This window comes from Dysidea avara, chromosome 6 (assembly GCF_963678975.1).
Source record: "Dysidea avara chromosome 6, odDysAvar1.4, whole genome shotgun sequence".
In the NCBI taxonomy this organism is placed as follows: Eukaryota; Metazoa; Porifera; class Demospongiae; order Dictyoceratida; family Dysideidae; genus Dysidea; species Dysidea avara.
In genome coordinates this window covers 9,610,266-9,848,194 of record NC_089277.1, presented here as the reverse complement: position 1 = coordinate 9,848,194, position 237,929 = coordinate 9,610,266, and the positions used below count along the sequence as shown (strand labels likewise).

At 37.3% G+C, this 237,929-nt stretch overlaps 8 protein-coding genes and 8 long non-coding RNA genes across 24 annotated transcripts; 10 read left to right on the top strand and 6 right to left on the bottom strand.

Moving 5' to 3' along the window:
• The first annotated feature begins 5,205 nt into the window (after positions 1-5,205).
• Positions 5,206-13,208, top strand: LOC136258285 (uncharacterized protein aq_987-like). Its single transcript, XM_066051617.1, has 8 exons — positions 5,206-5,416; positions 5,466-5,513; positions 5,618-5,694; positions 7,819-7,873; positions 8,381-8,564; positions 9,349-9,464; positions 12,070-12,172; positions 13,027-13,208. The coding sequence occupies exons 1-8, from the start codon at positions 5,279-5,281 to the stop codon at positions 13,056-13,058; spliced, it is 753 nt and encodes a 250-aa protein (XP_065907689.1). The 5' UTR covers positions 5,206-5,278; the 3' UTR covers positions 13,059-13,208.
• A 4,396-nt stretch (positions 13,209-17,604) lies between these two features.
• On the top strand, positions 17,605-18,411 carry LOC136258009 (uncharacterized). The gene is made up of 4 exons (XR_010702506.1): positions 17,605-17,733; positions 17,805-17,950; positions 17,999-18,039; positions 18,298-18,411. It is a non-coding gene; the product is annotated as an uncharacterized lncRNA (long non-coding RNA).
• A 7,984-nt stretch (positions 18,412-26,395) lies between these two features.
• Positions 26,396-27,208, top strand: LOC136257401 (uncharacterized). The gene is made up of 3 exons (XR_010701970.1): positions 26,396-26,675; positions 26,728-26,804; positions 26,857-27,208. It is a non-coding gene; the product is annotated as an uncharacterized lncRNA (long non-coding RNA).
• A 2,922-nt stretch (positions 27,209-30,130) lies between these two features.
• Positions 30,131-35,600, top strand: LOC136257325 (uncharacterized). The gene is made up of 12 exons (XR_010701909.1): positions 30,131-32,272; positions 32,328-32,424; positions 32,470-32,552; positions 32,603-32,704; positions 32,763-32,859; positions 32,909-33,005; positions 33,055-33,151; positions 33,210-33,307; positions 33,364-33,437; positions 33,490-33,654; positions 35,408-35,460; positions 35,514-35,600. It is a non-coding gene; the product is annotated as an uncharacterized lncRNA (long non-coding RNA).
• A 6,628-nt stretch (positions 35,601-42,228) lies between these two features.
• On the bottom strand, positions 42,229-44,141 carry LOC136257328 (uncharacterized). The gene is made up of 3 exons (XR_010701912.1): positions 44,010-44,141; positions 43,842-43,925; positions 42,229-43,794 (listed from the first exon to the last, which is right to left on the bottom strand). It is a non-coding gene; the product is annotated as an uncharacterized lncRNA (long non-coding RNA).
• Positions 44,142-52,429: 8,288 nt separating this feature from the next.
• On the top strand, positions 52,430-55,114 carry LOC136258284 (uncharacterized). The gene is made up of 2 exons (XM_066051616.1): positions 52,430-53,118; positions 53,908-55,114. Exons 1-2 carry the CDS (start codon positions 52,500-52,502, stop codon positions 54,675-54,677), a joined length of 1,389 nt encoding a protein of 462 aa, XP_065907688.1. The 5' UTR covers positions 52,430-52,499; the 3' UTR covers positions 54,678-55,114.
• LOC136258283 (uncharacterized) lies at positions 54,649-61,360 on the bottom strand. The gene is made up of 10 exons (XM_066051615.1): positions 60,871-61,360; positions 58,595-59,089; positions 58,370-58,540; positions 58,250-58,315; positions 58,102-58,200; positions 58,017-58,052; positions 57,834-57,968; positions 57,602-57,787; positions 55,880-55,934; positions 54,649-55,826 (listed from the first exon to the last, which is right to left on the bottom strand). Exons 1-10 carry the CDS (start codon positions 61,255-61,257, stop codon positions 54,757-54,759), a joined length of 2,700 nt encoding a protein of 899 aa, XP_065907687.1. The 5' UTR covers positions 61,258-61,360; the 3' UTR covers positions 54,649-54,756.
• A 2,066-nt stretch (positions 61,361-63,426) lies between these two features.
• LOC136257326 (uncharacterized) lies at positions 63,427-64,686 on the top strand. The gene is made up of 3 exons (XR_010701910.1): positions 63,427-64,229; positions 64,298-64,452; positions 64,498-64,686. It is a non-coding gene; the product is annotated as an uncharacterized lncRNA (long non-coding RNA).
• A 3,949-nt stretch (positions 64,687-68,635) lies between these two features.
• LOC136257320 (procathepsin L-like) lies at positions 68,636-76,519 on the bottom strand. Its single transcript, XM_066050453.1, has 8 exons — positions 76,373-76,519; positions 69,843-70,083; positions 69,640-69,795; positions 69,453-69,585; positions 69,306-69,394; positions 69,097-69,249; positions 68,928-69,046; positions 68,636-68,876 (listed from the first exon to the last, which is right to left on the bottom strand). Exons 2-8 carry the CDS (start codon positions 70,077-70,079, stop codon positions 68,780-68,782), a joined length of 984 nt encoding a protein of 327 aa, XP_065906525.1. The 5' UTR covers positions 70,080-70,083; positions 76,373-76,519; the 3' UTR covers positions 68,636-68,779.
• LOC136257322 (uncharacterized) lies at positions 69,982-149,443 on the top strand. 7 transcript variants are annotated; one of them, XM_066050456.1, is made up of 6 exons: positions 69,982-70,892; positions 78,305-78,335; positions 78,384-78,542; positions 78,590-78,702; positions 78,750-78,896; positions 149,231-149,443. In XM_066050456.1, the coding sequence occupies exons 1-6, from the start codon at positions 70,862-70,864 to the stop codon at positions 149,266-149,268; spliced, it is 519 nt and encodes a 172-aa protein (XP_065906528.1). In that variant the 5' UTR covers positions 69,982-70,861; the 3' UTR covers positions 149,269-149,443. The 7 variants fall into 7 exon arrangements, 2 of the variants coding, with proteins under 2 accessions (XP_065906528.1, XP_065906527.1); XM_066050455.1 differs by lacking the exon at positions 149,231-149,443 and adding an exon at positions 83,404-85,642 and having other exon boundaries at positions 70,447-70,892; positions 78,305-78,542; XR_010701905.1 differs by lacking the exons at positions 69,982-70,892; positions 149,231-149,443 and adding an exon at positions 74,340-77,377 and having other exon boundaries at positions 78,294-78,335; positions 78,750-85,924.
• LOC136258340 (uncharacterized protein aq_987-like) lies at positions 105,549-113,472 on the top strand. Its single transcript, XM_066051661.1, has 8 exons — positions 105,549-105,759; positions 105,809-105,856; positions 105,961-106,037; positions 108,162-108,216; positions 108,724-108,907; positions 109,692-109,807; positions 112,411-112,513; positions 113,368-113,472. Exons 1-8 carry the CDS (start codon positions 105,622-105,624, stop codon positions 113,397-113,399), a joined length of 753 nt encoding a protein of 250 aa, XP_065907733.1. The 5' UTR covers positions 105,549-105,621; the 3' UTR covers positions 113,400-113,472.
• LOC136257224 (uncharacterized) lies at positions 116,716-117,830 on the bottom strand. The gene is made up of 5 exons (XR_010701853.1): positions 117,320-117,830; positions 117,193-117,274; positions 117,041-117,140; positions 116,912-116,988; positions 116,716-116,859 (listed from the first exon to the last, which is right to left on the bottom strand). It is a non-coding gene; the product is annotated as an uncharacterized lncRNA (long non-coding RNA).
• On the bottom strand, positions 125,309-126,115 carry LOC136258007 (uncharacterized). Its single transcript, XR_010702505.1, has 4 exons — positions 125,987-126,115; positions 125,770-125,915; positions 125,681-125,721; positions 125,309-125,422 (listed from the first exon to the last, which is right to left on the bottom strand). It is a non-coding gene; the product is annotated as an uncharacterized lncRNA (long non-coding RNA).
• Positions 130,540-135,799, top strand: LOC136257323 (uncharacterized). Of its 3 annotated transcripts, none has more exons than XR_010701908.1 (12): positions 130,540-132,471; positions 132,527-132,623; positions 132,669-132,751; positions 132,824-132,903; positions 132,962-133,058; positions 133,108-133,204; positions 133,254-133,350; positions 133,409-133,506; positions 133,563-133,636; positions 133,689-133,853; positions 135,607-135,659; positions 135,713-135,799. It is a non-coding gene; the product is annotated as an uncharacterized lncRNA (long non-coding RNA). The 3 variants fall into 3 exon arrangements; XR_010701906.1 differs by having other exon boundaries at positions 132,802-132,903; XR_010701907.1 differs by lacking the exons at positions 135,607-135,659; positions 135,713-135,799 and adding an exon at positions 133,908-134,256 and having other exon boundaries at positions 132,802-132,903.
• A 36,357-nt stretch (positions 149,444-185,800) lies between the features above and the next one.
• On the bottom strand, positions 185,801-188,852 carry LOC136257827 (uncharacterized). Its single transcript, XM_066051126.1, has 5 exons — positions 188,705-188,852; positions 188,272-188,397; positions 188,094-188,219; positions 187,483-187,956; positions 185,801-186,199 (listed from the first exon to the last, which is right to left on the bottom strand). The coding sequence occupies exons 1-5, from the start codon at positions 188,832-188,834 to the stop codon at positions 185,973-185,975; spliced, it is 1,083 nt and encodes a 360-aa protein (XP_065907198.1). The 5' UTR covers positions 188,835-188,852; the 3' UTR covers positions 185,801-185,972.
• An 11,541-nt stretch (positions 188,853-200,393) lies between these two features.
• Positions 200,394-209,247, top strand: LOC136258560 (uncharacterized protein aq_987-like). The gene is made up of 8 exons (XM_066051880.1): positions 200,394-200,615; positions 200,669-200,716; positions 202,725-202,801; positions 204,993-205,047; positions 205,955-206,138; positions 206,349-206,464; positions 207,167-207,269; positions 209,094-209,247. Exons 1-8 carry the CDS (start codon positions 200,466-200,468, stop codon positions 209,099-209,101), a joined length of 741 nt encoding a protein of 246 aa, XP_065907952.1. The 5' UTR covers positions 200,394-200,465; the 3' UTR covers positions 209,102-209,247.
• Positions 209,248-237,929: the final 28,682 nt, after the last annotated feature.

Genomic DNA, 237,929 nt, shown 5'->3' with positions numbered 1-237,929 from the left:
CACACGCAAAAAATTGATCCATTTTTGACTTTTGAAGCTTCATAAACTTTTAATCATGGCATATAATTGCCTGAAATTTTCCATGAGTGTAGCAACAATATCTGGCTGCAGTTTGACGCTAAAAGCAAGTTCATCAGAAGTCATATATGTTACATCATTTAATTTTTGTTTGCTGGTATGTAAAATGTGTGGAAAAGGTACCTTTTCACAAATCCGGTAACATATTAGCAAATTACTATAACAACAACAACATAGTTACAAAAATTAATTTATGCATGTATATTTAGATGACATACACAGTATTACTGCATTATAATAATACAACAGCCTGAATATAATTTTATGCAATCATACAATTCTTGGATAAAGAATAAAACTAAACTGCATAGATATTTGCATGGCTATGCAATGTGACCAGCATGTTTGTCTGCGGGTGGTGATTTTTGATAATTATAACTGGATGTGTTAGCTAATTAACGAAGATATTTTGTTTACAGCATAATATTATAATGGCTAACTAAGTGTTTGAGCACCTCTGTGTGTGGTCTTCTCAGGTTGTTGTTACATGCTTAAAAAATCATCAACTGCCCATTTGTGTAATTTACAATTCAATCAGAAAAGTATTTTCTTTAAAGGTCTACAGCGATAATACCTTTCTTTATAATTACTATCAGTGTAAAAAAAAAAAAATTTAACTGCAAATTTTGAAAGGCACTAACGTCATGTACACTTTAACCATCAACTAGTTTTCTTCCCAGTGTAATATTAAAACTGAAATAGCCAGTCGACTCTGTTGAGAGATATTAATCAAATGGCTGAGTAAGAATTAAAGCAGTCTGTTTAAACTGGCTGAGTACCACCAAGAGTTAATAAAAGGGAGGCTCTCTCAATATAGCTATTAAAATTTAGTAACAAATGTAATGATGATTTATTGAAGTGTTTTCAAATAGCATACAGTACATACTGTCCTCAAATTTAGTGCATATCCAGCAGTGCTGTCTGGACACTTGAGTAGCCGGCTACTAGCTATTGTCAATGTTGGCTATACACATGAGATACAGCTGCATTCCAATGCATGTGGGCTATAATGATCATATGCATGCATTAGTACTTCAGTTAATGGAGGAATTTTGTTTGCCCCTGTGTTGTCATGGCTAGCCGCCAAGCTAGTAAATCATTCACACTGAGAAACCTTAGTCATAGGATATATTACCAGAAACTAGGCTACATCTGTGTGAATGAGATCACCTTGTGTGCATATCCACGCATATGTAGCAAATTTCCTGGCTGCATGTAGTTCATAATACACCAAAACATTGCAATTATTACTCAACTGCAATGACTGTGCTCACAAGCATATCTGACCAATACGAACACTTTATATCCACCAGTAGTATGCATATATAATGGGAAAAAATTTATAATGATTGTCCAAGCAAATTGAAAATGACCATTTATTTATTTATTATTACTGAGCAGCCAGCGCTGCTGATGTGCTCATAAAAAAAAAAACAATTAAAAACGTTAATAACTGAGAATACGTCAAATTCATTTAGATCAATTAGGAATTGTGACAAAGAGTTCCAATCTTGAGCTGTTCTGGAGAAAAACCTTTTGGTAAGCTGTAGTAGATGTTGTAGGGAGTATAAAATGGTGGTGGTGATATTGCCTGGTTTCTCTGGTCATTAGAAGATTATTAGTTGGAATATATATGGCAATTTGGTTGTGAAGTGTTTTGTAAAATGTCTGCAGTTACGTTGAGTTTGAAGTTCAGGCCTGGAGAGATGTTGCATGGAGCATGGAAGTAACTGAACTGTATCTACTGTAATCTTTCAATACCCATCTTGCTGCTCTTTGAATATTTTCAAGTTTATGTACATCATTGTTATAAATAGGAACCCATGCTATTGAAGCATATTCCAATTCTGTAGAACAATTGCTTAGTAATGTTCTGGATGTTTTTCCTGTTATTTGGATATGTAAGATGACCAAGATAAATGTTTGTCCAAGAGTACTCGTGTGTCTATCAGTATAATTGTTCAAAGTTAAGGTACGGTTGTTCAGCTCATAGTTGTGAATGATAGGTGACTGAGATCTGGTGCATCTTAACATTTGGGTACATTAAACCTAAGTTGCCATATATGTACTCATTCTGATAGTCTGTCAAGATCTTGCTAAGGATGGTAGCATTATTCTGGAATCAATTACTCTATATAACAAGCAGTCATCAGCAAACAGCCGTAGTGGAGATGTAATACTTCTGGTAATGTTGATAATACACAACAAGAACATCAGAGGACCTTCCTGTGGTACTCCTGATGTAACTGTTACCGGGGCTGAGGATTTGCCATTAAGAAGTACACATTGTGTCTGATCAGTTAACCATGTTTTGATCCAGTTAAAGGTATTGTTTCTAATGCAATATTATTGTAATTTCATAAGTAACTCAGTGCTGATGTGGAACTGTGTCAAAAGTTTTTGCAAAATCAAGCAATATGATGTCAACTTGTTTCTGATGGTTAGAACATCTCCTGTTAGGGCAATGAGTTGGGTAGCACAACAATGACCAGCTCTGAAGCCATGTTGGTTTTCTATTAGGATGTCATTGGCATTAAGGTGTCTCATTATGTTGTGAAATATGATGTGTTCCATTGTTTTAAGCATATAGAAGTAAGGGATATTGGTCTATAATTACTTGCTTCATCACGACTGGACAAATGTTTGCTTTTTTCCAATCTGATGGTAATAAGCCTGTAGATAGTGAATTTGTAAAATGACTTGTAAGACAGGAGAAATTTCCTCAGCAAACTGTTTAAGGACTATATATACACAAATGCAGATAGCATATGTACCACTTTTTTTATTGTGTACACTGAGTTTATACCATTATATTAAAGCTATAGCTGCCAGAGAGTGTGTGTGGAATTCCAGAAGGAGTTTACTTACATGTAAGTATATACGTAAAAGTATATATGTAAGTTCAGTAAGCAGCATAGCATTATAGGAAAAAATGTCCTTACTGGTGTGATGAAAAATGGGAACCAACCGCAACCATAATGCCTGTACGATAATATATTATTATAGCCAACTGAACAGTCATTTCTGTGTAATTATGTTATGTTGTAGCTATACATTAAATTCAATGTTTTGAATGTCATTAGATATATATATAGCTAACCCCATTTCGGTACCAATAATGACTTCAGACCATGATGAGTTGCAATGGCTTCATGTAGGTTGTAAGGTTGCATGCAACCACCACATGCATAGAGTAGTAAAATAATTATGTGAACAATACAACATCTGATACATATGTATACCATCAATGCAGCAAGTTTCCAGAAAGTTGAGAATAATGGTTACTGAATGTAAGCTCATAGTGACCTATCAAAGTTGATGCTACTATCTTAATATTAGCAAAAGGATGGCTGCATTATATTATACATCATCACAGCTGGAACCCATAGCAACACAAACATTATACTGCATGTGTTAATACCCAAAACACTTACATAGTTTTAACTAGTGTGTCAGGGGTGGATTTATCGCTGCTTGCAATAAAATGCTTAGACTATGTCTTGTTGGACTATAATTTTTTATAATACTTGAAGGGGTTATACAGTATGTTGCTTTTTCGTTGTAAAATAATTTTTGTATGCAGAAATTATACGAAAATTTATTACACAATTTTTTTTATAAATGATTGAGATACTCTAACAGAGAAGTCATTCATGCTTAATATGAAAATATTTTTACATGAAAACTGAATTTGATCACTGTACAAAAATAAAGTAAGATGTTAACTAGTTAACTGGCTAAAAACCTAAAGGTGAATTTGCAACACACTGGAAATAGTAAGGAGAATTATGGAATACTGAGCTCTCCTATAGAATCAGTGAAAGATTATAATATTTGTATGCTTAAATTTGTGGTATAAAATACTCTAATAAAACAGTCAACTGTATGCTCCATTAAAAGGTCTTATATATGGCTATGTTTGAACCATGAACCTACATCATTATAATTATTCTTTATGGACATCTACTTAGTTAATTAATTTCCCCCCTTGTTTTACGTTGTAGTGTTATGTAGCTACGTGTATTAAATGTAATTATGTAAGTTTCGTTGTTGTAATTGTGTTGTCACGGTGGAACAGCCATGGTCAATTGGTGGAGTATAAATTAACAATCAATCAATCAATCTGCACTGTTATACCTCACTAGCTATTTTGCCAAACATTTTGTCAACATACAAAGTATTTTCATCATGCACTCAGATCACATGATAAGTTATGTTGACTCTCTTCAAGACTCTACTACTCCTTTTGAACAATTTTCCAAACTGGCTAACTGTATACATAAGTGCACCTAAAGGTGAATCTTGTTAGATTTAATACCTACAAACTTGATGCTGCAGGTTGAAAAGCTTCCAGTTAGCTAGCTACTAGTATAGGCTTGTGTGCAAGGCTAGCTACTAGGCACTGGGGAAGAGGAATGCACTCTCCAGACTTACTGTTTTATACTCAGTCAACCTCCACACATAGATAGCTATACATACCTTAATTATCTACTTTAGCTACTCAGTAGTTTCATGAAGAAATTTAATTACGCCACTGCCTTCTGTGTTCACCCTCCATAGCTATAACTGGTCAGTAAAGTTGATAAATATTGAACCTCTTCCAGGAAAAAGACGACTTGCAAGATTTTCCGCGCGAGATCCTTGCACAGTTTTTGCAAGAAAAGTTCAATAATCTTACTAGCTTGCAAGAAACTTGCATTGAAAATCAATGTCAAGAATCTTGGAAACTTTGTAAGATACTCTTATTGATTGTAGCTATTGAGTTACATGCACTGCACTATTGTTGATTTCACATCCTAGGCAAACCAGCTGTGCTGCCTGCCTAAAACTGCACGCAGGTTTATTTATTTTTTTTTTGGGAAGACTGCATCAGTAGAAAAACTACTGCTTTTCAGCAGTGCCCATACATAACATACAATATAGCTAATTACATACACATTAACATACATGCAAGTAAAAATTAGCTAAAATGAGATTTATATAAGTGTTTAAATTGTCCAAGAGTAGCTGCAGTGTAAATTGAGGCATTTATTGAGTTCCAAATCTGCGTTCCTTTTTAGTAAAAACTATTCTTTCCATATGAAATGGAAAGAAAGATGAAATAACTTATTTATGGCGCCGCAAATATTAATTATAAGGCGCATTTAAAAGTTGTGTGGCTTTCTTCCAAACTGGGCTTCCCTCTCATTCCCTATCGAGAATGGCACAGTCGGAGCAGCAAGGATCTGACGCTCCTACTTTGCAATCTCAGCTGATTATTAACCTCAGAGACATTAGTGATGATATGGTCAAAGCATGGCAAGGTGCGTTTAAGGGGGAGAAATACAAGAACGTAAAAGTAAGCCGCTACTGTGTGCATTTGAAGTCGTCTACTTTTACAAAAACAGATCAGTGAAGGAGACATCTTTAAGGGTGGACCGGAGGCAGACGCTATAGTAAGTGCTGTATCATCACATGCAGTGGCATATCGGAGTTGTTTATTTTAATTTCGCGTTAAATATAGATTGCGATGATTTATCATGCTCCTAATAAATTATAGGTGTCCCCTGCTAACAGTTTTGGATTCATGGATGGTGGAATAGACTTGGCATACTCTTTACACTTTGGCTGGCAAATGTAAGTATGTCCACTGAATAAGGTCTGCATGGCTGGGAAGTGCAGCCCGGCAGACCACTTTTCATTATTGGGTTAGGAAAATAAAATATAGCTTGGTTGCGTGAGACTGATAAATACACGCAGATATCCCAATTACTTATCATTGACAGTTCTCCACCGGAGTATGTTGGACACTGAGCTTGTTGGACAGTATAAGGGAATTTGATAAGGTCTGACCACTGTATTGCAAAAAAGTAACTTGTTAATTTCACAGTGTCCTTCCCTCAATCCTATGTATAGGGAATTTGAATGACCTATGTCTTTACCTCAATAATTGTAGCAAGACAAAACATGAATGTCCCTTATTATTGGAACCCATAATGAAGGAGGTAGGACATGGCAGTGATGCACAGACCCTTCCTTGGTTGAACATGCTTTGATTTACAAGCAATAACCCTAGCTACCTGGGGAACGGTCATGGTGATAAAACTAAAGCTTTCAATGCTGAGTTCATTGCTTTCAACATAATCAATATTTTAGGGGATTTACAGAAGTTCATATGTTGGTGAAATTGGAGTACACGTAGGTGCAGCAATTGTGAACATAACTGCAGTTACTGAATTATAAGGATTACCCTGATAATATCACCCACTGTATAGTTTGAAGAAATGATGAATAGACCGGATGTGTACTTGACTCATGAGAGATTCAAGTCTAATCATCCAGCATTTGTCACCAGTGATTTTTTAAAGATTTGTAGTATCTTACTGTATGTAAGCCACTACTGCTGGTACTTATGCATGATACTCCCTTCCCAAAAGACTACAAGACCAGCGTTGAAACCGGGTCGGGTCAACCGGGTCACATTTTCTCCGGGTCATCCGGGTCTGACCCGGTTTACAAATTATCCGGGTCTGACCCGGATTGGATCACGTGAGAAACTAAATTGATCGTTAAACGATGTGGAACCTATAAACGCTAGTCGCGTAGCTCTTTCGTAAGCCACGCCCACTTATCGCGTTACAAACACACGCTCAGCCACGCCCATTTATTAGTAAGTGCAGTCTGTAGCATGTAACTGTCCGTTGCTGTGTGCAAGCTTATGTGGAGCCACGCCCACTAATCGATTATTGTATGAGTTGTATATAGTCTAGGTCTAGTCTTGCAGCAGGATAAGTACTTTGTGAGCCACACCCATTTTATTATATTGGGAAAATGCAATACGGGTATGTACGAAGCCACACCCAATTGCTGTCTGTAAACTCACAGTAACTACGTGGAACCAAACCCACTGACTGTTTTTAAATTATAAACTTACCGGCGTAGTTATCACATAACTACTCGTTTACTCAACATGAATCGAACGCTAAAAACGTAGTCTCGCTCGCTCAAGAATACCCGAAACATAGCTCTTATCGCGCGCCTCGGCTTAATTTAATCCGGATCTGACCCGGATTGCTATCCGGGTCAGTGGGTCATCCGGGTCAGCAGTAGTGACCCGGTTTCAACGCTGTACAAGACTACTTAAACTGAAGTATGGGAGTAGTTTCAAATTGTGAACATTTGCTTGAATGGTAAGAAACATGTGTAGGCTTGCATGGAGCCATGCCCACTGATTAATCTGTGCAACCAAGCTCAAAAATTGAGCAAAAAGGCTTACTTGTCTAGCTGTTTGTTTTTGCAGTTTAATGCAGAGCTAAATGCTGTAGCATTGGTCTCAAAAGTTTGTTGCTAGATTGTTTTTAAATTTAGGTTTCATAAATACCTAATATTTTGTGACTTCCACAGTGGAACAACCTTCTGCAATGGATCAACTGTTACTGTGTTTTGATCTCTTTGTGATTAATTTGATCATTTTGATATATGTCTTAGCTGGACAATTGGTACAAATAGCAACATAAACTGTTTGGACAGAGCATGTGTATTACAAGGTGAACATACTGATGGCACAAAATTATAACTTTCTTGCAGCTTGCAGAAAGAAAAAAACATGACAAAAGAAAAAGTTACTGGAATGTTGTTTTAAAAATTTTCCTGCTTTTGAAAACTACAACCAGCTTGAAACAATCCTACATACTGCAAATGGCAATGTAGTATATTACTATGAATTTATTGACACTATTTTCATCTGTATATTATGTATAGGCAAGAAAGACTACAGGAATACTTGAGGAAACATTATGATGGGGAATTGCCAATGGTGAGTAATGACTGTATAATTACGTATATGCAGCTGCTTTATTCACAGTTGCACTCATGCAGAAATGTCGTATAGAACAAGGCATGAACAAATGCTGAGTTTTCAGACTTTAATATTTCCAATTTGTTAACGAATTCATGAATGTTGGTTTTACCCACTAAATAATAAGAATATGGATAGTATTGTATTGCTGTTTGTTAACATTACATACGCGGGTCACAGGATACTCATTGTTGTTCAGTGTATGCATAATTGTTGATCTGATTCACATTTGAATGTTAAGTTTTATGTTTTATGAACAGTTTGAAAACATGTTTCTCAATTGTTAGTTCTTTGATAGTTACCAGGTGATAATATACGTGAATAAGAAGTTGCCTCTCTATGCTTACAGGTGTTTGTTGTTGTTGTTTTTCTTTTTGTAAACTTACTCCGTGGGATCTGTTTTAACTGTTGAATTTCTATTTCAACACCTTTATCATTTTATCTTTTGTTTTCTCTACCCTCTAGGGATGTGCAGTGATCATCCCGGCCTATTCTGACCAATTAGATCTCAGTACTCTATCACTAGACAATGATGTTAATGGCGGCAAGCCCATTAAATATCTTGTGTCAGCACCAACAATGAGAGTACCACTGGATGTTAGTGACACTGTGAACGCCTACCTGGCCTTCCGGTGTATCCTACGAGAAGGTGTGCAACTACGTATTGTATTGGCTATTTATTTACATGCAGATTAGACATATACAAACATGATTATGATTACAAATCAAAGAATAAAGATCTGAGGGTAATCATGCAGCTGGCACGTAGTGCCAGTTTTCCTGAAGGACTACTTTGTAATTCTCTTATACGTATGCTGTTTATATGTAAAGTTGAAAGGCTGTCTGCATGTCTGACCATCTGTCTGTGTATGGTGGTTTTCCATAAAATTTTGCTTCTGTTTCATACTTTCATAGCTATTGTTAAAATGGATATTCCCATACTGGTCATGTTTTTGTAGTGACTACAGTAGATTCTTTCCAAGAGTAGAGTATGTAATCACGGGTTGTTAGAATAGGCAAGTCAAATCACTCCCCAAGTTGAAAATCATAGAACGCATCATTACACATCGATGTAGATAGGTGGAAATGACGACTGTTCAGGACGAAGCATGGTGTGCACTAGAGTGAAGTACACGGAAGAATAAATAAACTGCAATTAACAATAGAACAAAAAGTGTGGGCCTATTACAAATAATGATTATACAAAACTGCAGTAGCTAGGAATCAATAGTGTAAATATAGCTAATACAATAATTAGTGGTATAAGCTGATACATTACATGCATGTACATACAATTCAATACAAATACACATGAGCACAATGGGATAAGTCACGAAACCAGATGTGAAATAGATTCGAACATTGTAAGTAAACTATTTACAGTGTAATTTAGAACGGCTTAGCTATTAATGTAATTGTACTTCTTTATTCAGTTCTGGCTCACAATGCCACTGCTGCTGAAAGGAAGGTTCCACCTATCAACTCCATCCTGTGCCCTGGACTGGGGACAGCTGTTGGATGCATGCCACATGAAAAAGCAGCAATGCAGGTATGTGCAGTAAGTGCACACATTCGCCTTCTCTGGTTCTTGTTTTCTCGTGTGTTTGAGTTCGACCGATTGTTCCAGACGACGGGTATAGGAATAGAACTCATTTTTAGCAAACTAGGACAGACACATGCTGATTAGTTGGCACGGTTTAATTGCTTGTGTTTCTCATTAACAAACTACTTTGCTGTCCGCGCGTAAGTTGTACTAAGGTATTTCATTCTATGAACGTTTATTTCTCATGTGTTTGAGTTCAACTAGACGACGGGTGGATAAGAACTCGTTCTTAGCAAAGTAGTATCATGTGTTTGAGTTCAACTGACTGTTCCAGACAACAGATGGATAAGAACCCATTCTTAACAAAGTATAACAGAGACGTGCTGATTAGTTGGCACAGTTTTGCGCTGCTTTTCTGTGTAAGTTCTTAGTACTAAGCAATTTCATTCTATGAAAACTGATGTAGCTACTGGCCTGTATGTCCAGCTTGTTACAATTGAGATTGGTTGCTCAGGGCACTTTACACCTGCGACGTTGACCAACCCATCTCATGCATGCAAGTTACCATTAAGGCATTGTTTGATCAAGCTGCCAGAATTGCAGTATCCTGCTCATACTGACAGAATTTTCAGTGCTTGCCCCTCTGAACTGTGGGAACTATCAGACCTGTTAAACTAATTAATTTAATTAAAAATTAATGTATGTGTGTATTTTGGTTCTTTGTGTGTGTGTGTGTTGTGTGTGTGTGTGCGTGTGTGTGTGTGTGTGTGTGTGTGTGTTTGCCTTGCCAGGGCTCCAGCTGCTTTAAAGCTTGGTACCCTGCATCTAGGTAACTTGTTTATTTTCTGTACACTTGTCTTAAACCATATATGACGTATAAATCAATTAAATCAATTGTTGTAGAATATCAGTACACCAATCTATGTGCAAAATTACAGTTTATGTTCAACAAAAAATTGATGGCGTATTCTTTGATTGACTTCCCATAGCTACATCAAATCATCTTTATGACACAAACTGGTTTTATAGATTGATCACCAGTTCTATAAAAAGAACAGAAACAAGTATAAGAAAGAATTAGGAATTTTAAACCAGAGTAGAAAATATGTGACCGGATCTGCGAAAACCCAACATAATGGCGTAAGCCTAAATTTTCAGTATTGATTGCAATGGGTAAAATATTTACGTATAATCAAAAAAAATTTGTAAACATTTTAACGCTTTGTTCTTTGTGATGAAAGGGCTTAATGATAAAAACCTGGATATCATCTTACTCGCGAGGAGTTCAAAAATCTTTGTTTCGTTGCAGTAGACTAAGTTATGGACGTGTGTTTATGTCGCATCGAAACAATCGTATGCAATCAATTTTTCTTCACTGATTTCGTCTCTGTATGTAGTGAAGAATGGTAATAGAAGAAATTCCTTACCAAGTTATGGACTCCCCTATTCATGGCAAACACAATGGTGCAAGTTGCAACTCTGTACTGCATTGTACTTGTAAGTTACAGCCGTTTTTGTAAGCGCATGTGATTTCTTTCTCAGTATTTGCTGTACAAATCGATCTTTCTGTTGTTGCTACTTTGTAGAGCTGTAACTCCAAACGTTTTTGGCATACAAGGCTAAAACTTGGCCAGAGCATACACTTGGCTAAGTAGATTATAAATATTCAATAATAAAGAATTTGAAAAATGCACCATTATGTCGGGTTTTCACAGATCCGGTCACATATAGTGCACCAATATTAAAGTACTGAAACAAGCTTGAGTTTTTGTTATAACAGCAAATTACTGTAACACGAAAAGAAGTGAATATCCCTACTGTGCATTTCAATTACGGAAACTCCACAGCACAGTATGGATATTCACTTCTTTTTGTGTTACAGTAATTTGCTGTCATAATGTACTAACAAGCTTGTTTCAATACTTTCTTGGTACACTATATCCTACTACTCAATTCCTAATTTTTTCTTATACTTGTATGGTACAGTGGAACCTGACACTTGAAAATAAGGACACCGGCATAATCTGGACACCTGGTAATGGTCCCAAAATATCCCGTAGCATGTAAACTTACCTGGAAAACCAGGACACCTTGATAATCAGGACACTTTTGGTCAGTCCCAAGGTGTCTTTAATATGCAGGTTTCACTGTATATGCTTGGTAGGCCTGTGGGAAGTATGTTTATCGTTCCGAGTTCCTCCAAAAAACTTGACAGTCACCAAAACTTTAAAACAGTATAGTGGTACGTAGCTATGCAAATCTAGTTGTACCAATTGGCAAGTAGGGTAGCAAAATAAGGTAGCAAAATACTTAGTTAGTAGTGATTGATGCAATACTGTATGAGCTACTCTACCAATTGTACTGTCAGAGTAAGTCGCCGTTCTATAGAGTGTCATCTTCATCTCAACATAATTATCCTCTAAAGCTGCTACAAAACGTTGGAATAATTCTCAATTCTTTTACCCCATAATTATTCCCAAAATTATCGGGAATAAGTCCCACGTCCCTAATACTTAGACTTAATTGAATTGCTAATGCAGTGATTGCCCACCCTAGAGTATGATGTTAAATATGTATTTTTATATGAGTTGATGCATTTATATTATTACAGATGAGGATAGCTTATGATGCTATCATACTGAGAACAGAAACTCATGTACTTCATCCAGAACATCTCTACAATTGCATGCATCATCATTCCAAGATGGTGAAGGGTATGTATACTTACATAGTAACTGTATGTTGCTGTTTCCTTCAAAAAAATTTTTTGAGCAGCAATCTTACTGTGTTAAAGGGTATGCACAAGGTTCAAGTGCATGTATGGGTAGCCCAGTAATACTGAGTAGGCATGACAACAACTGAAGGCTTTGCATTTTAGCTTTTTAGCACATGTTAATGTAGTACATGTGTGTTTGTATGTTTGTGTGTATGTACTTACATGTACACTACACCTAGTGTTGAACAAGCCAGTGCAACCTCTGTTAGAAAACTATCTAAACAAGAACCTTGTAGAAAATTCATATGTACCTTGTTATGACAAACGCATTAATCTGGCTCCGTGCATTTTAGCTTTTTAAATTTCATGAGAGGGTATGTATGTTACAAAGAGGTTTGACTGCATGTCATCTTGCATAGTTTTAGTATTTAGTATTGTTACAGAGAAGGGTGGAAGCATTTTAGGTGCTACTTGAAAATATTACAAAAGAGCTAACAATCCCCACCATATTCTGGCTTTGTACTGCAACTATTGGGGTTCATGTGATGTTTCAATCAAAACTATGCAATCGTGTGAAGATTCAGATGATATACTTTGTATTATAAAATTACTTGTTGTCTAGGAAAAACTGATGAAATACTTTCACACGTATAATAGCGATTCTAGCACTAGACAAGTATGTGTATTCTTAACATAACAATGATGCCAGACTCTGTTTGTTACATAGTGCACACATTTTAGTTCATTCCAAACTGAGGGCTTTGCATAATTCATATTAGCAGCACTTAAACCGCTTTCACTCTCATCTGGTATGCTACAGTGTATGGTGCATGTTATGATTTACCCATACAGGAAGTGATTCTGATTCTGAAGATGACCAATAACAGTGCAACAGCACATGTGTAGTATTGTTTGTGTAATTTAAATTTTTTCAATAATACACATAGCTTACATTAACACTTCTTTATTAATGCACACCCAATTGTTCTGTCTCAGAGGACTGTAGTGTTATAATATTATACCAACAAAGTGAACCAACCACTACTGTGCCTATATAGTTTTAGTCGTACCTCTAAATGTCGTAGGTACATAGCGTAGATGAGTTATGACTTTTACTGTACATTAGCAGTTTGCAATACATATTGTAATTTAATGTCACTGTGTGGCAGTATGAAGATTCAACTATCTAAATGTATACACCTGTATCATAAAATCTGTGACACTGACCAAACTTAGTATATAACAATTTTGTTGTTGACCACTATACCTATTCTCCAGTCACATCGTATTTAGTCCTCTGCATTCACAATTTAAAATATGTCTCACTTAATGATAACCTCATCCAAAACTACAGCAATAGTATACGTACCCACCACAACAACTAGATAAGGTATGAACAGTTTCATTCATAAGAACTGATACCTATGCAAATACTTTTTTGGAACCAAATGCCTGTGACATCTGGAACAGCCTGCCAAACTATATCAAAGAAATTACTTCCATCAACCCATTTAAGAACCAACTCATCTACAATGCAATACAACTTAAGAAATTTATTTATTCCCCACCCTTCCCTGCATAAAGCTAGTCTTTCACAAATTATTGATACAGCTGAAACCATGCACACAAGTATAAATGCCACCATGTATATACAGAGAAACAGCTACCTAGTTTTAGCTTAACCATGTGCAATTTAAGTACCACTTTAAAACAAACAAAAAAATTGAACCTTTTCAAAGGTAGGAGTGTGTGTTTGGGTGCTTTTGCACCCTCTCTAAGTTTAAACATATGCTAGCTTATTAATATAAGAATCATTTTAAAGTAAGTAGTCAGGTGCAATTGCATGCTAAATATACATGGAAAGAGGAAGAGCCAAGTTGTATTTGAATTAATAAGAGTTTGTCAATATTAATTTTTAGGAGTAAGGCTAAATGGAAGTATATAACCAAACACCAAAACACTTGATCAACAGTACTAGTATCAGTGATGGATCTATACAGGGTTTTTAAAAGGGGGTTTCTGAACATATAATGCACTATAGATATAGCAAGGGGTCTAAGGATAGCTGAAAAAAATTCAAAGTTTTAGAAACTTTGAAATTAAATTTTAGTCTACTTTCAGTTAATAGATGTGACTGGGCCTGTGAAAATAGGGCATGTGGTCAAACTACACCCTGCCACAAAACCAGTAATATTTCAGATTGGAATGAAATATTTGCATTAGCCAATTTAATAAAGGGGGTTGCAAATTGTAAGTCCATAGCATAATGCCATTAAAAAATTGAGTTATGAAAGTAGGCAAAATTTATGTGCCCATGTACGTGTCCTGTTTTCACAGGATCAGTCACAAATGCTTTAAACTGTGAAACAAACCAACTGTAGGGAAAAAGTTGCGACTAAGTTGTAACATTGTTTCCTCTATTAGAGTATTTCTACTTGACTGCTCTAGAGTGTCTCCATTGTTTTATGCAGAATTGAAGTAAAAGTGAACAGTTACTAGCTATATGCAATCACATGGATGCAACTAAAATATAGTGAAGTTTTGCATTGATTAAATGCCAAAACATTAAATGAAGCTAAGCCAGATCTAAAAAAGGATTTATGTTGAAACCACGCGACATGCAATTAAAATTTTCTCAACCATAATTATAGCAAATTTGAACTGAAATCAAATTGACCTCTGTGCTGCCATCTCACTGGTCATTGTGTCGAACATCTTGCTACAATAACATTGGAATTATAATAATATGCATTTTATGTACATACTGAACCATAAAAATAGTGAAATACCATTGAAAATTGCACTATAGATACTGTATAGTGAATATTAGCTACAATTTGATGCTTGTTCATGGGTTGAAATGCATTTGCAATTATGATATCAATTGCACTAAGCTTTATGCATTTCCTAAAGTTACCAAGGCTACAGATTTAGAATCTATGGAACTGCACACTCCAGACCCCCTACTACCAGTTACACTTGTCTGAAGGCATCAGTCAGGCACACAGTACAAAAGTCCACTAATTAATTAAAATTTCATACCAACCTATTGCAATTGGCTATTGGAAGTGCATTTAATTGGGTCATATACTGAAGGCACTTTTTGGGTGCCATGAACAGTGGTGGATCCAGAAGGGACACCCAAAAGATTGAGATACTCTAATGGAGCAGTCATCTCATGTACAAACAAAATCACCCTGAAGATAATGGCCTTGACCTTGTCAAATGCAACAGTTGTTATAGTATGGCCATCACCATGTCTCCCTTATGTTTCTAGTCTGGCACCAGAGTCAATCATCAAGCCATGACTTTGTGTGTGTGCTTTCTTGTACAGTACCTTGAAGGTGTTCTATTGGGGTGATTGTATATTACACTGGTACACACACTTCAAGGATGTCTGTATGTGCACATGCTTGTTGAACCAATTTTGAACTATGCAGCAACAGTATGGTCTCCCCATACTCAACACTGTATTAACAAACTTGAAAGAATTCAAAAACGAGCAGCTCATTATATTTTTAAAGACTGCAGAAGGACAAGTAGTATCTCATGTATGCTCAATTCTTTGGGTCTAAAATCTATTTCGTACATGCATACTAAAATGAGGTTATTGATGTTATTCAAGATTGTACATAAACTAGTGGAACTCTCCTTACCCAGCTACATCTCCAATAACAACAGATCAGGTACACAAGGAAATGAACATAAATAAAATTAAGCTTAATCTACCCAACTTCACTGTTGATTCTTACCAATTTAGCTTCTTTCCTTTAGCTAGATCAATAACTTTGTGGAACAAATTGCCAATTACCAATGATTGTACACTAACTGAATTTGAACACATTTTCTGACTATATTTTATGAACAGTAATTACTAATTGTAAGATATTGTATTTATACTCAAATTTTTGTGAGTTTTACAATTATTAATATATATATACACATGTGCATGTAGCACTACTAATATTGTCCACAGTTATTGCCAAGTATGAAAACTTGCGTCTGAAGCACCAACCTATGGACACAGTTAGCTATATCCTGCTAATCCTTTGTCGTTCTATTATTACAATTTACTTTAGGTTTATAACTGATCATGAAATCATGACTGTCACTGCTTGGTCTCTACAGCTCTTGATCAATGCTGGCCACTAAGAAAGCATGATTTTTATTACTATGATTAGATATTTGTGCTTAAAATTACTCAACAATCAAAAATTTCAGCCATGAAACATATACACAAGTACATTTAGCTTTTTGGTGGGCTGTGCCTCCCAGACCTCTGCTTTATTATTGTAGCTACCTACTTACTACTCTACAGGTAATGGTACCGGTGCAACCCTCCTTGCACCCTGGATCTGCCCCTGATAACGTATCGTATATACATATACAGCTATACACTACCATGCTGTATGATATGTGATGCCTGAGAATGACCTGGCCTACAATAGCAGAGGGCATGACATGTGGGCACACAAAATTTGCCTACTGGTACATTTATGCTGCACCATTGCAGTATGACCATGCAATTTTCTGTCATTTTTATATTGGCTTTTATGCAATTACAGAATACAAAATATTACAGTACTAAGATATGATCTGTTGTGTATATAGTTTGTGCCCACATATACCCAGCCTAGTCATAATTTCAAAATGTCTGTAAATCCATTAACTAATAACCATGCATGATTGCATGATGAGTTAACGCTAGTGCTTCTGGCCATGCAATGATCCATATGTACATATAACAGCCTTCTGAGGTATATAACTATGGTTGGAGATAAGGTTAATGATTATTATATCCATCAACTGTTACTGAATAAAATTAAAATGACAGTAAAACGTAAAGTATCTAAACATATAGACTAAACTTAACTATGCAACATGCCATCAGTAAACTGTCAGTTTCTCTTGTATTCCTTGATTTTTTCGCTTTGTGTTGATTTCTTGCTCTATAGATCTGATTTTGTCCTCAATTGTTGAAGGATAACTAGGAACATATAAGTCTTGTAAGGTGTCATTACCCCTCAGGGCTTGCAATATGGTTAGCAGTGCTTCATTGCTAATGGGGTTGCTATTCAACCCTAGTTGCTGTAGTGATTTGTTGGTGATTAAGGCTGAGGCAATGTCATCAGCCACATCATCAGTAATACCATTGCTCATAACCCAAAGCACTTTTAACTTGTTACTATTCTTAACAGCAGCAAATAGTGTTTTTGCTGAATTAGTGGATAATGATATGTCCCTCATGCAGAGTGCTATTAGTTCAGAAGAGGGATGGGTCAATGTGGTGTAGAGCTCATCACTCTCCCCAATTCTGTGGTTACCATTAATTCCCAGCGTTTTTATTTTGCAGCTGAGAACAATGTCTCTGATAAAGGAGGATGATGATCTGGTGAGGCCATTATTAGTTAACCACAACCCTGTAATATTTACATTACTGCCACTAAGATATTTGTGAATAATGTGGAGGCCACAATCTTGAATATAACAGAACTCTAAGTTGAGCCACACCCAACACTTGTGGGAAGAAGAGGTGATGAAGAGTGACACACATTCAAGGTCAGTAGCTGATAAGGTAGTGTCATGAATATTAATTTCTTTTTTATCAAAAACTGCTGCCTCTTCAATAGATTTGCACATCACATCATCCCTAACCTCATGGAAGCAACGATAGAGACGAAAACATTTCAGCTGATCATAAAGGAATTTGCTAGAAATGACAACCTTACTGTCTTCACCAGACAACAATTTCTTAAATGATGATCGTTGTCCCTTTGTAAGTGTGATGTAAATCAGAAACCTATTTGCATGAATATCACTCCAGAATTGCTCATGAAGGAGGTCAAATTCTTCGTCTTGTTGAAGGTCAGTTATGATGTAATGAGCCGCTAGATATTCTTGAATGGTTAAGTGGAGGAAGTTAAAAGTTATTGTTTTTCCTGTCAATCCAATATGTTGCATGGTTTGCAGTAGACCAAACCCATTTATTGCCTCTGGGATAGCTAAAATATCTGGGCATGCCACCTGAATCTCATCATAGGTAAAAACTAGTTGGTTGTTATTTAGTGCTTGTAATGCAAGCTTTGAAAGCTGCTTGACTATTTTATTGTATGGTTCTGGCAGATCAGCCAGGTGTTTGATGTCGTTTTTGAGCGGACAGCCAGACTTGGCAATATGTCGACAAATGGTGATACAGATAAAGTGATGGTATAACTTGACAGAATCACTTGGAAGTGGAATACCCATTTTATATAGAAAAAGCAGGATTGCTATGTTGAATGGCACTAAACAGAGGTTATTGATGGTGAGATGATCTTGTAAGTACACAGATAGCTTTGCAATACTATGTGGTTGTCCTATTAATGACTGTTTGATATATTGATGTCGTTCTTCCTCAGAGAAACCCAAGATGTGTACTTTAATGGTGGATTGTTCTCGGAGAGTCACAGAGGCATGTGGACGAGAAGATACTATTAGTCCACAGAGAGGCAAAATATTGCGATTTATTATATCACCAATCAAACTGCTTTCTCGGAGATGCTCTGGAAATTCATCGTATCCATCAAAAAGAAAAAGCAAACATTTTCCACCACTTTCAAAAAGGTAATCACTGCTTGCAGCAGCAATTTCTTTAGCCCTCCTGTCTCCCTTACAGAACAACAGAAGGAGGTCACAGAGTGATGTAGCTTGTTGAACAGTGGGATCACGTAAACAAACTAATAGTAACAGCTTAAATGTTTGTAATAGATGCTGCTTCCCCCAACGGTAAGCTATTTCACGTAGCAAAACAGATTTTCCAATACCAGGTGCACCGTCAATCATAATGAATTGTGGTACATCGTTCTTCTCTAATGGCATTAAAATGTCTGACACTTCTTTGGTCATTTTATTAGTAAGTAGAGTATGGCTGTCTAACTTAGACTGGTGTGCGTAAACCGACTGTTTAGTGTCTAGCAAAGTGAAATCACTTTTAAACTTGGCTAAATCAATAGTTTGCTCAATTCTCTGCTGTCCTTCGTGATGCACCAGAAGAAGTGGTGTGAAGTGGTGCAATTGATCTGGTGGTCATGTATTCCTATCAACCTTGAATCTTACTTGTGCATTAATCATTGCCACCTGGTTGGACAATATGGAAATTGCCTCAACTCCTACAGGATAAACAACAAGGTTCAAAGGGAAACAAAGATTTAATATAATCACCTTTCTCAGCAATTCCACCACTAAACACAGCAGGTGAGTGGATGACACTTAGCAGCTTGCTCCAAGTGGCAGTGCTGTCCGCAGCAAGCCACTCTTCCCACATGGCATTACAACATCGAACAGCTTTGTGGTAGTTATCATGTTCTATGATGTCAAGTGTTCCATTGCATACACCCAGCTGTGATCCTATCACCCTCCAGTGAACAGCATAATCTGGGGTGATGTAGTTTTGGAGATCTTTTAGTAGAGGAGTTGCATTCACTGTATTGAAATTAAAATATCAAAAGGTCAATCACATACCTTGGCGAGGAGTTTGCAAATCTTTGAAATCTTGTAAAGCCTTAAGGAATCTCTAGTCTTACTGAATACAGAGAAAATTACTTGATTATAGACTGTAACTGTGACATTATGCTGTGACCGTGCAATGGATCAGAACAGTCTTATTACCCTACCCACAGTGCCGTTTTCCTTACTGCATCTATGATTTGTTGTAAGGCCACTCCAAACGAGACTGTATAGTTTCCCGTCCTGGTGTTTTCGTTATTTGGTGCAGGTGGGAGGCTTGTTATCATTATTCATTATTAAAGGTGTGACTGCTCTATTAGAGTATCTCTGTTAACATTTTGATCTTGAGAGGATGTCAAGGTCATGAAAATGGCTTCTATGCAAGCTAGGAACCACCAGAACCATTCATTTTTAGGTTTCATTGTGCTTTTTAGCAATGCAAAATTAAAGGCTCCATTGGAAGTTTCCAGAAAGCAGCACAGGAAGTGGTTTTGGAATAATAATGACAATAATAACATGCAATTCAGGTGCCCAGACGCGATACGGGCGGAGGACGGGGAACTACAGTCTTGTTTGGAGTGGCCTAACTACTATCAGAGGCCAAATGAAGCTATTTAAAACATGCTATGCCCAGTATCAAATAAATAAATAAAATTAATGTTAATAACTTGCTGGAGCAGATTATAAGAGTGTTGTAATTCTGAATCATAGCTATCAACCTAATTCAGCTTTCTAATTAATAAAATCCATCCACTTGAGTATAGAGGTCTTCATATCACTGGAAAAAATTCTGCATTTGTCTATATGTGTGACAGAGTATTTTATGAAGCAAATATAGTTAACTATATGTGCATCATATGTGAGACAACCCGAATATGATTTGAATACTACAAAAGATCACATGCGATATTTGCAACATATGTATACTAGTGGTTTTGTGCATTACATAATATACTTGCTACACATTTACTTCATCTGCAATCCCATGACACATACATATGTACCTTATATTTACTAGTATGGCCTATGTACGATACACATGATATGAATATGATGTAAATATGAAGTGAATATGAATTACACATCAAACTACATAAGTACACTTTGCACTATAGCTCACTATCACATAAACAAGTGATGCTCACTATATCAATTTTACAATGCTCACTATATCAAACGGTACGGTAGTAGCGTTTAAGTAGGGATCAGGCTGAAAATTTTGTTCATCACCAAAAAATTCTGCCTTTGAAAAGCACCCTAGGAACATCTTACGTGACGAAATCACCTTTATGGAATAGTACTAGTTTATATGATATATAAAATATAACAAAACGCTAACAGGTGGCTGGATATAGAATTTTTTTTAAATTGCCAAAACTCGAATTTTAGATTCACTACCTGACTGCCTGATTGATCACAGTTGCAAGGCTAGAGGCCAAACGAAGCAGCGCACGGTCACCATTTTACGCCACGATAACAAACTCAACAGTGGAATGTGCCTTTTGAGGTTCTGAGGAGTGTAGGTCTTCTGCACCTTGTCTTTTCTTTTATCTTCAATCAGGCTGCTTGTCTTCTTCATCCAATGAAACCATATTGAGGTATTGATTTTCCGTATCAACACTTTCTTCAGTAGCACATTTAGATGCCACAGAATTATTTCAGAGCTGGATCTTTGAAGCATTTCAGTCCTGGCACTACTATAAGAGGTACACTAACTAGATATCTGCAACTTTGCTATTGGGATATGCGCCTGCTAAAGAGCAAGCACTGAGAGACTAATTCGCGATAGGTTTGCGAATACACCCATCTAGGTTGACTAATCGTGATAGAGTATGGAGACCACACCTCTTCACAATCTAGCTATTCGCTAAACAGAAAACAAGACCTTATTGGTGTAGTTAGCTATACACCCCTTGTCTGACTCAAGATACTCTAATACAACAGTCACTCTATACAGCAGTCATGCATTTATGATATTCTAATAGAACAGTCCCTGAGCTACAACAAAAAACCAAACAAACTAGTATTCTAAAAAATGGTCAATTAAAAAAATGAAGTAGGGATCTATGTAATAAAAAGTAATGAAACAAGCGACGAATGATGATATTAAAGCATAACTCGGTGGGAAAGTCCCTACTTTGGCACTGAATAAAATGATTGTTACAGCTAATGTGCTAAAGTAGGGACTTTCCCACTGAGTTATGCTGTAATACCATCATTCAATGCTTGTTTCATTACTTTTTTTGCATAGATTCCTACTTCAATTGACATATACCAAACACATGTTGAGTTGTCATGCATAAAATTACAGAAATAACTTTTTACTGACAGATATGCAGCAAGAACAGCCTCTGTTCCAGTGTTCAGTTGCTGGAAATGCACTTGATTTTGATCGCTAGTAGAAATGATGCTGCCCAAATGGCTTTTTCAGTGTAGCAAACTAAAATAAGCTGAGCTGGTAGAGGCAGTGAATTTTCAAATCATTGTACTTTTGTCATACAAATTTCCTTGTATTCATTTTCTATCAGCAGATTCTGATATTATAACATACAGAACAGGCCACATCAATACATGTCAAAAAGTCTAAATATAATTTCAATACAAAGTCTTTCAAAGGCCATGCCCACACAAAATTTAGAAATTACGTAAAATGTAATTGGGCAAACCATAAAAAAATTATTGTACTTTGCTAACATACTTCACACCTTATGGTAAACTGTCTTATATCGTTCAGAAACTAAAAGTACATCATATAGCAAACCATTTTATCGACCATGCAGTAGTCTGACTAGCCTTCCAATAGCAGCCTTTTGGCAACAAAGTGCAGGTTCCAGTTGAAGTGCCCAATACACAATGTATTGGGATTCACCCGGAGGGGAAAGGATCTTCTGTAGCGTAACTGAAACCCAATTTACGTAAATATTGGGCAGATATACATTCTATCTTCGTGCCTCATTATATTGCCTCTACAAAAGGGCTTAAATGAACAGCCTAACACACTGCCAAAATTACGTTTACTTTCTTCATTCACATCAACAGTTGTTACAATGGTTACAGCAAGCGCTAAACATGAAATCTGTTCACTAGACATTACCAAGTAACGCGTGCCTAGGTTAGTTGTGTACAAATTTGTGGTTTGTGGTACAGAAACCATACATGACTGTTATTAATTACATTACACAGCTGGTATTCTACAAAAATAAATGTAATTGTATTGATACAATTATAATATAACATTGTTTAGTTACTGCCCGTAGAACATCAGTCACCTCAACAAGTATAGTGTGCCACAAATAGACCTATCATCCAATGAAATGGACACACTACAAAAGGGCTTAGCTACTGACCAACAATCAGTTGCTAATTGAGAGGGTGATATGCAAAACCTTTTCCCACCACCACTTCAACATTGTCATCACAGGCTGTCTTTATTATTCATGAATAAACTATCTGGAATGGGGAAGGCAATACACAAACAGGGCTGGAGAGGACGACAAAAAATGCAGGCATGAAAAGATCAGAGACAAAGTGGATAATAAGTTTGTATCCCAGTGAAATAGTCCCTAAAATGGAAAACAGAAAATGTGTTTGTTCAGAGAGCCAAGCAACAAAATGGCCAACTAAGGGAGGACGTAGAGACAGTAGCCAACAAACATTAAAAGTTACCAACATGGAACTATAGAGGAGACAAACAACTAGTAGCATCTCGAACCATACAAGCCCAAACACCACAACATGGAGTGGGTACACATACTTAAATATCACAGGCAACAGAAATTAGCCACCAACATGTCAGATACTTTTTTCAAGCCAGTGAGGGTTAATATGGTGAATAAAGAATTGATTTCAATTGATCACAATGGCTGCTGTACAATATCAAAGTATGGTCCCCCTGAAAATATTATGGAAACACCTTATGCGAAAGAGCAATTCGATGTTTCTTACAAAGCACATCATGAATTATCCATGATTTACTCATCTCCCATGCTGGTGTACTATTAACAAAGAAGCCAAAAAAACAACTTTTTATGTGATGTTTATGCTACACCAGGACCATTCTAGGGGTACAGCAGTCACTTCAAAATGACTTAGTGTAAGAATTGAAAACTTAGTACAAAACTACCCAAGCATGAGTTGTGTATATGAGTCAGAAATAACTGGTGGTGATAGATACCAAGTTGAACTGTTACAGACCAGCAATACTTTAGAGGGCACAAACACATTTGTTCTACTTGCAACACAGTGGGCCACAAAAAGAGAAAATGTTACTAATGAACATTTAATTTTAGGCGACATAAATGTGTATGTGTATGCGTACATAACAATAAACCCTTAAAATATCCTTGCAACTTAAATAAGACTCTACATCTCAACTGGTGCAAGCGACAACACTACTCCACTTAATGATGGTACCACCACTCTTAAACACCAACTGGTGTCTTGCACCAAAATATTTCATTTTGATGGTACCATCTTCTTGTAGCTGGTAATCAGGCTCTGCTGTGAGGTTTTTAAATTGAACCTTACAGTTTCCAGTTCAACATAGCAGAAATCGTTAGCTCCATTTGGTCCCCTGACATACCATCTTTCACCAAATAAATTAGTCAAGTCTTGACAATAACGGCAAGCCATACATTGCTGTCTTTCCTCTTGTGAGTTTTCATGCTTTGGTGGAGTAGTGCCTCAAAATGGAAACTCATATCACTAATAGAACAACATGGGTCACTCTTCCTACCAGAGGACAAAGACACATACAAAGACGACTTGATGTTACAGACCAATTCTTCAACTTCAAACAAATGAAACTTCCTTGTAATGGGTGATAGCTGCCTCCTGTCTAACGATGGCACACCATCATCAGAACAACCATCGTCATCATTCAAATCTGTGATAACATCATTGCTTCTCCACTTGTTGTATTTCAAGCCGTAACCAATGTACTTCACTTTTACTTGGTCTCCATCACTTTCAACCGGTACAACACTTGATGAGTTTAATAACCATTTTAGTAGCTGTGTTGCTGTAGATATAACGACTTCTTTTGGGCAGCTAAATGAGTGCCAGCTCTCAATAATTCTGCTTGCTGATTGAATACTTCAGTCTTGTTGACATTTTCTTACAAACAATCACATGGAATAAAACCACATACTTTTGTAACAATATACAAAAATAATTATTTTTGTTTTGGGGCTATATATTTTTTGATATGATACAGCCATCATTTCCAATCCAATATGCATCATTGCAAGTTGAATGTATACCTCCTACCATGATGCTGTCTCTCCAACCACCAATAAATGGATTTGATGATTTAGAAAGTTACTTAAGATTTTCTAAGGCAAGAAACTTTATTACTGCTAAATCCATGTAGTGGTACAGGTTTGACAAATAATACTGCATTGCAAAAATCTCTGCATGGTACAGAGATAAAATATTGGTAAGTTGCTTGGAGGATAGGTGTCTTGTTCTAGTAAAGTCTTAGACAAAGTACCCAAAGTTTTTTAATCAAACAAAGATAAGTTTATATCACTGTTTACATGTTGTAGATAACAACCAAATTTCAACTTGATTATTTGTTTGCACATGGGGAAATACCATCGTCGTAACTCTTGAAACTACAAAACCAGCATCCGTATAGTCCCTCAGAATAAGATAGCTAGCTATTCATGTGTAGATGCATATAGAAACTGAGTTGACAGAATCTACCCATACAGCATTTCAGCAGAAACAAAGAACTGATACATTAGATCCAGGGTACTATGTATAGCTAGTAGTTTAATCACTGATCACTTAGAATGGCAGAATTCACAACAACACCAACACACCTGAGAGTAGACCACTTAATCTGGCATGAATTATAAACAGTAAGAATAATAGGTCCGATTTGTCCATTTATTGGCAGTTAATCTTGCAAATTTGATGGAATTTTGAGTGGAATTTGTCCATATTTCATGAGCCAGTGCCACTGAGTAGGCTTCTGTGTCACAGGCTATGTCAATTGTCTACTTTTTCGTCTTGTATGCTCACCAAATCACCATTATTATGTAGGTTAGAACTGGCCCAACCTATTGCTTCTTCTAACATTGCTTCATGTTATCTTCATAATTCAGTTATTCGCCTATACAGCTTGCCAGGACAAGCAACAGGCCGCCAGGATTTCTTATGATGAATCTGTTTTCGATTTTTAGGATCACAAACAGGTCCTCTTTCTTCTAAACAGCAAATGATACCTTGTGGTTTTGGCATAATTTTTGCTAGAGTGTGCCTCCATCCAGGCCTCCATGAAGAAAAGAGCTCACATACTGCATGTCCAGGAAAATGCAGGCGAGTGACAAACAGGTGCTGTGTGAAAATCATGGAAGAAACCCAGAAGCTCCGTCACTCCCAGTATGCTTCCAGAGGAACTCCATTGAGAAAAACTGTCAATGGACCCGATCATCAGGGTGGCCGTAATGTTCTACGAGTAACAGACTCCCAGCGGCTAGAACAACACTGGTGCTGGGGCAAGCTATAACAAAGCCATTACCTGATGAATTTAGCCATACAGGGGAGTCGTAAGTTAACAATGTAACCAATTCAGTTACTGGGATATGTGATAACATTTCAGTGCTCGTATTCATCTCAAGAAGGTCAACTTGTGTTGAATCTAGTACTGACAACAAGTATCCAGACTATAGACCAAAGGCTTATTCTAACTCTGGTAAAGATGTGACAAGGACTGCTCACATACTAATAGTGTAAGTTACATTTTCTGCTTAAAAGTGATCATTCAGTGATCATAGGAAGTTGTCCATGACATATCGTATTGGGTGATGATGATGATGATGAGATTGTAGAAGAACTACATGAGCATTTCAGTCTCAAGTATGAATACATGTTACTTGAGAAACTTAATTTACTCCCATCATATTGCCAGATTTGGTGAAAGGACTTTATTGGATGGTAATCAAGAAAACATGCAAGCAGTTATTGATAAAATGACAAATAAAGTAGTGTTGAAGCTATTACTATTGAACGTGTGTTCCAAAAATGTGTGCTCTGTGTGTAAAGTTATCCACTTTCTGATAGGAGCAGTGACTTCAGAAATGCCACCGACAACAGTCAGCTTGCACTGCCATTCTAGGAGAAGACAGAGAAGGCACATTGTAAGAATTACTACGGCTTGTATTACAATATGTTACAGATATTCTTTTGTAGAAAGAAAGTGCGTAAAGCACTACACAATTCTTCAACTATTGGCGCAGAATTAAAATCAAAGTATGAAGGAGTACTAAGAGCAATTGATGAATTAATTGGGCAAGATTCTGTTGGCAGCTAGTGCACTGACAGAGATAAGGCATCTTATCGTCCACCAGAAAAAAAGAAGCTGATTAATACACACTGTAGTGGCCTTGTAGAAAATTACAGGATGTGGAAAGTCTCTTAACAACAAAATAGATGTCGTGCCACAAGAAGCAGAGCTATGTTGAGAATCCACATGTCAAGACCAAAGCCTTGTGAACATTTCAGTTAGCATCAAACTCATTTGAACTAAAAGTAGAAAAAACTGTTAATGGAGTTCTATAATTATTTTCATGTTTATTTCCTAATCACATAGTGATATAGTTTGTTGCGTTCACCTGACCTGACCTCGTTCCTGACCTGACATCCGCCCTGTCCTGCCCTGGTTTCTTGTTAATAACTCTTGTTACATGGGCCAGCTGCCCAAACATTCAGTAGCACTGTGAAGCCCTTTAAACACCGGAACTGTTAATCAAAAAGCACTTGGATACTGGCAAAAACAAGTGAGTTATGAGGCTTTAAAAATATCCCATACATTATTTAGGCTCACAAATTACAAAAACAAGGCCGTGTGATTTGGGATTAATTGGATTCCTACTATTGAGACTATAGTGGGTACCCATTCACCTGAGCCCCGCCAAATATAGTAATATCAAAGAGGTGAACATGTGTTCACTCCCAATGGTTTTGTACTGGAACAAGCATGTTTTAATGTTGTAAACATGCACTGTAAAGTAGCCAATAAAATAGCAGAATAACAGAAGCCTTTTAAGTGCAGCATGAAAGTGATATGATGAATAGCCAATCTAATAGAATGACAATAGAAACCTTTCAAATGCAAAATATGTAGAGATTTTGAGTAGCCAATCAAAATTGCTGACATGTGAAGCCTTTTGAGTGCAACAACAAATGATGTAATATAAAGAATGATGCAATCACCTGGTAGAAGTTAATGGCCACATAGAACTGGATAGATGTGTACTACAAACCATGAAGGATGGTCACTATGACTGATTAGTAGGCAATATATCACACACGTTTCTATGCAATTATGGAATAATTGTACTCATAACAGCCAAAATTGCACTCCGCTTTGCCTCGTGTCGCCAAGTGCAATTTTGACTATTACTCACAGCTTAAATCACGATAAATACGGAGAGAACGTAGCACCGTCTTAGCAAACTGCAAAGGGGCAAGGACGTACTAATACGGAATTCAGTCCGTCTATGAAGAATTACGTGAATGTAATGCTGCTATGATTAAATACGAAGAGGACGGAACACGTCTTCGCAAGCTGGAAATAGGCAAGGACGTACTAAGACAGAATCAAGTTCGTCTCTGCGGGCCGTTGTAATGCTGGCATAATTTTTTACGTTCATCAAACTGAGAGGTTTACGAGACGGATGGATGACGATCGAACAGAAGGGATGGCTCTAGATGGGTTACTGAAACTGGTTACTGCACCCCAGTGATTTCACAACTCTAGTCAAGCATACTCAAGTTATAATTACGAGTACCAGCGCCAAAAATTACCCTGGAGGTTTCCCGAGACACAGCACTCGTATCTGGACAAGGTATACCATAGTAGAGGCGGATCCAGGAGCTGGCAAGGGGAGGGACACAAACAGGCTGAGTTGTAGGTGGGTGAGGAAAACCAGATTATCTTGTTAGTTGCTGCATTTATGAAGCAGCAAATAATCACCACTTAGTAGTGTCTCACTGTTGATTTTTGACATTAATTTTTGCAGATGGTTGTGGAGTCTTAAAAGCTGTGTAAAAGGCTATGAATCTCTAAACACGATAATTTTTTGTTAGAGGCGCTTAGTACGCACGAAGGTGCTGGGGGCAATTTCACAGCTAGTTTGACTTCGGTTTGCTTTGATTCAGGTAAATTTGTAATAAATTCTACTAAAATCTGCATATCGTTTTAGCCCTGACATAAAGTTGAGTATTACTCATAAGTATGATTCCTCCAAAAGGTGACGATGGATGATGGGGACTTTTGCCCCAAATGCCCCATCCTGGATCCACCATTGCATAACTACTTCCCTATGGTTATTGCCTATGTACTCAATGACTTGATCTACTGCCTGTCAAGGAACAATCATCACGAAAATACGTAATAATAAAATAACATCATTATTTCTAAGTCTGGTTCCACTGGTGGCAGTACATGTAATAAATATCATGAGTACTGTCCTGCAATTATTGCATGCATAGTACAACAACCATGCTCATCACAGAAAAAGGTAGAGGATATCAGCAATTACAAGTCAGGTTAATCCAGCTGCTCATATAATGTGAGCCTTGGAAATATAACCTGCTGTACATTGTAAACAAAATGGCACATAAAATGTCCATAATCTATACTTGCTGCACAATAAGATATCAGTACATCCTGAAATTTCACCAAAGTTTTAACAGTCACACTGCCATTCCCAAGGTGTTTATACCTAAGTTACAAATCTCAATCCTTTGATCTTCATTTTCTTCTTTCAATATTTTTATAGCTTTTTAGCGATCTGTAAATACAAATAACACTGTTAATGAGACACAAAACAGGTCATCTTTGTGAGAAGACATGATACACATGTAAGACCCAGAATCAGATTGCAAGTATGTATAATGTATGATACACCTACAAATCTCAGAAATATATCAAAAGTGTGGTCACACCACACAATGATGCACATACAAGACCCAGAAACTGGTCAACAGTGTGGTAACAACTGACACACATACAAGACCCGGAAAAAGGTCAACCATATGTGGTAACACATCACAATTGACACACATACAAGCCCCGGAAACAGGTGGACAGTGTGTGGTAACAAATCACAATTGACACACATACAAGACCCAGAAGCAGGTCGACAGTGTGTGGTAACACATCACAATTGACACACATGCAAGACCCAGAATCAGGTCAACAGTGTGTGGTAACACATCACAATTTACACACATACAAGACCCGGAAACAGGTCGACAGTGTGCGGTAACACATCACAATTGACACACATACAAGACCCGGAATCAGGTCGACAGTGTGTGGTAACACATCACAATTGACACACATACAAGACCCCGGAAACAGGTCGACAGTGTGTGGTAACAAATCACAATTGACACACATACAAGACCCAGAAGCAGGTCGACAGTGTGTGGTAACACATCACAATTGACACACATACAAGACCAGGAAGCAGGTCGACAGTGTGTAGTAACACATCACAATTGACACACATACAAGACTCGGAAGCAAGTCGACAGTGTGTGGTAACACATCACAATTGACACACATACAAGACCCAGAAGCAGGTCAATAGTGTGCGGTAACAAGTCACAATTTACACACATACACACCTTCAGTGCAGGCCACTGTAAAGCTTTAATAATAATAATAATAATAATACAAGACCTGGAAAACGACAGTGTGTAGTAACACATAATTAACATACATACAAGATTTGGAAACAGGTCGCCAGTACTTAAATTACAAGGCGAATACCACACCTACAACGTCAGTGCGTGGAATTACAAAACAAATGACAAATCTACATGATACAGGTTTCCAGTGGGTAAATACAACTCGAATTACACGTCTAGTTCATCTATTCAAACGAAACTTCGACGATTTCCACAACACTGACATGTGTTTACTAAAACACAAACCTGATTGTCGACTGTTGTATTTCGTCTTGAAAAGATGGTTTAATACACCCAATAGCACCGTACTGCATCGTACTTTTCATCCTTCATCCCAGCGGCACTAAATAGAAATTTTCATAATGTGTTATGCACGTGATCGTGCAGGCACTAAATAGAATTTTTCATAATGTGTTATGCACGTGATCGTGCAGCCACGAGGCGGACATTCGGCGAGACGGGAGGGGAGACACAAGGTGGTCGTCAAGAAGTAAAGTATGCTGATTTGTAAAGCTTTATGGATGGGCAGATGCTCGCAACAGATGGGGTAGTGCTAAAACCCGGAACGGAATGGAACGGAACGGGGCGCGCGCCAAGTTAATTAATCGTTTTTGCACATTGTACGCCGTTTCTTACCATTACATAGTGACTAGAATTGTGCTGAAGTTAGTTTTCTTCTACTTGTAGGCATGCTAGAAATCGCTCGCTCGGAGTTTTTATTTAATGCCCACTGCACGAAAGCGTTTTGCAATTACCTACGCTGAAAAACTATCATTTAACCTGCTAAACTATTATTTTGTAAGCACTGTAAGTATATGATTCACAGCCACTAACATGCACTGTGGTTAACTCTCGTAAATTATTGCCCATGCTTGCAGACTTCAGAAAACCATCCTCGCTGCTACTGAAGAGTTGGACACGACTATAACATGAAAATACTACAGTAGTTTACCTTTTAGAATGTTAAGGAAGCAATTCTACATCAGGATTAAACAGAATTTGATGGATTGGTAAGAGCACAACATGCTACGTGGCGGGCATTAAATAGAAACTTCGAGAGTGCGATTTCTAGCTTGCATGTAAGTAGAAGGAAATGAACTCTAACGCAATTCTAGTCACTGTGTGGCAGTTGGAAACCATGCAAAATCTGTCTCAAATGATTCTTCTACTTGGCGCGCGTCCCAATCGGTTCCGTTCCGGCTTTTAGCACTACCCCAACAGATGTTGAGTACCAGATCTGCTAGCTACTAGTAAGTCGTCTGCCATTGTCGAGACCATTGTTTAAGAGTCCAGAACGGAATGATTCGTGAAGAGAAATCCTGACGATAACAGCAGTGGAAGAATATATGTTAACGCAGTAGTGGAAGGATATATGTTAACGCAGTAGTGGAAGGATATATGTTAACGCAGTAGTGGAAGGATATATGTTAACGCAGTAGTGGAAGGGAAAGAACGTACTTTTAGTCTCTTACTGCTGTAATTCTTCTCCAGATTGCCGGCGCTCATTAATTAGAAATGTACTGAAATACCGCCCCACCTTTCTTCAAAAGTTTCTTACGTGAAAATGACTAGTGTTTAAGAGATGCTCTGTATCTAGAATTAACAGTTGTTGGAAATGCTGATGGAAAGGGAACCCAATGATAGTACTAGTGGAAGAGAAGGACTTGCCACCAGTCAGACAATATGTAGTACATTCTTAGATGATTGTTCTAAGCATTTAGAGTGTAACATTGTTTTTGAGAAATGCTGGACGGCAACATTGGACAGGAAGAATAGCTGAGTACGATACTGGTAGAGAAAGATTAGCCAGCCGTGAGATGGTACATGTTTGAAAATATTTCTTGGAAGATATTCCAGAAGAAAAAAAAGCAGTAGTAGTGGAATAGGAAGACCTGTCAACAGGATGGTATGTACAGCACCTTAAATGGTTATTTATAATTTATGTAAAACGTTGCATTTAGAGTGACATATTTCTTGTAAGAAATGCTGTCTATATTGGAAGAAAGAAAAGTGAACGAGAGTTCTAGTAGAAGTGGAAGACCTGATATCAGTGGGACGGTATGTACAGCATTTTTGAATGATTATTATTGTGTAAAACTTTAGTGAAAGCAACACTGACTATATTGGAAGAAATAAAAGCGGACTAGTGCACTAGTAGAACAGAAAGAACTGCCAGTGGTGGGACGGTATGTATAGCATTCTTGAATGATTATTTTAGGTATGAAACACTGTTTAGAGTGAACTATTTGATTTCTCAGAAGAAACGCTGACTACTTTTGAAGGAAGATAAGTGGACTACAGTTCAAGTAGAATAGGAAGACCTGCCAGCACTGTGATGGTATGTACAGAATTCTTGAATATTAGTGATTATTGTTTCTATAAATCTTTGTATTTAGAGTGAAATATTTCTCAGAAGAAATGCTAACTACTTTTGAAGAAAGATAAGTGAACTATAGTACAAGTAGAATAGGAAGACCTGTCAGCACTGTGATGGTATGTACAGAATTCTTGAATACTTATGATTTTAAATCTTTGCATTTAGAGTGAACTATTTCTCAGAAGAAATGCTGACTACTTTTGAAGAAAGATAAGCGGACTATAGTACAAGTAGAATAGGAAGACCGGCCAGTACTGTGATGGTATGTACAGAATTCTTGAATACTAAAGATTTTAAATCTTTGTATTTAGAGTGAACTATTTCTCAGAAGAAATGCTGACTACTTTTGAAGAAAGAAATGCGGACTATAGTACAAGCAGAATAGGAAGACCTACCAGCACTGTGATGGTATGTACAGAGTTCTTGAATACTAATGATTATTGTATCTATAAATCTTTGTATTTAGAGTGAAAGTTTTCTCAGAAGAAATACTGACTATACGCAAGAAAGAAAAGTAGACTAGAGTACTAGTAGAAGAGCAAGACCTGATGTACAGCACTTTTGGTGATTATTTTATAAGTAAAACTTGTGTGTTTATAAATTGAAATCTTTCTCGGAAGACATGCTTACTATACAAGAGAGAACGGACTTGAGTGCTTCTAGTAGAAGAGGAAGATTTACTATCAGTGAGATGGTATGTACAGCACTTTTGAATGATTATTTTATAAGTAAAACTTTGTGTTTAGAGTGAAATATTTCTTGGAAGAATGCTGACTATTTTAGAAGGAAAAGCAGACTATAGTACAAGTATAAGAGAGATCTGCATCAATTTTCATGGTGTGTAGAGTGTGGCACCAAAGTTGCTGGTAGTAGCAAAATTAGATGATGGCAGTAGAGCAGAGAATGTGACGGTACGTACAAAATTCTTGATTATCAGACTATGGCCACTCCAAGTCGTACCTTAGTTTCTGGTCACTCCCTAGCCAACAAAAGGATGCGGGTAGGCGGATGATCAGGACTTCAGGACTATCATAGACTCTTACATATACACCAGTAATACTGTAATGTTATTAATTTTGCTCAATTTACCCATTTCATATTGAGTTTACAACCAAGCTTAACCAACATTCTTATAGCATAAGTAGTTAATTATGCTTCTGCAAAGTGCACCAGGAAAATTGTTGATGGCTAGCTACACTGCTGAGCACAACAATGTGTAGCTAACACTAAGGAAAGGTCTGCTCATGTAGCTACTTTTGCTTTACAAATGAAATGTTTCATTAGCTATGTCAGGAAATTATTATTTATTAGCTAGCTAATAATAATCCAAAACTATATTAACACACCAGAAACTCTTTCAAATGTGAAGTCTTAGTCAACTATATATGCATGTGTTTCCAGCCTTCTATACAGTAAACCTTCACTAAAGCAGCTGTCAAAGTTTTGAGTTGAGTTGTTGAGTGCTCCAGGCTAGTGTTTTTCAGTGATCATGTGGGAAAGCTAAGTTAATGTTTTAACTAAGGGATGCCATGCACTTGTTAATTTAGGACCATACTTGCAATTATTTAATCATGGAAAAGTTGAAGTTTGAGCTCACCAAATGTTACCGGATTTCTAGTCAGTATATCAGTGATCAGTGATAAGGAAGTCCAAGTTTAGATCCACTAGAAGAGTTACTAGATTAATCATTAGAGGACCACATCTGAATTGTTAGGAAAGTTTAAGCTATGGTATATCTGATCATTAGGCTAGTGATCAATGCTACATACATACTGTACTGAAGTTACTTACTGGCAACAGAAGCATTACTAATAGCTATATAGCTAATCAAGGACAAGTCAAAAACGTTATAGTAACACATCCTCAATGACTACACCAGCTGCTACAAAGATCGTCTAATTAACCTGAAGCTCCTTCCCCTCATATACATATTTGAACTGCAGGACATACTGTTTGCTATCAAGTCACTAAAGTCACCAACCTACCAGTTCAACATCAACAACTTTATCAGTTTCAACTCTTCTACTACTAGGGCTGGAGCAAGCAATAAACTCTTGATACCTCATCACCTTAACAACACAGCTCGACATTCTTATTTCCATCGGTTACCATCTTTGTGGAATGCCATGCCGATAATGGATATAAACACATCATATTTTACTCTCAAATCTAAGCTTAAATCATTCTTATGGAATCACTTTCTAACGAATTTTGACGAGAGCAACAACTGTACCTTTCACTTCCTTTGTCCTTGCAGAACCTGTCATCAATCCAGACCTCCAGTCACAAACTTCAAACATTTATAATTAATCAACATAACATTGTATAATTGTAGATAATTTTGTACTTAGGCAGGCTGATGGTGCAAGTTACCATCAGACCTTTGGTGTCACTTTTCACCATAAAGCATTAAATAAATAAAATAAATAAATAAGTAGTATCTGTCTATTCTAGTATTAAAGTTAAGGGTAGTGTGACTGCTCTATTAGAGTATCTCGATCTTTTGCAGTGTTTAAAAAACACTGTCCTTGGTCACGTACACTTAAGCGCCTGTAATATTAATAATAGTCCTCATAAACTGGGGTTCCAGTTTTCCATGCGGGCGGGTGACCAGAAACTAAGGTTTGACTTGGTGTGGCCTATATAGTAATGTATCCTATTTAGAATTTTTAAGATGAAAGGATTTACGCCAGCACAGAAAGTGATGAATGCAAGAGGTATGTTGAGAGTTGTTGCATTTTAATATTTTCAATCGATGTAGCTACACTAGAATTGAAAGAAATTGGGAAGGCAATCCCAAGGACGGTGAATGCTGTATGAAAGAACTGATGGAAGTGAATATGAAGACCAGAATTTCATATTCAAATGAATATCCGATTTTCGTACCTCGAGTATCCTTCGGGATCACGTGCGCGGCTACGTGACAGCACCTCCATGACGGTGGTAACTAGGTATATACGATGTATTATGACGGGTAACTACGTCCAGGGGCGTAGCTAGCCAGAAGGTGATGAAGGGGCAGGCATGCCCCCACGAAACACTCAAAATCATTCATAATTGCAAAAAAGGCTAATGACCCAATGGTGGGCTAGCCAACATACGGTGTTGTATTATTACAGCTTAAATAACTAGCTACGTAACCATTTCAGTACTGACTGCTTCCAATCGAGGTAGCTATATTCGTCGAGCATCATCGCACGTGCCACAACTGTACTCCAACAAATTCATCCACAGTCCGGTAGAGCTAATACTTTAGTGCAAATAAAGGTTACTTTACGTTAGCCACAGCCTGTGCTGCAGTCCTAGCACACTGCTGACAGGATGACGTATTCACTCACTTCACTCAGCGAAATTCAAATGCCATGTATTGCAGGAAATCCCACCTGTCTTGCTAGCAGAACTTTTAAGCTTGACTGATCCACCTGACCGGCTGACTGACAAAGTAAAAATAGACTGCACTGCCGTACGTACAAAGGTCCAGTGTGATCGACTCGATAAAATAAACTTGGTACATTTATTTAGCTAACACTTTATCACCTCGTAGACAGTAGGTTCATAGCATCATCTGGTCTCCTTTGTCGCTTGTGAGTTGTGACTCCTGCCGTGGAGAAGCGGGTCATTCTTTTTAGATTCAAAAATGTTCAATCACGCGAGTAATCTAGGCTAAATATAGAAGTATGTGTCTAATATTTTCGTTCGATGGATTCACGAGCGAGTTGAATGTTGTGTGTGCGCATTCACTAGCAACCCCTGGTGATACCGCGTAGTAGTGTACATAATTTACAGTCATTTTCGTGTCAGTTTAATACTGGTAAACTTGTGACGAAGGTTTTTAAAAAATCATTTAGTGATGGAGGGCAAATGCCCCCCCTTGCCCCCCCTTAGCTACGCCTCTGACTACGTCTGGACGTCCTGAAAAGTGGTCCCACGACGGATTACTACTAATCTCGTCGTGGGGTTACAGACGTTTTCCGTAGTTGCCACGTATCTTCGTTAATACGGGATGAATTACGGGAAAATTTTCCTCCGTATTTGTGGCGAATTTTGCTGTGTACTCGTACAATAATTCTCTATTTGCACTCAAATGTGTGTGATTACCTATACTAATCAAATTAATTGTCAAATCAAACTACGTAGCTTATAAGTGAAATTTGTCATGTGTATGGTACTTATGTCTTACACATGCATTTCAGGTTTATAGCATCTATCCTACATCTGTCCATGTGTGTGAAATTGCACAAATACAGGCCACATGTGCTATAAATCTTATTTATCTTCTCCTACACTCAACAAAAAAATGTGAAGTAAATAACACATTTACTCTAGAGCAAATATGATGAGCACATAAATGAATGTAATGTTTGCTTAACACTGATTTGCGCCAACCAAGAGAACAGTGAGTTTAACGATACAATGAAAGTAATAGCTCTTAGTATCGCTTATACTTGTGTTTATAACGTGCCGGAAGGATTTCTATGAGTAGAGTATGAAAGACCACTGACAGTGCGTGAATGATTTGGGACCATTGTTCTTTTAAACTCTAAGAGCTAGCTACGATGATGAAACACTGCTTCAACAGGTCCTTGCACTTTTATCACACCGGGCGCTTCTGTATTTCTACCCTGTGTTGTTTACAAAGGTCACGCGCAAATGTGTCAAGCCCTCACGTGCTAACTAGCATCTCATTATTATGATGTAGCAAATCCCGATTCACCAGCCAACTCGCATTCAAACTACCTGTGAAGGTGGATTTGTGTGATTCACTTTCTTTCAATTTGAATCACCTTAATGCGCATTCCGTGTGGATGCGAGTAATTCAAATCAATGCATATTCAATTTGCATTATTTTTGTCATGTGGATATGCCTCAAACATAGCACTACAATTGCAAAGGAAGTCAGTGACTAAGTACTCTTTAGAAGTTTTACACCAAATGCGAGCTTCTCTCTACAAGTCAAACTACAAGACCCAGAAAATACAGATAACCAAATAGCCATTCATTGGCCAAATTTCACCAGTGGTTTTCGAGGTGTTAAAATATAGAATGTCCAATGGTTTATACATCCAAAGGTCCATGTTATATTGAGGGTATCACATGATGTAATGGTGTCCCGTAAACAAATTAACACACTTGGGTATTTCTGAAGACCTCAATTAGTGGAAATAATAAGTTTATGGCTTTACAAAGCGACTACACTATTGCATAACCTTATGCAATTTGACAGAAATGTTTAAACCAGGCATGCACCCATAGCCAGCTATGGGCATATAGACCTGAAATTGGTTTGCAAAAACCGTGTGTTTGCATGTCTGTCCAACACCTACATGAGCAAATAGGTACAGAAAACAAGTTGATGCTGTGCTACTTCTAAAAACCAAGTGCCCAGTTAAATACTATCCCTTGAATATAACAATCTTAAATTAACACACACAGCATGCTATTAATTTATTTCTCACCTTGTTTTGTAACAATATATATAGTACATTAAAATTAAACATATTCGTAATTCACCAATTATTTCACAATTAACCAATTATGTTGCTATGTATCTCTAAGGGGAGAGAAAAAGAATCACTAAGGAAGCGTAACTCAAGCAAACCACAAATTACGTAAAGGAAGGAGTATCTTCTTAACTGTTTTATAGTTTATATATCATGCTCTGCATGAAGCCTCATGGCTGCTCTTAATTTTTGCTTACATACAGAGGGGATATGCCCCCTTTCAACTCGAGAAGATACACCATTCCTGGTAGCTTACAGAGCCTGTCATTGTTTTTCAGTTGTTATATGCATGTTACAGCACATAGGCTATAGTATGTTCACGTTGAGCTGAATCCTGAAAAACAGCTAAAAATTAAAAGTGGACTTTTCTCAACAGAGTTAACATTTCAACCAACCAGATGATTTTGGTAACAGCAAAGGTGTCAACAACAGACACATATGGTTCAGCTCCATTACAAGTTCGGGAAAGGGCTGTAATGGACACTGTACTTATAAGGCTTCCCCATAGGAAATGCATTGTAAAAATTTTGATTGGCCATAAATATTATGTCAAACATTTGAACAAAAAAATTTTGAAATTATTTTAGCGGGTCAAGCAGTACTACAAATAAACCAAATTTCAAGATCATTTATAATTGCATCCATGAGTTATTATTGTTTTTGAGGATTCAACTCAATGTGAACATACTATAGCCCCTGCTAAACTAGTTTCACTTACCAGCCACACCCCCTTCAAGTAAACATGATGAAAACAGAAAAGTAAGCATTATTACAGTATGTAAACAACCTTTATCCATTAAATGAAGGTTATTTTCTGTAGCTCAAAGCGTGTTTGCTCACGGACAGACATACCTACATGCAGACATGCAGACACATGGTTATGGCCAAACCAATTTCAGTAAACCAGGCGCAAGCCCACAGCCAGTCTTTGGCTGGTTGTGGGTGCATGCCTGCTTTAATAAAGCATTGTTCAATGAATAAAGTACTGTATTAAAGCTTAATATGTTTTCATCATGTTTACTTGAAGGGTGTGGCTGGTAACTGAAACAGTTCAGTAAGGGCTAGCCTACATGCTGTAACAGGTGTATGGCAACTGAAAAACAACGTAACAGGCCAAGTATGCTACCAGGAAGGTCATAGCTTATTGAGTTACAAGGAGATGTATCACCTTTGCACATGAACAAAACTTAAGAATAGCCATAAGGCTTTGTGAAAGAATTTGCATATAAAAACACGAAACAAACTAACTATAAACAGTTAAGAAGATACTTCTGTGTGTGAAATGTGGTTTTAAAAGTGGTTTACAGTTACGCTCCCCTAGCAATGCATAGTAACATAATTGATGAAATACAAAATAATTGGTGAATTACAAAATATGTTTAATTTAGCTTCTGTTACAAAATAAGGTGAGAAACAAAGCTAAAATAATTTATAAGTTGATTAATTCAAGGGATAGTATAGAGGTTATCCATTTGATGTCGCACTAAAATTAATATTTCCCGTATAATTACAGGTTATCTACGTGAAAGAATGAGTTACAAGCCAAAGAACACTATTGAAAATGAGAAAGCTGTGGTAAACTTGTTGTTATTTGTTGCTTAGTAATATCGCTTCACAGCTGGAAGAAACACGCCATTAAACACCAGTTGCTTGTCAGCTTGTACTGCTAAGTTAACCCAGTCCCCTTGTAGCGATTTCCCCCAAGTTTTTCTTCAATTGTGCAAAATCGTGAAAAGTTTCATTTTCTTGCATGGGTCCCACTGATTTTTGCCTCAAAAACATGGTGTCTAGTAATTGTTACTAACTTAAAATGGCGTAAATGGATAACCTCTATTTACTGTGAGCCTAGTATTTTAACAGTAGCATCAACTTGTTTATAAGCTGAATCTCAAAATTTGCCAGTATCTTAAGATTTCCGAGTTGCAAACCCCTCGCACCTAGTACCATCCACTGGTTGATACAACAAGATATTCTACTGTATACAATACAAGGGGTAGCTAACGTCTTGGGACTCTCGTACACCTATCTGAGAAATCCAATTATAAATCCATATAAATACATGAAATATTTATTGAAATAATACAGAAATACGTTTTGAAATACTTAAATATTGGGACTCTCGTACACCGTGTTGGGTTTTGCGTGGGCGCTGGCTACCCCTCGATACAATACGTACCATATTCCCCTTGTCTGAACTGCTCTAGTTCGCCGTTACTCTGATCCATGAAGAGCCTCAACCTAAGAAGACTCAGTCTAAAGCACGCCGGATTGTGAACTGCTTTAATCCCATAGGCATAGCTAAATACTACACTTGTGAATAATAACATACTAATGAATCATTAAACCTTACCAGATTTTAATCATTAAACCTTACCAGATTACAACACACCAGGGTAGTACGTTACTAATCTATAACAAGTGATTTTCCCATTAGAGTATAGCTGATTGCTCTATTAGAGTAAAAGTGACCGTTCTATTAGAGTATTTCGATCTGAAATACCAATAATGAAATTCCATGCGGGTGTATCAAAAGCATGCGGGCAATGACGCGAAACTGCTAATCAAGTTTCATTGGCCTAATAACTATTTCTGTCACATTCCCTGCACTGCGGTCTGCAGTATTACAACACACCAGGGTAAGGAATAAGTGCTGTAGTGAAATTATTCAATATGAGACAGTTTTGCATATTCCACTGTTCGTATTCACATTTAGAAGTGAGCTGCAGGTGCCCTAAGGATGCTTACTAGCAAGACCCTGTAAATCCAACTATAAAATATGCAAAAACCAAAAAATATGTCAGTCCAGTAGTCCAGTCCAGTGTTCCAGTCCAGTAGTCCAGTCCCGAGTCCAGTCCACTGAATAGTGACACCCGATATTATCGTAGTAGAGTATACTGATAAAAGACTTACAATTTGTACAAGGTACAAGAAAACTTAGGAATCAAAGAAATAAAAAAAAAGTTGTTTAACAAGAGAGGTCACCTAGACCCCAAAGATACACTAGTGGACATTTTCAGAATTGTCTCAGAATTATCTACAGTGTCCAAAAATGGGTTATTAAAGTTTCAACAATCATGGTGAGTAGTTTTAGTATAATTATGAAGACGTTAGGAAAAACATTAAACAAAGAAATCAATTCGTACACTAAAATTAAATTTAACACTATACAGGCACTTAAGTTTGCTGCTTTCACTAGCATCAGTAAATAGAGTTGAGAATTGGCTTAATCCTTAAACTTGTAAACAACTTTTGGGGAATGTGTAATATGGGAACACATGGCAACACCAGGTGGGGTAACTTAATTCTTACAGCCTACAAATATAGATTGATTAAAAGTCTGTTCACTGTGCTACATAAAGGTTAAATGAACACTGTAACTACAGTGGCTTGTTATGAAGAGATGAACAGCGGCAAATCGCGCCTCCATGTTTCAAAATGCTTGCTACGTGTTTAATCTTGCTTGTGGGTTTATCCGGATGAGTCATATATGGCCTGATAAAAATTTTAACAACGAATTGAATGGAGATGATAGGAGCAACCACCATCTAGCTATCGACCACTTTATAAAGGTATTGAAGAGTTTGCATGTTTCCTTACTGAAAAGTTATTTTCACAGCTATTTTTGGCCTCACCATTTAGCATTAGGGTAAAACCCTAGGTATCATTTTAATCCTTGTTACATCACAAGTAGAATGACATAAATTGCGTAGCCATAGGATGGACACTTTGAAAGTTACAGTGTTTTGTGTAAGGCATGCATATTTGGGCCAGTTTTCTGGGGTTTAAGGGTTAAACTGTTCCCCACAAATCCACCTTTAGCTGTGTAGTGACTTGCATGTACATACAAGTATGAAGTTTGAAACAACAGCAGTACGTCTACCACATTGTAAATCAACATACATAACATGGGGGCTACAGAAAAAAAGGTATTCAAACTCGGCAAACAATATGATGCTTAATTTATTAAGACTTGAGTAATGGCTTAAATAAAACTTGCATACAATAATAATTTTTCTTTGTAGCACCATACGCTCGTGCGAACTAGGCAAGTAGAGACATACAACTCTGCAGGATTGCAGGATGGGTGTAATGTATTTTACGGACTGGACTTAAATACTGAGCTAGAAACAACTTCTTAACAATAATCCAACCATTATCTGTCTCTTAAAGCTATTGTCGAGCAACAACTGCTGGTACTGCTCTTCCTTATAAGTCATGAAGGTTGTGTGTGCACTAATCGATTACTTCTCATCATGTACTCATGTGTATAGTGATAGAGCATATTGTTGTAGTGTAGGTTCATTCCTTTGTTGCTCCAGTACTTAGCACTAGTGTTTATGAGCCAGTAAGTATTCTAGTGTCATAGCCATAGTCTTATGCTGCCCACCTACACAATATCAAATCAGTAAGTTTATACTAATCTGCAGTGGTGCATTCACTGTTGCAGCTGTGGTTCAACTACTGTCATGTATTTTGTAAATATTCTAATAATTTAGTGCAAGCGTGACTTTCATGACTTAAGAGGAAGAAGAGCAGTACCAGCAGTTGTAGCTTGATAATGGTGTGTCCAGCGGCAATAAATAGATAAATAATTCTTGGATTATTGTTGAGAGCCTGTTTCCAGCTCAGTCCATGAGTCCAGTCCACAAAATACATTAGGCCCTTGCATGGGTATATAGTACACCAGCAGTTTCATAGTGAAAAGGCAGTAATTAACCCTTAAACCTGCAGGGGAATACGTGTTTACACAATATGGACATGCATGGCAACACTAGGTGGAGTAACTTAATTCTTACAGCCTACAAATATACATCGATTAAAAGTTTGTTCACTGGGCTACTTAAAGAAATTGAATGGAGGTTGTTGTAAGGGGATAAGAGCAACCATCATTGAATTATTGACCATTTTATAAATATCATTTTAACCCTTGTTACATCACAAGTAGAATGACATAAATTGCATGGCCATAGGATGGACGCTTATGTGGGTTTAAGGGTTGAATTTTGCTCTTGGGAACACAAAGCATAAAGTATGGGCAATGGAAATGGAAACAGAAATGGTCAAATTGGTATATACATGGACTACATCCTAGAGTGAAAACCTCACCTTTTTACAAGGACCACCTCTGTACAAAGACCACATTTTACAAGGACCAGTTTTGTACAAAGAACACATTGCAATTAGGTTCTAAAGATGGCTATGGCATACTTGACTATCTAATTGATTAGACCACTTCATTAGTGGTCACCTTTATATAGACCACCTCTTTACAAAGACCACCTCTTTACAAAGACCACCTATTCACATGGTAATATTCGATAATATGGTAATATTTAATTTGGTGAAATGTTCTCACTGAAAATTGGCAGTGCATCTTTGTATGTGGTGTAAGCTGACAAAAAGACAAAGCTTGAATGTTGTATAATCCTTTTTGTGCTGAAATGTTTTATCTTATGGGTTCAGTCACTGCATGCATCTGGCCGGGTTGATTGAAACTGGAATGGGTCATCTGGATCTGACCTGCTTTATAGAATATCTGCATGGGTCCACCTATCAGGATCATGTGTTTTTGTCTGTAGGCATATGTAAAGCCTCACCTATTTATCAATGCTGTGTGTCAATGCTGTGTGGAAGCCACGCCCACTAATCGAGTATGAGTCAAGTTTTACAACAGGCAGTTTCTGTCATGCGCCACACCCATTTACATGTGGGGAGCCACACTTAAGTACACGTGTTTACAGTAATAGTATCCACGAATTTCCTACCTCAACAACTAAGGCCAATTCGCCCAATTTTGGTTCCCCATAGGATGGCCCAAGGGGTGCGACACCTTCGAAAATCTGTAAGTGATTTGAAACCATTTCGTGATTTGAAACCTGATTTGTGATTTGAAATTGGATTTGTGATTTGAAAATTGATTTTAAACTTCACTTGTGATTGCCGTAGTGTGATTTGTGATGTTGTTACTGTGTTCTGAAGGACAGTAGTTCATGATTAAAACTAGTATTGTATCACTGTGAGCTTGTATTGTTTAGAAATATGTTTTCAAGAGTAATTTTCAAGCAGTTTTAATTATTTGCGTGGGCAAAACCGCTCGAGATTTTGTTGATTTGTGCTTTGGTAGCTGAAGGGCATACGTGATTTGGAGAGGTGTCGTACCCCTTGGGATAGCCTTATTAAAGAGGTTCCATTGTACACCACATGGCTGATATAAAAGTCAGAGTTATAGATATCACCATTCCTCTGAATCCAGACACCTGCTGAATGTAGTTATTTCTATCTGGCACAAATATGTAGACATTCCACCTTTCTATCATTTCCATGAATGGCATATTATACTGTATTTTGTGGTATGGGTTTGGGCTGGAAACAGCCTCCTAACAATAATCCAGATGCACCATTATGGAGCTACAACTGCTGATACTGCATTTCCTCGTAAGTCACAGTGGTTGTGCATGTCCTAAATTATTAGAATATTTACAAAAATGTATGACAAGTGATTGAACTATAGCTTTATAAAGTGGCATGACTATTCCTACATGGTTTAGCTGTAATTTATAGTAAATGCACACACGCAGATTGGTATATAAGCTTACTATTTGTGATCGGATTTTCAAAAGGGGTCTTCCAAACACATCCAATTTCATGAATATGGAATACCATAACTTAGTGTTCAAGTAACACACAAACTCGAAATTTCCCCATCTATTAAGCTATGGTGGTGCTCGCTACTGGTCGACTTTCTCTTCTGAAGTTATAAATCATCAAAGTTGGTAACTTGGATGTGTGTGCATGGAAGACCCCTTTTTGAAAATCCGGTCACTATTTAATATTCAGTGGGTAGGTGGGCGGTTCAAGACTACATGGCTGTGCAAATAACAATACTTACCGGCTCATCACTGGAACTCAAACTAGAGTATCATCAATTGTACAGTACAGTATGGGGCAGCTTTTGTTGTGTAGATTTATTCTTTTGTTGCTCCAGTATTAAGTACTACAAGTCACAAAAAATTAAATTGACATACAGTGTTGTATTGGCAATACATCTCAAATAGCGGTGTACAATGTCCGCTCTGTAGTGAATGTAATGAAATATGTGTGTCTGACTGTTAGCCTTGAATCAGGCTAAATGCCAAAACTCCAAGATCAACTAAATCTCAATTATAAGCCTTCTATGCACGTGAAACCATGTCCATAGCCACCAGGCAAATGTGATTTGAACTAAGATGTGTGTGTAATTTCAATTTATCTAGTCAGACCTGAAATGGAACACACATTAATTACATACCATCTAAGAATCCTAGGATTTCTTAAGTGTAACATTTCACATGCTTCACTTCAAACAAAATAGGCTAAATTTGTTTGTCTTATTTCAAGTGATTCCCAGTCCAGCTGGTCCATGAAATTACAGTGGGATCACATGTATTTGTTACAGTGCGGACTGCTCTGTGTTGGATCTACTCTAGAGTTGAGATTTCAAGGTAGACTGCCAATGTACCAACGCTGTTGTAGCATATTTAAGTGGAGGACAAATGAATACAGTAATACTAGATTATTTATGTATACAAATTTTTCATAATGGAATTGATATCCCATTTTGATTTGTACCTCCACTTTGCAACATATTCAAGAAGTTACCACCCTTTTAATCTCCAACCACTGTTGTTAATTTACCAAGATCTCGCCAATCTTTGTTTTTTCCATCTACAACAATTATCTAAAGGCTCTAATTCATATTAAGTATTTAAATCTGTATTTCACCTTATTGTAGTTGTACTAATTTTATTGATTTGTCTGTATGTTTTCTTCATTATCCTTTGAAGTTGTACAGTATAGGTAAACAAAGATAAATTTTCTCTCCCATCTTATTCTAGGATTTCTATTGACTAAGAACAACTTACTAGTAAATGTAATTATTTGTATACAGGCTCAAAATTGAGAAAATATGAAGAAAGTTAATTAATATTATACAGTCAGTTTGCTTTTGGATATTTAATGTCTCCAACTGCAACAAAAATTCAATGAATCCATGCATCTCATCGCTGGTCGTCTGAACATTCTGAAAGTGATACCTCACTCAATCAACCATATATTCTGTTTATTTGACTGAATAAAGTCATAACCACCTAGCCTTTTCCTGTCACCAGTAACTTTCTAGTTAATTTCACTGTGGATACTCTGCTCTGAAACTGAAGAAATTGAGTGGTCTTTTAAACTATCTCATCAAGATCAGCAGAAACAACTGACATCCAATCGGCTACTGTATTGTAGTAACAAAACTTGCCTTGGTCATGCAATAAATGAATTGAAGAGACCTACTTGATATATCAGGTAGTAGAACAATCACTGCATGAGACAGCCATTTATTATTCTATTCCATTTCCTGGAGGCTCCACTGATAAAATGCAATTTCAGCAATGATAGCAAGCTGCAAGTTTTGATTCAGAAAGCATTCCATTCTGTAAAATAGACCCCATCCTGGATTCAACTCACTACTCAGGCTGAGATATCTGCCATTAGTCCACTACTCTGTTAATGAATCATTGATGTTCACGCAATATAGCCTCCTTGAGGTATCTGAATGTTTGCTCCTCACACACTGCACAAAATTCCTTTAGATTCTGCTTAGACTGAGTTGATTCAGCTTGTCACCATACTTGTTTCCTTTGTGCTAGTGTAGCTATATACTGATTTATGCCGATTAGAAAGGATGGGCACAAGACTGTACATTCTAAAGTCAAAGTAAGCAAAAACAACTCACATACTAGTAAAAACAAGTCATGCATTAAGTTCCCTACTTGATACATCCGAAGATAGAACACATTGAGTCAGCTATTCCCACAATTAGTACTTCGTTACTAATGACAACCAACAAGAACCCACAATCGATCCTTAAATTCGTTTTATCGTTCTTGGGGTGCGTTTGATTATCTGCTGGAAGTGCCACCGATAACTTGTTCGGCAATGATAAGCTGCTAGCTTCAATTTGAGAAAGCTTTCCATTCCGTAGTTTAGTCCATCATTCCGTTCCGTTCCGTAGAATAGACCCCACCAAACAATAGACGCTTTGCAAAACCACGCCTTCTTTTTAAAAACCATAGTAACCGAGCCGCCGCCAGTTGAATAGGGTCTGGTGACTTACGCTATGTTTTTGGGCCCGCCGCCATATTGTTTACGCATTTGTATCCCGGCATAGCTGTAGTCGGCCATTTTCCTAGTTCCAGCCTATCAAATCGCGTTGTACCTGAATCAAGGCGTCTGATTGGTCAGAAAAGAAAAATGGCGTAGGGCCTAAAACTCCTGCGAATGTCACCAGACCCCAGAGGAGGTTGGACACGTACACGTGAGCGCATACATTTTGTATTGAAAGTTTAACAAAACGCTCACCGAAGTTTTCACAAATACCATTCGAGAGTGTACTTCAAGTTTAGTCTATTCAGCCGGTCTACCCCATTCAACCCCACTACTCCAGGCACGTAAATCGCTCTTGAAATCTACGGGGATCACGTGTGTAGGCGTTTGCTGGGTGTAATACTATAGGGATGCCTTATGTACGTGTATTTTATCACAATAATTGTCGACGAAAGTAATGTGCATGCTAACAACGCCTCTCAGGGTATTGAAAAAGAAGAGCGGACGCCGCTAGCTTGGCCTCACAGAAAATCGAACAGAGAATTAGAAACTTGCACACTCGCGAAGAAGCACAAGGTAACGTGGTGTGGATATTGTTAAATAGTCTGGCGCTGCCGACCCTTTTACGCTGCTCGCTTTTTGATTAGTTGGGCAGCGCTCGCTGCTGCCGACCCTTTTTACAGCGAGCGCCGCCCAACTAATCAAAAAGCGAGCGGCGTAAAAGGGTCGGCTGCGCCAGACTAATTGCTAAACATCTCTTCTATCACTTTCTCCTCGTCACATATTAGAAATATGCAATTAACAGTAATAAATTTTAGAAGCGCTTATATCGTGTCCAACCTCCTCTGACCAGACCCTATTCAACGCAGTGGGTGGGGTCTGGGCACGAGACTAGTGTTCATAGTGGCGTATGGCATATTCCTTTATACTGCTTTGCAGCACCGCTGTTAGTCCCTTTTGGAAAAGGAGAAGTTTGTTTTCGGGAAATGATGAAGTGTTGGGTGAACTGAGCTTGGAAATCGACACCCAGCCGCTGCTTTTGGAGAATTGAAATCTGGCCGTGGTGAAGAAAGTCGTTTCGATTAAAAGTTTCACTCTCCGAAAGTTTGTTATCAGACAGAAGTAATGAAAACTTACTGTGAGTGTAATATGCAACTCACAAATACTGTCTTCTGGTATTCAATGTCAGTGTTGAGATTCAAGCCACTGAGTTCCCCCCCAGCCAGTCACACTCAGGCTGGACCATGACTTACCCTTGCCACTAGTACTAGCCAGTTACTGTGAGAATATTGGAATGATTACTCTGTTGTACTTGCTGGAAAAGCCAGGAGCACAATACATTAAGTCCAACATTAAGAGACTATCCAGAAAAGAGGAAGGGCTACATGTTAAGTTATATATTCAAAGTGAAGTGTAAAGCTGTTAGTGTATAGTGTGGTGAGCCTCTTGCTCTCACTTATCTGAAGATAGCATGGTGTATCTGACAGAGACAAGACGTAGTGTGGTACATCAGTAGACACTAGTACATGAGGATATGATTTTTACACAATTCTATACTCATCATCAGTTTTAGTTGTGTCATCATTATGCATATGGCTATCTCTGTACACTCATAAGAGTACTAGCTATGTTACACACAGTATATGAAAGGAATGGATGATTAACTACTTTATGTGTTATAGGAACAATTGATAATTCCACAGCCACGGCAGCTACATGAAATGAGGATGGCATATTGGATGGTGCTGTTGTTTGCAATCACTGCTTGTGGTGCTGACACGCATTTTTGTAGATCCCCAGATACTGCTTTCAAACAGCTTACAAGCTGATAATCCAAACCGTATGCATAATTATATATAAACTATTCAGATATTAATTTGATTTTTCATTCAAAAGATGTATGCATATACCGGTAGGTGGAACAGAAGTCTTAGTGAGTCACATTGCTTGCATGGCAATGAGTTCTCTTGTTTCTGCAATAGAAAATACTCAATGTGTATGGCACACACACACACACACACACCTTGCAGAGCAGCACTTTTATGTATTCATTCACCTACTGAGTATACCATTTTCAAGTATGTGGAACTGAGGTCTTGGTGAGCCACATTGCTTGCATGGCAATTCCCTCTCATCTCTGCAATTGAAAATTCACACTCCTTGCAGAGCAGTGAGTGCTTTTATGTATTCACTTACCTACTGAAGATACCGTCTAACTATTCTTCAGTGATGTCTGCAGCAGCTGAGAACACAGTATATGACCAGCACTGTTGACTTGTACTGACTAGCTTAGCAGTCGCGTTTTGCGCCCTGTTCAACCCTGATAACCAGCTGCATCTAATCAGAAATACTAATAAGGCCACTCCAAATGAGAGTGTAGTTTCCCGTCCTCCGCCCGCATCATGTCTGAGCACCCGAACTAAATGGTCATTATTGTTCCAAAACCACTTCCTGTGCTGCTTTCTGGAAACTTCTCATGGAGCCTTTTATTTTGTGTTGCTAAAAAGCACAATGAAACCTAAAATGAACGGTTCTAATGGTTGCTAGCTTGCAAAAAAAGCCATTTTCATGACCTTGAAATCCCCTCAAGATCGAGATACTCTAATAGAGCAGTCGAATCTTTAATAATGAATAATGATAATAAGCCTCCCACCCGCACTGAAAAACGAAAACCTCAGGACGAGAAACTACAGTCTTATTTGGAGTGGCCTAAAGCTCTGAACACTCCCATAGTCTGTTTAACAATACTGCTCTGCTTGAGGTGCTGTCAACATCGAATTTCAATGCTACGCAATCACAATTATTCCAGAGGAGGTACGACACGCGCACGTGAGCGCATATGTTTTGTACAGGGAAGCTATTTCGTGGTGGTATCAACGAAAAAAACGCGTTTTTTGACACCACCGGATGTTTAGTGCTATATCTCTTCAGCAATAAGCTCAAATCTCTTGTAAGTTGGTATACTGAGAGTCAGGGCCGCCCACGGGGGGGGGGCAACAGGGGCATTTTACCCCGGGCCCCAGCCTGAAAGGGGCCCCAGGAAGCCCCATGAAGGGCCCCTGAATACCTGCTTAAAAGATCGATATACTCTAATAGAACAGTCAGATCTAAATACTCTAATAGAGTAGTCGCAGTATTCTTCAGAGGAGCAGTGTAGCAAGCTTATAGATAAGGAGATATGGTTGGTGATGGGTAGTTATTGTCATTGTCAGTAGGTTGTGACCTTTTTTTTTTTTTTGGTCTTCAACTTACAGCTTGGGTGAAGGACCCCACTTTAACTCTTTGCCCTGGGCCCCTTAATTTCTCTGGGCGGCCCTGCTGAGAGTACATATGTACGCGCTAAACATAACTAACTTTGGTTAAAATCGATTCAGTAGATCGAAAGTTATAAACGAAAAAGCAAAGTATTCACGAAGTTACACCCACCTACCTTAGGTACTTTGTAACCCAGCTGTAACCAACAAACACGTATTTGTAGCTTACAAGAAATACAAAATGTTCCACCTGTAACGACCGTAAACTTTTCGCGCACCGTAACGAGGATGGTCTATGACGTCACCAACTAGGCAAAATCATGTACTAGACCTTGTATTTGTATCGACACCATCTCTAATTAAAGAACTTTATATTGCCCCTGGAATGTCAGATCATGAGATAGTAACATTTTCGATCAACTGCAACCGTCCCCTAGTTAACAAGAAAGCTTCTCGTAGAATATATCTATATCATAAAGGTGACATAACTGGTTTAAAAATGAACTCCAAGAATTTCAAGAACATTTTAGTGCTTCAGATCCTTTGCAGAACTCAATCGAACACAACTGGCAGCTTCTAAAAGATGCTATTCAGACAGCCATTTCCAAGCATATTCCATCCAAACTTGCAAAATCACGGGACAAGTTACCATGGATTAATCCGCTAATCAAACAGAAAATGAAATTGAGAAAGCGCCTGTATGACAAGGCTAAGCGAACAGGTAACTACACTGACTGGTGTGACTATAAGCAAGCTAGAAATGAAGTTAACACATTACTAGAAACTGCACATCGTAACTACTGTACCAACTTATTTAATGATTCTTCTTCAAGTAAAAAACGATTTTGGTCATATATTAAGACAAAAAGAAAAGATAACACTGGAGTTGCACCACTTAAGGATGGAGAAAATATTTGTACTGATGCGAACATAAAGCTCGTGTTTTAAATAACCAATTTCAGTCTGTATTCACAACTGAGAATTTATCAAATGCACCACAGCTAGATCACTCCGTTCATCCTTCAATTCAAGGCCTCAGTTTCTCAATCCATGGCATCCAACTACTACTGGAGAGGCTCGATCCTACCAAGGCTCCTGGACCTGACCATCTTCCCACTAAAGTAATTAAGCTTTGTGCACCACAAATCGCTCCTGTATTGCAGACCATCTATTCCCAATCTTTAGAACATGCTACTCTCCCTCGGGATTGGTTGTCAGCTAACATCACCCCTGTCTTCAAGAAGGGAAATCGAAGTTCTCCTGCAAATTATAGACCAATCTCACTAACATCAGTCCTTTGTAAAGTAATGGAACATGTTATTTTTCACCATATACTGTCCTCTTTTTTTTACATCACTACGACAATAACACGGGCGTTTCCAATCCATGTTCGTATATTATCTATGATGGGATGTTCCGTACGCGTACGTATGGCACGCCGTTTGTAACAAAAATCGCCACTTATTTTCTCAGAAAATAAGCTTATTATCCCAGAAAATAAGTTATTATCTCAGATAATAAAAATCCTTATTTTCCCCGAAAATAAAAAAAACTGCTTATTTTCCAAGCATATAAAAGAATTTAAAATTGCATGCGGACCAATCTCCTTTGCGCCAGCGGCTCTAGATATTGGATTAGTTATTAAACTGTTTGATTGTGGTTTCTTTGTAGGCAGGGCAAGATGGCCATTAAAATGAAGGCAGTGTGTTCGTAATGACAGAATCACAGATTTGGGGCTGGGAGGTACTTTTCCAGGATATTGAATAAATAAAATAAAAAATAAATAAATAAATTGAATCTTTCCTTCGTGCTAGTGGACACCAATTAGGGTATTGCAGTGTAAGCTACGGAACTCACACACTGGAAAGAATGGAATTATATATGTCCAGCCTTGTTTACCTGAAGAATCTCCTGGACGATAACATCATGCAAATGAGTGAACAGCATAGATCAGCTGTTATTGAATGTGTTGGTCAGATTACACGACTTATTAGTTGCTTGAGATCATTAGCTAAGGAATGGCAATTGTATGTTGATACAAAAGAACAACAGGCAGATTTAGTAAGATATCATGCTTCAATCCAGCAATCTGGTAGAGGACGACCTCGTTTTTTGGTGGCAAAGGAACAGCTTGAGTATCTACACTCGTTAGGTTTCACTTGGACTGATGTTGCACACCTAATTGGAGTGTCAAGAATGACTGTGTACAGACGTCGTGAGGAATATGGTATGCTGGATGAACCCATTACAGTGATATCAGATTCTGAACTGAGACAGAAAGTGTTGCAAATTAAAACAACACTTCCAGAAGTTGGAGAATCCATTGTTATTGGCCAGCTTAGATCAATGGGTTATAAAGTTACAAGATGGCGTGTTAGGGAGATTTTAAGATCTACCGATCCAGTAAATGTTACACTACGATGGCCAGGAGGTGCTACGGCAAGAAGGCAGTATTCTGTTCCTGGTCCTAACTCATTATGGCATGTCGGTATGTATGCATGCATGCATGCATTTACATGTGGTACCTTTTGAAATTTAATTTACACGGCTTAGAACTTCACCAATTTATGCTATTTTAAAACTGTTTAACGGAGATACTTGATTGTAAATACTTAAGTGTGTTTAAGACTAAAATTATCTGTCACTTAAGCTGTGGTGCTCACTGACAAAAATTTCAGATCAATAGCCATTACCTATAGTATGTTCACGTTGAGCTGAACCTTGAAAAACAGCTAAAAATTAAAAGTGGATTTTTTCTCAACAGAGTTAACATTTCTGCCAACCAGATGATTATTGGTAACAGCAAAGGTGTCAACAACAGACATGTATGGTTTGGCTCCATTACAAGTTCAGGAAAGGGCTCTGATGGACACTGTACTTATATGGCTTCTCCATAGGAAATGTATTGTGAAAATTTTGATTGGCCGTAAATATTATGTCAAACATTTGAACAACAAGATTTTGAAATATTTTAGCGGCTCAAGCAGTACTGCAAATGAGCCAAATTTCAAGATCATGTGTAATTGCATCCATGAGTTAAATGTTTTTGAGGATTCAGCTCAATGCGAATATACTATAGTTGGTAAATTGGGGGTGTGTATGTGAGAGACCACTTTTCTGGATCTAGTCATGTTGACTTCATCAAGTTTATTGGGCTGAACTACCAATGTCATATATGGACTATTTACTAAAATAGTTAATTGGAAGTTGCTTTGCTTGAATAGTTATATGTTACTGATTTTTATTACATAGATAGCTACTCCCATTTTTTCAATAGATGGACACCATAAGTTAATTCGATGGAAGATGGTGACTCATGCAGGAATTGATGGTTACAGCAGGATGGTTGTGTATATGAATTGTTCAAACAACAACAAAGCATCCACAGTTTACACTCACTTTTTAAAAGCAGTTGAGAAGTATGGTTTACCGTCACGTGTTAGATCTGATCAAGGCAAAGAAAATAAAAGAATTGCAAAACACATGTTACAACACAGAGGCCTAGAGAGAGGTAGCATGTTAACTGGGAGCTCTGTGCATAATCAACGCATAGAGCGCCTATGGAAAGATATGCATCAAAGTGTGACCAAACTGTTTTACCGTCTTTTTTATTACCTAGAAGAAATGAGGCTATTGGATCCATCTAATGACATTCACATTTATTCACTTCATTATATATACATTCCTAGAGTAAACCGTGCACTAACAATGTTTAAGGATGGATGGAACAAACATGGTATTAGAACTGAACATGCATCATCCCCAGAACAACTATTTGTGGCAGGAGCACTTCGATTATGCAACTCTGGCACAATAGCACTGGACTTTTTTGAGCACATTCAGACAGATTCTTATGGGATAGATGAAGAAGGATTAGCACTTGATGAAGATCCTGATGCAGTTGTTATTCCTGAAAATACGTTTGTGCTGACAGATGAGCAGTATCAGCAGTTGCAGCAAAATGTCAACCCTTTAATAGAAAGTGACAATCACGGCATTGAATTATATGAACAAACAATCCAGTTTATAGTCACTAATTGCTTATGATCAAATACCTAATATACAATAATACTAAATCATAATTGAGAATCAAAAACACCAGTCTTGTTCTGCTTGCCATAATGTTCTAAATACCTTGCATCTCCCAGTTCAGTTCCAAACCTGTCAAAACGTTGTTGAACTCCTGCTCGAACTCTGGATAGGAGGTATAGGTTGTGGGTAATTCAAGAAGACACGGACAAGTGTGCCCAATCGGATGCCTAGTGAATCCAGTGGCACCATTAAAAGCTACGGTGATGCGTTCTGCAATCAGTACTGAACTCCCAGTTGTGAACCGTAAAAACCTTCGCACCTCATCATTCCTCATGTTTCCAATATATTGTTGTAGATAATTGAACACTCGCATTTCACAAGGGTTAGACTCAATCGGCTCCTCTATTATGTTCAGCACCTTCTCAGGAGTAGCACTCATGTACATGTACATTGAGTGAAGCTCATCAATTGAAAACTTCCTCCAGAATAGCTTTTCTTCAGAAGAGATGCCACTGTGCATCCCATTTATAGCAGCCATAGGTTTTGTTAGAAACGCATACTTCGCAACGTCAGACAGTTGAGCTCTCAGCTGCAATGAATTGGTTGGAGCAACCCTGGAACCATAACGACTTAAAACTGCAATAAGCTTGTTTTTGAGGTCCTTAGAAAAAGCTGTCGATGATTCTAATGCTTCTTTAACAGTAGTCGCTTCATACGAACACAAACTTTCAGCAAAGGCTTCAATAAGGAATTGTGAAGAAACATTAGTTGTAGGCCCAAGTAAAATACCTGCCAAGCTAGGGAAGGCAATACGAATTGGGATATATCCGCTGATCAGAAAACCATGTGATAAAATCTGTCCCAGCAAAGGCAGAGCTGACATATCAGTAGTTGCATGCAAATTAGGAGTAAGTAAACAAGCTCCATCAAAAAATCTTCTATACACTTCCTCCCAGAATGCACTAAACATATCCCTGCTTACTCCACCGTCATCATAAGCCACTTCATCTTTAAAATGTATACGTAAAGGATATTCTTTCTGAGCATCTTTGCTTTGGAAAAGTCCCATGACATCTCCATAGATTGCATTTCTTCTGATAAGGTGAGCAAAAACAGGCTGAACAGGACAAATGCTGTGCATGAAATCTAAGCGTCTGCCATCAACTGTAAAAAATACAAAGTAAATGCAAAATGTATATCTAATATCGTTAACTTACCAATCTGAATAAATTTTTCATCAGCTATCTTGGCACCTTTGTTATCATCAAGCTGCTAAAGTATAAATACAAAATTACTGCATGGATGGTTTTAATTGTAAACAGTAACCTTATTTAACAGTAACCCCCCCCAGGCAATTTTTGAAAAATACATGCTAAAATGCTGAAATTTGGAGACATTTCCACATAAAATGCTTCAGCTTTGCTGCATGTAGATATTTTATATATTGCCCAATTGGCTCTCTGTAGCATTTGTTAATGAAAAGGTTTTGGAAGGTTCAGACAACCAAGCACATGTGCAAGATGTACCTTCTCACAAGTGTACAAAATAGGTGCATGGCATAATAATGTTGAAACTGAAAAAATTTGAAAATTGTTGGAATGATGTGAGATTGAACTTACAGCATTTTCAATGTGCACCTGAATTAAATAAAACTATGCACCTTAGCAGGAAGATTTGAAAAACATTTGAAAAATACATGGTAAAATGCAAAAATTTGGAGACATTTCCACATCAAATGCTTCAGTTATTTTATATACTGACTATATAGTTCTCTGCAGAATTTGTTAATGGAAAGGTTTTGAAAGGTTCAGACAACCAAGTGCATGTACATGATCACAATTGTACTACAACAATAGGCGCATGGTATAATAATAATGTTGAAAGTGGAAAATTTTGAAATAAGTGAGATTGAATCTGAGAGCATTTTCAATGTGCACATGAATTAAGTATGGCTATAAATAATATTAAAAACTATCCATCTTTGCAGGAAGATTTGAAAAATTCCATAGCAGAACTAAACATCCACTGAATGTTCAGAATCTATTAGAGTAGTTTTGTAACTGCTCTATTAGAGTATTTCGATCTTGTACACCTCCAATACTGATCCGGTCCTTTTTCCATAACTTTTAGCATAAATCTACTGATAATTCCTTGGAAAGATGTTTACAAGGTGAGTTTATAGGTCAGTATTTGTATATATAGTGGTCATATACTTAGGCTAAGACAAATTATCATTACATTCTTGAGCATATTGATCAAGTAAATCCTAAAACTGAAGAAGGGGGGAGGGGGGGGCTTCAGCCCCAAAAGCCCCCCCCTGAGCAACAAAAGCTTTTCCCAAAGACAGTTACAAACATGATCAACTACATGATCACTCACAAAACTACCTCATTATCAATACCATGAGTGCATCGAATCCTACAGACAAGGGAGCATGTAACTTTGTTATAAAGGGCAAAATTCAAACATGGCTGCCGTGTACATGTACTAGAATATGTAACTGTTAAATTTTCCCAATTAGGTTATTATGCAGAGGCGCATGCTCGAATACGTCACGCTTCCGCTGTGAGGAAGCGAAGGTATGGAAATGCAGTCTAATGGCATGACAAAGGAATATTAGCAGCAGGACGGTCTTTCTACAGTTGATAATCACCCAAAATTACTCCACTTGACTATTTCAAGCTTTACCTTCAACTCGATGATCTTCCTAACAAAGCAGTTTTGCGACCTTCACACTAGATGGAGTAGCATCGACCATTCGGTGTATTGCGTGTAAGAATGATGTAACCAATTATATACATAGTAACACTGGACGCCATGTTTGAATTTTGCCCATAGTATTGGTAGTGTATGGAGTTACATGCTCCCTTATCCATAGGATTCGATGCGCTCCTGTCCATACAAAGTTAACAATAACTGAAACACACCGTGCGCATTACCTGCTGAAAGTACATCAATAAATCAATGTCTTCATCATTCGTCACAGTAAGGATGGATGGTAAAGCCACTATGGAATCTGATATAGTAGTTCTCCCACAACATGGCACCACCTCCATTGGGAGAACTGTACATATTTTAAAGCCTGAGATGCTTTCGATCACACTAAAAACAAACTCGTATAGCACCTATAAAAAGTTAATAATGTTAGTTAAGGCATGTTGATAAGTATACCTTGGTGGGATCACTGCGTAAGAAGTTGTAAGATAGTGTTTTCCCATCTGGAAACCTGAATTTGATAGCACAACCTCCTGTGGGGCCATCACCTGCGTATTTGTGCTGAAAGTTTTGTCTAAGCTCTAACAATTCCTAGAATTCACATGCCATCAGTAAGACATAAATTATAGCAGGCTTTACTTCCTGTCTAAGCTTCATCCTGTCAGCTTCTTCAGACTACAACATACACAACATACTTGAGTATGCATGAAGTACTATATGTTACCTTATGCCTGTCTATCTGGAGGCTCTCCTCATATTCTCTATCTTGTTGAGCTCTGATGTTACGAAATTCTTCCAGATTTCCTCGTACTGTCTCCTGTGCCTGTGTTAAATAATGTACATGCCTAGAAACTATAAAACAGCTACATTACTTTATCTCTACTGTTAACAGGAATTGAGTTGTCTTCTGAATCAGATATGGCAACAGCATCATGTTTCTGAAATAAAGGTTAGCATAATACCTGTATGTACATTTGTCAACACAAAGTAACCTTTGGTCTTGACGCAAAAATTGGTGCTGGGGGTAGCTCTCTGATGTCAGGATCCTCCAGTGTGACTGGAGTTAACTTGCTGATGTCAGGATCCCCCTGTGTGGCTGGGGGTAACTCGTGGTTTTCAGGATCCCCCTGTGTGGTTGGAGGTAGCTCACTGATGCTAGGATCCTGTATTAATATAGAAGTACAGTGCACATGCAGTCAAAAATATAAGCAACTTACTTGAAGGTCTCTTTTAATATAAACAAAGCCCTTAGCTCCATAGCTAATGATTGCATCTCCATCTTTCTCCTGATCCTCAGCTTTTTGAAAATGGTGAGCACCATCAATTGACTGGTACTCAAAAGCTGTCAAATTAACATGGGAGAAAGCTTTCAGGACTGCTCGTTTGACATCAGTGGCTGACATTGTTCTAACAATATCGACTTTCATTATCTGCTTGCTGTCCTTTAATGCTGTTCTGTGCTTTCCCCTTGGTATTCCTTTAACATTGCTGGCAACCAATACAAAGGAAATTTTGCTGGGTTTCAATCTGGGATTTCCTTTCTTTTTTTGATGACGACTAAAAGCTATACACTGGGCTGTTGGATCAAATGCAGGACTGAGCCGTGGTTGTTTTGCAGTTGATGAAGGAAACAACTCAGCCAATGCTTGTACATGCTTCTGAGATGGACTTTTGAGTGACTTCACAATGTCAGAAGCTTGTGATACCAGATGCTACAATTACAAAAATGAATATTAACAACATCATTATTGTATGCAACACTTTTCTAGTTAGGTAGTATGTGAGTGTACTATAGTTGCACTGATGATCATTATTACCTGTTTTACTAGAAGTTTAACCAAAGGTTAAACTTTAAGTGACCATGGCAATGGTGAGCACAGAACTGGAGGTTGGACACTATGCATGGTATTCATTAGAAGGTGTGAGTAAACAACCAACACAAAGCTTAGGGGCATAGCTTAGGTAAACTACCTATTCTAGATTATTCTTAACAACAACATGATAGCAGTGGTTGTATATGCAGAACTCAGAGTCATTTACCTACCCCAAGGTCCCTCCCCTTCCACTAACTCATAGTTTCTATTGATGGCGGGTTAGTGTGACATGGGTCGCGCTGTAGCAATATTGGCTAGGAGGGACCATGAGGGCTTCTGGCTTTCCATGGTTGTTGGGGACCATGACCCTATCTTGGCGGGGTCACATGGTTAAGGCTACAGTGCTCTAGCCCATTCTCCCAATTTCTCAAACTTACAATGTGTGGTGTCACCTGATAACAAGTTAACATAATGGGTAATCAGTAGTAATGGGCTGTGGCCAACAGACACCTGCACTGGAGGGCTGGTTCAGGTATGTAATTTGTTTATGGTTTGTGGCATCCACAAGCTAACTCTTTGTAGAGAGTGATGATTGGAACCTTAATTAAATTATCTTTATAGGCATTACTTTCAATGAATTATGAGCAATTGTAACTTGTAGAACCCTACAATAGGCTGTCGGTTAACAATCGGTAAACCCGATCAAAATAATATCGGGTATCGGCTCAACTCAACAAGTGGGAATCGGTACAACACTAGAGTGTACTGTAGTGTAGTGGTTAGAGGTGAATTTGTATTGATACAATATACTAAATATAAACACCTATACCAATCTGATATACCAATACAAGGTGTGATCCAGAAGAACTAAACAGGAAGTTTATGCTATATCCATATTCATTCTATTAGATTTTAAAAATTCAAAGCAGCTTGCAATACTTGTTGCCCATGGTGGTGTGGCCTCCATTAACAACTCAGACAGTAAGGCACTGACAAATACTTTGATGAATGCCCCCCACTATGGCTGGTGGTTTCAATGTGTGTTTCTTCTTATCTCATGGCAGCTTTTTATAGCTCTCCAGTGATTTTTGTTGTTTGGCTGGTATAACATGGACAGTATCCACAATGATGTCATAATTAGCAAAATAGTCATGTTAGTGTGGCAGCTTAACAACTATGAATACAGCAAATATTGTTCATAGTGTTATAAACATGCATGGTAACAATCACAAAGGTATAAGAAGCATAGTAGCTAAATGTGTTGTGACAATGCAAAACAGCTTCTAACCAGGAATGTAGACCAAAACTCTTAATGGGTACATTCATTTGTACTGTATTTACAGTATATTCTTTCTGCCCTATTCAACTTTAAAATGCCACCAGTATAGCAAAACAGAATACCTCGCTGTACACTAGTTGCAACTTGTGTATTCCTATAAGGCTTCCTATAGCAAAGCGCTTTATTTTGCACCAATATGGTATACATCGAAGTAGTGGTACCATAACAATACAGCTGAAATAATACTGGCATTCTTGTTCCAAGTCATCATTACCATGCAGTTAAACTTACGATGTAAATACAGTTAGCTAGCTTTATCATTAATTTTTATACAGTACGTACCTACGGTTACCATGAGCGGATGCAAATGCTTTATTTGAAAATGAAAAATGAAGCTCACCTTGCCTTTAGCTATATCAAAATCTCTAGTATCTCTCTTTCTATCCACCGTGCTTAGTGCACTACACTGCGAGCCTGCCTGTGAGTCTTGCAGCCCGTCTTGCAGAGTGCAAATTAGGCGATCTCCATTCACCACCTGTTCAATATCCGACACATCTACATAAGTATTCCATTTAGCATCCCAACGCTGCAAAATATACACGTTTTTGCTACTATGAGGTCCTCCAGGCTCGCATGAAAAATAGGCAAGGATTCCATCTTTCCCAACTTTCCCCAACTCATTCTCCACGCTGAACACCAAGTGATCTTTATCAATTGTTAGCACCCTACGTGACTCGCCAATCTCTAAGAGAACTTCTATTCTATCCGCTTCCACTTCCACTTCCATTATCTTGATGGTACATCTACGTGACAGTAATGCGCGCGCAGCTGCATATTAATTAGAGTCTAGACTGTGGTCGCAAATTTAAATTCTTTTTATATGCTCGGAAAATAAGCCATTATAAAAATAAGAGCTGTTATTTTCAGGGAAAATGGGGATTTTTATTATCCAAGATAATAGCTTATTTTCTGGGATAATAAGCTTATTTTCTGAGAAAATAAGTGGCGATTTTTGTTACAAACGGCGTGCCATACGTACGGGATAAAATACGCGTATTGGGCAGAACACAACTAAAGACTCTCGTTTTTTTGTCGCTTACGTTTCGACTGGATTTGGAAATCCTCAGTAACTATGCCTATGGTCGAACGGAGATTAGTTTCGAGCGATGCGGTTTAGACTCTGGTTGAGACCGAGATTAAGGCCTGGCCAAAATAGGTTATTTAAAGCTACACCGGTAGCTAGCTACTACGAAAGTTTTCTCTTTGATTTAGACGAAGCGGTATTATTATTATTAATGGACAAAAATTGCTTGGCAGTACAAGACTGTCAAGCTAGGCCGCAGGCCTTTGAGAGTGCCCATATCTTGTTGTTCTCCATAAATCATCAAGATTCTTCTTAAACAATGCCACAGTTGGTGCAGAAATAACATCTGTTGGAAGAGAATTCCACAAATTAACTACTCTGTTGGTGAAAAAATTATGCCTCACTAGCAGCCGAGATCGAAATTTAAAGAGTTTACGGTGGTGACCTCTGGTGGTATCCGTATTACTCAAAGTGAAAAATGAGGTAGGGTTGATGTCATAGTAACCATTCAATATCTTGTAGGTCTCAATTAGATCTCCCCTTTGACGTCTACAATACAGTGAATATAAACCAAGTCTCTCTAGACGAGTTTCGTATGATAAATCAAATAAACTAGGTAATAACTTGGTGGCACGTCTCTGTACTTTCTCTAGGAGATCAATATCTTTCGCCAAGTAAGGGCTCCAGACCTGGATGCAATACTCCAAGTGAGGTCTGACATACATTTTGTACAAAAAAGTCAACAAGTCAACAGAAAAAAGTTTGAAGGACCTTCTTAGCAAACCAAGAACTTGCATAGCTTTTGCTGCAGCCTTACGACACTGTAGAGATGGTTTCAAGTCTTCAGTGCACCAAATACCAAGATCTTTTTCTTCTTGCACTTCTGTGATTTCAAAGGGTAAGTTGGTGGAACTGTCCAGCATAGAGTAGGTGAATGGAGCAGAGTTACCAATCCGCATCAGCTTACATTTAGCTATATTGAACCGAAGCAACCATGTGTGAGACCACTGCAACAATCGGTCAACATCACTTTGCAGCCTGAGGTGATCGTCAAAGCTCTGAATAACAGAATAAATTTTTGTATCATCAGCAAACATTCTTACATTACTTTCAATAAGGTCTGGAATGTCATTAACATATAATATAAACAACAAGGGTCCTAAAACAGACCCCTGGGGGACTCCACTCACCACCTGAGCCCAAGACGACAAGTGACCATTCAACACAACTCTCTGGAAGCGGTTGGAAAGAAAGTTTGATAGCCACAAAGACAAATTACCACGAACACCAAATGCTTCCAACTTGGAGATCAATCTATGATGAGGTACAGAATCAAATGCCTTACTGTAGTCTAGAAATATGACATCAATGCCAAATCCTTGATCCGAAGCAGAAGTCCACTCTTCAAAAGTTGATAACAAGTTAGTAAAACAGGACTTCCTGTTAACAAAACCGTGTTGCTCACCATTAAGTATGCCTTGCCCATCAAGAAAGGTTACCAATTCAGAATGTATAATAGATTCCAGGATCTTAACAACTAAAGATGTCAAACTAATTGGCCTGTAGTTGGAAGCTTGGTTTCTTTGACCCTTTTTAAAAACAGGAACAACGTGTGCCTGTTTCCACTCATCAGGGAGGACACCACTAGATAAGGATTGAGAATACAGAATGGTTAAAGGTACATAAAGTGTGTTAGCACAAGCTTTTAAGACGTAAGAATGTATACCATCTGGACCAGGAGCTTTGTTAACCTTGAGCTCAAGTAGCTTCTGAAGAACTGTTGACTCTGTTATGTCAATATCACAAATACTATCTTCAGACACAAAGGAGGGAACAGGCATACTAGATAAATTTTCTTTGGTAAGTGTTGACTCAAAGAATTGGTTTAGGGTTTCAGTCACCTCCTGGTCATCAGCAGTGAGAGAACCATCACTCTTTATCAATGGGCCAATACTAGGTCTAATCTTCTGTTTAGACTTAATGTAACTGTACAGTGCTTTTGGATTAGAACGAAGCTTGTCTAACAGGGACCGTTCATAAGAATTTCTAGCAGATCGTATCTTACATTTGACATCATTGTGTTTTGCTGCATAGGTGGCATAATCAGATCTTGATTTGGAATGTTTATATTTGGTAAAGGAAAGTTGCTTAGCTTTAATGGCTTTAGAGAGGTTTTTGGACCACCAAGGAGTAGGTTTATTATTTTTAGGAATGGAAGTCGGGATGTATTTAGCTATGGCATCTTGAACTGTCACCTTAAACACATGCCAATCATCATGAACATTGCCAGACAGAACTTCAGACCAGTTGATACTCCCAAAGTAATCATTCATAGCCTCGTAATTACCTTTTCTGTAATTGTACATAGGGACACTCTTTTTGGAAGGCAAATCATCAAAACACTTAAATTTCCACAGTAAACAAACATGGTCACTACTACCTAGAGGGGATAGATGTGTGACTTCATCAATAGAGTTTGGGTCAAGGGTAAATATTAAATCCAAAAGTGAAGGCTGTTGGCCCTGTCTGTAACGTGTACTACTGGCAACATGCTGGACTAAAAAACTGTCTTGAACAGTGTCAAAAAATGTGGATGCTGCAGAACTATCACTACCAGCACAATAGCTTTCAGCCCAATTGATAGTTGGAAAATTAAAGTCACCCATAATTAAAAGGTGGGTAAAGTTGACTAGCTCGTAAAGTCTACCAATGATAGATAATAGTTTTTGATTATTTACGTTAGATGAAGATGGAGCTCTATAAACGACACCAACAAGGAGAACTTCAGCGGAGGAAAGTGTGACTAAACACCACAAGGAATTCTCAAAACCTACATCAGAGTAGTGCAGACTGCCAGTAACTATCTACCAGTGATCAACCTGTACAATCTAAAATCTGGTAAGGTTTAATGATTCATTGGTATGTTATTATTCACAAGTGTAGTATTTAGCTATGCCTATGGGATTAAAGCAGTTCACAATCCGGCGTGCTTTAGACTGAGTCTTCTGTTAGGTTGAGGCTCTTCATGGATCAGAGTAACGGCGAACTAGAGCAGTTCAGACAAGGGGAATATGGTACGTATTGTATCGAGGGGTAGCCAGCGCCCACGCAAAACCCAACACGGTGTACGAGAGTCCCAATATTTAAGTATTTCAAAACGTATTTCTGTATTATTTCAATAAATATTTCATGTATTTATAATTGGATTTCTCAGATAGGTGTACGAGAGTCCCAAGACGTTAGCTACCCCTTGTATTGTATACAGTAGAATATCTTGTTGTATCAACCAGTGGATGGTACTAGGTGCGAGGGGTTTGCAACTCGGAAATCTTAAGATACTGGCAAATTTTGAGATTCAGCTTATAAACAAGTTGATGCTACTGTTAAAATACTAGGCTCACAGTAAATAGAGGTTATGCATTTACGTCATTTTAAGTTAGTAACAATTACTAGACACCATGTTTTTGAGGCAAAAATCAGTGGGACCCATGCAAGAAAATGAAACTTTTCACGATTTTGCACAATTGAAGAAAAACTTGGGGGAAATCGCTACAAGGGGACTGGGTTAACTTAGCAGTACAAGCTGACAAGCAACTGGTGTTTAATGGCGTGTTTCTTCCAGCTGTGAAGCGATATTACTAAGCAACAAATAACAACAAGTTTACCACAGCTTTCTCATTTTCAATAGTGTTCTTTGGCTTGTAACTCATTCTTTCACGTAGATAACCTGTAATTATACGGGAAATATTAATTTTAGTGCGACATCAAATGGATAACCTCTATACTATCCCTTGAATTAATCAACTTATAAATTATTTTAGCTTTGTTTCTCACCTTATTTTGTAACAGAAGCTAAATTAAACATATTTTGTAATTCACCAATTATTTTGTATTTCATCAATTATGTTACTATGCATTGCTAGGGGAGCGTAACTGTAAACCACTTTTGAAACCACATTTCACACACAGAAGTATCTTCTTAACTGTTTATAGTTAGTTTGTTTCGTGTTTTTATATGCAAATTCTTTCACAAAGCCTTATGGCTATTCTTAAGTTTTGTTCATGTGCAAAGGTGATACATCTCCTTGTAACTCAATAAGCTATGACCTTCCTGGTAGCATACTTGGCCTGTTACGTTGTTTTTCAGTTGCCATACACCTGTTACAGCGTGTAGGCTAGCCCTTACTGAACTGTTTCAGTTACCAGCCACACCCTTCAAGTAAACATGATGAAAACATATTAAGCTTTAATACAGTACTTTATTCATTGAACAATGCTTTATTAAAGCAGGCATGCACCCACAACCAGCCAAAGACTGGCTGTGGGCTTGCACCTGGTTTACTGAAATTGGTTTGGCCATAACCATGTGTCTGCATGTCTGCATGTAGGTATGTCTGTCCGTGAGCAAACACGCTTTGAGCTACAGAAAATAACCTTCATTTAATGGATAAAGGTTGTTTACATACTGTAATAATGCTTACTTTTCTGTTTTCATCATGTTTATTTGAAGGGGGTGTGGCTGGTAAGTGAAACTAGTTTAGCAGGGGCTATAGTATGTTCACATTGAGTTGAATCCTCAAAAACAATAATAACTCATGGATGCAATTATACATGATCTTGAAATTTGGTTTATTTGTAGTACTGCTTGACCCGCTAAAATTATTTCAAAATTTTTTTGTTCAAATGTTTGACATAATATTTATGGCCAATCAAAATTTTCACAATGCATTTCCTATGGGGAAGCCTTATAAGTACAGTGTCCATTACAGCCCTTTCCCGAACTTGTAATGGAGCTGAACCATATGTGTCTGTTGTTGACACCTTTGCTGTTACCAAAATCATCTGGTTGGCTGAAATGTTAACTCTGTTGAGAAAAGTCCACTTTTAATTTTTAGCTGTTTTTCAGGATTCAGCTCAACGTGAACATACTATAGCCTATGTGCTGTAACATGCATAAAACAACTGAAAAACAATGACAGGCTCTGTAAGCTACCAGGAATGGTGTATCTTCTCGAGTTGAAAGGGGCATATCCCCTCTGTATGTAAACGAAAATTAAGAGCAGCCATGAGGCTTCATGCAGAGCATGATATACAAACTATAAAACAGTTAAGAAGATACTCCTTCCTTTACGTAATTTGTGGTTTGCTTGAGTTACGCTTCCTTAGTGATTCTTTTTCTCTTCCCTTAGAGATACATAGCAACATAATTGGTTAATTGTGAAATAATTGGTGAATTACGAATATGTTTAATTTTAATGTACTATATGTATTGTTACAAAACAAGGCGAGAAATAAATTAATAGCATGCTGTGTGTGTTAATTTAAGATTGTTATATTCAAGGGATAGTATTTAACTGGGCACTTGGTTTTTAGAAGTAGCACAGCATCAACTTGTTTTCTGTACCTATTTGCTCATGTAGGTGTTGGACAGACATGCAAACACACGGTTTTTGCAAACCAATTTCAGGTCTATATGCCCATAGCTGGCTATGGGTGCATGCCTGGTTTAAACATTTCTGTCAAATTGCATAAGGTTATGCAATGGTATAGTCGCTTTGTAAAGCCATAAACTTATTATTTCCACTAATTGAGGTCTTCAGAAATACCCAAGTGTGTTAATTTGTTTACGGGACACCATTACATCATGTGATACCCTCAATATAACATGGACCTTTGGATGTATAAACCATTGGACATTCTATATTTTAACACCTCGAAAACCACTGGTGAAATTTGGCCAATGAATGGCTATTTGGTTATCTGTATTTTCTGGGTCTTGTAGTTTGACTTGTAGAGAGAAGCTCGCATTTGGTGTAAAACTTCTAAAGAGTACTTAGTCACTGACTTCCTTTGCAATTGTAGTGCTATGTTTGAGGCATATCCACATGACAAAAATATTGCAAATTGAATATGCATTGATTTGAATTACTCGCATCCACACGGAATGCACACTAAGGTGATTCAAATTGAAAGAAAGTGAATTACACAAATCCACCTTCACAGGTAGTTTGAATGCGAGTTGGCTGGTGAATCGGGATTTGCTACATCATAATAATGAAATGCTAGTTAGCACGTGAGGGCTTGACACATTTGCGCGTGACCTTTGTAAACAACACAGGGTAGAAATACAGAAGCGCCCGGTGTGATAAAAGTGCAAGGACCTGTTGAAGCAGTGTTTCATCATCATAGGCAGCTCTTAGAGTTTAAAAGAACAATGGTCCCAAATCATTCACGCACTGTCAGTGGTCTTTCATACTCTACTCATAGAAATCCTTCCGGCACGTTATAAACACAAGTATAAGCGATACTAAGAGCTATTACTTTCATTGTATCGTTAAACTCACTGTTCTCTTGGTTGGCGCAAATCAGTGTTAAGCAAACATTACATTCATTTATGTGCTCATCATATTTGCTCTAGAGTAAATGTGTTATTTACTTCACATTTTTTTGTTGAGTGTAGGAGAAGATAAATAAGATTTATAGCACATGTGGCCTGTATTTGTGCAATTTCACACACATGGACAGATGTAGGATAGATGCTATAAACCTGAAATGCATGTGTAAGACATAAGTACCATACACATGACAAATTTCACTTATAAGCTACGTAGTTTGATTTGACAATTAATTTGATTAGTATAGGTAATCACACACATTTGAGTGCAAATAGAGAATTATTGTACGAGTAATAGTCAAAATTGCACTTGGCGAAACGAGGCAAAGCGGAGTGCAATTTTGGCTGTTATGAGTACAATTATTCCATTATTGCACAGAAATGTGTGTGATATATTGCCTACTAATCAGTCATAGTGACCATCCTTCATGGTTTGTAGTACACATCTATCCAGTTCTATGTGGCCATTAACTTCTACCAGGTGATTGCGTCATTCTTGCATGCAATTTTCTCAATGGATGCATGCAATTTTCTCAATGCGATTTTAGATACTGTAGATTTCCTAACACTTTGATTAATTCCATTCTTGTCTGGCCAAATGATTAGTAATGATCCAGTGCCATTGTCGAATTTTTAGGGATCTATTGTTGATATAGCCTACTTCATGGCTGTTACTGTAGTATGAACTCTTGCTAATACATATTAACCTTGATTGCATCTCATTCTACAATTCTACTGACAAAATTATATATAGGGCCTAAAAATAATGTACAAAGCACAATACATAGCTAACTACAGTCCAGTCCAATCCAGAGCGAGCAAGTAGTCTTGTTAGATGGTTGGGTAAGTGGCATCAGTAGCAATGCCACACATATTATATCCCATCGCAACATAAACATAACCGTTGTCACCCCAACCAGTACCCCAGCTGAAAGAAAAAAAAGATAATGTGATTGGTCATGTTACACAAGTACAGTACCTGTTCTTAACAATGTAAGCACGTAAACCACTAATGGTTCCATAGCCAACAACCAACATGGAATGAGTCAAATGATAGTCGTCGCAGAAATTTGATCTGTACACACCAGAAGAATAGAACTGTTAAAGAATAGTGAATGACTGTCACATGATATCCATCAATTATTTACCTTAAAATCTCTTTCACTGGCATCAAATCCAATAGAAATTGGTCCAATATTCGCAATAGCATCAACCAAAGAATTTTCATCTTCAGAGGGAATTTGATGATAACCAGTACAGTTGGCAACCACTTTAGATGGAGAGGCTTTACAAGTCATGTCCTATGTGTACATATAAAAGTGTTTACTACTTAAGTAACACTATAGGTTTCTCTTACGCGTCCTACGTAAGGATAGGTTGCTTCAGATTGGATACCATTATCTCTAACATAGTTGTATGCCTTAAACTCCAATCCTCCATGGCACCCTTTAAAATATGTAGTTGTTAATATCTTGATCACCACAGGTTTCACTAATAAGCATACCTCTATTCCCATAACCACGACTGCAATCTATAAGATTTTGTTCACTAAGCGAAATCAGCTGACCCGTTTGTTTGAAATGTTGTCCTTCAAGTGCTCCAGTTGCAGCAAAAGACCAGCAACTTCCACATGGACTCTAAAGTTTAGTTTAAGTACTTACATTTTGTGAAATTTACATATTTGTACATACCTGATTTTTGACACCTGTTACATAACCCTTTGTCCTATAGTCAATAGAAGAAGGAACAGTTTCTTTAGTTGATACATGGAGAGGAGCATCAAACTTTTCTTTAACATCTAGAGATTGACGGCGGCCAGTGTACAAGTGATGAAACTCTTCAGAATCCTAAACAACCCATATTAAAGCAGCTACAAAGCTACACATATATTTACCATGTCTCCAAACTGATTCATTTTCAAGGTGAGCCCATGCACATCAGAATGCTTGTTACGTTCTTCAATGTAAGCATTGTTAGCTACCCAAATAGCATAGCGTTTGAGCTCTTCTCCTTCGGTTTTATAATTTTTTCCATGTAGGGCCTTCCATTCATTCCATTCTGCACTGAATTCCCCAGCTGATACTAATGCCACGCTTACACAGAGGTAAGCAACAACACCCAATGTCTTCATATCGCTGATTGCAATGTAGAAGAGATCGTAACTCAATAAGCACAGTTAACAAGACTACTACTACTAATTTCTGTGCAAGAATCTCCTCTTTATAAATAAACTGAAGCCATATTATTTTATTGACATGCGTAATACTAGCTGCTTTACAATGTGATTGCCAAGAAAATACATCATGGTGTAAACTAAGGTGACATCTGATATAATGTGATGGCAATGATCACAAAAGTTCCTGGATTGCTTGCTTGACAATTAAGTAGAGCATGTGTTTCATTATAGGCTTGAAGTCTTTAGACAGTGTTGTGTAATTAAACGTGCATAATTAACACCCCTGGAAAAGGTCACAAATATTTTGATATTTCTGTGTGACATGCCACTGTCCAATACCCAAAAGTAACATGCTATAAATTATAGTGCATTGCCTCTTGTTTTACAGCAAGGCCATTAACTACCACTGAAATAATACATGTATAGCATGATAATGCAACAGCCATCTTCTCTAGAATTTATGGCTCAATATAACTAATTAAGCACCACAGGTAAACAAGTGGTTACACTTCATATTTACGACATTTTAAATGATAGTCAAATAGATAAACATTTATGCTATCTGTAGGGTGTAATGTAACTCAAGGTGTAGAAATCAGTGGAACTTCTACAAATCAAATGCATAACGTGATAATGAGGGTAATGGCCACTACAGCATCAATTGATTTAATCACCACCAAGAGTGATTTGTGATAATCATCTCTCAAGAACCTAGAATTGGCTACAATGACGAATTGATGATTGTACATGTAGAGTGTCTACACTCAGGTAACTTCAATTATATATAGCATAGTATGATTCTGATCATGGTGTTAATAAGTGCAAGTTGACTCTGAGCGATGATGTTAAATTCATGGAATAAAATTTATTTATTAATGCACCGATTAATTTCTATTCCTTGAATTTTATTTGTTTATTTACTCCATAATTACAAGATTTGCCTACCATCTGTTAAATCATTGTCCTTGACTTTCATTAAATTGTGCAGGCAGGTAGGTTATTACCATTTGAATGCTTTGCCTCAATACATTTCAGCATTTAACATGCTTTCAAATTGAATTACTTTCAATGAAAATAATTTGAACTTAGTATACATTAAACCTAGCTTAAAATTAACTTTAAAGTCCTATCAAATATCTGAGTGTCTAATGAGCATCCCTTACAGCACTGCAAATAAGTTTGCGGCATCCAACCAAAAAGTGTTGATAACAGTTTTATAGGTTACTTTCTTGTGCACTTTATTTATTTAAACAGTCAGCCAATGCATGGCAATTTTTCAGCTTAGTGCTGATATTACATTCTTAGTTTTACAGTCGGCTGATGACAGAGTGAAGCTTCTTGTGCAAGGAAACAATAGTACCTTTCGATTACAAGGTTGAGGCCCTATCACTTATAGCATCAAAAAGACAATGAAGAGCAAGATGCAGTGGGTAGATACTTATTGGAACATCAAAAGGCACATCCGGTTAGGTATTATGGCATCAAATGATGGCGGTATGATGTGTCATTCAGCCTTTAACTTTGTGAATGTTGTCTGACTGTGGAGAAAGCAGATATGAAGGCAGACCGATAATTGGATTTTGGATTTTAATATTAAATTATTGTGCTCTGTAATGGTTTTCTTATAGTAAGACTGTTTCATACAGTCCATTCTACCATGGATTTTATAGACAGTAGTTTGGTGGTCGCCTTATTTTTAAGGCTTACATTTTTAGGGATCCTACTAAACTTTTACACAGAAGTTTTTTTGTTATTGCACATCGGTGTAGTGGAATAGCTTTACACTTATAACCTAATTACTGGTCCAATTCACACTTTTCATCACTGCTTCATGACCATCTCCTGAATAATAAAGTATGGTAATAGCTATAATCATACAGTTATATATGGGATTATATGATGTCTGATATAATTAGCTTCAAAACTACCGATTCTGAATCCGGTACCAATATTGTTGGGTTGCATGTGAATATAAGAGGTTTCAGTATGGACACACTACAATAAATGTTAAAATATTATGACAAAACAGCTAAAAAGGTGCATGTGATTGCCAAAAGGTTTTCGGAAAAAGGGAACAAAAGACATGTTTAAAAAGGTGCTATTAAAAGGTCTGAGCAAAGAAACAAAAAAAAAACAAAAAAAGCAAACTGACTTGAAACTGAACCTTGGTTATTGTAAAATCTTTAGCCTAATGCTTTACCCACAGTGCTACAAGATCAAGTATATGGAAAGCTGAGCAATTATAGTACTTTAGTGAAATATCTGCTTAAAAAGTCAACTATTTACCGATACCGATACTGCAATATCGGTACCAATACTGATATTTATATCGGTGCACTTCTACATACAGTATGGTAGTAAGTATATACTACCATATTGTATGATTCAGGAGATGGTCATGAAGCAGTGATGAAAAGTGTGAATTGGATCAGCAGGTTGAGTGTTAAGTTATTTCACCACACCGATATGCTGGAAATGTCCAGTTCTTCATGATCCCTAATATACATTATACTGTACTAGGTCTAGTACACATAATTATATATATATATATATATACCACTTTCACAGCTCACTTCAAAAGTAAAGAGAAGGTGAATAAATGTCATATAGCATTGCTATCAGTGCATTACCCGAGAAATGGTGGTAAGATAGCAATACCGAGAAATTGTGGTAATGTATCAAAAATGTATTACTTTCACACCTCACTTCAAAGGGAATCAAAGATGAATAAATTTCATATAGTATTGCTATCAGTGCATTACCTGAGAAACGGTGGTGAGATAACAATACCAAGAAATGGTGGTAATGTATCAAAAATGTATTACTTTCACACCTCACTTCAAAGGGAAGCGAAGATGAATAAATTTCATATAGTATTGCTATCAGTGCATTACCTGAGAAACGGTGGTGAGATAACAATACCAAGAAATGGTGGTAATGTATCAAAAATGTATTACTTTCACACCTCACTTCAAAGGGAAGCGAAGATGAATAAATTTCATATAGTATTACTATCAGTGCATTACCTGAGAAATGGTGGTAAGATAGCAATACCAAGAAACAGTGGTAATGTATTAAAAATTTATTACTTTCACACCTCACTTTAAAGTTAAGAGAAGATGTATAAATACCATATAGCACTTTTGTATTAGTACATTACCAAGAAACACATGCAATATTATTATCAACTTTCATGCCTCACAAGCCGGCAAAGGTGTATAAAGTCCATATAGCACTGTTATCAGTCCATTACCGATATACATAAGTAATATAAAAATATACCGCTTTCACACCTCACTTCAAAGGGAATAGGTGGTGTATAAATACCATATAGCACTGCTATCAGTGCTCAGGAATCTATTGATGAGAATCAGTGGTAGTATATCAAGCATATACCACTTTCAGACACTTTAAAGGTGAAGGAAAGACATTAAGTTGTATAAATGCCATATAACACTGCTATCAGTGCTTAGGAATGTATATTACAGAGGAACAGAGATAATATCAAAAATATATCCCTCCTAAGAGGGAGTATATATGTAGTCAAGATTGCAGAACACAGGTTTCAAGTTTAATGGGTTGACCAACGTAACAAAGTATTTGATTGTTCTTCTAAACTATCTGTTATGGTGGTATTGGTGCATCATGCAAGTACAAGACGCACATAGTGTTATTGCCATAAGATGCTAACTTTGTCTGTGAAAACACATTGATATTTTATGGAAGTAACCAATGTTTGAGGAGACAGTGCACATAAATTTTAAAATTCACTGTACATCGAAACATTGGACTTTTCACTTTGTTTAATGAAGGCACTGCATCATTACAACTGTACTAATGCATTCCAGGTGGCTTTTGCAAGGATGTTTTTAAGTGCAAAATATTATGAAGCCGTATGATTTCTTATCGATCCCTACTTATTAAGTACTACCATACTTAATGATATTTATTTATTAAGGCTTTACAGCACAAATGCTGAAGATCTGTAGGACACTAACCTGGTCCTACAGCCTCTTTTAAAGTTGTTATTAAGGGCTATCCCACTACACTGTTAAAATTCAGGTGTAACCAAAGCACTTTTAGGGGTGTCCAGTTGCATGTTTAAAAACAACTCTCTTCAGGTATTAGAAAAGGGTGCTGTGGTGACACTTGGAGGGTGTGAAGGAAGGGTGCTAAGGTGCTGCAAGAAATAAAGGTGCTACAAGAGATGTAAGTAAATCTAGGGTGTATGGTGGGGTACACTGCCTTCATTTTAATTTCTGACACTTTCGTGGGGGGTGGAGTTCCTCTCATCTTTTCATTTTTATTGATGGTTTATTTAGGAAACACATATTATGACCCGTGAAATACAGTAATTACAAATACACTTACTTGCTTGTCTTTCTACACTTTGTATGTAAGTTGCAATTTGTACTTAGAATGTAACTACCAAAGAAACATTTAATTGTGGGATTTCATTCACAGAAACCCCCTTGTAGGTGCAAAGGGTGTTACCATTACACCTCATCAATGCCGCCTATATGCAGAAGTGCAGCACTTCATGTATAGTAAACAAGTTTCCTTTAGCACAATGGAAAAAAATTTATGCAACTATTGTTTGGAATACTGATCCAAATCACACATTAGAAGTTTTGAGATAAATGGTTTAGATTCAAAACTATAGTAACTTGCCAAGGCACGCATATGAAGTTTACACCATGCAGAGATGCATCAATTTATTGCCTTTCAGATACTTGTAGAGTTCCTGCCAATTAAGTTTAAAATCTGATGAATTTAATGAGCGAGCTAGCTCACCGCAATAAAATGTTGTGCATATGTGATGAGCTTTAAATGTGATATGCATAAAATGTACTTCTGTGGGGTATGTAATGAATGTGTAGGAGATGATGGTTCACATTTGCTGTTTTATGAGGCAAATGTGAACTATCATCTCCTACACATCACATACACCACAGGAGTGCACAACACATTTAGAGCTTATCACATATATACACACAAATACACTTTTGTAGTGGAGGTATTATCATGGCTGCTCACAAAGGGGTGGAAGGTGGAAAGTAGAGGAGTGGGAAAATACAGACCACATTCAATTGAAATCCAGACATGCATGAGGTTGCAAAGCTGTGCTGGCTCCTTAGTGCCTGGTATATATATACGTGCAGCAAATCAACACAGAATATGTTGGGCAACTAAAATAGGTCATCCACCAATTCTTGTCAACCCAAGATGATCAACATTACCAAGGCCAGAAATTGCATTGAGCTTTTCACACACCTACACCATTAACAGCCAGCCTCAAGTAGTTTGAGCTAAAAACCATGCACTAGCTAGTATGGTAGTGTGGCTACCCTCTGGTAGCATTTATTTTTTGCCTGATGTGCAATTTGTATACAGTTTTGTAAAATCTGATACTGTTAATACTGTTACATTCACTTTAAACTGCAGGTGTTTATCTTGCATGATAGTTTAGGGCAGGTGCTGTTGTCATGGGGCTATTACACAGCATTTCGAATCAAGAACTGTTCAAAAAGCACCTCTACAATCCACGCATACCAAAAGAAATGGAGCCATGTGCCCCAGTTCTATCAATTATCGTCTGAAAAGTGAAGCATCCATTACGCTTTGTTTTCGGCTATGTTCAACCCGTTACACAACAATACGAATCAAGAACTGTTCGAAAAGCACCTCTGCAATCAAAACAGCCAGTATTAAAAATATGGACGATTTCCGTTATAAAGGGAAGCCATCATGTGCTATCGCCAAATCAAAACTTTTCACTGTCAGCAAAGATAAATGGGACACAAAGGAGGACACTGGTAAGTCCATGAAGAATGCATTATACGTACTGCGGTATGCCAAAAGGCACCTCTCAGGTCAAAGCAACGTCAAATAGTGAAAAAATCAAGCCCGTAGCCTTAGCCATTATTGAGTTACACTTGCCTGAAGGCATCGGTCAGTTACTCAGTTACTCAGTCAGTCAGTAGAAAATTCCGTTAAATAACTTATTTTTAAAATTCCGTAGCAACTTGTTGAAAGCGTTTCGGGTTGATCTGAAAGCTTGTTTGGGCTTAGTTTTACCTAACCAATACTGCCTCATCGTCGTCTGGGAAAATTGAGGCTGATTTTTGGGTGATGTTATTTCTTGGGCCATGCCTACTCCTTTGTGGTCCCTACTATACACTACCATTGTAGTGTATGATAACAACCAATGCATGTTACTTTTGTGCATTGGACAGCTGTATTATTACCTTTACAATCCTGGCATAATGTTTTCATGTAAAAGAAATTGACATAACAATAACATAACATCATTGGCTCATCAAAATTCCATTGCTTTCTGCACTTTCAGTTGTAACACACCACCCATACAGCACAAATGCTTTATCTATGTCATTTCATCATAATCAGAATCATTTTAAGTATATAAATGATATCATAATATTAAAGTAGCCACTTCTATGGTACATGTAGTGTTCAATTAATCATCACCATTATGCCCTAAATTCTTAGAAGAAGCCTGCCCCATAAATTCCTGCATTATTACATTGGTAGCTATAGCTAATGCACTTGTGAAAAATACTAAGTAAGAACAAATGAACAATACTGTATAACAACCAATGCATGTTACTTTTGTGCACTGGATGGCTGTATTATTACCTTTACAATTACTTATGTGTCAATTAACTTTGTATCACTTCTTTGTTCTGTTTGTATTTTGCTGTGTATTGTGTAGTTTGTAGTACAGTAGCTAGGTATAATGTATGTATGTTTGTTTTATTAGGTGGACACCTTGTACAGGCTTTGCCTTGTGTGTATATGCCTTCCTATTTGATAAAATTGATAATCAAGACACACGGTAGTGTGTTGTGCGGCCCAAGGAGCCGGCACGCCACACCGTGAGTATTTATTATTAGTAGTACTTTACAGTGACCAGCACTGAAGGTCTGACAGCAACATGTGCTGAGTATGTATTGATTGTTAACCAATCTCGTTGCGTAAGACTTGTTCAACCACAAAATTATGTAATACAGGAAACTGGTTTATCATGTGATCACCACACAAGCTGTTGTGGTCAACCACGTTTCTTCTGTAGTCTCGCGTAGCCAGACCCATTTCTCCGAACGGCGCTTATTGATTGGAAATTATAAGCGCCTGCTCCGAAAGGCGCTTATAATTTCCAATCGATAAGCGACGTGCAGAGGAATAGGGTCTGGCTCTTGGTCTGGTTATGCGAGACTAATGCTAACTGAGTGGTGAGTTAAATACTTTGAGTACTGAGTAGTACTAGTAGCTAGTCAGTTATGTATGCCAAGTAGTACTTTCATTATACGGACTCTAAGTAGTGAGTGAGCCACTATTTAGCCTTGAGCTTGTAGTTTATACTGAACTCCATGTATGACATTGTTATCAGGTGGTTATAAGTTTACCAACCCATAGATATACTAACCCCAGGACAGTGGCTAAAAAAAACTATTTTTTACAACTAGCCCAAACCTGAGACGGGGGGGGGGGGGGTAGTAGTTGTAATACATATAAACAAATTTTCTTGTTACATTATTTTGTATTTTGCAATTGTACTCTATATTGTCACAATTGTTGTGTAGCATGTAGCAAGATGTCACTGAAGAGAGGGATTTCAGAGTATATCTACCTAGTTGAAACATAATTGTGGTAGGATTGAATCTGGAAGCAATTTGGGATAAGTGACTGAGACCTGGAACTAGAAAATAGCAAACAAACTTATAGTGACGTACAAGCCAATTCTTTAGATCAAACTATTGTTTTATATGTATGATTTTAAGGCAATTATTCTATATCAGTAGTGGACTGGGAAAATGACCACTAACTATAAGTTGCAATTTTAGTGGACAAGTGGAAATTTTTGAAAATGACAATCTCAAGACTGGATCTTGAGGCACTTTTAGTCAAATCCCTGAAAAATATGCACATACATTCACAGTTGGGAGGTAGCCAGTGATTTATTATTTTATCACACATGCACTTGACAACCAGAAAGTGAATACTATATCGTTGTTAAGTATATCGTTGTTAAGGAGGATCCACCACTAATATGGCTCATTTAATTACCAGTTAGCCTTCATAATTCATGAATACAGCTGTTTAACTGACTAAAGTTGTAAAGCTGTTTTCAATGTTTTATGTTATTAGTTAATTTGCAGGTGATGAAACATATGACACAATTAATTCAAGGTACCACTTACGAAAAAATCAAGATGGATGCTACAATGATATATATAGTGGGAAACTATATCAAAACCAAGTTGCTTCAGGGATTCTAGACAACAAGAACAACATTTCCTTAATTATGAACACAGATGACATACCAGTGTTTAGATCATCAAAATATTCTTTTTGGCCCATTTACCTACTAATCAATGAGCTACCGTTCAGAATGAGGTAATATATTATTATCTGTTCATGAGTACTATTAGTCTAATATGCAGGATTTCAAAAGAAAATCGCATTTTGGCTGGACTCTGGTATGGTACAACGAAGCCAGATATGGGTCTTTTTATGAAACCATTAACAGAAGCACTGAAGCAGCTGTACTATGCGGGTAGGTCATACTTGCATTATTGATCCTTGTGATTTGTATATTACTAGGTGTAACAGTGACTCTTCCAGATAAAAGAACTCTTCTGTGTCGTGCTATCTTGCTATGCACCACTTGTGATTTGCCTGCAAAGGCTATGATTTTAAACATGACCAATTTTAATGGCTTTTATAGTTGGTGCTATTGCTTGCAACCTGGTAAGTTGTTAAGCTTCTGCAAACTTTAACTTATTGAGCATTGCATTTGGTATTTATTGAAAACGAAACTACGTATATACCTGTCGATGTATCATGCGTTCATGCTTTACATGTTTTCTATGAACAGTATACTAGTTTAAATATTATTTACTATTATAATATAGGCAATTATTCTTACTATAGCTTACTAGCAGTAAATGTCACTGCACGGGCCTGTGAAAGCAGGTATATGGGCATAATAGATTGGCATACTTCTAACCATGCATTAAATCAGCTCCAACTGTGGCCATCCAACTTTCTATTGGCTTTGTAATTACACTTACTTGAAATGGATAGTCTGTTTCAGTACTGAAGTGTTGTGTATAGTTTATCACAGTGCCCACATACCCAGTTTTCACAGGCCTGATCACAAATTGTGATTATATTGTATGTATGATAAACATATCAAACTAAATAGTCCTGTACAAGCATTGCAGCTGCAGCTGCTTTTAAATTTAAAACTATCTTTTTCTTCTTCAATCCTGTTTAACATTATGAATATTCTATTAGAATAGTTTCAACTGCTGCAGTTGACTGCTCTATTAGAGTATCTCGATCTTGTACAAAAAATAAACGGAAAAATTGACGAATAGAATACAAAAATTTACGGAATTTCAGGAAATTTAAGGATTTAAAGATTCTTTCAGCCTTAGATATTTAAAGGATTTTATCCAAGATTTAAGGATTTGAATCTTGCTTAATGCTAGATTCCATGCATGTTGGACCCCTCGACCAGGGTAGATTTGAGTCTCATCCTGATAATTATTTTGGTAATTGGGTCAACCAGGTCAGCACTATCGACACACTTACGATGCTGAGCTGGTATATCAGGTGTTGTATGTATCATGGCACTGTTATTAGATGTTCAAGTGTACTACTATAGCTACATGGAGCAATGTGAACATGCACACAGCTGTAACAACTTTAAACTGGCTTTACGACTAGGAGTCCTACAGACCTTAAGCACTTGTGCTGTAATTTCTTAATAAATAAATAAAGCTAGCCTTACCTGTCTAATGTAATTTGTTTTGCCAGTTCCAGGTTATCATAAAAAAATTACACCTGTTAGTATAGCTGGTTTCATTATTATATTATTTGTGTAAAGTTTTGTAAGGTAAGTGCACCAAACTCCGGACAGTTTTGCTTTTGGTGCTCTATCTCCGCCATGCAAGCGCAGGGTATCACTCTTTTCACCCTATTTCATAACCCTACAGAACTTAGAAAAATGACGGTGAACCAAAAAGGCGAAAAAAAAAGTGCAGTATTGAAGAGGGATCGAACCCAGGATCCCAGTGTGATGGTCCAGTGTACTACCTATTATGCTACCGCTGCTAGCTCCTTTGATTCCCTTCTTTTGTATCTTATAAATCGAAATAAGCTGTATATAGTAAGAAGAACCTAACCCTGAAGGTGAAGAAGAAACCAAAGCTGAACTCTGACCCTAACCCTAACGCTAACACTACTAGACGCTTCCCCTAAAGTGTACTTCTCGTGGCAACTACTGGACGCTTCCCCTAAAGTCTACTGCTCGCGGCAACTACTGGACGCATCCCCAAAAGTCGACTACTCGCGGCAACTCAGTACTAGATGCGTGCCCTAAAGTCGAAGAGAGAGAGCAACAACTACAGTAGGAAGTCTGGATGCTTTTGAGCTTAATATTACATAAGGGTTATGAAAGGTGGTGAAAAGAGTAAAACCCATATTACTTCAACTCGCAAATTGTAATATATATTACGTAACGCGTTATATTCCGTAACGCGTTACCCCATCTCTGGGCTTGAACTACTTTAAATAGCATGTAATGCCAGTGAACTACCTTTATGCATCACCAGAACCATCATAGCTCGTGTCCGAGAATAGAGGTGGTGACATGCTCGCACATTCCCGATCACAGCTTCCTTAAAATGAGATAGAAAGAAATAAACTATGGCTCTGCTGATAGCTAATGAATAGCCCTAACAGATGGTGTTGGTGGTAAATCTTTAAAGTATTTGATGTAGGATTACTGACCGGTGTCCGACAATACTTAAATTTTGTCCGAGAATATATGATTTTGAACAACGACTTTTTTCTAGCACAGCAATCAAACGGTCATGCATACATTGGCGTATAATGACAAATATTGTCTTTATGCCTAAAGACAAGATTTTACGCCAATGATTTCTTTAACCCTAAAGAAAAGATTTTACGCCAACCTTGTCATTAAGTACTTAATGACAAGCTTTTACGCCACTGTCTTTGGCATAAAATGCATTGTGAAAGTAACTTTACAGGGAAGTGCACTATAAAGGGAAGATTTTACGTCAAGCAATTAAAAACAAAGAATTCATGTGATTATTCTTACTAATCACGTGATGCCTACCTAATATTACATAACTGTACCTGTAAGTATCCGTATTCTACCGTTTCATCATGCTTTCATTGCTCACCACAAATGTACTGCCGAGGGGCGGGCGCCGCTATACATTAATGAATAATAATTCGTATTAGTAGCCTTTCTTTAACTGCTTCCTCCAGATAGTACTTTCGTTCTATTGCAATAAAAAGGGGTTTAGTAGCTGAGGCGACCTTTAAATAGAACAAATTGTGCGCATGTGTCATTTTTGGTGCAATGCTTCACGCTGTGTGCGAAGCTGGAGTCGAAAAAGGCAATATGCAAGGTGCTTTTTAGTGATTACACAGTTGTCTAAAGCTAATTTGTATTATAAACTTTGTAGACCTGGATAAATAATGCGTTAGCTGTAGTAGAGAAAGGTGTACTGCAGTGACTGCTGGGAGACCAGATGCAACCAGTGTAATGTTCTCAGTGTGGCATAAACACCCAAAGCAAATTTCACACAGTTTCAATTTCCATGTAAGTATTTAGCTCCTTGCTGGTGCAGTGTATCCTTTGATAATGAACTCCGCTAGTCTTTGCAACGATGAAACATTAGACACCTTTGCAAATTCTGGTGTTCTAATGGTAAGCTACTAATATTACTGTTGTCATTATATCAATATGTAATAAATACATTAATATTATTAAAAGAGTATTAGTCACTATTGTGTGAAAATACATGCAGATAATGTTTAAGTAGCAACTGTAACAGAGTTCTTTGCTAGGCCTACGGTTATAATGATACCACATTTTATGGCCAATTTGTGTGATATTTATTGCCGATACTACTGAGCTGTAACTGAAATTTTAACAGCTTGTAAATAATTACACAGCCACCTTTAATAGATGTTATTTACAAAATATTATTGGTATAGACTTCGTGATATTGGTACCGATACAGGTGTAGTATTGGTATAGCTCTATATTCTTTGGCAAAATATATTACTAGTAAAAAGCTATCACTGTTTACCTTCTTGTAACAGGATTGATTTGAGTCATTAGACAATGGCATGCATAAAATACTTTGATAATTGCAAAGTATGTAGGGCTTTATTTAATTTCTTACATGATGAATACCTATAGCCACAAACATGACAAACAAATTATGTATTCTTTCAGCTATAATCACAAACCATTGTCTAAATTACTAAGACATGCATTGGTAGGATTCTGCAGTGGATAGACACCCTTCAGGAATGATGTAATAATCACCTCAGCTCCACCTTGGTGATTATTACATCATTCCTTCAGGGTTACTTATCCACTGAAGAATCCTAAAACACATGGCAGGTACCAGTACAAATTCATTTCATTGTCAGTTATTTATAATCTCATGTAGAAAACTACAGGTTGTTTGTAGATTGTGGTATGTTAAGTATCTACATGGATCAGTCCCATTGTGGTAATGATATACTGCTAATATGGACTGTAGGTGTTTACTATTACCATCCATAGTGTGGAAAGAAACAATATGATGCTTAGTGATGCACTGATAAGAGATTTTGTCAAATTAGCTGATATTGAAATTCACATAATAGTGACCAATACTGATAACCGATCTGATATTTATGTTTACCAAAATTCTAGGTAAAATTGTGATTTTAAAACACATATTGTTAGGAAAATAGTATTATCTGGGTCTGTAAAATTAATTGGCAAAGTAATCAGCTAAAAGTATAATGCAGAAATGTGGCCGATATACCAATGTCTGAGTATTCACCAATTAATCAGTGCATCACTAAAGATGCTTTATTCTTTTGCCTGATGCAAAACTCTGCACATGTACCAGCATTGATAGGACAGGTATGAGACTACATACAGTTTGCACCTGTGTGGTAAACTGTCATAGGGATATGTACATTACATGGCTTAGCTATATAGCTACATAGAGTTCTAGTGTTCAGTTTACTTAAGTAAATCTTGTTAATAGGGCCAGCTTTGGGACCCACAATAAGTGGCCCTATTAGTGAGGTTGACTTATTAATGAAAACCTCATTAATCCAGCCATGAACAAGTGGCCTTATTATCAAGGTTTTCAACAAATCAACACCTGGCTATAGTTGCTGTAACAGCTATAAACATATACTACAGGTTTCATCATAATGCTCAGTTAGGATTATTCATTACTTGAGGCATAATGGCGGCTAAAAGCATGAAGCAAATTTCTAAACTATTGTCGTAGATTTGGCGGAGCAGCAACTTTTGCAGTGATACGTTGATTGTTTGTTCAGCTGGCCCCTTTATTAAGGGAATATTGTGTTCGTTTTATCACTTTGATCCTGCAGTATGTGGCCACTGGCCTTATTAATGAGGTGGCCCTATTAACGAAAATTAAATCAATGGAAGATACATCTGGACTTTCTGGACCTGGCCACTATAACAAGGTGGCCTTATAGAGGACAATCCACACTTGACTTCTTGCCAGTTACAATGTGGTCAAGGATTAGATTATCAACCTGATTCAGTTGATATTTCTGGCAGTAGTTATGATCGCATTGATCACCACAGGGAGAAAATTTTACAAGACACATGTGTCTTATCAACTGTAGTTGGTGAAATGGAAAAGATTGCTAACAAAGTAGATCGTAAAGATGCTGCTAATGGAGGGTAATTTTAAAAGTGTATTGTCAGAGGCATATAAGAAGCTCGGAAGACCTTACATGAGGAATTATGCAATTTCTTCATCAATCACCTACCAGTTTATAATGAGTCCATTGATGTGCAAACTGTTGGCAGAAGCTGACTTCCTTGAAACCGACATGACATATAATGAAAACACAGAGCTCACTTACCTTTTCAATGCCACCGTGTTTGACTATACAACAATAAAATGGGCAGTTGTGGCCTGCATGAGAGGTAACAAGGAATCATCTGAATTTAATTGTTTAGCTTTCAAGGTCATGTTTGATAGATGTCAACTGGAGTATTCCCATTTTAAGGTGGGTGAAACTCTTAAAGGAATCATAGTTATTAGTTGATTGGAGTGACACCAAATCCAAAGGATTGTGGGAAGTGATTGGTGAAGAAACTGCTGAACTGGTACTGAAAGGCTGTAGTGTTCATGGGACAAGATCTTACCATAGAGTAGCAGAAAGGGTGTACTGCAGTGTTTCAAAGGGAAACGGAAGAGCAGCGGTTGAGGCCTTCTCTTAATTGCAAAGAATATAATGATTGTAGCAGAAAAGCTGCATGTACCACAATTGTTTGATGTGTTGCATGACACAGGAATCATCAATTGAACAGCTTCGCATACCACTCTCTGAAGAGCAAATCGCAATTGTTTCTGGTTGTGATTGGTCAGGTGCCATGCAAGCATTGGGTGGAATGGTGGACAAGAGAAAGCCATTTACGAATATTGAGTAAACCATTTGCAAAGATGGCTCCGGGTGTATGGAACAAAGCACAAAGAATCACCAATGGTGTAGAAAGAACCAATTCCTTAGCTAAGGATGGTGACAGCAGAAAAAAATCTCTGTTTTGTGCAATGCAGTCTTTGTATGAAGAAGATAACATTTTTGTCCAGCAGTATATTGCAGCTGACGGTGGATCGAAAATAACCTATCGATCAGAAGCATCTGAGGAACAGTGAATGAAGGCTGCAGTCAAAAGAAAGGCATGACAATGTGGTCGTAAGGATAGTGCAGCAAGTTGGGGACCACCAGATAAGAAACAGCATTTTGGCAACAGCCAGCAGCAGAAAATAACTAAGAATGAAAATTTAGTAATTGATAATGGAGGGAGGCATGAAGTGAAAGTTCGATATCATGATGGCGTATGGTACAGAGGATGGCTGTCAACTGTTAACCTTATCACAGGAAAATGGGTAGTCCGATTTTACAATGATGATGAGGCAACAAAAGTTAATTTCCCTGACAAATATGTGTGACTTGTCAACCAGAAGTAACTTGTGATTTTTGAACAGGACAGTTTACTTCTATCACTTTGTTAATGATTGATTAGTAGTTTATCACCAAAGCAGTGTGCTAATATTTGTATGCATTGTTAACCAAAAGTTGTTTGCGTTATAATTAATTGGTCCTCTTATTATTATTAATTGAACTATTGCATCATACCTTAATTAATTGAGGACATATAATGTAAGTTGTAAGTTGTATCATGATGCTGGAGTGCATAGACAATTGTTAGGAAATAGCATTCACCGACTCCTTATTATTGTATGTGTTTCAGCAGATATACATAAATCCATTGTTTCAGCTTGATGTGTCATATATGTTTTCTACACTATTTATACATCTTTGGCATCATTTTGAAATTACGTAAAAGCAGTTATTATGTTTATTTGTTTTTTTGTTTGTGTACTATTTCCCTGTTAAGCAATTAGCTATGTTTCTGATTTCCCTTTATTTACAGGCCTGCATAATAGCCTTATCACATGTCCCTAGTAGGATAGCACCTACTATGTAATTTACTGTGTTTATATGGCTTTTCAAAATGACAGGGTGGAATCAAAAGGCATAGCCTGTACAAGGATGCTTTCCTACATGCAAGTAAAAAACAAGGTAGTGTAAGCAATCAATTTTCGACACTCTTATTGCTTCAAACACTACCTTTGCTTTAAACATTCCTCAGACACAAATTTTGGCAAACATATTCCACTTGATATTGTACAAGTTTTGCAGTACCCTAAGTTTGATGTCAATGGCTCCCTCCTTTGACTATAGTAACAGCTGAAAAGGCGAGGAGACAAAATAATCAGTTACCATCACCATGACTCAATTGTGATCGGGCCTGCGAAAATGGCATGTGGGTACAAACTACACCCGATCACTCTACTGGTTGTATCTCACTACTGGAAAGGAATATTTGTGACTGGATCTACGAAAACCGTTCTTATCGCCCAAGACAGGAAGTTTGATTTTTTCACACAAACACAAAACTTAATGAATGCACTATCAAGTTTCACTGCCACAGTCGACCAGAGTAAAGTGGTCTGCTTTTGCTGGCTGTTTTTCTAGAGCACAGTGGCGAGCCGTACGAGTGATCTGGGGTCTTGATGGAGCCCTGGCCAACCAGGAGATGGCTGTGTGTGGCTGTACAGCTCTGTGGTGTTGGACAATGACCTGTGCTCTAAATTTCCTTTCATTTTAGCCAGTTCTGAGCCCTGAATGGCCTATAACTTGGCCTAATTCATCCCAGCACGTCTCTTTTCAATTTTTGAACACCATCTTGCCCACCTTTCAGGGCCTCCTCCTCCCACCCTTCTGGAGCTCGCCTGATACAGACAACCTTGGTTTAAAAACTATCTAAAATGGCGGGAAACTTAGCTGTTGGCTACTTCTTCAGTGGATGATCAGGAAGGTAAGAAATTGTTGTGAAACGTGTGAAAATTTGGTATGCGTAGCTACCACCATTGGCCAGCTACAACACACAGAATATTTAAAACCGACGTTTCTCGATACTTTTAAATGGGCGATAAGACCGGTTTTCCCAGAGACAGTCATATTTGTATTCTGTAACTTGCATCATAAAACTTATTAAATGCTTACTAAGGGCTAAAATTGCATTGTCATAGCAAAATGATACATAAGGTTATGAGTGATCAAAGTTTGAAAAAGTAGGCAAAAATCATGTGTTCACATGCCCTATTTTTGCAGGCCCAGTCACAATTATCGGAGCTCACAAATATTTGTGTTTCACATATCAGAAGATTATCTGACCACTGGCTAAAATTCTAAAGCCATCAAAAATTTGATAAAATTCCCATGTAACTATGAGTTCCTAACCGGCATCCATGCAAATTTTCGGCATGTAACACAAGAGTTATGAATTATTTTGTAAAAATGCACACAAATTGTTTGATAGTTCAACACACAATGGTCATTTAACAGTTTTACAGCAACTAACAGTGAAACCAGTTCCCTGCCAATGCTAAATCCTCTTTGCTTTATTCTTGATATCATGGATGCTTTTATAGATAGCGCTATATCGTGTGATGAAAGGCTTGCTCGAAGTCCAATGTAGCACACTATGCATCTTATTAATTTACTATGTGGTAGTACATTATTCTAGACTATATTTTCACTAACCTCTGCTTTCAGTACAACTGCTATATCTACTTAAATCACGAGTTAAGCTCAACAGTTCAACCATCAAGCTTGACAGTAGCTGTGCTGTGTTTTACTTTGATATTTTCAGTGAATGCTGGCCTTAATATTTTGCCTTGGCTTGTTTCCTTTATTGTTTGGTGATCAACATTGAAGCAGAAACAGATATTAGACTGCCACAAACTTTAAAGTGACAGACACCAAGTACCATTGAAGGCACAAGGTTCCAAATGCATAATAATGAAAATACATTAACTGTCAATTTTCTTTTTCATGAAACGTAATTAGTAGAAGTATGTAGCCTTTAACACACTCTAATTGGGTCAGTCATAGCAAAGATATTCAATTAGAAATGCAAAAATGGATCAAAACTCTGCATGGTAACCATCATTTTGGAGGGAGGGGAGAGGTTGATACAAATTGCTACAATGTGATGGATTTGTGAAAAGGAATCTCCCATACACATCCAATTTACGAATTTCGGCAATTCATAACTACAGATTGGCACTTGGACAGCACTGAGCACCAACATAGGTTGATGGGTGAAAAAAATTCAGGTTTGTATTTGTCTTGAACACTAAGCTATGGACTTCCAAGATCATATAATCAGATGTGTGTGAAAGACACCTTTTTGCAAATCCGGTCACAAATATTGTCAATCATGCCACTATTTTATACCATAGAATTTTGCCGTTTTCCATTCAATAATTGAAATGTGCATTCTGGTAATTGAGTCAATCCGATAATTGACTACTTATGCTACAAGGATGAAAGATGCAGAAAAGAATCCCAGACCCAGTGGTGACTTGCTAAGCAACATGCAATTCTAGGCATGCGCCAAGGGAGCCACAACAGCTGGGATCCGAGATCTTGCCTGCGTTCAACCACTACTTAACTTGAGTAGGAAATTTCAGTGTTGGAAACTCTAATAAAGGTACACATTTGTATTCCTAGAGTCATGGTCTTGATCACAATAATAATATTGTATAACTGTGTTTTCAAGACAACTATTCAGTACACACTCTTTCCATGTACTAAAATTATCTCCAATCTATGGCATGACAGTTGCGATGATCACATGATCTGCTGCAAAAAAAAAATTCTAATAAAAGCACCTGTATTCTTATTCTAAACACTGTTATCATAACTATAGCTACTGATTTATCTCCTATGGCATAAGAAAGCAAGGAAAGGGACATAAAGCATATAATGAAACAGAAGTGAAAATATGATGAAATGGTAGAATACGGATACCTACAGGTACAGTTATGTAATATTAGGCAGGAATCATGTGATTAGTAAGGATAGTCATGTGAATTCTTTGTTTTTAACTGCTTGGCGTAAAATCTTCCCTTTATAGTGCACTTCCCTGTAAAGTTACTTTCACAATGCATTTTATGTCAATGACAGTGGCGTAAAAGCTTGTCATTAAGTACTTAATGACAAGCTTGGCGTAAAATCTTGTCTTTAGGGTTAAAGAAATCATTGGCATAAAATCTTGTCTTTAGGCATAAAGACAATTTTTGTCATTATACGCCAACGTCTGCACAACCCAATCAAACAAGAGTTTTGGCTCAAAATTGGAGGTATAGTTGAGCTATATGCAAGGTATTTCCACACCAATTTTCGTAGGATTCCGTCCAGCAGTTTACGAGAACGAGTGTCCGAGTATACATGGTGTCCGAGTATACATGGTGTCCGAGTATACATGGTGACCGAGAATAGATAATTTACTCTACGGAGATTTTTTATTTAAAAATCTCGGATACTGGAATGCCTACCGCCTTCGATAAATGAAGAAATCGCACTAAGTATTACTTTATTCCTAGCTATTTTGGAATGGTATTTCATTGTTTTAAAACGATTATGCAACTCCTCCATTCTGATTGGCCAGCCAATATTTTGGCTGGATAGCTATAAAGTAGCGATTCCGGAAGAATTTTAAAATTAATGGAAATAGTTTTTATTTAGCATAGCCTTGAGCAGTACTCCCTAAGGATCTCATAAACACTTAGTTTTTAAAAATCCATCATAGGATGGTGGAGTTATAAGCAGTTTTGTCCTGGAAAATAGGCAAAATTTTCTCCGTATCTTTCCATTGAAAATAGTCCCAAAAATGGCACAATTGAATAAATGCTTATAATTGAGCTTTGCAATAACATTTTGAACCTCTGTTTTCTGTTATCAATACCTTAATACATGGACCACAGTGTAACCTTACTTGTAAGACCCTCTGAATAAAGGTCACCTCCATAGAAAGCCACTAAATAGTTGTATGTATTTAGGATCTTACGGAAGGCAAAGCAGCATACACATGGTGAAGTGCAACCACTCTGTAGCAGTCATCTCCACTCAAAAATACAATGTGCATGCAAAGCAAAGAGTTGTACTGTTGATTTATAGTTGCTTATATGATTATTTTTTCTCTTAATGTACAGCTCCTTGACAGCTACCAAAATGGTGCATCAAAGAGATGAGCTATTTGTGGTGCAAATTTGCTAACTTTTAGCATAGCAATATTGAAAACTACATGTACAAAAATGCTCACCTTGGTTTAACTAACATGTGCTAGGTCGTTTCTTGCAAAGAGAACATTACATTGTGGTGGCTATATTGCAAAATAATCTTATAATTGGCATAAAACTACACACAGACATATTTGTAGCAGAAAACTAACTGCACCATCATATTCCTTGCCCCCAGAAACCCTAAAAATGATCCAATTGTTTGATCAATCACTCGTACGGCAGCGAATTGATTGTGCCAACTCTCCAATGGAAGATTCACGGAGAAAATTTTATGCAAAATTTACGGAATTCCGGAATCGCTATATATAGCACTTCCGGGCCCATGCAAGAAACTCGAGCATTGTCACCAGACGGTGCTCGTGTTTAAGTTGGGATTGCTCCGTCATCCGAGCTCCAATGAGGATGAAAATCGCAGTGGGGTTTGTCCACACGCTGATCATCATGAAAATCTTAGTTTTATCGTGCGCGTTACATACGTATAAGTAAGTTTTGTGTTGTTTTGTAATCTTTCCAAGCCTTGTAATATACGTCGAGTTTTTTTATTAAAAAATCTCGGATACTGGAATGCCTATCTTTAATATCCATTCGACTTCTTCAAGCGATGTACGTATTTTAGTTTCAAATCAGTTAAAAGTACGCTTCACCACTCCAATGAAATCCAGTTACAATATCACAAATGTTTATCATTCGCGAGATCATTCATATTTCCCTCTCAAGACATGGACTCATTGGACTGCCATCAACAATAATGTAAACTGCGTACCACGTGTGTCCACATGAGGTGTTACAGGGACTTTCCAAGGGATAGTTATAAAAACCGGAATCGAAATGGGAAACGAAACGAAACGAAATCAGCCTACAGTTTAGTGGAGGACAATCACTATATTATGCACAGTTGCACTATAATATATGCACGCACTACCTGTTTATGCATCAAGCAAGACTCCAGGTGGAAGATTTCTCTGCACGGCGCTTATCAATCAGAGATATTAAACACCTGCTACTATCCGAGGGTCTGAGGACCCGCTGGGGACTCTACAATAGAAAAGTTCTGTGCTTAATTGGGTAGGTGAGCGTTGGTTGTTCCTTGACCACTTTTATAAGAGCAATAACTACTTGATCATTACAAACCGTTTACGGTAATGATTGGCTGCATGAAGCCATGCCTTTAAGAGAGGGATGAAGCCATCTGTGGCTATTATGGCACACCTCTTATGTAAGTGGTCAAGGGACAATCAACACTCACCTACCCAAGGCCAGAACTTTTCTATTGTAGAGCCCCTCGGATAGGAGCAGGCGTTTAATATCTCTAATCGATAAGCGCCATGCAGAGAAATCTTCCACCTGGAGTCTTGCTTGATGCATAAACAGGTAGTGCGTGCATATATTATAGTGTAACTGTGCATAATATAGTGATTGTCCTCCACTAGATTGTAGGCTGATTTCGTTTCGTTTCGTTTCGTTTCCCGTTTCGATTCCGGTTTTTATAACTATCCTTTTCCAAGAGATTTCCCCTAAATAGGTCACGTGATCATTTTCGGTCTGGTGGAACTTGTTCTTAGTTATGGTTCTACAGTGCGGTACACGTACTTTATGTATTTTAGTGTTTAATTATTATTCATACTTCCCTCTCAAGACATGGACTGCCATCAATAATAATATAAATCGCGTATCAGGTGTGTTCACTTTTCACTTGAGGTGTTACTGTACAGGGACTTTCTAAGAGATATCCCCTAAATAGGTCACGTGACAATATTGTCAGTCAGGTGGAACTTATTTATTTCCATTAATGCACCATGGAGCTTGTGTTGTGGCTTTCATTAATCGATCATTATGCACATACCATGGTGCAACAAAGTTTGCATAACAGATTGCTTGAATGTGGTTCGTCGTTTGCCGGTGACTGTGTATATGAGATGGGGTTGTTCCACACAGCTTGCACGATATTCAAATTTCATGGATGTCTGCATGAAGACACAAGATTAAGTGAGACCTGTAAAAGAACAAGCAGGCACTGAACTTAACCTTAAATTAAACACACATGCAACTAACCTGGAACATCAGTCGCAACACCAAAGACACTTGCCTTGATATCCTCATGGCTTAACTATGGAGTGACATGTGTTATTATTAATGAGAATGTACAACACAATTTTCTTTTCTGCAAGAACTTTTTAACACCAAGTACCAGCTCACCTACAAGAGCATTTCACAAGAGATGTGATATTTACATCAAATACATGCAACCAATATGTGGCGTATGTGTGTGAACATGCATGTATAGTGTTTGCACATTTTGTGTGTGTCTTGTGCTTGTATATGATGTAAGTGTGTGTTTGTATGTAGTGAAATAAAAATACTAGTATGATGTTTGTGATCTCTTTCATAACCCTCAGCAAAGCATCTTGCTCTGCGATTGGCAAACCAAGTTGATAAGTTGTCCTCAGGACACTATGGCAGTGTGGCCATAGCAGGTTTTATTACTCTAATAGAACAGTCATTGAACAATATAGCTGAATATTTACATCTCTGTCTGAAAACACTCCCAGATCCCAGATGCAATCTCAGAGTTGCTATTTCAAGATGGTGGCATGCTTTGTAAATAAGTGCTTTACACACATCTTTGGTAACCCTGACTGTAGCCATTACTAGCCTGACCAGTAAATTGCAGTAATTTCCACTGGCCCTTGTCCTAATAAAAATTAACCGCTACTATGTTATATGCTCACCACCTATCAGCAGATTTGTATTTGGTCACAACACCACAAGGCAGAATCCATCATACACCCCCCAGATCATTGCATGGGTCTGTAAATTATAGAACTGACAAAAATTTGCGATATCCCCCCAAAACACCTTTGCTGTAAAAAAAAAGGCACATCCAAGAAACTACAAGTATCTGTAACCCCAAGTAAAAACAGATAAGCTGTAGAAAAACACTTCATGAAATTAATGGGTAACTGAAAGAACTGATATCTAGAGCGGCCAAGAATCAATAATGTTACTACAACTGACTATGATCACCAAAGAATACCTTGGCTGTAAAACAGGCAAATAAAAGTAACTGGCAACCAAAACAGCTGATATCTGAAGCGGCCAAGAATAAAAGTTGAGTTGATACAACTAACTACAATTATTAACTTGCAACATTGAATCTTAATCAATCATCTGTGTTCTATACATTCACCCTTGTTACATCCTAAATTAATTCTTTGTAACTCTAATTGGCTGGTAATTTGGCCACCTTTTTCAATAGTCAGAGTAAAGAAAAAAAGGTGGCCAAATTACCAGCCAATTAGAGTTGCAAAGAATTAATTTAGGATGTAACAAGGGTGAATGTATAGAACACAGATGAATGATTAAGATTCAATGTTGCAAGTTAATAATTGTAGTTAGTTGTATCAACTCAACTTTTATTCTTGGCCGCTTCAGATATCAGCTGTTTTGGTTGCCAGTTACTTTTATTTGCCTGTTTTACAGCCAAGGTATTCTTTGGTGATCATAGTCAGTTGTAGTAACATTATTGATTCTTGGCCGCTCTAGATATCAGTTCTTTCAGTTACCCATTAATTTCATGAAGTGTTTTTCTACAGCTTATCTGTTTTTACTTGGGGTTACAGATACTTGTAGTTTCTTGGATGCGCCTTTTTTTACAGCAAAGGTATGGAATACATAATATGAAGCCAAAAGTAATTTCATGGAATATAATATTGACTTGCCCAATGATGGGCCGTAGAATGTGACGGCTGGTCTCTTTCCAGGTACTGGTATGATTAGCTACATTTATGTTCCCTGTAGTCCATCGTTATTCAGTGTAGCACAACGCTGCACAAGTCAACAAAGTATAATTATGTACCACTTTCACACCTCAGATCAAAAGAAAGCCAGTGCATATATATCACATGTTGCCCTGGTTCAGAAATGTTAATGTGATAACTTTTGTGCACCTTGCAAACTTAAATTTAAAGCATGTACCTCTATACCTGTACGTAATTAATGGTTTCCTGTGTTTCTAGTCAACTCCCTCCAATGCCACTGACATTCACATACATTGTAATAAACAACAGCAAGTCAGTGCCAATGTAAATATGTTATTAATTTGAAGCTACTCAATACCACAATTGACATGCAGGACTGGCTGTGCTGCTTGAGAGGGTGTAGCTTTCCCAGCAAGATCTGACTATTCTTTTATGGTACTACTTTATTACACATGCATTGTGAATACTTAGCACTATCATGGTATAGCCCAGCTGTTATATAGCTACTGAGCTAATTGTGACATAAGTTCAGTGGCCTCTTTGAAAAGCATGTTATATGCAATGTGAATACTGCAAAGTGTACAAAACGTGTTTCATCAATAATGCATTGTGTATTTTAAATGTTACTGGGCCTGCGAAAATAGGGCATGTGGGAAAAAACTACATCCTGTCTCACAACAGGTCACATCTCAGTACTAGAATACAATATTGGATTCCATAACTTGCATTATAAAGCCAATTAAATGAGTAATACATGCTGAAAGTTTCATGGCCATAGCTTAATGTTATCAAAACTTATGAGCCATGAAAGCTTGAAAAATTAGGCAAATTTTATGTGCCCACATGCCCTATTTTTTCAGGCCCAGTCACATATATAATTTCCTGACGCATCATCAATAGTGCGAATGAAATACAAATAACTCATTCCTTCAGTTTCAACAAAACATTAATTGCATAACACAATGGTTAGTGAATATATATACTTGATGCAAAACTACAGAAAATGTAAAATGAGTTTATATTAGTCATCAGCTTGTGCAGCTAAATGCAATCAAGATTATATGTTTAAATCCTTGGAGACAATGTGAGGTACCACATAGTCAAGAATCTTTCCTTCAATCAGACCTTCTCCTTGATGACCAGGATTCATCACCTTCCAACACAATCTTCCCCTATCACCAGCCATCTTAGAATCCTTCGTAACTGGTACTGGGTCATGACCATCAGAGTAAATCAACATCTGTCGCTGAGCATCAACAGTAATCCCTTTCCTCATAAGCTGACCTGTATGGTGAACAGTAGTTATAAGGATAGATACATTGTTACTTGTCAAGTATAGTGTACTGTGTTAATATTATGCAAAGACTAAGCCCTGATGGTAAGTGTATGCATAGCTTCAAAGCCCTTAATTCTTTACAACTGTGACCGACGCAATGCCTCCATCTTGGGCTTTACCTGTCGCCTTTTAGATGGTGAGGGATGAGGCAATTTACAAAGTTTTTGTCCAACATTTAAGAAATCACCAACCCGACTATCTAACAGATTACATTCTTTTGACCCAGCTAGCCATCTCCGTTTAGGGACCCGCCGATTATGCTGGCATAATTTTGAGCATAATAGCTAGGTACCTAAAAGCAGGTCTTGCAGAAATTTACTTAAAACGCAAAAAATACCATACCCTTTACGGAAAAATTTTAAGTAACCAGCGCCATCATACTTACGGAGTAACTTTAAGTTATGTGTTCCGTCTTCATCACGGGGAAACTTTAAGTAATCATCTCCATCATCTTTACGGGAGAATTTTAAGTCATTGTGTCACGTGATCTTAATTATCTGTAGTTGTGACGTGTATGCCTCCCACCGTCACGCAATCCGTACCATGAATTCACTACTACAGTACCGTATTTATTAGCTTATTACTGGGCTGCTACATAAGCGTTTGCTCTTCAAATCAATTGTGGTACCATCGCGCACACCCTCTGTGATCACTTGCTGCCTTAGCCAGTATCACGTGATTTCAGCAGCCCTTTACCACTTGATTTTGATCACGTGACTTTGGCGGTTCAACCACATGGATTGTGAAGTGTGCTGTAATGAGGCTGCAGATTTTCTATGCTATGACTGCAGTCCTGAAGGAAGGCCTCTTTGCAGCAGTTGCTCAGAATTATTACAACGTAACCCCAAAAGAACTGGACATTCACTGGTGAGTCTTATACCTCATGAATCTTCATAAAAAATTAAATAATACTGTGTTGTGTGCATAGGTGCCTGTAGAAGAGAGTCCCAGCACCTGACTTCCCAGCGCCAACACTGTTAGTTCTCAGAGCTCCCATCACAGTAATGATTCTTTGGATGGTGCCGAGGCCAGTAAAGTTTTAACTTTAGTTGAATCTTTTTCACTTCTCTCCTTTTATCCGTATCAGAAGTCCATCATTGATGCTGTACTGAATATGAAGAACACAATCATTATCTAATCTACTGGAAATATGAAAAGTTTTTGCTTTCAATTCCCATGTCTGGTCCTGGATACCAACTTTGTCAGGCTAGCTCCTATAATTATAAATAAAGGGAAAAACATTCAGGATTGGATCTCAGTGTATGATCTCAGAATGGAACCACTGTGCCACCATGGTAGCTACTGACTTCATGGATTTGTCAATATATAGCAATATGTTAATCTGTGCCAACCCTAACCATAGCTTTAGTATTGCCTTTTTAGCAAAATGATGACTCACTGTCTGTATGAAGGTAACCTTTTTCTGAGCTCAAGGCGAGCATGGCCATGGGGTGAAGTGAATAACTGAGCAGACCCTAACCAAAATTTATAATGATGTGTTTGATAATACTGAAGTCTGTTGATAAATATTAGTGGTAACATATGAAGAATTAAATAAATAGACTGGTTAAGTTGGCTGGAAGAATAGCCTCTATGCTTATTAATGCACTATCAACAGGGTCAGTAAAATATTTGCAAGTGTTATACCCTAGCAAAATATTGTAGGTACGTAGCAACTATGGGCAGCATTAGTTAGGTGCCATAAATGATGATGGTTTGGAGTGACTTAATTTTGGCGAATCAGCATGCAAAGCAGGAAATGTTTGGCAAACTTACTGTATATGGCCAGTACTGAACAGTATAAAAATAACTAATAGGCAAATAAAGTTTGGCAAATTTCCTTTGTTTGTCAAATTTGCTTAAGCCACGCTAAACTTTCGTTATTTATGGTAGTAACAAACCTAACAGTATCTTCAGAACAGCCAATAAATGTTTCAGATAGATTGATACAGAATTTTAAAAACAGAATTTTGTAATGACGGACTGCCTTCAGTCAGAACAGCTAAGGATACAAGCCCGCTGTTAGATGCTGACCATTGCCTTGTGGCATGCTGTAGTATATACAATGCACACACACATCATGCCATTCACATGCTTTCATTTGTCCTCCTTTGTGTCCAGTTTCTTACAGTGCAAGGTGTTGATTCTGTAGCTCTGGCCACACAGTGGCTTTTATGGTTTCCCAGTGAATTGTCCATTTCTCCATAATGACTGGATTGAATACAGAAGGGCTTTTCTACTAAATGTTGTTTAAATGCTGTGTAATGGGGACATAGCTGTAATGATAATGATATGGCTAACAAACTTTTACAAATTGATAGGAGGGACACACATTCGGACAATAATGTCTGTGTTAGCTATGCCAAATGAGCTATGCACAGGATTACCAGCACACTGATTCTTATCTAAGCACACCATACAAGTACAAGAAATACGATTACATTTGTTAACTTATTTGCAACACAATTATCTCTGTAATTAGAGTCTTGTATGTAACATGTGCTGATAAACAAGTTATTAAATTCTGTTATAACAAAAACAGGTAGAAAGAAAAATAATAATAAGCTTTGGGACACACCACAAACATAGACCATAGATTGCATTTAGCACAAAAGAACTACAGTAGATCATAGATAGGTATAGTATTATCTACAGCTGGCTACATTTGTTGAAAACTGTGCCTTGCAAATATCAGATCAACCATCAGTTATCAGTTTAATTTCTTTAGGTGACATCAGATATCGGAAAATGGCAAAAACCCATATCGGTAAACCTCTATCCACAATGACATCATAATTGACAAAATAGCCATGTTAGTGGGGCCTTCACTATGTAGTAGCCAAAAGGAATTTCACTTTTGGCTTTTACGACATGGAACCACTAGATAAGGTAGCATGCATGATCAAGTGATGTGACTAAGCAAAACCAGACCAATGTTGTGATGTGGATACAAACTATCCAAATTTGTCTTGTAAGTAGATGTATATACCTCACCTTCCCAGTGCATGCATTATCACCACACCTCCCAGTACCCCTGTGTACAAGTTCCCCACTATTGCCTATGTTGTGATATCATTGTGGATAAGGTTCACACCCTCAGCCCATACTTGTGGTATTCGGGCATTACATTGATAGATGCATTTAAGGGTATACAGGACTAAACAAGCTGAGAGATACCTTGCTACAACTAATTGGTTTCTCGTGGTTTGAATTGGCCATTATGATTATCAAATGTACAACTACATTAATGTTATTCCTATAATGCCTATCCCCCCAACACAGTATGGGCAGGGTGAGGAATGAGTGGGGATTCACAAATCAAAGTGGAAAATTCCCCACTGTTTCCCCTCCCAACTTTGAGGTAAATCCAAAGAACCAACACGAAGCCAAGAAAACTAATGCCAAAGGCCATTTTAAATAGTGAATCTCCATATAGGTAATTCCCTCTGTACTGTGGGTACCAGGGGCGGATTTAGGGAGTGGATGGGCTAAGGTGGCTGTAGCCCCCCTTCCTTTCTTAGTACTTAGCCAATAAAACCCTATATCTTCTGTGTGTATCCGTTATTTCAGGAACTATATGCATCACTACAAACACAAATAATGTCTACATAACTATACCTATTTTTCAACTCTGTTCCAGTAGAATATAGCTTCTTTTTCCTCTAGAGTTCTTCAAAAACAAGTTTCAATTGTAGGTTGCATCTCCAGTTACAAAAATTGTAATTGTGGGTTTTGTTTTATTCAGATGATTAGCAGTGTGGCTATAAGAGGTAATTAGTGTGGTTTTTATATTTAAAATGAATTATATGATTCAAAAAGTGTTAGTTGGTTTAATTGGTTATATTTATCAGCTTCAGTTTAAAACTCCTCTCTCCACTGGTGAGTCTTGTGAGGCTATCTACAATAAAAATCACAATAAGTCAGGATATTACTGGATCCTTAGTAATAGATATTGTGGAATGAATTACAATGGATCATCTTGTAAGGACATCTACAATAATTATCCTGAAACTGCTAACAAGTCAGGTTACTACCGTATTGATGAAAGCCAATGGGTTTACTGTGACATGACAGCAATTGCTGATGATGCTACTAATATAATTCCAACTTGTGCTGGAATCGGAGGAGGGTGGAAAAGAATTGCTTTGATCAACATTAGTGCCGGGGATGATTGTCCAGGTGAATGGATAAAAGCCAGCAAACGATCTGGTGTCTTTTGTAGAGTAACGAGTAATGATACGAACATTTGCTCTTCTGCAAAATTTTCTACTAATGGAATTAGTTACCAAAGAGTCTGTGGGATGGCTAGAGGATACCAAAAAGGGAACTCTGAAAGATTTGCCAGTAGTGAAAAATCTATTGATGGTGCTTATGTTTCTGGATTATCCCTCACACATGGTAACCCTCGTCAACATATTTGGACATTTGCCAATGGACTAAGTGAACACTGCTCTACTAAAGCCGTCAACAACTGTCCTTGTGCAGCAGATGATGCAGGATCATTACCACCTCCTTTTGTTGGCAGTAACTATTACTGTGAGTCAGGAGCATTACGTTGTCCCATTTATGTTGGTCATTTCCTTCATGATGCACTGTGGGATGGAAAGAAGTGTATGAGTAGCAAGTGTTGCGATAATAAAACTCAACCTTGGTTCCATCACCAGTTGGATCAACCAACAAACAATGATATTGAAGCAAGAATTTGTTCCTCTGGTCCATTTGATGAAAGATCCACTTTGATTGATCAATTGGAGCTTTATATTCAGTAGCTTATCATTTAAGTGCAAAGAATTGTTTTAAATAGTTTTATTTCAGTGTTCCATTACTTTTTGCCTACAACCAAAACCAAATGTGATGGTGATTGTACCAGTATGTTCATGTGTAGCATATGTATTGTTAAGTGTATTTCATTTTGTTGTTGCAACTTGCTGTAGACCACACATACAGCTATATTATCTTGTAACAGTTACATGTGCACACTTCATCCCTAGACTTTAGTAAATAGTTTATTGATTGAACAAATCTGGTTTCTATGTATGCTAATAGAATTTCATTGATGTCATGTAGAGGTAATGATATAACCCATATATGGTATATGCTATTTTATGGATCATAAAACATATTTAATGAGCAACACTACTACTGGAAAGTGTGGATATATACATGTAGCTATATCCTTAAATTTAAGCATAGTTACATATATCACACTTGCCTTGCTATAATGATGTGTTTGCTTATCGATGTTTGTTATGTATAATACTACTAGTTATTGCTCTATTTGCATAACCTCATCTGGAAAATGTTGTACTATACATGTGACCGGATTTGTGAAAAGGTACCTTTTCACACGCAAAAAATTGATCCATTTTTGACTTTTGAAGCTTCATAAACTTTTAATCATGGCATATAATTGCCTGAAATTTTCCATGAGTGTAGCAACAATATCTGGCTGCAGTTTGACGCTAAAAGCAAGTTCATCAGAAGTCATATATGTTACATCATTTAATTTTTGTTTGCTGGTATGTAAAATGTGTGGAAAAGGTACCTTTTCACAAATCCGGTAACATATTAGCAAATTACTATAACAACAACAACATAGTTACAAAAATTAATTTATGCATGTATATTTAGATGACATACACAGTATTACTGCATTATAATAATACAACAGCCTGAATATAATTTTATGCAATCATACAATTCTTGGATAAAGAATAAAACTAAACTGCATAGATATTTGCATGGCTATGCAATGTGACCAGCATGTTTGTCTGCGGGTGGTGATTTTTGATAATTATAACTGGATGTGTTAGCTAATTAACGAAGATATTTTGTTTACAGCATAATATTATAATGGCTAACTAAGTGTTTGAGCACCTCTGTGTGTGGTCTTCTCAGGTTGTTGTTACATGCTTAAAAAATCATCAACTGCCCATTTGTGTAATTTACAATTCAATCAGAAAAGTATTTTCTTTAAAGGTCTACAGCGATAATACCTTTCTTTATAATTACTATCAGTGTAAAAAAAAAAAATTTAACTGCAAATTTTGAAAGGCACTAACGTCATGTACACTTTAACCATCAACTAGTTTTCTTCCCAGTGTAATATTAAAACTGAAATAGCCAGTCGACTCTGTTGAGAGATATTAATCAAATGGCTGAGTAAGAATTAAAGCAGTCTGTTTAAACTGGCTGAGTACCACCAAGAGTTAATAAAAGGGAGGCTCTCTCAATATAGCTATTAAAATTTAGTAACAAATGTAATGATGATTTATTGAAGTGTTTTCAAATAGCATACAGTACATACTGTCCTCAAATTTAGTGCATATCCAGCAGTGCTGTCTGGACACTTGAGTAGCCGGCTACTAGCTATTGTCAATGTTGGCTATACACATGAGATACAGCTGCATTCCAATGCATGTGGGCTATAATGATCATATGCATGCATTAGTACTTCAGTTAATGGAGGAATTTTGTTTGCCCCTGTGTTGTCATGGCTAGCCGCCAAGCTAGTAAATCATTCACACTGAGAAACCTTAGTCATAGGATATATTACCAGAAACTAGGCTACATCTGTGTGAATGAGATCACCTTGTGTGCATATCCACGCATATGTAGCAAATTTCCTGGCTGCATGTAGTTCATAATACACCAAAACATTGCAATTATTACTCAACTGCAATGACTGTGCTCACAAGCATATCTGACCAATATGAACACTTTATATCCACCAGTAGTATGCATATATAATGGGAAAAAATTTATAATGATTGTCCAAGCAAATTGAAAATGACCATTTATTTATTTATTATTACTGAGCAGCCAGCGCTGCTGATGTGCTCATAAAAAAAACAACAATTAAAAACGTTAATAACTGAGAATACGTCAAATTCATTTAGATCAATTAGGAATTGTGACAAAGAGTTCCAATCTTGAGCTGTTCTGGAGAAAAACCTTTTGGTAAGCTGTAGTAGATGTTGTAGGGAGTATAAAATGGTGGTGGTGATATTGCCTGGTTTCTCTGGTCATTAGAAGATTATTAGTTGGAATATATATGGCAATTTGGTTGTGAAGTGTTTTGTAAAATGTCTGCAGTTACGTTGAGTTTGAAGTTCAGGCCTGGAGAGATGTTGCATGGAGCATGGAAGTAACTGAACTGTATCTACTGTAATCTTTCAATACCCATCTTGCTGCTCTTTGAATATTTTCAAGTTTATGTACATCATTGTTATAAATAGGAACCCATGCTATTGAAGCATATTCCAATTCTGTAGAACAATTGCTTAGTAATGTTCTGGATGTTTTTCCTGTTATTTGGATATGTAAGATGACCAAGATAAATGTTTGTCCAAGAGTACTCGTGTGTCTATCAGTATAATTGTTCAAAGTTAAGGTACGGTTGTTCAGCTCATAGTTGTGAATGATAGGTGACTGAGATCTGGTGCATCTTAACATTTGGGTACATTAAACCTAAGTTGCCATATATGTACTCATTCTGATAGTCTGTCAAGATCTTGCTAAGGATGGTAGCATTATTCTGGAATCAATTACTCTATATAACAAGCAGTCATCAGCAAACAGCCGTAGTGGAGATGTAATACTTCTGGTAATGTTGATAATACACAACAAGAACATCAGAGGACCTTCCTGTGGTACTCCTGATGTAACTGTTACCGGGGCTGAGGATTTGCCATTAAGAAGTACACATTGTGTCTGATCAGTTAACCATGTTTTGATCCAGTTAAAGGTATTGTTTCTAATGCAATATTATTGTAATTTCATAAGTAACTCAGTGCTGATGTGGAACTGTGTCAAAAGTTTTTGCAAAATCAAGCAATATGATGTCAACTTGTTTCTGATGGTTAGAACATCTCCTGTTAGGGCAATGAGTTGGGTAGCACAACAATGACCAGCTCTGAAGCCATGTTGGTTTTCTATTAGGATGTCATTGGCATTAAGGTGTCTCATTATGTTGTGAAATATGATGTGTTCCATTGTTTTAAGCATATAGAAGTAAGGGATATTGGTCTATAATTACTTGCTTCATCACGACTGGACAAATGTTTGCTTTTTTCCAATCTGATGGTAATAAGCCTGTAGATAGTGAATTTGTAAAATGACTTGTAAGACAGGAGAAATTTCCTCAGCAAACTGTTTAAGGACTATATATACACAAATGCAGATAGCATATGTACCACTTTTTTTATTGTGTACACTGAGTTTATACCATTATATTAAAGCTATAGCTGCCAGAGAGTGTGTGTGGAATTCCAGAAGGAGTTTACTTACATGTAAGTATATACGTAAAAGTATATATGTAAGTTCAGTAAGCAGCATAGCATTATAGGAAAAAATGTCCTTACTGGTGTGATGAAAAATGGGAACCAACCGCAACCATAATGCCTGTACGATAATATATTATTATAGCCAACTGAACAGTCATTTCTGTGTAATTATGTTATGTTGTAGCTATACATTAAATTCAATGTTTTGAATGTCATTAGATATATATATAGCTAACCCCATTTCGGTACCAATAATGACTTCAGACCATGATGAGTTGCAATGGCTTCATGTAGGTTGTAAGGTTGCATGCAACCACCACATGCATAGAGTAGTAAAATAATTATGTGAACAATACAACATCTGATACATATGTATACCATCAATGCAGCAAGTTTCCAGAAAGTTGAGAATAATGGTTACTGAATGTAAGCTCATAGTGACCTATCAAAGTTGATGCTACTATCTTAATATTAGCAAAAGGATGGCTGCATTATATTATACATCATCACAGCTGGAACCCATAGCAACACAAACATTATACTGCATGTGTTAATACCCAAAACACTTACATAGTTTTAACTAGTGTGTCAGGGGTGGATTTATCGCTGCTTGCAATAAAATGCTTAGACTATGTCTTGTTGGACTATAATTTTTTATAATACTTGAAGGGGTTATACAGTATGTTGCTTTTTCGTTGTAAAATAATTTTTGTATGCAGAAATTATACGAAAATTTATTACACAATTTTTTTTATAAATGATTGAGATACTCTAACAGAGAAGTCATTCATGCTTAATATGAAAATATTTTTACATGAAAACTGAATTTGATCACTGTACAAAAATAAAGTAAGATGTTAACTAGTTAACTGGCTAAAAACCTAAAGGTGAATTTGCAACACACTGGAAATAGTAAGGAGAATTATGGAATACTGAGCTCTCCTATAGAATCAGTGAAAGATTATAATATTTGTATGCTTAAATTTGTGGTATAAAAATACTCTAATAAAACAGTCAACTGTATGCTCCATTAAAAGGTCTTATATATGGCTATGTTTGAACCATGAACCTACATCATTATAATTATTCTTTATGGACATCTACTTAGTTAATTAATTTCCCCCCTTGTTTTACGTTGTAGTGTTATGTAGCTACGTGTATTAAATGTAATTATGTAAGTTTCGTTGTTGTAATTGTGTTGTCACGGTGGAACAGCCATGGTCAATTGGTGGAGTATAAATTAACAATCAATCAATCAATCTGCACTGTTATACCTCACTAGCTATTTTGCCAAACATTTTGTCAACATACAAAGTATTTTCATCATGCACTCAGATCACATGATAAGTTATGTTGACTCTCTTCAAGACTCTACTACTCCTTTTGAACAATTTTCCAAACTGGCTAACTGTATACATAAGTGCACCTAAAGGTGAATCTTGTTAGATTTAATACCTACAAACTTGATGCTGCAGGTTGAAAAGCTTCCAGTTAGCTAGCTACTAGTATAGGCTTGTGTGCAAGGCTAGCTACTAGGCACTGGGGAAGAGGAATGCACTCTCCAGACTTACTGTTTTATACTCAGTCAACCTCCACACATAGATAGCTATACATACCTTAATTATCTACTTTAGCTACTCAGTAGTTTCATGAAGAAATTTAATTACGCCACTGCCTTCTGTGTTCACCCTCCATAGCTATAACTGGTCAGTAAAGTTGATAAATATTGAACCTCTTCCAGGAAAAAGACGACTTGCAAGATTTTCCGCGCGAGATCCTTGCACAGTTTTTGCAAGAAAAGTTCAATAATCTTACTAGCTTGCAAGAAACTTGCATTGAAAATCAATGTCAAGAATCTTGGAAACTTTGTAAGATACTCTTATTGATTGTAGCTATTGAGTTACATGCACTGCACTATTGTTGATTTCACATCCTAGGCAAACCAGCTGTGCTGCCTGCCTAAAACTGCACGCAGGTTTATTTTTTTTTTTTTTGGGAAGACTGCATCAGTAGAAAAACTACTGCTTTTCAGCAGTGCCCATACATAACATACAATATAGCTAATTACATACACATTAACATACATGCAAGTAAAAATTAGCTAAAATGAGATTTATATAAGTGTTTAAATTGTCCAAGAGTAGCTGCAGTGTAAATTGAGGCATTTATTGAGTTCCAAATCTGCGTTCCTTTTTAGTAAAAACTATTCTTTCCATATGAAATGGAAAGAAAGATGAAATAACTTATTTATGGCGCCGCAAATATTAATTATAAGGCGCATTTAAAAGTTGTGTGGCTTTCTTCCAAACTGGGCTTCCCTCTCATTCCCTATCGAGAATGGCACAGTCGGAGCAGCAAGGATCTGACGCTCCTACTTTGCAATCTCAGCTGATTATTAACCTCAGAGACATTAGTGATGATATGGTCAAAGCATGGCAAGGTGCGTTTAAGGGGGAGAAATACAAGAACGTAAAAGTAAGCCGCTACTGTGTGCATTTGAAGTCGTCTACTTTTACAAAAACAGATCAGTGAAGGAGACATCTTTAAGGGTGGACCGGAGGCAGACGCTATAGTAAGTGCTGTATCATCACATGCAGTGGCATATCGGAGTTGTTTATTTTAATTTCGCGTTAAATATAGATTGCGATGATTTATCATGCTCCTAATAAATTATAGGTGTCCCCTGCTAACAGTTTTGGATTCATGGATGGTGGAATAGACTTGGCATACTCTTTACACTTTGGCTGGCAAATGTAAGTATGTCCACTGAATAAGGTCTGCATGGCTGGGCAGTGCAGCCCGGCAGACCACTTTTCATTATTGGGTTAGGAAAATAAAATATAGCTTGGTTGCGTGAGACTGATAAATACACGCAGATATCCCAATTACTTATCATTGACAGTTCTCCACCGGAGTATGTTGGACACTGAGCTTGTTGGACAGTATAAGGGAATTTGATAAGGTCTGACCACTGTATTGCAAAAAAGTAACTTGTTAATTTCACAGTGTCCTTCCCTCAATCCTATGTATAGGGAATTTGAATGACCTATGTCTTTACCTCAATAATTGTAGCAAGACAAAACATGAATGTCCCTTATTATTGGAACCCATAATGAAGGAGGTAGGACATGGCAGTGATGCACAGACCCTTCCTTGGTTGAACATGCTTTGATTTACAAGCAATAACCCTAGCTACCTGGGGAACGGTCATGGTGATAAAACTAAAGCTTTCAATGCTGAGTTCATTGCTTTCAACATAATCAATATTTTAGGGGATTTACAGAAGTTCATATGTTGGTGAAATTGGAGTACACGTAGGTGCAGCAATTGTGAACATAACTGCAGTTACTGAATTATAAGGATTACCCTGATAATATCACCCACTGTATAGTTTGAAGAAATGATGAATAGACCGGATGTGTACTTGACTCATGAGAGATTCAAGTCTAATCATCCAGCATTTGTCACCAGTGATTTTTTAAAGATTTGTAGTATCTTACTGTATGTAAGCCACTACTGCTGGTACTTATGCATGATACTCCCTTCCCAAAAGACTACAAGACCAGCGTTGAAACCGGGTCGGGTCAACCGGGTCACATTTTCTCCGGGTCATCCGGGTCTGACCCGGTTTACAAATTATCCGGGTCTGACCCGGATTGGATCACGTGAGAAACTAAATTGATCGTTAAACGATGTGGAACCTATAAACGCTAGTCGCGTAGCTCTTTCGTAAGCCACGCCCACTTATCGCGTTACAAACACACGCTCAGCCACGCCCATTTATTAGTAAGTGCAGTCTGTAGCATGTAACTGTCCGTTGCTGTGTGCAAGCTTATGTGGAGCCACGCCCACTAATCGATTATTGTATGAGTTGTATATAGTCTAGGTCTAGTCTTGCAGCAGGATAAGTACTTTGTGAGCCACACCCATTTTATTATATTGGGAAAATGCAATACGGGTATGTACGAAGCCACACCCAATTGCTGTCTGTAAACTCACAGTAACTACGTGGAACCAAACCCACTGACTGTTTTTAAATTATAAACTTACCGGCGTAGTTATCACATAACTACTCGTTTACTCAACATGAATCGAACGCTAAAAACGTAGTCTCGCTCGCTCAAGAATACCCGAAACATAGCTCTTATCGCGCGCCTCGGCTTAATTTAATCCGGATCTGACCCGGATTGCTATCCGGGTCAGTGGGTCATCCGGGTCAGCAGTAGTGACCCGGTTTCAACGCTGTACAAGACTACTTAAACTGAAGTATGGGAGTAGTTTCAAATTGTGAACATTTGCTTGAATGGTAAGAAACATGTGTAGGCTTGCATGGAGCCATGCCCACTGATTAATCTGTGCAACCAAGCTCAAAAATTGAGCAAAAAGGCTTACTTGTCTAGCTGTTTGTTTTTGCAGTTTAATGCAGAGCTAAATGCTGTAGCATTGGTCTCAAAAGTTTGTTGCTAGATTGTTTTTAAATTTAGGTTTCATAAATACCTAATATTTTGTGACTTCCACAGTGGAACAACCTTCTGCAATGGATCAACTGTTACTGTGTTTTGATCTCTTTGTGATTAATTTGATCATTTTGATATATGTCTTAGCTGGACAATTGGTACAAATAGCAACATAAACTGTTTGGACAGAGCATGTGTATTACAAGGTGAACATACTGATGGCACAAAATTATAACTTTCTTGCAGCTTGCAGAAAGAAAAAAACATGACAAAAGAAAAAGTTACTGGAATGTTGTTTTAAAAATTTTCCTGCTTTTGAAAACTACAACCAGCTTGAAACAATCCTACATACTGCAAATGGCAATGTAGTATATTACTATGAATTTATTGACACTATTTTCATCTGTATATTATGTATAGGCAAGAAAGACTACAGGAATACTTGAGGAAACATTATGATGGGGAATTGCCAATGGTGAGTAATGACTGTATAATTACGTATATGCAGCTGCTTTATTCACAGTTGCACTCATGCAGAAATGTCGTATAGAACAAGGCATGAACAAATGCTGAGTTTTCAGACTTTAATATTTCCAATTTGTTAACGAATTCATGAATGTTGGTTTTACCCACTAAATAATAAGAATATGGATAGTATTGTATTGCTGTTTGTTAACATTACATACGCGGGTCACAGGGTACTCATTGTTGTTCAGTGTATGCGTAATTGTTGATCTGATTCACATTTGAATGTTAAGTTTTATGTTTTATGAACAGTTTGAAAACATGTTTCTCAATTGTTAGTTCTTTGATAGTTACCAGGTGATAATATACGTGAATAAGAAGTTGCCTCTCTATGCTTACAGGTGTTTGTTGTTGTTGTTTTTCTTTTTGTAAACTTACTCCGTGGGATCTGTTTTAACTGTTGAATTTCTATTTCAACACCTTTATCATTTTATCTTTTGTTTTCTCTACCCTCTAGGGATGTGCAGTGATCATCCCGGCCTATTCTGACCAATTAGATCTCAGTACTCTATCACTAGACAATGATGTTAATGGCGGCAAGCCCATTAAATATCTTGTGTCAGCACCAACAATGAGAGTACCACTGGATGTTAGTGACACTGTGAACGCCTACCTGGCCTTCCGGTGTATCCTACGAGAAGGTGTGCAACTACGTATTGTATTGGCTATTTATTTACATGCAGATTAGACATATACAAACATGATTATGATTACAAATCAAAGAATAAAGATCTGAGGGTAATCATGCAGCTGGCACGTAGTGCCAGTTTTCCTGAAGGACTACTTTGTAATTCTCTTATACGTATGCTGTTTATATGTAAAGTTGAAAGGCTGTCTGCATGTCTGACCATCTGTCTGTGTATGGTGGTTTTCCATAAAATTTTGCTTCTGTTTCATACTTTCATAGCTATTGTTAAAATGGATATTCCCATACTGGTCATGTTTTTGTAGTGACTACAGTAGATTCTTTCCAAGAGTAGAGTATGTAATCACGGGTTGTTAGAATAGGCAAGTCAAATCACTCCCCAAGTTGAAAATCATAGAACGCATCATTACACATCGATGTAGATAGGTGGAAATGACGACTGTTCAGGACGAAGCATGGTGTGCACTAGAGTGAAGTACACGGAAGAATAAATAAACTGCAATTAACAATAGAACAAAAAGTGTGGGCCTATTACAAATAATGATTATACAAAACTGCAGTAGCTAGGAATCAATAGTGTAAATATAGCTAATACAATAATTAGTGGTATAAGCTGATACATTACATGCATGTACATACAATTCAATACAAATACACATGAGCACAATGGGATAAGTCACGAAACCAGATGTGAAATAGATTCGAACATTGTAAGTAAACTATTTACAGTGTAATTTAGAACGGCTTAGCTATTAATGTAATTGTACTTCTTTATTCAGTTCTGGCTCACAATGCCACTGCTGCTGAAAGGAAGGTTCCACCTATCAACTCCATCCTGTGCCCTGGACTGGGGACAGCTGTTGGATGCATGCCACATGAAAAAGCAGCAATGCAGGTATGTGCAGTAAGTGCACACATTCGCCTTCTCTGGTTCTTGTTTTCTCGTGTGTTTGAGTTCGACCGATTGTTCCAGACGACGGGTATAGGAATAGAACTCATTTTTAGCAAACTAGGACAGACACATGCTGATTAGTTGGCACGGTTTAATTGCTTGTGTTTCTCATTAACAAACTACTTTGCTGTCCGCGCGTAAGTTGTACTAAGGTATTTCATTCTATGAACGTTTATTTCTCATGTGTTTGAGTTCAACTAGACGACGGGTGGATAAGAACTCGTTCTTAGCAAAGTAGTATCATGTGTTTGAGTTCAACTGACTGTTCCAGACAACAGATGGATAAGAACCCATTCTTAACAAAGTATAACAGAGACGTGCTGATTAGTTGGCACAGTTTTGCGCTGCTTTTCTGTGTAAGTTCTTAGTACTAAGCAATTTCATTCTATGAAAACTGATGTAGCTACTGGCCTGTATGTCCAGCTTGTTACAATTGAGATTGGTTGCTCAGGGCACTTTACACCTGCGACGTTGACCAACCCATCTCATGCATGCAAGTTACCATTAAGGCATTGTTTGATCAAGCTGCCAGAATTGCAGTATCCTGCTCATACTGACAGAATTTTCAGTGCTTGCCCCTCTGAACTGTGGGAACTATCAGACCTGTTAAACTAATTAATTTAATTAAAAATTAATGTATGTGTGTATTTTGGTTCTTTGTGTGTGTGTGTGTTGTGTGTGTGTGTGCGTGTGTGTGTGTGTGTGTGTGTGTGTTTGCCTTGCCAGGGCTCCAGCTGCTTTAAAGCTTGGTACCCTGCATCTAGGTAACTTGTTTATTTTCTGTACACTTGTCTTAAACCATATATGACGTATAAATCAATTAAATCAATTGTTGTAGAATATCAGTACACCAATCTATGTGCAAAATTACAGTTTATGTTCAACAAAAAATTGATGGCGTATTCTTTGATTGACTTCCCATAGCTACATCAAATCATCTTTATGACACAAACTGGTTTTATAGATTGATCACCAGTTCTATAAAAAGAACAGAAACAAGTATAAGAAAGAATTAGGAATTTTAAACCAGAGTAGAAAATATGTGACCGGATCTGCGAAAACCCAACATAATGGCGTAAGCCTAAATTTTCAGTATTGATTGCAATGGGTAAAATATTTACGTATAATCAAAAAAAATTTGTAAACATTTTAACGCTTTGTTCTTTGTGATGAAAGGGCTTAATGATAAAAACCTGGATATCATCTTACTCGCGAGGAGTTCAAAAATCTTTGTTTCGTTGCAGTAGACTAAGTTATGGACGTGTGTTTATGTCGCATCGAAACAATCGTATGCAATCAATTTTTCTTCACTGATTTCGTCTCTGTATGTAGTGAAGAATGGTAATAGAAGAAATTCCTTACCAAGTTATGGACTCCCCTATTCATGGCAAACACAATGGTGCAAGTTGCAACTCTGTACTGCATTGTACTTGTAAGTTACAGCCGTTTTTGTAAGCGCATGTGATTTCTTTCTCAGTATTTGCTGTACAAATCGATCTTTCTGTTGTTGCTACTTTGTAGAGCTGTAACTCCAAACGTTTTTGGCATACAAGGCTAAAACTTGGCCAGAGCATACACTTGGCTAAGTAGATTATAAATATTCAATAATAAAGAATTTGAAAAATGCACCATTATGTCGGGTTTTCACAGATCCGGTCACATATAGTGCACCAATATTAAAGTACTGAAACAAGCTTGAGTTTTTGTTATAACAGCAAATTACTGTAACACGAAAAGAAGTGAATATCCCTACTGTGCATTTCAATTACGGAAACTCCACAGCACAGTATGGATATTCACTTCTTTTTGTGTTACAGTAATTTGCTGTCATAATGTACTAACAAGCTTGTTTCAATACTTTCTTGGTACACTATATCCTACTACTCAATTCCTAATTTTTTTCTTATACTTGTATGGTACAGTGGAACCTGACACTTGAAAATAAGGACACCGGCATAATCTGGACACCTGGTAATGGTCCCAAAATATCCCGTAGCATGTAAACTTACCTGGAAAACCAGGACACCTTGATAATCAGGACACTTTTGGTCAGTCCCAAGGTGTCTTTAATATGCAGGTTTCACTGTATATGCTTGGTAGGCCTGTGGGAAGTATGTTTATCGTTCCGAGTTCCTCCAAAAAACTTGACAGTCACCAAAACTTTAAAACAGTATAGTGGTACGTAGCTATGCAAATCTAGTTGTACCAATTGGCAAGTAGGGTAGCAAAATAAGGTAGCAAAATACTTAGTTAGTAGTGATTGATGCAATACTGTATGAGCTACTCTACCAATTGTACTGTCAGAGTAAGTCGCCGTTCTATAGAGTGTCATCTTCATCTCAACATAATTATCCTCTAAAGCTGCTACAAAACGTTGGAATAATTCTCAATTCTTTTACCCCATAATTATTCCCAAAATTATCGGGAATAAGTCCCACGTCCCTAATACTTAGACTTAATTGAATTGCTAATGCAGTGATTGCCCACCCTAGAGTATGATGTTAAATATGTATTTTATATGAGTTGATGCATTTATATTATTACAGATGAGGATAGCTTATGATGCTATCATACTGAGAACAGAAACTCATGTACTTCATCCAGAACATCTCTACAATTGCATGCATCATCATTCCAAGATGGTGAAGGGTATGTATACTTACATAGTAACTGTATGTTGCTGTTTCCTTCAAAAAAATTTTTTGAGCAGCAATCTTACTGTGTTAAAGGGTATGCACAAGGTTCAAGTGCATGTATGGGTAGCCCAGTAATACTGAGTAGGCATGACAACAACTGAAGGCTTTGCATTTTAGCTTTTTAGCACATGTTAATGTAGTACATGTGTGTTTGTATGTTTGTGTGTATGTACTTACATGTACACTACACCTAGTGTTGAACAAGCCAGTGCAACCTCTGTTAGAAAACTATCTAAACAAGAACCTTGTAGAAAATTCATATGTACCTTGTTATGACAAACGCATTAATCTGGCTCCGTGCATTTTAGCTTTTTAAATTTCATGAGAGGGTATGTATGTTACAAAGAGGTTTGACTGCATGTCATCTTGCATAGTTTTAGTATTTAGTATTGTTACAGAGAAGGGTGGAAGCATTTTAGGTGCTACTTGAAAATATTACAAAAGAGCTAACAATCCCCACCATATTCTGGCTTTGTACTGCAACTATTGGGGTTCATGTGATGTTTCAATCAAAACTATGCAATCGTGTGAAGATTCAGATGATATACTTTGTATTATAAAATTACTTGTTGTCTAGGAAAAACTGATGAAATACTTTCACACGTATAATAGCGATTCTAGCACTAGACAAGTATGTGTATTCTTAACATAACAATGATGCCAGACTCTGTTTGTTACATAGTGCACACATTTTAGTTCATTCCAAACTGAGGGCTTTGCATAATTCATATTAGCAGCACTTAAACCGCTTTCACTCTCATCTGGTATGCTACAGTGTATGGTGCATGTTATGATTTACCCATACAGGAAGTGATTCTGATTCTGAAGATGACCAATAACAGTGCAACAGCACATGTGTAGTATTGTTTGTGTAATTTAAATTTTTTCAATAATACACATAGCTTACATTAACACTTCTTTATTAATGCACACCCAATTGTTCTGTCTCAGAGGACTGTAGTGTTATAATATTATACCAACAAAGTGAACCAACCACCACACTGTCGACCTGCTTCCTGGTCTTGTATGTGTGTCAATTGTGATGTGTTACCACACACTGTCGACCTGCTTCTGGGTCTTGTATGTGTGTCAATTGTGATTTGTTACCACACACTGTCGACCTGTTTCCGGGGTCTTGTATGTGTGTCAATTGTGATGTGTTACCACACACTGTCGACCTGATTCCGGGTCTTGTATGTGTGTCAATTGTGATGTGTTACCGCACACTGTCGACCTGTTTCCGGGTCTTGTATGTGTGTAAATTGTGATGTGTTACCACACACTGTTGACCTGATTCTGGGTCTTGCATGTGTGTCAATTGTGATGTGTTACCACACACTGTCGACCTGCTTCTGGGTCTTGTATGTGTGTCAATTGTGATTTGTTACCACACACTGTCCACCTGTTTCCGGGGCTTGTATGTGTGTCAATTGTGATGTGTTACCACATATGGTTGACCTTTTTCCGGGTCTTGTATGTGTGTCAGTTGTTACCACACTGTTGACCAGTTTCTGGGTCTTGTATGTGCATCATTGTGTGGTGTGACCACACTTTTGATATATTTCTGAGATTTGTAGGTGTATCATACATTATACATACTTGCAATCTGATTCTGGGTCTTACATGTGTATCATGTCTTCTCACAAAGATGACCTGTTTTGTGTCTCATTAACAGTGTTATTTGTATTTACAGATCGCTAAAAAGCTATAAAAATATTGAAAGAAGAAAATGAAGATCAAAGGATTGAGATTTGTAACTTAGGTATAAACACCTTGGGAATGGCAGTGTGACTGTTAAAACTTTGGTGAAATTTCAGGATGTACTGATATCTTATTGTGCAGCAAGTATAGATTATGGACATTTTATGTGCCATTTTGTTTACAATGTACAGCAGGTTATATTTCCAAGGCTCACATTATATGAGCAGCTGTATTAACCTGACTTGTAATTGCTGATATCCTCTACCTTTTTCTGTGATGAGCATGGTTGTTGTACTATGCATGCAATAATTGCAGGACAGTACTCATGATATTTATTACATGTACTGCCACCAGTGGAACCAGACTTAGAAATAATGATGTTATTTTATTATTACGTATTTTCGTGATGATTGTTCCTTGACAGGCAGTAGATCAAGTCATTGAGTACATAGGCAATAACCATAGGGAAGTAGTTATGCAATGGTGGATCCAGGATGGGGCATTTGGGGCAAAAGTCCCCATCATCCATCGTCACCTTTTGGAGGAATCATACTTATGAGTAATACTCAACTTTATGTCAGGGCTAAAACGATATGCAGATTTTAGTAGAATTTATTACAAATTTACCTGAATCAAAGCAAACCGAAGTCAAACTAGCTGTGAAATTGCCCCCAGCACCTTCGTGCGTACTAAGCGCCTCTAACAAAAAATTATCGTGTTTAGAGATTCATAGCCTTTTACACAGCTTTTAAGACTCCACAACCATCTGCAAAAATTAATGTCAAAAATCAACAGTGAGACACTACTAAGTGGTGATTATTTGCTGCTTCATAAATGCAGCAACTAACAAGATAATCTGGTTTTCCTCACCCACCTACAACTCAGCCTGTTTGTGTCCCTCCCCTTGCCAGCTCCTGGATCCGCCTCTACTATGGTATACCTTGTCCAGATACGAGTGCTGTGTCTCGGGAAACCTCCAGGGTAATTTTTGGCGCTGGTACTCGTAATTATAACTTGAGTATGCTTGACTAGAGTTGTGAAATCACTGGGGTGCAGTAACCAGTTTCAGTAACCCATCTAGAGCCATCCCTTCTGTTCGATCGTCATCCATCCGTCTCGTAAACCTCTCAGTTTGATGAACGTAAAAAATTATGCCAGCATTACAACGGCCCGCAGAGACGAACTTGATTCTGTCTTAGTACGTCCTTGCCTATTTCCAGCTTGCGAAGACGTGTTCCGTCCTCTTCGTATTTAATCATAGCAGCATTACATTCACGTAATTCTTCATAGACGGACTGAATTCCGTATTAGTACGTCCTTGCCCCTTTGCAGTTTGCTAAGACGGTGCTACGTTCTCTCCGTATTTATCGTGATTTAAGCTGTGAGTAATAGTCAAAATTGCACTTGGCGACACGAGGCAAAGCGGAGTGCAATTTTGGCTGTTATGAGTACAATTATTCCATAATTGCATAGAAACGTGTGTGATATATTGCCTACTAATCAGTCATAGTGACCATCCTTCATGGTTTGTAGTACACATCTATCCAGTTCTATGTGGCCATTAACTTCTACCAGGTGATTGCATCATTCTTTATATTACATCATTTGTTGTTGCACTCAAAAGGCTTCACATGTCAGCAATTTTGATTGGCTACTCAAAATCTCTACATATTTTGCATTTGAAAGGTTTCTATTGTCATTCTATTAGATTGGCTATTCATCATATCACTTTCATGCTGCACTTAAAAGGCTTCTGTTATTCTGCTATTTTATTGGCTACTTTACAGTGCATGTTTACAACATTAAAACATGCTTGTTCCAGTACAAAACCATTGGGAGTGAACACATGTTCACCTCTTTGATATTACTATATTTGGCGGGGCTCAGGTGAATGGGTACCCACTATAGTCTCAATAGTAGGAATCCAATTAATCCCAAATCACACGGCCTTGTTTTTGTAATTTGTGAGCCTAAATAATGTATGGGATATTTTTAAAGCCTCATAACTCACTTGTTTTTGCCAGTATCCAAGTGCTTTTTGATTAACAGTTCCGGTGTTTAAAGGGCTTCACAGTGCTACTGAATGTTTGGGCAGCTGGCCCATGTAACAAGAGTTATTAACAAGAAACCAGGGCAGGACAGGGCGGATGTCAGGTCAGGAACGAGGTCAGGTCAGGTGAACGCAACAAACTATATCACTATGTGATTAGGAAATAAACATGAAAATAATTATAGAACTCCATTAACAGTTTTTTCTACTTTTAGTTCAAATGAGTTTGATGCTAACTGAAATGTTCACAAGGCTTTGGTCTTGACATGTGGATTCTCAACATAGCTCTGCTTCTTGTGGCACGACATCTATTTTGTTGTTAAGAGATTTTCCACATCCTGTAATTTTCTACAAGGCCACTACAGTGTGTATTAATCAGCTTCTTTTTTTCTGGTGGACGATAAGATGCCTTATCTCTGTCAGTGCACTAGCTGCCAACAGAATCTTGCCCAATTAATTCATCAATTGCTCTTAGTACTCCTTCATACTTTGATTTTAATTCTGCGCCAATAGTTGAAGAATTGTGTAGTGCTTTACGCACTTTCTTTCTACAAAAGAATATCTGTAACATATTGTAATACAAGCCGTAGTAATTCTTACAATGTGCCTTCTCTGTCTTCTCCTAGAATGGCAGTGCAAGCTGACTGTTGTCGGTGGCATTTCTGAAGTCACTGCTCCTATCAGAAAGTGGATAACTTTACACACAGAGCACACATTTTTGGAACACACGTTCAATAGTAATAGCTTCAACACTACTTTATTTGTCATTTTATCAATAACTGCTTGCATGTTTTCTTGATTACCATCCAATAAAGTCCTTTCACCAAATCTGGCAATATGATGGGAGTAAATTAAGTTTCTCAAGTAACATGTATTCATACTTGAGACTGAAATGCTCATGTAGTTCTTCTACAATCTCATCATCATCATCATCACCCAATACGATATGTCATGGACAACTTCCTATGATCACTGAATGATCACTTTTAAGCAGAAAATGTAACTTACACTATTAGTATGTGAGCAGTCCTTGTCACATCTTTACCAGAGTTAGAATAAGCCTTTGGTCTATAGTCTGGATACTTGTTGTCAGTACTAGATTCAACACAAGTTGGCCTTCTTGAGATGAATACGAGCACTGAAATGTTATCACATATCCCAGTAACTGAATTGGTTACATTGTTAACTTACGACTCCCCTGTATGGCTAAATTCATCAGGTAATGGCTTTGTTATAGCTTGCCCCAGCACCAGTGTTGTTCTAGCCGCTGGGAGTCTGTTACTCGTAGAACATTACGGCCACCCTGATGATCGGGTCCATTGACAGTTTTTCTCAATGGAGTTCCTCTGGAAGCATACTGGGAGTGACGGAGCTTCTGGGTTTCTTCCATGATTTTCACACAGCACCTGTTTGTCACTCGCCTGCATTTTCCTGGACATGCAGTATGTGAGCTCTTTTCTTCATGGAGGCCTGGATGGAGGCACACTCTAGCAAAAATTATGCCAAAACCACAAGGTATCATTTGCTGTTTAGAAGAAAGAGGACCTGTTTGTGATCCTAAAAATCGAAAACAGATTCATCATAAGAAATCCTGGCGGCCTGTTGCTTGTCCTGGCAAGCTGTATAGGCGAATAACTGAATTATGAAGATAACATGAAGCAATGTTAGAAGAAGCAATAGGTTGGGCCAGTTCTAACCTACATAATAATGGTGATTTGGTGAGCATACAAGACGAAAAAGTAGACAATTGACATAGCCTGTGACACAGAAGCCTACTCAGTGGCACTGGCTCATGAAATATGGACAAATTCCACTCAAAATTCCATCAAATTTGCAAGATTAACTGCCAATAAATGGACAAATCGGACCTATTATTCTTACTGTTTATAATTCATGCCAGATTAAGTGGTCTACTCTCAGGTGTGTTGGTGTTGTTGTGAATTCTGCCATTCTAAGTGATCAGTGATTAAACTACTAGCTATACATAGTACCCTGGATCTAATGTATCAGTTCTTTGTTTCTGCTGAAATGCTGTATGGGTAGATTCTGTCAACTCAGTTTCTATATGCATCTACACATGAATAGCTAGCTATCTTATTCTGAGGGACTATACGGATGCTGGTTTTGTAGTTTCAAGAGTTACGACGATGGTATTTCCCCATGTGCAAACAAATAATCAAGTTGAAATTTGGTTGTTATCTACAACATGTAAACAGTGATATAAACTTATCTTTGTTTGATTAAAAAACTTTGGGTACTTTGTCTAAGACTTTACTAGAACAAGACACCTATCCTCCAAGCAACTTACCAATATTTTATCTCTGTACCATGCAGAGATTTTTGCAATGCAGTATTATTTGTCAAACCTGTACCACTACATGGATTTAGCAGTAATAAAGTTTCTTGCCTTAGAAAATCTTAAGTAACTTTCTAAATCATCAAATCCATTTATTGGTGGTTGGAGAGACAGCATCATGGTAGGAGGTATACATTCAACTTGCAATGATGCATATTGGATTGGAAATGATGGCTGTATCATATCAAAAAATATATAGCCCCAAAACAAAAATAATTATTTTTGTATATTGTTACAAAAGTATGTGGTTTTATTCCATGTGATTGTTTGTAAGAAAATGTCAACAAGACTGAAGTATTCAATCAGCAAGCAGAATTATTGAGAGCTGGCACTCATTTAGCTGCCCAAAAGAAGTCGTTATATCTACAGCAACACAGCTACTAAAATGGTTATTAAACTCATCAAGTGTTGTACCGGTTGAAAGTGATGGAGACCAAGTAAAAGTGAAGTACATTGGTTACGGCTTGAAATACAACAAGTGGAGAAGCAATGATGTTATCACAGATTTGAATGATGACGATGGTTGTTCTGATGATGGTGTGCCATCGTTAGACAGGAGGCAGCTATCACCCATTACAAGGAAGTTTCATTTGTTTGAAGTTGAAGAATTGGTCTGTAACATCAAGTCGTCTTTGTATGTGTCTTTGTCCTCTGGTAGGAAGAGTGACCCATGTTGTTCTATTAGTGATATGAGTTTCCATTTTGAGGCACTACTCCACCAAAGCATGAAAACTCACAAGAGGAAAGACAGCAATGTATGGCTTGCCGTTATTGTCAAGACTTGACTAATTTATTTGGTGAAAGATGGTATGTCAGGGGACCAAATGGAGCTAACGATTTCTGCTATGTTGAACTGGAAACTGTAAGGTTCAATTTAAAAACCTCACAGCAGAGCCTGATTACCAGCTACAAGAAGATGGTACCATCAAAATGAAATATTTTGGTGCAAGACACCAGTTGGTGTTTAAGAGTGGTGGTACCATCATTAAGTGGAGTAGTGTTGTCGCTTGCACCAGTTGAGATGTAGAGTCTTATTTAAGTTGCAAGGATATTTTAAGGGTTTATTGTTATGTACGCATACACATACACATTTATGTCGCCTAAAATTAAATGTTCATTAGTAACATTTTCTCTTTTTGTGGCCCACTGTGTTGCAAGTAGAACAAATGTGTTTGTGCCCTCTAAAGTATTGCTGGTCTGTAACAGTTCAACTTGGTATCTATCACCACCAGTTATTTCTGACTCATATACACAACTCATGCTTGGGTAGTTTTGTACTAAGTTTTCAATTCTTACACTAAGTCATTTTGAAGTGACTGCTGTACCCCTAGAATGGTCCTGGTGTAGCATAAACATCACATAAAAAGTTGTTTTTTTGGCTTCTTTGTTAATAGTACACCAGCATGGGAGATGAGTAAATCATGGATAATTCATGATGTGCTTTGTAAGAAACATCGAATTGCTCTTTCGCATAAGGTGTTTCCATAATATTTTCAGGGGGACCATACTTTGATATTGTACAGCAGCCATTGTGATCAATTGAAATCAATTCTTTATTCACCATATTAATCCTCACTGGCTTGAAAAAAGTATCTGACATGTTGGTGGCTAATTTCTGTTGCCTGTGATATTTAAGTATGTGTACCCACTCCATGTTGTGGTGTTTGGGCTTGTATGGTTCGAGATGCTACTAGTTGTTTGTCTCCTCTATAGTTCCATGTTGGTAACTTTTAATGTTTGTTGGCTACTGTCTCTACGTCCTCCCTTAGTTGGCCATTTTGTTGCTTGGCTCTCTGAACAAACACATTTTCTGTTTTCCATTTTAGGGACTATTTCACTGGGATACAAACTTATTATCCACTTTGTCTCTGATCTTTTCATGCCTGCATTTTTTGTCGTCCTCTCCAGCCCTGTTTGTGTATTGCCTTCCCCATTCCAGATAGTTTATTCATGAATAATAAAGACAGCCTGTGATGACAATGTTGAAGTGGTGGTGGGAAAAGGTTTTGCATATCACCCTCTCAATTAGCAACTGATTGTTGGTCAGTAGCTAAGCCCTTTTGTAGTGTGTCCATTTCATTGGATGATAGGTCTATTTGTGGCACACTATACTTGTTGAGGTGACTGATGTTCTACGGGCAGTAACTAAACAATGTTATATTATAATTGTATCAATACAATTACATTTATTTTTGTAGAATACCAGCTGTGTAATGTAATTAATAACAGTCATGTATGGTTTCTGTACCACAAACCACAAATTTGTACACAACTAACCTAGGCACGCGTTACTTGGTAATGTCTAGTGAACAGATTTCATGTTTAGCGCTTGCTGTAGCCATTGTAACAACTGTTGATGTGAATGAAGAAAGTAAACGTAATTTTGGCAGTGTGTTAGGCTGTTCATTTAAGCCCTTTTGTAGAGGCAATATAATGAGGCACGAAGATAGAATGTATATCTGCCCAATATTTACGTAAATTGGGTTTCAGTTACGCTACAGAAGATCCTTTCCCCTCCGGGTGAATCCCAATACATTGTGTATTGGGCACTTCAACTGGAACCTGCACTTTGTTGCCAAAAGGCTGCTATTGGAAGGCTAGTCAGACTACTGCATGGTCGATAAAATGGTTTGCTATATGATGTACTTTTAGTTTCTGAACGATATAAGACAGTTTACCATAAGGTGTGAAGTATGTTAGCAAAGTACAATAATTTTTTTATGGTTTGCCCAATTACATTTTACGTAATTTCTAAATTTTGTGTGGGCATGGCCTTTGAAAGACTTTGTATTGAAATTATATTTAGACTTTTTGACATGTATTGATGTGGCCTGTTCTGTATGTTATAATATCAGAATCTGCTGATAGAAAATGAATACAAGGAAATTTGTATGACAAAAGTACAATGATTTGAAAATTCACTGCCTCTACCAGCTCAGCTTATTTTAGTTTGCTACACTGAAAAAGCCATTTGGGCAGCATCATTTCTACTAGCGATCAAAATCAAGTGCATTTCCAGCAACTGAACACTGGAACAGAGGCTGTTCTTGCTGCATATCTGTCAGTAAAAAGTTATTTCTGTAATTTTATGCATGACAACTCAACATGTGTTTGGTATATGTCAATTGAAGTAGGAATCTATGCAAAAAAAGTAATGAAACAAGCATTGAATGATGGTATTACAGCATAACTCAGTGGGAAAGTCCCTACTTTAGCACATTAGCTGTAACAATCATTTTATTCAGTGCCAAAGTAGGGACTTTCCCACCGAGTTATGCTTTAATATCATCATTCGTCGCTTGTTTCATTACTTTTTATTACATAGATCCCTACTTCATTTTTTTAATTGACCATTTTTTAGAATACTAGTTTGTTTGGTTTTTTGTTGTAGCTCAGGGACTGTTCTATTAGAATATCATAAATGCATGACTGCTGTATAGAGTGACTGTTGTATTAGAGTATCTTGAGTCAGACAAGGGGTGTATAGCTAACTACACCAATAAGGTCTTGTTTTCTGTTTAGCGAATAGCTAGATTGTGAAGAGGTGTGGTCTCCATACTCTATCACGATTAGTCAACCTAGATGGGTGTATTCGCAAACCTATCGCGAATTAGTCTCTCAGTGCTTGCTCTTTAGCAGGCGCATATCCCAATAGCAAAGTTGCAGATATCTAGTTAGGGTACCTCTTATAGTAGTGCCAGGACTGAAATGCTTCAAAGATCCAGCTCTGAAATAATTCTGTGGCATCTAAATGTGCTACTGAAGAAAGTGTTGATACGGAAAATCAATACCTCAATATGGTTTCATTGGATGAAGAAGACAAGCAGCCTGATTGAAGATAAAAGAAAAGACAAGGTGCAGAAGACCTACACTCCTCAGAACCTCAAAAGGCACATTCCACTGTTGAGTTTGTTATCGTGGCGTAAAATGGTGACCGTGCGCTGCTTCGTTTGGCCTCTAGCCTTGCAACTGTGATCAATCAGGCAGTCAGGTAGTGAATCTAAAATTCGAGTTTTGGCAATTTAAAAAAAATTCTATATCCAGCCACCTGTTAGCGTTTTGTTATATTTTATATATCATATAAACTAGTACTATTCCATAAAGGTGATTTCGTCACGTAAGATGTTCCTAGGGTGCTTTTCAAAGGCAGAATTTTTTGGTGATGAACAAAATTTTCAGCCTGATCCCTACTTAAACGCTACTACCGTACCGTTTGATATAGTGAGCATTGTAAAATTGATATAGTGAGCATCACTTGTTTATGTGATAGTGAGCTATAGTGCAAAGTGTACTTATGTAGTTTGATGTGTAATTCATATTCACTTCATATTTACATCATATTCATATCATGTGTATCGTACATAGGCCATACTAGTAAATATAAGGTACATATGTATGTGTCATGGGATTGCAGATGAAGTAAATGTGTAGCAAGTATATTATGTAATGCACAAAACCACTAGTATACATATGTTGCAAATATCGCATGTGATCTTTTGTAGTATTCAAATCATATTCGGGTTGTCTCACATATGATGCACATATAGTTAACTATATTTGCTTCATAAAATACTCTGTCACACATATAGACAAATGCAGAATTTTTTCCAGTGATATGAAGACCTCTATACTCAAGTGGATGGATTTTATTAATTAGAAAGCTGAATTAGGTTGATAGCTATGATTCAGAATTACAACACTCTTATAATCTGCTCCAGCAAGTTATCAACATTAATTTTATTTATTTATTTATTTGATACTGGGCATAGCATGTTTTAAATAGCTTCATTTGGCCTCTGATAGTAGTTAGGCCACTCCAAACAAGACTGTAGTTCCCCGTCCTCCGCCCGTATCGCGTCTGGGCACCTGAATTGCATGTTATTATTGTCATTATTATTCCAAAACCACTTCCTGTGCTGCTTTCTGGAAACTTCCAATGGAGCCTTTAATTTTGCATTGCTAAAAAGCATAATGAAACCTAAAAATGAATGGTTCTGGTGGTTCCTAGCTTGCATAGAAGCCATTTTCATGACCTTGACATCCTCTCAAGATCAAAATGTTAACAGAGATACTCTAATAGAGCAGTCACACCTTTAATAATGAATAATGATAACAAGCCTCCCACCTGCACCAAATAACGAAAACACCAGGACGGGAAACTATACAGTCTCGTTTGGAGTGGCCTTACAACAAATCATAGATGCAGTAAGGAAAACGGCACTGTGGGTAGGGTAATAAGACTGTTCTGATCCATTGCACGGTCACAGCATAATGTCACAGTTACAGTCTATAATCAAGTAATTTTCTCTGTATTCAGTAAGACTAGAGATTCCTTAAGGCTTTACAAGATTTCAAAGATTTGCAAACTCCTCGCCAAGGTATGTGATTGACCTTTTGATATTTTAATTTCAATACAGTGAATGCAACTCCTCTACTAAAAGATCTCCAAAACTACATCACCCCAGATTATGCTGTTCACTGGAGGGTGATAGGATCACAGCTGGGTGTATGCAATGGAACACTTGACATCATAGAACATGATAACTACCACAAAGCTGTTCGATGTTGTAATGCCATGTGGGAAGAGTGGCTTGCTGCGGACAGCACTGCCACTTGGAGCAAGCTGCTAAGTGTCATCCACTCACCTGCTGTGTTTAGTGGTGGAATTGCTGAGAAAGGTGATTATATTAAATCTTTGTTTCCCTTTGAACCTTGTTGTTTATCCTGTAGGAGTTGAGGCAATTTCCATATTGTCCAACCAGGTGGCAATGATTAATGCACAAGTAAGATTCAAGGTTGATAGGAATACATGACCACCAGATCAATTGCACCACTTCACACCACTTCTTCTGGTGCATCACGAAGGACAGCAGAGAATTGAGCAAACTATTGATTTAGCCAAGTTTAAAAGTGATTTCACTTTGCTAGACACTAAACAGTCGGTTTACGCACACCAGTCTAAGTTAGACAGCCATACTCTACTTACTAATAAAATGACCAAAGAAGTGTCAGACATTTTAATGCCATTAGAGAAGAACGATGTACCACAATTCATTATGATTGACGGTGCACCTGGTATTGGAAAATCTGTTTTGCTACGTGAAATAGCTTACCGTTGGGGGAAGCAGCATCTATTACAAACATTTAAGCTGTTACTATTAGTTTGTTTACGTGATCCCACTGTTCAACAAGCTACATCACTCTGTGACCTCCTTCTGTTGTTCTGTAAGGGAGACAGGAGGGCTAAAGAAATTGCTGCTGCAAGCAGTGATTACCTTTTTGAAAGTGGTGGAAAATGTTTGCTTTTTCTTTTTGATGGATACGATGAATTTCCAGAGCATCTCCGAGAAAGCAGTTTGATTGGTGATATAATAAATCGCAATATTTTGCCTCTCTGTGGACTAATAGTATCTTCTCGTCCACATGCCTCTGTGACTCTCCGAGAACAATCCACCATTAAAGTACACATCTTGGGTTTCTCTGAGGAAGAACGACATCAATATATCAAACAGTCATTAATAGGACAACCACATAGTATTGCAAAGCTATCTGTGTACTTACAAGATCATCTCACCATCAATAACCTCTGTTTAGTGCCATTCAACATAGCAATCCTGCTTTTTCTATATAAAATGGGTATTCCACTTCCAAGTGATTCTGTCAAGTTATACCATCACTTTATCTGTATCACCATTTGTCGACATATTGCCAAGTCTGGCTGTCCGCTCAAAAACGACATCAAACACCTGGCTGATCTGCCAGAACCATACAATAAAATAGTCAAGCAGCTTTCAAAGCTTGCATTACAAGCACTAAATAACAACCAACTAGTTTTTACCTATGATGAGATTCAGGTGGCATGCCCAGATATTTTAGCTATCCCAGAGGCAATAAATGGGTTTGGTCTACTGCAAACCATGCAACATATTGGATTGACAGGAAAAACAATAACTTTTAACTTCCTCCACTTAACCATTCAAGAATATCTAGCGGCTCATTACATCATAACTGACCTTCAACAAGACGAAGAATTTGACCTCCTTCATGAGCAATTCTGGAGTGATATTCATGCAAATAGGTTTCTGATTTACATCACACTTACAAAGGGACAACGATCATCATTTAAGAAATTGTTGTCTGGTGAAGACAGTAAGGTTGTCATTTCTAGCAAATTCCTTTATGATCAGCTGAAATGTTTTCGTCTCTATCGTTGCTTCCATGAGGTTAGGGATGATGTGATGTGCAAATCTATTGAAGAGGCAGCAGTTTTTGATAAAAAAGAAATTAATATTCATGACACTACCTTATCAGCTACTGACCTTGAATGTGTGTCACTCTTCATCACCTCTTCTTCCCACAAGTGTTGGGTGTGGCTCAACTTAGAGTTCTGTTATATTCAAGATTGTGGCCTCCACATTATTCACAAATATCTTAGTGGCAGTAATGTAAATATTACAGGGTTGTGGTTAACTAATAATGGCCTCACCAGATCATCATCCTCCTTTATCAGAGACATTGTTCTCAGCTGCAAAATAAAAACGCTGGGAATTAATGGTAACCACAGAATTGGGGAGAGTGATGAGCTCTACACCACATTGACCCATCCCTCTTCTGAACTAATAGCACTCTGCATGAGGGACATATCATTATCCACTAATTCAGCAAAAACACTATTTGCTGCTGTTAAGAATAGTAACAAGTTAAAAGTGCTTTGGGTTATGAGCAATGGTATTACTGATGATGTGGCTGATGACATTGCCTCAGCCTTAATCACCAACAAATCACTACAGCAACTAGGGTTGAATAGCAACCCCATTAGCAATGAAGCACTGCTAACCATATTGCAAGCCCTGAGGGGTAATGACACCTTACAAGACTTATATGTTCCTAGTTATCCTTCAACAATTGAGGACAAAATCAGATCTATAGAGCAAGAAATCAACACAAAGCGAAAAAATCAAGGAATACAAGAGAAACTGACAGTTTACTGATGGCATGTTGCATAGTTAAGTTTAGTCTATATGTTTAGATACTTTACGTTTTACTGTCATTTTAATTTTATTCAGTAACAGTTGATGGATATAATAATCATTAACCTTATCTCCAACCATAGTTATATACCTCAGAAGGCTGTTATATGTACATATGGATCATTGCATGGCCAGAAGCACTAGCGTTAACTCATCATGCAATCATGCATGGTTATTAGTTAATGGATTTACAGACATTTTGAAATTATGACTAGGCTGGGTATATGTGGGCACAAACTATATACACAACAGATCATATCTTAGTACTGTAATATTTTGTATTCTGTAATTGCATAAAAGCCAATATAAAAATGACAGAAAATTGCATGGTCATACTGCAATGGTGCAGCATAAATGTACCAGTAGGCAAATTTTGTGTGCCCACATGTCATGCCCTCTGCTATTGTAGGCCAGGTCATTCTCAGGCATCACATATCATACAGCATGGTAGTGTATAGCTGTATATGTATATACGATACGTTATCAGGGGCAGATCCAGGGTGCAAGGAGGGTTGCACCGGTACCATTACCTGTAGAGTAGTAAGTAGGTAGCTACAATAATAAAGCAGAGGTCTGGGAGGCACAGCCCACCAAAAAGCTAAATGTACTTGTGTATATGTTTCATGGCTGAAATTTTTGATTGTTGAGTAATTTTAAGCACAAATATCTAATCATAGTAATAAAAATCATGCTTTCTTAGTGGCCAGCATTGATCAAGAGCTGTAGAGACCAAGCAGTGACAGTCATGATTTCATGATCAGTTATAAACCTAAAGTAAATTGTAATAATAGAACGACAAAGGATTAGCAGGATATAGCTAACTGTGTCCATAGGTTGGTGCTTCAGACGCAAGTTTTCATACTTGGCAATAACTGTGGACAATATTAGTAGTGCTACATGCACATGTGTATATATATATTAATAATTGTAAAACTCACAAAAATTTGAGTATAAATACAATATCTTACAATTAGTAATTACTGTTCATAAAATATAGTCAGAAAATGTGTTCAAATTCAGTTAGTGTACAATCATTGGTAATTGGCAATTTGTTCCACAAAGTTATTGATCTAGCTAAAGGAAAGAAGCTAAATTGGTAAGAATCAACAGTGAAGTTGGGTAGATTAAGCTTAATTTTATTTATGTTCATTTCCTTGTGTACCTGATCTGTTGTTATTGGAGATGTAGCTGGGTAAGGAGAGTTCCACTAGTTTATGTACAATCTTGAATAACATCAATAACCTCATTTTAGTATGCATGTACGAAATAGATTTTAGACCCAAAGAATTGAGCATACATGAGATACTACTTGTCCTTCTGCAGTCTTTAAAAATATAATGAGCTGCTCGTTTTTGAATTCTTTCAAGTTTGTTAATACAGTGTTGAGTATGGGGAGACCATACTGTTGCTGCATAGTTCAAAATTGGTTCAACAAGCATGTGCACATACAGACATCCTTGAAGTGTGTGTACCAGTGTAATATACAATCACCCCAATAGAACACCTTCAAGGTACTGTACAAGAAAGCACACACACAAAGTCATGGCTTGATGATTGACTCTGGTGCCAGACTAGAAACATAAGGGAGACATGGTGATGGCCATACTATAACAACTGTTGCATTTGACAAGGTCAAGGCCATTATCTTCAGGGTGATTTTGTTTGTACATGAGATGACTGCTCCATTAGAGTATCTCAATCTTTTGGGTGTCCCTTCTGGATCCACCACTGTTCATGGCACCCAAAAAGTGCCTTCAGTATATGACCCAATTAAATGCACTTCCAATAGCCAATTGCAATAGGTTGGTATGAAATTTTAATTAATTAGTGGACTTTTGTACTGTGTGCCTGACTGATGCCTTCAGACAAGTGTAACTGGTAGTAGGGGGTCTGGAGTGTGCAGTTCCATAGATTCTAAATCTGTAGCCTTGGTAACTTTAGGAAATGCATAAAGCTTAGTGCAATTGATATCATAATTGCAAATGCATTTCAACCCATGAACAAGCATCAAATTGTAGCTAATATTCACTATACAGTATCTATAGTGCAATTTTCAATGGTATTTCACTATTTTTATGGTTCAGTATGTACATAAAATGCATATTATTATAATTCCAATGTTATTGTAGCAAGATGTTCGACACAATGACCAGTGAGATGGCAGCACAGAGGTCAATTTGATTTCAGTTCAAATTTGCTATAATTATGGTTGAGAAAATTTTAATTGCATGTCGCGTGGTTTCAACATAAATCCTTTTTTAGATCTGGCTTAGCTTCATTTAATGTTTTGGCATTTAATCAATGCAAAACTTCACTATATTTTAGTTGCATCCATGTGATTGCATATAGCTAGTAACTGTTCACTTTTACTTCAATTCTGCATAAAACAATGGAGACACTCTAGAGCAGTCAAGTAGAAATACTCTAATAGAGGAAACAATGTTACAACTTAGTCGCAACTTTTTCCCTACAGTTGGTTTGTTTCACAGTTTAAAGCATTTGTGACTGATCCTGTGAAAACAGGACACGTACATGGGCACATAAATTTTGCCTACTTTCATAACTCAATTTTTTAATGGCATTATGCTATGGACTTACAATTTGCAACCCCCTTTATTAAATTGGCTAATGCAAATATTTCATTCCAATCTGAAATATTACTGGTTTTGTGGCAGGGTGTAGTTTGACCACATGCCCTATTTTCACAGGCCCAGTCACATCTATTAACTGAAAGTAGACTAAAATTTAATTTCAAAGTTTCTAAAACTTTGAATTTTTTTCAGCTATCCTTAGACCCCTTGCTATATCTATAGTGCATTATATGTTCAGAAACCCCCTTTTAAAAACCCTGTATAGATCCATCACTGATACTAGTACTGTTGATCAAGTGTTTTGGTGTTTGGTTATATACTTCCATTTAGCCTTACTCCTAAAAATTAATATTGACAAACTCTTATTAATTCAAATACAACTTGGCTCTTCCTCTTTCCATGTATATTTAGCATGCAATTGCACCTGACTACTTACTTTAAAATGATTCTTATATTAATAAGCTAGCATATGTTTAAACTTAGAGAGGGTGCAAAAGCACCCAAACACACACTCCTACCTTTGAAAAGGTTCAATTTTTTTGTTTGTTTTAAAGTGGTACTTAAATTGCACATGGTTAAGCTAAAACTAGGTAGCTGTTTCTCTGTATATACATGGTGGCATTTATACTTGTGTGCATGGTTTCAGCTGTATCAATAATTTGTGAAAGACTAGCTTTATGCAGGGAAGGGTGGGGAATAAATAAATTTCTTAAGTTGTATTGCATTGTAGATGAGTTGGTTCTTAAATGGGTTGATGGAAGTAATTTCTTTGATATAGTTTGGCAGGCTGTTCCAGATGTCACAGGCATTTGGTTCCAAAAAAGTATTTGCATAGGTATCAGTTCTTATGAATGAAACTGTTCATACCTTATCTAGTTGTTGTGGTGGGTACGTATACTATTGCTGTAGTTTTGGATGAGGTTATCATTAAGTGAGACATATTTTAAATTGTGAATGCAGAGGACTAAATACGATGTGACTGGAGAATAGGTATAGTGGTCAACAACAAAATTGTTATATACTAAGTTTGGTCAGTGTCACAGATTTTATGATACAGGTGTATACATTTAGATAGTTGAATCTTCATACTGCCACACAGTGACATTAAATTACAATATGTATTGCAAACTGCTAATGTACAGTAAAAGTCATAACTCATCTACGCTATGTACCTTCGACATTTAGAGGTACGACTAAAACTATATAGGCACAGTCAGTGCAGGCCACTGTAAAGCTTTAATAATAATAATAATAATAATAATACAAGACCTGGAAAACGACAGTGTGTAGTAACACATAATTAACATACATACAAGACTTGGAAACAGGTCGCCAGTGCTTAAATTACAAGGCGAATACCACACCTACAACGTCAGTGCGTGGAATTACAAAACAAATGACAAATCTACATGATACAGGTTTCCAGTGGGTAAATACAACTCGAATTACACGTCTAGTTCATCTATTCAAACGAAACTTCGACGATTTCCACAACACTGACATGTGTTTACTAAAACACAAACCTGATTGTCGACTGTTGTATTTCGTCTTGAAAAGATGGTTTAATACACCCAATAGCACCGTACTGCATCGTACTTTTCATCCTTCATCCCAGCGGCACTAAATAGAAATTTTCATAATGTGTTATGCACGTGATCGTGCAGGCACTAAATAGAATTTTTCATAATGTGTTATGCACGTGATCGTGCAGCCACGAGGCGGACATTCGGCGAGACGGGAGGGGAGACACAAGGTGGTCGTCAAGAAGTAAAGTATGCTGATTTGTAAAGCTTTATGGATGGGCAGATGCTCGCAACAGATGGGGTAGTGCTAAAACCCGGAACGGAATGGAACGGAACGGGGCGCGCGCCAAGTTAATTAATCGTTTTTGCACATTGTACGCCGTTTCTTACCATTACATAGTGACTAGAATTGTGCTGAAGTTAGTTTTCTTCTACTTGTAGGCATGCTAGAAATCGCTCGCTCGGAGTTTTTATTTAATGCCCACTGCACGAAAGCGTTTTGCAATTACCTACGCTGAAAAACTATCATTTAACCTGCTAAACTATTATTTTGTAAGCACTGTAAGTATATGATTCACAGCCACTAACATGCACTGTGGTTAACTCTCGTAAATTATTGCCCATGCTTGCAGACTTCAGAAAACCATCCTCGCTGCTACTGAAGAGTTGGACACGACTATAACATGAAAATACTACAGTAGTTTACCTTTTAGAATGTTAAGGAAGCAATTCTACATCAGGATTAAACAGAATTTGATGGATTGGTAAGAGCACAACATGCTACGTGGCGGGCATTAAATAGAAACTTCGAGAGTGCGATTTCTAGCTTGCATGTAAGTAGAAGGAAATGAACTCTAACGCAATTCTAGTCACTGTGTGGCAGTTGGAAACCATGCAAAATCTGTCTCAAATGATTCTTCTACTTGGCGCGCGTCCCAATCGGTTCCGTTCCGGCTTTTAGCACTACCCCAACAGATGTTGAGTACCAGATCTGCTAGCTACTAGTAAGTCGTCTGCCATTGTCGAGACCATTGTTTAAGAGTCCAGAACGGAATGATTCGTGAAGAGAAATCCTGACGATAACAGCAGTGGAAGAATATATGTTAACGCAGTAGTGGAAGGATATATGTTAACGCAGTAGTGGAAGGATATATGTTAACGCAGTAGTGGAAGGATATATGTTAACGCAGTAGTGGAAGGGAAAGAACGTACTTTTAGTCTCTTACTGCTGTAATTCTTCTCCAGATTGCCGGCGCTCATTAATTAGAAATGTACTGAAATACCGCCCCACCTTTCTTCAAAAGTTTCTTACGTGAAAATGACTAGTGTTTAAGAGATGCTCTGTATCTAGAATTAACAGTTGTTGGAAATGCTGATGGAAAGGGAACCCAATGATAGTACTAGTGGAAGAGAAGGACTTGCCACCAGTCAGACAATATGTAGTACATTCTTAGATGATTGTTCTAAGCATTTAGAGTGTAACATTGTTTTTGAGAAATGCTGGACGGCAACATTGGACAGGAAGAATAGCTGAGTACGATACTGGTAGAGAAAGATTAGCCAGCCGTGAGATGGTACATGTTTGAAAATATTTCTTGGAAGATATTCCAGAAGAAAAAAAAGCAGTAGTAGTGGAATAGGAAGACCTGTCAACAGGATGGTATGTACAGCACCTTAAATGGTTATTTATAATTTATGTAAAACGTTGCATTTAGAGTGACATATTTCTTGTAAGAAATGCTGTCTATATTGGAAGAAAGAAAAGTGAACGAGAGTTCTAGTAGAAGTGGAAGACCTGATATCAGTGGGACGGTATGTACAGCATTTTTGAATGATTATTATTGTGTAAAACTTTAGTGAAAGCAACACTGACTATATTGGAAGAAATAAAAGCGGACTAGTGCACTAGTAGAACAGAAAGAACTGCCAGTGGTGGGACGGTATGTATAGCATTCTTGAATGATTATTTTAGGTATGAAACACTGTTTAGAGTGAACTATTTGATTTCTCAGAAGAAACGCTGACTACTTTTGAAGGAAGATAAGTGGACTACAGTTCAAGTAGAATAGGAAGACCTGCCAGCACTGTGATGGTATGTACAGAATTCTTGAATATTAGTGATTATTGTTTCTATAAATCTTTGTATTTAGAGTGAAATATTTCTCAGAAGAAATGCTAACTACTTTTGAAGAAAGATAAGTGAACTATAGTACAAGTAGAATAGGAAGACCTGTCAGCACTGTGATGGTATGTACAGAATTCTTGAATACTTATGATTTTAAATCTTTGCATTTAGAGTGAACTATTTCTCAGAAGAAATGCTGACTACTTTTGAAGAAAGATAAGCGGACTATAGTACAAGTAGAATAGGAAGACCGGCCAGTACTGTGATGGTATGTACAGAATTCTTGAATACTAAAGATTTTAAATCTTTGTATTTAGAGTGAACTATTTCTCAGAAGAAATGCTGACTACTTTTGAAGAAAGAAATGCGGACTATAGTACAAGCAGAATAGGAAGACCTACCAGCACTGTGATGGTATGTACAGAGTTCTTGAATACTAATGATTATTGTATCTATAAATCTTTGTATTTAGAGTGAAAGTTTTCTCAGAAGAAATACTGACTATACGCAAGAAAGAAAAGTAGACTAGAGTACTAGTAGAAGAGCAAGACCTGATGTACAGCACTTTTGGTGATTATTTTATAAGTAAAACTTGTGTGTTTATAAATTGAAATCTTTCTCGGAAGACATGCTTACTATACAAGAGAGAACGGACTTGAGTGCTTCTAGTAGAAGAGGAAGATTTACTATCAGTGAGATGGTATGTACAGCACTTTTGAATGATTATTTTATAAGTAAAACTTTGTGTTTAGAGTGAAATATTTCTTGGAAGAATGCTGACTATTTTAGAAGGAAAAGCAGACTATAGTACAAGTATAAGAGAGATCTGCATCAATTTTCATGGTGTGTAGAGTGTGGCACCAAAGTTGCTGGTAGTAGCAAAATTAGATGATGGCAGTAGAGCAGAGAATGTGACGGTACGTACAAAATTCTTGATTATCAGACTATGGCCACTCCAAGTCATACCTTAGTTTCTGGTCACTCCCTAGCCAACAAAAGGATGCGGGCAGGCGGATGATCAGGACTTCAGGACTATCATAGACTCTTACATATACACCAGTAATACTGTAATGTTATTAATTTTGCTCAATTTACCCATTTCATATTGAGTTTACAACCAAGCTTAACCAACATTCTTATAGCATAAGTAGTTAATTATGCTTCTGCAAAGTGCACCAGGAAAATTGTTGATGGCTAGCTACACTGCTGAGCACAACAATGTGTAGCTAACACTAAGGAAAGGTCTGCTCATGTAGCTACTTTTGCTTTACAAATGAAATGTTTCATTAGCTATGTCAGGAAATTATTATTTATTAGCTAGCTAATAATAATCCAAAACTATATTAACACACCAGAAACTCTTTCAAATGTGAAGTCTTAGTCAACTATATATGCATGTGTTTCCAGCCTTCTATACAGTAAACCTTCACTAAAGCAGCTGTCAAAGTTTTGAGTTGAGTTGTTGAGTGCTCCAGGCTAGTGTTTTTCAGTGATCATGTGGGAAAGCTAAGTTAATGTTTTAACTAAGGGATGCCATGCACTTGTTAATTTAGGACCATACTTGCAATTATTTAATCATGGAAAAGTTGAAGTTTGAGCTCACCAAATGTTACCGGATTTCTAGTCAGTATATCAGTGATCAGTGATAAGGAAGTCCAAGTTTAGATCCACTAGAAGAGTTACTAGATTAATCATTAGAGGACCACATCTGAATTGTTAGGAAAGTTTAAGCTATGGTATATCTGATCATTAGGCTAGTGATCAATGCTACATACATACTGTACTGAAGTTACTTACTGGCAACAGAAGCATTACTAATAGCTATATAGCTAATCAAGGACAAGTCAAAAACGTTATAGTAACACATCCTCAATGACTACACCAGCTGCTACAAAGATCGTCTAATTAACCTGAAGCTCCTTCCCCTCATATACATATTTGAACTGCAGGACATACTGTTTGCTATCAAGTCACTAAAGTCACCAACCTACCAGTTCAACATCAACAACTTTATCAGTTTCAACTCTTCTACTACTAGGGCTGGAGCAAGCAATAAACTCTTGATACCTCATCACCTTAACAACACAGCTCGACATTCTTATTTCCATCGGTTACCATCTTTGTGGAATGCCATGCCGATAATGGATATAAACACATCATATTTTACTCTCAAATCTAAGCTTAAATCATTCTTATGGAATCACTTTCTAACGAATTTTGACGAGAGCAACAACTGTACCTTTCACTTCCTTTGTCCTTGCAGAACCTGTCATCAATCCAGACCTCCAGTCACAAACTTCAAACATTTATAATTAATCAACATAACATTGTATAATTGTAGATAATTTTGTACTTAGGCAGGCTGATGGTGCAAGTTACCATCAGACCTTTGGTGTCACTTTTCACCATAAAGCATTAAATAAATAAAATAAATAAATAAGTAGTATCTGTCTATTCTAGTATTAAAGTTAAGGGTAGTGTGACTGCTCTATTAGAGTATCTCGATCTTTTGCAGTGTTTAAAAAACACTGTCCTTGGTCACGTACACTTAAGCGCCTGTAATATTAATAATAGTCCTCATAAACTGGGGTTCCAGTTTTCCATGCGGGCGGGTGACCAGAAACTAAGGTTTGACTTGGTGTGGCCTATATAGTAATGTATCCTATTTAGAATTTTTAAGATGAAAGGATTTACGCCAGCACAGAAAGTGATGAATGCAAGAGGTATGTTGAGAGTTGTTGCATTTTAATATTTTCAATCGATGTAGCTACACTAGAATTGAAAGAAATTGGGAAGGCAATCCCAAGGACGGTGAATGCTGTATGAAAGAACTGATGGAAGTGAATATGAAGACCAGAATTTCATATTCAAATGAATATCCGATTTTCGTACCTCGAGTATCCTTCGGGATCACGTGCGCGGCTACGTGACAGCACCTCCATGACGGTGGTAACTAGGTATATACGATGTATTATGACGGGTAACTACGTCCAGGGGCGTAGCTAGCCAGAAGGTGATGAAGGGGCAGGCATGCCCCCACGAAACACTCAAAATCATTCATAATTGCAAAAAAGGCTAATGACCCAATGGTGGGCTAGCCAACATACGGTGTTGTATTATTACAGCTTAAATAACTAGCTACGTAACCATTTCAGTACTGACTGCTTCCAATCGAGGTAGCTATATTCGTCGAGCATCATCGCACGTGCCACAACTGTACTCCAACAAATTCATCCACAGTCCGGTAGAGCTAATACTTTAGTGCAAATAAAGGTTACTTTACGTTAGCCACAGCCTGTGCTGCAGTCCTAGCACACTGCTGACAGGATGACGTATTCACTCACTTCACTCAGCGAAATTCAAATGCCATGTATTGCAGGAAATCCCACCTGTCTTGCTAGCAGAACTTTTAAGCTTGACTGATCCACCTGACCGGCTGACTGACAAAGTAAAAATAGACTGCACTGCCGTACGTACAAAGGTCCAGTGTGATCGACTCGATAAAATAAACTTGGTACATTTATTTAGCTAACACTTTATCACCTCGTAGACAGTAGGTTCATAGCATCATCTGGTCTCCTTTGTCGCTTGTGAGTTGTGACTCCTGCCGTGGAGAAGCGGGTCATTCTTTTTAGATTCAAAAATGTTCAATCACGCGAGTAATCTAGGCTAAATATAGAAGTATGTGTCTAATATTTTCGTTCGATGGATTCACGAGCGAGTTGAATGTTGTGTGTGCGCATTCACTAGCAACCCCTGGTGATACCGCGTAGTAGTGTACATAATTTACAGTCATTTTCGTGTCAGTTTAATACTGGTAAACTTGTGACGAAGGTTTTTAAAAAATCATTTAGTGATGGAGGGCAAATGCCCCCCCTTAGCTACGCCTCTGACTACGTCTGGACGTCCTGAAAAGTGGTCCCACGACGGATTACTACTAATCTCGTCGTGGGGTTACAGACGTTTTCCGTAGTTGCCACGTATCTTCGTTAATACGGGATGAATTACGGGAAAATTTTCCTCCGTATTTGTGGCGAATTTTGCTGTGTACTCGTACAATAATTCTCTATTTGCACTCAAATGTGTGTGATTACCTATACTAATCAAATTAATTGTCAAATCAAACTACGTAGCTTATAAGTGAAATTTGTCATGTGTATGGTACTTATGTCTTACACATGCATTTCAGGTTTATAGCATCTATCCTACATCTGTCCATGTGTGTGAAATTGCACAAATACAGGCCACATGTGCTATAAATCTTATTTATCTTCTCCTACACTCAACAAAAAAATGTGAAGTAAATAACACATTTACTCTAGAGCAAATATGATGAGCACATAAATGAATGTAATGTTTGCTTAACACTGATTTGCGCCAACCAAGAGAACAGTGAGTTTAACGATACAATGAAAGTAATAGCTCTTAGTATCGCTTATACTTGTGTTTATAACGTGCCGGAAGGATTTCTATGAGTAGAGTATGAAAGACCACTGACAGTGCGTGAATGATTTGGGACCATTGTTCTTTTAAACTCTAAGAGCTGCCTATGATGATGAAACACTGCTTCAACAGGTCCTTGCACTTTTATCACACCGGGCGCTTCTGTATTTCTACCCTGTGTTGTTTACAAAGGTCACGCGCAAATGTGTCAAGCCCTCACGTGCTAACTAGCATTTCATTATTATGATGTAGCAAATCCCGATTCACCAGCCAACTCGCATTCAAACTACCTGTGAAGGTGGATTTGTGTAATTCACTTTCTTTCAATTTGAATCACCTTAGTGTGCATTCCGTGTGGATGCGAGTAATTCAAATCAATGCATATTCAATTTGCAATATTTTTGTCATGTGGATATGCCTCAAACATAGCACTACAATTGCAAAGGAAGTCAGTGACTAAGTACTCTTTAGAAGTTTTACACCAAATGCGAGCTTCTCTCTACAAGTCAAACTACAAGACCCAGAAAATACAGATAACCAAATAGCCATTCATTGGCCAAATTTCACCAGTGGTTTTCGAGGTGTTAAAATATAGAATGTCCAATGGTTTATACATCCAAAGGTCCATGTTATATTGAGGGTATCACATGATGTAATGGTGTCCCGTAAACAAATTAACACACTTGGGTATTTCTGAAGACCTCAATTAGTGGAAATAATAAGTTTATGGCTTTACAAAGCGACTACACTATTGCATAACCTTATGCAATTTGACAGAAATGTTTAAACCAGGCATGCACCCATAGCCAGCTATGGGCATATAGACCTGAAATTGGTTTGCAAAAACCGTGTGTTTGCATGTCTGTCCAACACCTACATGAGCAAATAGGTACAGAAAACAAGTTGATGCTGTGCTACTTCTAAAAACCAAGTGCCCAGTTAAATACTATCCCTTGAATATAACAATCTTAAATTAACACACACAGCATGCTATTAATTTATTTCTCACCTTGTTTTGTAACAATATATATAGTACATTAAAATTAAACATATTCGTAATTCACCAATTATTTCACAATTAACCAATTATGTTGCTATGTATCTCTAAGGGGAGAGAAAAAGAATCACTAAGGAAGCGTAACTCAAGCAAACCACAAATTACGTAAAGGAAGGAGTATCTTCTTAACTGTTTTATAGTTTATATATCATGCTCTGCATGAAGCCTCATGGCTGCTCTTAATTTTTGCTTACATACAGAGGGGATATGCCCCCTTTCAACTCGAGAAGATACACCATTCCTGGTAGCTTACAGAGCCTGTCATTGTTTTTCAGTTGTTATATGCATGTTACAGCACATAGGCTATAGTATGTTCACGTTGAGCTGAATCCTGAAAAACAGCTAAAAATTAAAAGTGGACTTTTCTCAACAGAGTTAACATTTCAACCAACCAGATGATTTTGGTAACAGCAAAGGTGTCAACAACAGACACATATGGTTCAGCTCCATTACAAGTTCGGGAAAGGGCTGTAATGGACACTGTACTTATAAGGCTTCCCCATAGGAAATGCATTGTAAAAATTTTGATTGGCCATAAATATTATGTCAAACATTTGAACAAAAAAATTTTGAAATTATTTTAGCGGGTCAAGCAGTACTACAAATAAACCAAATTTCAAGATCATTTATAATTGCATCCATGAGTTATTATTGTTTTTGAGGATTCAACTCAATGTGAACATACTATAGCCCCTGCTAAACTAGTTTCACTTACCAGCCACACCCCCTTCAAGTAAACATGATGAAAACAGAAAAGTAAGCATTATTACAGTATGTAAACAACCTTTATCCATTAAATGAAGGTTATTTTCTGTAGCTCAAAGCGTGTTTGCTCACGGACAGACATACCTACATGCAGACATGCAGACACATGGTTATGGCCAAACCAATTTCAGTAAACCAGGCGCAAGCCCACAGCCAGTCTTTGGCTGGTTGTGGGTGCATGCCTGCTTTAATAAAGCATTGTTCAATGAATAAAGTACTGTATTAAAGCTTAATATGTTTTCATCATGTTTACTTGAAGGGTGTGGCTGGTAACTGAAACAGTTCAGTAAGGGCTAGCCTACATGCTGTAACAGGTGTATGGCAACTGAAAAACAACGTAACAGGCCAAGTATGCTACCAGGAAGGTCATAGCTTATTGAGTTACAAGGAGATGTATCACCTTTGCACATGAACAAAACTTAAGAATAGCCATAAGGCTTTGTGAAAGAATTTGCATATAAAAACACGAAACAAACTAACTATAAACAGTTAAGAAGATACTTCTGTGTGTGAAATGTGGTTTTAAAAGTGGTTTACAGTTACGCTCCCCTAGCAATGCATAGTAACATAATTGATGAAATACAAAATAATTGGTGAATTACAAAATATGTTTAATTTAGCTTCTGTTACAAAATAAGGTGAGAAACAAAGCTAAAATAATTTATAAGTTGATTAATTCAAGGGATAGTATAGAGGTTATCCATTTGATGTCGCACTAAAATTAATATTTCCCGTATAATTACAGGTTATCTACGTGAAAGAATGAGTTACAAGCCAAAGAACACTATTGAAAATGAGAAAGCTGTGGTAAACTTGTTGTTATTTGTTGCTTAGTAATATCGCTTCACAGCTGGAAGAAACACGCCATTAAACACCAGTTGCTTGTCAGCTTGTACTGCTAAGTTAACCCAGTCCCCTTGTAGCGATTTCCCCCAAGTTTTTCTTCAATTGTGCAAAATCGTGAAAAGTTTCATTTTCTTGCATGGGTCCCACTGATTTTTGCCTCAAAAACATGGTGTCTAGTAATTGTTACTAACTTAAAATGGCGTAAATGGATAACCTCTATTTACTGTGAGCCTAGTATTTTAACAGTAGCATCAACTTGTTTATAAGCTGAATCTCAAAATTTGCCAGTATCTTAAGATTTCCGAGTTGCAAACCCCTCGCACCTAGTACCATCCACTGGTTGATACAACAAGATATTCTACTGTATACAATACAAGGGGTAGCTAACGTCTTGGGACTCTCGTACACCTATCTGAGAAATCCAATTATAAATCCATATAAATACATGAAATATTTATTGAAATAATACAGAAATACGTTTTGAAATACTTAAATATTGGGACTCTCGTACACCGTGTTGGGTTTTGCGTGGGCGCTGGCTACCCCTCGATACAATACGTACCATATTCCCCTTGTCTGAACTGCTCTAGTTCGCCGTTACTCTGATCCATGAAGAGCCTCAACCTAAGAAGACTCAGTCTAAAGCACGCCGGATTGTGAACTGCTTTAATCCCATAGGCATAGCTAAATACTACACTTGTGAATAATAACATACTAATGAATCATTAAACCTTACCAGATTTTAATCATTAAACCTTACCAGATTACAACACACCAGGGTAGTACGTTACTAATCTATAACAAGTGATTTTCCCATTAGAGTATAGCTGATTGCTCTATTAGAGTAAAAGTGACCGTTCTATTAGAGTATTTCGATCTGAAATACCAATAATGAAATTCCATGCGGGTGTATCAAAAGCATGCGGGCAATGACGCGAAACTGCTAATCAAGTTTCATTGGCCTAATAACTATTTCTGTCACATTCCCTGCACTGCGGTCTGCAGTATTACAACACACCAGGGTAAGGAATAAGTGCTGTAGTGAAATTATTCAATATGAGACAGTTTTGCATATTCCACTGTTCGTATTCACATTTAGAAGTGAGCTGCAGGTGCCCTAAGGATGCTTACTAGCAAGACCCTGTAAATCCAACTATAAAATATGCAAAAACCAAAAAATATGTCAGTCCAGTAGTCCAGTCCAGTGTTCCAGTCCAGTAGTCCAGTCCCGAGTCCAGTCCACTGAATAGTGACACCCGATATTATCGTAGTAGAGTATACTGATAAAAGACTTACAATTTGTACAAGGTACAAGAAAACTTAGGAATCAAAGAAATAAAAAAAAAGTTGTTTAACAAGAGAGGTCACCTAGACCCCAAAGATACACTAGTGGACATTTTCAGAATTGTCTCAGAATTATCTACAGTGTCCAAAAATGGGTTATTAAAGTTTCAACAATCATGGTGAGTAGTTTTAGTATAATTATGAAGACGTTAGGAAAAACATTAAACAAAGAAATCAATTCGTACACTAAAATTAAATTTAACACTATACAGGCACTTAAGTTTGCTGCTTTCACTAGCATCAGTAAATAGAGTTGAGAATTGGCTTAATCCTTAAACTTGTAAACAACTTTTGGGGAATGTGTAATATGGGAACACATGGCAACACCAGGTGGGGTAACTTAATTCTTACAGCCTACAAATATAGATTGATTAAAAGTCTGTTCACTGTGCTACATAAAGGTTAAATGAACACTGTAACTACAGTGGCTTGTTATGAAGAGATGAACAGCGGCAAATCGCGCCTCCATGTTTCAAAATGCTTGCTACGTGTTTAATCTTGCTTGTGGGTTTATCCGGATGAGTCATATATGGCCTGATAAAAATTTTAACAACGAATTGAATGGAGATGATAGGAGCAACCACCATCTAGCTATCGACCACTTTATAAAGGTATTGAAGAGTTTGCATGTTTCCTTACTGAAAAGTTATTTTCACAGCTATTTTTGGCCTCACCATTTAGCATTAGGGTAAAACCCTAGGTATCATTTTAATCCTTGTTACATCACAAGTAGAATGACATAAATTGCGTAGCCATAGGATGGACACTTTGAAAGTTACAGTGTTTTGTGTAAGGCATGCATATTTGGGCCAGTTTTCTGGGGTTTAAGGGTTAAACTGTTCCCCACAAATCCACCTTTAGCTGTGTAGTGACTTGCATGTACATACAAGTATGAAGTTTGAAACAACAGCAGTACGTCTACCACATTGTAAATCAACATACATAACATGGGGGCTACAGAAAAAAAGGTATTCAAACTCGGCAAACAATATGATGCTTAATTTATTAAGACTTGAGTAATGGCTTAAATAAAACTTGCATACAATAATAATTTTTCTTTGTAGCACCATACGCTCGTGCGAACTAGGCAAGTAGAGACATACAACTCTGCAGGATTGCAGGATGGGTGTAATGTATTTTACGGACTGGACTTAAATACTGAGCTAGAAACAACTTCTTAACAATAATCCAACCATTATCTGTCTCTTAAAGCTATTGTCGAGCAACAACTGCTGGTACTGCTCTTCCTTATAAGTCATGAAGGTTGTGTGTGCACTAATCGATTACTTCTCATCATGTACTCATGTGTATAGTGATAGAGCATATTGTTGTAGTGTAGGTTCATTCCTTTGTTGCTCCAGTACTTAGCACTAGTGTTTATGAGCCAGTAAGTATTCTAGTGTCATAGCCATAGTCTTATGCTGCCCACCTACACAATATCAAATCAGTAAGTTTATACTAATCTGCAGTGGTGCATTCACTGTTGCAGCTGTGGTTCAACTACTGTCATGTATTTTGTAAATATTCTAATAATTTAGTGCAAGCGTGACTTTCATGACTTAAGAGGAAGAAGAGCAGTACCAGCAGTTGTAGCTTGATAATGGTGTGTCCAGCGGCAATAAATAGATAAATAATTCTTGGATTATTGTTGAGAGCCTGTTTCCAGCTCAGTCCATGAGTCCAGTCCACAAAATACATTAGGCCCTTGCATGGGTATATAGTACACCAGCAGTTTCATAGTGAAAAGGCAGTAATTAACCCTTAAACCTGCAGGGGAATACGTGTTTACACAATATGGACATGCATGGCAACACTAGGTGGAGTAACTTAATTCTTACAGCCTACAAATATACATCGATTAAAAGTTTGTTCACTGGGCTACTTAAAGAAATTGAATGGAGGTTGTTGTAAGGGGATAAGAGCAACCATCATTGAATTATTGACCATTTTATAAATATCATTTTAACCCTTGTTACATCACAAGTAGAATGACATAAATTGCATGGCCATAGGATGGACGCTTATGTGGGTTTAAGGGTTGAATTTTGCTCTTGGGAACACAAAGCATAAAGTATGGGCAATGGAAATGGAAACAGAAATGGTCAAATTGGTATATACATGGACTACATCCTAGAGTGAAAACCTCACCTTTTTACAAGGACCACCTCTGTACAAAGACCACATTTTACAAGGACCAGTTTTGTACAAAGACCACATTGTAATTAGGTTCTAAAGATGGCTATGGCATACTTGACTATCTAATTGATTAGACCACTTCATTAGTGGTCACCTTTATATAGACCACCTCTTTACAAAGACCACCTATTCACATGGTAATATTCGATAATATGGTAATATTTAATTTGGTGAAATGTTCTCACTGAAAATTGGCAGTGCATCTTTGTATGTGGTGTAAGCTGACAAAAAGACAAAGCTTGAATGTTGTATAATCCTTTTTGTGCTGAAATGTTTTATCTTATGGGTTCAGTCACTGCATGCATCTGGCCGGGTTGATTGAAACTGGAATGGGTCATCTGGATCTGACCTGCTTTATAGAATATCTGCATGGGTCCACCTATCAGGATCATGTGTTTTTGTCTGTAGGCATATGTAAAGCCTCACCTATTTATCAATGCTGTGTGTCAATGCTGTGTGGAAGCCACGCCCACTAATCGAGTATGAGTCAAGTTTTACAACAGGCAGTTTCTGTCATGCGCCACACCCATTTACATGTGGGGAGCCACACTTAAGTACACGTGTTTACAGTAATAGTATCCACGAATTTCCTACCTCAACAACTAAGGCCAATTCGCCCAATTTTGGTTCCCCATAGGATGGCCCAAGGGGTGCGACACCTTCGAAAATCTGTAAGTGATTTGAAACCATTTCGTGATTTGAAACCTGATTTGTGATTTGAAATTGGATTTGTGATTTGAAAATTGATTTTAAACTTCACTTGTGATTGCCGTAGTGTGATTTGTGATGTTGTTACTGTGTTCTGAAGGACAGTAGTTCATGATTAAAACTAGTATTGTATCACTGTGAGCTTGTATTGTTTAGAAATATGTTTTCAAGAGTAATTTTCAAGCAGTTTTAATTATTTGCGTGGGCAAAACCGCTCGAGATTTTGTTGATTTGTGCTTTGGTAGCTGAAGGGCATACGTGATTTGGAGAGGTGTCGTACCCCTTGGGATAGCCTTATTAAAGAGGTTCCATTGTACACCACATGGCTGATATAAAAGTCAGAGTTATAGATATCACCATTCCTCTGAATCCAGACACCTGCTGAATGTAGTTATTTCTATCTGGCACAAATATGTAGACATTCCACCTTTCTATCATTTCCATGAATGGCATATTATACTGTATTTTGTGGTATGGGTTTGGGCTGGAAACAGCCTCCTAACAATAATCCAGATGCACCATTATGGAGCTACAACTGCTGATACTGCATTTCCTCGTAAGTCACAGTGGTTGTGCATGTCCTAAATTATTAGAATATTTACAAAAATGTATGACAAGTGATTGAACTATAGCTTTATAAAGTGGCATGACTATTCCTACATGGTTTAGCTGTAATTTATAGTAAATGCACACACGCAGATTGGTATATAAGCTTACTATTTGTGATCGGATTTTCAAAAGGGGTCTTCCAAACACATCCAATTTCATGAATATGGAATACCATAACTTAGTGTTCAAGTAACACACAAACTCGAAATTTCCCCATCTATTAAGCTATGGTGGTGCTCGCTACTGGTCGACTTTCTCTTCTGAAGTTATAAATCATCAAAGTTGGTAACTTGGATGTGTGTGCATGGAAGACCCCTTTTTGAAAATCCGGTCACTATTTAATATTCAGTGGGTAGGTGGGCGGTTCAAGACTACATGGCTGTGCAAATAACAATACTTACCGGCTCATCACTGGAACTCAAACTAGAGTATCATCAATTGTACAGTACAGTATGGGGCAGCTTTTGTTGTGTAGATTTATTCTTTTGTTGCTCCAGTATTAAGTACTACAAGTCACAAAAAATTAAATTGACATACAGTGTTGTATTGGCAATACATCTCAAATAGCGGTGTACAATGTCCGCTCTGTAGTGAATGTAATGAAATATGTGTGTCTGACTGTTAGCCTTGAATCAGGCTAAATGCCAAAACTCCAAGATCAACCAAATCTCAATTATAAGCCTTCTATGCACGTGAAACCATGTCCATAGCCACCAGGCAAATGTGATTTGAACTAAGATGTGTGTGTAATTTCAATTTATCTAGTCAGACCTGAAATGGAACACACATTAATTACATACCATCTAAGAATCCTAGGATTTCTTAAGTGTAACATTTCACATGCTTCACTTCAAACAAAATAGGCTAAATTTGTTTGTCTTATTTCAAGTGATTCCCAGTCCAGCTGGTCCATGAAATTACAGTGGGATCACATGTATTTGTTACAGTGCGGACTGCTCTGTGTTGGATCTACTCTAGAGTTGAGATTTCAAGGTAGACTGCCAATGTACCAACGCTGTTGTAGCATATTTAAGTGGAGGACAAATGAATACAGTAATACTAGATTATTTATGTATACAAATTTTTCATAATGGAATTGATATCCCATTTTGATTTGTACCTCCACTTTGCAACATATTCAAGAAGTTACCACCCTTTTAATCTCCAACCACTGTTGTTAATTTACCAAGATCTCGCCAATCTTTGTTTTTTCCATCTACAACAATTATCTAAAGGCTCTAATTCATATTAAGTATTTAAATCTGTATTTCACCTTATTGTAGTTGTACTAATTTTATTGATTTGTCTGTATGTTTTCTTCATTATCCTTTGAAGTTGTACAGTATAGGTAAACAAAGATAAATTTTCTCTCCCATCTTATTCTAGGATTTCTATTGACTAAGAACAACTTACTAGTAAATGTAATTATTTGTATACAGGCTCAAAATTGAGAAAATATGAAGAAAGTTAATTAATATTATACAGTCAGTTTGCTTTTGGATATTTAATGTCTCCAACTGCAACAAAAATTCAATGAATCCATGCATCTCATCGCTGGTCGTCTGAACATTCTGAAAGTGATACCTCACTCAATCAACCATATATTCTGTTTATTTGACTGAATAAAGTCATAACCACCTAGCCTTTTCCTGTCACCAGTAACTTTCTAGTTAATTTCACTGTGGATACTCTGCTCTGAAACTGAAGAAATTGAGTGGTCTTTTAAACTATCTCATCAAGATCAGCAGAAACAACTGACATCCAATCGGCTACTGTATTGTAGTAACAAAACTTGCCTTGGTCATGCAATAAATGAATTGAAGAGACCTACTTGATATATCAGGTAGTAGAACAATCACTGCATGAGACAGCCATTTATTATTCTATTCCATTTCCTGGAGGCTCCACTGATAAAATGCAATTTCAGCAATGATAGCAAGCTGCAAGTTTTGATTCAGAAAGCATTCCATTCTGTAAAATAGACCCCATCCTGGATTCAACTCACTACTCAGGCTGAGATATCTGCCATTAGTCCACTACTCTGTTAATGAATCATTGATGTTCACGCAATATAGCCTCCTTGAGGTATCTGAATGTTTGCTCCTCACACACTGCACAAAATTCCTTTAGATTCTGCTTAGACTGAGTTGATTCAGCTTGTCACCATACTTGTTTCCTTTGTGCTAGTGTAGCTATATACTGATTTATGCCGATTAGAAAGGATGGGCACCAGACTGTACATTCTAAAGTCAAAGTAAGCAAAACCAACTCACATACTAGTAAAAACAAGTCATGCATTAAGTTCCCTACTTGATACATCCGAAGATAGAACACACTGAGTCAGCTATTCCCACAATTAGTACTTCGTTACTAATGACAACCAACAAGAACCCACAATCGATCCTTAAATTCGTTTTATCGTTCTTGGGGTGCGTTTGATTATCTGCTGGAAGTGCCACCGATAACTTGTTCGGCAATGATAAGCTGCTAGCTTCAATTTGAGAAAGCATTCCATTCCGTAGTTTAGTCCATCATTCCGTTCCGTTCCGTAGAATAGACCCCACCAAACAATAGACGCTTTGCAAAACCACGCCTTCTTTTTAAAAACCATAGTAACCGAGCCGCCGCCAGTTGAATAGGGTCTGGTGACTTACGCTATGTTTTTGGGCCCGCCGCCATATTGTTTACGCATTTGTATCCCGGCATAGCTGTAGTCGGCCATTTTCCTAGTTCCAGCCTATCAAATCGCGTTGTACCTGAATCAAGGCGTCTGATTGGTCAGAAAAGAAAAATGGCGTAGGGCCTAAAACTCCTGCGAATGTCACCAGACCCCAGAGGAGGTTGGACACGTACACGTGAGCGCATACATTTTGTATTGAAAGTTTAACAAAACGCTCACCGAAGTATTCACAAATACCATTCGAGAGTGTACTTCAAGTTTAGTCTATTCAGCCGGTCTACCCCATTCAACCCCACTACTCCAGGCACGTAAATCGCTCTTGAAATCTACGGGGATCACGTGTGTAGGCGTTTGCTGGGTGTAATACTATAGGGATGCCTTATGTACGTGTATTTTATCACAATAATTGTCGACGAAAGTAATGTGCATGCTAACAACGCCTCTCAGGGTATTGAAAAAGAAGAGCGGACGCCGCTAGCTTGGCCTCACAGAAAATCGAACAGAGAATTAGAAACTTGCACACTCGCCAAGAAGCACAAGGTAACGTGGTGTGGATATTGCTAAATAGTCTGGCGCTGCCGACCCTTTTACGCTGCTCGCTTTTTGATTAGTTGGGCGGCGCTCGCTGCTGCCGACCCTTTTTACAGCGAGCGCCGCCCAACTAATCAAAAAGCGAGCAGCGTAAAAGGGTCGGCTGCGCCAGACTAATTGCTAAACATCTCTTCTATCACTTTCTCCTCGTCACATATTAGAAATATGCAATTAACAGTAATAAATTTTAGAAGCGCTTATATCGTGTCCAACCTCCTCTGACCAGACCCTATTCAACGCAGTGGGTGGGGTCTGGGCACGAGACTAGTGTTCATAGTGGCGTATGGCATATTCCTTTATACTGCTTTGCAGCACCGCTGTTAGTCCCTTTTGGAAAAGGAGAAGTTTGTTTTCGGGAAATGATGAAGTGTTGGGTGAACTGAGCTTGGAAATCGACACCCAGCCGCTGCTTTTGGAGAATTGAAATCTGGCCGTGGTGAAGAAAGTCGTTTCGATTAAAAGTTTCACTCTCCGAAAGTTTGTTATCAGACAGAAGTAATGAAAACTTACTGTGAGTGTAATATGCAACTCACAAATACTGTCTTCTGGTATTCAATGTCAGTGTTGAGATTCAAGCCACTGAGTTCCCCCCCAGCCAGTCACACTCAGGCTGGACCATGACTTACCCTTGCCACTAGTACTAGCCAGTTACTGTGAGAATATTGGAATGATTACTCTGTTGTACTTGCTGGAAAAGCCAGGAGCACAATACATTAAGTCCAACATTAAGAGACTATCCAGAAAAGAGGAAGGGCTACATGTTAAGTTATATATTCAAAGTGAAGTGTAAAGCTGTTAGTGTATAGTGTGGTGAGCCTCTTGCTCTCACTTATCTGAAGATAGCATGGTGTATCTGACAGAGACAAGACGTAGTGTGGTACATCAGTAGACACTAGTACATGAGGATATGATTTTTACACAATTCTATACTCATCATCAGTTTTAGTTGTGTCATCATTATGCATATGGCTATCTCTGTACACTCATAAGAGTACTAGCTATGTTACACACAGTATATGAAAGGAATGGATGATTAACTACTTTATGTGTTATAGGAACAATTGATAATTCCACAGCCACGGCAGCTACATGAAATGAGGATGGCATATTGGATGGTGCTGTTGTTTGCAATCACTGCTTGTGGTGCTGACACGCATTTTTGTAGATCCCCAGATACTGCTTTCAAACAGCTTACAAGCTGATAATCCAAACTGTATGCATAATTATATATAAACTATTCAGATATTAATTTGATTTTTCATTCAAAAGATGTATGCATATACCGGTAGGTGGAACAGAAGTCTTAGTGAGTCACATTGCTTGCATGGCAATGAGTTCTCTTGTTTCTGCAATAGAAAATACTCAATGTGTATGGCACACACACACACACACACACCTTGCAGAGCAGCACTTTTATGTATTCATTCACCTACTGAGTATACCATTTTCAAGTATGTGGAACTGAGGTCTTGGTGAGCCACATTGCTTGCATGGCAATGCCCTCTCATCTCTGCAATTGAAAATTCACACTCCTTGCAGAGCAGTGAGTGCTTTTATGTATTCACTTACCTACTGAAGATACCGTCTAACTATTCTTCAGTGATGTCTGCAGCAGCTGAGAACACAGTATATGACCAGCACTGTTGACTTGTACTGACTAGCTTAGCAGTCGCGTTTTGCGCCCTGTTCAACCCTGATAACCAGCTGCATCTAATCAGAAATACTAATAAGGCCACTCCAAATGAGAGTGTAGTTTCCCGTCCTCCGCCCGCATCATGTCTGAGCACCCGCACTAAATGGTCATTATTGTTCCAAAACCACTTCCTGTGCTGCTTTCTGGAAACTCGCAAATTGTAATATATATTACGTAACGCGTTATATTCCGTAACGCGTTACCCCATCTCTGGGCTTGAACTACTTTAAATAGCATGTAATGCCAGTGAACTACCTTTATGCATCACCAGAACCATCATAGCTCGTGTCCGAGAATAGAGGTGGTGACATGCTCGCACATTCCCGATCACAGCTTCCTTAAAATGAGATAGAAAGAAATAAACTATGGCTCTGCTGATAGCTAATGAATAGCCCTAACAGATGGTGTTGGTGGTAAATCTTTAAAGTATTTGATGTAGGATTACTGACCGGTGTCCGACAATACTTAAATTTTGTCCGAGAATATATGATTTTGAACAACGACTTTTTTCTAGCACAGCAATCAAACGGTCATGCATACATTGGCGTATAATGACAAATATTGTCTTTATGCCTAAAGACAAGATTTTACGCCAATGATTTCTTTAACCCTAAAGAAAAGATTTTACGCCAACCTTGTCATTAAGTACTTAATGACAAGCTTTTACGCCACTGTCTTTGGCATAAAATCCATTGTGAAAGTAACTTTACAGGGAAGTGCACTATAAAGGGAAGATTTTACGTCAAGCAATTAAAAACAAAGAATTCATGTGATTATTCTTACTAATCACGTGATGCCTACCTAATATTACATAACTGTACCTGTAAGTATCCGTATTCTACCGTTTCATCATGCTTTCATTGCTCACCACAAATGTACTGCCGAGGGGCGGGCGCCGCTATACATTAATGAATAATAATTCGTATTAGTAGCCTTTCTTTAACTGCTTCCTCCAGATAGTACTTTCGTTCTATTGCAATAAAAAGGGTTTAGTAGCTGAGGCGACCTTTAAATAGAACAAATTGTGCGCATGTGTCATTTTTGGTGCAATGCTTCACGCTGTGTGCGAAGCTGGAGTCGAAAAAGGCAATATGCAAGGTGCTTTTTAGTGATTACACAGTTGTCTAAAGCTAATTTGTATTATAAACTTTGTAGACCTGGATAAATAATGCGTTAGCTGTAGTAGAGAAAGGTGTACTGCAGTGACTGCTGGGAGACCAGATGCAACCAGTGTAATGCTCTCAGTATGGCATAAACACCCAAAGCAAATTTCACACAGTTTCAATTTCCATGTAAGTATTTAGCTCCTTGCTGGTGCAGTGTATCCTTTGATAATGAACTCCGCTAGTCTTTGCAACGATGAAACATTAGACACCTTTGCAAATTCTGGTGTTCTAATGGTAAGCTACTAATATTACTGTTGTCATTATATCAATATGTAATAAATACATTAATATTATTAAAAGAGTATTAGTCACTATTGTGTGAAAATACATGCAGATAATGTTTAAGTAGCAACTGTAACAGAGTTCTTTGCTAGGCCTACGGTTATAATGATACCACATTTTATGGCCAATTTGTGTGATATTTATTGCCGATACTACTGAGCTGTAACTGAAATTTTAACAGCTTGTAAATAATTACACAGCCACCTTTAATAGATGTTATTTACAAAATATTATTGGTATAGACTTCGTGATATTGGTACCGATACAGGTGTAGTATTGGTATAGCTCTATATTCTTTGGCAAAATATATTACTAGTAAAAAGCTATCACTGTTTACCTTCTTGTAACAGGATTGATTTGAGTCATTAGACAATGGCATGCATAAAATACTTTGATAATTGCAAAGTATGTAGGGCTTTATTTAATTTCTTACATGATGAATACCTATAGCCACAAACATGACAAACAAATTATGTATTCTTTCAGCTATAATCACAAACCATTGTCTAAATTACTAAGACATGCATTGGTAGGATTCTGCAGTGGATAGACACCCTTCAGGAATGATGTAATAATCACCTCAGCTCCACCTTGGTGATTATTACATCATTCCTTCAGGGTTACTTATCCACTGAAGAATCCTAAAACACATGGCAGGTACCAGTACAAATTCATTTCATTGTCAGTTATTTATAATCTCATGTAGAAAACTATAGGTTGTTTGTAGATTGTGGTATGTTAAGTATCTACATGGATCAGTCCCATTGTGGTAATGATATACTGCTAATATGGACTGTAGGTGTTTACTATTACCATCCATAGTGTGGAAAGAAACAATATGATGCTTAGTGATGCACTGATAAGAGATTTTGTCAAATTAGCTGATATTGAAATTCACATAATAGTGACCAATACTGATAACCGATCTGATATTTATGTTTACCAAAATTCTAGGTAAAATTGTGATTTTAAAACACATATTGTTAGGAAAATAGTATTATCCGGGTCTGTAAAATTAATTGGCAAAGTAATCAGCTAAAAGTATAATGCAGAAATGTGGCCGATATACCAATGTCTGAGTATTCACCAATTAATCAGTGCATCACTAAAGATGCTTTATTCTTTTGCCTGACGCAAAACTCTGCACATGTACCAGCATTGATAGGACAGGTATGAGACTACATACAGTTTGCACCTGTGTGGTAAACTGTCATAGGGATATGTACATTACATGGCTTAGCTATATAACTACATAGAGTTCTAGTGTTCAGTTTACTTAAGTAAATCTTGTTAATAGGGCCAGCTTTGGGACCCACAATAAGTGGCCCTATTAGTGAGGTTGACTTATTAATGAAAACCTCATTAATCCAGCCATGAACAAGTGGCCTTATTATCAAGGTTTTCAGCAAATCAACACCTGGCTATAGTTGCTGTAACAGCTATAAACATATACTACAGGTTTCATCATAATGCTCAGTTAGGATTATTCATTACTTGAGGCATAATGGCGGCTAAAAGCATGAAGCAAATTTCTAAACTATTGTCGTAGATTTGGCGGAGCAGCAACTTTTGCAGTGATACGTTGATTGTTTGTTCAGCTGGCCCCTTTATTAAGGGAATATTGTGTTCGTTTTATCACTTTGATCCTGCAGTATGTGGCCACTGGCCTTATTAATGAGGTGGCCCTATTAACGAAAATTAAATCAATGGAAGATACATCTGGACTTTCTGGACCTGGCCACTATAACAAGGTGGCCTTATAGAGGACAATCCACACTTGACTTCTTGCCAGTTACAATGTGGTCAAGGATTAGATTATCAACCTGATTCAGTTGATATTTCTGGCAGTAGTTATGATCGCATTGATCACCACAGGGAGAAAATTTTACAAGACACATGTGTCTTATCAACTGTAGTTGGTGAAATGGAAAAGATTGCTGACAAAGTAGATCGTAAAGATGCTGCTAATGGAGGGTAATTTTAAAAGTGTATTGTCAGAGGCATATAAGAAGCTCGGAATACCTTACATGAGGGATTATGCAATTTCTTCATCAATCACCTACCAGTTTATAATGAGTCCATTGATGTGCAAACTGTTGGCAGAAGCTGACTTCCTTGAAACCGACATGACATATAATGAAAACACAGAGCTCACTTACCTTTTACCTTTTCAATGCCACCGTGTTTGACTATACAACAATAAAATGGGCAGTTGTGGCCTGCATGAGAGGTAACAAGGAATCATCTGAATTTAATTGTTTAGCTTTCAAGGTCATGTTTGATAGATGTCAACTGGAGTATTCCCAATATAAGGTGGATGAAACTCTTAAAGGAATCATAGTTATTAGTTGATTGGAGTGACACCAAATCCAAAGGATTGTGGGAAGTGATTGGTGAAGAAACTGCTGAACTGGTACTGAAAGGCTGTAGTGTTCATGGGACAAGATCTTACCATAGAGTAGCAGAAAGGGTGTACTGCAGTGTTTCAAAGGGAAACGGAAGAGCAGCGGTTGAGGCCTTCTCTTAATTGCAAAGAATATAATGATTATAGCAGAAAAGCTGCATGTACCACAATTGTTTGATGTGTTGCATGACACAGGAATCATCAATTGAACAGCTTTGCATACCACTCTCTGAAGAGCAAATTGCAATTGTTTCTGGTTGTGATTGGTCAGGTGCCATGCAAGCATTGGGTGGAATGGTGGACAAGAGAAAGCCATTTACGAATATTGAGTAAACCATTTGCAAAGATGGCTCCGGGTGTATGGAACAAAGCACAAAGAATCACCAATGGTGTAGAAAGAACCAATTCCTTAGCTAAGGATGGTGACAGCAGAAAAAAATCTCTGTTTTGTGCAATGCAGTCTTTGTATGAAGAAGATAACATTTTTGTCCAGCAGTATATTGCAGCTGACGGTGGATCGAAAATAACCTATCGATCAGAAGCATCTGAGGAACAGTGAATGAAGGCTGCAGTCAAAAGAAAGGCATGACAATGTGGTCGTAAGGATAGTGCAGCAAGTTGGGGACCACCAGATAAGAAACAGCATTTTGGCAACAGCCAGCAGCAGAAAATAACTAAGAATGAAAATTTGGTAATTGATAATGGAGGGAGGCATGAAGTGAAAGTTCGATATCATGATGGCGTATGGTACAGAGGATGGCTGTCAACTGTTAACCTTATCACAGGAAAATGGGTAGTCCGATTTTACAATGATGATGAGGCAACAAAAGTTAATTTCCCTGACAAATATGTGTGACTTGTCAACCAGAAGTAACTTGTGATTTTTGAACAGGACGGTTTACTTCTATCACTTTGTTAATGATTGATTAGTAGTTTATCACCAAAGCAGTGTGCTAATATTTGTATGCATTGTTAACCAAAAGTTGTTTGCGTTATAATTAATTGGTCCTCTTATTATTATTAATTGAACTATTGCATCATACCTTAATTAATTGAGGACATATAATGTAAGTTGTAAGTTGTATCATGATGCTGGAGTGCATAGACAATTGTTAGGAAATAGCATTCACCGACTCCTTATTATTGTATGTGTTTCAGCAGATATACATAAATCCATTGTTTCAGCTTGATGTGTCATATATGTTTTCTACACTATTTATACATCTTTGGCATCATTTTGAAATTACGTAAAGCAGTTATTATGTTTATTTGTTTTTTGTTTGTGTACTATTTCCCTGTTAAGCAATTAGCTATGTTTCTGATTTCCCTTTATTTACAGGCCTGCATAATAGCCTTATCACATGTCCCTAGTAGGATAGCACCTACTATGTAATTTACTGTGTTTATATGGCTTTTCAAAATGACAGGGTGGAATCAAAAGGCATAGCCTGTACAAGGATGCTTTCCTACATGCAAGTAAAAAACAAGGTAGTGTAAGCAATCAATTTTCGACACTCTTATTGCTTCAAACACTACCTTTGCTTTAAACATTCCTCAGACACAAATTTTGGCAAACATATTCCACTTGATATTGTACAAGTTTTGCAGTACCCTAAGTTTGATGTCAATGGCTCCCTCCTTTGACTAGTAACAGCTGAAAAGGTGAGGAGACAAAATAATCAGTTACCATCACCATGACTCAATTGTGATCGGGCCTGCGAAAATGGCATGTGGGTACAAACTACACCCGATCACTCTACTGGTTGTATCTCACTACTGGAAAGGAATATTTGTGACTGGATCTACGAAAACCGTTCTTATCGCCCAAGACAGGAAGTTTGATTTTTTCACACAAACACAAAACTTAATGAATGCACTATCAAATTTCACTGCCACAGTCGACCAGAGTAAAGTGGTCTGCTTTTGCTGGCTGTTTTTCTAGAGCACAGTGGCGAGCCGTACGAGTGATCTGGGGTCTTGATGGAGCCCTGGCCAACCAGGAGATGGCTGTGTGTGGCTGTACAGCTCTGTGGTGTTGGACAATGACCTGTGCTCTAAATTTCCTTTCATTTTAGCCAGTTCTGAGCCCTGAATGGCCTATAACTTGGCCTAATTCATCCCAGCACGTCTCTTTTCAATTTTTGAACACCATCTTGCCCACCTTTCAGGGCCTTCTCCTCCCACCCTTCTGGAGCTCGCCTGATACAGACAACCTTGGTTTAAAAACTATCTAAAATGGCGGGAAACTTAGCTGTTGGCTACTTCTTCAGTGGATGATCAGGAAGGTAAGAAATTGTTGTGAAACGTGTGAAAATTTGGTATGCGTAGCTACCACCATTGGCCAGCTACAACACACAGAATATTTAAAACCGACGTTTCTCGATACTTTTAAATGGGCGATAAGACCGGTTTTCCCAGAGACAGTCACATTTTTATTCTGTAACTTGCATCATAAAACTTATTAAATGCTTACTAAGGGCTAAAATTGCATTGTCATAGCAAAATGGTACATAAGGTTATGAGTGATCAAAGTTTGAAAAAGTAGGCAAAATCATGTGTTCACATGCCCTATTTTTGCAGGCCCAGTCACAATTATCGGAGCTCACAAATATTTGTGTTTCACATATCAGAAGATTATCTGACCACTGGCTAAAATTCTAAAGCCATCAAAAATTTGATAAAATTCCCATGTAACTATGAGTTCCTAACCGGCATCCATGCAAATTTTCGGCATGTAACACAAGAGTTATGAATTATTTTGTAAAAATGCACACAAATTGTTTGATAGTTCAACACACAATGGTCATTTAACAGTTTTACAGCAACTAACAGTGAAACCAGTTCCCTGCCAATGCTAAATCCTCTTTGCTTTATTCTTGATATCATGGATGCTTTTATAGGTAGCGCTATATCGTGTGATGAAAAGCTTGCTCGAAGTCCAATGTAGCACACTATGCATCTTATTAATTTACTATGTGGTAGTACATTATTCTAGACTATATTTTCACTAACCTCTGCTTTCAGTACAACTGCTATATCTACTTAAATCACGAGTTAGGCTCAACAGTTCAACCATCAAGCTTGACAGTAGCTGTGCTGTGTTTTACTTTGATATTTTCAGTGAATGCTGGCCTTAATATTTTGCCTTGGCTTGTTTCCTTTATTGTTTGGTGATCAACATTGAAGCAGAAACAGATATTAGACTGCCACAAACTTTAAAGTGACAGACACCAAGTACCATTGAAGGCACAAGGTCCCAAATGCATAATAATGAAAATACATTAACTGTCAATTTTCTTTTTCATGAAACGTAATTAGTAGAAGTATGTAGCCTTTAACACACTCTAATTGGGTCAGACATAGCAAAGATACTCAATTAGAAATGCAAAAATGGATCAAAACTCTGCATGGTAACCATCATTTTGGAGGGAGGGGAGAGGTTGATACAAATTGCTACAATGTGATGGATTTGTGAAAAGGAATCTCCCATACACATCCAATTTACGAATTTCGGCAATTCATAACTACAGATTGGCACTTGGACAGCACTGAGCACCAACATAGGTTGATGGGTGAAAAAAATTCAGGTTTGTATTTGTCTTGAACACTAAGCTATGGACTTCCAAGATCATATAATCAGATGTGTGTGAAAGACACCTTTTTGCAAATCCGGTCACAAATATTGTCAATCATGCCACTATTTTATACCATAGAATTTTGCCGTTTTCCATTCAATAATTGAAATGTGCATTCTGGTAATTGAGTCAATCCGATAATTGACTACTTATGCTCGAGGGGTCACCAACTCATGAAAAAGGGGTACGGATTTCAAAATCTTGAACAGATTTCTCAAGATTTCACGGGTTTCAAAAGATTTCACAAAATCGAACGAGAGCTGCAAAATTTGATTTTAAATTACAGATTGGTGTAGAGTGATCAGTTCTGAAATCACCATAAAATAGTGGGAGAAAGAAACAAGTTCAGCGGGCATGTAGGAGCACATGCAGCCTCAAGAAATTGAGAGGAATTTCGAAGCCATATAAAGCCAGGAGTAAAGCCAAGACATAACTATTAAATCAAACCCCACAAAACCAGGAGCAACTCGCAGATGAAGCCATATAGACCAGGCAACAAGGCCAATCATTCAGGGGAAATCCCGTGCGAAACCCCTCAAAACCAGGAGCAATTGTCAAAGCTCTATCTGGTGTGAAACCCCACAAAACCAGGAGCATCTGTATGCTTAAGTTGCTTTTGTAATTGGTGTGTTGCTAAGTTTATGAAGTTTTGCTAAGTTTGTAGTTTGCTAAGTAAATCCGAAGCGGAGCGGAACATAGGATTTCATTCTTACGTTTGTGCAAGAGCAGTTTGCATGGTTTTGTGTGGCTCCTTTCCCACAGCTCCTGGTTTTGTTTGGCTTCCACAACTCGCTTAATACAAATCCGAAACGGAGCGGAACACCGCATTTTATTCTTACTTTTGAACAGTTAGCATGGATTCTCTCCTGGTTTGTGTAGCTTCTTTCCCACAACTCCTGGTTTTGTTTGGCTTCCACAACTCGCTTAATACAAATCCGAAACGGAGCGGTACATCGGATATCATTCTTAATTCGATTCTCTCCTGGTTTTGTACGGCTTCTTTCCCACAGCTCCTGGTTTTGTGCGGCTTCTACAACTTGATTATACAAATCCGAAGCGGAGCGGAACATCGGATTTCATTCTTACTTGTGTGCAGGAGCAGTTGAGTGCGATCTACGGTACCAGAACGAGTATAGAATCAGAATCACGATAACATAAGATTTCGTATTTCAGGTAGGATTTCACTGAAGGTGTACGAGATTTCAAAGCAGTTGGTGACCCCTCGCTTATGCTACAAGGATGAAAGATGCAGAAAAGAATCCCAGACCCAGTGGTGACTTGCTAAGCAACATGCAATTCTAGGCATGCGCCAAGGGAGCCACAACAGCTGGGATCCGAGATCTTGCCTGCGTTCAACCACTACTTAACTTGAGTAGGAAATTTCAGTGTTGGAAACTCTAATAAAGGTACACATTTGTATTCCTAGAGTCATGGTCTTGATCACAATAATAATATAACTGTGTTTTCAAGACAACTATTCAGTACACACTCTTTCCATGTACTAAAATTATCTCCAATCTATGGCATGACAGTTGCGATGATCACATGATCTGCTGCAAAAAAAAAATTCTAATAAAAGCACCTGTATTCTTATTCTAAACACTGTTATCATAACTATAGCTACTGATTTATCTCCTATGGCATAAGAAAGCAAGGAAAGGGACATAAAGCATATAATGAAACAGAAGTGAAAATATGATGAAATGGTAGAATACGGATACCTACAGGTACAGTTATGTAATATTAGGCAGGAATCATGTGATTAGTAAGGATAGTCATGTGAATTCTTTGTTTTTAACTGCTTGGCGTAAAATCTTCCCTTTATAGTGCACTTCCCTGTAAAGTTACTTTCACAATGCATTTTATGTCAATGACAGTGGCGTAAAAGCTTGTCATTAAGTACTTAATGACAAGCTTGGCGTAAAATCTTGTCTTTAGGGTTAAAGAAATCATTGGCATAAAATCTTGTCTTTAGGCATAAAGACAATTTTTGTCATTATACGCCAACGTCTGCACAACCCAATCAAACAGGAGTTTTGGCTCAAAATTGGAGGTATAGTTGAGCTATATGCAAGGTATTTCCACACCAATTTTCGTAGGATTCCGTCCAGCAGTTTACGAGAACGAGTGTCCGAGTATACATGGTGTCCGAGTATACATGGTGTCCGAGTATACATGGTGTCCGAGTATACATGGTGACCGAGAATAGATAATTTACTCTATGGAGATTTTTTATTTAAAAATCTCGGATACTGGAATGCCTACCGCCTTCGATAAATGAAGAAATCGCACTAAGTATTACTTTATTCCTAGCTATTTTGGAATGGTATTTCATTGTTTTAAAACGATTATGCAACTCCTCCATTCTGATTGGCCAGCCAATATTTTGGCTGGATAGCTATAAAGTAGCGATTCCGGAAGAATTTTAAAATTAATGGAAATAGTTTTTATTTAGCATAGCCTTGAGCAGTACTCCCTAAGGATCTCATAAACACTTAGTTTTTAAAAATCCATCATAGGATGGTGGAGTTATAAGCAGTTTTGTCCTGGAAAATAGGCAAAATTTTCTCCGTATCTTTCCATTGAAAATAGTCCCAAAAATGGCACAATTGAATAAATGCTTATAATTGAGCTTTGCAATAACATTTTGAACCTCTGTTTTCTGTTATCAATACCTTAATACATGGACCACAGTGTAACCTTACTTGTAAGACCCTCTGAATAAAGGTCACCTCCATAGAAAGCCACTAAATAGTTGTATGTATTTAGGATCTTACGGAAGGCAAAGCAGCATACACATGGTGAAGTGCAACCACTCTGTAGCAGCCATCTCCACTCAAAAATACAATGTGCATGCAAAGCAAAGAGTTGTACTGTTGATTTATAGTTGCTTATGGGTCATTCCATGCACAATCACCAAAGAATTGTAATGACCCCCCTCGGATTTTGATGAAATTTGGTGTGTATGTAGTACTTATGGTACTTATTCACCATACCAATTTTTAGCCCCCTGCACCACATGGTTTCTGATTTATGACCACAAAAATTTTAAATATTTTATGAAAAGTTGGTACGACTTGCATTACAAAATCAACTGTAGCTCACCACTGTATTAATATTTTGAAATAAAATTTTCGGTGAATAAAGATAATTAATTGATCAATTTAAAAATCCATAAATTATGGGATAGCAGCTTAATTAAACTTTTCAAAAGTTGCATAAGAAACTTTGATCCTACATATTTCAAAAAGTGCTGCTTCAAATTCTTTGAATTTTTTACTGAATGATTATTGTATCATGGTCTATTGTTGATAAAATTTTTGTGGTGGGGTCACAATGGGTTCAGGAGATATAATTAAAAATGTTGTAGCTTATAGTGAAGTATTGTAGTCTATTATTGCTTTAAGGGAGTGTACACCAGTATTAACCATTCCTAATAAGGTCATTTCAGATCTGTCTTACATAATGAAGATTTTGAAATGCAGTGTAACCTGTATTAGTGACCACCTGTATTGAAAAACCATCCTTAGTTTACGAAAGTTTAATGCATATTAATAGTCTTCGGTTAACAACCAGACACATCCTCTAATTATGAAATCAAGACCATTTGAACTCTCTATGGAATTACAAGATAGGTGCTATTATTTAGCAGCATGCACAGAATTATAGCAGATAACATTGGACAACTTATAATGCTGATTTGTACATACACAGAGGACACTTTAATTCACTTCAAGTTAAATGTGTGCATAAGCAACTTGTGAAACAGGCATGTAGCTAGTACTATTTTATAACTGTGATGATATAGTGTGAAGCAATTTTGTAGCAAGAGTCATTTCTTTCTTTGTCAAAGAGTACACACGACCACTTCTCGTCCTTGGGTCTACAAGAGTTAGAATATGATCCATTGGTATAGTGTGGATATTCTGTGGCTCTGGGTACTTGAATGAGTTTGATGGACCATGTGGATGCAGAAACGTCAGTTGTACTTTGTTTGTATCACAGCAAACTTTAAGCACACAAGCGAACCACCAATTCCCTTCATGTAAACATGTGACAAATCCAGCAATTGATTCAGGTGGAATTTCATTCTTTCCTAGAGCCACTCTCTCTTTCCTGGAAGTATGAGATGAAGAGTAAAACTTTACTTCCACTGTACTGTCTGAAACTGGCACAAAACAGTGTAGTTTTCTTGTACCAGGAATTGTCCGTGACAATTGAAAGCGACCTTCCAAACTACTCAATTCTTTCCTGTAATCTTCATTGCTACAATAACCAAAGTGAGCAGCAGAAATGTTGCTACATGCCCAATCAAACAACTGACGTGCTGTCATGAGCTGATCATTGTATGGCCTTTGTAAGCTGGCACGAGCAGCAAGTCGTTTGACTGTTCCACCTAGACCATCACATGCTCCTTTTCCATGTGAAGTGGCTGAAAAATGCCATTCAGCTTCAACTCCAAAATCATCTTTGTGGTGACATAAGTTTAGGAAATTCTTCCTATTTTTGTACTGTGGTGCAGCACCATCAGAGAAATAGATAATTTTACAAGGGTGCAATCTTGCCGGCAGGAACTGTTTCAGAAAGGTGATGAAAGATCTTTGGAATAGGTGGACAGCAACAGTATCATGGTGGAGACAGTCAGAAATCACCACATAACTCAAGTGGCGTAGTTCTTCAGAATCCAGGTAGTAGGCGACAAAGGGATGTAGGGTTGCTGAGGAATTGTTCCAATGAAACCCTTGGGCAGCATCTTGTAAAATTAAAGAATAATTCTCTGAAAAATCTACAGTGACTAGGAACTCTCCCATCTTCAAAGTTGTCTTACAGTTTGCATAGAATGATGCCTGTTCTGAGGCAATAAATGAATGGGGACGCAAGAGCTCTATCTTCTTACAAAAGGTATCAGCAAATTCCTCAATAGGGGAACAAAACGTCTCTAGTGTAGATCGATCGGTGGACACCCACTGCTTATAAACAATCTGTTCAACATCGATCTCATCAAAGTGATTAAGTAGGTCTTCCTTCAAAATTTCAATCTTGGGACAGGCATCACATTCTCCTAAATAGCACCTAGGATGTGGGGGGTTACACATTGTCTTCCCCAAACAGTGGTGATACGTTGGTAGCTCAGGTATCTGCATCTCCTGGACCAATGACATCAACTTCACATTCTGATGTATTGTACACACACAAACTGAGTGAGTACCACTTGCTCCTGCTAATACACAATGTTTTGGTCTCAGCTCAGCAAACTTTGAAAACCCAATTTTGTAATTTGGGAATTTCTCTTTGAACTCACGGTACACCTGTTTTAAATCACTCAGGACCAGTCGCTTTTGAAAATGCTCACGTTTTCCCTCCTTCTTCACTGACACGAAATCCTTCTTTCCAGGCATAACACGACTAATCTCATCAGATTCATAGAAATTGCAAACAGTGGTAAATGTTTCTGGTGAAAGTGAAGGTCTGCGTGATGGACCAGGAAGAGAAAGAATGCCTCGTTCCTCTACCAGCTTCTTTGATTGTCATGCTAAATACTCCGAGACACCAAACTCTTGCTGTATTTTTTTCACTGTCCAACTCTTTGGTAAAACTGTTAGTACTTGAACTTGCTCACTTCTTCTATTTGTTTCCCATAACTTCTCCTTTAGTTGTTGGATCATCTCAGTTCCATCATCCATAGGTGCCATTGGGATAACTGTTCACTGCAAGGCTTCAGTAATCTTCTTAACCTTCTGTCCACAGTAAACCTTTGAACGACTTTTACACTGAGAAAATGGCGTCTCACCAATCTCTGCTAGACATACATTAAGCGAAGATACTGCTTCTGAACTATGAAAGAACAGAGAATCAGATTGTGTTGCTTGTGAGCTAGAAGGATTAAGCTCAGAAGCAGCAGACTCAGTGACATCTAGCCAAGGTGACTCCTTACTTAGTTTCTTTCTGCATGTGTCACAAATCTTCATATCAATAGTAATATTTGGAGCTCTTTCACACATCCAGGCTGAAACAGGTCTGAGATTCTTCTTACGGCTACTCCAAGTATGGCCTGGTATATCAAATGGATTGCAACAGGACTGAGCCATGGAGACAATAGGAGTAGTCACTGCACACTTCCAATATCTAGTTAGCAACTGAATATGTTATACCTGGTAGAAAGTTGTTTGCTCACTGAAGAATCTTTGCAATGCATGTCATTGCAATTTGAACAATGTCTTGTATGACTGGAATTTTATTAGCCAGCTACAAGTATGCAATTAAGGTCTGAGTATGTCCATCTATACAAACTGGGTCCATGAGAACACTGTAGAGTTAAACTTTATTAACTAAGGTGGTTTTCAATACAGGTGGTCACTAATACAGGTTACACTGCATTTCAAAATCTTCATTATGTAAGTCAGATCTGAAATGACCTTATTAGGAATGGTTAATACTGGTGTACACTCCCTTAAAGCAATAATAGATTACAATACTTCACTATAAGCTACAACATTTTTAATTATATCTCCTGAACCCATTGTGACCCCACCACAAAACTTTTATCAACAATAGACCATGACACAATAATCATTCAGTAAAAAATTCAAAGAATTTGAAGCAGCACTTTTTGAAATATGTAGGATCAAAGTTTCTTATGCAACTTTTGAAAAGTTTAATTAAGCTGCTATCCCATAATTTATGGATTTTTAAATTGATCAATTAATTATCTTTATTCACCGAAAATTTTATTTCAAAATATTAATACAGTGGTGAGCTACAGTTGATTTTGTAATGCAAGTCGTACCAACTTTTCATAAAATATTCAAAATTTTTGTGGTCATAAATCAGAAACCATGTGGTGCAGGGGGCTAAAAATTGGTATGGTGAATAAGTACCATAAGTACTACATACACACCAAATTTCATCAAAATCCGAGGGGGGTCATTACAATTCTTTGGTGATTGTGCATGGAATGACCCTTATATGATTATTTTTTCTCTTAATGTACAGCTCCTTGACAGCTACCAAAATGGTGCATCAAAGAGATGAGCTATTTGTGGTACAAATTTGCTAACTTTTAGCATAGTAATATTGAAAACTACATGTACAAAAATGCTCACCTTGGTTTAACTAACATGTGCTAGGTCGTTTCTTGCAAAGAGAACATTACATTGTGGTGGCTATATTGCAAAATAATCTTATAATTGGCATAAAACTACACACAGACATATTTGTAGCAGAAAACTAACTGCACCATCATATTCCTTGCCCCCAGAAACCCTAAAAATGATCCAATTGTTTGATCAATCACTCGTACGGCAGCGAATTGATTGTGCCAACTCTCCAATGGAAGATTCGGGAAAATTTTATGCAAAATTTACGGAATTCCGGAATCGCTATATATAGCACTTCCGGGCCCATGCAAGAAACTCGAGCATTGTCACCAGACGGTGCTCGTGTTTAAGTTGGGATTGCTCCGTCATCCGAGCTCCAATGAGGATGAAAATCGCAGTGGGGTTTGTCCACACGCTGATCATCATGAAAATCTTAGTTTTATCGTGCGCGTTACATACGTATAAGTAAGTTTTGTGTTGTTTTGTAATCTTTCCAAGCCTTGTAATATACGTCGAGTTTTTTTATTAAAAAATCTCGGATACTGGAATGCCTATCTTTAATATCCATTCGACTTCTTCAAGCGATGTACGTATTTTAGTTTCAAATCAGTTAAAAGTACGCTTCACCACTCCAATGAAATCCAGTTACAATATCACAAATGTTTATCATTCGCGAGATCATTCATATTTCCCTCTCAAGACATGGACTCATTGGACTGCCATCAACAATAATGTAAACTGCGTATCACGTGTGTCCACATGAGGTGTTACAGGGACTTTCCAAGGGATAGTTATAAAAACCGGAATCGAAATGAGAAACGAAACGAAACGAAATCAGCCTACAGTTTAGTGGAGGACAATCACTATATTATGCACAGTTGCACTATAATATATGCACGCACTACCTGTTTATGCATCAAGCAAGACTCCAGGTGGAAGATTTCTCTGCACGGCGCTTATCAATCAGAGATATTAAACGCCTGCTACTATCCGAGGGTCTGCGGACCCGCTGGGGACTCTACAATAGAAAAGTTCTGTGCTTAATTGGGTAGGTGAGCGTTGGTTGTTCCTTGACCACTTTCATAAGAGCAATAACTACTTGATCATTACAAACCGTTTACGGTAATGATTGGCTGCATGAAGCCATGCCTTTAAGAGAGGGATGAAGCCATCTGTGGCTATTATGGCACACCTCTTATGTAAGTGGTCAAGGGACAATCAACACTCACCTACCCAAGGCCAGAACTTTTCTATTGTAGAGCCCCTCGGATAGGAGCAGGCGTTTAATATCTCTAATCGATAAGTGCCATGCAGAGAAATCTTCCACCTGGAGTCTTGCTTGATGCATAAACAGGTAGTGCGTGCATATAGTATAGTGTAACTGTGCATAATATAGTGATTGTCCTCCACTAGATTGTAGGCTGATTTCGTTTCGTTTCGCTTCCAGTTTCGATTCCGGTTTTTATAACTATCCCTTTCCAAGAGATTTCCCCTAAATAGGTCACGTGATCATTTTCGGTCGGGTGGAACTTGTTCTTAGTTATGGTTCTACAGTGCGGTACACGTACTTTATGTATTTTAGTGTTTAATTATTATTCATACTTCCCTCTCAAGACATGGACTGCCATCAATAATAATATAAATCGCGTATCAGGTGTGTTCACTTTTCACTTGAGGTGTTACTGTACAGGGACTTTCTAAGAGATATCCCCTAAATAGGTCACGTGACAATATTGTCAGTCAGGTGGAACTTATTTATTTCCATTAATGCACCATGGAGCTTGTGTTGTGGCTTTCATTAATCGATCATTATGCACATACCATGGTGCAACAAAGTTTGCATAACAGATTGCTTGAATGTGGTTCGTCGTTTGCCGGTGACTGTGTATATGAGATGGGGTTGTTCCACACAGCTTGCACGATATTCAAATTTCATGGATGTCTGCATGAAGACACAAGATTAAGTGAGACCTGTAAAAGAACAAGCAGGCACTGAACTTAACCTTAAATTAAACACACATGCAACTAACCTGGAACATCAGTCGCAACACCAAAGACACTTGCTTGGATATCCTCATGGCTTAACTATGGAGTGACATGTGTTATTATTAATGAGAATGTACAACACAATTTTCTTTTCTGCAAGAACTTTTTAACACCAAGTACCAGCTCACCTACAAGAGCATTTCACAAGAGATGTGATATTTATATCAAGTACATGCAACCAATATGTGGCGTATGTGTGTGAACATGCATGTATAGTGTTTGCACATTTTGTGTGTGTCTTGTGCTTGTATATGATGTAAGTGTGTGTTTGTATGTAGTGAAATAAAAATACTAGTATGATGTTTGTGATCTCTTTCATAACCCTCAGCAAAGCATCTTGCTCTGCGATTGGCAAACCAAGTTGATAAGTTGTCCTCAGGACACTATGGCAGTGTGGCCATAGCAGGTTTTATTACTCTAATAGAACAGTCATTGAACAATATAGCTGAATATTTACATCTCTGTCTGAAAACACTCCCAGATCCCAGATGCAATCTCAGAGTTGCTATTTCAAGATGGTGGCATGCTTTGTAAATAAGTGCTTTACACACATCTTTGGTAACCCTGACTGTAGCCATTACTAGCCTGACCAGTAAATTGCAGTAATTTCCACTGGCCCTTGTCCTAATAAAAATTAACCGCTACTATGTTATATGCTCACCACCTATCAGCAGATTTGTATTTGGTCACAACACCACAAGGCAGAATCCATCATACACCCCCCCAGATCATTGCATGGGTCTGTAAATTATAGAACTGACAAAAATTTGCGATATCCCCCCCAAAACACCTTTGCTGTAAAAAAAAGGCACATCCAAGAAACTACAAGTATCTGTAACCCCAAGTAAAAACAGATAAGCTGTAGAAAAACACTTCATGAAATTAATGGGTAACTGAAAGAACTGATATCTAGAGCGGCCAAGATCAATAATGTTACTACAACTGACTATGATCACCAAAGAATACCTTGGCTGTAAAACAGGCAAATAAAAGTAACTGGCAACCAAAACAGCTGATATCTGAAGCGGCCAAGAATAAAAGTTGAGTTGATACAACTAACTACAATTATTAACTTGCAACATTGAATCTTAATCAATCATCTGTGTTCTATACATTCACCCTTGTTACATCCTAAATTAATTCTTTGTAACTCTAATTGGCTGGTAATTTGGCCACCTTTTTCAATAGTCAGAGTAAAGAAAAAAAGGTGGCCAAATTACCAGCCAATTAGAGTTGCAAAGAATTAATTTAGGATGTAACAAGGGTGAATGTATAGAACACAGATAAATGATTAAGATTCAATGTTGCAAGTTAATAATTGTAGTTAGTTGTATCAACTCAACTTTTATTCTTGGCCGCTTCAGATATCAGCTGTTTTGGTTGCCAGTTACTTTTATTTGCCTGTTTTACAGCCAAGGTATTCTTTGGTGATCATAGTCAGTTGTAGTAACATTATTGATTCTTGGCCGCTCTAGATATCAGTTCTTTCAGTTACCCATTAATTTCATGAAGTGTTTTTCTACAGCTTATCTGTTTTTACTTGGGGTTACAGATACTTGTAGTTTCTTGGATGCGCCTTTTTTTACAGCAAAGGTATGGAATACATAATATGAAGCCAAAAGTAATTTCATGGAATATAATATTGACTTGCCCAATGATGGGCCGTAGAATGTGACGGCTGGTCTCTTTCCAGGTACTGGTATGATTAGCTACATTTATGTTCCCTGTAGTCCATCGTTATTCAGTGTAGCACAACGCTGCACAAGTCAACAAAGTATAATTATGTACCACTTTCACACCTCAGATCAAAAGAAAGCCAGTGCATATATATCACATGTTGCCCTGGTTCAGAAATGTTAATGTGATAACTTTTGTGCACCTTGCAAACTTAAATTTAAAGCATGTACCTCTATACCTGTACGTAATTAATGGTTTCCTGTGTTTCTAGTCAACTCCCTCCAATGCCACTGACATTCACATACATTGTAATAAACAACAGCAAGTCAGTGCCAATGTAAATATGTTATTAATTTGAAGCTACTCAATACCACAATTGACATGCAGGACTGGCTGTGCTGCTTGAGAGGGTGTAGCTTTCCCAGCAAGATCTGACTATTCTTTTATGGTACTACTTTATTACACATGCATTGTGAATACTTAGCACTATCATGGTATAGGCCAGCTGTTATACAGCTACTGAGCTAATTGTGACATAAGTTCAGTGGCCTCTTTGAAAAGCATGTTATATGCAATGTGAATACTGCAAAGTGTACAAAACGTGTTTCATCAATAATGCATTGTGTATTTTAAATGTTACTGGGCCTGCGAAAATAGGGCATGTGGGAAAAAACTACATCCTGTCACACAACAGGTCACATGTCAGTACTAGAATACAATATTGGATTCCATAACTTGCATTATAAAGCCAATTAAATGAGTAATACATGCTGAAAGTTTCATGGCCATAGCTTAATGTTATCAAAACTTATGAGCCATGAAAGCTTGAAAAATTAGGCAAATTTTATGTGCCCACATGCCCTATTTTTGCAGGCCCAGTCACATATATAATTTCCTGACGCATCATCAATAGTGCGAATGAAATACAAATAACTCATTCCTTCAGTTTCAACAAAACATTAATTGCATAACACAATGGTTAGTGAATATATATACTTGATGCAAAACTACAGAAAATGTAAAATGAGTTTATATTAGTCATCAGCTTGTGCAGCTAAATGCAATCAAGATTATATGTTTAAATCCTTGGAGACAATGTGAGGTACCACATAGTCAAGAATCTTTCCTTCAATCAGACCTTCTCCTTGATGACCAGGATTCATCACCTTCCAACACAATCTTCCCCTATCACCAGCCATCTTAGAATCCTTCGTAACCGGTACTGGGTCATGACCATCAGAGTAAATCAACATCTGTCGCTGAGCATCAACAGTAATCCCTTTCCTCATAAACTGACCTGTATGGTGAACAGTAGTTATAAGGATAGATACATTGTTACTTGTCAAGTATAGTGTACTGTGTTAATATTATGCAAAGACTAAGCCCTGATGGTAAGTGTATGCATAGCTTCAAAGCCCTTAATTCTTTACAACTGTGACCGACGCAATGCCTCCATCTTGGGCTTTACCTGTCGCCTTTTAGATGGTGAGAGACGAGGCAATTTACAAAGTTTTTGTCCAACATTTAAGAAATCACCAACCCGACTATCTAACAGATTACATTCTTTTGACCCAGCTAGCCATCTCCGTTTCATGAACATATGAACTCTGGATCGTTTCTGCCGTAGTTGGCGGGCCGCAGTTGTGCCTTTGTGGGACTTAGTTCCAGCTGATCTTTTATTGCAGGGTGATTGTGTGGGATGGAGGACAGCTTTGAAAGATATTCAGAGAACTATTATGATGTAATTGTATATTGTCACTGTGTGCTTGAATTAATAACGAGGTTTCTTAAACGTAAAAAAAAAAAAGTCTAATGTGCTTGCATAGCACCTTAAAAGGCAATGCGAGGATAACAATAATGTTGTAGTATAGCTCTAGGTTATCTCGTGATATTGTCATGCATTAATCTTTACCCATTAGGCCGTGAACATCAGCAAACTCATCATATTGCAGATCCCAGTCAACATCAAGGTGATTACTATACAAAGTAACATCAAAATCAGCTTGAGGTTTAGTGTATGATACATGTACAGTGGGGTTCCCTGTTTGTGTCCCCTTAGTGAACTTGATGTTGCCATTTTCATTGATGATGATTTTCTTTATTGCTGAAGCTCTGAAAGTTCCTTGACCAACTATAGTCACTTGTTGGTTAACAGAATCAAAAATCACCGTGTCAGAATTGTTTCCATTATGAGGAATGACAGCTAACTTTCCAATCCAAGTAGCTTCACTAGTGTCCCCAACACTATCCACAAACACAGCATTGATGATGAAATGTTTATTGGATATCAAGTTGAATGCCAAACCAGGGTATCCTTGGATGGAATAACACAAGGTCTCATTTGACATCAGTGGAACAATAAAATGAGGGTCCCCGTATATCATACCTGTGAATGAATAGAACATGAATAATCAAAAACTATGAACACTTGTCAGTCGGGTAGAAATGCACTTAACAAAGACTCTCAGTAACTATATATTATGGTTGTAAATACCTGAACAAGATTTACAAGTTTGTGTCGTGAAGTCATAGAAAGACTTTGATCCATCTTGCTCACAGCACCTGTCCATAGTCAAAACAATTGTACCACTACCTTCACAGTGTTCTCATTAAAGCAATCTGTGGGATAAAGTTAGCCATGTTATCAATAGTAGTTAATGTGAAGACATAGAATTTCTGCGCTGTATTCATGTTTGTAATACATACCAAAGCATGGTCTGCAAGTGCCGTCTGCTTCCATAAATGAAAACTTGTTATGCATTGCACAGCAATCTTCAAAAGTATCAGGTGGTGGTGCATCAGCTTGTCTTTTTAAAGGTGGTTCAGAATAACAGCCCGAGGCTTCATAGCATGCTAAAATTAATAATGAAATTTGCTACAGTATTTATAGCTTTGTATAGAATACAAAACTAACATTTCTATTACTAAAAATACATTACTATACTAACAATACATTACATTTTATGCGCGTGATGTAAACATAACGCTTTATAACCACTTAATATGTACATCAAGACCTTAATTAAGGTAAACACAATAATTTTCATCACAAACAACACTCATAACTATTAAGTTTTTACATGCCAGTTCATCTAGTGTTGCACAACACCTGAATGACTGTTTGTTGCAAATTTCAGTGACCACATTCTAGAAAATAATTTTGAAAATATTGGTGTTTAGGACTCTTACAAGGTGATAAACAAAAGAGCCAAGCATCTGTAGAGGAAAAAGCAGATATGCATAGCAACTGCATTTTATGATTAGACCATTTTATTATTTGTTCATAACTTTACTCAATTAAACTCGTGAGTTTTCAGTTGGCACTAAAAGCTCCCAATGAACTGTTATTTAGTACTGTAATCTGTGAAGCAGAAATACTCATCTTCAACCATTAATTCAGCTCACCACTGGCAGCAGCAGCTGATCGTAGAAGCAAGCAGAATATCATCAGTTTGAAAGATAACAACATTGCTATCCAAGCCATTATGTCGCACTTGCAATGCAACTAGTTCTGTGAAATAGCTGGTACAGGAACTGCTTTTATACAGAACTACTGATACCATAAGACTGTTCAGGTTTCAAAGAATAAAAGATGCCACAATCCTTTATTAGTAACAAGAAAAGTAATACCAAGAGTGATGATTGTGCAGAAGTTAAACGGCTTCTTTTCCATGTAACGTATATGCTTTTAGTATTTGTTTGTTTGTTTGTTTCATTACCGCAATTAGTTTAGCCGCACCGTGATGAATCCTCGAGAATATTCGAAGACTGAACCAAAGACTGAGCTGGTACATACAGGGAACAGCGCTCCTTCAATTGAAGAATGCTCAGGGTAACATGGCAACGCAGTGAATTATTATTATTAACTCTTGTTAATACTGTATAAAATAATTATTGCCTATAATGCACAATATAATTTATATTAACCCACTACTGCTAATAGTTATAATCATAGCTAGGTGTGTGTCCAGTCTTGAATCAAGTGCAGGTTCTTGGCCTTATTCTTCTATTGAATACCATGTATCATCGTCTAAATACTTAGTTTTAACCATTCCATCACCTGAACAAATCACCCCATTTGTAAGTTAGTCGGTGTTCCTGCCTTGCATTGTGAAATCACTACATGATCTGAAAAAATCATAGTTATCTCCTAGCAGAAAGAAGCTGAAATTTTCAATTGAATTATCCTGCAACTTTTGCATATGCCCAAAAGGATATTTTTTCAAAATTTTACAAAATTGGGTCACATATTAAAGACTTACATGCAGGTATATTCATGGTTTCTGCAAGTTTCAAGAGAATCTACTTACTATTAGGTTGTTTGTTTCTTCTCATTTAAGCATTGCCTCTGCCAGACCTTAAGTTATTTATACATGATGCAACTACATCTGCAGCGTATCCCTAAAGTGGTGTATGTGTGACAAATGTGTCCAGTGGTATTTCTTTGATCTGAGGTGTGAATGAGGTAATCACAAGCACCTACAGTAAACAGCAGATTGCATTACACTTAATTGCTGAAACCAATGCTTCAGAATACTGTACAATAGCATAGATGAAATTGTTAATTTACAGAATGAAATTAATGCTACACCTTAAGTGATTCCAAATATTCAATAATTTATCTCATTCTGCAGTAAATTAACTGCCTTCAACTATATGAATCATAATGCATTTACAGCAAGAGTTGTAGTGGTGGAGAGTATCCTACTTCAGTATAGCCTGTACAATCAGTAGCATGAAGTTATTATGTAATCCACCTTTAATGTGGTAATTGGCCAGCTTCTGCTCTGCCCATTCAGTGTGTTATGCTGTATACAAATAGTGCTGTAGGTATGTATGGCTTCAATGAGCAGGAATTACTGACACTCTTAGTATTACAGTGATATCAGAACTACTCCATGATACACATTTGCATAGGCTATACTGAAGTACTGTTGGAGACTACAGTGTTATGAACTCTATTATATACTGTACAAAGCTGTATATTTTCTTGGCCCAGCAATTATTGTATCTATGTCAAGAACAGCTATAATTGCTATATAAGATGATGCGAATTGTCATTCTTAAGCATTTGGAATTGTGGAATGATAGTTTTAAAATTCTGTGACTTATTTTAGTTTATCACAAAGACTCAATAATTCTTTAACACTGGTGATTATAGTAATTGTGGTAATATGTGTACATTGCGGCTCACACAGTTCTCAGCCTAAAAGCTTGTTTACTGTGCATACATATTATAAGGCAGTGGCTACTGAACTGAAAGTCCATTCAATAAGGCATACCAGCTATTGAACTGACAGTAAAACATACCAATCCTAACATACAACTATACAGTTGCTTGATACTCGAGTCAGTAGATGGATGACTGTCAGTTAATTTGCGCTATCTGTGAAAACAACCTTTTGGTTCAGTAACCACTTCCATATTATAATGTATAACAGTTAGCTTATATCCTATGAATTGCTTGATTATGTTAACAAGATTTGCTATAATATGAATTATATGATGCATTAAAGCATGTGCTACTGCAGAAACAAATGCTGTAGAAATGCAAATGTATTTGTGTGCTTGTAAGAGTTCACGTAACTCTGAATAAGAATTATAGATGTGTGGTCTTAAGATTAAAGTTCTGGATGGTGAATGCAGAGTTGTGCAAGTTACTTGGTGAATGTTTTATATATATTATTTCTGCAGCAATGTAATAAGTTACGTAATGAATACATTACATCAAGTCACTTTTTGCTGTAGCCAACTTGCCAGCTACTAATACCTTTTAGCTCAACTCTGTGGTTCAGTCATACCTATATAGACTGGACTCACAGCTAGCTATGATGATAGTGATTAGCTGTAGCAGGCCACTAACATATAGAGCATTGCATAATAATATTCATGTCTTAACATTGTAGTTTACAAGGTAAAGTTTTTTTTGTTTTTGTTTTCTTTCCTTGCCATGCACACATTGGTTTACACATTATCCTGTGTGTGGTAACATGTTGCCCAAGGCCTCATATGCTCATAATTTTTTTTTAAATCTGGTTGCTTAGCTTGTACATAGTTTCACCATTAATGATAGTTTTCTTCTAGGTAGCTAGACAGTATTATTACTTTGTTATGTTAAGTTTATTACTTTTCTCATTACTAATAATGGAGGATGCCGATGGCTTTTTCAAAAGTAACTTAAGTTAATACTACACTTTGAATAGTAACTCATTATATTTCTTAGAAGCACAAAGTGTATTTACTATATATCACATAATACATTACTTATAGTAATAACACATTATTGGCTTTAACTATCACACATGTGCAATAGCAACATCTCAATGTCATTACAGCCTCACAATATGGTATGGTAAATGTGGGCTGAAAGTGAATATATGTAATGGGCGGCATAAAAATCTGATTCAAATTTATACACACACTTTCATACATAATAACAACTACAACATGATATTATAATTAACTTGGCTCCAAAATAGGCAAATAACAGTTAGGTACTGTACAGTAATTCTGCTGTGAACTTGTTTAAGCATATAGCAAAATTAAATTTTTAGAAGTTGCATATATAGTTGTGTTATGTTAAACTGTAACTTTTCTACTACGTGTATTATAATGATCAGTATAGCTAAAGCTTGTTCTACCTTCAATCTGATGCAATGGTCATTCCGCCTTAGCACAAACCATTTGATTGGAGAACATACTGAAGTAGCACATTCTTTACAAATGAAACCACATGTCTATGTTTTGGTGGATAATTGTGTTATGTGGCATACACTTATATGACACATTCCTATACGTACGTAGCCTTGTACCAGTAAAGAGCTGCTTTACTAACTGTGCCACACAACTGAGCTGCAGTGCAAACAAGGACATGTGAAATAATGAATTGGCTAGTAGTATAGCAACAAGTTGTTGATAACCTGCAGATGTTTATTTATTAGCTTACAGTATGCACCCAACTAAGGTTACAATCTACAATGACAAAAGGTACAATGAACTTACAATGAGCAATGTCTGTCATCAACCCCTATTGCAAATTAGCTCTCTTTCTTGTATACAGAGGGTAATGTAATATACAGTGCACTGCTGTTTCTTAAAACTATTCCACTGCATACCCAGCTGTGTAATGATCATCATTACACCAGTCAGCAATGAGGTATCTTCCTGGAGTGATCACATAATGCTGCATGCCCACGGTCAAGCAAATCACATCCTTTAAGCATAGCTACATATCACCTCTCAACACATCACAAGTGTAAGGTAAAGAATCAATAAGGGATCATTGCAATAAAGGAGCTATCACCTGATTTGGATTTATAGCTAAGTATAGGGATATCTGGTACAATTATAACACTGCAAAATGATATTTAAATCATTATACTGTTTTCAAAACAAATACATGAAGCTATAATTCTCTATAGTTTTTGGTGTATAGTTATGTGTAACATTGTATACATCTGTACTCTGTATGTAAGTATGCAAAATTTTATCGCAAAAAATCAGCAATAAGTAACATGATTTGAGATTTCTGAGTTTGGGAAACCAGGCCTGTAAGCCATGAATACATTAAGAACATTGTCAAGAAGGGAAGCTCTGTTCATTGTTTTGAAACAGACCAGAGCTAAGAGAAATTGTTCAATTGTTAAGTTATCATGCCATGTAACTATGCATCTGTGGTATGGTCACTGCATTATTAGACAGTTATTGACAAACTAGAGATTACGCAGACAATAAGAAAGATGTGTTCTAAATTGAAAGGGAGATATGCTAACATTACTAAAATGATAGATTTTTTGGGTTTACAAAGTATGTAGAAGAATAAAAATGATCATGCTTAATATAAGATAATTACCAATATCGTTGATGTAGATGATGATAATAAATAATGTTATCCTCATAAAAGTAACATGTTGTGGTCACTTGATGCAGCCTTACACAAGAGTGGACACATATTCTTTCCATCAAACTCTGAAACATTTGGCCAAGAAATGTTGTTAATCTAGAAAATCAGTAGACAAATGCACACACATCATCATTAGTAATTAAGTGATGACTGATGTACACAATTACACATTATGATGTAGATCTGTATGATAATTCACCACTATAGGAGACATGAACATCAAACGTAATAATCATTTTTACTATTACTACATAAAACTATGTGCAAGTATTTTGGCATTGAAAAAATGTTACAAATTTCTGTGTCATGTAATAAGATGGATTAGCATAACACATAGCTATAAACAGATACCACATATAAACCTTAATAACACCTTCTCAGAATCACTTATAAGGAAAATAGAATACATAATAGTATTATTAGTATTATGCTAAAAGTATTTTGTTTTTGTGTTGTAATACAATCTATTGGCTTCCCTGATAATGGGCAACTTATAGATGGCTTCTTTCCAAGAACTTAATTACGATTATGCATGTAGCTATGTAGAAGTCTGTGATCAAACATGAACAATGCTTAAGGATTTAATATCATACAATTTATTGTATAACTGAAGGAATGTAGCTATATAATTTTATGGTTTTCATGTGACTGGAACATTTTTACAACCACACGCCTTTGCAGTTGCTAATTTATTGCATCAAAGTTCAGGAGAGTGCCTAGCTACAAATAGAGTCAACATCTCACTTCATTCGAATCCACAGGTGTCAAGTTCTATATAATTATATGTTAAAGTGTTGAAGTAAACTGATGACAACATAGAGCTAGGCTTGCACCAATTATGCCTGCATACATAAATTTGAGAATAATATGCTAGCAAAAGCACCAAGCATTAATGCTATAATTTATGCATAACAGGGATGATATTAATAAATTGCAATGTGTGCACCATAAAGTCATACATGAACACACTGCACATTATTACAGCATTTAATACAAAAAATTGGTACAATATTTTTTTATTTTCTCAGTATTTTGTTTATTCACACTTAGCAAAAATAAGATTGAGATACTCTAATAGAACAGTCCATACTCTAAAAGCTATACAACAGCCAATAACATTAAAACTGATATTATAGCTACTCTAGTCGGCATAATCTTTAATCTGAAAGCATAATTTTGAGCACAGTAGTACTATTGCCACAACTAAACCTAATAATAGAATGCTTTATTGGTATTGTTGACATTGGTTTTAATTTACCTACAGATGAAAACTACAATTACAGCAATCAGTAAAATAACAGATTAACAGGAAAATTGGTGGCCACACTGGCCTTTTAGGTCACCAAATTTATCCAAAATGCTGAGTCTTGCAATGCCCTATAAGACAATAAGCAACTCATATTATAATCACCATTCTCAGTTTCAACTACGGTCATTCCTACATTGCCCTCTGTGATTGATTGATTATCTGATGATGCTGTCATTGACAGCATTAACTTAGTTTAAGCTTTTAAAACTTATTTTAAGAAGCTACATAACTTTGCTGGTAGTACGTAATGAATGAATGAAGGATTCAAGTCTAAGGATAGCAGATAAACAAATTTGCATTATAGTCAGATGTATAGAATCTCCTATAGAGGTGTTGTGTTTCAGATACATGTAGTTAATACTATAAGTTTATTGCTTTTCTCATTACTAATTGGAGGATGGCTTTTTCAAAAGTAATACCACACTTTGAATATATAGTAATGCATTATATTTCTTAGAAGCACAAAGTGTATTTACTATATATATCACATAATACGTTACTTATAGTAACACATTATTGGCTTTAGCTATCACGCATGTGCAATAGCAACATCTCAATGTCATTACAGCCTCACAATATGGTATGGTAAATGTGGGCTGAAAGTGAATATATGTAATGGGCAGCATAAAAATCTGATTCAAATTTATATACACACCTTCATACATAATAACAACTACAACATAGTATTATAATTAACTTGGCTCCAAAATAGGCAAATAACAGTTAGGTGCTGTACAGTAATTCTGCTGTGAACTTGTTTAAGCATATAGCAAAATTTTTTCTGCACTAAGAAGTTGTATATAGTTATGTTATGTTAAACTGTAACTTTTCAACTACGTATAAAGTTACTCATGATCAGTATAGCTAAAAGCCTTCAATCTGATGCAATGGTCATTCCAAACCATTTGATTGGAGAACATACTGAAGTAGCACATTCTTTGCAAATGAAACCACATGTCTATGTTTTGGTGGATAATTGTGTCATGTGGCATACACTTATATGACACATTCCTATACATACGTAGCCTTGTACCAGTAAAGAGCTGCTTTACTAACTGTGCCACATTACAGAGCTGCAGTGCAAACAAAGACATGTGAAATAATGACTTGGCTAGTAGTAACAACATAAAATAATAGAATACATAATATTAGTATACGTAGCAGCTAAAAGTACTTTATTTTTGTGTTGTAATCTATTGGCTTCCCTGATAATGGGAAACTGATAGTTGGCTTCTTTCCAAGAACTTATATATGATTATGCATGTATAGTTATGTATAGATCTCTGATCAAACATGAACAACACTTGAGAGTTTTAACTTACTGCATGTATAGAAAAATTTGATTGAAAAAATGTAACTATACAATTTTTTGGTTTTCATGCGACTAGAACATTCTTTATGACCACACGCCATTGCAGTTGCTAATTATTGCATCAAAAGTTTGTCTAACTAAAATGTAATTTACAGAGGCACTGTTACAAATAGAGTCATTAGAATACACAGGTTTCATAATTAAATGTAAAAAAGTTAAAGTGAACTGATGATAACATAGAGCTGGGCTTGCACCAATTGTGCCTGCATACATAAATTTGAGAATAATAGACTAGCAAAAGTTCCAAGCATTATGCTATAATCAGGGTAGGAATGACTATACCTCAACAGAATAACTGCACATGTGCAGAGGTAGCTTTTAACATGTGCTGGGAAATATTGAATAGTGTGAACAAGCACTAATGAAACATTACCCACCTCTCCCACCCTATGGACCAGATACACTTGAAGGATGAGACTGCATAACTGTAGCAACACTGTTGTACCATGCATAAACATTGCTTGGGGAGCTCATTGTAAATACACTTGATGAGCAACAGCAGTTAGAAGCTTCATTAGAAAACGATGCAATTATTAGATGATGAGTGCTTCTGGGCTGCCACTATATATGCTCTAATGTGTGGTGTGCATGTGTGTGTGTGTGTGTGTGTAGCGTGTGTGTGTATGCGAGTGTGTGTATGTTTGTTAGAGATGGGTTAAGAGACAAATAGCAGCTTAGCATATTAATTTTTCTCTGATACTGTTGAGACTGTCTGTCACTTACTCACTCGCAGTAATTGAAATCTTGTGGTCAACATATTTACTGTCAAAATAGATGTCTGTGTGTGAAAATTACAAGTGTTAGGCTTTTAGGGCTTGGCATAGTTTTAGACATGCTGACTTGTTTCTCTTGTTTGTTTCAGCGATCTATAGTTGAAATTGAGAATGCTGATTTTAATATGATACAGTATGTGCTGCTTATTGTCTTATAGGGCACTGCAAGACTCAGCATTTTGGATAAATTTGGTGATCTAAAAGGCTGGCCAGTGTGGCCACTAACTTTTTCCTGTTAATCTGTTTTTTTTTTATGAATGCTGTAATTTTAGTTCATCTGTAAGTAAAACCAATGTCGACAATACTAACAAAGCATTCTATTATAAAGTTCAGTTTTGGCAATAATACTATTGTGCTCAAAATGATGCTTTCAGATCTAAGATTATGGTCTAGTATATACCAACTGTATTATTAGAGTAGCTTCAATATCAGTATTAATTTATTGGCTGTTGTAGATATTATATTATGAACTGTTCTGTTAGAGTATCTCAATCTTATTGAATAATCCGGCAGCCTAGAAAAATACTGAGAAAACTAATAACATTTTTGTATTAAATACTGTTAGTGCATTCATGTATCACTATAGTATGTTCACGTTGAGCTGAACCCTCAAAAACATTTCATAACTCATGGATGCAATTACACACGATCTTGAAATTTGGCTCATTTGTAGTACTGCTTGACCCACTAAAAATATTTCAAAATCTTGTTGTTCAAATGTTTGACGTAATATTTACAGTCAATCAAAATTTCACAATACATTCCCTAAGGGGAAGCCATATAAGTACAGTGTCCAATACAGCCCTTTCCCGAACTTTTAATGGAACCAAACTGTACGTGTCTGTTGTTGACATCTTTGCTGTTACCAATAATCATCTGGTTGGCTGAAATGTTAACTCTGTTGAGAAAAAATCCACTTTTACTTTTTAGCCATTTTTCAGGATTCAGACAACGTGAACATACTATAGTACTGTCTCATTGGTGCACATCTTGCAGTTTTAAATCATTTATTGCCCTCTGTGATTGATTGATTATCTGATGCTGCTGTCATTGGCAACATTAACTTATGTAGTTTAAGCTTTTAAACTTTATATGCGTAAGAAGCTACACAATTTTGCTAGTAGTACATATTGGATTAATTTTAATGAACAAAGGACTTAAGTCTAAGAAAGCAGGTTATTTACATTATGGTCAGATGTAGAATCTCCAATAGAGATTTTGTGTTTCATATGCATGTAATACTATAAGTTATGATCTTTGATTCATTACACTAGCGTGCTACCTGTAATATGACATTTTAGGTGACTGCTCCGATAGAGAACACTCAGAAGCATATTTATGAGGATTCCTTATAGTATGAACTATTCTCATGTGTACTTTGTTTCCTTTAAGCCCTAAATGTCCATGGCTGGTCAGGTATTGTAGTGATTCAAATACATATCCAAGCTCACAAATTAAAATGAAAAACTCAACATTTAGCATGTCAAGTTTAAAATTACATTCCTTAATGAATGTTCTATTAGAGTCGTTTTGACTGCTCTATTTGAATACATCTGATTGCTCTATTAGAGTACCTGGATCTATATTGAAGGTATTTCCTTGTAGTTACTTAAATCTTGATAGTTCCATGTAAGCTTCCTTTTACACTGTAGCTATACTTCCCTACACTGCACTGTATATTTGACAGCCAACTTGAACTAGCCTGCTGCAAGCCCACAAGTTCAAGCAAGCCCACAAGTTCAAGCAATCCCACACGTTCAAACTCCAGAAAGGGTTTCTGGAATCCCATTATCCATGAAATCATTAATGTCACTAAATTTTGAAGCATTTTAATGTTGCTATATATAAACAGACTATCAACAATTTGAAAGATGACATTGTTACAAGTCAAGTTATACAATAACTGTATACTTATTTTGCAACTTACTACTGTTGGCAAACCAGTTGCTTCTATGCAAAACTATACTGATACAAGAATACACACATGCATGCAGCATGTGCATATGATATGTATAAATGCGTGTAATATAATACGGGATGCTTACACAGTAGAACTGTGTAAAGAATGAAACAGGTGTCTATTTAGCAAAGTGAATCATTCAATAGCCTGTTAACGGAAACCGTATTATTTTTCATGTTAGGGTTGCTTTTCTAATCTATCACTCATGTCAGGTAAATAGTATCTAGTGTATGCACATATAACCTGGAACCATACACATTGTCAAAATGATCAATTAATGTTGCATTGAGACTATAATAATATTATACTTTTAATGTTAGGTACTAATATTCTTCAATGAGCTTGCAAGTATGTGCACAGCTTTATGCATATGTGCACACACACACAAAACAGACATGCATGTATACTTACACCAGCTAACACTAATACACATATTACATACCTACAGAAACACACTTTATATAAAGCAAAATCAGAAAACCTTCAATATAGCTTTTAAATCGGTAATCTTTCACTCATCATTACTATTAACTACTTTTGTTCATTGTAAAAACAGGTAACTAGTCCACCTGTGCACCACTCAATATAGTAGTAGTATATATATCCTCCTGGGGGCAGGCAGGATTACACAATACTACGCAGAGATCGATCTAGAGCTGTATATATATATATAGAATATCTCACGAGGGAACGTGTATATACACACCCTGAATATGTAAATCATGGGCAGTTGACATTTGCTCCCCAATTTAATGTCAGGTACTCATTTCTATAGCTGAGTGGACTGTTCATGCAGTTAACACCAGGTATGCATTTAAAAACTGAGAAGAGTGGAGCAATGTGAGTTAAATTTATTCCTCATGCAAGGAAACAATGATGTAACAACAGCTTTCTGGACTTTGAACTTTGAACCTTGTGATTACAAGAGACCAACAATGTAACAACTCACAGCAAATGTGCATTTCTCCTGTGCTACTGCCTCATAGCTATATAAAATAGTTGAGGCAGTAGCACAGACTTTGTAACAAGAAAGGCTTGTGCAATAGTCGTATCATTTGAATTATTTAAAGAAATCCCTGTAAAGTATGAGACAAATACATTCGGTAGTGATGCAAAAGCAACTTACACAACTGTGCATAACTGCTAATTAAGATGACTGACAAAGAAACATTTTATTATAACTATCAGTGTTGGAGGAATTTACAGAAGCACATAGAAGTACAGGTAGCTACATAATGCAGATGTTGCTGTTTTACTTGACAAGTTTTGAAACACAGTTACATTAATGGAATATAACTTTTAAAGTGTATAAACGTGTAAATTTTGCCATCACAATCACAAGCTAGCCTATTGTGATGTATATATTGTTTGAAGAAGATACTGCGCTGATGGCCTCAGCCTTGCTCTCGCCAGGAGCTACTCTGCAACAAGTTGTGGCCAAATATGTTTGGAGTTTCAATAAAACTATGGACTGGACTGGTGTGGTGGTATCCATCAGTTCATGATCCATCTCTATGTCAGACACTTTGAGGGAAATGTGAGAAGTAAGTACATGTTATATGTATGTAATTATATTTGTGTAATGTGTACACTACTCAGGTGCTAGGAGTCAGCCCAGGCAAATCATTCTGTGACAGGACTAGTAACCCACAGGAGGCTGTATCATGTCCCACAGGTGAAGGTGAAGTCCCACCTAGACCTTAACCCACTGTGTGCGACATGGACAGTTCTTCCCCACTTAATACGTATACCCACTGATGTTACAGCTAGGTGGACTGCTTCCCCAGTTGACACGAGGCAAACAGGTCCCCATTTAACAGCTGGGTATATACTATAGACTGGAGTAATGAGAGTAAAGTTTCTTAATGCTCAAAGAAACAACAACACCAATTTGGCATAACCGAGTATCAAACCTGGAACCTTTTCAATTACCAGGCAGATGCTCTAGTCATTTGGCTATACTGCTTCTCTCTCTCTCTCTCACACACACACACACACACACACACACACACACACACACACACACACACACACACACACACACACACACACACACACACACACACTCACACACACACACACACACACACACACACACACACACACACACACACACACACACACACACACTCACACACACACACACACACACGCACACACACACACACACACACACGCACACACACACACACACACGATTGTGTGCATATTTAATCATGTAATGCAATATGTATATTATGTGTAGCAAATCTGTTGCAATTTGTATTTTCAGTGTATGGCTATAAATAGCGGTCAGTAGGAGTCCATTACAGATTATTGCAGCACTGAGTACAAAATTATGTTGATTGGCTCCTGGTAGTGAGAAATCTTTAATTTGTTCTGGTGTGTACATGACCTCTAGTTCATGATTGAGTAGATAGAGTGAACAACACAAATAAGCTTTAAGGACTCTGGATTAATATTGTAGATGTCAGTGACGTTAAAATTTTGAATGTGTCGTCTCTCATTTGTTCAGTGGTAGTGAGAAATCTTTAATTTGTTCTGGTGTGTACATGACCTCTAGTTCATGATTGAGTAGATAGAGTGAACAACACAAATAAGCTTTAAAGACTCTGGATTAATATTGTAGATGTCAGTGACGTTAAAATTTTGAATGTGTCGTCTCTCATTTGTTCAGTTATAATTTGAATTATCTTAGTCTGTCCCCATATGGGGTACAGCGATGTTTCTTACAAGTTCACTGGTTTTGTCATTTCACCATGCATGCATGCCCATAGCTAGTCAAGATTAATGATTATTATTACAAGTTAAACAGCATATTCCTCTCATATTTCATTAGTACATTTCAAGAGTATGCATGGGAAGGTGAAATGGTATAATCAAGGAGTCACTGAAAAAACTTCATCACCTGACTTTATGTGCAATTTGTAAATATCCCTGTCAGTCTATGCTATTTACAGGGGCTACCATTTACCTGCCAGGTGATGATAGCATGGTCTCCTTGTTTACATTACATCAGTTGATCCTTATACAGCTACAGTATTATACATGTTTTTATTTACTGCATACATAGGTCACTGTGGAAGTAGTGGTAAAAACTATACAATTTTATTAATGTATTTTTTCAAAACATTTTTCTTTCTGTATACCATACATATAATGTGTCTGATTCATGCAAGTTTAACTGCAGGTTAACTAACAGGGAAGATCTGGAATGCCTGCACAATCTCTAAAACAGTTTAACTACCCCTGCTATTAACTAAGGGATACAACTAAAAATTAATGGTAATGGGACTATGGGCCTATTGTGGTGCTCAAAACAGATTAGAAATGGAACCTGAGAACTGATGGGCATGCCTGGACAAGCTTGTGATAAAGGTTTCTCCTCTGATATGCAGACATGTCCTGTTTGTGATTTCAGGCTCAAATAAACTGCTGAGACATTTTGGGGATAACCCAACCATCCTTTGGAAGGAAGAAATACAATAGGTGAGGAATCTCAAATGGGTCACTAAATCACATTTAACTAGAATTGGTAGCATTCCTAACATTTGCTTGCTTACTTCAAAGCAACCCCATAGGGGAGAAAACTCATTGAGTAAACATGTCTCAGTTTGTTGTTGTTCAATTCATCCTCCATCCATCCCTCCCTCTGGCTATTCCACTTCTTTCCATTAACTTCAGGTTAATGTGACATGGGTGGTGCTCACTTACCCCTAGGGCACCTGTAAGGCATGTTAGTACAAGTACATAGCTTTTGGCACTATATAGGTTATGATACAAAATATTTAATGATGTGTTTTTTTATAATCACATATGTAGCTATAAACAGACATGCTAATAATCCTTACAGCTTGTCAGAATCATTTTAAAAGGAAAACATTACAACATTACATAGTATAACTATAAGTATTTAAATATACTGACTTTTTTGATGGTGGATTAGTCATAAAAATGTTGTGTCTATCACAGCTGGCTTCTTTCCAGAACTGATATGACTATGTATAGTGTTATTGTGATCATCCAAGGAACATGAATAACCGTTACGGGTTTATCATGCAACTGTATAGCTATTATTATGTAGTAATAGAATTTTGAAAGCAAGTACATTTTATGGTTGTGCACAACAAAAAAATTTTAGAAGTGTCTTTGTTAACTTTACAATCTTTCTTAGAAAATTGTATTTCATGAAATAAAAAGTGATTATACTTCTATTGTATACTAGTGTGCTATGCTTGTGGTTTCTCATAATTTGATTGGTAAAGCATCATAATTATAGTAAACGTTTTGTAATTTAAATTTTTCTTTTTCACTGTGAAAAACTTACAATGCTGCCATATATGTTCATCATACTACTTACAATAATTGACTTTCAACAATTTACAATACAATAATATAATACAAAAAGCAATGAACAGTGTATGTTGATGCAGTACATAGTTGTTATCCCTCAAACCACTATATGTACAGTCAGTCACAATTAAATATTTAAATCTTTGGAGAGAATCTGAGGCACCACATAGTCAAGAATCTTTCCTTCAATCAGACCTTCTCCTTGATGACCAGGGTTCATCACCTTCCAACACAATCTTCCCCTATCACCAGCCATTGTAGAATCTCTCGTAACTGGTACTGGGTCACGACCATCAGAGTAAATCAACATCTGTCGCTGTGTGTCAACAGTAATCCCTTTCCTCATAAACTGACCTGTATAGTGAAAAGTGATTATAAGGATGGATGCATTGTTACTTGTCAAAGTATTTTGGTATTATGAAAAGACTAAGCCTGGATGATAAATATATATGCATAGCTTCAAAGCCCTGAATTGTTATAAAGCATGCACCTTGTATGTTGTTTGTACAAGGGGTCAAGAACTCAAAGATGCTTACGTGCTTGCATAGCACCTTAAAAGACAATGGGAGGATAGCATCCTGACCACCTGGCAGACTCTTGTAAATGTTCAAACATTAATTGGATGGCAAGTCCAGGCATGGAATTTTTCTCCTTTCTCCACCTTTTCAAACTGTAATAACTTTAAACAGGCTGTGGGATCAGGTGTTCTACAGGCCTTTAGCATTTGTGCTGTAAACTTGAGCCTTAATAAATAAACTAATGTCCATTTGGTTCTACATGGGGTACTTTGAGATATTAAGTCACTCTCTAGAGTTCCTATGGATACATATACATGAAATTGACAAGAAGATAATATCCTGACTGTCTGGCAGATTCCTGTAAGTATTTGTATAGGTAATCACACACATTTGCCAGAGTGCAATTAGGAAATAATTGTACAAGTAGCTAACAGTCAAAATTGCATGAGGTGAAGCCGAGTGCAATTTTGGCTGTTACGAGTACAATTATTCCATAATTGCACGAAAATGTGTGTGATTACCTACTAATCACATAGTGACCACCCTTCATGGTTTGTAGTACACATCTATGTGGCCATTAACTTCTACCAGGTGATTGCATCATCCTTCTTTGTATTACATCATTCGTTGTTGTACTTAAAAGGCTTCACAGGTCAGCAATTCTGATTGGTTACTCAAAATTTCTACATATGTTGCACTTAAAAGGCTTCCATTGTCACCTTATTTGATTGGCTATTCATTATATCACTTTCTTGTTGCACTTAAAAGGCTTCTGTTGTTCTGCTATTTTATTGGCTTTTTTACTGTGCAATTACAAAACCAAGGCCATGCAATTTGGGATTAATTGCACTCCTACTATTGAGACTAATGTATGGCAAACTAAATCACCATGTGATTAGAGTGTTAATCGGATAGCTGCAGGTTTGAGGCTACCCAAGGCTAGTCATGGATGTCTTCTCCTTTTTAACATAATACTTTATTTGTAGCAACTTTAAATTGGCTGCATGCACGTAGGTGTCCTACAGATCTTCAGCACTTGTGCTGTAAAGCCTTAATAAATAAATTATTATAGTAAAGCTCTAGGTTATCTCATGGTATATTGTCATGCATTATCTTTACCCATTAGGCCATGTACATCAGCAAACTCATCATATTGCAGATTCCAGTCAACATCAAGATGATTACTATACAAAGTAACATCAAAGTCAGCTTGAGGTTTAGTGTATGATACATGTACAGTGGGGTTCCCTGTTTGTGTCTGCTTAGTGAACTTGATGTTGCCATTTTCATTGATAATGATTTTCTTTATTGCTGAAGCTCTGAAAGTTCCTTGACCAACTATAGTCACTTGTTGGTTAACAGAATCAAAAATCACCGTGTCAGAATTGTTTCCATTATGAGGAATGACAGCTAACTTTCCAATCCAAGTAGCTTCACTAGTGTCCCCAACACTATCCACAAACTCAGCATTAATGATGAAATGTTTATTGGATATCAGGTTAAATGCCAAGCCAGGGTATCCTTGGATAGAATAACACAAGGTCTCATTTGATATCAGTGGAACAATAAAGTGAGGATCTCCATATATCATAACTGTGGATTGATAAAACACAATGAAGTGAAAAGCTTATCTACTTATCTATGCCGGACTCAGAGTTAAATTCTTAGTATATTATGGAAAGAGTTACTAAGGTTTCAAAGTATAACATATTATCAAGGTATAATAATACCTGAACAAGGTTTACAAGTTCTTGTCATGTAGTCATAGAAAGACTTTGATCCATCTCGTGCACAGCAGCTATCCATATCAGTAGCAAATGTACTTTGACCTTCACAGTTTTTTTCTCTGAAGCAATCTATAGCATGAATGTCACATTGTTACAAATGCAATCATGTAGAAGAACATACTTAAGCAATGTAGACAAGTGCCATCTATATCTCCAAATGACAATCTGCTGTTTCTAGCACAACAGTCTCCAATAGTATCAGCTAGTTCTTGAGTGTCACTAGCACAATTTGGAACCTCATGACATCCTAAAAAACAATCATATACTATTTGAGCTATGTACACAATATTATGTCAGGCTATTGTGCAGTATAACTGCAGTATACAAAGTAATTTAAACATTACATTGCACAAAAATGCAACAACTTTAAACAGGCTGTAGGACCAGGTGTCCTACAGACCTTCATCACTTGTGCTGTAAAGCCTTAATAAATAAACAAAATATTCTCCTCTGTCTAGGAACTAGATTGACAATGCTATTCATAATACAATTAATACATGTATATATGTACCACATGCAATCTGAAAGAATAGGTTGAAATTTACTAAGCTTACCAGCAATTGCAGCAATTGATCTCAGTTTCACGAAAAGTAAACAAACTGTTATGAACAGTTTAAAACATGATGTTGCTCCTAACCAAGTCATTGTAACTGTCCTTCTGCAATACAACTTAGCTAAGTACATACTGTGGTACTGAAAGCAAAATAGCTGCTTTTATACTGAACTACTGACTGTATACATTGGAATGGGAATATGTATGTAACATTATATTGTAAATAAAGGATGTGCTACCCAGAGAATGCAACAGGTGTCCATTCTAACCACTAGCTTAGCTACCTACACTGAACCTGGTAACTATTGTAAATCACATATTTGTCCTAAAGTTGTTTGTCCCATTCACTGCATTGGTGGATAAGGAATTTAGAGACAGCCATCTAGGCTAGTTTAGATAACTATTACAATATCACCTCTAAAGAAATTATTTGCGCTTTGAATTTTATAACATGCATATACTTACATGCAGGGATCAGTGCTAGTGACATAAGAAACACATGCAGTCACTCAGGACTACAGAAGCTAACGCCGGGTACATCTTACTCTGTATGTGTAGTGTATATCGTAGTATACGTAGGTTAGACTATTATTATAGATTTTGCAGGAAGTTTTCAGTACTATATTTACTGAACTTTCAGCATATAGAGTTTAATTTGGGTACACTGCAATAGTGTATAGGTGTACCTGCATGTATATTGATTTGCAGCACGTTCTAATGATTGCAATAAAGTATACTAAAATAATTCCTAATTCATCCCTAAGGACCTCCCTCCATCCCTTCTTTAGTCACATGTAATAAAAAAATTAATGTGAGATGTAATCATTAAGCAAAACAGCAAAACTAATAATGGTACAGTCAACCCAGACTTCTTCCTTAGTTAATTTGATAGTAGTATGATAGTTCTAAATCCCTCCACTCTTCTCTCTATGTATCATTGTCACACTACTGTATGTCATTTACTGTAAATTTCCCATGTTTACATTATGATGCCATTGATAATCTACTACTCTACATGACATCAGGTTTACTTGACTAAGGGTATGTAGTTGCCATAGCCATACCACAGTAACACAAATCATTACTGTCACAAACTGAGACACAGCTGCACATAACTGTCAAAAGTAACATACAAGTACATTATGATCATATCAGCAGATTGTATTACAAAATTTGTGCTGAAACCTGCGGGCCATAAGTGTATAACACAGCTATAGGTAGGTATCACTCATTTTAAAGATTTTGAAACTTACATTCATGTATGGCACAATGTGTATCTTTCATGTGTAACTTTCATTACTTGCAGACATATATGATCTATACATATGTAGCCTCAAAGGGGTAGAAGGTATTATACATAATAATGCATAACAGATATACATGCACATAATTCAATTCAGGAAAACGTAATCAAAGTGATTTCTATAAGTCAGTAAAGAAGAATCATTGATAGCATAACATGCCGCGGCACCATAACTGTCCAATAATTATATTCCCTTTATATTAGCAGCCTTTAAAAGTAAAATTATACAAAAATTGCTACTGTAAGCAGTTACCTAATTCTTTTGCCTGCCCTTTTTATCATGAATCACTTTTGTATACTATTGCAATTAGAAATACTTCACAAAACTTTAATTTCCAGGATGACATGGTTTTGATGTATGTAGCATTTAAAATTAAAGTGTAAACAAGGTAGCTATCAGAGAATATCATACACATGATTACTACATGAATATGGAGGACAGCCAATGTTTGATCAGATCAAGAGTGCACAAGTTATAATTTTTATTACTGTATTCATTCTCAATATTGTTATATGCACCCATAAAAATGTGGGGAACAGCATTATATGTAGCAGTGTATTTAGCATTATAGTCTAGCACAAAAATGTAGTTCATTAAGAAGTTATAATCCACCTAATGTTATGGGGTGTTAGCACAAAATTGGATGGTATTGATAACTGCATGTCTCATTGTGTGAGTCATTGATGAATTTACACAAAGATTTATAGAGCCTTGGAGAGTTAACAGTGCAGACCCCAGTAGGCTCCTACCTCTGGTAAACATTTTATCCTATATACTTAACAGTATAGGCACCAGCCTATTATGCTTTTAATTTTGCCTATTATGCTATGCTGCAGTGCTCAAAATTTTTGCCTATTATGCTCATAATTATGCTCAAACTTTTTGCTACAGTTCCCATGTTTTGTTACTTTCTAATGGATAATGATAAACTTTGGCTTATGAACAACTGAAATGTACTCGTTATGCATTAAGAATTTAGCTACATTGTAAACTATAATACCAGTCATGTCAAATAACTACTTAATGCCATATCAGTTGCATTAACTGTTCTGTTATTGTAAGGTAACTTTTTTCTGTGGCATGCATTTTTGCTTACAGTATGACAATTATTCTGCCTATTATGCTAGCATTATGCTTGATGCTTTCAGGCACCTATTATGCCCAAACCTATGCCAGCATAATAGGCTGGTGCCCACTTAACAACAATAACAATACTTACAAAGGGTTTACTGCATGCATACTATAGGAGATTGAAAATGTTAAGTTTAGCATGAATAATAAACCATTTAAATTGCAAAGTCCTATACAGCCAGCCCCATGCAGTTCCCATGAAATTATACTTTATACTCTATGGCCATGCAATAACTTTCATGCAAAGCTCCCTGCAAATGTCAGCTCTTGTATTGCCACTGGTTTCCTGCTAGCTTTCCAGCTGCTATAGCTAACTATTAAATTTTCATTTTTTTTACTATACACATGACTGTACTGACATACGTATACATAGTTGTGTAATGAAAGCCTTACACCGGCCAGTCAGTCATGAGTTATCTAATGCAACCATTCACTTGCTGTTTATCCATACATGCATGATGGTCAGGCAAAGATTATATTTCACTTCCTGCTGACAGTTAAAGTAGCAGCTATACTATGTATATAGTATTCCACTATAACCTTATAAGGTATAACCTTATAAGGTATAACCTTATTAGGTATAACCTTATAAGTTTTAGGTATGGTTTCTGTTTTCAGCTATATGCTACAAACATGTACGTTAATTAAAGCAATAGAATGTAACTTAAAAACCACTTACTACAAAAAGTTAATTATAAGTCCTTTCCGTCGTAAGCTACTGCACAAATGAAGAGTGTGTCACTGACTGTGTGCAGTACATATGTATATTGGGGCTAAATATAAAACAAACTATTAAAAGAGTTTGTTATTTATTCTAAATCAAGTATTCGGTGCTGTGGGAGCAGATCGATGTTGTATAGATGTATACTTTACAATGGTAAAGCAACAGATTTTAAAACTTTATGAAATGTAATGTTATAGTTTCATAATAAAGAGGCTTATAGTAGTGTATCAAGAAATCAGCACAGATGTAGTAGTTTTCTTTCCTATGTATTAATTTATGTACATACATTAAAGGGAATATCCATTCTATTAAAATCATTCGTTGCATTAGAATGGAATCATTCATTTTAGCCTAATACTTGGTTAGCTGATGCTATAAGGATCATTAGTTAGGAAATCAGTCAACACCATTGAAGTATGTATTAAAGTGCCATCATTATGAGACCATGCAGTTATAGGGATAAGAGTATATTGTAGAACACACTGGCTGAGAAATACAGACTTTGATACTGCAGTCTATTACATGTAGCTGTCATTCATGTTACCAGGATGCAGTCAAAATTTGATCCGATCCATTTTTTTTTTAATTTGAAGCTTCACAACTTTTTTATCATTGCATATAGCAAATTGCCTGAATTTTCCATGAGTGCATTACCTGTATGGCTGCATTTTGATACTAAGAACAAGTTAACCAGTACAAGGAGTCTATAGTATTACATTATCAAGACACACGGTAGTGTGTCGTGCGGCCCAAGAAGCCGGCGTGCTACACCCGTGAGTATATTGACAGGAAGAACGAAAACGTCATTTTCACACCTTTGCCGGTATCTCAGTGATCACTTATCCGATTAGAACCAAATTTGTTACACAGTTGCCCGCCAGCCAGGGGAGGCTACATTCCAAATTTGAAGGAAATCGCTCCATACATTTCCGAGATACGAACTGCCAACGTTTCGTTTTTTTTTCTTCGTTTTTTTCTTCTTCGTCTTTTCGCACACTTGCAAAAATTGCTATAACAAGCAAACTCGTACTCCGATCGCCATGAAATTTGGCACACAGAAAGGGTGTCCAAAGGCGAATCCTAGCATCAAATTTGGTACAAATCCGATGAATGGTTCAGGAGTTATGACCGATTATTCGCGTAAAACAAGATCGATTTGTTGTCACGCCTACAGGGTAAACCGCTTCATGGAATGAGTTGAAAATTGCTATGTAGATGGAGTAACCATAGTAGGAGTGCCTTTTGGTGGTTTGAAAGGAATCGAGATAAAGACCATGGAGATATGACCTCGGATATGACACAACACCCAACCTGTGTCACAATTACGCGATCGATTTTTACGAATAAAAAAGTATTAGTTTTCACGCCTACTAGGCAAACCGCTTAGAGCAATGAGCTGAAAATCGGTGTATAGCTGGAATAATCTTCATAGAAAGTCCTTGCAGTAGTACAGAAGAATCGGATTACAAACCACTGAGTTATGATTCTAAAGCCAACTCCGTGTAGCAAATGCGAGATCGAGATACTCTAATAGAACAGTCACCCTAATAGAGCATTCAGCTAATTTATTTACTCCATTATAGAATTTTATTGCATCACAAGTTATTCTGTAGGGAGTTCAGCTGCAAACAGTTAATCTTATAGACAGTTCAGCAAGAAGCAAGTCACCATGTGAAGAGTTAAGCAAATATATCACTATAGAAATTCAGAACATTACAAGTCACACTGAAGAAAGTTCAGCTATAAACAAGTCATGCACCCTGTAGAGAATTCAGCTACAATTAAGTCACTCTCTAGAGAATTCAGCTACACAGAATTCAGCTACACACAAGTCACTGTGGAGAGAGTTCAGCTACAAACAAATTACCCTTTAGAGAGATCAGCTACAAATAAAACACTTTGCAGAGTGTTCAGCTACAACAAATCAACCTTTATAGTGATCAGCAATGAACAAATTAACACAAATCTACCTGTAGAGAGATAAGCTAGAAACAAATCACCCTGTAGAGAGTTCAGCTACAAAAAAAATCACCCTGTAGAGACATCAACTAGAAACTAGACACAATGTAAGGAGTTCAGCTACAAGCAATCACCCTTTAGAGAGTTCAGCTAAAACAAATCAACCTGCAGAGAGATCAGCTACAAACAAATCACCTTATAGACAGTTCAGCTACAAACAAATTACCCTGTAGAGAGATCGGCTACAAACAAATCAACCTGCAGAGAGGTCAGCTACACACAAATCAACTTGTAGAGAGATCAGCTACAAACAAATCACCCTGTAGAGAGATCAGCTACAAACTAGACACAATGTAAGGAGTTCAGCTACAAGCAAATTACCCTGTATAGAGTTCATCTACAAACAAATCAACCTGTAGAGCAATCAGCTAGCCTGAAGAGAGGTCAGCTACAAAAAAATTACCCTGTAGAGAGAAACAAATCACCCTGAAGCGAGGTCAGCTACAAACAAAACACTTTGCAGAGAGTTCAGCTACAAACAAATCAACTTTTAGAGTGATCAGCAACAAACAAATCAACTTGTAGAGAGATCAGCTACAAACAAATCAACCTGCAGAGAGATCAGCTACAAACAAATCAGCTTGTAGAGAGACCAGTTACACACAAATCAACCTGTAGAGAGATAAGCTAGAAACAAATCACCCTGCAGAGAGTTCAGCTACAAGCAAAACACCCTGTAGAGAGTTCAGCAACAAAGAAACCACCATGTAGAGAGTTCAGCTGCAAACAAATCACCTTATAGAGAGTTAAGCTACAAACAAATTACCCTGTAGAGAGATCGGCTACAAACAAATCAACCTGTAGAGAGATCGGCTAGAAACTAGACACAATGTAAGGAGTTCAGCTACAAGTAAATCAGCCTGTAGAGAGTTCAGCTAAAACAAATCAACCTGCAGAGAGATCAGCTACAAACAAATCACCTTATAGACAGTTCAGCTACAAACAAATTACCCTGTAGAGAGATCGGCTACAAATTAATCAACCTGCAGAGAGATCAGCTACACTTAAATCAACTTGTAGAGAGATTAGGTACAAACAAATCACCCTGTAGAGAGATCAGCTAGAAACTAGACACAATGTAAGCAGTTCAGCTACAAGAAAATCACCGTTTAGTGAGTTCAGCTACAAACAAATCAACCTGCAGTGAGATCACCTACAAAAAAGCACCGTGTACAGAGTTCAGCTACAAACAAATTACCCTGTAGAGAGATTGGCTACAAACAAATCAACCTGTAGAAAGATCAGCTACACACAAATCAACTTGTAGAGAGATCAGCTACAAACAAATCACCCTGTAGAGAGATCAGCTAGAAACTAGACACAATGCAAGGAGTTCAGCTACAAGCAAATCACCCTTTAGTGAGTTCAGCTACAAACAAATCAACATGCAGTGAGATCACCCACCTTGTACAGAGTTCAGTTACAAACAAATTACCCTGTAGAGAGATCAGGTAGAAGAATTCACCTTGTAGAGAGTTCAGCAACAAAGAAACCACCATGTAGAGAGTTCGGCTACAAAGAAACCACCATGTAGAGTATTTAGCTGCAAAAAATTACTTGTAGAGAGTTCAGCTAGAAACAAATCACCCTGTAGAGAGATCAGCTAGAAGAGGTCACCTTGTAGAGAGTTCAGCTACAAAGAAACCACCACATAAAGAGTTCAGCTGCAAATAAATCACTTGTAGAGAGTTCAGCTACAAATAAATCCCCCTGTAGAGGGATCAGCTAGAAGAAGTCACCTTGTAGAGAGTTCAGCTACAAAGAAACCATCATGTAGAGAGTTCAGTTACAAACAAATCACCCTGTAGAGAGATCAGCTAGAAGAAGTTACCTTGTAGATAGTTCAGCTACAAACAATTCACCCTATAGAAAGATCAGCTAGAAGAAGTCACCTTGTAGAGTGTTCAGTTACAAAGAAACCATCATGTAGAGAGTTCAGCTGCAAACAAATCACTCTGTAGAGAGTTCAGCTACAAAGAAACCGCCATGTAGAGAGTTCAGCCTCAAACAAACCACCTTGTAGAGAATTCAACTACAACAAATCACCCTGTAGAGAAGATGTTACCTTGTAGAGAGTTCAGCTACAAAGAAACCATCATGTAGGGAGTTCAGCTACAAAGAAACCACCATGTAGAGAGTTTAGCTGCAAACAAATCACCTGTAGATAGTTCAGCTAGAAGCAAATCACCCCGTAGAGAGATCAGCTGGACGAAGTCACCTTGTAGAGAGTTCAGCTACAAAGAAACCTTCATGTAGAGAGTTCAGCTGCAAACAAATCACCCTGTAGAGAGTTCAGCTACAAAAAAAAATCACCCTGTAGAGAGTTCAGCTAGACGAAGTCACCTTATAGAGAGTTCAGCTACAAAGAAACCATCATGTAGAGAGTTCAGCTACAAAGAAACCACCATATAGAGAGTTTAGCTGCAAACAAATCACCCTGTAGAGAGGCCAGCTAGAAGAGGTCACCTTGTAGAGAGTTCAGCTACAAAGAAACCATCCTGTATATAGTTCAGCTACATTTCAAGTCACTCAGTAGAGAGATCAGCTGCAAAAAAATATCTTGTGGGGAATAATGGGCATGTAATAAATATATGTATATAATTTGTATAATTACTAATAAAATCAAAAATAATTGAAGTATTACAAAATTAATCTTCTTTAAGTTCTTTTCTTCTTTCTGTGATAAAGAAAAAAACACATGGGTTAAAAATGCCCCAAAGCCAGCCATAGGCTGGCTTTGCAGTATACAAATACAAAAAGAAGTGATATCTAATCAAAAACAGCCAAGCTGTAAAAAAAGGTGCGGCCCCAAAAAGGCCATGGTGAAAAAAGATGTGAAATCCAAGGTGGCGGCCAAGAAATGGCTGTGATGGTAGGTTAATGGTTAAATTTTAATAATGACAATTCAGGTGAATTTTGTGCCGCTTGGTCTTGGCACCAAATTCACCTGAAATGTCGTTATTAAAATTTAATAATTAACCTACCATCACAGCCATTTCTTGGCCGCCACCTTGGATTTCACATCTTTTTTCACCATGGCCTTTTTGTGGGCCGCATCTTTTTTTACAGCTTGGCTGTTTTTGATTAGATTTTATTTGCTGGCATGTACTGGTAAAATGTGTGGAAAAGATTTTTCGCGAAATTTAACGTAGTCACATAATATTATAGCATGGCTAAAATGATTGCAGAGGTAACTAAAAGCACAACTCATGTGCATGCTCAATCCATCGCTGTGTGCGCAGGGGACCAGAATATATGCCACAATGATACGTATATGGGCAGTAAAATAACTAATGACATTTTGAAGCAATTAAAGCATACACAATTAGCAGTCTCCTACAATTCAGTTTGTTATTGTTATTGAAGCTTCACAGTGGCCAGCACTGAAGGCCTGACAGCAACATGTGCTGCAGCTTTGGATTACCCTAACCTAACAAACAGGAACTGGAGACTTAAACATTAGAGTATAGTTAGTTACCATCCATAGCCTAGCAGAATAATAGCTTTAAAAAACTTTCCTGTCTGAGAGAAAATAACTTTTGCTGCACGCTTTTAAAAATCTTGTTAAATGGTAACCATGCAGCTATATAAGGTTTCTCCATCAATATTCAAAATAGCAATGTGGGAAGAAAAATAGCATAATTCTTGGCCTACTGTAGCCAGTTGCTACATACCTTCAAAAAGTTGCATTGCAACTAAATAATTCTATTGAAAATCATTGATGTGGTGGGGAAAATGGTAATGCGGGTGGGGATGACAAACTAATAATTATTATGTTTATGTATATATATCTTAATTAAGAAATCTAGAAAAACTTTATAAAATGCATAAGTATAGCTATATAAGTTATTAGCTATTATGCATTTTTAGAATAACCCATAACCTGGAGCAGGGCCGCCCAGAGAAATTAAGGGGCCCAGGGCAAAGAGTTAAAGTGGGGCCCTTCACCCAAGCTGTAAGTTGAAGACCAAAAAAAAAAAAAAAAAAAAAAAAAAAGGTCACAACCTGCTGACAATGACAATAACTACCCATCACCAACCATATCTCTTTATCTATAAGCTTGCTCCACTGCTCCTCTGAAGAATACTATGAATGCTCTATTAGAGTATTTAGATCTGACTGTTCTATCGATCTTTTAAACAGGTATTCAGGGGGCCCTACATGGGGCCTCCTGGGGGCCCTTTCAGGCTGGGGCCCGGGGCAAAATGCCCCAGTTGCCCCCCCCTGTGGGCGGCCCTGACCTGGAGTGAGATTGAGCTAGAATGGGAGGAGCAGAGTATCTAACCCCAGTGGATCTACAGGGAGGCATGGGGGGGGGGGGCCATCTGGTATACAATATCAAGTTACTCTAACGAAAATCTGTCGAATACCCTCGCGAATACCCAATTGAAACAGTCACTGCATGTTACATTATTATGAATCCTCCTCATAGTTATTGGTGAGTATGAAAACTTGCATCTGCAGCTTCATCCCATGGGTAGCTACACTTTTCAGCTGTTAGGACTTTGCAGATAAACTGAATGCATTTGGTCCTTCAGTTGCATGTCTGGCTACCTCGCTGGCTACGATGACAATATTTTACTCTCACTTGACTGTAACTGATCCCTATAATGCACCTCTTGATCAACGTGCTTGTGGTTATTTTTGTATAGCTATGTTATGTGTGATTTACTATAAACCAATGTAGCTAGTAGCTACCTCTAAGAAGCATGATTAATTGCTATAGGACTGATACTTGTACTGACCTATACATCATAGTTAGGGTCCGCAACGCGAAAAATCGATATCCTCCAATCAACTACCTAACTATTGTCATGTGTTGGGCTAAGTGTAACTTAAATAACACCAGCGTGGCAGCCAAGTTTGTCATTTTCTTCTGGTAGAAAACGATACAAATGTCTTTAAATCACGTGATTTTTCGTTGCAGTAGTTCGTAGGGTTCTTCGTATGCCACGATATTCACTCTCAACATTGTTCAAATAGTCTATCATCAACTCAAAGTATCGGTGGTTTAATTTTATTGGTCAGTTTCTGGTGGCAGCACGATCTGTGCGGATTTTTGGCGACAAACAAAATGTTTTTTCCTCTGGAGCACAGGACAAGCAGAGCAGCAACTGCGCCGTGGATCAGCAATGACCAGTACTAGGTAAAGTACCTGCATGCGGAGTATGGTTATAATTGAAGCTTGTTAGCCATCTGGCTGAGTCATCTATATGCTGAAATTCGGCCAAAACGACGCGATTTTTGCAAAAAAATACCAGAATGGTTGATACATCAGTGAGACAGTCTCCAACAGCAAGAATACGAAGCTTATAAACACCTAACAATACCGCTATCTCGCCCAGTAAACGCATAGAGCAATCCAATGCATGAAATAGGCACTCACGTGATCAAAATTTGAATCACGGAAAATACAACCATAATCTGTTCCAATGACCTTAAAACCGCTTGAAATCAAATGACAATCAGTTTGTGTGCGTTAGGTTCAGCATCTCGATTAGCCCAGCAGTCCAAGACTCTCCCTATGATGTCATCACACACCTGCACTAGCCTAGACCACGCCTGAGTGAACAATTAACACAAATCTTTACAAAAGGAACTCACTGCATGGTTCTTGTTCAGAAATGAAAGCAATTTCATGGGCATTTCCGTGATTTGAATTTCGATCACGCGAGTGCCTATTTCATGCATTGGATTGCTCTATGCGTTTACTGGGCGAGATAACCGTATTGTTAGGTGTTTATAAGCTTCGTATTCTTGCTGTTGGAGACTGTCTCACTGATGTATCAACCATTCTGGTATTTGTTTGCAAAAATCGCGTCGTTTTGGCCGAATTTCAGCATATAGATGGCTCAGCCAGATGGCTAACAAGCTTCAATTATAACCATACTCCGCATGCAGGTACTTTACCTAGTACTGGTCATTGCTGACCCACGGCGCAGTTGCTGCTCTGCTTATCCTGTGCTCCAGAGGAAGAAACATTTTGTTTGTCGCCAAAAATCCGCACAGATCGTGCTGCCACCAGAAACTGACCAATAAAATCAAACCACCGATACTTTGAGTTGATGATAGACTATTTGAACAATGTTGAGAGTGAATATCGTTGCATACGAAGAACCCTACGAACCAATGCAACGAAAAATCACGTGATTTTAAGACATTTGTATCGTTTTCTACCAGAAGAAAGTGACAAACTTGGCTGCCACGCTGGTGTTATTTAAGTTACACTTAGCCTAACACATGACAATAGTTAGGTAGTTGATTGGAGGATATCGATTTTTCGCGTTGCGGACCCTATCATAGTTTTCCTTGAAACTTCAATCAGTCCTGAAAGTCCTAGGACTCACCTCGAGTCACATGTCATCTCTGTATACAAAGTGCCAACCATGCTTTTGATACATGACGATTCGACGTCTGAACGTGCTAGATGTATCAAGGTATTAGTCTCGTGCCCAACCGGGCTCGCGCTAATACGTGTTTGCGCATTAGCGCGAGCCCGGTTGGGCACGAGACTATGGCTGACACCACGCCAGCGCGTTTATTAAGAATTAGCTGACACCACTTGGCTGACACACCGAGAGAGAATGGCACAGTCGGAGCAGCAAGGATCTGACGCTACTGCTACAACAACACCTAGTCAACCCGAGTTGATCATTCACCTCAGAGATATTAGTGCTGGTATGGTTAAAGCATGGGAAAGTGCGTTTAAAGGAAACAAGTACCAGAATGTTAAAGTAAGCAACTACCATAGAAGCTATTGTTCAATGCTTATTTAACCAATAAACAGATCACAAAAGGAGACATATTCAAGGGTGGACCACAAGCAGATGCTATCGTAAGTGCCGTGTCATTGCAATAGTCTCGTGCCCAGACCGCTTTTTTCTTTTTGTGTGGGGGCGGAGAAAAAAAGAGTCTGGTGGATCTCCAATACATTTTTTGTGCAGCCAGATCTACAACTTTTGGGGATCGTTGATTAGTGGTGATGAATAGCAAAGGCTTGTTAACGAAGCGACAATAGGAAATACGGCGCGCGTACCCAAGGATGCAGCCTTGCCAAGCAAACGCGCGCCGTATTTCCTATTGTCGCTTCGTTAACAAACCTTTGCTATTCATCACCACTAATCAACGATCCCCAAAAGTTGTAGATCCGGCTGTATTGGAGATCCACCAGACCCTTTTTTTCTCCGCCCCCACACAAAAAGAAAAAAAGCGGTCTGGGCACGAGACTATCATTGCAATGGCATTCTATTATATATTTCGCGTGTCATCGTTTCCCGAGGTCTCGCCCCAGACCTCATAGCTCTAGGACGATAGTGCCGTCAAGGGATGAAGCTTGTGCTACGTGTAGCTAGCTAGTGGCCAATATAGCCGGCAAAACAATATTATTGCGTTATATAATTTCGCGCGTAATATTTTGTGTTATTTATTTTTACCATGGCTTTGTCATTGTAATATTTTTTAATGACATTGAAATTAGCCATTGGGATTGCGAACCTAATAAAATTTACTGATTTTAGCGGAATTCCGCATATCTACCGGCATGGTAAGTTCAAAAATGTACGAGAAACCCACTAAACGTTGGCTTAGGATACATGGTGTCTGTGTATATAGGCCTACAGAAACTAGAACAAAGCTATTCTAAACTAAGTTACTCACGCAACATTTTCTCGAAGCGGCTTTCCTTAACTTTTGTCTTTAAACTGAATGGCCCGCTTGAGGGTAACAACTCTTCGTACAATTCCCTCGAATTACTGAAGTATTATTCATGTACACAATGTTCCAGACCGTTCTTTTTGTTTAGACTAATTAGTTTAAGGTGAATTCCCATAGTCTTGGTAACGGGTGAATCCCACAATACATTACGCATTGGGCAAAATGACGAACCGGGTTCAGAAACAGTGCTGGGCCCACGTATCCGCTGCAGCTACAGTCTTGAAAATAAGGTGGAGTATTCCTTAGAGGTGTGTGCATAATAAGCAGACCGTTTTTTGTTGGTATCACTACGTAAAGTTGTGGGCGCTTCAAAAATGCACGAAAATCACTGTGTTTTTACACATTTTACGTACTTTTGGGGGCGTGTCCCTTTCAATATAATGTATTGATTATTAACCAAATAAATTCAATATGCAAGTGTACTCGCAACAGGCCACAGGCCAGCTGTGAGTGTGTGCCTGCGTACATACCCATCTATCTATGTTTGTATGCACATGTGTGAGCAAAGCTGTTGTAAAGTAAAAATATTTTTTGTGTTATTTATTTTTGCTATGGCTTTGTCATTGTAATATTTTTAACCAAGTGCACTCACAACTGGCCACAGGCCAGCTGTGAGTGCATAATGTGTGCGTGCCTGCATGCATACCCATCTATCTATGTTTGTATTCACACGTGTGAGCAAAGCTGTTGTAAAGTAAGAATTGAAAGCTATGCAACTAATAGTATCAAGAGTAAATAATAGAGAAGAGAGTATCCAACTGCCATATACCACATCAAAAATGATCCTGTTAAGTCTTTCTGCATATTTCAGTAAAATTTAGGGTATCATAGAAGTGTTCATATCTAGTAATCATCACCTTCAACACTTACACAATACAAAGCCTGTGTGCACACCACTTGTTAATAGACTAATTTAACACCTTCTTTGAAAATGTTTTAACAAGCAGAGTGGACTTTACAGGATCATTTTTGATGTGGTATATAGCAGTTGGATACTCTCTTCTCTATTATTTACTCTTGATAGTATGTAATATATATATACATTGTTAAGACTATAGCTAGATTCTTAGCACCTGGCTTTTAGAAATAGCACAGCATTGACTTGAGTTTCCTTTTTGTTGCTCTTGCAGGTATCCCCAGCTAACAGTTTTGGTTTCATGGATGGTGGGATTGATATGGCATACTCTCTACACTTTGGCTGGCAAATGTAAGATATATAGTGGCCAATCTATACATTGATATAATTTTTTTCAATTCCCTTGTCTCAATGGTTAAGACTTATTCCAAATCATGTTTTTAGTTGGGGGACTCTTATATTTTTGAGTATAGTTACCAATGAATATCAATTGATTGGGTAACCAGCGAACAATATATCGAGCCGGTATGATTATTACAATAAAGAAACAATAGTCTCAACTTGGAAAACCAACTGAGGGGATAGATTTTATTCCCTTATACACTTCATAGCACTTATTATACCCTTTGATATATTCTCCACAATTGAGTAGTCATCAATTCCTATTAAGCCCCATTAGAACTCATGCTCGGATTTGTTGGGAGTCCCTGAAATAGAGCGTCCACTAGAGCTGGGAGATAAAAAGATTATCTAGATACCTACAGTAAATCATAAGCCAGAAATTTCATCACTTCTCCAACTAGTTTGACACCTTTCCACAAGTTTTCCATCTGACTGTGGTTGATTTACAATAGATTACGAAGATTTACTATTGTCTCAATAAGCAAATTTGTCATCTTATTTACGATAGCCACTACATGATTCGTGACTTTATGTCAACAAATATGTAAAATTTGTATTTACAAAATACTAACAGTCTGATATTGTCACATCATTATTGAGATATTGTTCATCAAGATAAAATGGTTGTCACTTATCGAGACATAGGTTTTACCATTATCGTACAGCCCTATGACCATTTTTTAACGCATGACATCATTTGAGATATGGCTTATATTTGCACAATGTAGAGGAATTTGGAAGCATGCACATGATCCCAATGGTTTTGTATTGAAAAGTGTACTGGACTTCCTTGGGTGCTGAAATGCCTCCTGATTGACAAAATACGATGAATACATGGCAATGGCACATTAAGCTCCATTAGCCCACTGAATAGGTAGGTATCTTGGGCTACATGTAGATCAGTCGAGATCTTACACCAGGCTGCGGATGTAGTAAATGTCTTTGTTGGCCAGCTAAAAAGGCAGAGATATGAAAAGCACCTAAGAAGTCATCTTACACAGCTTACAAAGGCTGCATTGGCGTAAGCACTAGTTGAGGATCACATGAGCACTAGTTGGGGATCACATGAGACTAGCGTTAAAGATCAAGTATGCTTCCACATGAATGATGGCTACCATGAAGAAGGTTAAAAATGAGCATCACAGATACCATTCAATGTTGCTGCCCTCCTTGAGTTCAATACAATCTCCAAAATGTAATTATATGAATAAACTTCCAACCTCCACAGTGGAATCCAACTACTGTAAAGAAAACCTGTCCTTTAGTGAAAGTGTGTGGATGGTTACTTTGATGCTCCCTTTGTTAGTATCTTGACACTTTTAGTTGTTAATTTGTATGCTTTTGAAAACACAGTTTACACATGACTTGATGTGTATTTCTGAGTGCTATAGAGACGTGTTACTTGCTATTAATTCCATATCTTTCACATGAGTCAATGACTCATTGAGAGCAATAGGTCTTTTCCATAAGGACGTCACAGTTAAAAACGGTGACTCTGCCATTATAAATCATTAGGTCCTATGAGTGATGTAAACGAAGGTCAATTGTGTGTGTAATCCAGGAAGCCAATATTGACAGGTATGGGTATAACACAATGAACAGAATTTGTTATTGTGTGCCAGTTACAAAATTCTTGGCTTTCTAAGAAGAATAAAAATATTACTATTGACCATACCTGGTTGCTGCGTTTCGATATAATCTTTATCTCATAATAATTTACCAAGAAAGAAATGGTACTCAAAAAGTACAAGAGTCCCCCAAATAGAAATTGTAGGGGCCACTGAATTTGCATCATTGTGGGGGTCACCGATGAAACATATTAGTGTAACACCTAAGGCATGTTGGCTCTTCTCTGAGTGTATAGAGGACTAATAGTGTCAAAATGTAAAGTTGTGAGGTAGTGCGACTAATGATGTCACCTGGGGAACATCTTTATACACCGTACCTGTACCCAAACCTCTTACTAAAATACAACACTAGGTTTCTAACAATTGTATTAGGTTTCTAATTTTACTCCATAGTTTGATATGGCAGTGTGGGTATTTCTTGTTTGGTCATTCTGATAATTATATTGAAGGGATACATTAGCATGTCTGCGTGTTGTGTTATTGTTCACTTGATGTTTCCTCCTCATGTACAGGCAAGAAAGACTACAGAAATACTTGAGGGAACATTACGATGGGGAATTACCAGTGGTAAGTAATGAGTGATAAGTATTTAAGATGCATTTCAAAAGTATACACTTGTGTGCTGCATTAATGCAGTAATCTGCAGCATGCAATTCTCAAATGGAAAAATGTCTACTACGTAGTATAGCTGCAGGTGTAGTCGACCACCTTGCCCCGATGATTAATTGCGGGAAACATTGTTGCCATTTTGCATTGTATACAGTTTTGTTCCACTCGCTTATACAGCATTACAAATGATGAACAGTACAAGAGGAACCTCTGAAATCAATCAATCCAGTCACTAATTGAATGCACGTCATTATTGAGAAGTTAACAGCTATTCTGCTTTCTTTTTGGGTGTGTTTTACACGCTATACAGCATTGCAAACAAAGAACTGTACATGAGAAAAATGTCTGCAATCAATCCACTCACTACGGAAAATTGCGGACTATTCTTGTAACAGCCAGCTTGCACTGAAATCATATGTTACCACCAAACAGCACCTTCGAGGCAGTGGAGAAAGAAATGGTACACAAAAGGGACAAGGTAAGTCCACGATGCATGCATTGTATTTATTGCGGCTAGCAAAAAGGCATGTTTCTCGCTGAAGCGACTACAAGCAGTGAAGACATTAAGCCCATGGCATTGAGCATAATCAAGTTATGCTTAGCTGCAGACATCAGTTAGTCAGTTAGTAGAGAATAAATTAATTCCATAGAAACTTATTTGAAGGGTTTGGAGTTTCTCTGAAGGCATTTTAGGACTTGCTTGTGCCTAACCAATATTGCCAAGCTGTTTTTGAAGGAAAAATGAGGCTGTTTTGGTTATATCAAAGGGCAAGAAAGCCCAAACCTCCATGATCTCTACTACACAGTACTACTGTACCATGTGATTATCAGTTACTGTACATGGTTTATTTTTACTACCCTCTAGGGATGTGCAGTGATCATCCCGGCCTATTCTGACCAATTAGATCTCAGTACTCTATCACTGGATGATTATGTTAATGGTGGCAAGCCAATCAAATATCTTGTGTCAGCACCAACAATGAGAGTGCCACTGGATGTGAGTGACACTGTGAATGCCTACCTGGCCTTCAGGTGTGTCTTACGAGAAGGTATGCAATTAATAATTTCTTTTAGTACTATGGGACCTCCGTTGTCCACATTTGCACAGCAGTGTACAAAGTAATCCAAAAATGAATCTCTTATACATGTAAATACAATGCTTTGTTCAGGCCTTGAGGTGTACTTTACAACTTCATTAATAAGGAAGTTCATATTTTATTGCCTAATAACTGTGAACACAAGATTCTCATGTATTTCAGTTCTGGCTCACAACCGCACTGCTGCTGACAAAAATGTTACACCGATTAACACAGTCCTGTGTCCTGGCCTGGGGACTGCTGTTGGACGTATGCCGTATGAAAAGGCTGCTTTTCAGGTGAGTCACTTACTTAACTTGCTACACAGCAAGATTGTATAATGCCAGACTAAAAGCACTTTTGCTTACATCAAGTAAGATACGTACGACCTTTGACACATGTACATAACCAACATAATGCCTTAAGAAGTTAGACAGTAGATCATATACATAATTATAGAGAAATTCCTAAAATTGTGGTATGTTGGGAAATCACAAAGCTACAGTAGACCCTCGACTTTTGTTTATCCGTACTCTTATCAGGGTTCTGGCTACACTGGTCGGCAGTGGTTCAAAGAGACCAGTACCTTCTAAAATCCGACCAGTACAAATCTTACATATATCACTGATGCACATGCAATAATAAATTATACTCTAATATAACACATTCTAATACAACATACAGCATATCAGTTCATGTTTACTTTAGGCCACCACTTAGGAATTCCTGGGAAGAACCCTGCCTCATTTATCCAAAATTGGAATGACTGTTCTATTAGCATTTTGAGTATAGGTGTATGTTCTATTAGAGAATTTCAACAGAGCTCTGTATATAAATGTATGGGCTTCAGTTATCCAGACGATTTACTTATCTGAACACTTTTATCATTGCCTGAGAACAAAGGGGTTCGGATAATCGAGGGTTCACAGTATTTTGTGATTGCTAATGGAGTGTTTTGACTTGACTTATACGTATGTGTTTGTTATTGACAAATGTTTCAGATGAGGAAAGCTTACGATGCCATCATACTAAGGGAAGACACTGATGTACTTAATCCACAAGATCTCTATACTGTTATGCAGAATAATTCCAGCTTGTTGAAGGGTACAAATACCTGTGTGTCGTTACACTTTTAGTTGGTATACAATAGCGTAAATATGCAGTACATAAGTTAGTACAGTATATACGTATTGTATTTGTAGATATTGTGTGCTGTGTATTAACTACGTAACTCCACAATGGGTAGTGCACACAGTTATCAAGAAACAATGTAGCAAAGCTGGGTTGGTTGGTCAGTCCTATGTAGCTCTTAAAAACTGTATCTAAATTTAGTAAATACGTGTGCCGCACACAAAGCGCTATAATTTTTGAAGCATATGTATGTGCTACACAATTTACTTGTAATTTAATTAAGATTAAAGTAATACCTAGGGTTTTACCCTAATGCTAAATGGTGAGGCCAAAACTAGCCGAGTAAGTAACTTTTGGTAAGGAAGCATGTAAACCCTTTACAATACTTTTATAAATGATCCATAAACTCAATGGTGGTTGCTCCTATCAACTTACAACAAGTTCCGTTTGCTTTGCCATAAAATTTTTTTATTTTCCATATAAAGCTCGTGTGGTTAAACCCACAATCAAAATGGCAAGAATTTTGAAGCATGGAAATATGAGTTGCTGTTGTTCATCGCTTTGTAACAAGTATGCCTCTGTAGTTACAGTGTTCATTTGAACTTCTCCAGGTAGTGCAATGAACAGACTTTTGATTAAGTTTATATGGGGTTAATGGTTAAAGCAAGTACATAATTGGTATCATGCCACCAGTCAGAAATATCACCCTAAAACCAGCCTCAATTTCCATTCATGACAACTTGGCAATATTGGTTAGGCACAGCCAAGCCCATGATGTCTTCAGACCAACCCCCTAGTTTTCTATGGAATTTTTAAAAATTTTCTATTTAACAGAATTTTATTCTGACTAACTAACTGATTCCTTCAACCAAGCATAACTTATATAGCTACGTGCTTGATTTCTTCACTATTCAACGTTGCTTCGTCCTGACATGTGCCTTTTCGCCAACCGCAGTACATACAATGCACGCATCATGGGCTTGCCTTTGTCCTCCTTTGTGTTCCAGTTCTTTTCACTGACAATGCAAGGTGTCAATTTGCAATAGCTCGATGTGGCTTCCCTGTGGCTATTGCCCATATTTTCCATAGCGACTGGATTGATTCCAGAGATGCTTCTCATACATACTGTTCTTTGTAACATTGTGTAATGGACTGAAATAGGTGAAAGCGAGGCGTAATGGCCGCCGTTCAATCTCGCAGTAGTTGGGGCTTGCAAAACGTCCATATTTTTCGTGGTTGCTGGATTGATTGCCAAGGTGCTTTTCCTATTTATACCACTGCATAGTGGGGCAAACATAGCTAAGCTTAATGGCTACTTCACTTTCGAGTCAGTAATTGATACCTGGGGTGTGCGTTCAGACAAAAACATTATCTCCGGCGCCATGCTCTCTTTTGATGCAGTATGCATGGGTTCACCAGTCATAATAATGTTACAAAAACGTAAACAACCAAGTATAGGGGAAAATTTAATTAGGAATTTTAGGTTCAATTAGGGATCATAAAAATAAAAAGTAGGGAAACAAGGGAGGTTGCCTATACCTGCAGATATACTAGTGGACATTTAATCCCTAATTCAGTCATGGGATGGGCTGAAGTAGGGATTAACAGTATATCTGCAGGTATAGGCGACCTCCCTTGTTTCCCTACTTTTTATTTCTATGATCCCTTATCGAACTTAAAATTCCTAATTTTTCCTTATGCTTGTCATAATGTTAGCACATATACATACTGTATATGCTATGTAGTGTTATTTGGTATATTGTGTTATTTACATGTGTGCTAAATATTTATATGTAGGAAAATAATGTGGACCCTGAAGGCAATCAAACTTGTTTATCAAACACATCTACCTGTATATTTTGAAATGTTATATTTTTGTTTTACATATATCAATGCAAATGTGTTGTACTAGTTCACATAAAATTTGTCATTACAACACTTCCGTATTAAAGTCCACCCAAATGATTTGTTAATTACTTGGATGGAGTTTTGCCATGATACAATGTGGTAAGAGTATCAACCCATCTTTTAGCTCGTCTGTCAACATGTATAAGTGACTCGCAGTTGTTAAGGAAGTAGAGTAGACCCTCATTTACTTACCTGAATTACGTGGCTGTCTGCAGATCAAGTCACAACCTGGTCTGGGATTACTACACAGACTTTCAGTAACCTACTTTTGAGTGGGATAGTTACTAATGACAATAATTTACCCTTGACAGTATATAAAAATTTCAAAATAAGAGTATGTTTTATTAGAATGTAAGTTCTTTATAGTGAACATGTAAATGGGTGGTGATTTGATAAACCGAGCTTCTCTGACACTTCTATGATTGCCTGAGAATAACTGAGGGTGTACTGGCACACAGTTTTAAAGAAATTGTTACACAAGTTTATAAAGTTTCATTTATTATGCAGTTTTCCTTATGGATTCCATAGAATTTTATAATTTCAAGATTCTTATTCACAGGCTTCAGTCTTCCCACAGATCTATAGCACCTATAGAATTAAATTTCCAATTTAGGCATATGTTGAGTTGAGCCAATCAATGATAAATTATCTGAACAATCCTTATCTGAATTAAAACTTATCATTGCCTGAGGTATAACTAAGAAAATGCTGTTTCTATGCAGACCACACAGAGGAACAAATGATTTCTCCTTCATTTCATACATACAAAGCTCTACTGAGTTCGTCTATGTACACCTATATAAAAAAGATTTAATGCACAGAGAATGGTGGAGGTGTTGACATCATTCAATAAAAATTATATGGGCGTATATACCATCTCACGGTGCCAGCTAGGATCATCAACATGCTACATTTATCCTAGCATAACATGACCAGTGTAGAATATTTCCTGATGAACAAGTGGCTGGCACCCATATAAAAACCACTGTTGAACAGCAAAAGTAAATTACTTTGGGGACCTGATGAAAACAGCAAAATTTGACTCTTCAGCATGATATTGCACACATCATGTATATAAGAGTGATGATCAGTGTAATTTTTCTTTATTAAATATGCAAAATTGTGTGATAAGATTTTTATACAACTGATGATGAAAATCATTTTTGATCAAGTGATAGGATTTTACACAAATCAAGATGGACTCCAGACATTATGGAACCACAAAGTTATAACTGGTTTGTTGACCACCTGTCGTGCTGCTAATCATTATCATATGCATTGCCACGTATTGCATACTGCTAATAATAAGCACACACCAAATATTTCTTGGTGCAAAATTTAACATGTGCATGAAGTTGGGTCAGGTCACCACTGGGTGTGGGATCCTTTCTGCGTATACAGAGATAGTTTATAGGCTCCATATACATGTATTTACAAACTTTAATCTTCCTACATGTCTCTAATGGGATAGCATGTACAGATTTATATTATAAATGACACACCTGCATTCATAGTGTGTGATGATAGGAAAGTAATTATTGTAAAAAAACAATATATGTGACCGGATTTCCGAAAAGGGGTCTTCCACACACATCCAATTCTACGAACTTGGAAGACCATAACTCAGTGCTCAAAAAACATTTTCATTACCTGAGAATTTTTAATCCACTAAGCCATGTTGGTTCTCACTACTGACCAAGCTTCAAGTCAATAGCCTTTTCCAATCTGAAGTTATGAGTCATCAAAGTTGGTAATGATGGCTGCAGGTTCGAGGCTGCCTAGGTCCTGTCATGGATTTTTTCTCCTTTCTCCACCTTTTCAAACACACTTTCTGTAACAACTTTAAACAGGCTGTAGGACTAGGTGTCCTACAGACCTTCAGCACTTGTGCTGTAAAGCCTTAATAAATAGACAAATAAATAAAGTAAATTGGATGTGTGTGTGTGCGGAAGACCCCTTTTTGCAAATCCAGTCGCATATAACATCTGAACATTGCTCAGTGATATGGATGTAGCTATAGTATAAATTATGTTTGTGGTGTGACTACACTATGTCATTTTATAATCAGCCTTAGAAGCCATGCACGCATGTCCAGTAGATCTCCCTTCATTACTGAGACCATACTGATTTAGAACATGTACAGTCATGTATCTTGTGTTAATAGAACAGTCATGTTTTATTGTGTAGTGTTTAAACAATTTTCCCTAATAGAACAATCACCTGTTTAAACGTCTCCATATCACACCTTGCCAAAGTGATCATAATTATGTGTTTCATGGATTTTTTGCCTCTAGTAGTAACTTTAAGAACAAAATTAATTTTTTTTGACTGTTTTATGAGGTTTATGAATTCCCTATTAGAGATGTGGTCTTTGTTAGGTGTAGAAGCTAAAGCCTGTCTGAATTAAGTGGATGACCTCTGAAAAAGCTCCACATTAACAGGTTAATTGCAGTGTAATAAGGATATCTTGGGACCAACTGATGTGTCCGTATTGCACTGTGTGTGCCAACAGTGTGATTATCTAGTGTCTTGATTTTCCAGCTCAGATCGATGTACGTACTTTGGGACCTTCACTAAATATCTGGGATTATGTAAGTGAATGCTAGGCACCCACATAAATTGAATGATAGTTAAAAAGAATAAGGTAAAATATTTTATAAACTTTACTTGCAGTATAATAATAAAACTTTTGGAGACACCTCCCAAACACCGCTAATAAAGCATTCACCAACCTTAGTAAAGCAGTCTCCCAATTCCAAGTGTAATGTGTCTGCTCTATAGAGTTAATGTGGGTTGCTGGAGTTCACTTACCAAAGGACCTTCTTGAGATGTAATTGCAAGTGGCCAAAGATCCTTTGTTTTTTTCTTCCTTTCTCATACTTTACAAAAATTGCACAGACGTTGAAGTTTACACAAATTTATGTGGTCCAAAGGCAAATTTCAGCATTACAATTGGTATGAATCCAATAACCTTGCGTGTCCTGAGTTATGAACGACTATGCACTTTAAAGTTTCTACATGTCTATAACACTTCAAAAGGTATAGGGGTTACATTGTATTTGCATAACTTTTAAATTAGTCATGCACACAATTTTTAGTTGATATGTCTGATGGCAGTACTGGAATATGTCAGGACTTTTGAAAGGACAAAAATCCTCCACACCAAGTGGATAGGTAAATATAATTAAAACTAGAAAAGGTCAGATGGCAACACTTTTTTTTTACTTGTAGGTACGTATTGGTGGTAAAGCCTCTTAGTGAATAGTTAGAAGTGCCAATGCTGTTTAGAATAAGTTTTGAACTATAAAAGACAATAGGTACCAACAGTCCCATATTATCTGTTTAACTGTACAGTACATGTATATGACTCACCTGTACAGTTAAAATAACTGATGTTATATACCTCCAGCTCCTATATATACTCCTCCAGCTTCCTGCAGATAAAAAATAGCTAGTGAGCATTCTCACAGTTCCCTAGTGTATAGGATAGTGCGTCAAGATAGAAGATAAGATAGTGACTTGTCATGCAAGAGGACATAGCGATGGCTGCAACCAAATCTACACACCACGAATCAAACAATTGTACCTGAATCACACTAGTGACCAAACAATGGAGCACTAACCAGGCCATTATATAATACGACCGACTGTCTTTGGCTTCTTCACCATACAGCAATCTTTTATTGGTCAATTGTCAACACACTTGTAAATAAGACACACCATCGCTAAGTAGTATAGGCATTTCAAGAGAATCTATATTCAGAATATAACATAGCAATAGTTACTATAATAATTAGTATTAATGAAATTTTACAGAGATGACAGAGTAATTACAAATAATTATGTAGCTACAGCAAGCAAAATAATTACACTAGCTGGTATAGAGTCAAAGATATGTCAAAGCTCTACCCAAGCCTTTGGACAGCAAGAACCATATTCGGAGTAAGTGAGCTGAACCAAGCAGTGGCGGAGGAAGTAGTTGATATGAGGAGGGGGGCTGATCCAGACTAATGCAGGGGCGTAGCCAGGATTTTTTCGAAGTGGGTTCGGTTTAAAGTGGAATGTTTCAAGGGGAAGGCCTGGGTGTGTTGGGTCGAAAACAATGCATACACAAAATGTGCCCTTAGGCAGTAACAATAAAAGGTGCTGTTTGTGCATCTAACTAGCTAAAACCTACACACTGCTGTTTATGCAGCTTATAGAAACTATAAACCTATTGTAAAACTAACTATCTTCACTTCCAGACAGCATACTGACAGCCAACTTCAACCTCGTAGCACACGGAAGCCCTCCACATTCGAGTCCCTTAGTTGGCAATACTTCTTTCCAACTATACAATATTCTAGGCCGGTCCTCCTGTTGATGGTCAATAACTTCAGACTTGGCTTGTACTCCAATATGTTCGAGACATCACATGTCCACAACATTATTATTTCATTATTTATTATTATTAGCACTTTACAGTGACCAGCACTGAAGGTCTGACAGCAACATGTGCTGCAGCCTTAGGATTACCTAACCTAATTTCAGGGACTTAGACCTAATGACTTGACTTACTGACTGACTGAAAAGGTGTAACAGAAAAGGTGTAACAGAAAAGGGGCCGAACATGTAACAAACAAATCATTCATCAAATAAATATACATCAACAGTTCACAGTTTGTGCTAACCTGACACATGTGTAACACGACCACTCAAGTTTAGCAGCTGCTGCCTTGTAATAATGTCCCAACCGAGTGAACCGACCATTTAACAGTCCTTCGCCACTTCACTCGAGCCATTTCAACAATGCATCACGTGCGCTTTTGATCACGTGATTCAATAGATATGCTTTGCAATGGTTCAGCAATAATGTGATGTGACCCTCAAGAGTAGTACAGAGGAGCGCCAGTGGGCAAGTAGCTACCGGATAGCTCCAGAGCTGTAAGATTTGGTGTGATTTTTAATTTTTAAAAACTCTACCTCTGAAAGGGGGGTTCGTCCGAACCATCCGAACCCCCCCTGCCTACGCCCTTGTAATGGTCAAAATGAACTGAGGCACTACATTGTCTCTGGTTTGGTAAGGTGAGACCAAAAAAAACAGGTCACAGCCTGCTGACAATAGCTGCCCACCTCACCAGTTACGTATTTATAGCTGATAAACTGCATAAAATCCTTATATAGCTCGCTACACACTGCTCTAATACTGTGACTGCTTTATTAGAGTGACCCCCCCCCCCCCCTTTCCGCCGCCTATGGAACCAAGTAGTGCACTCTAAAAAGTTCATTTAGTTTGTGAAGTCCCTAAAATTTGAAGTGAGAATAGACCTGTTATTTTTTAGCTCAAATATCTTTTAAAGAACAGAAAAACCAATCCTAATGGCATACCCATCCACCACACGGTGGAAACATCAACAATTAAAATCCACATCTATATTCAATCTAGAAGATAATGTCTGATCTTTTAGCAAAACGTTTTAAATAGAACATCTTGCTGCAGCTGGCTGGATGCATAAACATTAGGCAGGTTATAAAGAGCCGGCACCGGTTACACTGTTTTGCCGGCTGTTTTGCCGGCAGTAGAGGGTATAATACTTAGAATGTTACGTGCATTAAAAAAAAAACTTGTACAAAAAACCTAAGAAAGCAAGAAAAAAGGTTGTCTAAGCGAGGGCTCGAACCTGGCATCCGTACTCATAAGCAATGTTTGTAACGATTATATACCACTGGTGCTGCAGCTAGTCATCTCCCTTAGTTTCTACCTTATAAACATCCAACTGAAGTGACTTCTATATATAACAAGAGTGAAGAAGAAACCAAAGCTGAACCCTAGCCTACCCCTAACGCTAAGGAACTACTTTGTCGCGTCCCCTAAAGTTGAATGCTCGGGGCAATCTAGCTACTAGACGCGTGCCCTAAAGTTGAATGCTTGGGGCATATTGGATGTGTACCAACTCTAGCTCGCCTAGACACAACTGGTTTGTTTGATAGTCCAGCAAATGATGGACTTGTGCCGGTAAAATAGCCGTTCACGTTCGTAACCGGTGCCGGTACCGCTATATCCACTTTGTAAACATTATTGAGAAGAAAAAGGAAAATTACATACTAAAGTATCAGGATTTGTGAATTGAACTATACAGAAGCTTTGTAACAGTCTTAATTTTGACAGAGATCCCTACAGTAAATCAACTGAGTTCTGACTATTTTATCAGAGCAATTTACTTCTGACACTCATGGGAGCTATATCCCACAGCTACTACTCTTACGTATAAAGTATGTGCTAGCCACTTAATGTGTGTTATCAAGAGTAAATAATAGTGGAGAGCTCTCCACTATTATTACCTCTTTGTGCTATATCTATATCGAACCATAATGCATGTGTTCATATCACATAAACTAATTGATTCCATGACATATACCATGTGCTAGGTGAGATAAACTGTGAACTGGTTTCACATTGCTTTTACCTACTGAGTTGCCTCCTAATGGAAATTGAATCTGGTAGCTAGTGCAGAATTGTAATTCAAGGTCTTGTAACCTCAGTATACTCTTGGTAGTGCGTGCACAGTCACATGTTGCCATTTATCACTTTTAATACAATTAGCTGCTACTAATTAAGCTCAAGGCCTGCACTGTAGTTAACTAATATTGAATGGCATATATAGCTCTGGTAAGCAACCATGATCTTCCCTACTGGAACACGCCACATACATACAAGAAACAAAACACAGGAACCACAACAACACTTAAAAGTATTGCTAGTAATTACAAATCACATTGATGTACCTAAAAGTTCTTTTCAGAGACTACAAAGGAATCAATTATTTATTTCCACTATTTTGAGGAAATATAGTTACTTCAGTTTTATTATATTGAGCTAGCTAGCTAATTCAGGAATTTTGGAGCAATCTAAATCAATCTAAAAGCTTTTCTCTCAGTATAACTTCATAGTTGGCATTTTCTTAAGAGAATTGGAGATACAGTTATCCGGACCCACTTATCAGGATTCTCGATTGACCGGGAAATGACTGCTCTACTTTACGTAATAGGCTGTAGACCAGGTATCCTACAGACTTTCATATATAGGCCTTAATAAATAGGTCTGTAGGCCTTAATAAATAAAAATACCATATATAGTAGTGACTGTTCTATTAGGGTAAATAGTCTATTATTAATTACTTAATTAATTGTTGAGACGTGTACAATACTTCGAGGGACAAATACTTCGAGGTTGAGCAATGTTGCTAAAAATAAAAATTTCGCGGATTTCGAAGCACTATTAGACTATATGGAGGTCTAAATATTTCAAGGCTAAAATTTTTGCTGATAACCCCCAAAACCGCGAAATCAGCGAAAATTTCCCCCCCATCCTCGAAATATTTAGGCTATACGGTACAGCATCTGATTGGTGGAAATTTCGCTGTCCTGACACGTGGAAGCATAGACTAAAGAATTGTGGTATCCATATATTATGGTGGACTATTTGCTGGACTATTTGCTGGACTATTTGCTATGAATAAAGCGACAATCTGCACAATCCGGGCACAATCTTGGTAGACTTTCGGTAGAAATGAGTGCTGTACAATATGGCAGTAAATACCGCTCTTTCAGTTTCAAAGTTACCTCCAAGGTTTGGTGAAAGTTTCGTGAGATTGTTCACTCAGTGGTTGCGCTACAAGTGTTGATGATAATGTTAAAGAGCGCACGGCATTGCGTTATCAATGAAGAACTAAGACGGAAAAAGAACCGCATGTACCACACTGTACCAGCGACTTGGTAAGAGAGATGACAGCTGGAGTGGTTCAAGTCAATTAATCTTGCAGCCCAGACTATGTAACAAAGTACGTTATTAGTATTGTACAGTGTGAGTGTTGTGAAATTGTTGGACATTAGATAATGTTGCACCGATATGAGATTTTGCCGATAACCGATATTAGATAATATTTTCAAGCCGATAAACGTAGCCGATCTGATATAGCACAGAATGTCTATTTTGTAGCAATTTTTACTAGAAATTTGATTGTGAAGAACCAATTTAGATTGTTTATAGCAGCAGTATTGCTACAACAGCTGACAGTACACAGTAATAACAACACTGTAGTGCAGGAAAATACAACTCGATGCACTTGTAAACATTGTTTGGTACACATGAGCTAGTATTTCTAAATACATACATATATCTGTATCTGCTGCTTTTTCATCATGGTGCTGATCCGATACTGATATGCAAAAAACACAGCTGATATATGGTTTTTCTGATAACCTATCCGATTATCGGTGCAACACTAACATTAGAGAGTGGCACTCTAATAAGGCAAATTTAAACAGTCTGTAGGTGTCCTACAGACCTTCAGCACTTGTGCTGTAAAGCCTTAATAAATAAAAAAGAAACAAAATAAAAATGAAGTTAAATGTAATGGGGTGACTGTTCTAATAGAGAGATTTGTGATATTTATATTTGTTTCTTCAAAATAATTTCAGGAAAGCTTTGGATACCCATAAGCAGTAATTACTTGCAACTGTCATGGGTAATGAAATCCTTGCAAATACAAATAGAATTCACATGGCTTTTGAGGAATGTGTTATAAAGCCATTCCTCAAAACTTTCCAAGCCACGATTATTAGCATCAATGAATTTATCACTTAAGATGCTGCCAATTGCATTGTTTTTAGGGGCCATGTGATAGCAGAATCCAATAGTTATGGTTCCATTGAAACACTCTAATAGAGCATTCAAAAGGTAACCTTGATTTCACCTACGTAGTGGCGGCATGAATCCAGACACTCTTTACTAAAACCATTCTAACTTTGCACTCACAAAGAATCAAGGTTATGGGATACCGTAAAAGGTTATGGGATACCGTAAACCCACATGTACAGTATAAATCATATTTTTCATGATTTAGGGTTTTGAATGTACTTAAGGCAAAAATTTTGGAAACAATACATTGTTAAAAGCAAAGAGCAAAATGCTGGAAAAATAGGTAGAAAATTGGAAATGGGCACCAATGGCAACTCAGTTGGCACGAAAAGATTGAAATGCTTAAATAGAACAGTCACGCATATAGTATTAGGACAACACATGCTCATAGGAATGGCGACTAGAGATCGAGATACTCTAATAGAGCAGTCATTATGTACGAAATATTCTAATAGAGCAGTCACACATGCTTGTAAGCTTGAGATACTGCAATTAATTTTTATTGATACTCGGCAAAATAGAGAAATTTCAAGCAAAACATTAAGCAAAATAGGCAAAAAAAAAAAGGATTGCTGGGAAGAAAAATAGCTGGGAAAAAAAGCAAAATAGGCTCATCCCTAATCCATTGCTATCAATTATTTATGTATTCTCATCTTCTCATTAATTGACATGGAACTCAAATGTTGTCACAGAAACATGAGTTGTCCCCATGCCAATTAGTGAAAACTATGAACCAAAAATCAGACAAATGAAGAACCATGAGAACATACTAGCAATTCATTTGAAGGACATCACTTGTGAGGGACTGACAAGAGGATTTGTGAATAATGTGTATAGTTGCTGAATTATGGCAACAATATGGCCTAAAACAAGACACTGTGGTCACAAATTTAATTTTTAAATTCATACCACAAGCACTAGAAACGTTATTTCTTACAAATGGCTCTGTCAAGAAGCCAAACCAGTAGTTTGTTTATACAAAATGTAAACAACTTGTTTGACAGTCCTGATTTTTGGTTCAAGAAAATATTACCATTAATGAGCAAAACTATGCATACACTTACAGGTACCAGTTGCTAAGTGAGTTGTTTCAATGTTATCTTGTACTGTTACGTGTGTTTTTTTGTACCTTGTAACCATCCAGTCAGCATGCTATTATTCTCCCAACAATTTAAGCCTGTTACCAGCTGATACACAGAACGCTTTAATTATGTAATGATTAAAATTTTGTTCGACAGTCACTCACTATCCCGTAACCTTAATACAAACTCCAGCTATATTGTTACAAAACCTATCTTATGGTGCACAATGACAGATCTAGGATTTTGGAAAGGAGGATTCTGGGAGATATATTATATTTCTCCATAAAGCCATTGCATTAGTATAGCTATGTAGCTACACAATTGTGTTACCATTTAGACATCCTTACTTGTTCTTGTTCTTTTATCAAAGAAAGATAATGGTTTTCCTTGCTTTAAGTTCTCTTCAAGGTCTCTTCTCTTTCATTTTCTCATTTTGAACTAAATTAGAAATATGCACCTGAAAAAAATTATTGAGTGTCATGATTCAATGTCGAGTGATTGTTGAGTGATTGTCGTGATTCAATGTTTGATGGCAACAAAACAAACAAACAAACAGTGCTATAAGACATTAGAAATTGTATTGGCTTATTACACAGCAATGGCGATACTGGCCGTTTCTTGTAAATAATGGCTCTTTGGCAAAGTATCAGCATTGTCCAGGTATCAGGCAATTTTCCACCAAATAGTATCAGTGCATCAATCCAAGTTGCTGTCTGACTGCCTAACTAACTAACTGATGCCTGCAGACAAGCATAACTGAATAACAGCTAATGTTATGGGCATGCCTTTTTACTGTTGGACAATGTAAACACTGGCAGTTCCAAGATGGGGCATTTGAGGTGAATGCTCCATCCTACCCTACTCTTTGTGGAGTAGCTAGCCATGAATTATAGGTACTTCTTTTGATTGAAATACTAAACCTTATGTTAGGCCAAGATCTCATGATAGTATGCCTATTATTAGAGGTGTACTGATATAGGTTTTTGGCCTGTACAGATATCCGATATTGATGCCACCAAAAAAGCCGATAACCGATAGTTTATCTGATATTTCCGATATTTGCATTATAGTTAAAAGCGTATATTTACCTACCCTACAACAACATATGCATGTATTCATTGCTATACTCTGCCTGTGGTGGTATACAACTTGAGTTTCTATTGTGCAATTTAGACAATTAGGCACCCACAAACATTTTTATGTATACTCCCATGAAGACTTAAACGGGTATTTCTGCATTACTCCGCATTCTAATGGCTTGTGAGAAAGTTGGTACAGCAAGTTTCCTTGGTTATCCTGTGACCCTTCTTTTTATTACGAGGTACTCTGTAACTGCTTCATTTGTAAAGACTGTATTAAGCTTTACAGCAACAAACACTATTATAGAATCGCGTGTGTTTATATGGCTTCTCATAGCGTATCGCTTGTTTCAGAGTGAACAATAAGCCACCGGCACTAAAAAGCCACATGAATAACATAGAAAACCAATGCACTATCCGTTTATGTTCAAACTATTGTTACTGTATAAATATCGGTAGCGATATTGGTCCTCCTGCTGTTCTGCACCGATACCGATATTGGTCCATTTCGGTGGCCGATATTATAGCCGATCTGATTATCGGTACACCTCTACCTATTATTAGTACCATTTATTGCAAACTGAAGTCAAACTACCAACCAGCACCTTTGTCTGTACTAAGCGCCCTAAAAATTATTATACTTTGCAGGTGTTTGAGACACTCACAACCTTTTAAGCAGTTTTAAGTCTCCACAGCTAAACTGACAAAAATCATACTACTATGAGGTGATTATTTGCTTCTTTGAAAATACAGCAATTAACAAGAGAATCTATTCTTCCAAGTCACCTACAACTTATGCCCCTCCCCTTGCCAGCTCCTGGATCTGCCCCAAGTTTCAGCCAAACAGGTTCCTTTTGACCTACTGCAGTATGCACATTACATGGATCATGCATGGACAAAGGAGGACAAAGGTAAATCCATGATGTGCATACTGCAATATGCCAAAAGGCACCTATCGGGCTGAAACTATGTCAAACAGACAGTGAAAAATCAAGCCCGTAGCCTTATCCATTATTGATTTATGCTTGTCTGAAGGCATCTGGCAGGCAGTTAGCTAATCAATCAGTATAAAAATTCTAGATAAAAATTTCTTTAGTAAAAATTTTTGTTCATAAATTGAAAGCATTCAGGGTCATACTGAAGGAAGACACTTTTGGGTTTAGTTCTACCTAACCAATACTGCCAAGGTGCATTGTGAAGCTGGTTTTTGGATGATAATTTTGGGTGATATTTTTGGCCAGAAAAACAAAACCTTCATGATCCCTAATACCAAGAGTTAATAATAGTGCTAATATACAGTATTATGTACTGTATGGTAATAATCTTGTGCTAATCTAAGGAGAACTTTATATCCCCTTTCACTGTGTATCATTAACAACGATCACATATGGGGGCAAGCAACTATGTCCTATGGCTTCTATGAATAAAATTATGTGTTTTATATGAAGCTGTAAAACCAACATAGATACTGTTCTCCACCTGATAAATAACACATGTTGTAGTTGAGACATTGAATTTCTGTTTAGTGCAAATCTGAGTGAAATCCTCTGAAGTACGTACAAATTATGACGTGGTTACAAAACACTGTAATGTTAACACTAAAATCAATTCTCCTCCTACAGCTAATTGTGAAACTCCCCAAAAATTCTTGTAGTGGCTTGTAATAACATTATCTTTAAAAGTATGGAAACAGATTTTTAGGAATGACTACTATGGCTTCAAAATAAGAGATTACTGTTTTTCATAGAAAATTTAGAGAGTTCAATAGCTCATTTGATAAAGTACTTCAAAAAATTACTTCCGTACTTTTGTTACAAACATACTTAGGTAGCAGATGACAAAGTTTAGGAAGCATAGAACTAAAACTGTGAGACTAGATCCAAAATTCTCATTCTTTAGGTCTAAAATACTAAACTGAGTCTTAAAGCTAGAAGTCTCATTCTTTAGGTCTAAAATACTAAACTGAGTCTTAAAGCTAGTACTTCTAACTGGAGATGGTGATTTTTAAGTACCACAAATGCACACCTGATATAAAAGGGGATGGAACAAAAGTACAGATCAATGAAAGCCAAAATTTTGCATGTGAAGCCATAGGAATTAGTAGCGTGCCCCCTTAAATGTGTGTATATTAACTGATTGCATTGGGCCTTTGTAAGAGAAAGGCCTTTCAAAAATTCTGATTTTCCACTAAAACAGGCAAACTTCTTTTCTTCATTCATTAAAGTTTGTACACTTCTTATATACCCTCTCATACACAATTTGATTGTGGGTTTTAGTTATCATGATTATTAACTGTACTGTCATCACTTATAAACAAAATGTGTATTAATGTTGTCTACTATGGTCTGTTATCCTTCACCTAGCTACTGTGATAGTCAGTAATATCAAAGAGGTGAACATGTTCCCTATCCAAGAGTTTGGTATTAGAACAACCACATCTTCATGTTAACATGTTCAGTACACCCTCCCACTAAGGATGGCATAATTACGTCAACTTAATTTCATGAATAGTGTGTGTGTGTGTGTGTGTGTGTGTGTGTGTGTGTGTGTGTGTGTGTGTGTGTGTGTGTGTGTGTGTGTGTGTGTGTGTGTGTGTGTGTGTGTGTGTGTGTGTGTGTGTGTGTGTGTGTGTGTGTGTGTGTGTGTGTGTGTGTGTGTGTGTGTGTTGGTGTGAGGCAGCATAGCCAAGCATCTGCCTGGTGATCAAAAGGTCCCAGGTTCGATTTCCACTTTGGTGTTGTTTCCTTGAGCAAGAAACTTTACTCATCTACCCAGCTGTTAATGGGGACCTGGTGGCCTGGTGTCAACTGGAGAAACAGCCCACCCAGCTGCAACACCAATGGATACCTGTTATTAACTAGGGAAGCAAATGCCCAACTGTCCTTGTCTTGCTTAGTGATGTTGAGGTTGTTGTGGAACCTTGGGTTCCGTGACCTCTCTCTGTGAGACCTGGACAGTCCTCCTGTGGGTTACTGTCCCTGCTAGGAGGATTTGCAACAAGGCTCAAGCACCTGAGTGGTGCACAGGCATCCCAGTGCTGGTTCGCTGGGCGACAATAGCTGTTCTTCATACGGCTGCCGTAGGCTTTGCTTTTGTGTGTGTGTGTGTGTGTGTGTGTGTGTGTGTGTGTATGTGTGTGAGAATCAGGTATTATGCTGGAATGTTGGAGTGATTTATAAAGTTTTAGTGATAAAAAAGTTGCCTCTGTGTACAATTTTTTAACTTTGAACCACTCTCTAATAGATCAGTCACACAAGGATAGATTACTCTAATAAAGCAGTCGTCAGAAAGGTAGCTACATACAGAAATGTCAGGTCCTAGGGCAGGTACAACTTTATTTTTTACACAAGGTCTTGTACCAGTTTTAATTTTAGAGCAACCCATTACACTGTTACTGATAATGGTGTCTTCAACAACTGATAGAAAAGGCATCAAATTTCTCAACAAGGTCACATGGAAATTATAGGAGCTAAACACCCAGGATTAGATGCAGTTCAATCACATAATAATTTACTAAATATTTGTGGCATGATTATAATACAGTATTAAGGATTATTTCATTGTGCTGATCATGTAAACTCTCTGGTTGTCTTCTTGTTTATTACACACAATCAAGTCCATTTCATCTTCTTGTCATTTTACAGGACTAATACCTGACATGTTCTACATGATGACATCTTTGGATCAGTTGGAGATGACCAGAAACTGTTGATGTGAGTTGTGTAGTAATGTATGCAAGTTGTATATTAACAAGCTAGAAAGACAGTAACTAAGTAGGGCCACCATTTTAGTAGGACAGTTTATTATATGTAATTTCAGTTCTAAAGTATAATATAAGTAAGTCCACTCATTTTAATAAGTATATCTGCAGGTGTAGGCGACCTCCCTTGTTTCCCTCCTTTTTTTTCTATGATCCCTAATCAAACTTAAAATTTGAACACTTGTGTATAGTTGCAAAACCCAATTGGCTAAAATAATAAAATAGTTGGTTCCAGATAAGTATAGCTGCATGGTTCCTGGTGTTTAGAAGTAGCACAACATCCTATGCTGAAGTCACTTAAGTACAGAGACAATTATAACTTTTGTCAAATCCCAGTGAAAATGTCAGGCAACCTAAAGCATTATCTGACATTGATATGCTACTGTTTTACACAATTCGTTGGAAATCCTTACGATACATTGATAGAATAGAGTGCATGACTCAACCTAATCATTGTTGTCTAATTGATTGACAATGCTTCACTATAAAACTCTCTAACTTCTGTGATCTGACATTTTGTCAGGCAGGTTCCATTATGGTCGGCCATGCATGATATTTGCCTGACAAATGGCCTATGTTAGGCAGTAATAATTGACTGTGCTTAAGTATCCCCTCTCCTTCCTTTGATGCTACTAACTACTTTGCTAATGGAGCTACTAAGTTTTCAACAAGTGGAATGAACCATGTTCAAAACAGTAGTATTTTAAGTAGACATTTAATGGTCGCTAGCACTAAACTAGCAGACCTTCAGTACTCTACCCCCAATATCATTGATCATACACCTGTATGCAGTACTGTAAAGTCATAATCAAATTAAAGACCTGGATGGCCTTCTTGCAGGTAACTGGTCCTGGATTTGCCTGCACAAGACCTTAGTGCTTGGGTTGTGCGCAGACATATCTGCTAAGTACAGTGGAACCTCCCTTATCCGGACCTCTATTATCCAGGCACCTCCATTGTCTGGACAGCCCAAATTGGTCATGTGGCTTGTAGTTTATTGACCATAATGAAGTTTGGTTTAGATAAAAGCACAAGGAGGGAGCCCAAAGGTTGCTGTTTACCTGTTTGGTGGCTTGTTTATTCTACTACTAATAACTACTACTAATAACTACCACTTGGTTGCTAAGTGATAATGCATTTTTACAGCCCAGGAGAGTGACCATGAATGTTCTGTAGTGACTTCCCCTCTGTCTACTAAACTGCACAGCACTAACTGATAGCAATAACAACATTACTTGTATTTAAGTTAGTCACTTTAGCATAATAGCATGTTATTCTTAGTTACAGACATTTCTGAGATACGGATGGTAGTATGTACCAGACCGCCCGGATAGGAGAGGTTCCACTGTAGCAATGGCTGTGTTTTGCATGAGTGTTGACAGCTTTGTTTTGTGTTCACGTGCGTATCTTAACTGTTTGGGTTGGGCCTTTACAAGAGAAAGGCCTTGAAAAAAGTTCTCAAGTTGCTATATGGAATTTTTGTGGCCACCCATTAAAGTTTGTACACTTCTTATATACCCTCTCCTATACAATTTGATTGTGGGTTTTAGTTATTGTGATTATTAACTGTACTGACATCTCTTATAAACAAAGTGTGTATTAATGTTGGTCTGTTATCCTTCACCTGCATAGCTCCTGTGATAGTCAGTAATATGAAAGAGGTGAACATGTTCCCTAGCCAATAGTTTAGTATTGGAACAACCACTTAGTCTTCATGTTGACATGTTCAATACACACTCCCACTAGGGATGGGAACATCATCACCTTTGAACTACTAGGTTTTCAAGAAGTGATAAAATGAATCATGTTCAAAACAGTAGTAATATAAGTAGACATTTCCTCTTCAATAGAATCCCTTGATTATAGAACACCCTACCCCGATTGATTTATCCATATCTATCAAGTCTAACAAGACTAATTTTTTATGGACACATATCTAACTTTAGACATGACAACCCATGAAATAGTTGTAACATGGGCATGAGGGCTTTGCCTGATATGTATGCCCAACTGCCCGAGGGCAGAGGGCATACATATCAGGGAAAGCCCAAATGCCTGTGTTATAGTTAATATGTAACACTTATTAGGCTGATAGCCTGCACAGGGCAAACAATCACCCAAGCCAATACGAGTGCAGCCACTGGATGTATTATATATGCATACCCTTTCGATCATGGGTCAGCAGCTAGTATGTTCTGGTTACGTTCGGTTATGATAAACGGACATATCCTACAGATATCACGGAGAATTTCCGTTACGTGAGTTTAATGTTTTAATCAGTGCTATTGAATCGTTTATGGGAAAACTATGCAGTTCACTAAAGGCCTAGACAGGAAAGCTTGCTTGTAGAGTGGTTACTCCGTGCAGAGTGGTAGCTTAGTGATGGGTGTGTCCATATTCGAAAACGTGTGGAAACGATTGAATCATAAATTAATAAGCTATAGCACTAGTTTTCACATTAGCCCAACATTTTTCAACTCGTAGGATGGTGGGATAACAAAACGCTCTCCATCTGAGTGGTTTTCATAGCGAAATCCAAGTCATGCATCCTAATCATGTGAGTGTTGATCGATCCCCACAATTGATTTCAGCATCAGCGTCTAAATAATCACTGCCCAGTTGTAGACCGGCTACATTTCATATGTAGCCCGGCTAGCTGGGCTACATACGAAATGTAGCCCGGGCGGCTTCTTTGATCTGAGGTGTGAAAGTGTTACATGTCATTCTGTATGCCCATGTAATGGATGCTTCAATACTCCATGGCCCCCATAATTTTTGTACATAAGTAAGTAATTTCAGTATTCTAAATTCTTTCTTTCTTTTAATGGTCGCTATTTAATGGTCACTAGCCCAGAGCTAGTGGACGTTCAGTACTGTACCCCCAATACCAGTGATTGTAATTGTCATACACCTGTATGTAGTACGGTAAAGTCATAATCAAATCAAATTAAAGACCTGGATGACCTTCTTGCAGATTACTAGTCCTGCCATGCACAGAAGGATTTGCCTGCACAAGACCTTAGTGCCTGAGTTATGCACAGACATATCTGCAAAGCTGTGTTTTGTGTGACTGTTGAGGACTTTGTTTAGATGAGTGGAATTCAGTGATCCAATTTGGGTTCTCTCTTTTGACACGATTCACTTACAAATGAGGGAGAACACAACAAGTGACCCTCAGATTACTACACACCAATCCAGCAAAGCCAGTCCATAGAGTGGCACTATACCCGTGGCAAGTGGAGTAGCTCCACTTGTGACCTTGTTGAGAAATTTGATACCTTTGCTATCAGTTGTTGAAGACAACATTTTGACAAACCAAAAGACTTATCAGTGATAGTGTTATGGATTGCTGCAATACTTTAGTTGCTCCTAGACTTAAAAGAAAAAGCTGTACCCTACAGTACCTTGCTCTATTTTATTAAGGTTTATACTCACTTAACAGTTTTAATTCTACCGTGATTCTGATTCCTTGTATTATTCCTGTAAGAGTTTAGCCTCTTACAGGTCATAGTGGGTAATACACAAGGACTTGATATTTGGATCACTTGTACAGTATTAATAATTGCCACATTATCGTTTAAGAGATGTGGTGATATGTAGGTTATGACTTCCCAAACCAAATGTTTTACGATCATAGGAGAGCAAAAGCAGATACGTACATGTATGGTTGCAGTTACGACTGTGATGAAAAATGTGTAGCTAGTTCCATACTAGCGTATCAAAGGATTTGTCTTGCCCATACACTAAATATACAATCACATTAATAGTGTACACTCATTTAGGACGCCATTTATGCTATTTCCCCACTTCACAAAGGCTGGAAGATTTTGGAGAACTTGCTTCACTTCTTCTGTAATGTACGATGTACAAGATGCTAAAACATTCTTCAGAGTCTGTCTCAACATCATCAGGTCTGTGTGTCGCTCCTATTTTCACTTGTACCGACCAATCTACTTACTATATCATTGAGCCAGTAAGACACACAGACACATTAGAAGCAATCTTTCATAGTTCGCAGACAAATTTTAGTGAATCAGCAAGGGATTCAAAATCTCCAAGATAATTTTGTGAAAACAGCGTTTGGTAAGGTGGATGACAGTGTGGAAAGCTGCACGGATGTTGTACTCCATGGAAAGGAACTATCTGATAGTGTCTACCATGACACAGGATGTTAAGAATTTAAGGCGTGTCCGTGTTATGTGAAAAAGGTCTGTAACCTGCTACCACTCTGTAATCTGTTGTAACACATCATAACCTGCTGTAGCTTACCTTAACCTATTGTAATCTGTTGTAACCTTCTGCAACCTTTTGTACCTCTTGGAAATCAATGTAACTTTGTCACAAATTTAACCTTGTAGCTTCCATAACCAGATACAACATCAATTATCAGAACATTTGAATACCTCATATTGAGCCATATCATCATACAGAGGCTTTAGGTCCCTAGTGGCCAGTAGCAGGTGATACACAACAGTTTGGGTGTGTCCATTTTATTAGGATGTAATACATTATGTGATGAGGAAGTGTTATTGTGCTTACATTGTTATAGCATATACAGTATTGGGCCGCTACTTTTAAAAAGTAATATATTACCTATTACTCGTTACTGCCACTGCGATGAAATGCGTTACAGTTATATATTACTTCAGTTTAAAAGTAACTAGTAATATGTTATATTACGCAATGTATAAAGATACTTTGTTAGGTAATAATATTACAGTAGTGCGCTAGTTAAGTAACACGTTAGTACTTCGTTAAGTAATAATATTACAGTAATGAGTAGTTTTGCGCTATTTAGTAACGCATTACTTATGTGAAGTAACTACCCGTTAGATATTACTAGTGTTGGAAATGTAATGTTATATTACTTTGTTACTGCATTGAGTAATAATATTACATAGCGCGTTACTAAAGTAACACGTTACGCCCAACACTGAGCATGTAGTCATCATTAACAATCAGTTGATCAATGGGATTGGTGATGATAAATAAAAACTGTTAGGTTAGGTGTTAAAAGTGTGTGTATTAACTATTTGAAATGGGCCTTTAGAAAGGCCTTGCAAAAATTTCTGTTAATCACATCCCTTTTCTGTTTTCCCATATGTGCATTAAAGTTTGTACACTTGTTATATACCCTCTCATACACAATTTAATTGTGGGTTTTAGTTATGATTATTAACTGTATTGTCATCACTTATAAACAAAGTGTCTATTACAGGTTTAGGCGATTGAATATTCATCACTTTGGCAAATGAATTCACCCCGCTCTTTATAAGGTGATAATTCTTCCACTCTAACTTCTTCAGCAACATTTGCAACTGTACTTCATTGTTAGCTATCACTCGCTAACAAGATAATTAGTTTGCCAGACAGCAATAAGCTTCATGTACAACCAGCTTCAATTACTATTTAGCAAATTACTTCTCCATGGCAAAATGATTCACTTCGTGACAAATGATTGTTTTCTTGAAGACAATTTAATTATGACAAATTCTTGAACCAACATGATGAATTCTAAAGCCAAAATGACAATTTCATTTGCCAAAGTGATGAATTCAATCGCCAAACCTGTGATGTTGTCTACTATGGTCTGTTATCCTTCACCTAGCTCCTGTAATAGTCAGTCAGTAATATCAAAGAGGTGAACATGTTCCCTATCCAATTGGAACGACTTTTGGTCTGTTTAGTATTGGAACGACTTTTTCATATTGACATGTTCAATACTTAGGGGTGGGCTAATTATGTCAACTTAATTTTGTGAATAATGTATGTATTTCGTTGGCATTTTTTAGTGATTATATATAAATCTTCATGCAGTCATGGCAAGATTGTTTCCGTATACAAATTGGTTTTTAAAATAGATACTCTAATAGATCAGTCACACACAAGACTGAACTACTCTAATAAAGCGGTTAGAGAGGTAGCTACATATAGAAGTGTCAGGTCCTAGGGTAGATACAACTTTATTTTTTTTTAAATCTTGTAGTAGTTTGAATATTGGAGCAATCCATAGCACTGTCACTAATAAGACTTTTGGCTTGTCAAAATGGTGTCTTCAACAACTGATAGAAAAGGCATCAATTTTCTCAATAGGGTCAGATGTGGAGGTAGTGTAAGTGACCGATTATCGAACAAAGTTTATACTTTACTTCATAAATATCTCCAGGAAAGTAGTATCAACCTCGACTTTTCACCAGGAGGTAGCGCCTTTCTTGTAGAATACCTCATGTAAGTTTCAATAATAGTATCCGATTGGTGTCCATGTTATGAGTGGATTTCTGCATTCCGTAAAATATGAATTATCGAACACGGATACCTATTATCAAACGCCCATTAATTTGCGTTAATCAATTATCGAACGTTTTCCACCTTTTCTACTGTGGTGACTTCAGTGCACCCTACACACTCTTAATTATTATATCAACGTGTTATCTGAAATACCATTATACTGTAACTGAAGTATAGTTTTGATAGAAGCATGCACTTGTGAGTTACAACAGCGAATCGTTTAGTGTAAAATGCATACAGTGAAAAATCAGCACATTACAACCAATAACAGTCTTATTATCCTTGTTTACAACAACCCCTTCTGTACAGTCTTCGTGGATACATCTTTTACTCAGGTAAATGACAAACAGTCAGCCCAATTCTGCCGCCAAAGTCACGCTTGAGTTGTACTTCTTTCACGGCGATTCCTGTGTTCTTTTTCTTCATTTCTTCATCAGTGGTGATGAGTATCAATGTGTGATGTCCACACATAAACTCTAAAGGATGGAAAGCTCATTAAGAATAGGCTACACTATTGGAATTCTTCTATATAAACACCTTACGAGTATGCAGAATAAAATTGTAAACTTCCGAATACGTTACGTGATTTTTATGTTCGATAATAGGTACCGATCGATAATAGGTCACTTACACTACCCCACTTGCCACAAGTCAAGGTTTGATGCCATTCTATGGCCACAGCTTTGCTAGATTGGTGTGTAGTGATCTGGGAAGCCTCAGAAAACTCACCAGTTGTGTTCTCTCTTATTTGGAAGTGAATTGTATTGAAGGAGAGAACCCAAATTGGATCTCTAATGGATGTCTTCTTGTTCCATTTTATACTCCTATATTTTAGGTTTATACTACTCAACAGTTTTACTGTCATGATTCTGTATTATTCTGTAAGTAGAGGCTTTAACCACGTACAGGCCACTAGTGGGTAATGCACAAGGAGTTGATATTTGGATCACTTGTACAGTATTACTAATTGGCCTATTATCATTTAAGAGATATGGAGATATGTAGGTTATGGCTTCCCAAAAATCAATTGTTTTACAATTATAGGAGAGCAAAAACAGATACAAGTATGGTTGTAGTTACAACTATGATGGAAAATACATACTATATAGCTAGTTCCATACTACTAGCACATCAAAGGACTTGTCTTGCCCATAACTGTTACGTATTATAACGTGTTTTATTAACCTTCTGCAACCTTTTGTACCTCTTGTAAATTTTTCACTTATGTAACCTTGTAACTTTCGTAACCAGGTACAACATCAATTTTCAGAACATTTGAATACCTCATATTGAGCCATATCTGATTCTATAGTAACAGCCAGTTGATCAATGGGATTAGTGATGATACTGTAAGGTTAGGTGTTAAATGTGTGTGTGTTAACTGTTAGGATTGGGCCTTTATGAGAGAAAGGCCTTGCAAAAATTTCAGTTAATGACATGTTTTTCCATATCCCATGTGCATTAAAATTTATACACTTCTTATATACCCTCTCATACACAATTCGATTGTGGGTTTTAGTTATAATGATTGTTGACTGTAATGTCATTACTTATAAACAAAATGTTGTCTACTATGGTTTGTTATCCTTCACCTAGCTCCTGTGATAGTCAGTAATATCAAAGAGGTGAACATGTCCCCAATCCAATAGTTTAGTATTGGAGCAACCACTTCTTCAAGTTGACGTGTTCAATACACACTCCCACTTATCGCTTAAATCTACACTTCAGTTGATGATCCCCTTGTTGAAGCACTTTTATTACAATAATCTATATAATAATTCTCTAACTCTTTTCCGGCACTGCCCCGTCGTTCTTGGTCGGATTCCAATCGGATCGGTACCATTCAAATCTAAAATTTGAGGCGAATCTTTTGATCCGGGATTAGTGGCGATTCGTTAAACTACAGGAAATATCCTTTAAACCACCATAGCTAGCCGAGGAAGACACGAATGTGTCCAAAACTTTCTGGAGACCTTTATCGTGTTACCAGCCTTCCCCATCCCAGCTTACACCAGACGTTTCTCTCCCCCTGTGGACGACAGAACGAGAAACCGAAAATCGAGGCCATTAAATTTTTAAACAAAAACTCCTCCCTGGTTTTTCCCCCAATTAGCTTCAAACTCGCTAGACCAACTACCCATCCAAATCAATGTGTCATAAGGTGGTTTTCGTGTCTGTCATTACGTGCTAACCTTGGTTGCGAGATACTTATCACTGTCAATGGCCATTATAAGTTTACGATACGCGTATACGGCATTCCGGTATACACGCGTTGCCAATAGAAATCAGAGGACGTCATATAGCAAAACTTACAATAAAATAGGATCAATCACTTTTTCATGATTTAACCAATCACATCAGCGAATTTGATCATGTGATCTGGTGTGTATGCTATCATCCGGCAACTAAAAAAAATTTTTTTTATCACAACCACCAGTATAAAAGGAGAGTATCGTAGTGGGTGTGGCAAGTCTATGAGCGATGATCAGGCTACTTGACAGACTACAGAAGGAAGACTCGCCGGGAATACACACTCTGCACCCTGCTGTGCTGTCCACTACAAGGATAGACGTCACACCACTGTGCACCAGATGAAGTATTAGCTACAGCGACATGAATACAAGCAGGTCAGGGACTACAGACAGACCTAAAAGGGAGGATTACCAGCAATACCACTGCAAGGGAGAAGGAAACAGTCGTAGTGGGTGTGGCAATTTAACGAGCTATGATCACTCCAATCAGGCTACCTAACAGACTACACAAGGAAGATTCGCCATTATGAGAGAGGAAGAATACGTTCAACTACTCTAATAAAACATACATCTACCTTACCAGGCTACGAATCGTGGACAACATCATGAAGTTACTGTTGCAGTCTTCAATGTGTAGGGAGACACAAGACACGTTTTCACTCCTTGGTAACTCCACAGGGACAGCTGAAGCTTCTGGAAGCTCTATTACTTTATCTCCCTAATAGAACATACATCGTGATATCTATCCTAATAGAACACACACAACCTCTCTACCAACAATCAATTTTCAATCAGTCAATCTCTCTCTCATCCTCTCTAGAGTAACCACTCTTCATATGAAGGATTCATCTTGGTAATGCACCTTGATTCAGAAAGCAGCAAAAGACAACTCTTCTCTATCCAAATCCACATGGTTGTGTTGACCTTGCTCAGTACAGCTGATAAACGTGAACTGCATACATGCAATAAGTAAACATTACAATACCATGACTAGGATGTAGAAATGAAACTACAATTCAGTTACTCAAATTGACTACATAAATATACAAAATGTATGACAAAAGCAAGTTGAATTAGAACATAGCTCATTGTGGTGATGCACCAACTATTGGTAAATTGATCCTCATACCACACTCAGACACTTTATGTTAGTTCATGCAACATCATCGTCAAATTGAAGTTGAGTACATCCCTGCCGCTTAAAACTAATCTTTTTCATGTATGTACATGGTTGTAATGGGACACATCTTGATATGCCACCTTCATGAGAACTGTGCTCAGCATGAGTACTGCATTCCAGTGCACAAGGCCACCAACATTATAAATAGATGTTAGTGCCACACACAATTGAGGAAATTATGTGTGCACATCAGTAGTTATGTGTAATCATGTCTGTGTTGGTATGTAATGATGTGATTACTCCTTGATCATTAGTAATGTTCAAATCTAAGTGTATTCACTCAATAGGACATTAGTCTCGCGTGGCCAGACCACTTTTTTTTCCTTTTTTGAGTGATGGCCTTTTTTTTCCGCCGACCATCACTCAAAAAAGGGAAAAAAAGCAGTCTGGCCACGCGAGACTAATAGGACATAACAATTGTCTTAGTATCACACGCATTTTGCGCAGGTACCACTAGTCTCTACTATAGCTTGTAAAAATGTTTTGTTTCATTTGTTTGTTAACTTTTTGTAGCATATCATCATTAGTAAATTCACTTTTGTAACAACAACACATCAAGTAATGACCAGAATACACTGGATTAGGACATCATCTGACATGTTCTACATGATAACATCTTTGGATCAGTTGGAGATGACCAGAAACTGCTAATGTGAGTTGTATAAAAATGTATCTATACCAAAACAGTCAAGCTGTGAAGAAAGGTGCAATCATGTTAATGCCAATACAATTAATAAATTATTGTATTCAAAAGGGGATTGTGAAGCCCTTGAACTCCCTTCATTAAGCTAGGTAGAACATGATCAGTTACCAGTCACATCTTGTGGCATCATCACCAGTACCATACTACACAGTAGGGGCCGTACAAAGGAGTAGGCGTGGCCCACAAAATAAAATTACCCAAAAAGCAATCTCAATTTTCCCTGACAACAATGAGGCAGTATTGGTTAGGTAAAACTAAGCCCAAACAAGCTTTCAGATTGACCCGAAACGCTTTCAACAAGTTGCTATGGAATTTTTAAAATAATTTATTTAACGAATTTTCTACTGACTGACTGACTGAGTAACTGACTGACTGACTGATGCCTTCAGACAAGTGTAACTCAATAACGGCTAAGGCTATGGGCTTGATTTTTTCACTGTTCGACGTCGCTTCGGCCTGACAGGTGCCTTTTGGCATACCGCAGTACGTGCAATGCCTTCTTCATGGATTTACCAGTGTCCTCCTTTGTGTCCCATCATCTTTGCTGACAGCGAAAAGTGTCGATTTGGCGATAGCACATGATGGCTTCCCTTTGTAACAGAAATCGTCTGTATTTGTCATAGTGGCTATTTTGATAGCAGAGGCGCTTTTCAAACAGTTCTTGATTCATACTGCTGTGTAACGGGTTGAACATAGCCGACAACGAAGTGTAATGGATACTTCACTTTTCAGACGATAATTATTGATATAACCCAGGGCATGCGGCACTATTTCTTTTGATATGCGTGGATTGCAGAGGTGTTTTTCTAACAGTTCTTGATTCGAAACACTGCGTAATGGGTTGAACATAGCTGACAACGAAGTGTAATGGATACTTCACTTTTCAGATGATAATTGGGGGGCGCGGTGTCATTTCAGATGTGGTATGTATGGGTTCACCAGTCATAATAATTATTTACAAAAAAAGTCAACAAACAAAAATGCACAGTAGGGATATATAACAGATAGGCACTCATCTCATACTACTTGGCATCATAGATATTAGAGCATATGGAAACACGATTAGCAATGATCATGCACCCTGAAACACTCCGTGTCTTGAGGCCGAAATGATGTTTTCTTGCTCTGGACAGCTTTTACAAACACAGAGTATTTTATTATAATCTCTGAAAGTTTTACAGTTACTAGGTAAGCTTGTTTTGTTGGTCTTGAAGTCACCATCTAATGTTTTAATCTCTATTTGTTTGTTTACTTGTTGTGTTGAGAGTAGGACTAGTTTCGACTGGCAAGCAATGCCACACCATCTCTGAAGTAGCACAGTTTTGCATGTTGTACTTCGCTTTAGTAATCAGTTTGGTTAATGCTCCTTGGCAGTCTCATTTCAATTCTCTAAAATATTTCTCTGTGATTTATTAATTCAGCACAAATTCTGTTCTGCGAAATGGATGTTTCAATATCAGTGCAAAACTTCATGGTATTGTGAAGACATCAGCACTATTTATCTTCACAACAGGCAGACATAAATGGAGGTATCCATTGATGATCAAAATGCAAACCACTCAAGACATTTACACAGCAGAAGCCAGAAGCATTATAACACTCATATATCAACTACAATACCTCAAAGTTATTGAAATTAACTTTGGGATGACTCATTGACAACTACGAACTGTCATTCTGGCTGTACAGATTCAATCAATGCATGAAGTGTTCAATTGCATTCAATTGCAGATATACACATGCACCGCTCAGTTTTCTGTAGCTCTAATATCTATGTCGACATCATGATCACCCTCACTCTTTTTAGTACAATAACCAGTTAAAACCCCCAGCCTTAACTTGACAAGCTGCTGACAAGTTTCATTAAATAGAGCAAACCAAAATCTATTCATTCCAAATACTAATAGTGGCAAAACATTTTACTGTGAATTCACCTAAATTTACTACCCCACCACCTTGATAATTTCCTCTAAAAATAATACAGCTGTACATGTAAAGGTTCAGTTAAATTTATAAGGACGTAATGGTAAGATTACATTGCTGGAAAATGATTATTAAGTAGCTGGACTGGAGATGCAATTACTATGAACTCCCCTTTTTGAAAGTCTGGATGGAGAACCCTATGGGTGTGTGTTCCATTAACTACCACCACATATTGCCACAATGTACACTACATAGTTTTGTATATTTAATTCCTAGTTCAGTCATACAATTGAAGTAGAATTAAACATCCACTAGTGTAGCTGTAGATGACCTCTCTTGTTTCATTACTTTTTATTTCCATGATCCCTACTCAAATATATTTTTTCTTACACTTACACTGAGCTCATTAGATTCTTGTTGTTTGATAGCTAGGAGATTATGTTTGACAAAACAGTCCATTACTTACCTGTATATTTCTCCTGTCTGTTGTGAAGTTGAGTTAGGTTAGGTGTTAAATGTGTGTGTATTAACTGTTTGGATTGGACCTTTATAAGAGAAAGGCCTTGCAAAAATTTCAGTTTGATAAGATACGCCACTATAATATCCATTGATTCAAGTTTATACACTTCTTATATACCCTCTCATACACAATTTGATTATGGGTTTTAGTTATCATGATTATTCACTGTACTGACATCACTTATAAACAAAGTGTGTATTAGTTGTCTACTATGGTTGTTATCCTTCACCTAGAATCAGTAATATCAAAGAGGTGAACCTATCCAATAGTTTAGTATTGGAACAACCACTTCTTCATGTTGATATGTTCAATACACTCTCACTAGGGATGGGGTAATGTGAATAGTATGTGTGCATACGTGTGTACGTTCGTGTGTGTGTGTGGATCCAGGTATTATGGTGGATAGCATTGTGATTATAAAGCTTTAGTGACAAAAAGTTGCCTCTGTGTACAATTTAGTTTTTAAACCTAATAGACCAGTCACACAAGGATAGATTACTCTAATAAAGTAGTCAGAAAGGTACTACATATAGAAGTGTCAGGTCCTAGGACAGGTACAGCTTTATTTTGTACACAAGGTCTTGCACTAGTTTAAATTTTAGAGGAATCCACTGATAAGACTTTTGGTTTGTCAAGACGTTCTCTTCAACAACTGATAGAAAAAGCATCAAATTTCTCAAAAAGATCACATGATAATTATAAGAGCTAAACATCCAGGATTAGATATAGTTCAATCACATAATAATTTAGACCATTGCTAAATATTTGTGGCATGATTTTGAAATGTTGCTACTATTATAATACAGATCATTTTATTGTACTGATCATGTACTGATCATGTACAGTCTTTGGTTGTTTTCTTGTTTATTGTTTACTACACACAATCAAGTCCATTTCATCTTCTTGTCATTTTACAGGACATTACCTGACATGTTCTACATGATAACATCTTTGGATCAGTTGGAGATGACCAGAAACTGCTAATGTGAGTTGTGTAGTAATGTATCTGTACCAAAACAGTCAAGCTGTGAAGAAAGGTGTGGCCCTCTTGATACAGCAATGTTCACGTATTTCCTACACACCATAAAGGGTGTGGCCAGGGTAAATAAGTTGAGGTAGTGGCCAAGAAATCTGCAATGATGTTAATGCCAATCATTTATAGTACAATTGATGAAGCATTATATTCAAACTCAAAGGGGTTTTTGGAGCTCCCTTGAACTCCTTGTGAACCCTTGAACTCCCCTTCATAAAGCCAGGT

Bases quoted from the DNA above. Each gene is read 5' to 3' on its own strand.
- LOC136258284 (XM_066051616.1), top strand. From the start codon at position 52,500: ATGGAATTATATATGTCCAGCCTTGTTTACCTGAAGAATCTCCTGGAC. The intron at 53,119-53,907 runs GTATGTATGCAT...TTTTTTCAATAG, and splicing joins TAACTCATTATGGCATGTCG to ATGGACACCATAAGTTAATT.
- LOC136257320 (XM_066050453.1), bottom strand. From the start codon at position 70,079: ATGAAGACATTGGGTGTTGTTGCTTACCTCTGTGTAAGCGTGGCATTA. The intron at 69,586-69,639 runs GTATGTACAAAT...ACTAAACTTTAG, and splicing joins TAACAGGTGTCAAAAATCAG to AGTCCATGTGGAAGTTGCTG. The intron at 69,250-69,305 runs GTAAGAGAAACC...ATGTACACATAG, and splicing joins CCTATCCTTACGTAGGACGC to GACATGACTTGTAAAGCCTC.
- LOC136258340 (XM_066051661.1), top strand. From the start codon at position 105,622: ATGGCACAGTCGGAGCAGCAAGGATCTGACGCTCCTACTTTGCAATCT. The intron at 108,217-108,723 runs GTGAGTAATGAC...TCTACCCTCTAG, and splicing joins ATGATGGGGAATTGCCAATG to GGATGTGCAGTGATCATCCC. The intron at 112,514-113,367 runs GTATGTATACTT...TTACCCATACAG, and splicing joins TCATTCCAAGATGGTGAAGG to GAAGTGATTCTGATTCTGAA.
- LOC136258560 (XM_066051880.1), top strand. From the start codon at position 200,466: ATGGCACAGTCGGAGCAGCAAGGATCTGACGCTACTGCTACAACAACA. The intron at 200,717-202,724 runs GTAAGTGCCGTG...TTGCTCTTGCAG, and splicing joins GACCACAAGCAGATGCTATC to GTATCCCCAGCTAACAGTTT. The intron at 206,139-206,348 runs GTATGCAATTAA...CATGTATTTCAG, and splicing joins CAGGTGTGTCTTACGAGAAG to TTCTGGCTCACAACCGCACT.
- LOC136257827 (XM_066051126.1), bottom strand. From the start codon at position 188,834: ATGTACTTAGCTAAGTTGTATTGCAGAAGGACAGTTACAATGACTTGG. The intron at 188,220-188,271 runs GTATGTTCTTCT...TTCATGCTATAG, and splicing joins CACTTGTCTACATTGCTTAA to ATTGCTTCAGAGAAAAAAAC. The intron at 186,200-187,482 runs GTAAAGATAATG...TTCACTATACAG, and splicing joins TGATGTACATGGCCTAATGG to GTCAGTTTATGAGGAAAGGG.
- LOC136258283 (XM_066051615.1), bottom strand. From the start codon at position 61,257: ATGGAAGTGGAAGTGGAAGCGGATAGAATAGAAGTTCTCTTAGAGATT. The intron at 58,541-58,594 runs GTAAGTTGCTTA...ATATTAATACAG, and splicing joins ATATTAAAAGAGACCTTCAA to GATCCTAGCATCAGTGAGCT. The intron at 58,201-58,249 runs GTAATGTAGCTG...TATTTAACACAG, and splicing joins CTGTTAACAGTAGAGATAAA to GCACAGGAGACAGTACGAGG.
- LOC136258285 (XM_066051617.1), top strand. From the start codon at position 5,279: ATGGCACAGTCGGAGCAGCAAGGATCTGACGCTCCTACTTTGCAATCT. The intron at 5,417-5,465 runs GTAAGCCGCTAC...TTACAAAAACAG, and splicing joins AGAAATACAAGAACGTAAAA to ATCAGTGAAGGAGACATCTT. The intron at 9,465-12,069 runs GTATGTGCAGTA...ATATTATTACAG, and splicing joins ATGAAAAAGCAGCAATGCAG to ATGAGGATAGCTTATGATGC.
- LOC136257322 (XM_066050455.1), top strand. From the start codon at position 70,862: ATGATTGTACATGTAGAGTGTCTACACTCAG. The intron at 70,893-78,304 runs GTAACTTCAATT...GTTAATTTGCAG, and splicing joins TGTAGAGTGTCTACACTCAG to GTGATGAAACATATGACACA. The intron at 78,897-83,403 runs GTAAGTTGTTAA...CATATACTACAG, and splicing joins GTGCTATTGCTTGCAACCTG to GTTTCATCATAATGCTCAGT.